This window comes from Nerophis lumbriciformis, linkage group LG29 (genome assembly GCF_033978685.3).
Source record: "Nerophis lumbriciformis linkage group LG29, RoL_Nlum_v2.1, whole genome shotgun sequence".
In the NCBI taxonomy this organism is placed as follows: Eukaryota; Metazoa; Chordata; class Actinopteri; order Syngnathiformes; family Syngnathidae; genus Nerophis; species Nerophis lumbriciformis.
Genome location: NC_084576.2, coordinates 8,843,453 through 9,131,810, shown reverse-complemented (window position 1 = coordinate 9,131,810; position 288,358 = coordinate 8,843,453). Strand labels below are relative to the sequence as shown.

General features: G+C 42.1%; 2 protein-coding genes and 1 long non-coding RNA gene across 4 annotated transcripts in view; 1 reads left to right on the top strand and 2 right to left on the bottom strand.

Annotated features, from left to right (window-relative positions):
* The window catches only part of c9orf72 (C9orf72-SMCR8 complex subunit), a 55,408-nt gene extending 22,826 nt beyond the window's left edge, over positions 1 to 32,582 (bottom strand). The window contains exons 1-8 of one of the 2 annotated variants that reach the window (XM_061925069.2): positions 32,425 to 32,581; positions 27,204 to 27,691; positions 26,317 to 26,412; positions 17,568 to 17,632; positions 11,311 to 11,383; positions 6,385 to 6,501; positions 1,581 to 1,816; positions 1,411 to 1,468 (exon numbers count right to left, since the gene is read on the bottom strand). In XM_061925069.2, coding sequence (XP_061781053.1) covers positions 1,411 to 1,468; positions 1,581 to 1,816; positions 6,385 to 6,501; positions 11,311 to 11,383; positions 17,568 to 17,632; positions 26,317 to 26,412; positions 27,204 to 27,650 — 1,092 coding nt within the window. In that variant the 5' untranslated portion in view covers positions 27,651 to 27,691; positions 32,425 to 32,581. Of the gene's footprint in view, positions 1 to 1,410; positions 1,469 to 1,580; positions 1,817 to 6,384; positions 6,502 to 11,310; positions 11,384 to 17,567; positions 17,633 to 26,316; positions 26,413 to 27,203; positions 27,692 to 32,424 lie in introns of both variants that reach the window. The other variant, XM_061925070.2, reaches the window with a different exon arrangement.
* Positions 32,583 to 46,606: 14,024 nt separating this feature from the next.
* On the top strand, positions 46,607 to 47,950 carry LOC133571868 (uncharacterized). The gene is made up of 2 exons (XR_009810462.2): positions 46,607 to 47,039; positions 47,165 to 47,950. It is a non-coding gene; the product is annotated as an uncharacterized lncRNA (long non-coding RNA).
* Positions 47,951 to 82,064: 34,114 nt separating this feature from the next.
* On the bottom strand, positions 82,065 to 236,769 carry lingo2b (leucine rich repeat and Ig domain containing 2b). Its single transcript, XM_061925071.1, has 3 exons — positions 236,701 to 236,769; positions 217,767 to 217,999; positions 82,065 to 88,716 (listed from the first exon to the last, which is right to left on the bottom strand). The coding sequence occupies exon 3, from the start codon at positions 88,673 to 88,675 to the stop codon at positions 86,810 to 86,812; it is 1,866 nt and encodes a 621-aa protein (XP_061781055.1). The 5' UTR covers positions 88,676 to 88,716; positions 217,767 to 217,999; positions 236,701 to 236,769; the 3' UTR covers positions 82,065 to 86,809.
* Between the last annotated feature and the right edge of the window lie 51,589 nt (positions 236,770 to 288,358).

The window sequence follows — 288,358 nt, the reverse complement described above, 5'->3', positions numbered from 1 at the left end:
TCACAACATAAAAAGCACAGAACAGTCCATTTCAAAAAGAGAGGTAAAAAACAAAAGTATCGAACAGAAGGAAAAAATTATAAATAAATACTGAGATAATGTCGAACAAGCAGAAATGCACAAAGCAATGTTTGTTTACAGTGGAAGTCACTGCTTCTTCAGCGCCTGCAGTGAGCAAACTCGTCTAAAAGATGGCACCATAGAACAAATAACATCTTCGGTTTATGCAAGGTTCTGCGCATGTCAAAGAAAAGTATTACGATTTAAAGTGTGATGCATGAAAATGCATGTCATAATCAAATAATTTTTTCCAGGGTCCATGTACACAGTAACATTCTAATCTGAATGATGATCAGATTAAATAAATGTTTTCCATGTACACGTGGCTACAGTGGTGCAACTAAACCATATGAGATTAAATAAACTGTATCTTGGTACAAACCAAGCTTTTGTTTCTTTTTTTTTTTTTTAATGGAGCTTGTCTCAGACATCAGTATAACATTACATACAACATAATTATTGATTGGAATATATGGGTTAGAATCAAAATAAATAGAAACTCATACAGCTCTCCAATATTTCCAGACTTTTGACTCCGTGTACCCTAACATGGAAACAGATGGACAGATTTACTATTATTACTAATAAGATTAAAAGACAAAAAAAGCGGGATATAACTGTATGCCATAATCACAATTTTGTATGTACTTTGATTTAAGGTCATGATTTAGTAAATTTTTGGTAGGAAAAAAATGTGGAGTGTCGGAGGCAGATATTTACATATATCCATATTCAAGTGTTACTTCTTTACTTTCATAGTCATATTACAAGACACCTAGTGTTCTTCCTGTTGTTCTCTTTTGGTTGTCTGCAAGTACTGTATGTGTCAACCTTGATTTTGTGGTATGCAGGGAGTAGACATAACTCCTTTCTCTTATCTGTTACTGTGCCCAGCTGAGGAGGACAATGGGCATGTGTTCGGGCTGGAGGGAGGGACAACGAGGATGGGAGCAAGAGACACTTTATAGATGAGAAGGTTTCTGTATTTTAGATTAGATCATTTTAGCTGCGCTAGTGAACGCTTGCTGTACTGGATTGGTCTCACGTTTATTTTCAAAGCTTTGAAAATAAATCACAAAATACCCATTCTGTCTGGTGTTCAAAGAACTCAGCTTATGTGTCATCAAAAGAACTTAGGAGTGACCAGCAACTTAAATTCCCTGGGAGGAACATCTGGTCCAAACGCAACAATTGCCATGTTGTATTTCTTTACTGACGCAAGACACACTTCCTGTCCATCACTTTTAATGTGTACCGTGCGGAAGATTGGTAGGCCAAAAGCCGGACAAAAGTTTCTCTGCCAAAAACTGAGAATACGCTGGACAGTCACACTCCTTATAAATAACTTACCTCATCTATAAATGACTTGACCAGAGTATCTCTATGCATGACATCTTGAAATATATTCCTACAAACAAAGAAGACTATTAGGATTGTTTTAATATTACACACAAATATTTGTAAAATAAGTAAGTAGCTTAAGTAGAAGTAAAAAAAAAAAAACGACAGACATAACTTACAAGTCAGGAGTAAAAGTGCCATCGGTGGGTATGACTGTGTCCGGAGGTATGTCCTCTTCACTGTCAGTCTTCCAAAGAGTATTAAGCTCAGAGCGCATATAGCGGCGCTGGTTGTACGTATGCTCGTGACAGGGCGGCATTTGCTTGACAGTGTTTATGTCAACATCGATGTGTGTGGTCGGGTAAGGGGAGTAGAGCACTTGGCGGAAGGGTAGTACAAAGCTACCAGTTGAGTCCTGAAAAAGGGGGGAAAGGGAATCACATACTGATAATCTTACTTTAACTTTGTGGTATCAATGGTACCAAAATAAGAAATCTTGAAAAAAAAATACACTTGTTTATTAGCAAATGTATGTTATCAAAAACTAACTACATGTCCAAAATTAACCTGTGAAAAACTTTTCCTTTTTGTAAGCAGGTTGTTATGCATTGTCTGCATGTGGTTTCTCACTTTTTTGATTGTTCCCAATTGTGGTTTACATGAAAAACTGCAAGCACTGTCAAAACAAGTAACTGCATAACAGCCAGTTTTTACCGCAATGACTCCTCATAAATGACAGAGAAGCCCCTTAATGTTTGTCTGCGGCTTGTGTTATTCAAAGTCGGGTTATAGACGTGATTGCATTGCAAGAAAGTCAGCAACAAATTCAGTGCTTATACTACTACATTAGGAAGTTGGTGTGACCCCCTTAAAGGCACCCTCTACCTTTCCAAGAAGGTAAAATTAATGTAATTGTATTTTCTATACGGCGCTAAAGTTAAAAAAAAATTAGTAGCAATCACATTACAGTCGGGGTACCGTGTGTGGGTTTCTTATTAGAGTTGGCAGACACACACGTACGATGTGCACATTCCTATGTTTATCCCAAATGTAACTGTATACAACTGATCAAAGTAAAGCTGGCAACAGCTCGCAAGCATGTGTTTGGGTCGTTACATCAGCCCAGTCTCCCGCAATGTACGCACACACACACACACACACACACACACACACACACACACACACACACACACACACACACACACACACACACACACACACACACACACACACACACACACACACACACACACACACACACACACACACACACACACACACACACACACACACACACACACACACACACACACACACACACACACACACACAGAATATGTGTGCACCCCAAGTGTAGCTGTTTCTATTTATATTGATTAGGGACAGGCATGTTTTTATTTTTTTTATTTCAGCTTTATAAAATTTGCCTATCAGATTGTGTATTTCAGATTTGCTTGGAACAGTTTGTGCTGTATGCGGTGTTTCTATCATTTGAATAAAGTCCTTATCTTTAACAGAAGTGACAGATTTGGTCATCTATTTTGACATAGTTTGCTGTAGTCACATATAGTTGTCACATACTATATAAAAGTGTTGAAGATTTAGTTTATTGTCATTGCTTGCCTTCTTGGTGCCACCACTGTTGTCATCTGAGCTTGTTTGTAACTGTGCTGTCAATATTTTGTCAGAGCAACTACTGCATTTAAAAAAACGGGTTATTTTTAATCAAAGAATTAGCAAAGCAAAAGTGTAAACTTAGGCCATGTCCACACAAACACAGATACTTAATAAACGCATACTTATCTCTGCGTTTAAGCCTCTTGTCCACACGCAGACGCATACCTTTGTCTTAAAAAACGCAGACTTTTACAAACGCTGGTCAAAGTGTAGAGATCCAAGACTCTCCGCTCAGCGTATGCGTGTACACGGCACAAACAGAGACTTGTGATGATGTCACAGTTGTGCGTTGTCATTTCCAAGCTCAACAACACTGCCTTACTGGTTTTAAACACACTATAAGATGACTTAATGTACAAACCCCATTTCCATATGAGTTGGGAAATTGTGTTAGATGTAAATATAAACGGAATACAATGATTTGAAAATCATTTTCAACCAATATTCAGTTGAATATGCTACAAAGACAACATATTTGATGTTCAAACTGATAAACTTTTTTTTGTGCAAATAATCATTAACTTTAGAATTTGATGCCAGCAACACGTGATAAAGAAGTTGAGAAAGATGGCAATAAATACTGATAAAGTTAAGGAATGCTCATCAAACACTTATTTGGAACATCCCACAGGTGAACAGGCAAATTGGGAACAGGTGGGTGCCATGATTGGGTAAAAAAGTAGATTCCATGAAATGCTCAGTCATTCACAAACAAGGATGGGGCGAGGGTCACCACTTTGTCAACAAATGCGTGAGCAAACTGTTGAACAGTTAAAGAAAAAACCTTCTCAACCAGCTATTGCAAGGAATTTAGGGATTTCACCATCTACGGTCCGTAATATCAAAGGGTTCAGAGAATCTGGAGAAATCACTGCACGCAAGCAGCTAAGCCCGTGACCTTCGATCCCTCAGGCTGTACTGCATCAACAAGCGACATCAGCGTGTAAGGGATATCACCACATGGGCTCAGGAACACTTCAGAAACCCACTGTCAGTAACTACAGTTGGTCGCTACATCTGTAAGTGCAAGTTAAAACTATCCTATGCAAGGCGAAAACCGTTTATCAACAACACCCAGAAACGCCGTCGGCTTCGCTGGGCCTGAGCTCATGTAAGATGGACTGATACAAAGTGGAAAAGTGTTCTGTGGTCTGACGAGTCCACATTTCAAATTGTTTTTGGAAACTGTGGACGTTGTGTCCTCCGGACCAAAAAGGAAAAGAACCATCCGGATTGTTATAGGCGCAAAGTTCAAAAGACAGCATCTGTGATGGTATGGGGGTGTATTAGTGCCCAAGACATGGGTAACTTACACATCTGTGAAGGCGCCATTAATGCTGAAAGGTACATACAGGTTTTGGAGCAACATATGTTGCCATCCAAGCAACGTTACCATGGACGCCCCTGCTTATTTTAGCAAGACAATGTCAAACCACGTGTTACATCAACGTGGCTTCATAGTAAAAGAGTGCGGGTACTAGACTGGCCTGCCTGTAGTCCAGACCAGTCTCCCATTGAAAATGTGTGGCGCATTATGAAGCCTAAAAGACCACAACGGAGACCCCCGGACTGTTGAACAACTTAAGCTGTACATCAAGCAAGAATGGGAAAGAATTCCACCTGAGAAGCTTAAAAAATGTGTCTCCTCAGTTCCCAAAGGTTTACTGAGTGTTGTTAAAAGGAAAGGCCATGTAACACAGTGGTGAACATGCTCTTCCCCAACTATTTTGGCATGTGTTGCAGCCATGAAATTCTAAGTTAATTATTATTTGCAAAAAAAAAAATTAAGTTTATGACTTTGAACATTAAATATCTTGTCTCTGGAGTGCATTCAATTGAATGTGGGTTGAAAAGGATTTGCAAATCATTGTATTCCGTTTATATTTACAACTAACACAATTTCCCAACTCATATGGAAACGGGGTTTGTATGTTTTAACATAAACATGCTGCTCTTTTCACTCAACATTAAGAAAGTACCCGCACTCTTTTTTTATGAAGCCACGCTGTTGTAACACATGCTGAATGTGGCTTGGCATTGTCTTGCTGAAATAAGCAGGGGCGCCCATGAAAAAGATGGCGCTTAGATGGCAGCATGTGTTGTTCCAAAACCTGTATGTACCTTTCAGCATTAATGGTGTGTGTAAGTTACCCATGCCTTGGGCACTAATGCACCCCCATACCATCACAGATGCTGGCTTTTGAACTTTGCGCCGATAACAGTCTGGATGGTTCGCTTCCTTTGGTCCGGATGACACGATGTCCAATATTTCCAAAAACAATTTGAAATGTGGACTCGTCAGACCACAGAACACTTTTCCACTTTGCATGAGTCCATCTTAGATGATCTCGGGCCCAGAGAAGCCGGCGGCGTTTCTGGATGTTGTTGATAAATGGCTTTCGCTTTGCATAGTAGAGCTTTAACTTGCACTTACAGATGTAGCGACCAACTATATTTAGTGACAGTGGTTTTCTGAAGTGTTCCTGAGCCCATGTGGTGATATCCTTTAGAGATTGATGTTGGTTTTTGATACAGTGCCGTCTGAGGGATCGAAGGTCACGGTCATTCAATGTTGGTTTCCGGCCATGCCGCTTACGTGGAGTGATTTCTCCAGATTCTCTGAATCTTTTGATGACATTATGGACCGTAGATGGTGAAATCCCTAAATTTCTTGCAATTGCACTTTGAGAAATGTGGTTCTTAAACTGTTTGACTATTTGCTCACGCAGTTGTGGACAAAGGGGTGTACCTCGCCCCATCCTTTCTGGTGAAAGACTGAGCATTTTTTGGGAAGCTGTTTTTATACCCAATCATGGCACCCACCTGTTCCCAAGTAGCCTGCACACCTGTGGGATGTTCCAAATAAGTGTTTGATGAGCATTCCTCAACTATATCAGTATTTATTGCCACCTTTACCAACTTCTTTATCACGTGTTGCTGGCATCAAATTCTAAAGTTAATGATTATTTGCAAAAAAAAAAATGTTTATCAGTTTGAACATCAAATATGTTGTCTTTGTAGCATATTCAACTGAATATGGGTTGAAAATGATTTGCAAATCATTGTATTCCGTTTATATTTACATCTAACACAATTTCCCAACTAATATGGAAACGGGGTTTGTACATTTAGTAAGAAAAGATGAATTACTTTACTGACGCATATTACTTCCACGTTTTCGCGGGCTACATAAAATGATGTGGTGGGCCTTATAGCAACTATTTTTGACATTACAAAATAAAATACCTTGACAGAGCACAAATGAGTTATGTCTAAAAAAGGAAGAAAGTTTTAGATGTTGGTTACCTTTAGCAGACCTTGAACAAACAGGCCTGTGTCATATTTGAAGGATGAGTCCACCTTGCAAAGGCGAGAGCATTTCTTCTCAGCAGCAGTAAGGAAAAGGCAGAGCGTCCGCACGATCTACAAAAAAATATTTTTGGAAAAAATTACACAGCTAACTCTCCTAAAATCAACAAGTGAATATATTGAATGTAAGGGTATCACTTCCTGCTTACTGTCAGCATATTAAGGCAGGTGTAGCACATGAAAGTTAAACAGCCTTCTGTGGGGGTAGTACAAAACCCAAAACCAGTGAATATGGCAAGTTGTGTAAATCGTAAATATAAACATAATACGATGATTTGCAAATCCTTTTCAACTTAAATTCAATTGAATACACTGCAAATACAAGATATTTCATGTTCGTACTGAGAAACGTTTTTTTTTTTGCAAGTAATCGTTAACTTAGAATTTAATGGCAGCAACACATTGCAAAAAAGTTGGCACAGGGGCATCATTTTTACCACTGTTACATGACCTTTCCTTTTAACAATACTCCGTAAACGTTTGGGAAATGAGGAGACCAATGTTTGAAGCTTTTCAAACAAATTCAGGTGGAATTCTTTCCCATTCTTGCTTGATGTACAGCTTAACTTGTTCAACAGTCCGGGGTCTTCGTTGTGGTATTTTACACTTCATACTGCGCCACACATTTTCAATGGGACACAGGTCTGGACGACAGGCAGGCCAGTCTAGTACCCGCGCTCTTTTAATATGAAGCCACGCCATTGTAACACATGGCATTACATTTGGCATTGTCTTGCTGAAATAAGCAGGGGCATCCATGATAACGTTGCTTGGATGGCAACATATGTTGCTCCAAAACTTGTATGTACCTTTCAGCAGTATTGGTGCCTTCACAGATGTGTAAGTTACCCATGCCTTGGGCACTAATACATCCCCATACCATCACAGATGCTGGCTTTTGACCTTTGCGCCTATAACAGTCCGGATGGTTCTTTTCCTCTTTGTTCGGGAGGACAGAAAGTCCACAGTTTCCAAAAACAATTTGAAATGTGGACTCGGCAGACCACAGAACACTTTTACACTTTGCATTAGTCCATCTGGGATGAGCTCGGACCCAGCGAAGCCAGCGGCGTTTCTGGGTGTTGTTGATAATTGGCTTTGGCTTTGCATAGTAGACTTTTAACTTGCACTTAAAGATGTAGTGACCAACTGTAGTTACTGACGGTGGTTTTCTGAAGTGTTCCTGAGCCCATGTGGTGATATCCATTACACACTGATGTCGCTTTTTTATGCAGTACCGCCTGAGGGATCGAAGGTCACGGGCATTCAATGTTGGTTTTCGGACATGCTGTTTACGTGCAATGATTTCTCTAGATTATCTAGATAGATAGATAGTACTTTATTGATTCCTTCAGGAGAGTTCCCTCAGGAAAATTAACATTCCAGCAGCAGTGTACAGAATTGAGATCGAATTTAAAAAGTAAAAAGTAAATAATGGGGGTATAAATGGAAACAAAATAGAAAAATATTACAATAGAATAAAGATAAAAAGCAACAATGAGAATACAAATATAACAGTAAAATAAGAATATAACAAGAAATACTAGACAGTAGTGACAATGTTATGAAAAAGTATTGCACTGTTATGGTTTTGCATCCCCTGTCATCCTAGTACCCCCCTCCCTCCCAGAGAGGAGTTGTACAGTCTAATGGCCTGTGGGACAAAGGAGTTTTTAGTCTATTAGTCCTGCACTTGGGATGAAGCAGTCTAGCACTGAACAGGCTCCTCTGGCTACTGATAACGGTATACAGAGGGTGACTGGCATCATCCAGGATGCTCACTAGTTTTTCCACAGTCCTCTTCTCTGCCACCGTCACCAGTGAGTCCAGTTTTATTCCGATCGTAGAACCGGCCCGCCTGATCAGTTTCTCCACTCTGGAGCTGTCCTTCTTAGATGTACTGCCCCCTCCAGCACACTACGATGTAGTACAGAACACTGGCAACCACAGACTGGTAGTACATCCACAAGAGTTTTTTACAGACGTTGAAGGAGTGCATCCTCCTCAGGAAGTACAGCCTGCTTTGTCCTTTCCTGTACAAGCGGTCCGTGTTAACAGTCCAGTCCAGCTTATTGTCCACCCACACCCCGAGGTACTTGAATGAGTCCACGGTCTGTACCTCGACTCCCTCGATCACAATAGGTTGTGACCTTGGACTCAACCTCCCAAAGTCAATGACCAGCTCCTTGGTCTTTGACTGATTGAGCTGCAAGAGGTTCCTGTGGTACCAGACAACAAAGTCCCTCACCAGCCTCCGAAACTCCTCCTCTCTGCCGTCCCTGATGCACCCGACGCTGGCTGTGTCATCCGCGTACTTCTGGATGTGACACAGCTCTGAGTTGTAGCAGAAGTCAGCGCTGTACAGGGTGAAGAGAAGAGGGGCCAGCACCGTTCTCTGCGGTGCTCCGGTGCTGCTGATCACAGTGTCAGATGTGATGTCCTTCAGTCTGACATACTGTGGCCTATCGGTGAGGTAGTCTGAAATCCAGGCAACCAGGCAGGGGTCCACTCGCATTCTGTCCAGCTTGTCCTGGAGAAGTCGGGGCTGGATAGTATTAAAGGCACTCGAGAAGTCCAGGAACAGGATCCTCACAGCGCAATTTCCCTTATCCAGGTGTGAGTGGGCTCGGTGCAGCAGGTAAAGAATAGCATCCTCCAAACCAATGCCTGCCTGGTACGCAAACTGCAGGCTGTCCTGGGCATGTTGCACCTGTGGTCTGAGGAGGCTGAGAAAGTGCCGCTCCATTGTCTTCATTATATGAGAGGTGAACGCCACTGGTCTGTAGTGTGTGCAGAGCTACTGGAGATGCAGCCGCCTTCCACAGCGCAAGCAGTAAAAAATAAAAATAAAAAAAATAAAATCTGAACCCTTTGATGATATTACGGACCGTAGATGGCGAAATCCCTAAATTCCTTGCAATAGCTCGTTGAGAAATGTTGTTCTTAAACTGTTGGACAATTTCACACTTGCCAACCCTCCCGGATTTTCCGGGAGACTCCCGAAATTCAGCGCCTCTCCCGAAAACCTCCCGGGACAAATTTTCTCCCGAAAATCTCCCGAAATTCAGGCGGAGCTGGAGGCCACGCCCCCTCCAGCTCCATGCGGACCTGAGTGACGTGTTGACAGCCTGTTCTCACGTCCCTTTCTCACAATATAAACAGCATACCTGCCCAATCACGTTATAACTGTAGAATGATCGAGGGCGAGTTCTTGGTTTCTTATGTGGGTTTATTGTTAGCCAGTTTCATTAACGCCCTCCAAGCGCGGTAACAACACACAACAACAGCAGTCAAGTTTTCGTCTACCGTAAAGCAGTTCGTCTGCCGTAAACAGCAATGTTGTGACACTTTTAAACAGGACAATACTGCCATCTACTGTACATACATATGTGACCCACCCATAATGTGTCACATTTTTGTGTTGATTTATTTATTTTATTTTGTGGTTTGAATTCGTTTTTGGAGCTCTCATTACACATTTATCAGTATTCACATTGGTCAGTAGGGGGCAGTAGGGCGTTTCTTCCCAATTGAATGCTATCACCTGCAGACCGGAAGTGTCTTCATTCTGATGAGAGCGACCAGTCTGTGAACAATTGAAACGTCCTGTGTGCTTTTTCCTCCTGTATAACAGGTTAGTTTTGGTGAATCAACTCACTGAATAATATCCATGTGATCTTTTTAAGTTTAAGTACACATTCTGATGGTGGAGCCTAACTCTAAAGTGTTTGTGAGTTGTAGTTTGTATTTGTGAATGAATCCAGTGCACAGCTGCAGTAATCAATACAAAATGGCGACGTGAGTGCGCAATGTTTATATAGGAACTTCTGATCCTAATTCAGACTCCCAAATTAGAGCTCCCGTTTTCTTATTGATTTTACAATGTATATTTGTATAATGTGTGTGTTCTGAAATAGTGACAGAGAATAGAACAAGGATGGACAATTCAACCCTTAACTCAACAATGAGTAGAGGAGTGTTATGTGTGTGTATATGTGTAAATAAATGAACACTGAAATTCAAGTATTTATTTTATTTATTTATATATATACAGTATATATATATACAATAAGATATATATATAGCTAGAATTCACTGAAAGTCAAGTATTTCTTATATATATATATATATATATATATATATATATATATCTTAACCACGCCGCCAACCACGCCCCTGCCCCACCCCCGACCACACCCCCCACCTCCCGAAATCGGAGGTCTCAAGGTTGGCAAGTATGCAATTTGCTCACGCATTTGTTCACAAAGTGGTGACCCTCGCCCCATCCTTGTTTGTAAATGACTGAGCATTTCATGGAAGCTTCTTTTATACCCAATAATGGCACCCACCTGTTCCTAATTAGCCTGTTCACCTGTGGGATGTTCCAAATAAGTGTTTGATGAGCATTCCTCAACTTTCTCAGTATTTTTTGCCACTTGTGCCAGCTTTTTTTGAAACATGTTGCAGGCATCAAATTCCAAATGAGCCAATATTTGCAAAGAATAACAAAGTTTACCAGTTCAATCGTTAAGTATCTTGTCTTTGCGGTGTATCCAGTTGAATATAAGTTGAAAAGGATTTGCAAATCATTGTATTCTGTTTTTAATTTATGATTTACACAACGTGCCAACTTCACAGGTTTAGTTTTTTTTTTTCTCGTTAACTAATGTAAATTTAAAGACATGCATATTCTATATATTTAGCTATTTAAAATGTGAATGCTTAATATTAATACAGTACATGTGCAGTAATGTGACTATGAAAATGAATTTAGAGCACAAATCACTTCATAACACAATAAATTACTGAATGTAGAGGAATTACAAGTTTGTTTGTGTGCAGCCATTCATCTGGAAAATGTACCTTGTTTACTTTCTCTGGGTTGCTTCCAACCACTATTGAACATCCACAAGTCTGGAAATGTGAGCTGATGGACCTGAACCACAGAGACAAGATGTGCAGATTAGAGCCAATTGCTGCATGGCAATTACTTTGATTAATGATGATATTGTTTCAGGTTTATGAAAATGTTTTTATAGAAGGGAAAATGAAATGGTACAGTAACAGGTAAGAAGATCATGCCAACTGATATATGAAATACATGCTTTATATTCATATGATGTTTTTTGTCCACATTTACAAAACTTCCTTGTGGTCCACATAACATGTAATGGTGGTTCTTTGCTCAAAATTTTGCATCAATTATGTTTTACAGACCATCTTCAAACTGCTTTCTGACCGTCTCTTCAGGATGTACCGTTTTATGGGCGGTCTTATTTTCGTGCCTCCACTTTGACTGTGTCTTCTCCCCGTCAGCTATGTTGTAGTTTTTAGAGCATCCATATCGAGTCTGACAGTTATAAATTCGAACTATACGCTACTTTGTATTAGAAAAGACAACAGCGGAGGATGCATGTTCATTTACGAGCCAGTCTGCCCCACAACAAGAGGATAGAGAAAAATAAGGAACTTATTGACTATAATGTCGGACTACAATGGCGGACTCGTGCAAAGCTTTTTGGGTAAAACTTTACCATATATGGAGATATCCGCTGACATCACACTTGGGGAAAAAAGTCACAAATTGGGCAAATTACAAACGGCTTGTTTGAAGGAAGTATGAAAGAACGCAAGATTATTTTAAAATTATCTCCACCATGCCTGCATGGTTTGATTTCAAATTGTTGGGACTTAAGCAGGTCCCAAATACAAAAACAAAAGGTACCAATAGGTAAGAAAAGTTGGTTTTGCATAGTAGGTCTCCTACAAAGGGGATGTTCAACAATTACGTTTTATCCTATTCTATTCTAAACATTGCTAATGGGCCCAAGGAAAAAGTTTGCCGTTCAGGCTATCCCATACCGCTAGAGTTAGGCGTTTACGCCAAAAATCTAAATCAAGATGAATTGAAACTTTAACCTCCATTTCAGTTAATGCACAATTTTTCCACTACTACTCTACCTTTTGGGCAACATTATTGTTTTTCTAGCCAAAGTATGTCCAAACAACAAGCTGCTCAATTTGTACTGTTGGCTAGGTGTTTCAGTTAACACCATGACGCTTCTGTTTAGCAGACTCAGCCCCATTCCCGCCAACAGAGTTAGTCATGCCCGCCCAGGGCTGGAAACTGTATATTTTATTTAGATTTTGCTTCTTTTTTTTTACTGACAATTAGTTAGGTTACATATAAAAAAGAGCCGAAAATGTTGACAGAAACAAAATCCAATCATAATAAATTGTGTCTTATCAATGGGTGGGACAAGTTCAGAGTAAATCCAATCAAAGCTCTATAATGGCGTACATTAAAAGAGGACTGAGGGTTAGCTATGAAGGACAAATGTCAAATGATTTTCCTTTTCAGATGAGGAAGTCACTAGTCCTTACCAAAAACAAAACAAAAATGTGTAGCATTAACATTGATCCACATCGCAATATGTGCACACTGGGATAAAGTGAAGATGACACAACATTTTTACTCTTGGGATGCCATCAGCAGGCGAGTCATCGATCGTGACTAAGTTAAATGTATTATTCTCGTCGCCGCGTAAGCGCGCATCGCTTGCTATAAACCTTCACTGCTGGTGCTTCGTCTTTACACAACCGATTACTACATGTAGGACAAACACTTATTTGTGGTTATTGCAACAATATGTGTTTGAAATTATTTAAGCCTTTATTGTGTCCTAAAAATTAAAGAGTTAAAGGGGAACTGCACTTTTTTTGGAATTTTGCCTATTGTTCACAATCATTATGAGAGACAAGAACACACGTCTTTTTTTTTTTAATTAGGATTTTTAAAGATGATTAAAAAAAAAAAAGGCTTTGAAGATGCGGCTAATGGGAGTATTCGTTGTAGCCTTCAAAGCCCTCTAAGACAACGTTTTATATAAACACTGCAAGTCTATATATAATGTAGTAACAGACAAGTTTGTAACAATATGTAATTTGTACAATATTTACCGTATTTTAATAATTCTAATCAATTCCGAGGCTGACTTATTTCGCGCATTGATTTCCCTTTCCATAACAGCGTACGTCTGACTTACAGCAACAATGTGTGTTCCTACTTCTGGATACAAAACACGAGTGTGTGTTCTAATAATGGCAGACTTGGCAACAAACAACAAAGATGTTTTTCAGTCAGTACAGATTGTTTTTTTTATTGCTTTGTGTTGTGCATTAAAAACTCAAAGGTGTTTCACGCTGACGTAAAAGCTAGCTTATCTCTTTCCGTAGTTAGCTTTTACGGCTAATACCGAAGCATGCCAATGTGTTACTACTCTAGAAAAATAATTCCTCAGTGTTCGCTCTTACAATAACAATGTCGCGACAGCTTGGTTATCATACAGGTTACGGGACGTAATTGTATTGGTGGCGGTTTTTGAATGCATTTTCAAAGTGATTTAGAGATAGAATAAATTGGTCCCATTAGCTGCATTGCTAGCTACCTAGAACAAGCCAATTTTTACATGTTAAAATGCAAAAAAAACAAAAACTTTTGTCTTTTTGTCTCTCATAATAATTGTAAACGATAGGCAAAATTCCAAAAAGAAGTGTAGTTCCCCTTTAAACCCCTTTTTATTTGTTTTTTTTCTGCAGCTGTTACATATACTGTAATATTGTACATGGTAATTGGGATTTGTTATATATTGTATATATTATATAAAAATATAATATAATATATCCGTATATATTATATACTGTATATATAATATGTAAATATTACATATATGTTATATTTTATATTGCTACTATGGTATATTTTTAGTCTACTTAATACCTGCATTATCCTTTCCATCCTTACCCTTTTTTTGAAACTGAGCTACTGTGAGGAACAATTTCCCTTGTGGATCAATAAAGTTTGTCTAAGTCCAAGTCTAAGTCTAAACTCATCCACGAAAGCTATTCTTTATAAACAACTTTCAAATACATACCCCGTCCATCTGCAACCTTCAAACACTGCGGTTGACAAATGAAACATAAAGACGCCATTGTTAGCAATGTAGTAGGCAAAAAAGTTAATACCTCTGCCAGGTGGTAATGTAATTGTTGCAGTTGGTTTAATTGTCAGTTACTTACTAACTTAATTAAAAAACTCAAAAAGTTATAGGCGGATTTGTTTAAACTTTTCGGAAATGTCTTAAATGAGTGATTAGATTTTGTGCCTGATCTGGATCATTTCGACTGAATTATCTTACGTTTACATTATAAGCCTTTTTTTCTCTGTGTAAATGCCAGTTGCCCGCAGAGACATTGGATGATTGACAAGAGTGTTCACACCGTTTCTTTCATTCAGCTATGGATAGATGAAAAGCTGCCCATAATCTTGTTAGCGAACTTCCAGGAAATATCCAAAATGGGATAGGGAACAAGTATTTCACATTTTGAGGCTGTACCGAATCATTTCTACTAAGTTACCTTACGTTTACGTTACAAGCTTCAACTTCTGTCTTTTTGTATATTTGCGGCCCTGCCTCCACTGACACAAACGTAGACACTGAATGCCTGACTGAAGCTTGACTACAATTTGTTCATTACGCTATAGAAAGCTCAAAAGTTATGGTTGATAAGGAACAAGACAAAGACACTTGATGACTGACTAAGGCTTCACTACATTTTTTTCATTGGGCTACAGAAAGCTCAAAAGGTTATGGTAAATAAGGAACAAGTAATTACATTTTGGGGGTGATCTGGCTCACAGTCTGGATTCAGGACTTTCTTACTATAGGGAGGTTAGGTCCTGGCACCGGTCAGCTCTCTGATTGCTTTTCTGCAGTACCGTTTCCAAATGTATACGTCCAACAATGCAACTTATAATGCTGATTTCGAGGGACAAAAACTAGTCAGAAGTGCTAATCACGAATATTACAGGAGCTTCTATTACTGTTTAGACTCAAGAGCATTTTTTCTTTGAAAGTCAACTTGAGATTGGTGAGGATTACGTGACTTTCTGAGTAGGAAATCTGGCCTCAGGGGTCATTCCAGTTAAAACGTCCAACTATACATACAGGTAAAAGCCAGTAAATTAGAATATTTTGAAAAACTTGATTTATTTCAGTAATTGCATTCAAAAGGTGTAACTTGTACATTATATTTATTCATTGCACACAGACTGATGCATTCAAATGTTTATTTCATTTAATTTTGATGATTTGAAGTGGCAACAAATGAAAATCCAAAATTCCGTGTGTCACAAAATTAGAATATTACTTAAGGCTAATACAAAAAAGGGATTTTTAGAAATGTTGGCCAACTGAAAAGTATGAAAATGAAAAATATGAGCATGTACAATACTCAATACTTGGTTGGAGCTCCTTTTGCCTCAATTACTGCGTTAATGCGGCGTGGCATGGAGTCGATGAGTTTCTGGCACTGCTCAGGTGTTATGAGAGCCCAGGTTGCTCTGATAGTGGCCTTCAACTCTTCTGCGTTTTTGGGTCTGGCATTCTGCATCTTCCTTTTCACAATACCCCACAGATTTTCTATGGGGCTAAGGTCAGGGGAGTTGGCGGGCCAATTTAGAACAGAAATCCCATGGTCCGTAAACCAGGCACGGGTAGATTTTGCGCTGTGTGCAGGCGCCAAGTCCTGTTGGAACTTGAAATCTCCATCTCCATAGAGCAGGTCAGCAGCAGGAAGCATGAAGTGCTCTAAAACTTGCTGGTAGACGGCTGCGTTGACCCTGGATCTCAGGAAACAGAGTGGACCGACACCATCACCCAACCATGCAAATTTTGCATTTCCTTTGGAAATCGAGGTCCCAGAGTCTGGAGGAAGACAGGAGAGGCACAGGATCCACGTTGCCTGAAGTCTAGTGTAAAGTTTCCACCATCAGTGATGGTTTGGGGTGCCATGTCATCTGCTGGTGTCGGTCCACTCTGTTTCCTGAGATCCAGGGTCAACGCAGCCGTCTACCAGCAAGTTTTAGAGCACTTCATGCTTCCTGCTGCTGACCTGCTCTATGGAGATGGAGATTTCAAGTTCCAACAGGACTTGGCGCCTGCACACAGCGCAAAATCTACCCGTGCCTGGTTTACGGACCATGGTATTTCTGTTCTAAATTGGCCCGCCAACTCCCCTGACCTTAGCCCCATAGAAAATCTGTGGGGTATTGTGAAAAGGAAGATGCAGAATGCCAGACCCAAAAACGCAGAAGAGTTGAAGGCCACTATCAGAGCAACCTGGGCTCTCATAACACCTGAGCAGTGCCAGAAACTCATCGACTCCATGCCACGCCGTATTAACGCAGTAATTGAGGCAAAAGGAGCTCCAACCAAGTATTGAGTATTGTACATGCTCATATTTTTCATTTTCATACTTTTCAGTTGGCCAACATTTCTAAAAATCCCTTTTTTGTATTAGCCTTAAGTAATATTCTAATTTTGTGACACACGGAATTTTGGATTTTCATTTGTTGCCACTTCAAATCATCAAAATTAAATGAAATAAACATTTGAATGCATCAGTCTGTGTGCAATGAATAAATATAATGTACAAGTTACACCTTTTGAATGCAATTACTGAAACAAATCAAGTTTTTCAAAATATTCTAATTTACTGGCTTTTACCTGTATATCCGTCCATTTTCTACCGCATCGAAGAGCCTATCCCAGCTGCACTCGGGCAGAAGGCAGCGTACACCCTGGACAAGTTGCCACCTTATCGCAGGGCCAACAAAGACAGACAACCATTCACAGTCACTGAATTACTACTTACCAGTACAAATGGAACGCAACATTAAAACACTTTGGAACATGAACGCTCTCTAGGCGGCCGTGTAAAGATTGCAAACAGCCCTTTTAATAGGCTTTTAACATAAGTCAAATCATAATTATATTAACAAAAAAAAAGATCTACTTTTACCAAGCATTACATCAATTCAACCGTTAGTATTTTCATACTTTCTGCAGATAAGAATGTGCTTTATTCTTACATAATTTTTGCCATATCTGCAGGATACAGCAATAAACTGAAACAATGGGCAACAGCAATTTAGCCTTTGTCTTTTGTCTGGGGGAAGCTTCAACTGCATGCAGAGCTTTTACTCGTCGGAAGGATGGTGGGTTTTAAGATAGCACGCCTTATGATCTGTCACCATTTGCCAAGACTGGAGCGCTTACTTGTGGAGGAAATCCTCATGGCAGCTGTCCCCAATGTCATCATCATTTAGCACGGTGTCTTTTATCTAGTCAGGGGAAACAAATGACATAGTTTTAGTGGATAGTATATTGGGACGTTTGCATAATTTGCTATGAAATTATGATGCAAACTATTAGCTGTTTAGAAAGTGTAAGAAACAGCCAGTGAGATTCTACAAATTTGCTTTGATGCTTTTGATGTGCAGGATTAGTGCTGATGTATATTGACCACAGTAGCTATGTAAGTAACTACTTGCAAACTGGAAATAAAGATTTTTACTTAAAAGTTCTTCTGTTTTACTTTGAAGTAACACATTTATAACTTGAGTTGGAACCTTTTATCAGGCATGTGATTTGAACTTAATGAAAAAGACTGAAAACAAGCCACGGGTCTGGGGGCCAAAGGTCCTTGTGGGGGGACAAGGGGGAGAACCCCCCCCCAAAGCTCCTGTTTTTTTTCAGCAATTGAACATGCAAAAATTAGCAACAAAAAAAAAGCATAATTTAAATATGTCTTAGTGTTTAAAGAATTGAAAAACTAACAACAGAGTTTACATGAATACACACCCCATTCATCCAAATGAATCACTATGTCTGTTTCAGTCACTATGTTATTTAGGCCATGTCTACAATAAGTCGTTTAACACCTTAAACTAATAATTATTTGGCCTAAGCCCCGTCTCAGCCACGCTAAACCAGCGTTTAAGGTTCCCCTCCTCGGACAAATTTTTACACGGGTAAGTCAGCAGTGTAATTCTTGAATCTCCGGCACTTAGCTTTGTATGGACTCATTGATCGTGAGGAAGTGACGCCAGAAAGAACCCGTCTACACAAGAAGTGACATCAGAAAGAACGCGCCACAGCCAGCTTCAAAATAAAGCGGTTTCGTAACTCGGAGCCAGTAACGTGCAGTCAGGGGAGGCAGGTGAGGCGGGGCCTCACGTGCCATCGTGGAAAGAAAAAAAATTTAAAAAGACAAAAAATTAACTAAATGTTTATATGTATCCAGTGCTTATACTATAAAGTTATTTTCCATTTAACTTCACCAGTTTTAGATTATTTTTATTCAAAATAGCTGAATTTTCACATTTGCCGTTCAAATACTGAGAAGAGACTTGCGGTGATCAGCAGCCAGTTGAGCCTCACCATGGATTGCGCAATGACTCAGCTAACTGCTGGCCTGCTGTGCAGTGAGACCGTATTGCTACATGAATTATATTATACATTTCCATAGTTTAGTTAGTTGAGGTATATAATGTACAGTGTATTTTGTCAACAAAACGTAACGTATTTCTTGTGCTGAGCAATCATAAAACAGCTGCGAAGACGCACTGGGTGAGGCTCGCAGTAATCCCGCCTCATGGTGGTAGAGGGCGCTAGTGATCCCATCATCCCAGGGATCATTCTTGTGACTACTCGGCTGCAGAATAAGTGACAACACGCAGCAACAGTTAGCGATCGTTTATTTTTTTCTCTCGCCTGGACTTTTAACATGGAGGATTATATATCTAAAATAAAACAGTTTTTGTTGTGCCCGTTTGATTGTGGACTATTACTGACACCTTGTGGTGATGGGAAAATGCTGCGCGTCATCAGTTTGGGCACTTCCGGTTTACAATGTTAGTTCAGTTCATGAGACAATAAGAAGTAGACAAGATGTGTTACCTCTTACAAGCCTTGGAAAAGATAAGTCTGTAAGTAAACTGTTTAACTTGTTCATGTGGCTCAATATGAAGGTGGAAAGTGGCTAAATTTGATAGTAAGATGTGTATTGAAAAACGATTTTTGTGCACTAATTTAATGGATGTTTGAGGACTTAAAATGGCTGCCGGTCGTGTATTTCCACCATAGAAATAGTTTCAACACTCAGCAGTGTTTGTTTGATGGTGGTGCTGTGTATTTGTGTGGAGCTGATGTTTACATATTGTGTATTGCATTTCAGTGTGTTGATTGAATCATATAGCTTATACATTATCATTGTGTGTATTTCAGTTTTACAAAAAAAAAAAAAAAAGTCCAGTGCAAGACAAAGCAAGATCAACAACAATAAAGAGCCTAAATGGATTCATCTGCTTTGGAACTTTATTAGAACATCCTGGATTGGTTGTTAGCTGTCTGCCAAGCTGTATAACCTCAACACATATAGTGAGGGCAGAACAGTTTTCTAAACTGGACTTTCAATCGAAGCAGGAGGTAATAATTAAAGAAAGATCTCCATCGAGACAGAGAGACTTTTAAAACTGAAGAAAGATAAGGAAGAGTTCTATAAACAACTTATCGATGCTTTTGTTCAGAAGGAGCGGCGCATGGACTTCATTTATAAGTAAAGGTAAGACCATAATAAAGTTTTTTTTATTAAATGTGCTTTTTTGTGTGCTACAGTTTGTATGTGTAAAGTTAAAGTTAAGTTAAAGTACCAATGATTGTCACACACACTAGGTGTGGTGAAATTAGTCCTCTGCATTTGACCCATTCCCTTGATCACCCCTTGGGAGGTGAGGGGACCAGTGGGCAGCAGCAGCGCCGTGCCCAGGAATAATTTTTGGTGATTTAACCCCCAATTCCAACCCTTGATGCTGAGTGCCAAGCAGGGAAGAATGCTGGTATGAGCTTTTAAACATAACCCGTTAACTGCTGCCAATCAAATGGTGAATAAGATACTCTTTAGGGTTTATATGTTTGTAAATCTGACTGTGATGAAGTCAGTACCTCACCAGCCATGAACCTAACCGCACGTCACTGCTCGGAGCTAACCACCAGAAATATGAAGCCGGGTCATCCAGACATGCCCGTGTTTCTCATTCTTCTACATGTACAGACGCTTGTGGAAATCACACATGAATACCTTAAGAGAAAGCGTTTGCAGCTATTTTGGATACAACTCTTCTCAGAAGGCATTAGAACTTTCCAATGTCTGGCCGGGTTAGCTAGGATGCTACTTAGCGAAAAACCTTGTCCATTTGGAGAGTTATCGAGAATGTGAGCTCCCGTGGATGTGATAAAAAAGGTAGTGTGTGCTTTGTATTACCTGATCGTCGAGGAAAACAGCGAATGCATTTGGACTGGCAAAGCAGACTGTATCAGTTATTGTCCGCCATGAATGTCGCGGACTCAACGTCTAGGTCAGTGGTTCTTAACCTTGTTGGAGGTACCGAACCCCACCAGTTCCATATGCACATTCAACGAACCCTTCCTTAGTGAAAAATAAAATGCTGTATTTTTTATTTTTTTCAAATTCAAGACAAAGTTATATGTTTTTTTTTACTAGTGCACAAAATGAACCGTGCATGAACATCACCTTGTTCAAAGAACAAAACCAACACAGTGCATGAACTCACAACAAATTACACACTGGAAAATTACAGGGAACATTGTTTGGGGGTATCCAAAATACTTAAGACTTAGACTTCCTTTTTTTGTCATTCAAATTTTAACTTTACAGAACAGATATGCCGATAGGGAGAAGTTTTTATTTACACAATTGATTGATTGAAACTTTTATTAGTAGATTGCACAGTACAGTACATATTCCGTACAATTGACCACTAAATAGTAACACCCGAATAAGTTACTCAACTTGTTTAATTGAGTCGGGGTCCACATTAATCAAGTCTGGTGTGTCTTGACCGCTGCAGCGGAGGCTCTGCCGAACCCCTAAGGCCGACTCACCGAACCCCTAGGGTTCGATCGAACCCAGGTTAAGAACCACTTGTCTAGGTCCAAAGTATATAAAGTCACCAAAAAGGAATGGACAATGAAGGTGAAGGCAAAAGAGTGAGGAGTGTCCTGACCAGATATCTAGATCCCTAGTTTGATTGATGTAAAATGTTCTTTATCACATTGTTTACGTGTCTAATAAAGATTTGATTTAATTTATGATGGCTCAGGTGTGATTCACTACAATAGGGCCCCACAGCACACTGGATTCCAGTTAATTGAAATACCACAACACTAGATATTGTTCAGATAAGTTACATTTAAGAACTTGCACACAAAGCAACACTGGAGATGACTATGACGTGCGCATTTTCCGCGCATGCGTACTAGGTCGTGTTGCGCCGGCGGACGAAGGGGGTCAGGGGTCTTACACGATGGCATTGTTGTGTGTGGACACGGATAAGGTAAGGTGGGATTTACCCTGGATAACCTTATCCAGCTTAGTGTAAACGGGGCCTTAGTCACTATAGTAATTACAACCTGTGCTCACATCCACAGGAACCACATGGGTTAGCCTACTTTATACATTATTTACAACCTTACTCGTGTTCACTTCACAGCCACAGATGGTTAATGTAGTTATTGACATTATTTACACATTACTTTGGTTTATTCACAAATTACTTTGGCATTTTTGCTTTGATGGCTCTGACATGAGCCTTACTGGCAAATTTCTGAGTAGCTTGCATTTTCCTTTTTGTTTCTGCTTTAGTGGATTCTGCCTTGGATTTTATAGTCAATTTCTGTCTCTTCGACTCCCTCTCCACTTCTAACTGCTCCAAATGCAAAAGTCATGCAACAATCATAAAGAGTACAAACAGTGTTTATTCCATTAGCTAACTTCCTTTATCTGAATAGCCATTTGTGATTTATAGCATGGAAGAACAAATATCTTGCAGTAATGTTTATGTTTCACAATGTTCAATGTCAACAGTAAACAGTAGAAATAAATTAACTCAAGTCAGCTACTGTCTTGTTCTGAAACACCAATGAAAAGAAATGTAGCATTTAGACAGGCTATACTGTAGCAAATGTCATCACATGTCTGCCACAATCACATGTGTTCTTAAATGTGTCTTCCATGTCAAGAGCAGTTTTGATTTGGGCTTACATGGTAACCAACTAAAATGAATGTGTTGGCCATTGTTTTATCCAGACGCATACATTTGTTCAAATGTGGCCAGGTAGGCGCATAGTGGGTTCCCTGAATGTTGTCTACATCGCTAAAAGAAAAATCTTAGAAAGAGAATCTCTCTGCCATCTTGCACTATTTTTTTTAATACATAAATTGCCCGCTTGAATATTCCCTCTTCTCTTCTCCGACTCTCTTGTCGTCATTTGGGATGTGCGTGTCTGTTGTGATTTCCCTTACTGGTTCGATGGCCCGTCCTATCATGCCTCTGATTGGCCTGTGCGTAATGTTTTGCCCTAATCTTAATCAATCGTGACTCATCATTGTAAACCAACCAACCACTCATGGATTTTCTTTTACGTAAACCAACAAATCATCATTTATTTTGTCCCCCTGCCCGTGGAGTTGCACTAGTCTATTTCTCTCTTTCTCTTCTCCCTCTCTTTTCTTTTGTAGAATGTAGCTTAGCTAACCGCTACATAGGTCTGAAAATAGCTAAGCTACAGAAATCAGTACTTGTTTAAAAAGTAGCTAAGCTACTGGGAAATGTAGTTAAGCTACATAGCTTTGATATTTAAGTTAATCATTTTTAATGGGAAACCGTACTTTTTACCACTGCAGCCGCAAACCGGAATAGATTATCAAAAACCGTACTCATTACGGGAAAACCGCAGTTGTTGGCAGGTATGGCAAAGAGACGGATCAAGATTGTAGGTCGGACAAAACAAATAAAAACTGAAAATATTTTTACAGAGATAAAAAAAGACGGATTTCCAACTATAGACGGAAAAATCACAAGCCTGTTTTATGTAGATTTTTTTGTTTAACCTACATTTTTTCTTGCAACCTACCGTATTTTCCGCACCATAAGGCGCCCTGGGTTAAAAGCCGCGCCTTCAATGAACGGCATATTTCAAAACTTTGTCCACCTATAAGCCGCCCGGTGTTGTAAGCCGCATCTAACTGCGCTAAAGGAATGTCAAAAAAAACAGTCAGATAGGTCAGTCAAACTTTAATAATATATTAAAAACCAGCGTTCTAACAACTCTGTTCACTCCCAAAATGTACGCAAATGTGCAATCACAAACATAGTAAAATTCAAAATAGTGCAGAGCAATAGCAACATAATGTTGCTCGAACGTTAATGTCACAACACACAAAATAAACATAACGCTCACTTTCTGAAGTTATGCTTCATTCATAAATCCCTCGAATTATTCTCCTTTGTTGTCCGAATTGAAAAGTTGGGCGAATGTGGGATCCAAAATGTCGTCTGGCGCTGTCTCCCTGCCTCCCTGTCTTGGTGAACGTCACGTGTGTTCGCCTTCTGTCATCCACTGTTCCCACGCAGTTAGCAGTCTAGCTTCGAATGCCCTGTTGACACCAATATCTAGCGGCTGGAGGTCTTTTGTCAATCCACCCGGAATGACGGCGAGTATTGAATTAAGCGCGTAAGCGTGTCTCTTAATGTGATGTTATGAGCTAGCAAATATAACAACTACACTACCCAGCATGCAACGATAGTGACGAGCATGCGCGGTAGCCCTGAGAAGCGTTGTTGTATGCTGGGAGTTAGAATGTGGTTATGAGCACGCTGTGAGTAAACGTTGAGAACTCAGTTAACACGCCTCGTCTGCATTATTTATAATTAGACAGACAACACACTTAATAGGAGCCATTTTGGGGTCTTTACATAAACACACAAATGGAAATGAAACGTCACATATCCCAGCATGCACCGCGCGCTTCTTCTACGGGGAAAAAAGATGGCGGCTGTTTACCGAAGTTGCGAGACCGAAACTTTATGAAAATGAATCTTAATATTTATCCATATATAAAGCGCACCGGGTTATAAGGCGCACTGTCAGCTTTTGAGAAAATTTGTGGTTTTTAGGTGCGCCTTATAGTGCGGAAAATACGGTAAAGCATAACAATTAAACTAGAGACAGCTTGTTTCCCAAAATAGGGGCCCTGTGAAAGACCTCATAATTTGAATTTAGTGGTACTCTGGGTGTGCATCTCTACCATCAAAGGCAATCCAATACAAATCTCCATAGATGGGTTACGGTACGATTCACTAACAATACATTTTAAAACATTACGATTCGATGCGATTAGAATTCGATGTGATAAGATTCAATGTGATTCAATGCAGATGGAAGTTGTGCATGGTGAAAAGAAAATCAAACGTATCCTTTATCATGTCAGAACAATGTCATGTGTTTACTTTTTAAATAGACAAATACAAAACAGGCAGTTCCTGTAATATTAACAAATAGAACTAGCAACTTCAAGGCATTGCAACCCATACACTTAAAGAAAAGAAGATGTGTGAGTTAAAACATGCAAATTGTAATTAGAACTTTAATAAAGTGTTGATTCTTAGTTTAGTTGTATTTTTCTTTAATCTACGTCATTAAATGTTACAGTATCAATTTTGATCAAAAGACGGAAGCGTTGTAATATTTATAAACAAACCAAATCTATTGACTGGCTTAGAAGGGTTGTGATATTCACAAACCAACCAAATCTATTGACGGGCTTATTGACATGAACGATAGGTTTGTTTTTATTTGAAGCATGACAGTGATGAAACATTTACGTCTCAACCAAGGCAGAAACAGCGGCAGCTTTGCACAGAGTGGGTGTGCGCCTCCTCTCTGCTCTGATGAGAATGGAATGGACTTCATTGTTACTGCACTTAAAAGTACGGCGAAATGTGTTTTCAGTACAAGATATCTAAGAGCAGATATTCAGTAGACAGGGGACCGCCTGTGAAGAAAGGCTCACAGCAGCACAGCTTGTACGTTGAGGACAGAGTGATACTGTAGCGCATAAGGACGGGAGTCGAAGGAGGAGTGTCAAAAGAGGGAGCTAACTGTTTTAACGAGATTTAGCAATTTGCAATAACAGTGGAGCAGTCCTCTACATACATGCCTTTGTCTAGTGTGTGCACAACAACAACTCAAGTTCCGTGGGTGAATTATGTACACTCACTACAATACGCGCTTTGATGTCTCCAAACATCCAAAAAAGTTGCTAGATTTGTCATTTGTTGCTTATGAGCCACTAAGAGGAGTTGGAAAGATACTAGATTTAGCAAGAAAATCACCAAGTTGACAACACTGCGCTGAGGTGTGTGTGAAAAATAAAGACGCAATGACTCGCCTTAGGTTGTTTCTGATTAGTTTACACTGCGTGGTGCCTCCCGTGGTTAGCTAGATTTAGGCATGATAATTTATGGATTGATCTGTGATTGGTTCTTGACATTAACAGACAAGTAAAAGACAGTAAGTCAATCAGAATTACTGTCTGCCATGTTGCCCTGTCGTTGTCAGTCGCAAATGACAACGGTACTCTCGTATTACGTCTTCACAGAAGTCTCACAAGATTAGAAAGGCCATATTTTGTAACATCTACAATCAAACAATTCATGACTTTCCAACCGGACATAGACAGATGCATATTACATATAGATCGATTTGGAGGCTCGCCAAACAATGTATTCATATCTCTAAAGTTAAAGTTAAAGGTTATGCTTTAGATTGTGAGCAAAAATTCGGGTTGTGAGCCTCCCCACCACTAGTTGGCTAAGTGAACTCCGTACGGTCTTACCAAAAAATACGCTAGCATTAGCTAATAGCTAGCAAGCCGTAACTTTGTTTTTCCAACAATGAGAAAAAAGAAAGTTAGTGTGTGTATTAGAAAACATCGGGATCAACAGAAAATGCTTATGTTATATAAACAACAGTCAGGCAGTCCAAGGAACATTGACCTAAACGTGTTCCTCTGTATAAGTATTTCTGGTCTATTTTGTTAAAAGTCTGAATATTAGTACTCATAACAATCCATTTTAAGCATGAAATGTTGATTGTTACTCACGTCAATGTCTTCAGGAACGCTGTGTGTCTTCATGGAGGCAAGAAGCTCCATAATTGGGACAATCTCCAAGCTCAGCACAGCAACAATGTTGTAGCCCTAAAACAAAAAACACTGATCAAATAAACTCAGTAAAATAACAACTTGTGGTTTTCATATCATATTTTATCATCTAATTACGCTTTCTAATTGGGTTTTGTACACTGTTGGGAGGCCACATAAAAGAACCCATTTGATTGTGCTTGTCTTTATAATAACGACATTTAGAAAAAAGCAAAAAAATACCATTTCAAAAATGGGTGCAGATACCAACTAGACCTTTACAGTGTGGGTGGAGGTCAGTGCCGTAGTGGCACCGAGTCATTATTTTGACAACTATGATGCATTAGCTAACCAATACCCACTCTTAGTGGAATATCTTGCCCCAGCAAGATTGGTTCATTAACTTTAAATTGTTAAAATACATGTTTTTTATTTTTTTATTTTGGCATCATGGAGTTCTAAATTGTTTAATTACCAAGTCAAATTATTTGTGTGTTAAACAACAATGTTGGCCAATAAAGTTGATTCTGGTTCCAATTCTGATTAAAGTAAGAGTTTCTATTCCACATTATACTTTGAGCATTGTCTTGAAATGAATGAATTAAACAAACTCTTCATTTTATGTAATATTTTTGTCAAACGAATCACGAGATATGGTTCTGAAATACCTAATTATTCCTGAAGAATCGATACAGAATGTACAGTAACATTAATAATGTGGTCATGTTACAATATCCAATGAGCCGCACGAATGTGCAGATTACTTTAAAGTTGTTTAGTATCACAAGACCAGAGCAATACTATATGGTTAAAAACAGGTAATAATTTGGTAGTAATTTCAAAGGTACCTTCTGCATCCAAATGCGCCCCCTGCGAATAGCATGCTTTAGCCTTTCTACGCAGATGGTGTGCAAAGGTAAGTAAAAGGCCAGTTCGGTCTGTGGCAAAATAATAGACAAGGCACAGGTGTTCTTGTCCCCCTTTAGTACACCATCGAAGATGAGTGACACAATGATGACACCCTTCTCTGCTAAGACAAAAAACTTGACATCCACTGCTCCACACTCTGCACTACGCAGAATCTCTCCATTGAGTGTGTGATTGGCCAAGAAAGTTACATCGCCATCACTAAGAAACATCCCCTGATCACCCTTTGATGCCCAAATATGATGCACACGTGGCCCTAGGATATTGTCCCAGTAGGCAAAGGTGGCAGCCAGCAGTGGGCATTCTCCATCGATTGCTATTTCAGACTTTGCCACAGCAGGTGACTGGGGTGGACACCCAGAAGACATTGGAGTTCAGATGTTGGATGAAACGCTGGATGATGAACAATCTGTAACATAAAGAGTCATTAAACCATATCATTTGCAAAATATTTAAAAGATACAAACAAAAAAGTTGGCTTACTATTGAAGAGGCGGAATAAAAAGGTGCATTTCTATTCATGTCTTTGTAATAATAATAATAATAATAACTGGGATTTATATAGCGCTTTTCTAAGTACCCAAAGTCGCTTTACATGTAGAACCCATCAATCATTCACACCTGGTGGTGGTAAGCTACTTTCATAGCCACAGCTGCCCTGGGGTAGACTGACGGAAGCGTGGCTGCAATTTTGCGCCAACGGCCCCTCCGACCACCACCATTCATCATTCAGTTCACCGGTGTGAGTGGCACCGGGGGCAAAGGGTGAAGTGTCCCGCCCAAGGACACAACGGCAGCGATTTTGGATGGTAAGAGGCGGGGAGTGAACCTGCAACCCTCAGGTTTCTGGCACGGTTGCTCTACCCACTACGCCATTCCGCCCCATTGTAAAATTGTCCACAATATTTTACAAGTACAGAACAACCAATTTATGTAGCTAACGTTAGCATTAGAATGAGACCAATTAAACCAAGTGTGTAAGACAGACATGAAAGAAAAACTGTACCTCAAATATCAATCATATTCCCATTGCATTTGTGCAATGGTGTTTGCTATGTGTGGGGGAAAAAATATTGATATGGGAACATATCTATTGCAATACTTTTCCTGACGATATAATATACATTTTAATTGTCTTATTAATATCGATAATTTTTTAAAGACTTGTTTCGGGCCAACTTATGCACCTCTGCTCCACACAAAGTCGCTGTACTGCTACCTCGTTGTGCGTGTTTAGTGGTAGGACTGCATCGATTTATCAATTAAATCGGTACATTCGATTAGAAAAAAAACTTTGATTTAAATTCTGTTTCTTCACTTAGTTGTTTAATTAGTGCAATTTGTAAAAATGTATAAAATCCCAGAACTTTAACTACGCGAACATTGTTTCTGCCTGGCTACATGGTGTTTGGGTGCTATGAGGTAGCAAACAGCATAGAGGTTGTTTTTTTTAAACTAATGCACACATGTTTAAAGTGAAATCTAAATGTTGATGATGTGCATCTATTAGGGGAAAAAAATAACTGCTATAGCAACTACTTTCCCTAAAATAGGCAATTAGTGTGTTTCATCCGATAGCTCGATTAATGGAATCCCCACATCTGCAGTCCCTTCCAAGGTTTCTCGTTGTTCCCATTGGGCTGAGTTTTTCCTTGCCCTGATGTGGGATCTGAGACGAGGATGTTTTGTGGCTTGTGCAGCCCTTTGAGACACTTGTGATTAAGGGTTATATAAATAAATGTGACTGATGATTGATTACTGAAATAACTGATAGATGCAGCCCTACTGAGGAAGGCAGTGCAAAACGTCAACAGTTAGTTTTTTGGGGGGTGGGGGGTTACATTTAAGTGGCAAGAAAGCCAGTCCACTTTCTGTGTAATTGTAATAAATAGAAGTTAATCGATCAGAATTAGTTTTTGACTGTTTTTCTAATTAGATATTACTGTCATCTAGTGCAGCGTTTTTCAACCACTGTGCCGCGGCACACTGGTGTGCTGTGGGAGATTATGTCATTTCCCCTGATTGGGTTAAAAATATTTTTTGCAAACCAGTAATTATAATACGCAAATAATGTGCCGTTGTTGAGTGTCTGTGCTGTCTGGAGCTCGGCAGAGTAACCGTGTAATACTCTTTCATATCAGTAGGTGGCAGCAGGTAGCTAATTGCTTTGTCGTGATCACAATATGCAGAGGACAGCTGGAGGCAGCGTGCAGGTCAAAAGGTATCTAATGCTTAAACCAAAAATAACCAGGAGGTGAGTGCCGCTAAAAAAAGGCATTGAAGATTGGAGAAGGCTATACAGAACAAAAGTAAAACTGAACTTGCTACAAAGTAAACAAAAACAGAGTCCTGAACGACAGCAAAGACCTACAGCGTGTGGAGCAGATAAGGCGTCCACAAAGTACATCCGAACATGACATGACAATTAACAATGTCTACACAAAGAAGGATAAAAACAACTGAAATACCGTATTTTCCGCACTATAAGGCGCACCTAAAAACCACAAATGTTCTCAAAAGCTGACAGTGCGCCTTATAATCCGGTGCGCCTTATATATGGGTTAATATTAATATTAATTTTCATAAAGTTTAGGTCTCGCAACTACGGTAAACAGCCGCCATCTTTTTTCCCCGTAGAAGAAGCGCGCGGTGCATGCTGGGATATGTGACGTCTCATTTCCATTTGTGTGTTTATGTAAAGACCCCAAAATGGCTCCTATTAAGTGTGTTGTCTGTCTAATTATAAATAATGCAGACGAGGCGTGTTAACTGAGTTCTCAACGTTTACTCACAGCGTGCTCATAACCACATTCTAACTCCCAGCATACAACAACGCTTCTCAGGGCTACCGCGCATGCTCGTCACTATCGTTGCATGCTGGGTAGTGTAGTTGTTATATTTGCTAGCTCATAACATCACATTAAGAGACACGCTTACGCGCTTAATTCAATACTCGCCGTCATTCCGGGTGGATTGACAAAAGACCTCCAGCCGCTAGATATTGGTGTCAACAGGGCATTCGAAGCTAGACTGCTAACTGCGTGGGAACAGTGGATGACAGAAGGCGAACACACGTGACGTTCACCAAGACAGGGAGACAGCGCCGGACGACATACGCCAACATCTGCCAGTGGATCGTAAATGCCTGGGCAGATATTTCGGTCACAACTGTGGTCCGAGGTTTCCGGAAGGCAGGATTCACAGAACTGCTGGACAACAGCGACACTGACTCCGATTACTTCGACGAGACGGAGCCGGCCATTTTGGATCCCACATTCGCCCAACTTTTCAATTCGGACACCGAAGTAGAAGAATTCGAGGGATTTATGAATGAAGAATAACTTCAGAAAGTGAGCGTTATGTTTATTTTGTGTGTTGTGACATTAACGTTCGAGCAACATTATGTTGCTATTGCTCTGCACTATTTTGAATTTTACTATGTTTGTGATTGCACATTTGCGTACATTTTGGGAGTGAACAGAGTTGTTAGAACGCTGGTTTTTAATATATTATTAAAGTTTGACTGACCTATCTGACTGTTTTTTTGACATTCCTTTAGCGCAGTTAGATGCGGCTTACAACACGGGGCGGCTTATAGGTGGACAAAGTTTTGAAATATGCCGTTCATTGAAGGCGCGGCTTATAACCCAGGGCGCCTTATGGTGCGGAAAATACGGTAGTCTTGATTGCTAAAACAAAGCAAGAAGGGAAGAAATTAAACTGCAACAGGAAAATACCAACAAAATAGGAAAAGCCACCAAAGTCAGAGCGCAAGACAAGAACTAAAACACTACACACAGGAAAACACCGACAATTCTATGGCGTGATTTGACAGGTCGTGACAGTGCACCTACTTTGAGACAAGAGCTATAGTGATGCATGGTTGGTTATGGTTTGAATTCATATCCAACAGTTGCCAGAACAACTTTTTACTGTCTGCTGAGTTTAATTTTTTTATGTTTTCTGCTGGTGGTGTGCCCCCGCATTTTTTCAATGGAAAAAAATGTGCCTTGGTTCAAAAAAGGTTGAAAAACATTGATCTAGTGTACATACACACAACTTGAATGTTTAGCTGCAATTTAAAAGTATCAATGAACTATGCAGAATATGGCAATATATCACCATATTACACTTTTGAATCGTGAAAAGTATTTTAGTATGTATTGTAACCTGTTTGGGTTTGCCCGCTGTTGTACCGAAATCTGTTACCCATCGGAATTTGTAACTCCAGGGGGCGATGTTTCCATGGCGTTTGTTTGATGGTTAAACGGCTAACCCAAAGAGAAGAAGAACGCTTGCGTAAATGGCGTAAACTATCCTTAATGCTGAAACGTCAGTTGTCAGAATTTCAGCATTAATAAATTACACATATTCATTGAAATCAATGACTTGCCTGGCTTAAGATTAGGGAACATACAGCCATAACAAACAGAACAACTGCATGTGCATGTATAGCCTTATCTATATTGGAAAATGTATGTGTGTGAGAGAGAATCAACAGCTGATACAATGGACTCATACTATAATTAAAGTAAGTCATTGGTTTCCAGAATATGTGTAATTTATTAATGCTGAAATTCTGACAACTGACGTTTCAGCATTATGGATAGTTTACGCCATTTACGCAAGCGTTCTTCTTCTCCTCCTCTTTGGGCTTGCCGTTTAACCATCAAACAAACGCCATGGGAACATCGCCCCCTGAAATTACAAATTCCGATGGGTAACAGATTTCGGTACAACACCCGCCACTGCACACCACTATTTAAGTACTCTAATATTATCTTTTAAGTTCGCTTATAAACAACATTTATTCACCACTTTTGGTTGACAACATGCTCACTTAAACTTCCATCCCCCAACAACCACTCGAGGAATGACTAGAAAAACACGATCATAACTGTAGTTTTCATGTGATGAGTCATATATAGGCTGAGTTTTTACAACTGTACGACTGAGTGTCAACATCCCTAGACAATAAACTAGATTAGACTGACCAAAAAACAACAATGTACATTCTTAACATATTTACAAAGTGTGCTTTGGTTTGTTGGCTAATGTTCCGAAGTACAGTACATGCTAACTCGCTAACCTGTGTAAGCATCGTTTTTGACACAAGGTGGAAACACAGCAGCAATAACTTACTCGTTTCGTTATTTGACTCCGACCCTGTGGTTCTAGTTAAAGACGTCCAAACAAAATGTCAACATAATATCAGAATGTTTCTTTTTGACAGGCAAAGAACTACGGCAGGCTACACTCACTGCACTGCCACCTGGAGTACTTCCGGGTACGTGAATATGACGCCGGGAGGACCACAGCGCTCTCTGGTGAAGGGCCCTGGGAGCTTCTTTTTTTTTTTAATTTATCATTTGAAATTAGTGATGCCAAGGGTGTCAAACTTGTTTTCATTGAAGGCCACATCACAGTTATGGCTGCCATCGGAGGGCCGATTGTAACAGTGAATAATATCCGAATTTGCTATGTATTTGATTATTATATATACACTGTAAAACAAAATTGTAGCATCTGTAGAATTTTACTATAAAATATACAGCTTTTATTTGTGTGGGGTTTTTTTTTTTTACAACATATTACGGTCAATAGAAAAACAGTACCACTGTTTTTTTCTTCAATTCTGGCAACTGAGGCGGCAGTTTTTTACTGAAAAAATGTGCTACTATATACTACTATGTATGTATATATGTATATATACATATATGCATATGTGTATACGTGTGTATATATATATATATATATATATATATATATATATATATATATATATATATATATATATATATATATATATATACATACATAGTAGTATATAGTAGCACATTTTTTCAGTAAAAAACTGCCGCCTCAGTTGCCAGAATTGAAGAAAAAAACAGTGGTACTGTTTTTCTATATATATATATATATATATACATATATATATATATACATATATATATATACATATATATATATATATATATATATATATATATATATATATATATATATATATATACACACACATACACACCAGAGGTGTGGACTCGAGTCACATGACTTGGACTCGAGTCAGACTCGAGTCATGAATTTGATGACTTTAGACTCGACTTGACAAAATGTAAAAAGACTTGCAACTCGACTTAGACTTTAACATCAATGACTTGTGACTTCACTTGGACTTGAGCCTTTTGAATTGACATGACTTGACATGACTTGCTACTTTCCCCAAAACCCAAAGATGAAAAAGTTATTCGGGAGCGCTCCGTATTTTTCATTGTGTACTTGTCTATCAGCGTTGCGTGTGTCAGCTGGTGTGGTCTCAGTACAACAGCCAATCAAATTAGATCTACTTTGTTTTCATCACACAGCATTCATCCAATCAAATTGCAGGACAACCAACGAAGAAGACATGTCCAAACCACACGCCAGTGAACAAAAAATGATACCTAAAATAATTTTGTTTGGGTATAAAAATTACAAGGTGGTCAACACAAAACGGTTTGCAGTATGCAACACATGCGGTTCGAAAATTACTAATGGAGAGGCAACAACTTCCAACTTCGTCCGACATTTGAAGTTGCACAAAGAACGGTAAGTTTTGAATGTAAGATAACGTTTATTGGCTAAGTAACGTGACTTTTATTTTCTGTGTAGTTAAATCAGTGAGGCTGTAAACTCACTGCTAACGTTATAACGTTATTGCAAACACGGGAATCTGTTGCAGTTCACTACCTTATTCGTACTTTTTGTTCAGTGATTTTTTTTAAGCAGGGTTACGTTAGTCAATATATCACACGTAACGTTAGACGGCGGTCAGCAGCACCGCGTATTTTAGCCACCTAAAAAAAGACAAAAATAGTAAAATAAAGGTCAGTTAAAATGTATACTATATTATGAATATGTGTACCGTTTTAGCTAGCTTTCTGACATACTGTTGGTTGTTTACCTCAGTGGTCCCCAACCACCGGGCCGCGGCCCGGTACTGGTCCGTGGATCGATTGGTATCGGGCCGCACAAGAATTTTTTTTTATTTTTTTTATTTTTTTAATTAAATCAACATAAAAAACACAAGATACACTTACAAGTAGTGCACCAACCCAAAACAACTCTCTCCCCCCTTTTGTTCTGGGCATTGAACATGAAGACTCTTCCTTCACTGTTCCGAGTGGCCATGAGAGTCTTGGCAGTGCCTGCCTCCAGTGGAGCGAGTTTTCAGCCATGGTGGCATCATACTACGCCCCCATCGTGCACAAATGACTGACAGACTCTAGGCTAATTTGGTCTTTTGCAAATGCAATGCAGCATAGGGCCCTGACATATAAAAAGTACAACTTTTTTGTTATGTTCACGTATATGTCATGTTTTTTCAATGTTAACACTATTGTACAAATAAGTACATTTGCACTTTATTTTTCAATGTGTTTGTTCTGTAAAGGAATGAGTTAATGTTTAAAATGACTGGTTAATAGTGCTATTATAAAGTGCAATGTCAGCACAATTTTCTTTCCTGCAATTTAAAATGCACTTGTTTTAATAAATAAATACAGCGTTTGAAAAGCATACACAATCTGTGTTAATATATTAGTCTGTGGTTAAAAGGACTTGAAAGGACTCGAAACTCAAAATGCAGGACTTAGGACTTGACTTGAGACTTTCCAGTCTTGACTTTGGACTTGACTCGGGGCTTGCCTGTCTTGACTCGGGACTTGACTCGGACTTGAGGGCAAAGACTTGAGACTTACTTGTGACTTGCAAAACAATGACTTGGTCCCACCTCTGATACACACACATATGTATGTGTGTCTGTATATAGTATAAAATGTGATAAAATATATGTACATGTACAACGTTATTTTTAGTTATTCTCCAGTGTGGATGCCTCAAAGGTGGCGTTTGACCTCAAATCCTCAGTGCCATGCCATGTTTAGTTTTTGCATCGTTATTGTCAATAGTGCTGTACGCGTGTGTTTGTATGTGCGTGTGTGTGAATGTGTGTGTGTGTTTTCTTCTCTTCTTCTATTATTGTTGTTTGTTTTGTACAAATCTTTGTTTGATTACTGTTTTTACATTACAGTAATACATTGTAAAAACAACAACCATAGATTTTATGGTAAAAAGAAAAACCGGCAGCTCAGTTGACAGAATTTTACCTTATAAAAAACAGTGGTAGTTTTTATTTAATTTACAGTAATATGTTGTAAAAAACCACCGTAAATTTTACGTTAAAATGAAATGAAATCATATGTCAAGCAGATATTTAAGTATATGTTTTTATTTTAACAAAAACAACTTTGAAAAATATGATATTATGATATTTGTTGCGATATTGTAAATATTGTATGTAAACTGGTGACGATTGGAGAGTCAATTGACAGCTCGGAAAGACGGCGACCGGGGCAGCAAGGGGTAGCATCCCAACCTGCATCTTCTGTGAGAGAGAAATCCAACTAAGCTACATAACGACCTACTGAGAAATACACCCAGGGGAACCCGAGAGGGGGGGAGGATGAGTTCCCCAACAGGACGGACCCAACGTTGACGACTTTGGCCAACGGCTTAACGACAATGACACCGCCCCATTTACACTAAGGCCATGTCTACACTAAGGCGTTTAACCCTTTAAACGAATAATTATTTAGCCTAAACCCCGTTTCACTCACCCTAAACCATCGTTTAAGGTCCCCCTCCTCGGACACATTTTTACACAAGTAAGTCAGCCGTGTATTTCTTGAATCTCCAGCACTTAGCTTTGTATGGACTCATTGATCATTTACAAAGTGAGTTCGGAGAGGAAATGACGCCAGAAAGACCGCCCCCACACAGGAAGTAACGGCAGAAAGACCGCGCCACAGCGCGCCACAGCGCGCTTCCTAACAACCAAAGCTAAAAAGAGGGAGGCCAGTCATCCAGACATTCCGTGTTTCTCCTTCTTCGACATGTACAGACGCTTGTAGAAGTCACACATGAATACCTTAAGTGAAAGAAACGCGCAATTGCAGCTATTTCGGATAAAACACTTCTCAGACGGCAAGAGAACTTTCAGAATCAGAATCAGAATCAGAATCAGCTTTATTGTCATTACGCAAGGTAACGAGATTGAGGCCATTCCATACAGTGCGATGTGTGCATGCTAGAAAAACAATGTGCAAATATATAAAAATATAAAAAATGTAGAAGTGCAATGAATATGGTGTGAAATGAATATATACATGAAAAAAAACAAAACAAAAACAGGGTGGTTGGTGGAATGGGTTATTGCACCGAAGAGAAGGCAGTTATGAGGGACAATGGGGCAGTCCGTTCAGGATGGTTATGGCCCTGGGGAAGAAGCTGTTCTTTAACCTGTTTGTTTTGGTTTTAATGCACCTGTAGCGCTTCCCAGAGGGCAGCAGGTGGAACAGGTCAGAGCCAGGGTGGGTGCTGTCCTTGATGATGGCACTGGCTCTGTTGAGGCAGCGGGAGGTGTAGATGTCCGTCAGAGAGGGGAGAGGGCGGCCGATGATCTTCTGAGCCGTCTTGACCACTCTTTGCAGCCTCTCCCTGTCTGCTGCAGTGCATACCGTAATACAGTAGGTCAGCAGGCTCTCGATGGACGAGCGGTAGAAGGTCAGCAGCAGGTCAGGCTTCAGGTTGTACTTCCCGAGGACTCTAAGGAAGTGTAGCCGCTGCTGAGCCTTCTTGATGATTGATGTGGTGTTGACTGTCCAGGAGAAGTCATTAGAGATGTGGACTCCAAGGTACCTGAAGGTGTGGACCCTCTCTACACGCTCGCCGTTGATGTAGAGGGGGGCAGGGTCGGTGCTGCTCCTCCTGAAGTCGACGATGATCTCTCTGGTCTTGCTGGTGTTGAGAGCGAGGTTGTTCTCCGAAGACCAGGCCGTCAGCTTCAGGACCTCCTCTCTGTAGGCAGCCTCGTTACCCCTGGAGATGAGCCCGACCACTGTGGTATCGTCGGCGAACTTGACGGTAAGGTTGTCACTGTGGGCCGGACTGCAGTCATGGGTGTAAAGGCAGTAGAGGAGGGGGCTCAGCACACAGCCCTGTGGGGAGCCGATGCTCAGCGTGCGGGAGGATGAGAGGTGCGGGCCAAGTCTCACATTCTGGGGTCGGTCCGTTAGGAAGTCCCTTATCCAGGCGTTTGTGAGAGGGGGGAGGCCAAGAGTGTCCAGTTTATTGCAGAGTCTGTCCGGGATTATTGTATTGAAGGCAGAGCTATAGTCCACAGAGAGCATCCGGACGTAGCTCTGCTGCTGCTCCAGGTGGTTCAGAGCAGAGTGGAGAGCAACAGCGATGGCGTCCTCTGTGGACCTGTTCGCCCGGTATGCGAACTGGTGGGGGTCGAAGTCTGGAGGGATATGGTCCTTGATGTGCTGGAGAACAAGTCGCTCGAAGCACTTCATGATTACCGGAGTGAGGGCCACTGGTCGGTAATCATTCAGGCTGGTGATGGGAGACTTCTTCGGCACCGGGATTATTGTAGATGACTTCAGGCAGGATGGGATGACTGCCTGAGCCAGGGAGAGGTTGAAGATCCTGGTGAGGGGGGGAGCGAGCTGGTGGGCGCACGTCCTGAGCACCTTTCCAGGTACTCCGTCTGGTCCGGTAGCCTTCCTGGGGTTCACAGCCAGGAGCACTCGTCTGACACTGTGCTCCTGTACAGTGAGTGGAGTGGCGCCGGAGCCCGGTGGGGGCGGGGGCAGGGCTGGAGCAGATGAGTGTCGTTGGGGGGTTTCGAAACGGGCAAAGAAACAGTTAAGCTCCTCTGCCAATGTCGCACTCTGATCCGCAGTTGTCATATTGCAGCCTCTGAAGTTCGTGATGTCATGAATGCCCCGCCACACCTCCCGTGAGTTTTTGCTGGACAGATGGGACTCTATGCACCTCCTGTGGTCCGCCTTTGCTTTTTTAATCCCTCTCTTCAGGTCGGCTCTAGCAACACTGTACAGTGCCCTGTCCCCTGACCTGAAGGCTGCGTCGCGGGCCCTGAGGAGTGTGCGGACCTGGCTGGTCATCCAGGGTTTCTTGTTGGGGTAAACCCGGATGGTTTTTTCCACAGTCACATTCCCGATGCAGAACTTTATGTAGTCCAGCACCGTTCCTGTGGCTGTCTCCAGCTCCTGTTGTTGGAAGAGGTCCCAGTCTGTGTGTTGGAAGCAGTCCTGAAGTTTGGGGAGTGCATCGTCAGGCCAGGTCATAACAGTCTTTGTGATAGGCCTGGCCTGGCGTCTGATGGGGGTGTAGGTAGGAGAGAGCAGGAGGGAAAGATGGTCTGACTGTCCAAGCTGGGGGAGGGGTGTAGCTCTGTACGCGTGCTTTATGTTGGTATACACGTGGTCCAGGGTGTTCTTGCCCCTTGTAGAACACTTCACATGCTGGTAGAACTTAGGGAGTACAGTCTTCAGATTGGCCTTATTAAAATCCCCTGCTATGATATGAACACCGTCGGGGTGGGCCCGCTGCTGTTCGTTGACGGTGTTCAGCAGAAGAGAGAGCGCTGTGTTTACTTTGGCGTCCGGTGGAATATACACAGCCGTGATGATAACAACAGACAGCTCTCTCGGGAGAAAAAAAGGCCGACATCTAACAGACATGTACTCCACGTCCGGGCAACAGTGCTGTTCAGTGATTGTCCCGTTGTTGCACCAGTTCTCATGCACGTAGATACAGAGCCCCCCTCCTCTGCTCTTACCGGAGTCCTTAGTTCTGTCCCGGCGGAGCAGAGTGCGTCCGGCTAGCTGCATGCTAGCATCGGGTATTTCCGGGTGAAGCCAGGTTTCGGTGATAATCATAGCACAACAGTCCCGAACATAGCGGTTTCCAGCAAGTTGTAACTCCAGGTCGTCCATTTTCTGTACAAGGGATCTGGCATTAGAGAGGAACAGGCTCGGTAGAGGTGGCTTGTGGGGTTGTTTCCTAAGCCTGAGCAAGACGCCGGACCTGCGGCCACGCTTCTGCTTCCTCTCCCTCCTCCGTCTGCGCCGTCTCCCAGACCCGACAACAAACCACGGAGAGCCCTGTGCTCTCGCTATGTCATCTGGGATGTTGTGCTCGTGGTGAAAGTCGCTCGAAACAGATATCTGGTGCGAGTTACCGATATCCAAGAGTGACTGGCGGGTGTACCGGGTGTTTGCAGTACAGGTGGTGCACAAAAGGAAAAAAAACATGAAGAAAAGAAGGAAGAAAGAGCACTGAAATGGAGAGCCGTAAGCCGCTGCGTCTGTGCGCGCGCAGCTGTGATTCTATTTAACGAAAAACTTTGTCCCTTCCTCCCGTGGATGTGATACAAGCAGTGTGACTACAAATATTGCTTTATGGATGTGACTGTGAAATGGCCAGGCAGCGTACGTGATGCCCGCATCTTCGCTAACTCCGCCATTAGCGCGCAGCTTTGATTGATTGATTGAAACTTTTATTAATAGATTGCACAGTACAGTACATATTCCGTACAATTGACCACTAAATGGTAACACCCAAATAAGTTTTTCAACTTGTTTAAGTCGGGGTCCACGTTAATCAATTCATGGTAAAGATGGAACCATCCCCCCATGTCCCAAACAACTGCTGGAAGGTGAAGATCCGGTCCCTTTTTTTATTTTGGGTGACTCAGCTTATCCCCTGACGCCATATCTCACGAAAGAATACCCCAACGGTCCAGACTATCTTGCCTTGTATTATCTAATTAAAAAATAAAATGTAATGTGCATTGTCTGTGTATGTGTCCTAAAACGCTGTATGTATTCATCATATAGAACTAACCATTTGTAAATATAAACTATCATACACTATTTGCCAAAACAACCCTTTTGGTCTTAAAATCAAAGGAAGTGTGGACAGAAGTTTTTTCTTTCTGAAGTTTTCAAAATCATAGATCGTCAACAACCATTCCAAATTGCACTTACTGACTGCGCTGCTGATTGGAATTGCATTCTGGGAACAGCATTGCAGCATTACTGGAGCAACTGATGTAAACAGAACCTCTCCTTTCCTTCCCCCAAAACACAACCCTCAATACAATACAAAATATATTTAATTTGCTGTATCCCTGTCATAATAAATGGGTCCCTTACCACTACTGTGTTAGTCTTACTCCCACATACAGTAGTTGTTTGAATGCATGCCTTTGTCTCACATAGAGAATTGTCAAGATTATTCATCTGTGGAAAAAAATAATGTTGTCTGGTGTTGGTGTTCAATATTACCACTTGCCAGCTACCAAATCTGCTATATCAAATTGATTGATTAGATGTACCATCGAAAGACACATTTAACAACATCTTGGGTGTGTTATGTGGTTGATTTATGTCTTAAAAGTTACTTACTAGCTATTTAAATGAACAGGAGTATCCAACATACAGCATTTGCTGCAAGTGGCTACTTTGTATTATTAGCCTATGGCACATTGTAGAAATAAATACATTAAAAACAGCCAAAATGGGAAACCAAGCAAAATGGCACAATATTACACGCACACACACACCACACACACACACACACACACACACACACACACACACACACACACACACACACACACACACACACACACACACACACATATATATATTCATATATACATATTCATATATACATATTTATATATACATACATATACACATACATGTGTGTATATATATATGTATATATGTGTATATATATATATATATATATATATATATATATATATATATATATATATATATATATATATATATATATATATATATATGCGTATGCGGAAAAGTGTATATATGTGTGTATATATGCGGAAATGTGTATATATGTGTGTGTTTGTGTATATATATATATATATATATATGCATATATATGTGTGTATATATAGTACGGGGTTGAGCTGGGCTAGGATCCTTTCCAACTCCCCAACTGAACACTACGGGGAAGGAAGGCCGACGTCTTGTTCAGGATGAGGTGAGAGCGGCAGTGGAGGAGACAAGAACCTGCAAGGCTGTTGGAATGAAGCAACAGGGAGCTTGGACAAGATGGGAGAATGCGGTTGAGAGGAGAGTGACCTGGGCTGAGCTTTGGAAAGCCGAGCCGCAACGCATCAAATTTCTCATCCAGGCAGTGTATGATGTGCTCCCAAGCCCTTCAAACCTGCACACATGGGGCATAGCAGAGACACCAGCATGCCCATTGTGCTCCAAGCGAGGAACCCTGGAACACATCCCCGGTTGCTGTACAAAGGCACTTGGAGATGGAAGATACAGGTGGAGGCATGACCAAGTCCTGAAGACCATCGCTGAAGCCATTAGCACAGGACTGGCATGGGCAAAACAGTTCCACCCCTTCAAGGAAACCATCGCCTTTGTCAGAACTGGGGACACGCCAACTCCTGCTAGAAGAACATCAGCAGGCATCCTGATGTCTGCAAAAGACTGGCAGTTGTTGGTGGACCTTGAAAACCAGCTGAAGTTCCCCAGCCATATCGCAGTCACCTCCCTGCGACCAGACATTGTCCTTGTGTCTGAGTTCACCAAAAAAGATGTGCTGCTGGAGCTGACAGTCCTGTGGGAAGATTGCCTGGAAGAAGCCTTCGAGAGGAAGCTCTCCAAGTATGCAGGACTGGTCAGCGACTGTCAACAGGCTGGTTGGAGAACAAGGTATTTCCTTGTGGAGGTTGGATGCAGAGGATTTGCAGCCTGTTCCTTGGTCAGAGCCTTCAGCAGTTTGGGCATCGATGGAGAGAGAAAGAGGAGAGCCATCTGCAGTACCACCGAAGCGGCGGAAAGGGCCTCGAGATGGTTGTGGCTCAAAAGAGGAGATCCTTGGAGTCATGGTAGCTAGCGTCTGGACACAAGCCGGGGGATTTGATCACCCCCGGTTGGGTCGCTTGGAGGAGGGCGTATGACCAGTTTAGAGACCCGAAACGCCCGGTGAGTCCAAGAGGTCACTGAAGATGTGTCCAGACTAAGCATCAGTAGATGTATGTACACAACATGATATGTGTGTGTATATATAGTATATTTGTGTATATATAGTATATGTGTGTGTATATATATATATATATATATATATATATATATATAAACACTTATATATATATACATATACATATATACACATAAACAGATGGCTGGTGAGGCACTGACTTCATCACAGTCAGATTTACAAACATATGAACCTTAAAGAGTATCTTATACACCATTTGATTGTCAGCAGTTAACGGGTTATGTTTAAAATCTCATACCAGCATTCTTCTCTGCTTGGCACTCAGCATCAAGGGTTGGAATTGGGGGTTAAATCACCAAAAATGATACCCGGGCGCGCGCCGCTGTTGCCCACTGCTCCCCTCACCTCCCAGGGGGTGATCATCAGGGGGACGGCGTGGCGAAGTTGTGAGAGTGGCCGTGCCAGAAATCTGAGGGTTACTGGTTCAATCCCCACCTTCTACCATCCGAGTCACGTCCGTTGTGTCCTTGAGCAAGACACTTCACCCTTGCTCCTGATGGGCCTGGTTAGCGCCGTGCATGGCAGCTCCCGCCATCAGTGTGTGAATGTGTGTGTGAATGGGTGAATGGGGAAAATAGTGTCAAAGCGCTTTGAGTTCCTTAAAAAGATAGAAAAGCGCTATACAAGTATGACCCATTTACCATTTCATCAAATGCAGAGGACAAATTTCACCACACCTAGTGTGTGTGACAATCATTGGTACTTTAACTTAACTTTAACTTTACACATACAAACTGTAGCACACAAAAAAGCACATTTAATAAAAAAAACGTTATTATGGTCTTACCTTTACTTATAAATTAAGTCCATGCGCCACTCCTTTTGAACAAAAGCATCGATAACTTGTTTATAGAAGTCTTCCTTATCTTTCTTCAGTTTTAAAAGTCTCTCTGTCTCGATGGAGATCTTCCTTTAAGTATTACCTCCTGCTTCGATTGAAAGTCCAGTTTAGAAAACTGTTTTATTTTAGATATGTAATCCTCCATGTTAATAGTCCAGGCAAGAGGAAAAAATAAACGATCGCTGTTAACTGTTGCTGCATGTTGTCACTTCTTCTGCAGTCGTGTAGTCACAAGAATGATCTCTGGAATCACTACTGCCCTCTACCACCAGGAGGCGGGATTACTGCTAGCCTCACCCAGTGCGTCTTTTGCAGCCGTTTGATGATTGCTCAGCACAAGAAATACGTTACACACATACAGTTGTTGACAAAATACACTGTACATTATATACCTCAGCTAACTAAACTATGGAAATGTATAATATAATTCATATAGCAATACGGTCTCACTGCTCAGCAGGCCAGCAGTTAGCCGAGTCATTGCGCAATCCATGGCAAGGCTCAACTGGTGACTCACCACAAGTATATATATACATGTATTGGTTAAATGTGATGTAATATTACCGGTAAATTATTATTTTTGAATCAGATTGATCACACTTTCTGTCACACCGCGGTGAGGGATGTCTTGTCTTGGTTTTTTTCTGTCTTGTGATTTGCATCTTTTAGTTTGAAAAGTAACTCTCCTCTAGTTTCAGGTCACTTGCCCTTCCTTTTGTGTCATCAGTCTGACGTCATCCCTGTTCCCTGATTGTTTCCACCTGCTCCCTATTACCCTCATGTGTCTTATAAACCCACTCCTCCCTTTGTTCTGTGCCAGATTGTCTCGAGTATTCGTGCCTCTCTAGAATCCATGTCCATGCCTGTCCATGCCTTGCCTCGTCTCACGTTTGTATACCTTGATCCTGAATCCCTTCGTTGCTATTTTGAGTTTTCTTTTTCTCCTCCTCAGCAGCGTGATTTTGTGTTATTTAGTTTTACAGCTGAAGTGGTTAGATTTCAGTTTTTCTTATAGTTCTTTCTTTCCTCAAATTTTTGTGTGACATTTTTTGTTAACAATTATTAGATTAGAAAAAGTGTAGAATTTTCATAGCCATTGTTTCTTCCTCCTATTGGAGCGTTTTGTGTTTATATAAGTTTCATAGAATATACGTCGCCAATTATAGTTTGTCAGTGTTTTTGTGTTTTCCTCCTGTCGTAGTGATTTTCGGTTGTTCCTTTTTTTTGGAACCTTTTCGCCAACTAGTTAAGTTACTGTAGATTTTGAATTACCCTGATTCTGGAGGTGAAAAGGAAGCTTTCAAAAATAAAAGCCTGCCGATATATTCCCTACTCTGCATCGGAGTCCTATCCTTCTGACCAAGCCTGACACTTTCTAATTGTGATAAATCATGAATAATCACAGTAAATTACTTGATTGCATAATTTGTATTAACAAATACAATTTTATCATCAGAATGGCATAGATAAAAATTGTTTTAAATGTTTTACGAAATATATGTAATTGATTTGCTCGAAACGTGTTAGCAGTATTATTTGAAGTCCCATTGAAATGTATTTTGGAGTGAAATTTGTCACAGAGCACATCAGTCAGAGTCTATTCACTCATCTTATCACTGACGTATGCATTGACCTGATCACTGACCATATGCCAACCCATACTGCATTTCAAGTAACCATACACAGTTAAAGTAAAGGAGCATTTGCGGTCAAAATAAACTGTGATTAATCTGCATTGATACATGATTATAAGATAACTTGTTGTGACTAATTATGTGCGGTGGTAACTGTTAAACTTGACAGCCATAATATATATACAGTGAGATCATCAGTCTTTGTTTTTACAAATTAGAAAAATACTAAAAAAAATTACGAAGGTAACCTTTTTAAGTGTATGTTACCCTCAGGTCAACAACGATTTGAAACTGAATACAATTTTGAACTCTGTAGCCCTCAGGGATGTGTACATTTTGGTATTGTTGCATAGATTGAGAATGCCAAAGACTAAAATATGAAGTGAAGCCTTCAAGGGGAACTGCACTTTTTGGGGGGAATTTTGCCTAACGTTCACAATCCTAATGAGAGACAAGAAGACAAAAGCTTTTTTTTTCTTTCACATTGAAACATGTTCTTGGTGGCTAGCAATGCTGCTAATGGGGACAATTCATCCTACCTCTAAATCACTTTAAAAATGCATTCAAAAACCGTCAACAATACTTCATTTACGTTCGGTAACCTGTATAATAACCAATTTGTAGCGACATTGTTATTGTAAGTGCGAACATCGAGTAACTGTTTTTCTAGCGTACTAACACATCGGCGTGCTATGGTATTAGCCATAAGAGCTAACTACGGTAAGAGATAAGCTGGCTTCTACGTCAGCACAAAGCGCGTTTGAGTTTGTAATGCACAACACTGCGATAGAACACCAATTTGTACTGACTGTAAAACATGAACAATCGTATTACAGTATCTGTAAAGTATTAGCTCACATTTCATGTTTTGTTTGTACACAGCTAGCTTGCATCGTATGGACTGTAGTGTACGTAGATGTGCTGCATGTATCATGATCAATAGTATAATTACTTACTCGAAGGACAATTGTTTAGCTGACCAGGGATGTTTCCAGTTGATTTGGGTAAACAATCCATTAATTCAAAGTTTCAGATTTGCAGCGTGACTATGTCGCACTCTCTCGGCTTCCGTCTGCTCCAACAATCTATAAGTAGCAGTTTATCCTCCGTATTTAGTTTAAAAAAGATAAGGTTGTAAATCCTCATTTGTCCAAAAATAGTCGTCTTCGTTGTCTATTACCAAGTCTGCCATGATTAGAAAACACAGTCGTGTTTGATTACTGTAATATTGTACATGGTAATTGGGATTTGTTATATATTGTATATATTATATAGTAATATCCATCCCATCTATCCATTTTCTACCGCTTGTCCCTTTCAGGGTCACTGGAGCCTATCTCAGTGGGGTACACCGTGGACAAGTCGCCACCTCATCGCAGGTCCAACACAGATAGACAGACAACATTCACACTCACATTCACTCACTATGGCCAATTTAGTGTTGCAATCAACCTATCCCCAGGTGCATGTCTTTGGAGGTGGGAGGAAGCCGGAGTACCCGGACGGAACACATGCAGTCATGGGGAGAACATGCAAACTCCACACAGAAAGATCCCATATGTACGTTGATGGAGGCTTCTGAAGTTGTTTTAGAGGGCTTTAAAGGCTACAATAGTGACTCCTATTAGCCCCATCTTGCAAGCGTTTGCCATCTTTAAAATCCTAACAAAAAAGACATGTGTGTTCTTGTCCCTCTTGATTGTGAACGATAAGCAACATTTCTAAAAAAGTGCAGTTCCCCTTTAACGAGTCAAGTTGATATCGTTTTCGAGTGCAATTTCAACTGTTATCGACTTTATGAGCAATTAATTTTTTTAACCAACAGCTTGTGATTTACCTTCTAAGTTTACTGCTTGTCTAAAAAGGGATCGTGTGATAATGTAATAGTGTGATGTTGTTGCGCTATATTATGAACTAGACAGGGTATTATATTTATTTTGAAGTAACGCTTTTATTTTGAAGAACCGGATGTCCGGTGCGGGAAGTGTCTTTGCTGTTTTTCGATTGCTTTACTTCCTCTTCCTTCGGACTTCTGAACGAGAAGGTAATAGTTCTCCACTGCTCCGTGTTTCTTCATATTGTAAATAGTCTTCCTAAACGTTCCTAGATACTTGAAAAGTTAACTCAGTATTGTTGTGGGTACAAGTGATGTGTTGTTTTGAGTAATTTTTATGCACAATTTCGGTTATTTAGACGTAGAGCGTCGACTGTGTAAATTGTTTGATAGTACTTACGCGTGGTGTTTGCATTACACAGGAGCAGATATCACTCCGCCAGAAAGTTGAGACCTGTGTGTGTGTTTTGTGTTTCCAACACAGGTATGTGGATTTGTGCATTATTATTTTGTAAGAAAACGTTTTTGTTAATGTAATTTAATTTATTATTATTTTTATATGAATGAATGAATGTTACTTTCTCTTCCTTCGGACTTCTGAACGAGAAGGAGCAGATATCACTCCGCCAGAAAGTTGAGACCTGTGTGTGTGTTTTGTGTTTCCAACACAGGTTTCCCAATAAATACTGAACCGACGGCATGGTGAAGTGTCTTTTATTTTAAAAAAACACAACGCAGAAGAAGACTCACTACAATAACACTAACCTGTTAAAAAAAAAATTGAAAACAATGGTCAGTCTGTTTGTCTTAAATGAGCTAAATGTTAAAATTTTGGAATTGTTTGAGAAATGTGGCATTCGGAAAAAGCACTGACATGGTATTATTTATACACCTTTGTCTGTTGGACCTTTGTTAATTAGCTGTATTTTAAATTTACATGAATCTGCTTTTATTCCAGCTAATTATTCATCTTGGTGAGCGCACTGCCTGTACCACAACTGTAATGAGGGCAAAAAAGGAACCATATAAAGCCTGGCTGGCTTCAACATTATTTGCGATAATAGTAACTGTGCTCCATGAAACCTTTCCACTGAAAAAAATGTGCAAATGTGCTATAAAACTATTGTTTGGAATGTTTCAGCTTGGCTACAACTGAGATGACAAATATTGTAAAATTTAAATGACATTTCATGTAATAGACTCTGGCACAATGCAGCAAATGCTTTCAGTTTTTTGCCACGCAAGCAGCGCGGCTCTGTGAATGTCAGTGTCAATTTGAAAATTAAAGTGCTATTATTCTTGTCATGTGCTTGTGTAGCTTTGGGTCTAGAGTTACCAACTCCCTTAAAAATAAATAATGGACACCTTGTTGGCAGCACTGTCAATCCAATTGTCTTTACGCCTACCCGCGTGGTGATTTATTCTTCTTTTTCCCCCGTTTTTGTGTGAAACTATTATTGTACAATTTTTAATTAAATCTTTATATTAATTTGAATGCATATTTTGGAGCATTACAAATAGATGGAAAACAAATTGTTAAATCATAATTTTGTACTGGGCAGCACGATGGTAGAGGGGTTGGTGCGTCTGCCTCACAATACGAAGGTCCTGGGTTCGACCCTGCGCTCGGGATCTTTCTCTGTGGAGTTTGCATGTTCTCCCCGTGACTGCATGGGTTCCCTCCGGGCTTCCTCCCACCCCTAAATACATGCACCTGGGGATAGGTTGATTGGCAACACTAAAAATTGGCCCTAGTGTGTGAATGTGAGTGTGAATGTTGTCTGTCTATCTGTGTTGGCCCTGTGATGAGGTGGCGACTTGTCCGGGGTGTACCCCGCCTTCCGCCCGATTGTAGCTGAGATGGGCTCCAGCGAACCCCCGCCACCCCAGAAGGGACAAGCGGTAGAAAATGTAAGGATGGATAATTTTTTTGTGAAAAATAAAAAATAAGGAGACTAAGTGACCCTTGGGTTGCTGGCAATGAGAGGCGACGGGCTGGGGTGGCAATTCTTGTTGCCCCCCGGCTCAGAGCCTGCACGTTGGAGTTCAACCCGGTGGACGAGAGGGTAGCTTCCCTCCGCCTTCGGGTGACTGTGGTTTGCGCTTATGCGCCAAACGGCAGCTCAGAGTACCCACCATTTTTGGATTCGCTCGAGGGAGTACTTGAGAGAGCTCCCCCGGGTGATTCCCTCGTTCTACTGGGGGACTTCAATGCTCATGTTGGCAGCGACAGTGAAACCTGGAGAGGCGTGATTGGGAAGAATGGCCGCCCGGATCTGAACCCGAGTGGTGTTTTGTTATTGGACTTTTGTGCCCGTCACAGATTGTCCATAATGAACACCATGTTCGAACATAAGGGTGTCCATATGTGCACTTGGCACCAGGACACCCTAGGCCGCAGTTCCATGATCGACTTTGTGGTTGTGTCATCGGATTTGCGGCCTCATGTTTTGGACACTCGGGTGAAGAGAGGGGCGGAGCTTTCAACCGATCACCACCTGGTGGTGAGTTGGCTGCGATGGTGGGGGAGGATGCCGGACAGACCTGGCAGGCCCAAACGCATTGTGAGGGTTTGCTGGGAACGTCTGGCAGAGTCTCCTGTCAGAGAGAGTTTCAATTCCCACCTCCGGAAGAACTTTGAAAATGTCACGAGGGAGGTACTGGACATGAGTGGACCATGTTCCGTGCCTCTATTGTCGAGGCAGCTGATTGGAGCTGTGCCCGCAAGGTAGTTGGTGCCTGTCGTGGCGGTAATCCTAGAACCCGTTGGTGGACACCGGCGGTGAGGGATGCCGTCAAGCTGAAGAAGGAGTCCTATCGGTTTTTTTTGGCTAATAGGACTTCTGAGGCAGCGGACAGGTACCGACAGGCCAAGCGGTGTGCGGCTTCAGCGGTTGCGGAGGCAAAAACTCGGACATGGGAGGATCTATGGTCATGAGCTTTGGGTTATGACCGAAAGGACAAGATCACGGGTACAAGCGGCCGAAATGAGTTTCCTCCGCCGGGTGGCAGGGCTCTCCCTTAGAGATAGGGTGAGAAGCTCTGTCATCCACGGGGAGCTCAAAGTAAAGCCGCTACTCCTCCACATCGAGAGGAGCCAGATGAGGTGGTTCGGGCATCTGGTCAGGATGCCACCCGATCGCCTCCCTCGGGAGGTGTTTAGGGCACGTCTGTCCGGTAGGAGACCACGGGGAAGACTCAGGACACGTTAATAAATAAATGATAAATGGGTTATACTTGTATAGCGCTTTTCTACCTTCAAGGTACTCAAAGCACTTTGACAGTATTTCCACATTCACCCATTCACACACACATTCACACACTGATGGCGGGAGCTGCCATGCAAGGCGCTAACCAGCAGCCATCAGGAGCAAGGGGTGAAGTGTCTTGCCCAAGGACACAACAGACGTGACTAGGATGGTAGAAGGTGGGGACTATGTCTCCCGGCTGGCCTGGGAACGTGTCGGGATCCCCCGGGAGGAGCTGGACGAAGTGGCTGGGGAGAGGGAAGTCTGGGCTTCCCTGCTTAGGCTGCTGCCCCTGCGACCCGACCTCGGATAAGCGGAAGAAGATGGATGGATGGATGGGCTTTATGCGCAGAATATTACAAATTAGAATGCATAAAAAAGAGAACATATTTATTCTTGTCTCACATAGGGATTGTGAATGAAAAAAAGAGGACCCATAACATCCAAATGACTGAAATATCCCAACACACTGTTCTCTTTATATCATTTTTTAAATGAATCCGGCAGTCATTTCCCATATCAATTCATTTTTGAGTAATCGATAGATAACTAAATGCCTTCTTTCCATCGCCAGACTTGATATACCTCTTAATAGCAGCACTAAGTAACTTTTCAACCTACATAAAATATTTTCATAACTTTTGGGATGATACATGGATTTACAGTTGAATGACACCTCTGTCATGGCTTGAGGAGTATTGTATTGCTTTCACTGGAACCTTTCTGTCAGGGATCTGGAGAGCGTTGCTTCCAGCGTGACCCCAAGGATGCAGAGAATGGCAGGCGGAATGCAAGTAAAACTAATTTAATACTCACAGGAAGCAGGGAAAAACAGCACACTAAGCATCAGTTTCAAAAGTAAACAACCCAGGACACCAAGGGAGCCTCCACCTGCATCGTCTCCAACTTCACACCCAGTAGTCCAGGCCATATGGCATCAAAAGCACTGGAGAAGTAAAAAAACATGACCCTCACACTGCTCGCAGGCTTGTCTAGGTGAGTGTGGGCTCGGTTCAGCAGGTAGATGACTGCGTCCTCCACTCCCAGTCGGGGCTGGTAGGCGAATTGGAGTGGGTCCAGGTGGGGCTTGACTGTAGGGCGGAGTTGTTCCAGGACCAACCTCTCCATGGTCTTCATGATATGGGAGGTTAGAGCCACCGGCCTATAGTCCTTCGAGGTGCTGGGTCGCGTGCACTTGGGGATGGGGACCACGCATGAGGTTTTCTACAGTGTGGGGACTTTCTGCAGCCTAAGGCTCATGTTGAAGATGTGCTGGAGCACACCACACAGCTGTGGGGCACAGGCTTTGAGCACCCTGGGGCTCACACCGTCAGGACCCACGGCCTTGCCTGTGTGTAACTTATTTAGCTGTGCATTCACCTGTTCTGCAGACAGACACACTGGGGGGGTCTCAGGTGGTTGGTGAGGGTGAGGTGTTGAAAGGGGGGAAGTAGTCATTGGTGTTGGGGGGCTGTGAGGCGGGGAGGGGGGGATGGATTGGTTCGCATACCTCTCCAAACCGCCTTCATGTTGTTGTCCTTCAGCATCCCTTCCAGCTTCCTCCTGTAGTTCTCCTTGGTCTCCCTGAGTTTGGTCTTCAGCAGCCCCTGAACTCTTTTCACCTCCTCCCTGTTACCAGCATTGAATGCCCTCTTCTTCTCATTCAGTAGGGCTTTGATGTCCTTGGTCACCCACGGCTTTTTGTTTGGGTAGCAGGTGACCGTCCTTGATGGGACATTTGAGTCAACACAGAAGTTGATATAGTCTGTGATGCACTCTGTGAGCCCGTAAATGTCCTCTCCATGAGGCTCCATGAGCACCTGCCAGTCAGTTACCTCAAAACAGCCCTGTAGTGTCTCTTGGACCCCTTCTGACCACCTTCTCACTGTTTTTTTGGTCACAGGCTGTCTTTTGACCAGAGGCACATAAAAGGGGTTGAGGTAAACAAGGTTGTGGTCTGACCGGCCCAGCTCTGGGAGTTGTATGGAGCTATACGCATCCTTGATGTTTGCGTACAGCAGGTCCAGGATCTTATTTCCTTTGGTGTGGCAGCTGACATACTGAGTGAAGTTGGGTAGTTATTTGTCCATAGTAACATGGTTAAAATCCCCCGAGATGAGGATTAGAGCTTTCGGGTGCTTGGTTTGTAGTCTGGCTATCGAGCTGTGGATGACGTCACTGGCAGCTGCAGTGTTAGCAGAGGGGGGGATGTATACTGCCATCACGATAACATGCGGAATCTCCCTGGGCAAATAATATGGTCTGAGTCCTACAGCTAACATCTCTATATTCGGGTCATAGTGGCGCTCTTTTATTGTGATATGACCGGGATGACAATAATTCTTATTAATAAACAAAGCAAGCCCCCCTCCATCCCGCTTGCCGTTGGTTCGGTCCCGGTCAGCGTACACCGTTTGAAACCCGTTTATAAAGACGTTACTATCCGGAACATCGTCGTGCAGCCACGTCTCAGTAAAACACATTAGGCTACACTCACGATATTCTTTCTGACTACCGGCAAGCACCGACAACTCATCCATTTTATTTGCCAGAGACAGCACGTTACCCATGACGATGGAAGGAAGATATGGTGTATATCTCCTTCTCTCCCTCCTCGCTTCAGCCCTCTTCTGTCTCGAGCGTCTCCTTTTCCCTCGACAGCCATGAGCACCTCCATAAGTCCTTTTTAGTTCCTCCGGGTTCTGGTTAGTTAGCGCCGGGTCCGTTAGCTGGATGCTAATAACTGGTGCCGCTAACAACTGTTCCCTGGTGTAGATAAAAGAGCCTCTCCACTGTTGTTGCCCGTCTGAGCTCTTCAGTAGCATCCCCACCGTCAGTAGGACGAACAAAACACTTCTAAACTGCATGTTTAGAAGGGCACGACTAGATAGAAAGTAAATGTAGAGTAAATGTAAAAATATAAAAAAGTACAAGCGAACAAAGAACATAGACAAAAGACAAGAACTCAGCGAACTGCAGCAGCGGCCATCTAGATCGACGCATGTGCACTTACAGTATGCCAGTTTTATTTTAATGTTCTGTCAACTGAGACAGATATGTTCACACTATAAAGCCCAGAAAGCCCTTCTGATACATAAAAAATCAAAGCAAACTTCACATACTGTACGTGCTTTAAGGCCCGCTGCATTTTTTTCCACATAGGACAGGTTTATAAGCTCCTATCTGTGGATCATATAACGGAAGGAGGGCTGAGTATGTACAGTGACGTCATGTTTAACCTTCTCCACCCCTGAAGGCTTGCGTGATGCGTGGCATCAACTCGTTTCACACCCTGGAGGCCCACTTGTGATGCCATGTGATATGCTCCTTTTCCGTTATTGCGCTCATCTTTCACACCGCTCTGAGCGCTGACACTTGCCACAAGCAGTGTTTTAATGGGACACTTCCACTGGGATGAGCTGAGTGCTGCTTTGCTACGACCAGGGCAGGGTTAAATGTGACGCTAATGCACGGGTGTGGTTTCACCCTCACTGACAATTTGTAATAAAATGTGTGGCATCATTACATTTGCATCTAAAAGAAAGCACCTGCAAAGTCACAGACTAGTACACTGCATACTGTGATCACACTGACCACCCTAGACGTGACGCAATGAACAGCCAGCTTCTCTGCTGCTTATTATGGACAAGAGATCAGTTGAAAATGTCAAAAGGAAGAAGAACTGATTGAAATTTGCATGTCAAGCTACCACAGCCAGATAGCTTGTTGGCCTATTGTATATCACTCAAAATATCAAAATAAATACACATTTTGAAAATGATGAATAATTAGTAATAACGGTAATAATTAGTAATAATTAGTGTAATGGTATTATAAATACCGCTGTATTTTGGTATCAAAATCATCAAGGTAAAAAATTAAAACTTGTTCAGTGTAGTTTTTTGCTGGCACTTTTGAATTGGCCGGTCTCAATGCAAACTACCGATACATCTCCCAAAATTCCCTGCGTGTACGAAGTCTGTGTGTGGTTTTGGACATTTCCTGAAGTTTTCATTAAAATCTATTGCTAACAGACAGACAAACAAACCCTGGCGAAAACACAACTTCTTTAGTCTGGGTATACTGCAAGGCAAACTTGTCTGTAGTGTTTCCAAGACAACACATACATCTGTTCAGAAGTTATAATGTCATGATGTCAACCCACATTTTTTTTATCGATAACACTAAATCAACTAGTGATTTAAATGGATTTGTTATCCATGTTTTAAGCAGGAAATGTGCCAGCGAGAACAAACAAAAAGTTTGGTGACACTGCACTGCAGGGAACACAATTAGTATGAGAAGCTACTTGATAGACCACCACCCGAAAAATCCATTTGATACCAAGGAGGCCAAGCATAAATTTAAGAGGTATTGTAAGATAACTTTTCTGAGAGTCAGTATTTTCCACCACAGAAGACACTGTTGTTCTGAAGTTAAAAGTGGAAAAACACTAACGTGAATATTATTGTTTTACAATTGTTACACTGGATGTTTATGTTGTCAGTTTAAAGACACTTAACTGAAAGTATATTTATATATATATAGAACTGCTCATTGCTATACTGACAGTAGGTAGTACCACTGGATTCCATAGACCTTCAGATCCCGATTTGTGCGACAGAAAGTTATTTTTGATCCATGTTCTCACTTGCCCTGTTAACCTGAGTGCTTCATTGCTCTGTCCCAGAGTCAATCCGTCCCCCGATTTGTGCACCAAAAAGTTATTTTTGATCCATGTTCTCACTTGCCCTGTTCACCTGAGTGCTTCATTGCTCTGTCCCAGAGTCCATCCATCCATCTATCATTTTGCGCTTATCCAAGGTCGGGTCGTGGGGGCAGCAGCCTAAGTGTCAGGACGTGGATTATTACGCAGCTCGCAGCGAGGATTGTTTTCCCTGGATGCAATCGGACTAGACCAGTCATGGCTTGAAGGTAGGAACATTTTTAATTTCTACTCAAAAAAGGGTACAAACAAAAAGCGCTCACAGCGGAGGCACACAACTTGGTGCAGGGAACAAAACTAACACTTAAACGTAAACTATGCACATAAAACAAACAACACTTACTGTGGCATTAGCAGAGCATGCAATTATTATCAGCATGAAACTATCAACAAGAGAGCAAACACAGAGTAAATCCAGAGTATCAATGTCAGAGTAGAGCAATAATCTATGGCATGAAAACTAGCAATGTCGCCAGGCGACTCACTGGCAAAACAGGCTTAAATAATGGTCTCTGATTGAAACAGGTGCGTGAGTCCAAACAAATGAGGCAGGTGAAACTAATCGGTCGTCATGGTGACCAAACAAGGGAGCGAAAAAACAGGAACTAATGGAGTCTTAAACAAACAGAACATAACTAAACAAAACATGATCGAGACCACAGATCATGACAGAATCCCCCCTCAAGGACAGATCCCAGATGTCCAAAAAACAATAAACAAAGCAAGATCAAGAGTCATGGGAGGGCGGGGATGGGGACATGGCGGTGGGTCGCCAGACCAAGTGTCCCATAATCCACCAAGGAAGAGTCAGGTGGCAACGACGCGTAGAACGCCGCTGCACCTGACAAGGCGGACGACCCGGGAACGGCCACATCCGTGGCCGACGAGGAGGTGGGCGCACTTGGCATGGTGGACGACCAGGGAACGGCCACATCCGTGGCCGACTAGGAGGTGGGCGCGTTGTAGTCGAGGCAGGCGTGGAAGCTGCGCGCGTCGTCGTGGCAAGCGTGGAAGCTGTGGGCGTCCTTGTCGTGGCAGGCGTGGAAGCTGCGCGCGTCCTCGTCGTGGCAGGCGTGGAAGCTGCGCGCGTTCTCGTCGTGGCAGGCGTGGAAGCTTGGCGTAGTGCGGCAGGCGGCGAAGCTTGGCGTGACACTTGGCGTCGTGAAGCTGCGACTGGCGGCACTTGGCGTCGTGGAGCTGCGACTGGCGGCACTTGGTGTTGTGGAGCTGTGACTGGCGGCTCTTGGCGTCGTGGAGCTGTGACTGGTGGCACTTGGCGTCGTGGAGCTGCGACTGGCGGCACTTGGCGTCGTGGAGCTGCGACTGGCACTTGGCATGGTGGAACTTGGCGTGGTAGAACTTGGCATAGTGTAACTTGGCATGGTGGAATTTGGCGTGGTGGAACTTGGCATGGTGGAACTTGGTGTGGTGGAACTTGGCATGGTAGAACTTGGCGTGGTGGAACTTGGCATGGTGGAACTTGGCGTGGTGGAACTTGGCGTGGTGGAACTTGGCGTGGTGGTACTTGGCGTGGTGGAACTTGGACGCGTGCTAGCCTTGAAGCTGGTAGGGTCGCTTGCCTTGGATTTGGCAGAGGTGGTCTAGCTGGGGGTTGCGGCTTGGCACGCCGAAGAACCGGTGGTGGTGGCCGGGCTGGAGGTTGCTGCCTGGTTAGGCGCAGCTGAGCCACCCCACTAGCACAGCTCCCAGCCCTAGCGCCCCCCCCCCCCCTCAAAGAGCGGATACCAGACGCACTCCCTGTGGTCTGGAACCGTCTTTAGGGGTGGGTGGAGGGAGGAGATAGAATCCTCCCCTTTGAATTGTCCAAAATGTCTTTCTTCATCCCCCACCTGAAGTTGAGAGGGAGGAAAAAAATAATAATTCCGTGACGTGGGCGGGGCTTGAGTCTTGGGGGGCAGAGCATGAAATTTGGATGGCTTGGATTGACCAGCTCTAATTTCCATAAACATGTCCTGATAATCATTTATCATGGAAATAGAGTCTTTTGTTGGGGCGGCTGACAAAAAAAAGTTTAGAAAAAAAAAATCCTGGTCCGTGACGTCATCAGGGCGAGGCCGTGCCGTCTGCAGCTTGCCTCGGCCCGGAGGAGGAGGAGCCCGCGGGAACGACGCGTCCTGCTGGCTCGGAGAAGCACCTCCTGACGGCTTTTGTCTTTGCTGGCTCTTCCGGCACTGGGGCGACGCGACAACGTCTCTGGGCCACACGGAGCTGATTTGGATCAACTTGCCGCTCGGACCCCACATTAGGCCCTGACGCTCCATGGCACGTAACACCTCCACCGTGTCTTCCTCCATTACCTCAAAGTCCGTTGCGAGAAAACGTTTTGCTGGCGACATTCTGTCAGGACGTGGACTTTTACGCAGCTCGCTGAGAGGATTGTTTTTCCGGGATGCAATCGGACTAGACCAGTCAAGGCTTGAAGGTAAGAACATTTTTAATTTCTACTCAAAAAAGGGTACAAACAAAAAGCGCTCACAGCGGAGGCACAAAACTAACACTTAAACGTAAACTATGCACATAAAACAAACAACACTTACTGTGGCATGAGCAGAGCATGACATTATCATCAGCATGAAACTATCAACAAGAGAGCAAAAACAGAGTAAATCCAGTGTATCAATGTCAGAGTAGAGCATGAATCTATGGCATGAAAACTAGCAATGTTGCCAGCCGACTCCCTGGCAAACAGGCTTAAATAATAGTCTCTGATTGAAACAGGTGCATGAGTCCAAACAAATGAGGCAGGTGAAACTAATCGGTCGTCATGGTGACCAAACAAGGGAGCAAAAAAACAGGAACTACTAGAGTCTTAAACAAACAGAACATAACTAAACAAAACATGATTTAGACCACAGGTCATGACACTAAGCAGGGAAGCCCAGACTTCCTTCTCCCCAGCCACTGAGGCATTCCCAGGGCAGCTAGGATACATAGTCCCCCCAACGTGTCTTCGGCCTCCTACTGGCCGGACGTGCCCTAAACACCTACCCAGGGAGGCGTCCGGAGGCATCCTGACTAGATGCCCTATAACCACCTCATCTGGCTCCTCTCAATGTGGAGGAGCAGTGGCTTTACTCTGAGTTTCTCAACCTATCTCTAAGGGAGAACGCTGCCACCCGACGTAGGAAACTCATTTCAGTCGCCTGTATTTGTATCGTGTCCTTTCGATTATAACACAAAGCTCATGACCATAGGTGAGGATAGGAATGTAGATCGGCCGGTAAATTGAGAGGTTTGTCTTTCAGCTCAGCTCTTTCTTCACCACTACGGATCAATACAGGGTCTGCATTACTGCAACCCGGAGATGGCACTCCACTCTTTTCCGGGCGAGAACCATGGACTCGGACTTGGAGGTGCTGATTCGAGTTGCTTTCCACTCGGATCTAGTGAGAGTTGAAATTCCTGGCCAGATGAAGCCAGCAGGACCACATTATCTGCAAAAAGAAGAGACCTAGTCCTGCAGGCACTAAAGTGGATCCCCTAACGCCCTGACTTTGGCGAGAGATTCTGTCAATAAATGTTATGAACAGAATATTTGACACAGGGCAGCCCTGGTGGAGTCCAACCCTCACTGGAAATGGGTCTGACTTACTGTCAGCCATGCGGACCAAGCTCTGACACCGATCATACAGGGAGCGGACCGCTACAATCAGGCGGTCCGGTACCTCATACTCTCTGACCACTCCCCACAGGACTTCCTGAGGGACACGGTCGAACGCCTTCTCCAATTCCACAAAGCACATGTAGACTGGTTGGGCAAACTCCCATGCTTCCTCGAGGATCCTGCTGAGAGTGGAGAGATGGTCCACAGTCTTACGACCAGTACAAAAACCACACTGCTCCTCCTGAATCCGAGGTTTGACTATCCGACGTAGCCTCCTCTCCAGTACACCTGAACAGACCTTTCCGGGAAGGCTGAGGAATGTGAACCCACCCTGTCTGCCAATCCAGAGGCATCGCCCTCAACGTCTACGCAATTCTGCAGAGTCTTGTGAACCAAGACAGCCCCACAGCATCCCGAGCCTTTGGGAACTCTTGCCGGATCTCATCCACCCCCAGGTTCCTGCCACCGAGGAGCTAGCAACCTCAGCCCCAGAAATGGGAGAGCCCACCACAGATTCCCTAGGCACAGTTTCCTCATTAGAAGACGTGTAGGTGGGATTGAGGAGGTCTGCAAAGTATTCCCTCCACCGATGCACAACATCCCGAGTTGAGGTCAGCAGCACACCATCCCCACCATACACAGTGTTGACAGTACACGGCTTCCCCATGAGGTGGATGGTGGTCCAGAATCGCTTCAAAGCCACCCGGAAGTCGTTTTCTATGGCTTACCCGAACTCCTATCATGTCCGAGTCTTCACCTCAGCGACCACCAAAACGGCAAGCCGCTTAGCCCGATGGTACCTGGCGACACCTGTCCGCTGACTCAGAAGTCACACGGGCCAAAAGAACCTGATAGGTTCTTCTTCAGCTTGACGGCATCTCTCACCGCTGGTGTCTACCAGGGGTTCTGCGATTGCTGCCATGACAGACACCAACCACCTTGCGGCCACAGCTACGATCGGTTGCTTCGACAATAGAGGCACGGAACATGCTCCACTCTGACTCAATGTGCAGCGCCTCCCTTGTTACATGTTCAAAGTTCTTCCGGAGATGGAAATTGAAACTTTCTCCGTGGCAGACCAGCATCTTTCCCCACCATCAGGGCCAACTCTACACCAGGTCGCCGCAACGACTCCCCACAAGGAGAAGTATTTAATGATAAATAAATAAAAATAATTGATGGATAAAGGAGGCTATGGAAATCAGAAAGTGAGGGACCAACGCTATCAACAGGAATAAGGGAGCATACATTCTATCGCACACCGGGGGTTGACTCTCTCCAGCTATAGTCTCACATGGCCAGGTGTCAGACACATCGGGCTGGCTTTTTCAGTGGGGGTGGAAGTGGGGGAATGAGAAACAGCAGTGACAGGCAACAGTGAAGGAGTTTGTGGATTGATGGTCAGGGGAGGTGTGAAGACAGGAGTAGTGGGGGGAGGGCCAGTAAGGGGTGCAAAGTTAAATCTATTGAAAACCAAATTCAGCTTGTTGGCTCTATCTACACCTCCAACCAGCCACCGAGGAGCTCAGCAACCTAAGCCCCAGAAATGGGAGAGCCCACCATAGATACCCTAGGCACAGTTTCCTCATTAGAAGATGTGTAGGTGGGATTGAGGAGTTCTGCGAAGTATTCCCTCCACCGATCCACAACATCCCGAATTGAGGTCAGCAGCATACCATCCCCACCACACACAGTGTTCACAGTGCACAGCTTCCCCATGAGGTGGATGGTGGCCGCTTAGCCTGACGGTACCTGACGGTACCTGTCCGCTGCCTCAGAAGTCACACGGGCCAAAAGAACCTGATAGGACTCCTTCTTTAGCTTGACAGCATCTCTCACCGCTGGTGTCTACCAGAGGTTCTGTGATTGCTGCCATAACAGACACAACCACCTTGCGGCCACAGCTCCGATCGGCTGCTTCGACAATAGAGGCATGGAACATGCTCCACTTTGATTTAATGTGCAGCGCCTCCCTTGTTACATGGTCAAAGTTCTTCCGGAGGTGGAAATTGAAACTTTCTCTGACAGGAGACTCTGCAGGACCCTCACAATGCATTTGGGTCTGCCAGGTCTGACCAGCATTTTTCCCCACCATCAGGGCCAACTCACCACCAGGTCACCGCACCGACTCCCCACAAGGAGAAGTATTTCATGAGAAATAAATAAAAATAGTTGATGGATAAAGGAGGCTATGGAAATCAGAAAGCGAGGGACCAATGCCATCAACAGGAATAAGGGAGCATACATTCTACCGCACACGGGTGGTTGACTCTCTCCAGCTGTCGTCTCACATGGCCAGGTGTCAGACACACCGGACTGGCTTTCTCAGTGGGGGTGGAATGGGGGTATGAGAAACAGCAGTGGCAGGCAACAGTGAAGGAGTTTATGGATTGATGGTCAGGGTAGGTGTGAGGACAGGAGTAATGAGGGGAGGGCCAGTAAGGGCTGCATGGTTAAATCTATTGAAAAACTAATTCAGCTCGTTGGCTCAATCTACACCTCCGTCCAGCAGTTTGGCTTTGTTATTGAAGCCTGTGATCCCGAATGTTATTCTGCTGGAATTTGGCCACTAGCTTCCTTCTGTAGGCATATTTTCCTTCTCCCAGCTGAACTTTTAAGATGCCACTGTATCCTCCTCAACTCATCCCGATCACCATATCTGAAGGCTAGCTGGCTGGTGATCCAGGGCTTGTTATTTGGGTAACAATGGACAGTTTTTGCAGGGATGATGGAGTCCTCACAAAAATGTATGTACTCTGTGATGCAGTCTGTGATGCTGTCAATGTCTGTCCCGTGAGGCTCACAGAGCACGTCCAAGTCTGTGGTCTCAAAACAGTCCTGCAGGGCGAGACATGCTTCCTGGTTCCGCTTCTGCACTGATTTTGTTGAGACAGGAACACATTGAGGTGGTAAAAGCACCAGATTGTGATCAGACTGTCCCGTGCAATGCATCTTTTAAATTAGCATACAGTAGAGTTTTATTGTCCCGTATTGCACAGTGCCCATATTCGTGGAAAATGGGTAAAATTGAGTCCAAAGAAGCATTATTAAAGTCACCCGAATGAGAACAAGGCATCGGGGTGTTTGATGTGTTGCCTAGCAACAGCGGCACAAATGGTGTCGCAAGCAGCAGCCTTGTCTGCAGAAGGAGGGATGTACACTCCGATGAAGATTACAGAAGTAAACTCCCTTGGCAAATAACATACAGTTTATCATGGTCCTTGGATTTTTCCTTTATTTCCTGTCCAGTGCTCTTATTTTCGTTACAACTTTCTGTTTGCGCATGCCTTGCAGCATCTTTACCTGGTCTCATCAACTGCTTCTGATTAGCACTGAGGAGGCTCTCCTCTCAATGTTCACGCCATATTGTTGCTACACATTGCAGGTGTTGTTTTTTCCATTCTTCTTGAAGAAGTACCACTTTGTGTTCCTAGAAAATGTCAAGCTGTTAGATGGAAATAGGGGACATTAAAGGGAAACTGCACTTTTTTTTATTATTAACTATCGTTCACAACCCTTATGAGAGACAAATGTCAAATGTTTTTTTGTTCTTTTGTTTTTTGGGGGGGAGGGTGGATTGCGTGCTAATTTGCAATAATTGGCTTGTACTAGGTGGCTAGCAATGCTGCTAATTGGGGCAATCCATTTTACATCTAAATCAGTCTAAAATGCATCCAAAAACCACCAACAATATCAATCAAACAATCAATCAATCAAAATTTACTTATATACTGTAGCTCTTAATCACAATTGTCTCAAAAGGCTGCACAAGCCACAACGACATCCTCGGCTCAGATCGCACATCAGGGGCAATACTTAGTTTTTGTTCCGTAATCTGCATAACAACCAAGTTGTAGCGACATTCTTATTGTAAGAGCGTACACAAAACAAAAAGGGCAAATTGCAACAAGAGAACAAAAACTTAGACTGGAGTTAAGACGCGGTGGCGGAGAAGAAGAAGCTCTCTTGGCTGTCTCATACGTCAAATCTGTAGATTAGATTAGATTGAACTCTATTGATCCCTAGGGCGTGTGTAAAAGTAGACTTGCAGAGGCAGCAGCACGTCATTCAGTATACAAAAACGTCGATGGCAGAATAATAAAGTATGAATAAAAACAGTTGTGAGAAATAAATGGAAAAATATACAGGCCAAAAGTCAAGTGGCTGCCTTTTGTCCGTATTAAAAAAGTATATATTGTATTTGAATAATAGCAGAATGTTCCATCCCATGTCTTCCTGTTGCAGCCGACTGCATTAAAGGAGCACTCACAACCAAGGAAATACACGCGTCCGTCGGTGTTCCACCGCTCAGCAACACGAAGAAAGGAACACAAAGCAGAATAAGTGCAAGGCAATAGTTACAAAATAAAAGCCACAAAATAAATATTAGGAACGGAACAATTGTGAAACAATATCAAAAAATGTGAGGTTGACTTGAATTTTTTTGTCAACCATCCTACAAAATCTTGTGAGATTCACTTAATATTGTTGTATTTGTATGACCAACAAAATGTGATTGCGTTGAAAAGAAAATATACATAAAGTGGCTGTTTCAGTGCATAGTCTGCAAATATGCCCTCAACGTTCTTTGAGTAACATAACGATGACATCAGATGTGATTGGAAAATGAATTAATACACGCTTAGGGGGCGATATACTAGCATCATTGCTACATTTAGTTGAAACAGTTGACATCAATGGGACTGGCTGACTCACGTTGAATCACTTGATCAAACAGACAACTGTTCATCGAGTGAGTAAAACTTTAATATTTATCATGATACATGCAGCACGTCATGCGTCTATCATGACAGACAGCATATGTTGTCTGGCTAGCTGTGTACAAACAAAACATGAAATGTAGGCTAACACTTTACAGATACTGTAAAATGATTGTTCATGTTTTTCAGTCAGTACAGATTGTTGTCCTATCGCAACGTTGTGCATACCAAACTCAAATGCGTTTTCTGCTGATGTAGAAGATAGCTCATTCTTGCCGTAGCTAGCTTTTACAGCTAATACCTAGCACACCGAAAAATAGTTTTTCAGTGTTCACTCTAACAATAACAATGTCGTTACAGCTTGGTTATTATACAGGTTACGGAACGTAAATGAAGAATTTATGCATTTTTAAAATAATTTAGATGTAGAATTGATTGCTACCATTAGCTGCATTGCTAGCCACCAAGAACGAGCCGATTTTTACATGTTTGAATGCAAAAAAAAACCTTTTGTCTTTCATAATGATTGCGAATGATAGGCAAAATTCCAAAAAAAAGTGCATTTCCCCTTTAACCAGAGACACAAAAAGAATGGGCAATAATTAAGGAATTTTGAGTCTGCAGTAGTTTAATATCCTCCATTTAGTTTCTTCTGTTTTGCAGGAAGAGACCCTTTCAGTAATTTTGTTATGTTTTAACCACAGTGACAATAAAGATTTGATATATTGCAAATCTTTCTTTCAGTGTCTGACAATCTAAAAACAATTACATTTTTAAGTGCATTTTGTTAGTTTATATGGTAGATTCCAGCTTAATACTGGCATGCTTTTATTTTGAAGTTGACTTTGCACTGATCAGGAAGTCACTGTAACTATGTAACAGCTGAGTAGTGATCAAACATGAGCTGCGTAGCGACAATTAAGAAAATGACAATACAACATATTATAAGATAAACTGACCCATTTTTCATAACAGTAACCTTTGTGTCGACAAAAGTGTTCGACCATGTATGTCAACGTCTGCTTAAAGGGGAACTGCAATTTTTTTTTTTTACAAAATTGCCTATCGTTTACAATCATTATGAGAGACAAGAACACACATGTCTTTTGTTTTATTTTTTATTTTAAAGATGATAAAACACACTTGGAAGATTCAGCTAATGGGAGTCACCGTTGTAGCCTTCAAAGCCCTCTAAAACAACTTCAAAACCCTCCATTAACATTTTATATAAACACTGCAAGTAACTGACACACCCATTACACTATTTACCGTATTTTTGATCCATTATTTATTTTACTGTTTTTTTCAGCGCGTTGATCTCCGTTTCCATAGCAGCCCTTTCCAACTTCTGGCAACGACTGTGTGTCCTACTTCCGGAAAGAAAGGCACGTGTGTGTTGTAATAATGGCAGATTTGGTAACAAACAATGAAGACGACTATTTTTGGACAAATGAGGATTCGCAACCCTATCTTTTTGTAGCTCAATATATGATGATGAACTACTGCTTCTAAAAGCCAGCATGAAAGAAGAGTGAGACGTTGGAGCAAACAGAAGATGAGAGAGTGAGGTGAACGTGACTCAAAGCTTAAAAATGTGAAATTTGAAGCCATACTATCTCGACCACCAGAAAAAAAAACCTGTCCCCGGCCAGCCGGACCAAACTGTCCATTGAGTGGGTCACACTTTACATTGATCATGATACATGCAGCACGTCATGTGTGTATCATGACAGATAGCATATGCTGTCGGGCTAGCTCGTGTCCAAACAAAACATGAAATGTGGGCTAATACTTTACAGATACTGTAAAATGAAATGTGGGCTAATTCTTTACAGATACTGTAAAATAATTGTTACATTTTTTTCAGTCAGTACAGATTGGTGTCCTAACTCAATCAAATGTGTTTCGTGTTGACATAGAAGCTAGCTTAATCTAGCCGTAGTTAGGTTTCACGGCTAATACCGAAGCATAGGCCTACCGATGTGTTACTACGCTAGACAGAGTTTTTCAGTGTTCGCTCTTAAAATAACAATCTTGCTACAGCTTTGTTATTTTACAGGTTACGGAATGTAAATGAAGTATTTTTGAAGGATTTTGAATGCATTTGTAAAGTGATTTTGAGGTAGAATGGATTGTCCCCATTAGTTGCTTTGCAAGCTACCAAGAACAAGCCGATTTTTACATGTTAGAATGCAAAAATAACCCCAAAAACCTTTTGTCTTCTTGTCTCTCCTAATGATTGTGAACGATAGGCAAAATAAAAATAAAAAAGTGCAGTCCCCCTTTTAGCAAGCACTTTTTAGTAATAAGTAGTATAGTAATAAAACAGTAATAAGAAGAACATGGCGGACAAGGACTTTTTTTGACAGACAGGTTCTACTGAAATGTATTTTCTGTCGATAATCGGTCCTTTGTGTGCTGAAAAAGTAATAGCCTGCCTGACCAAGCTGCACATAGTTGCTTGTTGAGTTGGAATCATTTTTAAACAATGGCCTTATAATTAAATAAATGATAAATGGGTTATAAATGTATAGCGCTTTTCTACCTTCAAGGTACTCAAAGCACTTTGACAGTATTTCTACATTCACCCATTCACACACACATTCATACACTGATGGCGGGAGCTGCCATGCAAGGCGCTAACCAGCATTATTTAAAGCATGTGTGAATACTTGGTACTGGTAATTCAGCAAAAAAGCTATTCTTTTTCGACTAGGAATTTATTATAAAACCATGAAAAGAGTAATGATATGTAATGTCACAAGGACGAGGAAAAACGTTTCCACAGATAAGACTAGTGTGGACATTATCGCAATACTAAAGCGATCAGGTGCAAATATTTTGCTTTAGGGGTCTGGTGAGGTCCTGTGACTCAAACTTGCTGTCTCTGCAGGCATGCATGATTAGCAGCTGACCTTTCATTACCAGCAAGACACAGAACACCGAGATTTGCCATTGTACCTATAAGACCAATATCTTTTTATTGATTTCTGTCTCTATGAAGCATGTGAACCAATACCAAACATGTCTCGAACAAGCAGTCAGTGGAATGTAGCAGCAGTCTTCAACATTAACACAATGTGTGGGAATTTTAGCTTCATGATGAAGCGGTAGAAAATGGATGGATGGATGGATGGATGATAATACAGCATTGAGCGTGTATTGTTATTATTTTCTAAACTCATTGAATTTGTATTTTACATAACAGAAGTTACAAATACCTGTACATTTAGAAATAAGCCCAATGTCTGTTGCCAGGTGCACTTATGAACTGGTTGAACTCTACAGGGAAAACGTTGATATTCCTAACCTTTTTCTGATAGTTTGGCTGGATCCTTACAGACACGAGAGTTGTGCATGTGGTACAGCAACAATTTATTCATGGAAAAGTGGAATAACAATTCATGACAATAATTACTAAAAGTGTCCAAAAGAGCAATTCCTTTTGGTTTAAGGAAACAATAGTCCAGGAAGACACCAGAGAAACAGGAAAAGGGTACAGGAACTCATCCAAAAGATGGCGCCATAGCACAAATGATAACACACCTTTTCAGCGTCTTTGCTGAATATTTTTTTTTTTCAACCATTTGCATTAAGGCCGTGAAGAAAAATCCATAAATTAGCCACACAATTTTATAAGTTGCAGGGTTCAAAGCGTAAGAAAAAAAAATTGCGGCTTATAGTCCAGAATTTACAGTACTCCCTGACTGGGCAACACACTGGAGCCTATACACTATTGCCATCTAATGTCTTGGAATTGCAATTGTATGCAAAGTCTACTGTATGCGACTCAGAAGTGTGAGAAAACAAGATATAACCACTGCAAAGCACAGTTATCACTATCAGCTCACTGTTAAATAAAAACATAGATTTTATTTTATAACAAATTAACATTTATTAACACTTAAAAACACAAAGAAGTATCAAAAATTGGTACAGTTGATTACCTTCTAGAGCGCATCGGTACCGTATCAAATCAAATATGAAACATATCTATCCCTAGTGGTGCTATAAAATGTAGACACAGCACGTCACACCGATTCTGTTCCACCGCCGATCAAGAATCTACTGTAGTCCCATAAGCCCGAAACATTGCGTAATCGAAAATTATCTAACAAAAACGAAGATGAAAAACAATAGCAAAAACCGGAATACAACATAATCAACAAGGAAAAGGACATATGAGAAGAGGGGATGATGGTGGTTTTGGGACCTCATTGACAGAAAAATCCAAGACTTAAAAACAGTAGGGACGGGAAAAAATTTGGATTTTTTAATCTGAACAAGCTAGAGTTAAATTGTTCTCCAATTAAGCTAACGGCTGGTTTTATTGTCCTCGTAACGCTAAGACCGAAGCGTGAATAGTCACAATTAACTAAAGAGTTGTCAGTTTCCCCCACAGATTTGTTTGTCGGAAATTTCAAACGAGTGTAATATTTACGATAGTTGGACCTGACTTTGAGTGCCAAGAGGGCCATTTCTTTAAAAAATGTGTTTATGTGAGCATGTATTTGTTTTGTAAATGTCTTCATTCTCACTCAAGTGTTTTTGCGGCGATAATGAAATCTAAAACAATGGAAGAAGCCTAACCACTTACCTGTACATTCAACGCTTCGACATCCGATCAAAGGTCCTTTTCTTCTTTCGCAGTGGATTTCTCAGCGGTTCCTTCGACTGCCTTTCTGCAACTAGCAACATTATGATTTGCACAAAATGGAGGAAAACAATGTCAACAAACTGCATCAGGTTTAAAAACCCTTCACCCGATCCCCATTTGACTCTGGAAAAAGTTACAATTGTGCAAGCAATGGCTATTGTCACTTACGTCGACAACTGCATAGATCCATAATAGTCGTGTCTTAGAATAGTTGACAATTTGACGATTGAGTACCTAAACCCCTCCCCACATATAGCCTGTGTGTTGGAAGGATGTTCCTATGGGGGATGCGTGGCAGTCGGAAACAGAGCTCACTGTGCCACCGTGAACCATGGGTGGGTCTCTTCCTGCAATTGACCTCGGTGGGACTTACCTTGAACTGGATAAATGGCGTGCCGCCTTTGCCCAGAAGTTTAGCTCCGACCTGTTCCAGGTTTACCTACAGAGACATACCTTTAACTTCTAGGATTGTCAAGTTTAAGGAAGTGTAACACCAGCGCTGAAGCCGACCTCACTAAAGGACCTCACAAAAACAACCCCATTTCTACCTTGTTTATTTGTCTGAGTGTTGTAGACGTTTTCTTTTAGGTGGAACATTTCCAAATGAGATCTGTTCTTTGTTCTATTCAATGAATAAATGTATTCCCCATTATACATTTCTTGTTTACACTGCAGCGTATGATTAGCTATTAGAGATGCGCGGATAGGCAATTATTTCATCCGCAACCGCATCAGAAAGTCGTCAACCGTCCGCAATCCACCCGATCTAACATTTGATCAGAACCGCATCCGCCCGCCATCCGCCCGCACCCGCCCGTTGTTATATATCTAATATAGACGATGCAAGACATTAGTGAGGTTATAAAGCTTTTGCCTGTTAAAGAAAGGAGACCGATCCAATGCAGTACAGACATTCGCGTGCCACGCTGTCACGACCCAGACGCACACCAGTGCGCACCTCCAAGCGCGTCTCGCTGTCGGCGACGGCCGGGTATATGGGCCCGACGCTCCAGCGCCATCCATTTTCAGGGCTAGTTGATTCGGCAGGTGGGTTGTTACACACTCCTTAGCGGGTTCCAACTTCCATGGCCACCATCCTAGCTGCTGTCTATATCAACCAGGGTGAGCCCCACCCCTTTCGTGAGCGCACTGCGCACGGAGTGACCCCTGTTACGCGCCCCCGGCAACAGGGGTGGCGGGCAGGTAAGCTGCGCGGGCGGAGCGCGCGGAGTGACCCCTGTTACGAGCCCCCGGCCACGGGGGTGGCGGGCAGGTAAGCTGCTTACCTGCTGCGCGTGACGCCGGCCGCAGCGAAGGCGGACGAGGCGGGGTGTCGGTGCGGTGGGCGCGGTGGTGACCCTGGACGTGCGTCGGGCCCTTCTCGCGGATCGCCTTAGCTTTGGCTCCCGGTGGCGCCCGGGAGCCGGCCGGGGGCCTTCTCCGCTCCGTAAAAGTGTCCATCTCTTTTTTTTTTTTTCTTCTGTTGTGGCATATGCAGCAGGTGCCTGCTCGTTTTTCGTATGTGGGTAACAACATTTAACTATGTATATATATTTCCGAATTGGTTTAACTGCCACCCGCCTGAATCTATTTAAAATCTAATTTTTTTAAATTTCAACCGCCCGACCCGACCCGACCCGACCCGCGGATAAAATCTAATTTTTTTAAATTTCATCCGCCCGATCCGCGGATAATCCGCGGACTCCGCGGTTGTGCCCGCAAACCGCGCATCTCTAGAATCAGAATCAGAATCAGCTTTATTGTCATTACGCAAGGTAACGAGATTGAGGCCATTCCATACAGTGCGATGTGTGCATGCTAGAAAAACAATGTGCAAATATATAAAAATTTAAAAAATGTAGAAGTGCAATGAATATGGTGTGAAATGAATATATACATGAAAAAACAAAACAAAAACAGGGTGGTTGGTGGAATGGGTTATTGCACCGAAGAGAAGGCAGTTATGAGGGACAATGGGGCAGTCCGTTCAGGATGGTTATGGCCCTGGGGAAGAAGCTGTTCTTTAACCTGTTTGTTTTGGTTTTAATGCACCTGTAGCGCTTCCCAGAGGGCAGCAGGTGGAACAGGTCAGAGCCAGGGTGGGTGCTGTCCTTGATGATGGCACTGGCTCTGTTGAGGCAGCGGGAGGTGTAGATGTCCGTCAGAGAAGGGAGAGGGCGGCCGATGATCTTCTGAGCCGTCTTGACCACTCTTTGCAGCCTCTCCCTGTCTGCTGCAGTGCAGCTGCCGTACCATACCGTAATACAGTAGGTCAGCAGGCTCTCGATGGACGAGCGGTAGAAGGTCAGCAGCAGGTCAGGCTTCAGGTTGTACTTCCCGAGGACTCTAAGGAAGTGTAGCCGCTGCTGAGCCTTCTTGATGATTGATGTGGTGTTGACTGTCCAGGAGAAGTCATTAGAGATGTGGACCTGAAGGTGTGGACCCTCTCTACACGCTTGCCGTTGATGTAGAGGGGGGCAGGGTCGGTGCTGCTCCTCCTGAAGTCGACGATGATCTCTCTGGTCTTGCTGGTGTTGAGAGCGAGGTTGTTCTCCGAAGACCAGGCCGTCAGCTTCAGGACCTCCTCTCTGTAGGCAGCCTCGTCACCCCTGGAGATGAGCCCGACCACTGTGGTATCGTCGGCAAACTTTACGGTAAGGTTGTCACTGTGGGCCGGACTGCAGTCATGGGTGTAAAGGCAGTAGAGGAGGGGGCTCAGCACACAGCCCTGTGGGGAGCCGATGCTCAGCGTGCGGGAGGTTGAGAGGTGCGGGCCATGTCTCACATTCTGGGGTCGGTCCGTTAGGAAGTCCCTTATCCAGGCGTTTGTGAGAGGGAGGAGGCCAAGAGTGTCCAGTTTATTGCAGAGTCTGTCCGGGATTATTGTATTGAAGGCAGAGCTATAGTCCACAGAGAGCATCCGGACGTAGCTCTGCTGCTGCTCCAGGTGGTTCAGAGCAGAGTGGAGAGCAACAGCGATGGCGTCCTCTGTGGACCTGTTCGCCCGGTATGCGAACTGGTGGGGGTCGAAGTCTGGAGGGATATGGTCCTTGATGTGCTGGAGAACAAGTCGCTCGAAGCACTTCATGATTACCGGAGTGAGGGCCACTGGTCGGTAATCATTCAGGCTGGTGATGGGACACTTCTTCGGCACCGGGATTATTGTAGATGACTTCAGGCAGGATGGGATGACTGCCTGGGCCAGGGAGAGGTTGAAGATCCTGGTGAGGGGGGGAGCGAGCTGGTGGGCGCACGTCCTGAGCACCTTTCCAGGTACTCCGTCTGGTCCGGTAGCCTACCTGGGGTTCACAGCCAGGAGCACTCGTCTGACACTGTGCTCCTGTACAGTGAGTGGAGTGGCGCCGGAGCCCGGTGGGGGCGGGGGCAGGGCTGGAGCAGATGAGTGTCGCTGGGGGGTTTCAAAACGGGCAAAGAAACAGTTAAGCTCCTCTGCCAGTGTCGCACTCTGATCCGCAGTTGTCATATTGCAGCCTCTGAAGTTCGTGATGTCATGAATGCCCCGCCACACCTCCCGTAAGTTTTTGCTGGACAGATGGGACTCTATGCACCTCCTGTGGTCCGCCTTTGCTTTTTTAATCCCTCTCTTCAGGTCGGCTCTAGCAACACTGTACAGTGCCCTGTCCCCTGACCTGAAGGCTGCGTCGCGGGCCCTGAGGAGTGTGCGGACCTGGCTGGTCATCCAGGGTTTCTTGTTGGGGTAAACCCGGATGGTTTTTTCCACAGTCACATTCCCGATGCAGAACTTTATGTAGTCCAGCACCGTTCCTGTGGCTGTCTCCAGCTCCTGTTGTTGGAAGAGGTCCCAGTCTGTGTGTTGGAAGCAGTCCTGAAGTTTGGGGAGTGCATTGTCAGGCCAGGTCATAACAGTCTTTGTGATAGGCCTGGCCTGGCGTCTGATGGGGGTGTAGGTAGGAGAGAGCAGGAGGGAAAGATGGTCTGACTGTCCAAGCTGGGGGAGGGGTGTAGCTCTGTACGCGTGCTTTATGTTGGTATACACGTGGTCCAGGGTGTTCTTGCCCCTTGTAGAACACTTCACGTGCTGGTAGAACTTAGGGAGTACAGTCTTCAGATTGGCCTTATTAAAATCCCCTGCTATGATATGAACACCGTCGGGGTGCGCCCGCTGCTGTTCGTTGACGGTGTTCAGCAGAAGAGAGAGCGCTGTGTTTACTTTGGCGTCCGGTGGAATATACACAGCCGTGATGATAACAACAGACAGCTCTCTCGGGAGAAAAAAAGGCCGACATCTAACAGACATGTACTCCACGTCCGGGCAACAGTGCTGTTCAGTGATTGTCCCGTTGTTGCACCAGTTCTCATGCACGTAGATACAGAGCCCCCCTCCTCTGCTCTTACCGGAGTCCTTAGTTCTGTCCCGGCGGAGCAGAGTGCGTCCGGCTAGCTGCATGCTAGCATCGGGTATTTCCGGGTGAAGCCAGGTTTCGGTGATAATCATAGCACAACAGTCCCGAACATAGCGGTTTCCAGCAAGTTGTAACTCCAGGTCGTCCATCTTCTGTACAAGGGATCTGGCATTAGAGAGGAACAGGCTCGGTAGAGGTGGCTTGTGGGGTTGTTTCCTAAGCCTGAGCAAGACGCCGGACCTGCGGCCACGCTTCTGCTTCCTCTCCCTCCTCCGTCTGCGCCGTCTCCCAGACCCGACAACAAACCACGGAGAGCCCTGTGCTCTCGCTATGTCATCTGGGATGTTGTGCTCGTGGTGAAAGTCGCTCGAAACAGATATCTGGTGCGAGTTACCGATATCCAAGAGTGACTGGCGGGTGTACCGGGTGTTTGCAGTACAGGTGGTGCACAAAAGGAAAAAAAACATGAAGAAAAGAAGGAAGAAAGAGCACTGAAATGGAGAGCCGTAAGCCGCTGCGTCTGTGCGCGCCGCCATCTTGGAAAAAAAAAAAAAAAAGAAAAAAAAAAAGAAAAAAAAAAAAAGATTTTTTGTTAAATTTACTTTACCCCAAAAATATGCAACTTCTATTAATGTTGAAAGTGAACAAAACACGAAGCCACATGTGAGTCCTGTGTTTACGAAGAAAAACAGTTTACGAAAAAAAGTGTTTTGTGGCAATGCCAAGTCTTTGACCTCAGCGTCAGTTGCAAGATAGAGTGGCCCTTTCTAGCATTTTCATTAGACTGTCTATCTGTGTTGGCCCTGCGATGAGATGGCGACTTGTCCAGGGTGTATCCGCCCAAATGCAGCCAGGATAAGCTCCAGCACCCCGTGACCCCGAGATGGAAAAGCTGTAGAAAATAGATGGATGCATTGCAAAATGATTAAATCCACCACTTCCTCTCACGTGAGAGGGGCCCTATGAATCCTTTCCCTACTGTATAATAATTGGAGCCATGTTTATTTCCGTAAATACACTGCAGTGTTTGTGACGTCATGACGTCATGTATGCATGCAGGCCAGACTGCGTTCACATTAGACATCACATTTTTTTTACTAATGTGAACGACTAAATAAAAAGATTGGATTTGACTAAAATAATCTGAATTGGACATACTACCTTGCAGGGTGAACGTAGACTGAGTCGATATATATATATATATATATATATATATATGTATACCGTATTTTCCGCACTATAAGGCGCACCTAAAAACCACAAATTTTCTCAAAAGCTGACAGTGCGCCTTATAACCCGGTGCGCTTTATATATGGATAAATATTAAGATTCATTTTCATAAAGTTTAGGTCTCGCAACTACGGTAAACAGCCGCCATCTTTTTTCCCCGTAGAAGAAGCGCGCGGTGCATGCTGGGATATGTGACGTTTCATTTCCATTTGTGTGTTTATGTAAAGACCCCAAAATGGCTCCTATTAAGTGTGTTGTCTGTCTAATTATAAATAATGCAGACGAGGCGTGTTAACTGAGTTCTCAACGTTTACTCACAGCGTGCTAACTGCCAGCATACAACGCTTCTCAGGGCTACCGCGCATGCTCGTAACTATCGTTGCATGCTGGGTAGTGTAGTTGTTATATTTGCTAGCTCATAACAGCACATTGAGAGACACGCTTACGCGCTTAATTCAATACTCGCCGTCATTCCGGGTGGATTGACAAAAGACCTCCAGCCGCTAGATATTGGTGTCAACAGGGCATTCGAAGCTAGACTGCTAACTGCGTGGGAACAATGGATGACGAAGAAGCGCGCGGTGCATGCTGGGATATGTGACGTTTCATTTCCATTTGTGTGTTTATGTAAAGACCCCAAAATGGCTCCTATTAAGTGTGTTGTCTGTCTAATTATAAATAATGCAGACGAGGCGTGTTAACTGAGTTCTCAACGTTTACTCACAGCGTGCTAACTGCCAGCATACAACGCTTCTCAGGGCTACCGCGCATGCTCGTAACTATCGTTGCATGCTGGGTAGTGTAGTTGTTATATTTGCTAGCTCATAACAGCACATTGAGAGACACGCTTACGCGCTTAATTCAATACTCGCCGTCATTCCGGGTGGATTGACAAAAGACCTCCAGCCGCTAGATATTGGTGTCAACAGGGCATTCGAAGCTAGACTGCTAACTGCGTGGGAACAATGGATGACAGAAGGCGAACACACCTTCACTAAGACGAGGAGGCAGCGCCAGACGACGCCAACATCTGCCAGTGGATCGTAAATTTGCCCAACTTTTCACTTCGGACACCGAAGACGAAGGATTTACGAATGAAGAATAACTTCAGAAAGTGAGCGCTATGTTTATTTTGTGTGTTGTGACATTAACGTTCGAGCAACATTATGTTGCTATTGCTCTGCACTATTTTGAATTTTACTATGTTTGTGATTGCACATTTGCGTACATTTTGGGAGTGAACAGAGTTGTTAGAACGCTGGTTTTTAATATATTATTAAAGTTTGACTGACCTATCTGACTGTTTTTTGACATTCCCTTTAGCGCAGCGTAGGCGCGGCTTATAGTCCGGGGCGGCTTATTGGTGGACAAAGTTATGAAATATGCCATTCATTGAAGGTGCGGCTAATAATCCGGTGCGCCTTATAGTGCGGAAAATACGGTGTGTATATATATATATATATATATATATATATATCACCAAACTGTAATATAAATTTTTCAGTAGAATTGTATGCGTGGTAATTGTTACATTACTGTCAGGCACCCGAAAGCAGCATTAGTCAGTTTATTGCCGTGTTGTACTGATGAGTAAGTTTTATGTTTTAGTGATTCATTGGCCAGCAGGTTGGATAACAATTATATCATGATTGAAAAGAAAAATCATGTTAAGTGGGGTTACTATCCAGCACAATTCCAAAGTGTGACTTATGTCACGATTGTAAGATGAGCAGCAGATGAAAACTGTGTTATATTCCAAAAGTAATTAGACATTGTTATGCTTGCATGAGCTGGGATCATTAAAAAGCTGGACCAGAACCCTACAAACAACTTAATGTATTCACTGCATCACATTTCCTGTTTACAGCACCCACTCAGTAAAACGGTAACGTACAATGAAAATAATAAAAGCCCATTTGATGAGCTTTCATCTTGTCTTCTTCGTGCCACAGCAGCAGCCTTAATATTCCCAGCATGCATTAGGAAACAGAAGACTGACATTTGCTCTGCTATCAGGAAGATAACATCAAAATGACGCTATCTGTTAAAACTGGATGCCAAATCTGCATTTCCTTTTATGTGACTTGTTCCTGTAACGTGAGGAAGAAGGCAGCTGTTGATGCCCTTTTTTCACTGGATCAAAAGCTGACATGTTGCTCTTTTGCTTCATAGGACGTAGAGCGGATGATGTGACTGGGCGACACTAGTCCAAATGTGCTGGCAGTCTTGCACTGCATCACCATTTTTCTGTCTCAGCTGAATTTCTATTACGATTGATCCATATATCAAGAATCTATACTGTGCTGACCTTTATACAAATCAGACGAGACCTCAATGTTCAGTGAGCATCTACAAGATTAATTCCGCATGTATGTGTTTTTTTTAATGATACTTACTGTGGAAAGCATTACAGATGTGTGGAAAAGCAACATCTAATCTTTGTTCAGGCTGCTAAGTAAATCAAAAAGGGCAAAACTTGCCTTTTACTCACTGTTCTTTGTGTAACCCAGATCACCTAACTTCCATCATGGGATGGAACAATGTGGTATTCACAAGGCAGCAGATCATAATTCTTTATAGCAGATAGCTCATTGCTATACTGCAGTAGACACTACCACTGGATTCCATAGACCTCCACATCCCGATTTGTGCGGCAGTCAGTTCTTCTTGATCCATGTTCTCACTTGCTCCGTCCACCTGAGTGCTTCATTGCTCTGTCCCAGACTATTTTTCCTTTTTTGTTTCGACATACTGTATTTTTCGGAATATAAGGCGCACTTAAAAGCCTTTAATTTTCTCAAAAATCAACAGTACATCTTATAACCCGGTGCGCTTAATGTTCAGAATAATTCTGGTTTTGGATACCGACCTCGAAGCTATTTTATTTGGTACATGGTGTAATGATACTGTAAGTGTGACCAGTAGTAGTAGGTAGTCACACATAAGAGAAACGTGTAGACTGCAGGATGACGCTTATAAACAACACCATGACTTTAAATGTTCCATTGAGAATATAGAATATTACACACGGCGCTGAAAATCTGTCAAAATGTTTTAGTGCAACTTTGGCAAGCTATGAAGCCACGCCCTTTGATGGATTGTCAACATATGAGTATTATTATGGTGTGTGTATAAGGACTGCAAAATGGCACCTATTAGCAGACATATTATCTATGTTTTGTTTCACAATATTATGCAAAAGTGTCCTGGGCATGACGTTAAAGTGCATCCGGCAGCGGAGGCTCCTCTATGGGGTCTTGGGGCACTAGGAGGTTAACCCCTTTATTACTGTTACCCCAGGTGGCCCTTGGCAAAGGCCTAGTACCTGACTGCCCCCTAGCCAGGGATACGGTGAAGACCTCAATGGCGGAGCAGGCGGAAGACGGTAGATTTAAGAACTACCACACGGCTGCGATGGCGGAAGAAGGCTGCAGCAGAAAAGGGTCCCCAGTCGTCTTGGACTCCATGCCACTAGACCCTGCTAGACCCTGACCTGATTCTGTCAAGGATCGTGTGGTGACTGTCTGTGCACCAGTCTCCCCACGTAAAACATAGTCACGCACAGGCATCCTCCATAAAGGGATACACCCCTACCAGGAGGATCGTCATACTCGTTCGAGTGACCGCCGATGATGATTATTATGCAAAACCAACTTTTCTTACCCTCTGGTACCTGCTGATGTGTATTTGGGATCTGCATGAGTCCTGAAAATGTCTGCCCGTCCTTCATTGTCGTCCGTGGTCAACAAGCGTCTTCTTTTTCTCTATCTTCTTGTTATGGGGCATTTATCCTCCGCTGTTGCCATTTATAATATGAAGTAGTGTAAAGTTCTAACTTGTATCTCGCTATGGAAGCGCTAAAACATACCGGTGTAGTGGGTTTAGATAATTCACCCATGGAACTTTAGTTATTAGAAAGTTCCCGTCAGACGTTTTTTCACGGGACACATTTCCGGCATTGTTGCACTAGTGAGCCATGGATGAGGAGATGCTGCTCGGTTATTGATTTAAGTAAAGTTTGAATGTCATTAAAACAGTTAGCTCCATCTTTCGACACTTCTGCCACACCCGTCCTTGCACGCTACACCACTACAACAAAGATGACGGGGAGAAGACGCTGCCGAAGGTGAGCCACGTTAATAAGACCGCCCACAAAACGGCGCATCCTGAAGCGACCGTCAGAAAGTGACTTGAAGATGGTCTGTAAAACATAATCTATGCAACATTTTGACCAAAGAACCATCATTACATGTTATGTAGACCACAAGGAAATGTTTTACATTAAAAAAAAAATATATATATAATATGAATAATGCGCCTTATAATCCGGTGCGCCTTTTGTATGAAAAAAACCTGACTAGACCCGCTCATCGGCAGTGCACTTTATAATCCGGTGCGCCCTATGTTCCGGAAAATACGGTACTTTGTTCTGTTCTGCTCACGTTTGTGTATTAGTCCCTGCATTTACGATCCCTATTTTGCATAACATCCCACTTTTTCAAGGTAAACATTTAAAATATTACTTTACAATTAATCCTAAACTGTAGTGGTCACCACCCTTTTCTAGCCCAAGTTTCATAGTCTCAGTCAAAAACCAAAGCAAGATCTACCCCTAGATCAGTCCTTCTCAAATAGTGGGGCCGTACCACAATATGATGGCGTCATTGTAACCACGGTGGGAGACGAGAAAAAACCTTGTTTCCTTTAATGTTAATAAGCTTACAATGTTATGCAGAGGTATACTTACAACAATTTTATAGACAAATAATACTATTTATTGTCACGGTGGAGAGTGGGGGGAGAGTGCCATTTTGATTTTTCCCCATTGGGCTTCTTGCTGTTTTTCCAATTTTTGCTGAAGGTGAATTTTTTTTCCTTTTATGTTGTTTTTGTATTTTTGTAATGTGCCTAGGGATAATGACAAAGGAGTCACAAACCACAGATGGTCCCTGTGCCGCACTTTGGGCACATTTGCTGTAAAACTAATTGTTTTGACCACTATAGTCTTAGTACCGTAGTATATTTGTTCATCCTATGGTCACATATAGGACATAAATTACATGTTGTAAAATCTTGCCCTCTTTCGTCCTTCTTGATTTCCTCTTGAGGAAGCTAGCCTAAAGAAGCTTTTATCCTTTTCGCGATTTGAACGCGATTTGCCTAAAACAGGGGTCGGCAACCCGCGGCTACGGAGCCGCATGCGGCTCTTTGATCACTCTGATGCGGCTCAGCAGCTTACTTGCTGAACCCCCCAATTTTCCCGTGAGACTTCCGGATTTCAGTGCCTCTCGCAGAAAACTTCCGGGATTAATATTCAACGATTTTCATCCTAACAGCTATAATAAGGGCGTGCCATGATGGTACAACATTTGGTGCTCTCTACAATCTGTATTAACAGCGTGCCAGCCCAACACTTGTTATACAATATACATCTTCTGCTTGCGCACGTACGTGACAGCAAGGCATACTTTGTCAACAGCCACACAGGTGACCATATAAAACAACTTTAACACTCTTACTAATAATGCGCCACACTTTGAACCAAAACCAAACAAGAATGACAAACACATTTCGGGAGAACATCTGCACCTTAACACAACATAAATACAACAGAACAAACACCCAGAATCCCATGCAGCCCTGACTCTTCCGGGCTACCTTATACACCCCTGCTACCACCAAACCCCGCCCCCACCCCAACCCTGCTCCCTCACACCCCCCCCCCCCCTCTGTGCGCCGTTTGAGGCGGGGTTTGGTAGCGAGGGTGTATAATGTATCCCGTAAGAGTTAGGGCTGCATGGGATTCTGGGTATTTGTCCTGTTGTGTTTATGTTGTGTTACTGTGCAGATGTTCTCCCGAAATGTGTTTGTCATTCTTGTTTGGTGTGGGTTCACAGTGTGGCGCATTATTAGTAAGAGTGTTATAGTTTATAGTGTAACCTGTGTGGTTGTTGACCAAGTATGCCTTGCTGTCACCTACATGAGCAAGCGGAAACACCGTACAATGTGTGGCTGATCAGGCACGCTGGTTGTAGTGGGAGCTATATGCTGTACCATCACGGCACACATGACGCTGACAAGCATCATTCATTTAAAACCCGCGTGTCGCACCAGCTTTCAAATTCCATATAAAGGTGTGGGCAGCGTGTCTGAGACCCCTGGTTTATACATAGCACAAAGCAAAAAGAAAGCTTTGTATGCGGTGTTGTTACATTTAAAACTTCAAAAAAAATTTGCGGCTCCCATTGTTTTCTATAATTTGCGAAACTGGTCAAAATGGCTCTTTGACTGGTAAAGTTTGCCGACCCCTGGCCTAAAACAACAAAAGCATAGGGCATTTTTCTTAAAAAAAGGCAAGATGCCATTCGGAACACCTAGACAGCAGACAGTCACTTGACCACTACTTCGAGTCTCCCATATTTAACGAGCCGGATGTCACGTTAGGTGAATACAACCTATAAAAGCACACCTATTAAAAATGTTCATTGTGTCTTCGTGTGTCACAGCAGCAGCAACCTGGGTTTTTCTCAAAGGGTTTCAGAGACAAACACAAACATATCAACCTTTTCCGAGAACATTCGGAAGTAGTGGATATAAGTGGATAGTAGTTCATGCACTGTGGTGGATCTAGGAGAAAAGACAGAAATATTTTTAATGATAAATATTAAGGATGGACGGACCGATCCAAATATCGATATTAGTGTGATGAGATTGATATTTTTCAATTGTCTTCTGTTTATTTTCACAAATATCTTCTTTGTGTTGTTGTGTATTATTACATTGTTGATCTTGTCTCGGGGACTTTATTTAGGTAAATACATCAGTCAGTGCGTTTTTCCCCCTATCTGGACTTGAGTTGTTTTACTGAGGAATTGTGTTTTTTTTGTAAAGACAATATAGCATCTCTTTGATATGTAATTTCTGGTCTTTGAACTAACAAGGTGTTTGGCGGCGAGCTTGGATGCAGACTCTGGAAATTTACTCCAGAGTACAGAAGAAAGAGAGACGGCACTTCAATTCTTTCGTGTGTCATGCGTGTATGGAATAGTTGACGACAAAGAATCATTAAAGTCCTTGAATTGTTTACAAACTCAGGTAAGGTTTATACACAGAAGAGCTTTCGGGATTGGACTGAGAGCCAATACTCGTGTTTACTTTTGTTTATTTATTTTGCAATGTTAATATTTCATCCATCCATCCATCTTCTTCCGCTTATCTGAGGTCGGGTCGCGGGGGCAGCAGCCTAAGCAGGGAAGCCCAGACTTTCCTCTCCCCAGCCATTTCGTCCAGCTCTTTCCGGGGGATCCCGAAGCGTTCCCAGGCCAGCCGGGAGACATAGTCTTCCCAACATGTCCTGGGTCTTCCCCGTGGTCTCCTACCGTCGGACGTACCCTAAACACCTCCCTAGTGAGGCGTTCGGGTGGCAATGTTAATATTATTTTCTGGAGGAGAAAAAACATGACAGAAGCCTGCCTAATTGTTAGAAATCCCACTGTTTATGTTATACATGCTTCACTGATGAGACTATTTGGCAAGAACCATTTTGTCCTACTAATTTCAGCGATCCTTAAACTCATCGTAGTTTGTTTCCATGTACAACTTTCTCCGATACTGCCAAAGAAAGACGTGTTTTATGCCACTCCTTCTTTGTCTCATTTTGTCCACCAAGCGTTTTATGCTGTGTGTGAATGCACAAAGGTGAGCTTTGTTCATGTTTTTGATTTGCTGGAGTGCTTATCAGTCATAGTTGGTCAATACATGACTGCAAGCTAAACAATGCTAAAATGCTATTTAGGCTAGCTGTATGTACATAATGCATCGTTATGGCTCGTTTGTAGGTATATTTGAGCTCATTTAATTTCCTTTACTTAGGTCCTCTGTGTATTTAATTTATATTTGCATGTCTCATGACACATTATCTGTATGTAATATTGGCTGCATTTCTAATAGTTGTTTGTGTGCCATGTTCAGTGTTGGGACTGAAAGAACGTCTCCCCTGCGCCCCTCAACTACGGTATGGGAGTTCCCCCGCCCCCACACACAGAAAGCACGCCTTTTCTTTTCCACCGCAGCGCTCCAATAAAACACTCAGATCTTCTGTTTCTAGCCGATACTACATAAAAAAATAACGTAAAATAACGCAGTAACGCATCATGTAGTAACAGTAACTGAGTTACTGAATATAAAAAATAACGCGTTAGATTACTAGTTACCGCCAAAACTAACGGCGTTACAGTAACGCGTTAGTCCCAACACTGGCCATATTGTTCCAGACCACAGCAAACGTTACCCAGCTTGCAAAGATTGAAATGAATCCTTTAGAAGAAGACAGCCTGCCGTTTCCTTAAACTTGGACACACACATCTATACCTTTGGCCATTCTGAGCCAGTAATTTCCAGAAGTTATCTCATTCTGTGAGAAGCATCCATTTTACTAATGATTTCCAATGTTGCAAAAATGTGTAGAATAAAAATTAAATTACATTTCTGTCAACGAAGATTTGCGTCAGCCTTTGATAGTAGGCTAATATAGCTAATATATGTGTTGCCTTCATTATTACACTTATATAAGGCTTTTAATTTTTTGCGGAGCCACACAGATTTTTATTTAAAATTTTTGGTCCAACATGACTCTTTCAACATTTTGGGTTGCCGACCCCTGGTATACTGTATTGTTTTATAAATTCCTTGTTATATTGTTTACCAGGTTAAACTATGTTAAATGTGATTAAAAATAAACATACATTTGTTTTGTTTGGCTGTGTTTTATTCTGATTATAATCAGGGTCAACAATAGTAAAACAACATTTGATTAAAAAACAATATTTTGAATAATACAATGGCGCTCAATTTAAGAGTATTTGAGGATAGTTGTTATGCTTTAAGTTGCAAGCAAACATTTGAAATATGACCATTATTTGGCAAAGCAAATGTCACATTGAAACCCGTAAGATCCGACCAAAACATCTCGTCTTACTTGCTAGCATTAGCATATACAGTAGCTAAAGATGGACATCATATTTTTTTCCAAGCGTGGGAGGAAGACAGTGGCGATGAAGGAAATTGCTGAAAATATGGAAAAGTTGCGTATGGTGTTTTTGATGAAGAAGCAGTGGAATAGAGGCACACTCGCCAAGGTAAATGCTGTACATTATTGTTAATTACTCAATACAATTACTGTAATTGTTAGTAGTAGATTCTTTTGTATTGTTTTTGTACAATATTTCCTATCTAAAAGTTTTTTAAGGCACGTTACATGTCGAATTGTGTTGTTTTGGTGGGACCAAGCACCAATTAAATTGATTTCAATCGTGTTCAATGGACAACTTTATTTGAAACACTCAGTCACAGAACCAATTAAGCTCGTAAGTTGAGGCACTACTGTATGTACAGTAGGCAAATAAGAAATATATCAATATTGGTAATACCAAAATTCGCCCACTCCTATCAAATATACTATTAATATGAACCAATTCAATACACAAAGTACAGCTTGAAATGTATGTTACTAATAGAACTAATACTAACACACTTGGTTTAGTTACTGCTTCTGTTTCACCAGGGACTCAAACCTGGGTTCTCCGGCATAAGAGACGAGTGTTCTAAGCCAGCCATTGCTCTAAACCAGGGGTGCCCACACTTTTTCTGCATGCAAGCTACTTTTCTATTGACCAAATCGAGGGGATCTACGTCATTCATATATATAATTTATATTTATTTATTTATGAAAAATAAGTTTTTGTTAGCAAGTTAAAGGTGTTTAATGATAATACAAGCATGTTTAACACATATAGATTCCTTTCTTTCATGAAGACAAGAGTATAAGTTGGTGTATTACCTGATTCTGATGACTTGTATTGATAACGTCCGCATTTTCAAATGGAGGTGAAAAAAAGTCCTTCTGTCTGTCCAATACGACATGAAAGTGGTTGGTTTTGGCATCTTATTTGTCCAGCTTCCATACTCCTTTGTATACACTTTACAAGAAATACAATGGCGACAAACTCCGTAGCTTGCTAACTTGTGCGCGCTAGCTTCTCGAGACTCTTATTTTGTTGCCCTCCTGTCGGTCATTTTTTCTTAATAATGATCTTGCTGCAACGAGCGTCATCTCACAAGACACTCGGGTGCCGTGAATGTCAACCAAGTGACCAAAGTGACGTCATAGTGAAGATTGATGATCGCTAATTTTTAGGTCTATTTCTTAATACCTGGCTGGCGATTGACTGACACACCCTCCGCGATCGACCGGTAGCTCGCGATCGACGTAATGGGCACCCCTGCACTAAATGTACACATAGCCCAGCCACATTGTCCGGCCGACCCTTACATAAAGCATCATTTCAAATACAATGCCAGTTTTAAGGGTATATGTTTGATATTTATTTTCTTTTGAAAATAACCCATAAATTTGTCCTATGAAAACAATTATACAACCTTGAATTTTTTTTTTTAATCACAACAGAATCACACAAATAAACCCGTTCATCCCTGCCATACAAATCACCCGCCCCACCCCAGACACTGAAATATTTGCAAACAAATCAACATAACAATACAAGATATCTCACTATAAGTTTGAAATTGACACTTATTTAAATAGCCAGAGCCCGTTCGTGCGGCGGGAAGGAATTGAAGAGGTGCGATTAAACAAACAAACAAAAAATGTGGGGAAATTTAAGCTATAAATCTGTGAGGCTTAACTTTGTCTTGTGCCAAAGAGGGCACAATCCAGTAAATCTTTGACATTGTGTCTGGCCGCACAGTCTTTTATTTCATATCAAGGGATTTTCTCTGGCAACAAAAACTGCTGTGATTTATTGTGTTATAAAACACCTTTAACATGCCGTTTCTATTGCTGCAAGCTTTGCTCCTGTGCTAACGCCTCTGAAAAGTGTTGTTATTTCTCTGTCCTGTCTTGAAAAGGTAACTCTTTGGTCAAGACAAAGCGAACACCTCACATGAAAGTAAGCCGTAATCTTTCCTTGAGTTCAGTTGTTTTCACATATGTTAGACTCATTCTGCGAAGAGAACTATTTCTAAATGTATGCAGCATTTCTCGTTAGTAGAGGTGTAACGGTACTTGTATTTGTAATCTCAATGTTTGGGATGATACCTTGGGTTCGGTACAGAAGCGATTTTCCACATGTCACACATTAAAAGTGAGGGACATGAAGCGTGCCTCGCCGTTACGTGTCCACTCTGTAAACAAATACAGTGCAGCCCAGCCTTTGGCTAGCTGGAGTCATGGCTAGGCATGGTGCAAAGGAGAAAATCGAGTTTGAAAACCATCTTGGTTAAAGCTTGCAGTTTGTGAAAATTTCCACTTTCTGGCTTCAATTTACATATTTTATCAATATATACAAAATAAGAAACAAAACAATTGGGCTATCAAAGTTAGCGTGTTAAATTATATTATTAATCACAAAAAATGTTTGCATTAATCTACGATAAACACAGATTAATTTATCCGCTTATGCTCCTTTACCTGAACCGCGTATGGTTACCTGAAAGGCGGCGCCAGTTGCTATACGGTCAGTGATCACATACGGCAGTGCAATAAGTGAGGAGACTGAATGATTGCAAATTTCGCTTCAAAATACACCTCAACGGAATTTCAAATAATACCGTTAAAAAGTTTTGAGGAAATAACTTAAAACTTAAATTACACAGATGGCGCTAACTTTCCACTGCATTTTAAGCCTTATACTGTATCCCACCCATTTACGGCTTCGAGGATGTCATGACGTAACCATGTTGGTACATAACACGTGCATGCGCATTAGCTTTGGGTGTTTTTAGCTAATAAAATCGATTTCGAATTATTGAATGTATATTCAATCATAAGAATAAAATGACCTACCTGTGCGTACTTGTGGACGAGACAGGGTGAGTGACCTCCATAAATACCAATCTTCTGTTTTCAGGCCAGCAAACATTTGTATTACATAAACTTAGTAATTGTAAAAATTATAGACGGTATTAAAGCAAATGTGTTATCTTATTAACCACTAATGGTAACATAAGCTAGCCAATGATGTTCTTGTTATATTTTTCGGTTTGACAAATGTAACTGTGAGCAAATTGCAAACAGCCCCTTTAAGAGTATTCAAGTCAAACATTTAAAAATGTTCCTGTATGACATTCTGACAATAACATTGCATTTTTGTAAATTAATTTAATTTATGCAAGCAAGTAATTTACTGGGATTAATTGTGATTGATCAAAATTCCAAAGTGTAATAATCATAGGTCAAATAATAATGATTTGTCTGCATTTTTACACTGTCCTTAATAAAAAATGTAAACCAAAGGTGTTCAAAGTGTGGTCTGGGGGGCATTTTCAGACCAAAGTTTGGTTTGCATTAGCCCTATGCATAGTTCATCCATTCATCCATTTTTTATCGCTTGTCCCTTTCAGAGTCGCGGGGGTAGCTGGAGCCTATCCCAGCTGCATTTGGGCGGAAGGCGGGGTACACCCTGGACAAGTCGCCACCTAATCACAGGGCCAACACAGATAGACAGACAACATTCACACTCACATTCACACACTAGGGCCAATTTAGTGTTACCAATCAACCTATCTCCAGGTGCATATCTTTGGAGGTGGGAGGAAGCCGGAGTACCCGGAGAGAACCCACGCAGTCACGGGGAGAACATGCAAACTCCACACAGAAAGACCCCGAGCCCAGGGATCACCTCCTATGCATAGTCTAAAAACTGAATTAAGACATTCTTAACGACATGTATTATTTGGTATGGTCAAACTCGCTTAAATCGGTCCCATTAAGTCGACCAACTGATGAAATCCTGGTTCACTATGTTCTTCTTAAGACTTTGTTGTCCTTGTAGTCAAGACACACACCATTTTGGTAAAAAAATAATAATTTATCCGTCAGGAGTTCACATTTTTTCATTTCATTTTGAAAATCTTTAAAGTTGTTCACAAGTTTTATGTTTTGCATTTTGTTCTTTTAGCATAGCGGTGACCTTATAAAAACCGTGACCACAGCGTACCGTTACACCCCAACTTTTAGTATTTAACAAGTGTGATTTTGCATACAAAGATGCTGTATATGATCACCTATGACAAAACTGTCTCCAACAAGAACAGAGGCCTGGAAAAATGCTTAGACCATCATTTTCATATGATAAGAAAGGCAATGCGTGCACATGCACAAAGAAAGACACATATGCAACATGCGCACACTGGTGCACGCAAACACAACACACACCTTTCACACTGCAGCTCAGATGGGTATTAGACAATTTAGTCCTGACATATTGCAGTGATGATAGCTATCGCCGCGCACTGAATATCTTCCGTTACCCCCAGTAGCTCTGTCCTACACTTTGATGTCACAGCGAGTCGACAACATCATTACTCATCACATCACCACTGATACACATGCCGAGTGCAGCACTATATCACTCCCATATTGATATGTTGGTTATAGAATTATATTCAATGCGATGTATGAGGACAGTATTTCATAAACACGTTCACGGTTTCACTTTGATAGTCACATGATCACAAGATCACCTTCATTGACGGCCACTATATTAATACATCACTTTCATTTGTCACAAATCCACTGTGTCATATAAAACAATTTGTCAGCTGATATGTGTGCATGGTGTTGTCGTCGTGTGTGGGTCACATTCAAATCATTTTCATATTGACTCGCCGAGGGCCGCTTGTTTCTGTCACTTCATTTGAGGCCCCGTTTGATTTGCGCGGGACATACTCGATGTCAAAGTTGCTCTTGTGGCGTCCTTTCCCTCGGCTCCAGGCAAACAGAAGCAGGAAGCAGAAGATGACCACACCTAGGAAAGACAGGCAGCCCATGGCTGTGGATATAATGATAGTCTTAATGTCTAAGGGGACTGTCATGTTGTATAACACGGTGCCGTTCCCCCAAGTGTTGTTTGATTCTGTCAAATAATTTGAGCTCCTGTTGCTATTGTGAGATCTGTCCCCAATGCCCAGACTCTTCACAGCTAAAGAGGCAGACAAGCTGGCATTGCCAGCAGGGTTACTCGCTACACACAAGTACACCCCGCTGTCATGCAGTTCTGCCGCCTTGATTTCCAGGGTGCCATCTGGTTGGACTTCCACCCTGCCGCTGCTCTTGCTTGTGACGTAGCGTCTGTGAGGCGTAATCCAGACCACTGATGGCCGCGGCGCTCCCTCCGCCGTGCAGCTCAAGCGGGCTGGTTGACCCTCATCAGCCATCAGCAGCTGTGTTGTGTTTGGTCCGATTTGAGGCTTGGTGCAGGTCATGTACCTGGAGACCAGTGGTTCCTTGAGCTCACGCAGAGTTTTTCCCAAAAGGTGCTCAGGGGCGCTGCACTCAGGCTGGAGGTCAAGAATATGCAGGGAAGGGGGCCTGTAGCTATTCAGCAACCAAAGCAATCTGCAGTCACACACCAATGGGTTTCCACCCAGACAAAGCCTCTGGAGGCTGTCTGGTGATGCAAACACCCCCCTCTCCAGAGAGTCCAGGCGGTTTTGTGACACATCCAATAGTTTCAAAGATTTCAGGCTAGTAAATGCAAAGGGCTCAATAGAAACAAGCTGAGCCCCTTGGAGACGCAGCTCCATCAAATGCGGGAGGTGGCCTAGCTCTCCTTGATGGATATGCTGAATGCGGCAGAAAGACAAGTTGAGATGTGTGAGGTAGGGCAGGTGGCGCAAGGCTGCGCCGGGGAAGGCAGAAAGATTAGTGTTAGTTATGAATAAGGTTGTGAGGTTGAGGCCATGCAACGAGAGAGGGGGTAGAGTTTCCAGCCAAGGCCAGTAATCAATCTCGAGTTGGCGGAGGTGTGATAGCCTCTTGAAGGAGAAAGGCTTCAGAAAACTGACACTTAAGTGCCGCATAGTTAGTTCCACTAAGTTGTGTAAGTGTGATAGAGCATCAGTTGGGACCACTGTGAGATTGGAACGTTCCAGGGTCAGACTCAGAAGTCCAGTTAATCCCAAGAAGGCCCTCTGAGAGATGAAAACAAGTTCATTGTCACCCACTTCAAGCGATGCTAACTTGCGCAGATCTTGAAAGGCGTGGTCCAGTAGAACCACCAGTCTGTTGTGGCTGAGGTCAAGCCGGGTGAGGTTGGTCAAGCCTGACAACACACCCGCAGGAACGAGCTGAAGCATGTTACTGCGGAAGTTCAATGAGCGGAGAGCGAGTTGGCAACGGAACGATCCGATTTCCACCACACTGATGAGGTTGTCGCTGAGATCCAGGTCCTCTAGCTGCTGGAATGAAGAGAAATTGTCTGGTGTGATGATGCGTAACTTGTTCTTGCTGAGATCCAGGACTCGAGTCTCGATTGGAATGCCTTCGGGGATGGTGCTCAGACGCCTGCGGTGGCAGCTCACCGACTTAGTCTGGGCAGAGCACTCGCATCGGGCGGGACAGCTCATTGTAGAGCTGGCCAAGAGCAGAAGTATGGCCCCACCCAGGAAGAGGTGGTAGCGCGGGGCCGGGTGTCGCATGACTCTTTTACCCACGTTGCCCACTGTCATCGCACGGTTCTATGCATCCAGAACACCATCACGATCCAGCTCTGTCAGACAAAGAAATATGTTAGGGGTTTCCTCCATTCTCGGTTCAGACTATTTTCATTTGTTTGCTCTCTGCCTTTTTACACCTTAAATCTCCTTAAAGGAGCCTTAAGGTTCTTTGCACCTTTAATGAACTGTCACTTTTCCTGGCTTGGTGAAAATAATGGAATTAAACTTAGAGCAGGGCAAGGCACAATGCAAGAAATATCATCTGCAGAGACATGTTCATCACAGGGTAGCACAAAAGGTTGCAGGCTAACTGGAGATCTCTAGTGCTGAGAATGTTTCAGCCCAGTGGCGAGGAATGACCCTCATTACACCGTGGTGAGGCTAAAAGCCTGGGTGGTGATATTTTGTGCCTGTGCATATTTGGCACAAACGCAATCACAAATGAATTGGCAGTAAATGTTTGCTTCCATAATGCTAATCTCTAAACACACATGACCCCGTCGCACACATCCCGTAGGTCTACAGGGCATACATTTTTTTCAGAGCTCCTTCTGTTCTTGCTGGCTCTGCTGGGAATTCACATGCTGGATTTACAATACAACGGGATGAAATATTGAAATGCAAAGTCAGATATAGAGACTTTCAGGGTTATTTTGTGTTTACTTCCTGCTATAGTCTGATGCACTAGTGATTCCTCCACTGACCCATCTTTCAAAGCATTAAGTACATGTATAATTTATGCAGTCTCTGCAGGTTACAGATATTATGGCGTTGACAGAATTATGAAAGCCTTTAGTCACCCAGAAAAGTTTGAAGGGCAAACTTTGTCTTGCTATTTAAGATTAGCACACTTTTAAAATACAGCTGCAACAAATCTGATTTAACTTAATCTTAATGTGTGTGTGTTAGTGTTAGGTAAGCTAACAATTTTTTCCAAAGGCTAACTTTTTTTCCATTACAGGTCTTTTGAAAGCCATTCACCTCCTATAATGCTTTGATATTGTGTCAATTATTACAATTCAACTTTTCTTGCTATATTTTTTTGAAATACTTAATTTAAAAACAGTAAAAGCCTCTCACTGAATAGAACTGCTTCAATTACAGTGTTTTGAAATAAAATAGATTTTGTTCAATAGTACATTTGTGATACTAAACACATACAAGTCAGTGACAAATTGAGGTATATATTCAAATACCGAATAAGTTTACTTAAGTCCGCAACATAATTAAAAACATGGATTAAATGAATTCATGAAAATTATTTGTTATTGCCAACGAGTCGCCTAATGAAATTTTAGATGATCGACCGCCAGGAACGTTAATGTGTACACTTTTATTCCTTTAGGTAAATAATTGCAGTTAAATAATACAGTTCTGAAAAAAAACACTTTTGTACTGAATATCATGTTTATAGGTAATTTTACACTTTAAGTAATACATCAACACTTAAAAAAAAAAAAAAAAAAAATATATATATATATATATGTATATAGTACAGGCCAAAAGTTTGGACACACCTTCATTCAATGCGTTTTCTTTATTTTCATAACTATTTACATTGTATATTGTCACTGAAGGCATCAAAACTATGAATGAACACATGTGGAGTTATGTACTTAAAAAAAGGTGATATAACTGAAAACATGTTTTATATTATAGTTTCTTCAAAATAGCCACACTTTGCTCTGAGTACTGCTTTGCACACTCTTGGCATTCTCTCGATAAGCTTCAAGCACACCTGTGAAGTGGAAACCATTTCAGGTGACTACCTCTTGAAGCTCATCGAGAGCTAAGTGTTAGCTTTGTTAGCATTGTGTTTTTGTTTTAAGATATTCATGACATAAGCTTGTATAGGCCTGTTTAATTGTTTTTGACATTTTCATACGATGTTTGATTATTGATGACTTAGTAGATGTTAAATAGGTTTGCCAAATCCCTGAAACATTAATTAGGTACAACACTATCGTCGTGAATATTTTATCTGTGTTGAACATTGTTTATATTATTTGACTCAAACCGAATTTTAATTCAGATGTATGTTTGTCCACTGTAACAATGGGACGCTCATGAGTAAGCCGAGTCTTTTGAGCGGCTCATTTAAGTGACCAATGAGTCATTTGTTTGCGAGCCATTTTTAAATGAAAACCCTAAAAAAAGTAGTTAAGCAGATAGGGTAGTACAGTTTTTTCACATTTTTATCATGTGCAAATTTGTATATTAGTTGTTGTCGTATGTACAGTATTGTAAACACATATACTGTACATTTATTTCCGTATTGTTAAAATGATGGTGGAACATTTTTGTGCCAGAATGTTTTTAAGCAAGGGAAAACACAAAAGTGATCTGAGTATCAAAGCCCTAGCTGCACTCGGGCGGAAGGCAGAGTACATCCTGGACAAGTCGCCACCTCATCGCAGAGCCAACATAGATAGACAACGTTCACACTCTACGGTCAATTTAGTGTTGCCAATCAACCTATGACCAGATGCATGTCATTGGAGGTGGGAGGAAGCTGGAGTACCTGGAGGGAACCAGGCATTCACGGGGAGAACATGCAAACTCCACACAGCTCTTTGACAGAACGCCTCCTCAAGATCTGGCTCCTCTCAAAGAGCCATAAATCCCATTTCCAGATTATCGACATTTTACAAACTAACATATTTTTCGGACTATAAAGCGCACTTAAAATCCTTTCATTTTCTTAAAAATCGACAGTGCGCCTTACAACCCGGTGCACCGAATGTACGGCATAATTCTGGTTGTGCTTACCAACATCAAAGCAATTTTATTTGATACATGGTGTAATGATAAGTGTGACCAGTAGATGGCAGTCACAAATAAGAGATACGTGTATATAGAACATTACACACGGCGCTCAAAAATCTGTCAAAATGTTTTTAGTAGGACTTCGGTAAGCTATGAAGCTCACCGTATGATGGATTGTCGGCGCATTAAACATACGAGTATTATTATTGTGCGTGTATAAGGACAGCAAAATAGCACCTATTAGCAGACATTATCTGGCATTTCTTTTCACAATATTATGCAAAACCAGCTTTTCTTACCTTCTGGTACCTGCTGATCTGTATTTGGGTTCTGGATAAGTACTGAAAATTTGAGCGTGTCCGCCATTGTAGTCTTTGCACTTTGCACTGTAGTTGATAAGCTTCTTCTTTTTCTCTACCTTCTTATGTGGCATTCATCTTCCGCTGCTGCCATTTCTAATATAAAGTAGCGTAAAGTTCTTACTTGTATCTGTCAGTAGACTAGGTATCGAAGAGCTAAAAACTGTAGTGGGTTTACATAAATCACCCACGGAACTTCAGTTATTAGAGGGTTCCGGTCGGACGGTTTTTCACGGGACACATTGTTATTGCACTAGTGAGCCACGGATGAGGCGATACTGCTCCGTTATTGATTTAAGTAAAGTCTGAATGTCATTAAAACAGTTAGCGCCATCTTTTGACACTTCTTCCACTCCCATCTTTGCACGCTATACACTATATGACGGGGAGAAGACGCTGTCGAAGGTGAGCCACGTAAATAAGACTGCCCACTAAACGGCGCATCCTGAAGAGATGCTCAGAAAGCTACTTGAAAATTGTCATGTGGAAGGGGCGTGGTCTACGCGCTCCCTGCGGGCAGGGCGTGTGCAGGTGCCGGCCATGAAGCAGCAGACAGGTGAGTGGATATCTCAGCTGGAACGAGTTATCTAATCACCTGTTCCTTTATTAGTAGCGTTGGAGACCTTAAAGGGGGAGTGACAGCCGGGAGACGAGAGAACAAGGAAGAAAGAAAAGAGAGACAATTGCTGAAAAAGCACCAAATGAGAGAAAATTGCTGAAAAGCACCAAAAGAACTTGAAAATAAAGACTATCTGTAAACCTGTACCTGATCCGTTGGTCCCAGAAGAACCCACACAAAGATTTCCACAGGTCTGTAAAACAAAATCTATGTAACACTTTCACCAAAGAACCACCATTAAATGTTATGTAGACCACAAGATAGTGTTTTCAATTTAGAAAAAAATCATAATATGACCCCTTCAATGCGCCTTATAATCCGGTGCGCCCTAGGTCCGAAAAATAGGGTATTTTTTATTCTCACGGTAACAGGACGATACAGGATGTGTAATTCTGTTTCTAGACATGGGACAAGGCCATTTTTCAAGGAACAGTTGGCATTCGGGTTGTTAAAACATGTCCGGGAATACATTGTGAGAGGACATTGTGACAGAGTAATGAGGGTAAGGATGCAGAGTTCAACAATAAAACATGATGATCTCAGAGAGATGTTCCTCTTCACCACTTGGAGAGACATCGACCTTGACAGAAAAACACCTCCCACAGCCACAGGTTGTTGAATTGACGGATGGCTATACACAGATGGAGAGTCTGACCGTAATTACCTCATTACCAGGACTATCTGCATTTGTCTCATGGCTATATATGCCAATTAGATGTGCAAAACTCATGCAGGGGTGCTAGACATTTTAATGCATTACAATCAGGAAAATCCCACAAATGTGAAATGTGCATTTAAAGATATTTCGCCTGGATTCTGAGCTGTGTCAATCCTGCCGAGGTAAGCAGATGACGTGTTCCCACACAGACACCAGCTTTACTTTGATAGCGATGTGAGTGACATTCAAAAACAAGCTTTGATGAGACAGAAGCCATCGAGCTTGCACTGACTCCACCCCACCGGCTCAACAGCTACACTGCCTGCAACTTTGTAGCTCCACCATATGTCTCCATTCCTTGTGTCTGCCAATTTTGTGTCCAACACTCCTTCTTTCAACAGTCCTGGCCTGGCAAAAGCATCAGTTCACTCGGCATTCCCTGCAGGCAAGGAGTTTTATTGATCGCAGCATAAGATACATCAGATGCCAGGGATGCGACATGTAACAAAAAGCAGGCTGTTGCTACAGCAACTACACGCCATTACTCTCAACCCCGCCCCATGTAGTCTGCCAATCAAATTAATGAAAAGCAGGATGAATACAGTAAGAGCAGGGTTGTTTTATTCATATTTCTTTGGCCTCGGCTTTGACAGAACAAATTGAATACAGCTCGTTTCATTCATTTTTGCTGGTCTTAGCCAAGCCTATAGTCTGAATTGTTTCCTAGCTGTCTTTCTGACTGCCTCGCTATTTGTCCACCTGTCTTGTTGCCCATCCATCTTGTGCTCCAGTAACTATCTCTGTCAGTCTACCTCATTATCCGTCCACAAGCCTGCTCCTGTCTCTGTGTATTTATCAGTGTGCCTTTGGCCATGAGTGCATGTTCTGCCTAGGTTCTCTGTTTAATAATTACAGGCCAGTTGTCTGGCACTGAAGTAGGGAACTGGTATGGTGATTCATAAAAAATAGCTCTGCTCAATGAACAACAACAAAAAGAGCCTTGTTAATTATTTGCCCTTGAAGCAATAAAACATTTCTTCAAGCATAATGTCTAATGTCTAATAATGCCTGTATTAATGAATCTTTGTGAGTTCTACTAGATACATGTGCTTTTGTAAGGTTTGCAAACACAAAAATTATTTTTTTACTCAATATGATAGTAATGTTCTTAGAATCTTGAGAAAATGTGTTTGCAGCAGTAAAACATTGTTTCAAGCATAACTCCTAAACCAAACATGCAATATGTCTAATAATGCCTTTAATAATGTATTTTTGTGAGTTTTATGAGATGCATGTGCTTTTGTAAGGTTTGCAAACACAAACATTTGTTTTCTACTCAATATGATAGTAATGTTCTTAGAATCCTGAGAACATGTGTTTGAAGCAATAAACCATTGTTTTAAGCAAACCTCCGAAACCAAACAGGCAATATGTCTAATAATGCCTGTATAAATGTATATTTGTGAGCTTTATTGGAGACATTTGCTTTTGTAAGGTTTGCAAACACAAAAATTTGTTTTTTACTCAATATGACAGTAATGTTCTTATTATCCTGAGATAATGTGATTGAAGCAATAACAAATGTCTTCAAGCATAACTCCTAAACCAAACATGCAATATGTCCAGGTAAACATTGACAAAAACACAAAGGAAATGCTTATTTATGTAAATATAAGATCACCTGTGAATATCATAAAACTACCCTAGTCCACATTTCCACATCAAAGAAAATAAATTGACAAATATTATAAATCATGTCCTTGGATGTCACATTATTAATTATTAAACAAGTCTTTGTAACGAAACATGTCAGTGGGTCGATATATTCATGTGTGTACTGTATGTGTGTCTACACCGGTATATAGACACTTTGTGTATGGAAGTGATTATAAAGGGCTTGCATTCACATATGTCACGGAGGAGTAGAGGCAGGGCTGATACCAATGCTTTTGATGCAATGCTACGCTATGCAATGCAATGCTACAAAACGCAACCCAACGTAGTATTACCCCAGATTTACATGGCTGCTGAAGGGCTACGCCGCAGAACGCCTGTTAAGACGTAATTGAATTGTATGTTTATTCTTATATTGGCCGTCTTACAATAAAGATCTAAAAAGGAACAACAACAGTGTGTTTTCTGCATTTACCACAATATATAAAAAAAAGATTCAATTGGAGTCGAAGTTAAACATATGAGTTTATCCTCTGAGTGGATAATTCGATTTTCGATTGCCAGGCTGAGCTGAAAGGCACATGTAGAGACACTAACACGCCATTTCTGAGCTTCATTCAAGCTTAGGACATATTTTTAAAAATACTCTACGCCAAGCGTGGCAATGGCAAAATGGAAAGCAAACACAACCCCTTAGAATTGCGAGTAAATGATAATGGTGAGGAGGGTCATTGAGAAGGGCAGCCTACAGGGTTGAGCATTTGGGGATTTGGTTCTGAATTGGATTAGAGTCACAGTGAAACTGCTTGCGATGTGACAGCTGCAAAGGAGCTGTAGGGTGATGCATGAGTCACGGTGAGAGGAAAGGCGAGACCAGGCCGAAAAATTAGAGTGTGGAATAAAGCGGAAATACACGAAGCGATGAGGAAAGTCATGCCTACAAGATGAGATAAGACCACGGTTTGCTTTCACTCAACCCTGATTTCTAATGTGAGCAAAATGACATAAAGTGATAGAAGTCCTTTGGTGGCAAAGCTCAGTGAGATTGTTGATTTCAATGTATGCAATGATCTGTCAAGATGAGCACTGTTAAATCCTCTTCTTTATCACCACTGCACACAATCTCAGGCTTTTGACATTAGAGGTGGGAATTGATCTTGGAGCAAGGAGAACTTCACTCAACTGAAGATAATTCATTTTTAAAACTACTCTCAGATACAATATTGATCTCACACAAATCGTTATGAATTAATAATGAGGCGTCTTGCTGACTTTTCTTCTAGCTCTTAGTTTTCACAAAATATGTGTGATCTGCTGCACGATAGCTTCAAACAGTTGCTAGCAGAGTCACGGCAAACATAACACATTACGGGCATATTCAAACCCTTTTTAAGGAAGCTAAACTTTATCTTTATCTTCAAAATACCACTGTTTATAGTAATAATAATAATACTTCTTATTATTATATTAACAATATACAGGTGAATCTCAAAAAATAGACTTGCAAGGTGAAACTAATACATTGACATATGCTCCTAACATGCAACTCAAGATATTTCAAGCCTTTCTTTGACATCATTTTTGATGATTATGGCCCTATGATGAGGTGGCGACTTGTCCAGGGTGCACCCCGTCTACCGCCCCAATGCAGCTGAGATAGGCTCCAGCACCCCCCGCGACCCCGAACAGGACAAGTGGTAGAAAATGGATGGATGGATGGATGGATGGCATACAGCTTATTAAAACCTCAAATTGAAAATCTCAGAAGTGTTGGGGTTTTACAGATTTGACGTATCTCACTTTACATGTAATGAGTTTATATCACATATTACACCATTATTTTATTGTTACATTCCTACTGTGTTGTTACACACATCAATTCAATGTCTTCTACACCTGGAAGATAGAGAAGACATATGGACACACTTTACTTTTGCAACAGTAGACAACAAGATACATCGAGCCCTGTGGCTTGATTTTAAACGATAAAAATACAACCACCTTGAAACGTCTTCTGCAGGCTAATTATCAGGACATCTACGCAACAGTAAGTAGGCCTAAACTAATATTTCCAAATGACTCATACAGTAGAGACAGTAGAGAAGGAGCAATACTGCTTACTCAACCACTACTTTTGTAGTACACATAGGCAAGCAGACCTGCCAGTCTAGAACAAAACTAGTTTGCTGCTTCATGTGACTATTTTAGTCATATATTATTCAACTTATGAAAAAAATGTTAAAATTCAGCTACAGTAATAACACACAATAATAATTAATTTACATGACTAAAACATGACTAAAACTAAAATGCATTTTCATCAAAAGACTATGACTAAAACTAAATTTAAAAAACTGCTGTCAAAATTAACACTGGCCGGTGGTATGATAAAGTAGAAACCTACTTGTTTAAAAAGTGTCAGAATGTTCCCAAAATAAGACAATTTAATTACGTGACATGACGTCAGCACATCCCGGCTGTTTGAGCAGAAACCTCCTAAAACAGTTGACTAAAACAGCAATGTCTTTGTAATTCTCTAATGATCCTAATAACCACAAGTGTCAATTAATCACATTGAAACATTACCAACAACACTATAAAACAGTGGAAAGTTGTAGTTATCTGCTAGATTTGAAGCTTGAAAGTTACAAGCACTAACTTATTAGCATGTAGCATTCTCTTCTTCTACTGTATTAACATTTCCACATAGCTAAACAAGCTGAAATGACCACAATCACTCGCTAATGTACAAGAAGCACACTGCGTATGCCCAACAGTCACATTCGAGATCATAAAAACTAGAACTTCACATGCAGCTGGAAAAAAAAGAAACCGCATTTTTTGATAAATCAGACTAATTCAGTGCATAGAAACATAAATAATGTAAAAATCGACAAGACGTCAGACAAGCCAGCACAAATCTTCAATGCTTACTTTCAAACTAGTAAAAAGAACATTCATATCATGTGCTGTCATCTGTGTAAGTAGAAAGGTTTACATTTCAGCCTACAAGAATTCCACTTCTAACTTGAGAAAACATTATGCAACAAATTGTATATGATCTTTAGATTTTACACACACATGCACACAACAACTACACTTGTAGTCCAAAACCCCCCCAAAATCTGAAGATAATCACAAGTTACTCAATACTTGAGTAGTTTTTTGTGGAATACTTACTTAGTCTTACTCAAGTAATTATGTTGATGTCTACTTTCACTTTTATTGAGTCATATTGTTCTAAAGTAACAGTACTCTTGAGTACAATTTTTGGGTACTCTACCCACCTCTGCATATCACTGATTCTACAACTCCCCACAGGAATAACACTAACGCAAAACCACCATTTGCTATGAGTGATAAGTAAGTAAGTACATTTTATTTATAAAGCGCTTTTCATAGATACAATCCCAAAACGCACAAAACATAGATGAACTAAAACAACAATTTAATTAAAACAACAATTTAATTAAAACAACAGGGGCAACATCATAACAAGGATAAAAAGTGGATAAACCAAATAATAGTTAAAAGGCTCATTAACTAAAAGCTTCACTAAAAAGAGATGTGTTAAAATGTTTTTTTTAGTAGTGTCAACGCAGTCAAGATCACGGAGGGACTGGTGCAAGTTGTTCCAGAGTCTGGGGGCTACAGCCAGCAATGCCAGGTCTCTACAGGTTTTAAAATGGGTTTTTGGAATATTTAAGAGACCCTAGCCTGAAGACCAGAGGCTGCGCCATGAAGTGTAGGTGCACAACAAATCAGTACTGTAGGGCCCCACCATGCAACGCACAGAAAGTCAGGACTAAAATCTTAAACTCTATGTGGAATTTGACTGGAAGCCAATGAAGACTGGATAGAACGGGGGTAATGTGGGCTGTTCTGGGTGCACCGGTGAAAAGTCTGACAGCCGCATTCTGGACAGTCTGAAGTCTCTTTAGCGTTGACTTGTTGAAAAGAGTGAAGAGAAAATTGCAATAGTCAATAACAGACAAAATGAACGCCTGAATGATCATAATGAGATCCAATTTTGACAGCAGATTTCTCACTTTAGAGATATTTCTGAGGTGATAAAAACAGTTTTTGGTCAGTTGACGGCAGTGACCCTCCAAAGACATTGACTGATCCAACACAACCCCAAGGTTTCTAAGGATGGTTTTAACAGATGCACCCAGAGCCCCAAGGGAGTTCTTGATCAGGGGGATGTTTTTGTCGGGAGCAATTATCAGAGTTTCCGTTTTGTTAGAATTTACCAGTTTTATATAAAAAGTAAACCACTGGAGAACAGCACCAGAAAACCCAATCCCAGATATGAGTCGATTAATCGGTATACTGTGATCCACGGTATCAAAGGCAGATGTCAAATCGAGTAAAACCAAAACTGTGTCACGACCAGAGTCATGTCACTGGAAACTTTCAAAAGAGCAGTTTCAGTGGAGTGGATTGACCGAAAACCAGATTGGTATTTGTCATAAAAGTCATGCTGTCCCAAAAATGAGGTTAGCTGCTGAGCTACCACTTTTTCCATGATTTTTGACATGAAGGGACGTTTTGATATGGGCCGGTAATTTATAGGCTTCATCGGATAAAGATTAGATTTTTAAGAATGGGGTTCATCACAGTATGTTTAAAAAAGCTGAGGATCGAGCCAGACTGAAATAAAAGGTTTATAAATTTTACCACCCAAGGACCGACAACATCAAACACATTTAAGAGCAGTGGAGTAGGAACACTGTCCACAGGGCTCCATGTGGGTTTCATCTTGCCCACTAAAAGCTGAACATCCTAACCATTCCTCACCTTATTTTTTAAAGTTCTGGCACTCGCAACTTTCTTTGGCCACGTTGGGACTTATTTGGCAGTCGTACTAAAATAAAAGAAGTGACTGAGTCACCAACATGTGAGGTTCTTTGTTTGGTGACTCGTTTCTGTGCTGGGGATCGAGCCAGACTGAACGGACTAGTTAGTAACGCTCAATGTTTGAAAAACAGAATTATGCGAAAAGTGGGGCTTTTGAAAACCGTGGTAGCACCTCAACACAAATATGATCTGCAGGTCTGGTAGTACATTTTAAATGTCCCTTTTTCCCCAACACTTTAGTTTTAAGGGATATACAATATTAGTAGTACACATTTTGATGTTTTATGTTTCAGTGCTGGATATTAATAGTGATGAGCTGCCTTAAAGTGCCCATCGTAGAGTTGCCCTGATACGCAGCTTTCCAGGCTTGTTACATTTTTTTTTTTTTAGTAAACGTGCATAATAATCGCAGCTATAAATCCTCTCTCCTCTCCCTACAGCCCTTCTAACATGAGGCTTTAAATTCATTTGCATGCTTGCAATTATTTTTCACCTAAGCTCCTTGAGAAGAAGCTATTATTGTTTACCTTCGCATACATCTAGGAAGAAATGCTCCTGGCGCCTTTGCATTTAGAGAAAATCAAAGTGTTTGTTTGCCCGTAAATAAAATTAAATACTTATTTTTCTTTGACACGTTGGAATACAGGAGTCATAAAAACTATACCTCATTGTATTACTTTTCCTAATATAGTAAACCTCACCTTTGCTCATTTACACACACAGTATAATGGAATTTATTCACATGAACGACTTAAAATGTAGAAGATTATCACTACAGTGTGACATAATATATTGTGCATGGTAATTGACCTGAGATTATATGCTGTAAAAATAATAATTCCTCATGCCCCTACAGTACATATGAATGCATGCACTATGTGTGCATAGATTACTGTACTTTTACATCATGCTAGCAGAGTTGAATTTAGAATTTGATGGTAATTCCTAATTGTTACACTGTAATAAACAATCATATTATTAACATATCCTTTCCTTTTCATGTATTGTATATGATTAATATTAATCTTTAAAACTGCCGCACCCCAACAGAGGGGGCAGTGTGATTGTGTTTGTTGCCATGGTAACTTCTATGTGGCGCTTGTAGCAACATACACATGCTATATAAGTACCGTATTTTTTGGACTATAAGGCGCACTTAAAATCCTTTCATTTTCTCAAAAATCGACGGTGCGCCTTTAACCCAATGCGCCTAATGTACGGAATAATTCTGGTTGTGCTTACCGACCTTGAAGCAATTTTAGTTGGTACATGGTGCAATGATAAGTGTGACCAGTAGATGGCAGTCACACATAAGAGATACGAGTAGACTGCAATATGGCGCTAGTAAACAACACCAAACTTTAAAATGTTCCATTGTATATAGAACATTACACACAGCACGCAAAAATCGTTCAAAATGTTTTAGTACGAATTTGAAACATACGCATTACAGCTACCGTAGTCAGAAGTACGAGTATTATTATGGTGTGTGTACAAGGACCGTAAAACGGCACCCATAAGCGTTGAGTGGTCCCCAACCTTTTTGTAACTGCGGACCGCTCAACGCTTGAAAATTTGTCTCACGGACCGGGGGGTGTTTTTATTTATTTTTTTGTCATAAAAAAATACACTCATGTGTGCTTACGGACTGTATCCCTGCAGACTGTATTGATCTATATTGATGTATAATGTAGGAACCAGAAATATTAATAACAAAAAGAAACAACCCTTTTGTGTGAATGAGTGTGAATGAGTGTAAATGGGGGAGGGAGGTTTTTTGGGTTGGTGCACTAATTGTAAGTGTATCTTGTGTTTTTTATGTTGATTTAATAAAAAAAAAAAAAAAAAAATTATTATTATTATTATTATTATTTTTATTTTTTTTTATTTCTTGTGCGGCCCGGTACCAATCTATCCACGGACCGGTACCGGGCCGCGGCTCGGTGGTTGGGGACCACTGCATTAGCGGACACATTATCTGGCATTTTGTTTTACAATATTATGCAAAATCAACTTTTCTAACCTTCTGGTACCTGCTGATCTGTTTTTGGGTGTGGTTAGAATGTCCGCCCTGAGATCGGTAGGTCGTGAGTTCAAACTCGGGCCAAATCATGCCAAAGACTATAAAAAGGGGACCCATTACCTCCCTGCTTGGCATTCAGCATCAAGGGTTGGAATTGGGGGTTAAATCACCAAAAATAATTCTCGGGCGCGGCTACCGCTGCTACCCACTGCTGCCCACTGCTCTCCTCACCTCCCAGGGGGTGAACAAGGGGATGGGTCAAATGCAGAGGTCAAATTTCACCACACCTAGTGTGTGCGTGACAATCATTGGTACGGTACTTTAACTTCATCCTTTCAACAGTACAAGTATTCTTATTATTTTGAACAGAAATAACGTCACTGTAAAAAACATCATATCAACTCGTAACTCAAAATTAAAGTTGAAAAATGCTCTGGCAGTTGTTTGTACAAACCCCGTTTCCATATGAGTTGGGAAATTGTGTTAGATGTAAATATAAACGGAATACAATGATTTGCAAATCATTTTCAACCCATATTCAGTTGAATATGCTACAAAGACAACATATTTGATGTTCAAACTGATAAACATTTTTTTTTTTGCAAATAATCATTAACTTTAGAATTTGATGCCAGCAACACGTGACAAAGAAGTTGGGAAAGGTGGCAATAAATACTGACACAGCTCATCAAACACTTATTTGGAACATCCCACAGGTGTGCAGGCTAATTGGGAACAGGTGGGTGCCATGATTGGGTATAAAAGTAGATTCCATGAAATGCTCAGTCATTCACAAACAAGAATGGGGCGAGGGTCACCACTTTGTCAACAAATGCGTGAGCAAATTGTTGAACAGTGTAAGAAAAACCTTTCTCAACCAGCTATTGCAAGGAATTTTGGGATTTCACCATCTACGGTCCGTAATATCATCAAAGGGTTCAGAGAATCTGGAGAAATCACTGCACGTAAGCAGCTAAGCCCGTGACCTTCGATCCCTCAGGCTGTACTGCATCAACAAGCGACATCAGTGTGTAGACTACAAAGACAAGATATTTGATGTTCAAACTCATAAACTTAATTTTTTTTTTGCAAATAATAATTAACTTAGAATTTCATGGCTGCAACACGTGCCAAAGTAGTTGGGAAAGGGCATGTTCACCACTGTTTTACATGGCCTTTCCTTTTAACAACACTCAGTAAACGTTTGGGAACTGAGGAGACACATTTTTAAAGCTTCTCAGGTGGAATTCTTTCCCATTCTTGCTTGATGTACAGCTTAAGTTGTTCAACAGTCCAGGGTTCTCCGTTGTGGTATTTTAGGCTTCATAATGTGCCACACATTTTCAATGGGAGACAGGTCTGGACTACAGGCAGGCCAGTCTAGTACCTGCACTCTTTTACTATGAAGCCACATTGATGTAACACGTGGCTGGGCATTGTCTTGCTGAAATAAGCAGGGGCGTCCATGGTAACGTTGCTTGGATGGCAACATATGTTGCTCTAAAACCTGTATGTACCTTTCAGCATTAATGGTGCCTTCACAGATGTGTAAGTTACCCATGCCTTGGCCACTAATACACCCCCATACCATCACACATGCTGCCTTTTACACTTTGCGCCTATAACAATCCGGATGGTTCTTTTCCTATTTGGTCCGGAGGACACGACGTCCACAGTTTCCAAAAAAATTTTGAAATGTGGACTCGTCAGACCACAGAACACTTTTCCACTTTGTATCAGTCCATCTTAGATGAGCTCAGGCCCAGCGAAGCCAACGGCGTTTCTGGGTGTTGCTGATAAACGGTTTTCGCCTTGCACTTACAGATGTAGCGAACAACTGTAGTTACTGACAGTGGGTTTCTCAAGTGTTCCTGAGCCCATGTGGTGAAATCCTTTACAAACTAATGTCGCTTGTTGATGCAGTACAGCCTGAGGGATCGAAGGTCACGGGCTTAGCTGCTTACGTGCAATGATTTCTCCAGATTCTCTGAACCCTTTGATGATATTACGGACCGTAGATGGTGAAATCCTTAAATTCCTTGCAATGGCTGCTTGAGAAAGGTTTTTCTTAAACTGTTCAACAATTTGCTCACGCATTTGTTGACAAAGTGGTGACCCTCGCCCCATCCTTGTTTGTGAATGACTGAGCATTTCATGGAATGTACTTATACCCAATCATGGTACCCACCTGTTCCTAATTAGCCTGCACACCTGTGGGATGTTCCAAATAAGTGTTTGATGAGCATTCCTCAACTTTATCAGTATTTATTGCCACCTTTCCCAACTTCTTTGTCACGTGTTGCTGGCATCAAATTCTAAAGTTAATGATTAATGATTATTGGCAAAAAAAAGAAAAAGTTTATCAGTTTGAACATCAAATATGTTGTCTTTGTAGCATATTCAACTGAATATGGGTTGAAAATGATTTGCAAATCACTGTATTTCGTTTATATTTACATCTAACACAATTTCCCAACTCATATATAACGATAAATGCGTTAAAATGTAATATCGGAAATTATCGGTATCGTTTTTTTTATTATCAGTATCGTTTTTTATATTTTTTTTTATTTGTATTAAATCAACATAAAAAACACAAGATACACTTACAATTAGTGCTCCAACCCAAAAAACCTCCCTCCCCCATTTACACTCATTCACACAAAAGGGTTGTTTCTTTCTGTTATTAATATTCTGGTTCCTACATTATATATCAATATATATCAATACAGTCTGCAAGGGATACAGTCCGTAAGCACACATGATTGTGCGTGCTGCTGGTCCACTAATAGTACTAACCTTTAACAGTTAATTTGACTAATTTTCATTAATTACTAGTTTCAATGTAACTGTTTTTATATTGTTTTACTTTCTTTTTTATTCAAGAAAATGTTTTTAATTTATTTATCTTATTTTATTTTATAATTTTTTTTAAAAAGTACCTTATCTTCACCATACCTGGTTGTCCAAATTAGGCATAATAATGTGTTAATTCCACGACTGTATATATCGGTTGATATCGGTATCGGTTGATATCGGTAATTAAAGAGTTGGACAATATCGGAATATCGGATATCGGCAAAAAGCCATTATCAGACATCCCTACTTGTATATAATACAAAAATGCGCAGATTCCAACCATTGAAATACTTTGTATAGTTCAAGACTTACGGTAATTTGAAAACATCACTGCACATCATAATGGCAGCGACAGTTTCCATCTTAAAGATCTAAAAAACTTATTTGGGAATGTCCGGCGGGCCAGATTGAAAAGCTTAACGGGCCGCATGCGGGCCTTAATTGCGGTCCTTAATTTGCCACGGTCTGATGTAGACCTTGTAGATGCAGAGAAAACAAATATTTATTTTAAATATCTTTTTCTAGCAACCAACCCAAGTTCAGCGTTCACAGTAAAATAGCTTACCGTTCACATGCAGTCAAGCTAGATTTAATGTTAATACTGTAAACATAAAACACACAAATACTAACAAGCCACATTTCCACATGGGCTTAGTGACATTAATTGACCACCATGCAGAGTGCAAAATGTCAGTGGAGTTTTCAGATCCTCTTGGGATTCGGAAGTGGGATCTTCTCGTCTAAATCAAACACTGCCAACGTGTTCCGTACTGGCCATACTTCTTACGAAACAAAGACTTCAAAAGTGGATCCTTCCACCATGTGGCTTGTTGTATATCTACAGTAATGTGCTCACACAGTCTGTGGCTTTATTCTGTGGACTCTAAATTTAGACAGAAATACTTACTCATTGCTCATACAGATACATGTAGCAAAACAACCTCATCTTGAGGTTGAAATGTTTTCTCCTCCAAGTCAGTCACTGTGCTGTGGATAGGAAGACTTTGAACATCATGTTCATATCAAGCCCTATGTGATCTGCAATATTTGAATATCCATCCAATTTCTACCGCTTGTCCCTTTCAGGGTCACGGGGGGTGCTGGAGCCAATGTTTAAGATAAATTATATGCTTGATTTACCCCAAACACTAATTATATCGGTGCGCGTTCACGAGGTGTCAAGTCTATCAAAACATTTTACCGGATTATAAGGCGCGTTAAAAGGATCATATGATTTTTTTTCTATATTTAAAACACTTCCTTGTGGTCTACATAACATGTAATGATGGTTCTTTGGTCAAAATGTAGCATAGATTATGTTTTACAGATCATATTTAAGTCGCTTTCTGACAGTCACTTCAGGATGCGCCGTTTTGTGGGCGATCTTATTTACGTGGCTCACCTTCGACCGTGTCTTCTCCCCGTCATCTTTGTTGTAGTGGTGTAGCGTGCAAGGACAGGAGTGGCAGAAGTGTCAAAAGATGGAGCTAACTGATTTAATGACATTCAGACTTTACTTCAATCAATAACGGAGCAGCATCTCCTCATCCATGGCTCACTAGTGCAACAACAACGCCGGAAATGTGTCCCATGAAAAACCGCCCGACCGGAACTCTCTAATAACTAAAGTTCCGTGGGTGAATAATGTAAACTCACTACACTGGTAGTTTTTAGTGCTTCCATAGCGAGATATAAGTTAGAACTTTACGCTACTTTATATTAGAAATGGCAACAGCGCAGGATGAATGTCCCATAACAAGAAGATAGAGAAAAAGAAGCAGCTTATTGACTACGTCATCGGCACGGACAACAGTGGCGAACGTGCGCACATTTTCAGGACTTACGCAGATCCCAAATACACATCAGCTGGTACCAGAAGGTAAGAAAAGTTGGTTTTGCATAATATTGTGAAACAAAACACCAGATAATATGTCTGCTAATGGGTGCCATTTTGCAGTCCTTATACACACACACCATAGTAATACTTGTATCTCTGACTATGGTTGCCGTAATGGGCCGACAATCCATCAAGCGGTGCGGCTTCAAAGTCATACTAAAACATTTTGACATTTTGAGTGCCGTGTGTAATATTCTTTATTTTCAATAGAACATATAAAGTTTTGGTGTTGTTTACTGGTGTCATATTGCAGTTTACACGTATCTCTTATGTGTGACTACCATCTACTGGTCACACTTATCATTACACTATGTACCAAATAAAATTGCTTCGAGGTTGGTAAGCACAACCAGAATCTTTCCGTACATTTCGCGCAATGGGTTATACGGCGCACTGTTGATTTTTGAAAAAATTAAAGGATTTTAAGTGCGCCTTATAGTCTGAAAAATACGATATATGTAATTTTTTGTTTTTTTACTTTTAATACATTTGTAATATAAAAAAAAAATAAAAAAACATTTTTCACATTGTCATTATGGGGTATTTGTAGATTTTTGAGGACAAAAAATTAATTTGATCTTGGAATAGGGCTGTAACATAAAAACATGTGGAAAAACGCTGTAAATAGTCTTCGGTTGCATTGTATCTCAATCAATCAATCAATGTTTATTTATATAGCCCTAAATCACAAGTGTCTCAAAGGGCTGCACAAGCCACAACGACATCCTTGGTACAGAGCCCACATAAGGGCAAGGAAAAACTCACCCCAGTGGGACGTCGATCTGAATGACTATGAGAAACCTTGGAGAGGACCGCATATGTGGGTAACCCCCCCCCCTCTAGGGGAGACCGAAAGCAATGGATGTCGAGTGGGTGTGACATAATATTGTGAAAGTCCAGTCCATAGTGGATCCAACATATCAGCGAAAGTCCAGTCCATAGTGGATCCAACATAATAGTGAGAGTCCAGTCCATAGTGGGGCCAGCAGGAACCCAAACCCGAGCGGAGACGGGTCAGCAGCGCAGAGATGTCCCCAACCGATTCACAGGCGAGCGGTCCACCCTGGGTCCCGACTCTGGACAGCCAGCACTTCATCCATGGCCACCGGACCTGTGTGTCTCCCCCTCCACAAGGGAGAGGTGGGGGGCGGGGGGCAGAGGAGAAAAGAAAAGAAACGGCAAATCAACTGGTCTAAAAAGGGGGGCTATTTAAAGGCTAGAGTATACAAATTAGTTTTAAGATGGGACTTAAATGCTTCTACTGAGGTAGCATCTCTAACTGTTACCGGGAGGGCATTCCATAGTACTGGAGCCCGAATAGAAAACGCTCTATAGCCCGCAGACTTTTTTTGGGGCTCTGGGAATCACTAATAAGCCGGAGTTCTTTGAACGCAGATTTCTTGCCGGGACATATGGTACAATACAATCAGCAAGATAGGATGGAGCTAGACCGTGTAGTATTTTATACGTAAGTAGTAAAACCTTAAAGTCACATCTTAAGTGCACAGGAAGCCAGTGTAAGTGAGCCAGTATAGGCGTAATATGATCAAACTTTCTTGTTCTTGTCAAGAGTCTAGCAGCCGCATTTTGTACCAACTGTAATCTTTTAATGGTAGACATAGGGAGACCCGAAAATAATACCTTACAGTAATCGTGACGAGACGTAACGAACGCATGAATAATGAAATCAGCGTCGCTAGTGGACAAAATGGAACACATTTTAGCGATATTACGGAGATGAAAGAAGGCTGTTTTAGTAACACTCTTGATGTGTGACTCAAATGAGAGAGTTGGGTCGAAGATAATACCCAGATTCTTTACCGAGTCGCCTTGTTTAATTGTTTGGTTGTCAAATGTATCTCTGTTTATCAGCCGTAGCAACAAGGATCAGCAGAATCGGCACACGTTTGGTCTTGATATTAAGTTGCTGTAGATGGTTTAAACGCACAATGGCATATTCCAGCCATGCCCACTAGGCTGTTTGATGACAAATAAAGGGCTAACATGATTGCACCCCTAAATAGTGAGCCTGCAAAAACAGGAAGTCAGACTGAGTATTATGAATGTCTCTCTGTATTATGATGTAAGACTTTTGAGCTAAGCATCATCTTCCTTAAAGTACTTGACATCCACTTATCATTTCCTGAAATGTTGGTGCTCAGATTGATAAAAACAACAAGACACAGTTAGAGGCCATTCAAAAAAGTCCCTGTCACATTCAATCCCACAATGAGATGGAGTCAAATTCTACAGCTGGGAAGCTATAAACAAATGAAAATAGAAGTATTGCTCTATTTTGCCACTGATCTGCATTTATTTCTGTTCCATTGCTTTGTTCACAATGATTTCAAGACTGAAGAAAGCACAAATAATAATAGTCATTACAAATAGATACTTATAGTTTGTTTTTGTATTCTCCTTGCCTTTTGCAAAAGAAACTGATGAGGCAACCTTTCAAAGTCCTTTCCTTACAAATACCATCTGTGTTTTGCTGTATGATTCCACTTAGTGGCTATTTCCAACGACAGTGGTACCTCAGGATACGATTGCCTTATCTTACGAGGTTTTTGTTAATTAAATGTTATTTTAGGTTGCGAGCAAAAAGTACGAACCCCCTCCACGAGCTGGCATAGTGACTGACAACCGATCAAAACATTGTATCTATCTATTGTATTTCTCTGGCATTAGCCTACAGATAGAGATTGGCATAACTTAGTTTTTTCAATTATTGGAACAAAGAAAGTGAGTGTGAAGGACAGTGATGAGGAGAAGAAGTGGATGAGTCATTGTTTTGAAGAAAAAAAAAACATGACGAATCGTGTAGCCGACTAGCTAGATATACAGAAATTGAAGGAGTTAAAATAATATCTAAATGGTGAAAATGTATCAAAGAAAATATGGTGAAGCTGCTGATGGTGTGTTTGACGGCAAAGCAGCTCAAAGAAGATACCATAGAGGTCCACTCCCCAAGGTAAAGGCTGTACATGTTCATTACATTATTTAATATGAACTTATATTAAAACAAAAATTATATTACATTGTTTTATTCACAAAAATTCTTACATTATCGAATAGGTATTTTCTAAGGTATGTTGCATGTTAATAGTGCTTTTTTTGTGGGGCCGATTAAATGTATTTAAATTAATTTTTTGCAATAGAAGTTTTTCAAGGTACAAGCTGCGTCACAGAACCGTTTAAACTTGTATGGCAAGTTACTTCTGTATTCCCACATCTGTATCTCGTAACTTTCAGCAGTGAGAGCAGATGAGGCAAATTATAGCCTTTCATCATAAAAAATAATATTTCTCCAAGGGCAGCACGGTGTTACACGGGTTTGTGCGTGTGCCTCCCAATAAGAAGGTCCTAGATTCGATCCCGGGCTTGGGGTCTTCCTGTGTGGAGTATGCATGTTCTCCCCGTGACTGGTGCGTGTTGCTGCAGTCAGAGAGAAAAAGCGAAATTAACAGAAAATAAGGAGGATTTTACCGCAAAGTAACAGAAATTTTCCTGGAGAAGGAAATTGTTGTATTATTGATAGAATGTGTGAGTAATTTCACCACACTCCTCAAACTGTGTGCAGACATAATTCCCTGCCAACTTCGTCGCTCCTCAATGACATCATCACTGGGTGAATTTGTAGCCATTTTCTAAATAACACATTTACTCCTCCATATTGACCTTTTTAAAACACAAAAAGTAAGACCAAAATAATTTTAAATTTTTAAAAAAGGGATTAAAAGCTGTTTGAAAACGTTTTTAAAACGTATAATAAAGTGTATTGATCTCTTATTTTCCTTGTCATCTTCTTAAAGAGTAACCTGCATTAATCAGTCCTTCCAGGATTTTGCGGGATTTATTTGTGATTGTTGCGGGCTAAAATTCATGAATTTGCCCCCAGCTTTTTCCACAAGGTTTAAGCAAAAAATGGGATGTTTTGAGGCTTTTTTTCACCAATTACATTGAACATGTTGAATTGGTTATCAATGTTTTAAGTGTGCCTTGTACACCAAACCTCAAAAAGCACAATAATTTGACAACAATTGGAAAACAAATACTGTACTGACGTTTTGTTTTGCATCACTCCGACGTAAAAGTAGACATTGGATGGCAGTAAAAGCTCATTGTCAAATTACAGTATTGTTTTTAGTCATTATAACTGATGATATAAATTATTAATCATAATTACAGAAAGAAACACCACCAAATACTTCCTTATTGGCTGCTGTCTGCACTGTTATCCACAGGTTGCAGTCATTTTCTGTGTATGTTTTACGCTTAAAAAATGTGTTTGTCCATCTTAAACATTAATTTATCTTCCAACACATTTACCCCTACAGTTAAAAAGTATTTGTAAACTAATGAGAGTGATTATAACGCTAAATGTTGGCAAATGAGAGATTATCATCACACTTAAACATTTCTAACATGTAAATGCTACCCAGTCAGCATTATAACTGAGAATCTGTTCTTAAATGGCTTACCCTAAAAAAAAAAATATATAAATATATATAAACTGGAAAGTGTGGACGTTGATGTGTTGCTAAATGTTTATATATTACATTATCCAGAAGGCTTGGATGACATCTGCAGTCTCTTCCAAGGTATCTCATATTGCCCATTTGGTTGAGTTTTTTCTTGCCCTGATGCGGGATCAGATGTTGTTGTGGTTTGTGCAGCCCTTTGAGACATTTGTGATTAAGGGCTATATAAATAAACTTTGATTAATTGATTGATTGAAAGTGACGTCAAAGAATGGGGAAACGGCACCACCATGTGGAATGTTTACAATGGAAACAAAAGCCAAATTTGATTATCCATCCATCCATCCATCCATCCATCCATCTTCTTCCGCTTATCCGAGGTCGGGTCGCGGGGGCAGCAGCCTAAGCAGGGAAGCCCAGACTTCCCTCTCCCCAGCCACTTTGTCCAGCTCCTTCCGGGGCATCCCGAGGCATTCCCAGGCCAGCTGGGAGAGATAGTCTTCCCAACGTGTCCTGGGTCTTCCCCGTGGCCTCCTACCGGTCGGACGTGCCCGAAACACCTCCCTAGGGAGGCGTTTGGGAGGCATCCAGACCAGATGCCCGAACCACCTCATCTGGCTCCTCTCGATGTGGAGGAGCAGTGGCTTTACTTTGAGCTCCTCCCGGATGACAGAGCTTCTCACCCTATCGCTAAGCGAGAGGCCCGCCACTTGTCCTTTCGGTCATAACCCAAAGCTCATGACCATAGGTGAGAATGGGAACGTAGATCGACCGGTAAATTGAGAGCTTTGCCTTCCGGCTCTGCTCCTTCTTCACCACAACGTATCGATACAAAACAAAACAAACAAACAAAACAAACAAACAAACAAACAAACAAACAAACAAAAAACTAAAAAAAAAACTAAAAAAAACTAAATAAATAAAAAAAAAAAAAAAAATATATATATATATATATATATATATATATATATATATATATATATATATATATATATATATATATATATATATATATGAAGGAGCCAGTGTTTTGAACAGCTCTTTTAATGTAATGGCTCCTCAAGATCCGGTTCCCTTGAAAGAGCCATGAATCCAATCTCTAGTCAGTGCCTCAAAGCACCTCCCTGGCTTTCAGTATTCATACCACAGGTGTACACTGTACATAATCCGTTCTGCCACTTGATATTTTTTCTCAGCACCGGATTCATCGAAGGACACAGCCTTTAAAACGTGTGAAGTGCTTAGTTGAAAAGAAGGCACAATTTAATTTCTATTGCTTTTTCTTTTATATTCCCGGCAAAAGAACAAAACATATTGTGTTGAATTGCAGTATGTTTTCCAGCTCAACTGGACAAAAACATTGCTACACTTCATTTTTTTCCCTTTAAATGTATACATTAAAATAAAGGAGTGACTTGAAGGACATTGTTTGGCTTCTGTCTCGTTTTAGTCTCAGCACTCATCCATTTTTCATAGCACGTTCACAACCAGCACCGAGTCACAGGTCCATTCTACAAACGTTTGTAGAACCAAAATAATTAAATGCTCCTTTTATAATGCACCAATGTTGTCAGTAAAGTGTGTTTCAGATGTACATGTTTAGTTTCCTTCAAAGGCAATGGGATTAGCTTCAGTTAAGCTTGTGTGGAATTTTAACAAGCATATTAAAAATCCAAAAGGTTTTATTTGACATTTTACTCTCAATATGTGATGGGACTCCCTTCCAAATCCATTCATACGTTTCGAGTGAAGCATAGACAGTTAAATGACATCCGTGATTTAATACAAAAAACAAAAGAGTGAAAATGAGCCCGCAATCTTGTTAACATTTTTATGTTTGGCACCAAACTCAAGGGAATCGTTTGTACTGACCAAGTAAGGGATGTTCCAATTAAGTGGTGCCGATATTGATTGGGTGTATTGATTCAAGTCTGTGCTTGATTTTTAACATTTAATTTCTTGGGATTTCAGGAGAAATGAGTACACAAATTAAACACATTTCCAACAGGAGAGGGCGGATCAATACAAATTTTGACACTATCCATCAATCAATCAAAGTTTATTTATATAGCCCTTAATCACAAGTGTCTCAAAGGGCTGCACAAGCCACAATGACATCACATCAGGTTAAGAAAAAACTCAACCCATTGGGCGTAATGAGAAATCCCCAGGCGACCGGTGCAATGGATGCCGAGTTAATAATCTATACTATGGATCGTATCATTATCGAACTGCAATTGTTCAGATCTGTTTTTGTTTTGTCTCACAAATATCTGTATTTTGTTTTGTTGTACATGGTGTTACATTATTGCACTGGAAAAATGCCCAATACAAATAATTTTTGCTTGTAATGAGCAAAAAAATCTGCCAATGGAACACGTCAAAATTGTCTTGGTAAGATTTTTTGAAATAAAACATTGTATTTAGGCTTTACAAACCTAAAAGTGATCTTGAACTTAAATGAAAACTTATTAGCTATGTTTAGTAGTATTGTGAAGTTTTGTGTCTTATAACAAACTTGCGATGCTCCAAAGTAGTATTTTTATCCTCAGAAGATTTATTGCCTGAAAACAAGTTTGTATGTCTCACTAAAAAAATACTATTCAGGAGATTGTGTCTTGTATTAAGTTTGTTTAGATAATTTAACTAGAAATTACAAATACAAAACCCAAAACCAGTGAAGTTGGCAAGTTGTGTAAATTGTAAATAAAAACAGAATACAATGATTTGCAAATCCTTTTCAACCTATATTCAATTGAATAGACTGCAAAGACAAGATACTTAACGTTCGAACTGAAAAACATTACTATTTTTTGCAAATATTAGCTCATTTGTAATTTGATGTTCGTAACTTGTTTCAAAAAAAGCTGGCACAAGTGGCAAAAAAGACTGAGAAAGTTGAGGAATGCTCATCAAACACTTATTTGGAACATCCCATAGGTGAACGGGCAAATTGGGAACAGGTGGGTGCCATGATTGGGTATAAAAGCAGCTTCCATGAAATGCTCAGTCATTCACAAACAAGGATGGGGCGAGGGTCACCACTTTGTGAGCAAATTGTCGAACAGTTTAAGAACAACATTTCTCAATGAGCTATTGCAAGGAATTTAGGAATTTCACTATCTACAGTCCGTAATATCATCAAAAGGTTCAGAGAATCTGGAGAAATCACTGCACGTAAGCCATGATATTACAGACCTTTGATCCCTCAGGCGGTACTGCATCAAAAAGCGACATCAGTGTGTAAAGGATATCACCACATGGGCTCAAGAACACTTCAGAAAACCACTGTCAGTAACTACAGTTGGTCGCTACATCTGTAAGTGCAAGTTACATCTCTACTATGCAAAGAGAAAGCCATTCATCAACAACACCCAGAAACTCCAGGCCCGAACTCATCCAAGATGGACTAATGCAAAGTGGAAAAGTGTTTTTGGTCTGACGAGTCCACATTTCAAATTGTTTTTGGAAATGGTTGACATTGTATCCTCCGGAATAAAGAGGAAAATAACCATCCGGATTGTTAAAGGCGCAAAGTTCAAAAGCCAGCATGTGTGATGGTATGGGGGTGTATTAGTACCCAAGGCATGGGTAACTTACACATTTGTGAAGGTACCATTAATACTGAAAGGTACACACAGGTTTTGGAACAACATATGTTGCCATCCAAGCAACGTTATCATGGACGCCCCTGCTTATTTCAGCAAGACAATGCCAAGCCACCTGTTACAACAGCGTGGCTTCATAGTAAAAGAGTGCGGGTACTAGACTGGCCTGCCTGTAGTCCAGACCTGTCTTCCATTGAAAATGTGTGGCGCATTATGAAGCCAAAAATACCACAACGTAGATCCCGGACTGTTGAACAATTTAAGCTGTACATCAAGCAAGAATGGGAAATAATTCCACCTGAAAAGCTTCAAAACTTGGTCTCTACAGTTCCCAAACGTTTACTGAGTGTTGTTAAAAGGAAAGGCCATGTAACACAGTGGTAAAAATGCCCCTGTGCCAACTTTTTTTGCAATGTGTTGCTGCCATTACATTCTAAGTTAATGATTATTTGCAAAAAAAAATGAAGTTCCTCAGTTCGAAAATTAAATATCTTGTTGTTGCAGTCTATTCAATTGAATATAAGTTAAAAAAGGATTTGCAAATTATTGCATTCTGTTTTTATTTACGATTTACACAACTTGCCAACTTCACTGGTTTTGGGTTTTGTATATACTTGGTGAGATTGAGAGTTTTTCCAGCGTGATAAGTTGGCCGTTGAGATCCCAGACAATGGAGTTACAAAATCAACTATTGAACAGAATTCTTTGTCATTCTTCCTCTCAGCTACAAATGAGCAGTAAGTGACAAACATTGTGCGGAAGTGTAACAGTAAGCGCTCTACTGACTGCCATGGTATCAACATGATATTGGTTCAAAAGGTTATACTGAATATTGTAAAAAACCCTTAACTTATATATGTAACCTATCACTCCAGACTGGCCGCTTTCCAAGTCAAATGAAAATGGGTAAGGTAACTCCGCTCTTCAAAAGTGACAGCAAACACGCTTTCACCAATTACAGACCAATCTCTCTTTTGCCTCAGTTCTCAACAATCTTAGAGAAACTATTTAACTCTCGACTTGAATCTTTTCTTGAGAAGCATCATATAATCAATGACGGTCAGTATGGCTTTAGGTCCAAACGAACAACCTCAATGGCGATAACTGAAGCTATTGAAGAAATTACTAATGCGCTGGAGCATAAAAGATATGCAGTTGATACCTTTATTGATCTAAAGAAAGCCTTTAGATTAGTAATCATTCAATTCTACTCGATAAAATGGGAAGATATGGAATTAGGGGGCTGGCTGGTGACTGGTTAAAAAGTTATTTAACAGGGAGGGAACAGTTTGTAAAAATGGGTACATTTTTATGTGATACTCTTGGCATTGCTTGTGGTGTCCCCCAAGGGTCCGTGTTGGGGCCAAAATTGTTTAATGTATATATTAATGATTTGTTTAATACATCCAAAGTACTGAAATTTATACTATTTGCAGACAACACAAATATATTCTACAGTAGTGATGACTATAATGAGCTCATAAATACAGTGAACACAGAACTAAACATAGTAAAAAAATGGATGGACACAAATTATCCTTGAATATAAATAAAACTAAGATAGTGATGTTTGGAAATCGCAACATAACATCTGAACAGGAAATAAGTATTGATGGTACCCAAATTGAAATCGTAAATGAGAATACATTTTTGGGAGTAATATTTGATAGTAAACTATCATGGAAACCTCATGTCAGACACATTAAAAGAAAAATCTCCAAAAGCCTCTCAATTATAAACAAAGCAAAACTATACCTCAATGAAAATGCACTCCGTACTCTATACTGCACTTTGGTACTCCCATACCTTACATACTGTGTTGAAGTATGGGGGAATACTTACCACAAAACAATTCATCCTCTGATCATATTACAGAAAAGAGCAGTGCGGATCATTCACAACGTTGGTTATTTAGAACATACTCATAATCTGTTTATGCAATCAAAGTTGCTCAAATTTGATGACCTTGTTAAATATAATACACTAATAATCTTATATAAAGCATTTAACAAATTATTGCCGCCTAATCTACAACGTTTTTTTATAAGACGAGTGCAGGCTCATAACTTGAGAGGGTTTAGATATTTCTCATTGCCGAGAGCTCAAACCACTCGTAAACGTTTTTGTGTGTCTGTATGCTGAGTAAAACTATGGAACAAACTGGACTTACAACACAAGCAATGCCAAACCATTAATCGATTTAAACTATTATACAAACATCGGGTCTGGTTCAAATATAGAGATGAGGGTCTTTAATTTGACCTGCTGTTGTACTCTGTCTCAAAGTGCTAACATTTGCTCAATGTTTCCTTACCATTATTTCTATGTTGTCTATTACCATTATTGCTATGTTGTCTATTACCATTGTTGGTATTTTGTCTATTATCATGGTTGATATATTCATTCTTCTGACATTGTTGATACAAATGATTGTTACAGTGTAATAATTATTGTTACCTGTGGTAATGCCACTATGATACAACATTTGTATTGTAATCCTTAAACAAAGTAAGAGTGAAACTCATGTGAATAATCACTGAATGGAGAACTGGGGGTGGGATTAAATAAATGATCTTCTTCCCACTCCCTTTCATGCAAAACTAGACAATCATGCATTACATAGTATACATTACCTTTTGCACTATATTAATTTATATTATTATGTGTTGTCAACTTTGTACTTTTTTTTTTTATGTCATTGCCTGAAATAAATAAATAAATGAAAAATGAATGAAATGAAAAAAAGAAATACTGACAAGAGGTAGAAAATGGATGGATTACACTGCAAAAAAGAGCTGTCAAAACATTAGATAAAAAGACAAGATTTTAGGAAAAAACCCAAGTGAAATTAATTAGCTGCATGGACAGATAATTTTACTTGATAAGGCACACGAAATTAAGATTTGTATATCTAGAAATTAGCAGTACTTTTAAGATAGAAATAGATTTAGTATTCTGAAAACAAGCATTATTAAACTTCCATCCATCCATCCATCCATCTTCTTCCGCTTATCCGAGGTCGGGTCGCGGGGGCAGCAGCTTAAGCAGGGAAGCCCAGACTTCCCTCTCCCCAGCCACTTCGTCCAGCTCCTCCCGGGGGATCCCGAGGCGTTCCCAGGCCAGCCGGGAGAGATAGTCTTCCCAGCGTGTCCTGGGTCTTCCCCGTGGCCTCCTACCGGTCGGACGTGCCCGAAACACCTTCCTAGGGAGGCGTTCGGGTGGCATCCTGACCAGATGCCCGAACCACCTCATCTGGCTCCTCTCGATGTGGAGGAGCAGCGGCTTTACTTTGAGCTCCCCCCGAATGACAGAGCTTCTCACCCTATCTCTAAGGGAGAGCCCCGCCACTCGGCGGAGGAAACTCATTTCGGCCGCTTGTACCCGTGGTCTTGTCCTTTCGGTCATGACCCAAAGCTCATGACCATAGGTGAGGATGGGAACGTAGATCGACCGGTAAATCGAGAGCTTTGCCTTCCGGCTCAGCTCCTTCTTCACCACAACGGATCGATACAGCGTCCGCATTACTGAAGACGCCGCACCTATCCGCCTGTCAATCTCACGATCCACTCTTCCCCCACTCGTGAACAAGACTCCGAGGTACTTGAACTCCTCCACTTGGGGCAAGATCTCCTCCCCAACCCGGAGATGGCACTCCACCCTTTTCCGGGAGAGAACCATGGACTCGGACTTGGAGGTGCTGATTCCCATCCCAGTCGCTTCACACTCGGCTGCAAACCGATCCAGTGAGAGCTGAAGATCTTGGCCGGAGGAAGCCATCAGGACCACATCATCTGCAAATAGCAGTGACCTAATCCTGCAGCCACCAAACCAGATCCCCTCAACGCCCTGACTGCGCCTAGAAATTCTGTCCATAAAGGTTATGAACAGAATCGGTGATAAAGGGCAGCCTTGGCGGAGTCCAACCCTCACTGGAAACGTGTCCGACTTACTGCCAGCAATGCGGACCAAGCTCTGACACTGATTATACAGGGAGCGAACTGCCACAATAAGACAGTCCGTTACCCCATACTCTCTGAGCACTCCCCACAGGACTTCCAAGGGGTACACGGTCGAATGCCTTCTCCAAGTCCACAAAGCACATGTAGACTGGTTGGGCAAACTCCCATGCACCCTCAAGGACCCTGCCGAGAGTATAGAGCTGGTCCACAGTTCCACGACCAGGACGAAAACCACACTGTTCCTCCTGAATCCGAGGTTCGACTATCCGGCGTAGCCTCCTCTCCAGTACACCTGAATAGACCTTACCGGGAAGGCTGAGGAGTGTGATCCCACGATAATTGGAACACACCCTCCGGTTCCCCTTCTTAAAGAGAGGAACCACCACCCCGGTCTGCCAATCCAGAGGTACCACCCCCGATGTCCACGCGATGTTGCAGAGTCTTGTCAACCAAGACAGCCCCACAACATCCAGAGCCTTAAGGAACTCCGGGCGGATCTCATCCACCCCCGGGGCCTTGCCACCGAGGAGCTTTTTAACTACCTCGGCAACCTCAGCCCCAGAAATAGGAGAGCCCACCACAGATTCCCCAGGCCCTGCTTCCTCATAGGAAGACGTGCTGGTAGGATTGAGGAGGTCTTCGAAGTATTCCCTCCACCGATCCACAACATCCGCAGTCGAGGTTAGCAGAGCACCATCCCCACCATACACGGTGTTGACACTGCACTGCTTCCCCTTCCTGAGGCGGCGGATGGTGGTCCAGAATTGCTTCGAAGCCGTCCGGAAGTCTTTTTCCATGGCCTCCCCGAACTCCTCCCATGTCCGAGTTTTTGCCTCCGCGACCGCTGAAGCCGCACACCGCTTGGCCTGTCGGTACCTGTCTGCTGCCTCAGGAGTCCCATGAGCCAAAAGAACCCGATAGGACTCCTTCTTCAGCCTGACGGCATCCCTCACCGCCGGCGTCCACCAACGGGTTCTAGTATTACCGCCACGACAGGCACCAACTACCTTGCGGCCACAGCTTCAATCGGCCGCCTCGACAACAGAGGTACGGAACATCGTCCACTCGGACTCAATGTCCAGCACCTCCCTCGTGACATGTTCAAAGTTCTTCTGGAGGTGGGAATTGAAACTCTCTCTGACAGGAGACTCTGCCAGGCGTTCCCAGCAAACCCTCACAATGCGTTTGGGCCTGCCAGGTCTGTCCGGCATCCTCCCCCACCATCGCAGCCAACTCACCACCAGGTGGTGATCGGTAGAAAGCTCCGCCCCTGTCTTCACCCGAGTGTCCAAAACATGAGGCCGCAAATCCGATGACACAACTACAAAGTCGATCATGGAACTGCGGCCTAGGGTGTCCTGGTGCCAAGTGCACATATGGACACCCTTATGTTTGAACATGGTGTTTGTTATCGACAATCTGTGACGAGCACAAAAGTCCAATAACAGAACACCACTCGGGTTCAGATCCGGGCGGCCATTCTTCCCAATCACGTCTCTCCAGGTTTCACTGTCGTTGCCAACATGAGCGTTGAAGTCCCCCAGTAGAACGAGGGAATCACCCGGGGGAGCACTCTCCAGTACTCCCTCGAGTGAATCCAAAAAGGGTGGGTACTCTGAGCTGCTGTTTGGCGCGTAAACGGAAACAACAGTCAGGACCCGTCCCCCCACCCGAAGGCGGAGGGAAGCTACCCTCTCGTCCACTGGGTTGAACTCCAACGTGCAGGCTTTGAGCCGAGGGGCAACAAGAATTGCCACCCCAGCTCGTCGCCTCTCACTGCCGGCAACGCCAGAGTGGAAGAGAGTCCAGCCCCTCTCAAGAGAAGTGGTTCCAGAGCCCTTGCTGTGCGTCGAAGTGAGTCCGACTATATCTAGCCGGAACTTCTCCACCTCACGCACTAGCTCAGGCTCCTTCCCCCCCAGCGAAGTGACGTTCCACGTCCCAAGAGCCAGCTTATGTAGCCGAGGATCGGACCGCCAAGTGCCCTGCCCTCGGCAGGGCACTTGTTATTAAACTTGCAATTTTCAAATTAAGCGTCCTCGAGATGTTGCAGAATTTTAAAACAATATTTTCTGCGTGGGAGAAAACCAAAATATCTTTTTTGAATACTTACATGCTCAATTGTAACATTTTTGAATCTGAATTGACAAATATATTTATTTATGGTATAAGATTAGTCAGTGACTAAACATAAGTAAATAGCTCTTAAAACTATGGACATTTCCAGAAATAAAATGTTAAATCTTGGCAAGTGGCAAAAAAATTGCAGTGTATTATTATGATTGGTCTCAGGTAGATACTAGAATAGTATTGCGGTACTAATAGGGGGGGGGCATGGCGTAGTGGGTAGAGCAACCGTGCCAGAAACCTGAGGGTTGCAGGTTCGCTCCCCGCCTCTTACCATCCAAAAATCGCTGCCGTTGTGTCCTTGGGCGGGACACTTCACCCTTTTCCCCCGGTGCCACTCACACCGGTGAATTGTATGATGAATGATAGGTGGTGGTCGGAGGGGCCGTTGGCGCAAATTGCAGCCACGCTTCCATCAGTCTACCCCAGGGCAGCTGTGGCTATGAAAGTAGCTTGCCACCACCAGGTGTGAATGATTGATGGGTTCTACATGTAAAGCGACTTTGGGTACTTAGAAAAGCGCTATATAAATCCCAGTTATTATTATTATTATTATTATTATTACTAATGAATCAAAAACGATACTATACTTTTTTTTTTACAGACATGGCGGCGTTGTCGTCACCTTATAACATTGCTGGTTTTTACGACCAGAGGTGTCAAGGTGTGTTGTTGACGAACCCCAAGATGCAGAGATGGCAGCAGGCTTGGTACAAGGAAACATGGTTTTAATGTTCAAAAATAAGAAAAGGAAAACACGAACCAGAAACCAGGAAGCAGGAACAGGAGTCAGGATCAAGGTAATAGCTTAAAGCACATAGCTAGCAACGACAGGTAGTGATGACAATGATCCAGCAATGACTGGAGGAGAAGGCAGGTTTAAATAGTAGCTGGCTGATTGACACCAGGTGTGGCCAGGTGCCAATCAGCCACAGCTGAGGGGAAGCAGCACTCAGGGAGACACTCAGGAAATGAAGACAAAATAAAAGCGCTGACAGGAAACTAAGACAAACACAGAGAAAAAACTAAAACACAGTCAAACTGTCAGGGACAAGCCTGAAAGTAGCCCCCCTTCCTATAACGGATACCAGACGTTCTAGAACCCCCCCACCCCCCCAAAAAAAGTCCAAAGTCACGGGAGGGTGGAGGGAGGACAAGGAGGTGGGCCACCAGGCCAAGTGTCCCCGCAACCAGCGGGGAAGAGTCAGGTGGCGACGACGAGTTGAACGCCGCCGCAATTGGCGAGGCGGCTCGTCCGCCGGCGTGGGAGAACCCACCGGAGACGATGGTGTCGCCCTCTGCTGGCCCACCGGGGACGAGGGTGGTGGCGCCCTCTGCTGGCCCACCGGGGACGAGGATGGTGGCGCCCTCTGCTGCTGGCCCACCGGAGACGAGGATGGCGGCGCCCTCTGCTGCTGGCCCACCGGAGACGAGGATGGCGGCGCCCTCTGCTGCTGGCCCACCGGAGACGAGGATGGGGGCGCCCTGTGCTGCTGGCCCACCGGAGACGAGGATGGCGGCGCCCTCTGCTGCTGGCCCACCGGAGACGAGGATGGCGGCGCCCTCTGCTGCTGGCCCGCCGTAGGTTGTAGACCCACCGGAGTGCATGGTGGCGTCTGCCGGCCCACCGGAGTGCATGGTGGCGTCTGCCGGCCCACCGGAGTGCATGGTGGCGTCGTAGGTTGCAGACCCACCGGAGATGGCGCCGTCTGTTGCAGACCCCTCGGAGATGGCGCCGTATCTTGCAGACCCACTGGGGCGAGAAGTAGCTGTGCCTCCCCAGCTGCACTGCTACTCATAGCCCCCCCCCCCAAGGGACGGATCCCAGACGTCCCCAGATAGGCCCACAGACGACAGGGGTGGGTGGTAGAGGGCTTGAAAAGCGGCCGAACTTTTCTTCAAATTAGCCATTAAGTCCAAAGCTTTGTTAAGCCTCTCCATAGCTAGCAACGACAGGTAGTGATGACAATGATCCAGCAATGACTGGAGGAGAAGGCAGGTTTAAATAGTAATAAATAATGATAAATGGGTTGTACTTGTATAGCGCTTTTCTACCTTCAAGGTACTCAAAGCGCTTTGACACTACTTCCACATTTACCCATTCACACACACATTCACACACTGATGGAGGGAGCTGCCATGCAAGGCGCTAACCAGCACCCATCAGGAGCAAGGTTGAAGTGTCTTGCTCAGGACACAACGGACATGACGAGGTTGGTACTAGGTGGGGATTGAACCAGGGACCCTCGGGTTGTGCACGGCCACTCTACCACTGCGCCACGCCGTCCCTAGTAGTAGTAGCTGGCTGATTGACACCAGGTGTGGCCAGGTGCCAATCAGCCACAGCTGAGGGGAAGCAGCACTCAGGGAGACACTCAGGAAATGAAGACAAAATAAAAGCGCTGACAGGAAACTAAGACAAACACAGAGAAAAAACTAAAACACAGTCAAACTGTCAGGGACAAGCCTGACAAGAGGAGCATGTTCGACAGCGCACAATCACAGAGTACTTACAAGCAGACACAGTGTGTAGACAGAAAAGGGAGACTGGGCGCATTTTGGCTTAAAAACTAACGATAAAGATGAAGCTATAACACTGAAACGCCCTCATGAAGAGGTTTAAAACATGGCTAGCTAGTTTAAAACATGGCTAGCTAGTTAGCTAGTTGGATCAATACCTAAATTTGTGGTATCATCTAAAACTAATGTAAAGTATCAAAGAAGAGAAGAATAACTGATTATTACATTTTAACAGAAGTGTAGATAGAACATGTTGAAACGGAAAATAAGCAGATATTAACAGTAAATGAACAAGTGGATTATTAATCAATATTTATAGTTTGTCCTTCATAATTTTGACAAAATAATAGGTAGATAAATGACACAATATTTTACTGCATACGTCAGCACACAAATTAGGAGTCTTTGTTTGTTTACTCACTACTAAAAGACAAGTTGTCTAGTATGTTCACTATTTTATTTAAGGACAAAATTGTTCTTCAATTGCAATAAGAAACAAATGTTTAATGTACTGTATATTTTTTGTTAAAATAAAGCCAATAATGACATTTGTGTGGTGCCCTTTATTTAGAAAAGTATCGAAAAGTATCTAAATACATTTTGGTACTGGTACCAATATTTTGGTACCGGTACCAGACAACCCTAGTCTGAGGTTTATTGTGTTCCTGTTTTTTGGTGTTATTTCATTTCCAGCCTGCTTATTTCAAGTTTCCACTTCTTGTGTGTTTCCTGTTCTACCACTGAGGGCTGGCTCCCACACAATAATGACAAACATGTTCCTGGTTGTCAATGAAAGTGTTTCTTCAAGCCTTGTTCATCTGGGCTCATTGCAATTATTTCCTGCAACTTTGGCTTGTGCTGTGATACTCTATGCATCTACTGTTTGTTGTTTTGATACATGCCAGAGTGTTTTCCACGGTTCCTGCATTAAAAGTTGTGTTTTTGTTGCCGTATCTAATAAAGGAACCATCTCATCTGCACGTTGCTTTCTGTCTTCACATCTCAAATCCTTTCATCTATGTTGCTAAATTCTTCACAAATATATGTGTTTGCCTCAAATCATTGTCCTGTGTTTTTACTTATATCCAAATAAGACAAAATTAAAAAAATCCTTCAATGATCTTGAAACAGTATTGCAAGCCCCCATTATACTTGATAGGGAAAGGACCCTTCTAAATAAGAAATCTTTAGTTGGAGTGGCTTGCATTGACTCATGAGAGCTGTAACTTTAAAAAAAATAGCTAGTTTAATGCCAATAATGCAATCAAAATTGTAATAATAAATGTAATTTGATGGTGTTTAAATTCATTTATTAGTGGCATCCCACCACAAATGAATTCCTACCATCACAGATAGATTTGGTGCTAATGGTTTACTGGTGCTCACAACACATATAAGAGAATAAGAAGACAGAGCAAGAGGGATTGGTGTTGCCAACTTAGCGAGTAATCAAACCCCACCAGATACCAGAGGTGGGACCAAGTCATTGTTTTGCAAGTCACAAGTAAGTCTCAAGTCTTTGCCCTCAAGTCCGAGTCAAGTCCCGAGTCAAAACAGGCAAGCCCCGAGTCAAGTCCAAAGTCAAGACTGGAAAGTCTCAAGTCAAGTCCTAAGTCCTGCATTTTGAGTTTCGAGTCCTTTCAAGTCCTTTTAACCACAGACTAATATATTAACACAGATTGTGTATGCTTTTCAAACGCTGTATTTATTTATTTATTAAAACAAGTGCATTTTAAATTGCAGGAAAGAAAATTGTGCTGACATTGCACTTTATAATAGCACTATTAACATTTTAAACATTAACTCATTCCTTTACAGAACAAACACATTGAAAAATAAAGTGCAAATGTACTTATTTGTACAAAAGTGTTAACATTGAAAAAACATGACATATACGTGAACATAACAAAAAAGTTGTACTTTTTATATGTCAGGGCCCTATGCTGCATTGCATTTGCAAAAGACCAAATTAGCCAAGAGTCTGTCAGTCATTTGTGCACGATGGGGGCGTAGTATGATGCCACCATGGCTGAAAACTCGCTCCACTGGAGCACTGGAGGCAGGCACTGCCAAGACTCTCATGGCCACTCGGAACAGTGAAGGAAGAGTCTTCATGTTCAATGCCCAGAACAAAAGGGGGGAGAGAGTTATTTTGGGTTGGTGCACTACTTGTAAGTGTATCTTGTGTTTTTTATGTTGATTTAATTAAAAAAAGAAAATAAAAAAAAATTATTTCTTGTGCGGCCCGATACCAATCGATCCACGGACCAGAACCGGGCCGCGGCCCGGTGGTTGGGGACCACTGAGGTAAACAACCAACAGTATGTCAGAAAGCTAGCTAAAACGGTACACATATTCATAATATAGTATACATTTTAACTGACCTTTATTTGACTATTTTTGTCTTTTTTTAGGTGGTTAAAATACGCGGTGGTGCTGACCGCCGTCTAACGTTACGTGTGATATATTGACTAACGTAACCCTGCTTAAAGAAAATCACTGAACAAAAAGTATGAATAAGGTAGTGAACTGCAACAGATTCCCGTGTTTGCAATAATGTTATAACGTTAGCAGTGAGTTTACAGCCTCACTGATTTAACTACACAGCAAATAAAAGTCACGTTACTTAGCCAATAAACGTTATCTTACATTCAAAACTTACCGTTCTTTGTGCAACTTCAAATGCCGGACGAAGTTGGAAGTTGTTGCCTCTCCATCAGTAATTTTCGAACCGCATGTGTTGCATACTGCAAACCGTTTTGTGTTGACCACCTCGTAATTTTTATTCCCAAACAAAATTATTTTAGGTATAATTTTTTGTTCACTGGCGTGTGGTTTGGACATGTCTTCTTCGTTGGTTGTCCTGCAATTTGATTGGATGAATGCTGTGTGATGAAAACAAAGTAGATCTAATTTGATTGGCTGTTGTACTGAGACCACACCAGCTGACACACGCAACGCTGATAGACAAGTACACAATGAAAAATACGGAGCGCTCCCGAATAACTTTTTCATCTTTGGGTTTTGGGGAAAGTAGCAAGTCATGTCAAGTCATGTCAATTCAAAAGGCTCAAGTCCAAGTGAAGTCACAAGTCATTGATGTTAAAGTCTAAGTCGAGTTGCAAGTCTTTTTACATTTTGTCAAGTCGAGTCTAAAGTCATCAAATTCATGACTCGAGTCTGACTCGAGTCCAAGTCATGTGACTCGAGTCCACACCTCTGCCAGATACCCTCTTATAAAATGCTACTCATAGCATTTCTAATTAAAAAAAAACAAGTATTGCTCTTCTCAGAGAGAAGCAGTGCGGTGCCCTCCGTTCTTTGTGACGTTGAAATACAAAACACAAGCTTCTTCTGAACAACATCTGAACTTTACATACTTTTTGGAAATTTGTCATGACCAGTTCTGCAAATCCAACAACTAAGTAATAACATCCCCACCAAAAACAACTGCTGTAAGAAACAATGTACCTTAATATTATTAAATGTACTATGTACGCACAATATTGTTAAATTAATACTTCTCTGATAATGCCAGTCAAAACTGATCTTTATTTTATTTTTAAAGGCAACCTTTTTGATACATATTATTGGATGTTGATGGCCATAAAATCATGGCCAGTCAAGAATGATTTAAAGCATGTATGGTCTACGACGCAAAGACGTGAGGTACGGATTTTATTTTCATTTTTTTAAATTAATTTTAAGAGAGTTCAGAGCGGGAAAAGTGAGTCGGTGTTTTGAAAAAATGTGCTACATCATCAAAAAAGGCAACAAGTTGCGTAATCCGACATTTTCAGAAAATGTCCGAAATAGGTCCTGCAACAAGTGTTTTTGTAGTTTTTATTATTATTATTCATATATGAGCTTGTCAAATGACTTATTGCTCACATTCATTCTGTCACCATACCAAATAGACAAATAATTAAGTTTAATCAAGGAGAATACCGTTTTTGTTTTGGTTTGTTTCCTAGTCAATAATATGATGTTAAAAAAATACAAATAAAATAATAGTCATTTTATTTCAGACCCAGGGGGATCCATATCACAGAAGAAAAACATACAACAATAAAACACAAATAAAATAAATACAAGCAGAAATAAAATAAATAAAAACTTGTATAAAAAACAGACAAACAAAAAAAACCAACACGCAATATGTCAAAGTTTTTTACCTTAATTGCTATGGTTATTTTGTTTGAGGAACCCTTTAGAGGTGATGCGCATACCTGCGCATACTCAGTAGCATTGGGGCTAGCGTACACAAGCGCCTTCACATAGAAACTTAAACCAGTGTGTATGAACAAAGCAAGTAAATCAGTGTTAAAACTATTCATTTAACTGACACCTATGCATGTTGACTGTCAGTGTGTATTGGCCAAGTCATTGGGTACTGGAGAAAAATGCCCGCTTAAATCAACATGGACATACAAATCATTCCATGAAGGATCAGTCCGTTTACGTCAGGCGTGTCAAACTCATTTTCATTGAGGGCCACATCGCAGTTATGTTTGCCCCCAGAGGGCCGTTTTTAACAGTGAATAATATACTGAATGAATATAAATGTGTATATATAAAACATGTGTATAATTGTCTATGTATTTGATTATGTCTTTTTTATGTACGCTGTACAAAACAAAATCTTTAGATGGTACTGTTAAAAACTGGCAGCTCAGTCACCACAATATTGCCGTAATATTTCCATTTTTTACAGCATATAAATTAAATAAATGGAATTAAATTAAATGGAATGGAAAAACGGTACTACTATTTTTTTACGGAAATATTCATGCTAGTTTTTTATACTGTAAAATCTACAGTTGTTGTTTATAGTGTATTACTACTCTACACTGAATAACGTAACAAAAAAGGGTTTTACTGTAAAATTTTTGCTTGAACAATTTGTAGGATTGAAATGATAAGTCCAGCACATATTTAAGTATTTATATTTATTCAAACAAAAACATAGTTTTGAAATGTATAATATAATATTTTGTTTTATTATTAGAGATGATTAAAGTGTAAATATATGCAATTGCGCACAGTACATTTATTTTTGTAATACATTTATTAAGAAAAGATAAGGCACTTTATTAACACATATTATTTCCACCCTTTCGGGGGCCACACAAATTGATGGAGCGGGCCATATCTGTCCCCCGGGCTTTGAATTTGACACCTGTGGTTTACGTCATGTGTTGTCAATTTCATCATTGTTGCAAAGCAGTGTAAAACAACAGCCATAACACTACTGTTACACAAAATGAATATGTGCACACAATGACCTCATGTTCAGTGTGCTTCAAAATAAAGGAATGGTATTACTAATCTGGATTCTACCACCAAAATGCATCCCTGTATTTATTTTTATATTTAACAAAATGTACACGGGAAAGAGACGTATTTTGTCTTCATGGTAAGCACATGTTTCCCCCCTCCATGCGATACGACTGAACTCTTCCAGGTCAAAGCGAGTCCTAGAAGATGATTCATCACTGTTGTACTGTTGTCAATAGTGTACAGCAGCATCAGCAACGTATGACTCACCATCATGAAAATAATCACCTAACCATGCATGTAAAATTGCTGGTTCAAAAGAAAAGAAGGAACAGCACCTGGATGATTGTCTTATTTAATATAGTGTTAATGCATATGTTTATTGATATTTCATGACAGCTTTGGAGCTATTTGTTACCAATGGATTAGTTTTCTGGAATTACCATTTCTGAGAAGATACACTCAGAAAACCATCACTTACTATGTCAAATTAGCATCTGATTTTCCCATACTTGCCAACCCTCCCGGATTTTCCGGGAGACTCCCGAAATTCAGTGCCTCTCCCGAAAACCTCCCAGGACAAATTTTCTCCCGAAAAACTCCCGAAATTCAGGCACAGCTGGAGGCCACGCCCCCTCCAGCTCCATGCGGACCTGACCTGTTTTCACGTCCGCTTTCCCACAATATAAACAGCGTGCCTGCCCAATGACGTTATAACTGTAGAATGATCGAGGGCGAGTTCTTGGTTTCTTATGTGGGTTTATTGTTAGGCAGTTTCATTAACGTCCTCCCAGCGCGGCAACAACACACAACAACAGCAGTCATGTTTTCGTCTACCGTAAAGCAGTTCGTCTGCCGTAAACAGCAATGTTGTGACACTCTTAAATAGGACAATACTGCCATCTACTGTACATGCATATGTGACAACAACATCTAGGGCTTTTAGAGAGTGCAGTGCACAACTGCGCTCACAACAAGGAGACGAAGCAGAAGAACGAGGAAGATACAGCCATGGCGACGCCGACGACGAGTAAGATGAAGAAATGCGCTTGTAAGTTCCAAGCCGCAGCTGCGATTGGACCTGGATAGCCTCCGGGAAGAAGTAGTGGACTACCAAGTGCTTGGCAGTGAAGATCTTCCTCAGGAAGAAAAGATTGACCGGTTTTGGGCCATGCTAGGGAGAGATGGAAGATTCCAGACTCTAGCGCATTTGATGAAAGCACTTTTGTGCGTGCCACACAGCAATGCATCAACAGAGAGGGTGTTCAGCATGGTTAGAAAAATAGTGACAGAGAATAGAACAAGGATGGACGATTCAGCCCTCAACTCAACAATGAGTAGATGAGTGTTATGTGTGTGTATATATGTAAGTAAATGAACACTGAAATTCAAGTATTTCTTTTATTTGTATATATATATATATATATATATATATATATATATATATATATATATATATATATATATATATATATATATAAACACTGGAAAAGTATCGAAATACGTTTTGGTACCGGTACCAACATATTTGTATCGAGACAACCCTACAGTATGTGGGATGAATTCAACACTATACAGCAGAGGGAGAACAGGGCGGACTTGCTTGGATTTGTCTTTTTTTTCCAAGATTTTTTTTTTCTTTCCCTTTGTGCAAAATTGCTGTCGCTTTGCTGCGACATTTGTTAAAAATAGAAGCCTCGCTTATTTGCAGCTGGAAACTGACACTTTGACTGGAGTGGAAACGGCTCCACAGACTTTAGGGGTCAATTGTTGGTTTATTATTTTTAGGATAAACTTGCTACAATATAAATTGTTTTGTTTTCTTCCATAATCAATGCGCGATAGACAATATACGATATAAATGATATACATGTGGCCAACAATAGAGCTTTTAAATGTATGTTGACATATTTTGGCAAATTTTATAGCAGCAAGCAAACCTTGCTAGCAAATAATGCCCACCACAGTGCAGCTTCAAAATCACTAATTCTTGTCTCCATGGCAGCAAATAGTGTCTCTTATATGTAGCATTATCACTGGAGGACTAGGGGACAAGAAACAGCCAAACATGCCACACTACACATCACTGGAAGATACAAAAACTAACCCCTAATCTAGAGCTCTTGTGTATACAGTAGTAGGCAGATCAAAACAAATAATGATAGTAATGATATCAATATAGTATCAGCATATGGTCAATACTACAGTGATGAGATCGATACTTTTTAGTACCACAATACTGTTTGTTTTGATCATCCTTGTTGGCCTGGATGCTTGGCTGATTGAACGATCTGTCTGCGGCAGAATTCCTTTTTGATTGAAAGCAAAATGAGAAAATAAGCAAAATGAAAAAAATAAGCAATCTTGAAATATAAAACCACCACTGGAGCACTTTTTTAGGTTTCATTCTGTTGTTCCGAGTTGATCTGGAGACTTTTCCAAACTTCTTTGACTTTTTTTCATGTCAACTGCACTTTTTTTTGGAATTTTCCCTTTCGTTTACAAACCCTATGAGAGACAAGAACACATGTTTTTTGTTTTTTTGCTTTCTAAGTTGTAATAGTTGGCTTGTTCTTGGTGGCCAGCAATGCTGCTAATGGGAACAAACCATTCTGTCTCTAAATCACTCTAAAAATGCATCCAAAAATTGTGTTCCGTAATCTGCATAAGAAACAAGCTGTATCAAAATTGTTATTGTAAGAGCGAACACTGAGGAACCATTTATCTAGCGTAGTAACACATCGTCTGACGACGGCATGCTACAACATTAGTCGTAAGCTTCTGCATTAGCAGCTGAATAGTTTTTGAGTTTGTGTTGCAATTTGATAAAACACCAATCTGTACTGACTAAAAAACATGCAAAATCATATTACAGTATCTGTAAAGTATTAGCCCACATTTCAGGTTGTGTTTGTACATAACTAGCCCGACAGTGAATGTAGTTGTACTAACAAGGGCATGAGCAGATTATTTTTCCTGAGGAAGCTTAGGTCCTTTAATGTGTGCAGCAAGCTGTTGGAGATATTTTTTCAGTTTGTTGTGGCCAGTGCCCTGTACTTTGCAGTGGTTTGTTGGGGGAGCAGCACCAGCAAAATGGACTCAAACCGGATTGATAAACTGATCCGGAAAGCCGGCCAAACTATTGGCACGCAGTTGGAGGCATTTGTGTCAGTGAGGGACAGGAGGACACTGGACAAACTGCTGGCCATCATGGACAATATTGTTATATATTGTATATATGTTATAGACACAATATAATATATCTGTATATATAAAATACTGTACACCAGTGACGTGCGGTGAGGTTCATGGCTGGTGAGGCACTGACTTCATTACAGTCAGATTTACAAACATATGAACCCTAAAGAGTATCTTATTCACCATTTGATTGGCAGCAGTTAACGGGTTATGTTTAAAAGCTCATACCAGCATTCTTCCCTGCTTGGCACTCAGCATCAAGGGTTGGAATTGGGGGTTAAATCACCAAAAATTATTCCCGGGCGTGGCGCCACTGCTGCCCACTGCTCCCCTCACATCCCAGGGGGTGAACAAGGGGATGGGTCAAATGCAGAGGACAAATTTCACCACACCTAGTGTGTGTGTGACAATCATTGGTACTTTAACTTAACTTTAACTTTACACATACAAACTGTTGCACACAAAAAAGCACATTTAATAAAAAAAAACGTTATTATGGTTTTATCTTTACTTATAAGTGCGGTAACAGTGGTGTTTGTGTTGGATAAGTTGTGAATGAATGAAATATGAAATCCGTGCTGCAGTCTGCAGGTGTACCTAATGTTGTGTCCCTGCAGTCATTCACGGCTCCTCCGGCGCGAGCATTGTTGTTTTTTTACTTTTTGGCTTCTTGTTAAGTGACTTTTTTTGGGTGGATTCGGTCTTGCACGTGGAGGGTTTGGGTGTGGGCTTTGGTTGGTGTGGCGCTCCTGTCGGGGGGTGCATTCTGCGGCGGTGGTGCATTAACCGGCACCAGGAGGCGGGATTACTGCGAGCCTTACACAGTGCGTCTTCGCAGCAGTTTTATGATTGCTCAGCACAAGAAATACGTTACACACATACAGTTGTTGACAAAATACACTGTACATTACATACCTCAGCTAACTAAACTATGGAAATGTATAATATAATTCATATAGCAATACGGTCTCACTGCACAGCAGGCCAGCAGTTAGCCGAGTCATTGCGCAATCCATGGTGAGGCTCAACTCAGTGACGTGCCTCAACTGGCTGCTGATCACCGCAAGTCTCTTCTCAGTATTTGAACGGCAAATGTGAAAATTCAGCAATTTTGAATAAAAATAATCTAAAACTGGTGAAGTTAAATGGAAAATAACTTTATAGTATAATCACTGAATACATATAACAATTTAATTTTTTTTTTTCTTTTTACATTTTTTTCTTTCCATGTGACCGCACGTCACTGCTGTACACATATTATGTATATATTCGTATATATGTTATATTTTATATCGCTATATTTAGTCTATTTATACCTGCATTGTCCTTTACATCCTTACACTTTCCATCATTGTAACTGAGCTACTGTGTTGAACAATTTCCCTTGTGGATCATTAAAGTTTGTCTAAGTCTAAGCAAGATGTGCTGCATGTATCATGATCAATATGATCTGTTATTGACTTATCGATGGACAGTTGTTCGTTTGGTCAAGCTGGCTGGGGATGTTTCCACTTGATGTTGGGTGGATGAAAATGTTTCTACCATTTCAGGGCTTGTTAGCACAAGCACAAACAGTTTGTCTTACGTTATGCTGCAGTTTCTTTGAGCAAGATCCAAAGGCCTTTCTATCAATAATAACATTATGTACCACTTAGTGCAGCAGAAGCACTCTATTAGTGCCAGCAAAGTTTGGCCCCATGTTCCACATTTACACCGTGATCAAGTCCTGCCAATCCTGACTCTCTCGGCTTTCGTCTGGTTCAAAGTTTCACCCATCGTCGTGCTCGTTCAGCTTTCTGTAATGAGCGGTTAATTTCCCGTATATTCAGCTTCAAAAAGATATGTTTGCGAAAACCAGATTTGTCCAAAAATAGTCGTCTTCATCGTCTATTACAGGACTGGGCAATTATATATAAGGGGGGCCAAATTTAGAGAAAAAATGTGTCTGGGGGCTGGTATATATTTGATATTAGGAACACTAATTCAAAACCTCACAATAATGTCTGAATGCTAAAAACATGACAGACCACCTAAAAAAACGGAATGGAATTTTAAATTTTTTTACTGAATGAGACACCCAGAATGTACATGAAAATAAAAAATGTGGGGCTTACAATATCAACTATACACGATAAAACACTGAACATTGACAATATATGAATGTCACATCCCCTCTCGATCGACATATTTTACGTTTGTACAATCAAGCGAAACGCAACAAAAAGGCAACAAATTCAGCGGAATGTGAAAGCTAAGGGTAAAAAACCCCCACCTACAATCTGATATATCTGATACATCACTAAGCTTTAGAACTTTGTTGTAAAAATCTCCTTCCGCGTCTGTCCCTGACACCCGCATTTCAGGTTGGCTGCTCTGGAAACACTCTGTGGAAACAAATCACGCCCACACTGCTTCGTGCCTCGTCTGAGCTGCTGTGACTTAGATTACCATAGCAACTAATTAGATTGCCATAGTAACTAATTAGATTACTATAGTAACTAATTAGATTACCATAGTAACTAGTATATCACGCAAAAGTGCAGATTCCAACCATTTAAATACTTTGTATAGTTCAAGACTTACGGTCATTTGAAAACATCACTGCACATCATAATGGCAGCTACAGTTTCCATCTTAAAGATCTAAAAAAATGATTGGGAATTGCCGGCGGGCCAAATTGTAAAAGCTTAACGGGCCACATGCGGCCTCCGGGCCTTAATTTGCCCAGGTCTGGTCTAGTACGAAGTCTGCCATGATTAGAAAACACACAGGTTTGTTGACAGAAGTAAGAAGTGTGTTGCTATGGGCACTGACATCAACACCCAGGATATAAGTTTCGCTAATGCTTAACATTACCAAAACAAGGTAAATATTGTACATATTACATATTGTTATGAATGTGTCGGTTACTACATTTTATACTGTATATACTTTGTGTGTATATAAAACATTGATGGAGGGTTTAGAACAAAGGTGTCAAACTCAAGCCAGATGTGGCCCGCCACTTCATTTTATTTGGCCCTAGAAAGCCTGGAAATAATATGTATCAATGAAGTTCTGTAACTTTTCTTAATAAATGTATTCTTTCTTTCTATTTTGGGAGAAGAAAAAAAATGTACTCCATGTAATCGCAAATTATGTTAACTTAAATATTGTCTAATTATGCAAAAATATATCATCAAACATTCAAACCATTTTCAAACATAAATAAATAATAATGATTTCAAAGCAAGTTATCCATCAAACTGTGCAATGTAAAAGTAGCAATAGATTTCATGGTAAAATTGTGAAATTTACTGTGGTTTTTACAGCATTTTTCTCTACATGAAAAAAAAAGTACTTTTTTACTGTAATAAACTGTGGCGCCGTTTTGGCATTTACAGTAATACACCAACAAATCTACAGTTGTTGATTAGCGGTAAAAAAACAAACAAACAAAAAAAAAACTGGCAGCTCAGGTGCAAAAATGTTACTGTAAAACTGCAGCTCCTTTTATTTACAGTAAAAAAACAAATGTATATTTTACAGTAAAATTCTGGCAACTGAGCTGCCTTTTTTTTTTTTTTACCATAAAAACAGCAGTACTGTGTTTCCATTTACAGTAATATACACTATATTTTGAGGTGAAATTATTGCAACTCACAATATTTTTTTTTTACATTTTAATAATAAAAAAAAATTACTAATAAAATGCATTAAAAATATATGTAAAAATAGTGGCCTCTGGGGCCAAACATAACTGCAATGTGGCCCTCAGTGAAAACGACTTTAACACCTTTGGTTTAGAAGCTGTTAAGGCTTTGAAGGCAACATAGGGGACTCCCATTAGCCACATCTTGCAAGCATTTTATTTTTTTACCTTTACCTTACCTTGTACCTTTTTTTACTTCTTATAAAAGAAGTGTGTTTTTGTCTCTCATAATGATTGTGAATGACAGGCAAAATCCGCCCCCCCCCTCCCCCAAAGTGCAGTTGCCCTTTAAAACCTAGCATCTTTTTTGATGTTACTAGCAATTCTACTTGTGTTTGGAGACGCTGCAATTAGTGTCCCCAATGAGCAACGAGTGCTGCTCTGAGTCTTCACCTTCCCAAAGCACACACAGGCGGTCACATAGCAATAGACACAGCTGGAGGGCGTATGGAGGGTAGAATTTATGCATAAATAAATGTTCACATTTTTAGGCCAAAATAAGCTTCCCCTCGTTGGAAGACCAGCAGACGCAACTGCTTTGGAAGTAGTACCCTTGGATAAAATCTTTTTTCCCCGGTCTCTACAGTATGTATGTTCAGGGCTACACCACCCTGAACGCAGAACACACACTATGCGTAACGAACGCAGAACACACACTATGCGTAACAAACGCATTCCTGGCAAATCTTAATATCTGTGGTTTCTCATGTAACACAGCATTGGTGCATGTATTCTATGGCCCACAGTGTTCAAATGCAGATAGACGTAGAGGTAGTTATGTTTATAAATCCACATAAACATATTATTATCATTATTTGTTCATTTGCACTTAAAAAAAATCATTAAACAATTTATTTTAATGAATTTGTTGTACAAAACGCAGAGGTGGGTAGTAACGCGCTACATTTACTCCATTACATCTACTTGAGTAACTTTTGGGATAAATTGTACTTCTAAGAGTAGTTTTAATGCAACATACTTTTACTTTTACTTGAGTATATTTATAGAGAAGAAACGCTACTTTTACTCCGCTACTTTTACTCCGCTACTTTTATCTACATTCAGCTCGCTACTCGCTACTAATTTTTATCGATCTGTTAATGCACGCTTTGTTTGTTTTGGTCTGTCATAGTGCCTGCTAGAGATGCGCGGATAGGCAAATATTTCATCCGCAACCGCATCAGAAAGTCGTCAACTATCCGCCATCCACCCGATGTGACGTTTGATCAGAACTGCACCCGCCCGCCATCCGCCCGCACCCGCCCGTTATATCTAATATAGACGATGCAAGGCATTAGTGAGGCACCTGCCAACTACTCCGGTTTTCCCGTAATTCGTACGGTTTTCATCAACCTATTCCGGGTTACGTTGCAGTGATAAAAAATACGGTTTTTCATTAATTAAAAAAAAAAAAAGGGTGAAAACTACGCGAATTGCACCTTGTGCAGACAAGGTTTTTCGATCGGACACGGAGGAATTAGCGATGTAAAAGACCACTTTGGGACAAAAAAACACAAGTCTAATGCCGTTGCTAGCGATACAAGTGGAAAACTTTCAACGTTTTTCGTCGCCCAAACAGATTCTTTGGATGTGATGAATGCCGAAGTTTTATTTACGGAGGCAATAATTGAGCATGGACTTCCAATCGCACTGGCTGATCACATGGGACAGTTAAATGTTTGTAATGCAACCTTTAAAAATCATTACGCGGTGATCGCGGTCCCAAAAATAAACTTTTCTTGCATGATAATGTCCAGAAAAATTCGCTTTATATTACTATAGAGTCCTTTTAACGAATGAGTTTGATGGTTTATCACAAACCTTAAATGAAAGAAGTCCTTTGTTCTCCTGCACCGCATGCGCTTTGGCCTTGCTTCGTGTTTGGTGCGCAATCCTGTCGGCTGTATTTCACAGCACGACATACTGTTAAAAGTGTTTATACTATTTATGCTTTCAAGTCCAAGTTGAAGAAATCTTGTTAAATGTTGACAGCATAACTACCAAAATACAGAAGTATGTCCTTAATATTTTTGCAGTGCTATTTCTGTTGAAAAGTTCAAATGATTACATTAGAGATGTGATGTGCCACTTTTCAAGTGTCTGATGGCTTCAATTAATTTTTCATATTTTGAATTCTTTTGAAAGGCTTACAAAAAAACTACATTTGAATTGTAATTCCATGCTATTGACAGGACTATTAATTTTAATGAAGTTAGCTTACCATGTTTACAGTATGATAATTGTGATAGAAATGTGAATTTTAGGCACAGAATATTTTTTACAATTGAACAAGGCAGTAGATTATACAAGCTTGGACAGAAAGTTAATAATGACACCAATTTTTTTTTTAATGGAATTGTTTAGTACTGTTTTACCATTTGTTTACTGTAAAAAGTGTTTATACTGTTTATACTTTCAATTAACAAATTGAAGTCTTGTGAAAGGTTGACAGGATAACTGGCATTAACTGTCAAAATAATTTCAAACTATTGAAGTTAGCTTACAGAATAAACATGCCAATCAACCCATATGATTTTTGCTGTAATATTTTTGTTTTGAAAAGTCACTGTGACTGATAGAAAAGTGATGGTTTTAGCAACATTTTAACCTGTCTGAATGCTAATAATCATTTTGCGTCGGGGGGCGAAGCCCTGAACCCTCCACCAGGACTTTGTCCTGGACCTACCGGGGCCTGCGGCCCTTGGACCCTGGCTACTAGGTTTTTCTGATTTCAAAAGTTGGCAGGTATGGTGAGGTTATAAAGCTTTTGCCTGTTAAAGAAAGGAGACTGATCCAATGCAGCACAGACTTTCGCGTGCCACGCTGTCACGACCCAGACGCACACCAGTGCGCAATCATATGGGAGCCGCGCTGAGCGCACCTCCAAGCGCGTCTCACTGCCGGCGACGGCCAGGTATGGGCCCACGCTCCAGCGCCATCCATTTTCAGGGCTAGTTGATTCGGCAGGTGGGTTGTTTCACACTCCTTAGCGGGTTCCGACTTCCATGGCCACCGTCCTGCTCTCTATATCAACCAGGGTGAGCCCCACCCCTTTCGTGAGCGCACTGCGCGCGGAGTGACCCCTGTTACGCGCCCCCGGCAACAGGGGTGGCGGGCAGGTAAGCTGCGCGGGCGGAGCGCGCGGAGTGACCCATGTTACGAGCCCCCGGCCACGGGGGTGGCGGGCAGGTAAGCTGCTTACCTGCTGCGCGTGACGCCGGCCGCGGCGAAGGCGGACGAGGCGGGGTGTCGGTGCGGTGGGCGCGGTAGTGACCCTGGACGTGCGTCGGGCCCTTCTCGCGGATCGCCTCAGCTACGGCTCCCGGTGGAGCCCTCTGGGGGGAAGGGGCCTCGGTCCCGGACCCCGGCGAGGCGTCCCTTCTCCGCTCCGTAAAAGTGTCCATCTCTTTTCTTTTTTTTTCTTCTGTTGTGGCATATGCAGCAGGTGCCTGCTCGTTTTTCGTATGTGGGAAACAACATTTAACTATGTATATATATTTCCGAATTGGTTTAACTGCCACCCGCAAAAAAAAATAAAATAAAATAAAATAAAATAAAAAAAATATAATTAATCCGCCCGACCCGACCCGCGCGCGGATAAAATCTTATTTTTTTTAATTTCATCCGCCCGATCCGCGGATCATCCGCGGACTCCGCGGTTGTGCCCGCAAACCGCGCATCTCTAGTGCCTGCGTTTCAACAAATAGTCACTGGTGACATTCACTCCGTTCCACCAATCAGATGCAGTCACTGGTGACGTTGGACCAATCAAACAGAGCCAGGCGGTCACATGACCTGACTTAAACAAGTTAAAAAACTTATTCGGGTGTTACCATTTAGTGGTCAATTGTACGGAATATATACTGTACTGTGCAATCTACTAATAAAAGTTTCAATCAATCAATCAAAAGTGTGAAGGAAAAAAGACCCTTTTTTATTTCAATCGTACATCCTGTCAAAAGCATAAAGACTGACTGCACAGTTCCTGTCTTCACAATAAAAGTGCCGCTCCATCGCGCCTGCGCTTTCAAAACAAGAGTCTCCGAAAGCCAGCGCAAACAAGCTATCAAGCTACGGAGTTTGCCGCCAATGTATTTCTTGTAAAGTGTATAAAAACGAATATGGAAGCTGGACAAATAAGGTGCCAAAAACCAACCACTTTCATGTGGTATTAGACAGAAAGGAGGAACTTTTTTTCTCCTCCATTTGAAAACGTGGACGCTATCAGCAATACGGTCTGATTACAATCAATGCAAGTCATCAGAATCAGGTAATACACCAACTTATATTCTTGTCTTCATGAAAGAAAGGAATCAATATGTGTTAAACATGCATGTATATTCATTAAAACACCTTTAACATGTAAACAAAAACGGCAAAATAAATAAATATAAATTATAAACTGTATATATATATATATGTGTGTGTATATATATGTATATGTATATGTATATATATATATGTATATATGTATATACATATATATATATATATATATATATATATATATATATATATATATATATATGATATGTGTGTGTATGTTACTCATCAGTTACTCAGTACTTGAGTAGTTTTTTCACAACATACTTTTTACTTTTACTCAAGTAAATATTTGGGTGACTACTCCTTACTTTTACTTGAGTAATAAATCTCTAAAGTAACAGTACTCTTACTTGAGTACAATTTCTGGCTACTCTACCCACCTCTGACAAAACGTGATCAAGTTAAATTCAAGTTTAATTATATAACTATAACAATCCATCCATCCATCCATCCATTTTCTACCGCTTGTCCCTTACGGGGTCGCAGGGGGGCTGGAGCCTATCTCAGCTGCATTCGGGCGGAGGACGGGGTACACCCTGGACACGTCGCCACCTCATCACAGAGCCAACACAGATAGACAGACAACATTCACACTCACATTCACACACTAGGGCCAATTTAGTGTTGCCAATCAACCTATCCCCAGGTGCATGTCTTTGGAGGAGGGAGGAAGCCGGAGTACCCGGAGGGAACCCACACAGTCACAGGGAGAACATGCAAACTCCACACAGAAATATCCGGAAGCCCAGGATCGAACCCAGAATCCATCCATCCATCCATTTGCTACCGCTTATTCCCTTCGGGGTCGCGGGGGGCGCTGGAGCCTATCTCAGCTACAATCAGAATCATTTAATATAATTATAAAAGAGTGAATTTTTTTTCGTGGGGTGTCTCAAAATAAAATTCTGCTTAGGGCCCCAATATAGTCTCTTTTTATTACCTTATCTAAGGCCTCTTACTTTCATTTAGCTTCACTAATCGGTACTTTTTTTTTTTTAGCTATCCATGTTAATCCACGGCAACCTTCCATTGCAGTCATATTTTTTTCTGAGTAATTGTATTGTTCACCTAAGTCCTATGGGGGGGGGGAGTTAGGGCTGCAAGGGATTCTGGGTATTTGTTCTATTGTGCACATGTTGTGTTACGGTGCGGATGTTCTCCCAAAATGTGTTTGTCATTCTTGTTTGGTGTGGGTTCACAGTGTGGCGCATATTTGTAACAGTGTTAAAGTTGTTTATACGGCCACCATCAGTGTGACCTGTATGGCTGTTGACCAAGTATGTCTTGAAGTCACTTACGTGTGTCTGCAGAAGCCCCATACAACATGTGACACGCTGTTTGTATGGTGAAAAAGCGGACGCGTCGACAGGTTGTAGAGGATGTTAAATGCAGTGCCATCACGGCACGCCCTTATTATTGTTGTCCAGGTGAAAATCGGGAGAAATTCGGGAGAATGGTTGCCCCGGGACATTTTCGGGAGGGCCACTGAAATTCGGGAGTCTCCCGGAAAAATAGTGAGAGTTGGCAAGTATGCCCCAGACGTACTCCTGGCCAAGTCATGCTGTGTCAGTGATTATAATATGAAGTCATATTTCCCTCTCAAACGTCACTTTCGTGGCATGTGTCATTAATACCAAGTTGCTAACCCGAAAGTGATGGGTTCGGATGCGGGTCATTATTGAACTCTGGAATGGTGTTAAATTTATGTTTTATTGATGTTAAAATTGTTTAATACGCAAACCTTCAGCATATTAATAAAAAAGTGGACTTGTACAAAATCATGCTGATTGTCAAAGATCCATCCATCCATCCATCCATTTTCTACCGCTTGTCCCTTTTGGGGTCGCGGGGGGTGCTGGAGCCTATCTCAGCTGCATTCGGGCGGTAGGCGGGGTACGCCCTGGACAAGTCGCCACCTCATCGCAGGGCCAACACAGATAGACAGACCACATTCACACTCACATTCACACAGTAGGGCCAATTTAGTATTGCCAATCAACCTATTTTTGGAGGTGGGAGGAAGCCGGAATACCTGGAGGGAACCCACACAGTCACGGGGAGAACATGCAAACTCCACACAGAAAGATCCCATTGATTGAACTCAGGACTACTCAGGACCTTCGTATTGTGAGGCACATGCACTAACCCCTGTTTCACCGTGCTGCCCCGATTGTCAAAGATGTTAGATAATATAACATGTGATAGTTCTACCTCAACTGAAAGCTTTTGTTATTCTGGAAATTAATTGTGTTGCTCAAGGTAATATGTTGTATATTGTGCTGGAATGGGGCAGCATGGTGACACAGGGGTTAGTGCACGTGCCTCACAATACGAAGGTCCTGAATTCGATCCCGGGCTCGGGACTGCAAGACATACTTGATCAACAGATATACAGGTCACACTGTGTGGAGTTTGCATGTTCTCCCCGTGACTGCGTGAGTTCCCTCCGGGTACTCCGGCTTCCTCCCACCTCCAAAGACATGCACCTGGGGATAGGTTGATTGGCAACACTAAATGGTCCCGAGAGTGTGAATGTGAGTGTGAATGTTGTCTGTCTGTCTGTGTTGGCCCTGCGATGAGGTGGCGACTTGTCCAGGGTGTACCCCGCCTACCGCCCCCAAATGCAGCTGAGATATGCTCTAGCACCCCCTGTGACCCCGAAAGGGACAAGCGGTATAAAATGGATGGATGGATGGCATACTTGCCAACCCTCCCGATTTTTCCGGGAGACTACCGAATTTCAGTGCCCCTCCCGAAAATCTCCCGGGGCAACCATTCACCCGAATTTCTCCCGATTTTCACCCAGACAACAATATTAAGGCCGTGCCGTGATGGAACTGCCTTTAGCATCCTCTACAACCTGTCGACGCGTCCGCTTTTTCACCACTCAAATAGTGTGCCGGCCCATTCACATGTTGTATGCGGCTTCTGCATACACACGAAAGTGACTGCAAGACATACTTGATCAACAGATGTACAGGTCACACTGAAGGTGGCCGTATAAACAACTTTAACACTGTTACAAATATGCGCCACACTGTGAACCCACACCAAACAAGAATGAAAAACACATTTCGGGAGAACATCCACACTGTAACACAACATAAACACAACACAACAAATACCCAGAATCCTTTGCAACCCTAACTCTTCAGAGCTACAATATACACCCCCGCTACCACCAAAACCCGCCCCCCCATTACATTATCTTTCTACATTAGTAGGAGGATACAATAGCTAACCGCGAACAGCAAGCTAGCGTTAATGAATGCAATCAAAATGGTGAACCTATGCAAACATCCACTGTAACAAGTACAAGAGCCGTGTATTGTCGAGACTACAATGATTACCTTGATATTTTTTATTATCACAAAATATTTTGTCTTTTTTATGGCTTATAAACTTGGGAAATGCGTCCCTACACATGAGAACTTTAAATATGACCAATGTATGATCCTGTAACTACTTGGTATTGGATTTGTATAGTGTCACCTAAAATTTACAGTATGTTAAGTATCCAAACAACAAAAGAATAAATGCTCATTACATTTTGACAGAAGTGTGGATAGAATATGTTAAAACAAAAAGTAACCATATATTACCGGTAAATAATTCTATTCATTTTCTTTCAATCAATGAATCAAACAAAACATTTTTGCATAGCCCTTAATCACAAGTGACTCAAAGGGATTCACAAACCACAACATCCTCAGATCTGAACCAACATCCAGACATGAAAAAATTAGCCCAATGGGAAAACTGAGATACCTTGGAAGGGGCCACAAATGTGTTAATTTATCTGCTGTGTAACAATTTTTTAGAGGACTTTAGAGCTAAAGGGAAGGTGCGACACCGGCCAGTAGTTTAGCAGGAGGTCAGAATCGATGGTAGAGAATTTAAGCAGAGGATGAATAACCGCTGTTTTGAATGCTAGTGGAACAGTACCGGGCAGCATGATGGAACAGGGGTTAGTACGCGTGCCTCACAATACGAAGGTCTTGGGTTCGATCCTGGGGTTCGGTATCTTTCTGTGTGGAGTTTGCATGTTCTCCCCGTGACTGCATGGGTTCCCTCCGGGTACTGCGGCTTCCTCCCACCTCCAAAGACATGCACCTGGGGATAGGTTGATTGGCAACACTAAATTGGTCCTTGTGAATGGATGCGAGTGTGAATGTTGTCTGTCTATCTGTGTTGGCCCTGCGATGAGGTGGGGACTTGTCCAGGGTGTACCCCGCCTTCCGCCCTTGTGTAGCTGGGATAGGCTCCAGCGCCCCCCGCGACCCTGTAAGGGACAAGCAGTAGAAAATGGATGGATGGATGGGAACAGTACCAGAGAAAAGTGATAAGTTAGTAATATTTAGCACTGATTGTCCTAATATTACAACCAGCTCAAGTAAACATTTTTGTTTTGTTCCATTAACAAGTTGCAAGAGTTCCTCTAATGTTATTTCTTTAAAATGAGAGCAATTATTTTGATGAGCATTTGCCGTACACGTACATTCGTATCTGCATTTATAGAACCCAGTTGGAGCTGGGCCGTGTTATCTTTATTATCCTTTATAATGAGTTAAATTTTCTAAGTAAAGAATTGCATAAAGTCATCAGCGGGTAGAGCTACTGAGAGTAGTCCCTTGTTGGGTCAGCGATGCTACTGTGTTAAACAAATATTTAGGTGTTTTTATTGAGGCGGATGGCATTAGTGTAATAATTAGTATTAGCTAAGGTAGGAACGTGTTTATAAGTTAATAAACTATTTTCTACCGCTTGTCCCTCATAATTTTGACAAAAAAATACAATTGGAAATGACACAATTTCAATGCATACACCAGCAGCCAAATTAGGAGCCAGTTTGCTTACTTACTGAGAAAAGTTTTCTATTATGTTCACTATGTTGTTTGATGCCAAAATTATATTTGATTGCAATAACATATGTTTAATCTATCAAAATATTGTCTGTTAAAATATAGTCAATAATTAAATTTTTGTGGTTGTCTTTATTTTGAAAAGTATCAAAGTATTGAAATGCATTTTGATACCAGTACCAAAATATTGATATCGCCAACCAATCAGTCAACAATTCATACAAACCTTTCTTGAGTTGTCTTATCTGCAATGGTTTCTGAATGTGAGTCCCTCAAGCTCATTGTATCCATTCAACAATTCAACTGAATTTGATATAAAGTCCAAGTCAGAGTGATTGCATCATAAATGAGAGGTCGCGGCTACACAATTCTTACATTTTCCCTGGAATTATGTCTAACTTAGCTATGTAACACGACCCCGAGAGGGACAAGCGGTAAAAAATGGATGGATGGACACAGTCTTCTGTACTGTATGTGCTCATCCTCCTCTTTTCATCTTTTTTCGATCCACTTTACTTTGTGTCAAAGCCTCGTTCTCACTGAGCTGAGCTGCTGTGATGCTGTTCCTAGGATAACAGTAACACCAGTATATCAACGGAAAAAGAGTATCCGGTTTCAGAAACCCATCCATCCATCCATTTTTTACCGCTTGTCCCATTCGGGGTCGCTGGGAATGCTACCATCGTAATAATTTCCATAGTTCAAAACTCACGGTAATGAAAAAACTTAAAACCATTTTTCTACCAGCTGAACACCAGTAAATCATAGAGGTAGTTATAATAAGACTACTATATATAATATTTGTTATGTTAATACCATAACTTGAACGTTCTCCTGCCGCCTCACATCCTTTTTCAAAAGAGACGTTCAGTTCATATCTGTCATGTCTGTAATCATGTTTTGTTTAAGTTATGTTCTGTTTGGTTTTTGGACTCTTTTTAGTTCCTGTTTTCACTCCCTTGCTTTGTTACCATGTCAACCCATTAGTTCCACCTGTTTTCACTCACACACCTGTCATCAATCATGTCACTAGTATTTAAGCCTGTCCTTTTCAGTTAGTCTGTCTGGCGACATTACCTCTGTCATTATCATGCCCTGTTTATTCCCTAGTTTATGCTTCATGCCATGCCACGTAAGTGTTTGTTGTTTCACGTCACAGTAAGTGTAGTTTTTCATGTCCATAGTTTCTGTCTAAGTGTTAGTTTTTGTTTCATAGTCAAGTTTTATCTCCGCCTTGTGCGCGTCTTTTGTTTGTACCCTTTTGTTTGTACTTTGTTAGAATAAATATGTCCTTACCTTCACGTCATGTCCGCTCCAACTTTTATTGCATCTCGGGAAAACAAATCCGCCATAGTCCACGTCATGACAATATCTGTAACATTAGACCCTCAGTAGGGGATTAGGCAGTCCGTCCCAGCACTGAATAACACAGGAGGGATTACCATTTTTCAACCGTCACCGAATCAAGATTAGCAATCTTTACTGTCACTCTGGAAAATTCAGTCTAGTTCCCAAACAAATTTAAGGCATTTGCGGAGTCAAGGTGACTGTTGAGGTTTGCAGGGGAGGTGACGGCAAACAGACACCAGGGGGCAGTATATACAACTATTTATTATATATATAGTATATATATATAATAACAAAACAATACTAATATAAACTAAACTAATGAAATGGAGTGTGTGACAAAACCCTAGAGTGAGTGGTGTTAGACTATGTGTGTAGTTAGCTGTTGTGTATTACCGTTCTGTTGGATGAGGGAGCAGACAAGTCCAAAGAGGGCAAGGCAAAAGGGGTCCAAAAGGCAGGCAGATGATCCGGGGCGAGAGTGAGGCGTCAGAATCCAGGGGCGAGAGAAAGGTCTAGGAACGAAGGAGGCAGTCAGAGTCCAGAAGAGGTGATCCAGGTGAAAGTGAGACGCACAGCTCACTTTACAGGGGACGGAGGGTAGGTACACCATGAGAAAACTAAGTTCCCGCCACGATCCTTGGGTCCACTGGTCCTTTATTGATCTTGCCCTCATCAGTCCCAGGTGTGCAGGCTTGTCGCTGCGTGGGCGTGCTGCGTGGGCGTGCTGCGCTCAACGCGAGCAGGGGCGTGTCCGAACGCGCTGTCAACGGCTCCTCCAAGTGCTCCCGCAGAGGAGGGAGAAGTAGACTGCGCGTGCGCCGTAACAGTATCCCCCCCCTATGGACAGATTCCAGATGTCCAACATACTCACGAAACAAGGGAGGGTGGAGGGGAGAACTGGTGGTGGGTCGCCGGCCCCAATGTCCCCGAATCCACCGAGGACGAGTCTGATGGCGGCGGCGAGAAGACACGCCGCTGAAGCCGGCGAGGCGGGCGACCAAGGGACGGCCACCATCTTGGCCGTCGGGAAGGCGGACGTGATTGGCGCCATGGTGCGTCTCGCCGGAAACGAGGATATGACGTCGGCGGCGGCGTGGAAGCGGCAGACGTCGGCGGCGGCGTGGAAGCGGCAGACGTCATCGGCGGCGTGGAAGCGGCAGATGTCATCGGCGGCGTGGAAGCGGCAGACGTCATCGGCAGCGTGGAAGCGGCAGACGTCATCGGCGGCGTGGAAGCGGCAGACGTCATCGGCGGCGTGGAAGCGGCGGACGTCATCGGCGGCGTGGAAGCGGCGGACGTCATCGGCGGCGTGGAAGCGGCGGACGTCATCGGCGCCGTGGAAGCGGCGGACGTCATCGGCGCCGTGGAAGCGGCGGACGTCAAAGGCGTGGAAGCAGCGGACGTCAAAGGCGTGGAAGCAGCGGACGTCAAAGCTGGAGACGAGGAGGGCAGCTGAGGAGCTGGCCGAGGTGCTGAAGTCGGCGGAGCAGGCCGAGGTGCTGGAGTCGGCGGAGCCGGCAGAGGTGCTGGAGTCGGCGTAGCCGGCAGAGGTGCTGGAGTCGGCGGAGCCGGCAGAGGGGCAGAGGTCGAGGCCAGCCTGGGAGCTGGTGGAGACGTGGGGGCCAACCTGGGAGCTGGTGGAGACGTGGGGGCCAGCCTGGGAGCTGGTGGAGACGTGGGGGCCAGCCTGGGAGCTGGTGGAGACGTGGGGGCCAGCCTGGGAGTTGGTGCTAGCTCAGAGGCTAGCCTGGGGACTGGTGCTAGCTCGGAGACTAGCCGAGGGGTTGGTGCTAGCTCGGAGGCTAGCCGAGGGGCTGGTGCTAGCTCGGAGGCTAGCCGAGGGGCTGGTGCTAGCTCGGACGCTAGCCGAGGGACAGGTGCTAGCTCGGACGCTAGCCGAGGGGCTGGTGCTAGCTCGTACACTAGCCGAGGGGCTGGTGCTAGCTCGGACGCTAGCCGAGGGACATGTGCTAGCTCGGACGCTAGCCGAGGGACAGGTGCTAGCTCGGACGCTAGCCGAGGGGCTGGTGCTAGCTCGTACGCTAGCCGAGGGGCTGGTGCTAGCTCGGACGCTAGCCGAGGGACTGGTGCTAGCTCGGACGCTAGCCGAGGGACTGGTGCTAGCTCGGACGCTAGCCGAGGGACAGGTGCTAGCTCGGACGCTAGCCGAGGGACAGGTGCGAGCTCGGACGCTAGCCGAGGGACAGGTGCTAGCTCGGACGCTAGCTCGGACGCTAGCTCGGGGACAAGTGCTGGTAGCGTGGTTGGTGGGTGCGGCCAGGCAAACTGAAAGATCGATGGTAGCGGTCTTGCTGGTCGCAGCTGTGCTACCTCACCAGCACGGCTGTCGGTACCATTCCCCCCCTCCAAAGGCGGATTCCAGACGCTTCCAGTAGACTGAGGAACAGACACTGAGGGTGAAAAGAGGGTGTCCAGGCGGCGAGAAAATTCCTCCTTGCTCACATCACTGCTAAACATGCCTTTCCACGACAGTTTGGCAGGACAAGACAACTCCTCCGGTGTGGAGCGAAAAAAAGAAAAAGACATAGTGAATGGGGCAAGAGGCAGAAAAAAAAAAAAAAAAATTGTCACAGGGGGCGGAACGAAAGTCACTAGGGGCGGGGCTAAGGAACTGTGCCGTCAGGTCCTTAATAATTTTGGCGGGAACTTACTGTTGAGGTTTGCAGGGGAGGTGACGGCAAACAGACACCAGGGGGCAGTATATACAACTATTTATTATATATATAGTATATATATATATATATATATATATATAAAATAACAAAACAATACTAATATAAACTAAACTAATGAAATGGAGTGTGTGACAAAACCCTAGAGTGAGTGGTGTTAGACTATGTGTGTAGTTAGCTGTTGTGTATTACCGTTCTGTTGGATGAGGGAGCAGACAAGTCCAAAGAGGGCAAGGCAAAAGGGGTCCAAAAGGCAGGCAGATGATCCGGGGCGAGAGTGAGGCGTCAGAATCCAGGGGCGAGAGAAAGGTCTAGGAACGAAGGAGGCAGTCAGAGTCCAGAGGGAGATCCAGGTGAAAGTGAGACGCACAGCTCACTTTACAGGCGACGGAGGGTAGGTACACCATGAGAAAACTAAGTTCCCGCCACGATCCTTGGGTCCACTGGTCCTTTATTGATCTCGCCCTCATCAGTCCCAGGTGTGCAGGCTTGTCGCTGCGTGGGCGTGCTGCGTGGGCGTGCTGCGCTCAACGCGAGCAGGGGCATGTCCGAACGCGCTGTCAACGGCTCCTCCAAGTGCTCCCGCAGAGGAGGGAGAAGTAGACTGCGCGTGCGCCGTAACAGTGACACTGTGTACAAAGGGAATGAGCCATTTTATTTGAATTTATTTGACGAACTCAGTAGCTCATCTGGTCTTCGTGTGCCATGATGGAACAAATAGAGTTCTGTGTTTTAGTAAGAACCAAAAGTATAAAAAAATTTGTTACGGTTCGGTTCACACTTGTATTTGTTATCAATGATTAAAGGAAAAATATGCTTAATCAATCCTTTGCATAAAGCGTCTCCTTGATTGGAAGTGTACTGTATGTGATTTTGACAAAACAAAACGTGTCTTCTGGGTTACATACCATTCTTTTTTTTCCCCAATGCTAACATTTTTACCAGTAGAGATTTTATTAGCTTATATTTCTGCTCAAGGTAAATAAACCTATTGTATAAGAAGACTTTAGCTGAATTTTAGCTTGCAATAGTTACTATAATCCGCTTGGTTTTTGCTTCACTTTAGTTTGTAGTTTGTAATGATTTTTGAAAAATATTTAATTTATCTTTCTTTTTACTCTATTCTTTTTTTTCTCCTTTGTTTTCAACTTAATTGCACTCCATGGACCCCTAGCACATTTTCCAGAAGGAAAAGGAAAGGAGTATATAGAGCCATGTTTTATTTTGTGCAATACTAAGAAAAAAACCACTACATTGTTGTAGTTAAGTACGTTTTTACATTGAAGAAATTTGCGAAACAATTGCAATGTTACCATTGATCAATCACATGATCAATTTAAACATTTTGATATTTCATTATTACAAAAATGTACATTTATTACCACATGAACACACACAAAAGTATTTAAAATAGGTACTGTCGAGTACCGGTATCGTATCGATTCAAATGTGAACGGTACCCATCCCTAACTGTGACAGATCCAAGGCTTACTATGGCAGAGAAAGCGGATCCAGAGTCTTCGTTTAACATCAAATTAACGTGCGTGTGTGTGTGTGATCAAGGGAAAATGTAATACCTTCACAGGATAATAACTATACCTTTTGAAACCTGCTGGCCTCGAGTAAGGTACTCTAATTCAGTAGTCACCAACCTTTTGCAGCCCAAGACCCCTGGTCTTAGCAAATCCTACCTACCGTAGGATTGATTTCTGTAAAACACTGCTCAATACATGGGTGTAGAGCGTGGTATATTGTAGTGTGCAAAAGAGACACAAGGACTACATCCCAACATGCCTGTTTCGTGGTTACACACTTATCATGGGATTTAATGAGAATGTGCTTTACCATCGCGTATATACAGAATCTAGAGCGTGGTTTACATACTGGTAATATATTAATCTGCCTAAGCTAATTAATGCAGTACGGACCTTAACAACAGTTTAGGTGTTGCACAAGAGAGCTTTGTTCCTGTGGCAGCATGGAAATACAAGCTCATTGAGTTTGTCGAGTGTGGAAAGTTACGGTCGGCAGATAATCAAAAATGTATCTTTGAGACATAGGTTGCATCTTTTACTGGAACTGCTGTACGAAGAGTGTGATCACAATATGCGCCAGGAAATAATGTTCAATGTGGTCCTTCAGGTTGCACATGTGCTTGCTGAGTTTGGTAGACATTCTGTGTCGTGTGTGTCAGAATGAAGTGGTGTGGTTCCCATATCTTGTTTTGAAGTTATTTTCCGTTAATCAAATGTACGTGTCCTTATTGTTGTCGTCTTGGCTTACTGTGGCTTGGTAAATGACTGATGATTGCAGACAGGCAGTTTTCGTCGAATGAGCAGGCTTTCTTTTGTCGGCAGTTGCATGTCTTGTTTTCTTCTAATGTAGTGGCTCTGGTGATACCATTTGCTTGTGGAGGTGTTAGTGTGCGGTTGTTAAATGGGTTATAAATGGGTTGTACTTGTATAGCGCTTTTCTACCTTCAAGGTACTCAAAGCGCTTTGACACTACTTCCACATTTACCCATTCACACACCCATTCACACACTGATGGAGGGAGCTGCCATGCAAGGCGCTAACCAGCACCCATCAGGAGCAAGGGTGAAGTGTCTTGCTCAGGACACAACGGACATGACGAGGTTGGTACTAGGTGGGGATTGAACCAGGGACCCTCGGGTTGCGCACGGCCACTCTACCACTGCGCCACGCCGCCCCTGTTATCTATCATTTATTTAGTGTTGTTCATACAGCTGTAGCTAATCTTGATGGTGTTGCGGTTGAAGATTTTCTGAAGCTTGTTATCGTTTGGGAAGTGTTTGTCTACTTGATTGAGGAATTGGTATCCGATGTCAGTGCTGACGTTCTTGCTGAAGGGTGTGTTGTACTGTTGTTGCGTTGTCGGTTTTATCGTTCGTTGGTTGTGGTAGGTTCGTACTGTAGGGTGTAGTTGTATTTGCTTTTGTCCAGTGCTTTTTGGTATGGAGGGGCAGCGCGGTCAAATGATTCTTTGTCGGATGATAATGAAGAAAGGCGTTTGTTGATGCCGGCTGGATTATACTTTGTTGTGGTGGCTGGATGGTTGCTTTCGCGGTGAACGTATCGTAGCTTGCTGTTAGGTTTTGTATAGGGCTGGTAGGTGTCCTGGTTGAGGTTAATGTGATGTCCAAGAAGCCGATTATCTTCTTATTTGCTTCTATAGTGATGTGTAGTCAGTCCATTGTTGTTAAAGGTGCGGCATATTTCTTTTTTTTATGTTCTCTATGTGTGGCATTCATGATGGCTCGTCCGTCGTTTTGATGGAGTCCAATGTTTACGTTGAAGGGCTGGCGTTGTGATAGGAGGAATGTTCCTACGAGCTTGCATGTTTCCCCGCGGCGTCAAAGCTTTTCATCGTTACATCAAATATTGAGGTCCTTTTCTTTTGCCAGTGTTGGTTTTTATGGATTAGTACGCATTTTTTTGCACGGATTATTATGTTTCTTTCACCGCACTCCACAGTCCGCACTGCATTAATTAGATTAGGCCATTATCATTATATATATATATATATATATATATATATATATATATATATATATATATATATATATATATATACATGTATATATATATATATATATATATATATATATATATATATATATACATATATATATATATATATATATATATATATATATATATATATATATATATATATATATATATGGCGACTTGTCCATCATCATAAAACATCGTTTTCAGAGTATGTCCATCGAGCGCTACACAAGAAGCTGAGGAAAATAATGGAGGAAAAATATAAACAAATGTCTAATTAACAAAAAAAATCAGTAATTGCAGAATCTTTGCAGCATCCTGGGCCTCCATTGAAGACCTCTGGTCTATAATATTGATGTACCTGGTGTTAAAGTCCATCAAATTAATAGGAGCCCAGAGAATAGAAGCAATTTTTGACCATCTGTTTGACAATTCGTGAATAGAAGCAGATGCACAAATTCAGCTCATGGTTTCCCGTCTCACAAGAAAGTTCAGACTCCTCATCGTCATTAAGATGATGCTCGTGGGAGGACATCTGCTTCCATTTTTACAACCTGACCACACTGTAACATACAGTAAGGGGAAATATCGGTAGAGGTGAAAAAACACAGCTTCAGCAAAGGGCACCAATCTTTTTGAAAGTTTTATGTGATGATAAGTCAAAATAGCTCTTGGTAAAATGTCATTTCAGAGGAATACATTTGTATGCAGTACTACCTCAACTTACAAGCTTAATTGGTTATGTGACAGACCTCTTAACTCAAAACCAACGTCTCACATTAAAATGAATTGAAATCAGTTTAATTGGTGCTTATTGGTTCTGGACCACCATCCGCCACCTCAGGAGGCGGATGGTGTGTATAGTGAAGATGGTGTGCTGCTGACGTCGACTGGGGATGCAGTGGATCGGTGGAAGGAATACTTACACGTCTTCTATTGAGGAAGCAATGCATGGTGACTCTGTAGTGGGATCTCCTATTTCTGGGGCTGAGGTTGCTGAGATAGTTAAGAAGTGGATGAGATTCGCCCAGAGTTTCTTAAGGTTCTCAGGATGTTTTGGGGCTGTCGTGGTTGACAAAACTCTGCAGCATTGCATGGCCAATGAGGGTAGTGCCTCTGGATTAGCAGACTGGGCTGGTGGTTCCTCTATTTAAAAAAGGGGAACCGGAGGGTGTGTTCCAACTATCATGGAATCACACTTCTCAGCCTTTCCGGTAAGGACTATTCATGTGTACTGGAGAGGAGGCTGCACCGAATAGTCGAACCTCGGATTCAGGATGAGCAGTGTGGTTTTCGTCCTGGTCATGGAACTGTGGACGGACTGTATACTTTCCGCAGGATCCTTGAGGGTGCATGGGAGTTTGACCAACCATGCTGCATGTGTTTTGTGAATATGGCATTTGACTGTGTCCCTCGGGAAGTCCCGTGGAGAGGGCTCAGAGAGTATGGGGCGTCGGGTCGCCTGATTGTGGCAGTCCGCTCCCTGTATGATCAGTGTCAGAGCTTAGTATGCATTTTCGCCAGTAAGTCGGACTCATTTCAGGTGAAGGTTGGACTCCGCCAGCGCTGCCCTTTGTCACATTTCTGTTTACAACTTTTATGTACAGAATTTCTAGGCGCAGTCAGGGCGTTGAGGCCATCTGGTTTGGTGGCTGCAGGATTAGGTCTCTGCTTTTTGCGGACAATTTGGTTCTGCTGGCTTCATCTGGCCAGGATCTTCAGCTCTCACTGGAACGGTTCGCAGCTGAATGTGAAGCGACTTGGATTAAAATCAGCACTTCCAAGTCAAGTGCATGGTTCTCGTCCGTTATAGGGTGAAGTGCCATCTCCGTGTTGGGGAGGTGACCCTAAGTGGAGAAGTTCAAGTGAGTGGAAGGGTGCATCGTGAGATCGACAGGTGGAGCAGTGTAGCTTTTGCAGTGATGCAGACCCTGCATCGGTCTATCGTGTGAATAAGGAGCTAGGATTTATTTACCCTATCCTCACCTATTGTCATGAGCTTCGGGTTATCCATCAATCAATCAAAGTTTATTTATATAGCCCTTAATCACAAGTGTCTCAAAGGGCGCACAAGCCACAACGAAATCCAGATCCCACGTCAGGGCAAGAAAAAACTCAACCCAGTGGGCACAATGAGAAACCTTGGAGGGGACCGAGAGGACAAAATCATGGGTATAAGCGGCCAAAATGAGTTTCCTCCTCTGTCATTCGGGAGGAGGTCAGAGTAAAGCCACTGCTCCTCCACATTGAGAAGAGCCAGATGAGGTGGTTCGGGCATTTGGTCAGAATGCCCCCCGAACGCCTCCCGAGGGAGGTGTTTAGGGCGCGTCCTACCGATAGGAAAACACAGGGAAGACCCAGGACACGGTGGAGAGATTATGTCTCCCAGCTGGCCTGGGATCATCCTGGGATCACCGGGAAGAGCTGGACGAAGTAGCTGGGAAGTGGGAAGTCTGGGCTTCACTGCTTAGGCTGCTGCCCCCACAACCCGATTTTGGATAAGCAGAAGAAGATGGATGGATGGATGGATGCTGGCAATAAATTAATTCTGCTTCAGTATGGTGCAGACGAGGAGTGATACGTTCAAATTGCTTTGCCTGTGCCTCACAATGAGAAAGGCCTGGGTTCGATCCCCGGGCTCGGGGTCTTTCTGTGTGGAGTTTGCATGTTCTCCCCTTGACTGCGTGGGTTCCCTCTAGGAACTCCGGCTTCCTCCCACCTCCAAAGACATGCACCTGAGGATAGGTTGATTGGCAACACTAAATTGGCCCGAGTGTGTGAATGTGAGCGTGGATGTAGTCTGTGTTGGCCCTGCGCTATGGTGGCGACCTGTCCAGGGTGTACCCCGCCTTCAGCCCAAGTGCAACTGGGATAGGTTCCAGTCCCCCCGTGACCTCGATATGGACAAGCGGTGGAATATATGACAAACAATGTCCTATTTTTGATGAGTCCTTTTTTTAAGTCAATGACTATCATCCACTTCTTCTCAGCACTCTCCTTCACACTCACTCTCTTCCTTGCCATGCTTGGAAAACAAAGTTACAGTAAGTCGATCTCTAGCTATAAGCTAATGCTAGCAAAACCAGATGTCTTGGTCAGATCTTATGGCTCAAATGAAGAGAGTGTTTCCCATCATGCCTTGCAATGGATTTAAATGGATGTAATTTCAATTTTCTCTAGGTACTTTTATAAATTGTCTAAGTTTAAGAGGGGCCACTTTTTGTCTGGCACAGAGTAATGATCGTTTTCAAATGGCAACTACAACTCAGCAACATGGTGGTCAGAGGTAGAAAGGTAACAAATTAAATTTACTCTTTAATAGCAGTGTAGGTTCTTCATGCACTTTTTAAAGTAGTTTTTAAGTTGTCTAATATGGATTTTTCTAAAAGGTGCTGTTTGCAAATTCCTCACAGTAACAGTTTTCAAACCAAAAAATATAACAAGAACACCACCAGTAAGTTTATGTTATTACCATTAGTGGTTTGAGAATTATTTATATTTTTAACAATTACAAAGATTATTCATTTATTTTTTACAGGCCCCAAAAAAATGATTGGTGTTAATGGTCGTCACTCACCTGGTCTCGTCAACACGTACGCGCAGTGATGGCGTACACACATACAAGAGCAGTTATGATGATGCATTCAATGACAGCTGACACCAACTATCCAAATTGCTATTATTATCTAACAACACCTAAAGCTAATGCACGTGCATAATTACGTACGTATGTTATTAAGTCATTGCGTACGAGAAGCCGTGAGAGGGCGAGATGTACTGTGTAAAATACATTTGAAAGTTGGCAGCTGTGTAAATGTTGCAAACAGCTTCATTATGTAGCCTATGTTTTGTTTGAAGTATTGCACTTTGCTATCATTTGGAGTAAAAAAATCATGTACTAGAAACCTCTTTAGTGAATGAAGCACCCGGCTGGCACTAGAATCCCAGTAAAGATAAAGACGAACGGGTTACAGACACCAGCAATGCTGACCTTGCTGAAAACAAAACCCCAAATTGTGCTGAAACTGAACTTGAAGGAGATGCTAAGTTAGCCATATTTAACAGACACATATTGTTTCAAGTTTGTGTGTGCCCAGAGAGGCCAAACGTATGAAAATAAAACAACATCAATCCTAGCATACATGTAGCGCAGGGGTGTCCAAATGCGGTTCGCCGACATCTTCAATTTGGCCAGCGCAAGACTACTGCACGAGTCCAATTTCAATAAGCAACCTGGCATGTATCCATATTCCATTTAAAATACCCACGGGTCACCTTCTATGTTAGCGACCTCTCTTTGTTTAGAATGTCTATTTTCTGCTGGATCTACTCTCTATTTTATGCTGCAGCTGTTACATATACTGTAATATTGTACATGGTAATTGTTATATATTGTATATAGGATATAAACATATAATATAATATAATATATCAGTATATATCATATACTGTACATATATTATGTAAATATTACATATATGTTATATTTTATATTGCTAATACGAAACATTTTTTGTCTATTTTATACCTGCATTGTCCTTTCTATCCTTACACTTTCCATCCTTTGTAACTGAGCTACTGTGTGGAAAAATTTCCCTTGTGGATCATTAAAGTTTGTGTAAGTCTAAGTCTTAAGTCTTTCAGGTGGCAAATTGTCACCGTTAGGTGCTGGAAAAAAGTCAACACACATAAGACAATCTGCTCACTGACCATTTTGGATATTGTAAAAAAAACATCCCATCACCATACATTTTTTTAAATTACATCCATTTAAAATTGCAAGGCATGATGGGAAACAATCTCTTTTTAAGAGAGCATTAAAGAGGTTGTAAACAAAGTAGAAGTTGAACTTTCACATACTCTTTATATTCAAGTATATCCATCCATCCATTTCCTACCGCTTGTTCCTTTTTGGGTGCGGGGGGTGCTGGAGTCTATCTCAGCTGCATTCGGACGGTAGGCGGGGTACACCCTGGACAAGTATACTTATTAATTTTATATCCATTGTATTATTATAATACTCGCAGACACGCACACATACATACATACACACACACACATATATATATACACACACACACACACACACACACACACACAATATATATATATATATATATATATATATATATATATATATATATATATATATATATATACATATATATATATATATATAAACCCCGTTTCCATATGAGTTGGGAAATTGTGTTAGATGTAAATATAAACGGAATACAATGATTTGCAAATCCTTTTCTACCCATATTCAATTGAATGCACTACAAAGACAACATATTTGATGTTCAAACTCATAAACTTAATTTTTTTTTGCAAATAATAATTAACTTACAATTTCATGGCTGCAACACGTGCCAAAGTAGTTGGGAAAGGGCATGTTCACCACTGTGTTACATGGCCTTTCCTTTTAACAACACTCAGTAAACGTTTGGAAACTGAGGAGACACATTTTTTAAGCTTCTCAGGTGGAATTCTTTCCCATTCTTGCTTGATGTACAGCTTAAGTTGTTCAACAGTCCGGGGGTCTCCGTTGTGGTATTTTAGGCTTCATAATGCGCCACACATTTTCAATTGGAGACAGGTCTGGACTAAAGGCAGGCCAGTCTAGTACCCGCACTCTTTTACTATGAAGCCACGTTGATGTAACACGTGGCTTGGCATTGTCTTGCTGAAATAAGCAGGGGCGTCCATGGTAACGTTGCTTGGATGGCAACATATGTTGCTCCAAAACCTGTATGTACCTTTCAGCATTAATGGTGCCTTCACAGATGTGTAAGTTACCCATGCCTTGGCCACTAATACACCCCCATACCATCACACATGCTGCCTTTTACACTTTTCGCCTATAACAATCCGGATGGTTCTTTTCCTATTTGGTCCGGAGGACACGACGTCCACAGTTTCCAAAAACAATTTGTTACAAGCGGCCCTCTGATGGCAGCCATAACTGCGATGTAGCTCTCAATGTAAACGAGTTTGGCATCCCTGCCCTACACCCTTTACATTATACGTCACATTCATCCATTCACAAGCACGTTCACACACACTGATGGCGGAAGCTCCCATGCAAGGTGCATCAGACACATCACCAGCATGTTGGATAAAGTGTCTTGCCCGAGGACACAGCGCCCGTGACGGCTGAAGCTGGATAAGAACCAGGAAGCCTCAAGTTGCTGGCATTGCCGCACTACCATCTGAGCCACGCCATTTACTGCATGGCCATAACGTAATGCTAAACAAGTAACAGTCTGTTTATGTTTATAGATCAGCCAAATTTAACTCCTCAGTTTAATTTTGTGTCATCTTAAATAAATTGCTCACTATTGTGACTCCACAACTACAATATAGTTATAACTTCAAATACAGCGGTGTCATAAATAAAAATTGTGGACATGTTAAAGTAATTATTCGGCTGTGTTGAGGTGGGGTTGTATAAGGTCTAGATATGTAACGATTACTGGCATTAATGAACTACAGACGGTTAGTATTACCATTCGAAATGAAATTATCGTCTTTCAATAAACTCGAAAGCTAGCGCGCTGGTCGCAAGTTAGCAGCTGGCACCACTAATCCATATTTTAAAGATTATGTTTAAATACTAACATGAATATGATATGTCTTTCTCCGTTACAAACATCATACCCAAGTCTTAATTTGAATAAACACATTACTAAGCTATTCAATAATGCGCATTGAACATACAGACTGTGCTCTCTTAAATGTGAAGATATATATTGTGGGTCTATTTATTTATTTTAAATAGTTTGGTTAAAAGATTTCTGTAAGTCATTCTTGAGCACATTCAACAATGGCTCGACAATAATGACAACCGTGATCATTTTGGTCACAGTGACCGTGACATTTTCGTATCGTTGCATCCCTAAGAAGGTCCTTGTCATTAGTAATAGTCGGACAACACTTCCATTTTGCAGCAGCATATCAGAGAGGGACAGAGCCAGAGACATGTGGTGCAGAACACAATGACAACACTGCAATAAGTGAGATTATTTTGGATATATGTTTTTTGTTGCTTCCTAGTGCTCAGTTGTGTATCTCTTTTAGTGCCGAGTCAGTGTTGTCTCCTGTAGGTAATAAACTGGCGAGGCACATCTACTTTATACAACCCCACCTCATATTAATCATGTTCATATTCTTAGACAAAATGTGAATCATGTAGGAAACCCTGTGTCTATGAATGTAAATATTTGTGTTTAATGACTCTGACCAATTGATTTAAATACCAATGAAGATATGTTGTGCACAGAGGGAACATCATCTCAACACAAGCCTGCCTCAGCTGCTTGTTAGCGTCTATGCAGTTGTGCTGGACGTTTCACTGCAGAGTCCACAAGGATGGACTCTACTAACTTTGAAAGCTAACTGTTGTCAAACTTACCACTAAACTCAGAGAGTAATGCTCATAAGATGCACCATTACTAAAAGACTCTTAATCCAAATATACATTTAGCAGTGTTTCTCAAATAGGGGCTCGCGGTGATGTATCATAGGGGTCGTGAGCAGCAAGGGAGATTTTTGTTTATGTGTCTACACTCCAGTATTTATATTAGAACGATACACAAGCCTGCATCTAGGTGGCACCAGTCTTTAATATAATCAACAGGCACCCTGTTTTAGTAAGTAATAATCACGTGGCCTGGAGGCTAATAAGCTCATCACCACAATCGCCAAGGTCACAAAGGTCATAAACATCATCGAAAGTGTGGGACAGAGACTTACGAACAACATTGGAAGTTAAACCAAGTTAGGAAGGGTCATACTGTAATCAAAATCATAATCAGTAAGAAATTGAAGAGCTCAGGTTTAAGAATTATAAGGTCAGAAAAATCTGAATCGCACAAAATATGGGGGACAAAAAATAAGAAACAGTATTAGGAGTAGAAAAAGGGGGATTTGGCACTAAGGCCGAGTCTGACAAATAAGAGGAACAAGACACACTAGAAGAGGGAGAACTAAAGAAAAGAGAAGATACTTATACGGACCTTATTGGCTAATTATTGGAATTGTAGTAGGCAGGCTGACAGCATGCCGTGTGCTTCGCGCTGGGTCCATTTCTTGATCCTACTGTCACAGCTGGGGAGGCAAGGTGAGGTGGACCCAATTGCAGGGAAGCACGGAGAAAGTACTGCTCAAAAGGTTTATTCCAACAACTCTCAAAAGACGTATGACAATCCGTCAAAGACGAGACAGCAAACAGAAAACTAAATAGACAGAGTAATTACAAAACTGAGTACGCCTGGACTAGACACAAGAGGAAGAAGAGAGTGGACTGGAGGAAACCAGGGCAAGACCCAGGTGCAACCAATGACACAAATGAGCACATGGAGAACAAAAACACAGGAAACAGGTCATGACACGCTAGAATGGACAGGCTCGTTTGTGTTCTTCCGTCTGGAAATAGCAAACCAGGGTAACCAAGGGTCCTAAAATAAAGACTACCCACTATTCGAGAAGGACTGAGTTAAACCATGATTAAGGCCTAAGGACTTGTTTGTCCCCTATTGACTCCCTTTATAATGGCCATTTTTTATATACTGTAAACATGTTATTTTATAAAACTTTTTCCATGAAAACCAAATGAATCTAAGCATTTCCCTATTAGAGGTGTAATTTGACCCCTGAACCACTAGAGACACCAGAGTACCATATGTTCATGTTAGATCAGACCTGGGCATTCTGCGGCCCGCGGGCCACATCCGGCCCTTTGTGCGTCCCTGTCCGGCCCATAAATTACTAAATAAATTTTAAAAAGTATCTATGTCGAGTGTGCAATACAACGGTGCTGCTTTTGTTTTGAAAAGCGTTATTTGTATTACTTCCGTGTGGACGTATGTGTGTGTGATTGTGAGTGAATGTGAACAGCACAATCACAAATTACAAAATATAGTTTAAAAAACATCTATGTCGTTCGTGCAATACAACTGTGCTGCTTTTATTTTGAAAAGTGTTATTTATGGGCGTATGTCCGGGTGTAACCTAAGTGAAGGTGCACAGCGACAAGTGATGAGACGCTAAAAAGAGAAAAGTTGATGACGAAGGGGGGGTTTTCAACAAGACATGGACTGCCAAGTATTTCTTTACAGAAATTAAAGGTAAAGCCGTGTGCTTGATTTGTGGTACACAGGTTGCTGTGTTTAAAGAATATAATTTGAATCGCCACTACACGACGAAGCACGAGGAAAAATAGCGGAATATGTCTGATGACGCGCGCACAAGGGAGGCTGATGCGTTGATGGTAAAACTGCAAACCCAACAAGGACTTTTTGCCAAATTTCACACCCCCAGAGATGCAGCCGTCAGGACAAGTTTCGTAATTTCTCACAAAATCGCCAGAAAAAGTAAGGCGTTTTCTGACGCAGAGTTTATTAAGGAGTGCTTATTGGACTCTGTTGCGCTGATATGCCAGAGACTTTGACTGTTTTTCACTGGCTTTGGATGAGAGCTGTGATGTACGTGACACCGCCCAGCTGCTCATCTTCTTACGTGGGATAACTACAGACTTTCAAATCACGGAAGAGCTGGCAGCCATGCAGTCAATTAAAGAGACAACCACAGGTAATAACTTGTTCACATACTGTAGGTAAATGCGTGTTTCGACATGTTAGGACTGAAATGGGACAAGCTGGCAGGTTTGACAATCCAATACAATCCAATTTATTTATATAGCACATTTAAACAACAAAATGTTTCAAAAGTGCTGCACAACAATATTAAAAACAATATTCAAATATTATCCTTAGCTCCACCAATGACTGAATAAAAACAACAAACATTTACATTTAAAACCAATATAAAAAAACAATATAAAATAAATATGATTAAAAACGATTTTTAACAACAGATGGTTGTCCAAATCTGACGGGGAAAAATGTTGGATAATGCAGGATAAAGTGACAGAAATTAACCCTGTGCAGAAATGGACATTTTTGCATTGTATTATACATCAGGAAGTGTAGTGTAAGACAGTGTTAAAAATAAAACCATCAAAAGCAATCTGCTTTTGTATAAAGTTAAGTTAGGTTAAATTAAATTATTATTATTATTATTAATTATTATTATTATTATTATTAATCTTACGGTATATCAAAAATAATATTGAGCAAAATTTAATTGAAATATTGTCGGTGTGGCCTTCCAGCAGTGCTCGGGTTGCTTATGCGGCCCCCGGTAAAAATGAATTGCCCACCCCTGTGTTAGATGGATAGTTGCTTTGAAAATCAAAGACCTGCCAACAACTTGTATGCAATAAAAAACATGTTCGTGAGTTGGTAGTGACATTGTGTGAATGTGGTTACATATAATATATTGCATGTGCACGTGCATGTGCATGCACGCATGCGTGTGTACGCTGATAAATTTGAGCCAAATACAAACGTGTGGCTTTTGCAGGATGTCATATGTACAAGGCTGCAAGTTTTTGCAATTATTTATGTAAAACAAACGTTGCAAACATATGCAAACATGTAAATATAAACATATTTTGTGCATGCGTGTCTGAAACTACATCAAATAAACCAAGTCCAGACAGCCTGTTTGATATAAGGATCAAAGATGCTCTGCTGCAGCTTCACAAAAACATGTTTTGCCATGCAACTAATAGAGACAGTCTAATTAGCCCTTCTCTTCTTCTATTGGTGGTGTGGCTGAGTGCATGATTTTGAATGCATGTTTGAAGTTTGCAATTGGGCCAGCCATGTTACCGTGACAGCAGCCAGACTCATGCAACCAACACTTGCCAGACATTAAAGATACTGAGGAGAAAAATATTTTGACCAGTTAAGCACAATTTTGCATCAATTTTGGTATAATTCACATTTGGCATTCGTATTTACATTTTGGTATTGCCCAAATGCTGTCACTTACTATATTCTTTGTAAGAAGTATTTGTTTTTGTGTTTGTCAAAGTTTATAAAAGAATATGATATGACACATACTGTCATCTAATCTTTTTTTGCAGGTTTGTTTGACCTAAAAAATCTACCAAAAATTCTTGTTCTACCACCTACTCCTGCATGACGAGGTCTTGCAAGTGGCCCCATACCCTTTTTTGTCATATGGTGGACATTTCCTGTTCAAATGCCTTTATGGTTTTCACAAACATTGAACCCAAATGGAATGGCACAAAAGGTTACAGGCAACACATTTTTTCGAAACTCCAGGCCAAGGGTGTCAAACTCATTTTAGCTCAGGGGCCGCATGGAGGAAAATCTATTCCCACTTGGGCCGGACTGGTAAAACCATGGCATAACAACTTAAACATACAAGTACGACAGCTTCAGATTGTTTTCTTTGTTTTACTTTGACCCAAAATACAACAAACACATTCTGAAAATTTACATATCACAAATAATCCTCTTGACAGAACACTTCAAAATATTGGTGCGGTTTCAAAAACACCATGAAGAACACAATGAACTTAGACTTAATCTCAGTGTATCTACAAGTCAATTCAACTTTAAGTCACAGCCCATCTAGGATTGAACAAAAAACAAAATAAAGCATAAATAAAAACATTTCTATGTAACAACTACCTCATTTGTCATTTCCACATATTAATCCTGTGCTAACTCAACAAACCATACACACTGAGGTAGAAACTATTCAAGAGGGTTGGCAAAAACGGCATACAACATACTAAAACAAAAAAGATTTACTACAACTTAATATCAACGGATAGATCTAAAGTTTATCTCGTGATTTAAGCGTTCAAAGTAAATTTATGACTTATGAGTGGGACCCTCAAAGATCTAATGATCTTATAATATTATTTATTAAAAACAGTCATTGCTCAAACAGTTCACTGTTGTTGTGAATTATTGACCAATTTATTCTGTATTCTATTCTGTGTTATATGTGTTTTATGTTGCACGATTGACACCAAGAAAAATTCCTAGTTTGTGAACCCGTTCTCAAACAATGGCAATAAAAACTATTCTGATTCTGACTCTGATTCTGATTCTGATTTAGGGCTCCAACAACTTCACATAAAATATTTGACTATTGAGTTTTTACGAGGGAAAATATTAAATATTTTTTGTTTTTGCCATACAAAAAAGGGGTTTCTTTTACAAAAGGGAATAAAACTTACGAAAACATAAAAAAATAAATATCAACGGACAGATCTGAAGTTGATCTCGACATTTAAGCATTTTATGAGAATGACCCCCAAGAGTCCAAGGGTCTTTCTAATGTCATTTAAAAAAAAAATCTAAAACGGTCAATGCTCAAACAATCATTATGAATCAAAATCAATGTTGTTGTGAAACATTGACCTATTTAATGCTCACATCAAATGTTTGACTTCTGAATTTTGGGGGGAAATATTGCATTTGTTTATGTTATTAAAAATGTTTTTTTTCTTTGATAAAAGGGTATAAAACATACAAAAACATAAAAAAAAAAAAACTTAATATCAATGGATAGACCTGAAGTTAATCTACGGACTTAATCGTTGAAAGTAAAAAAAATAGTAATATATGACTTACTTTTAACATTTTCATGAGAGGGACCCTTTAGGGTCCAAGGGTCTTCAAATGTTGTTTTTTCTAAAACAGTCAATAATAATAATAATACCTGGGATTTATATAGCGCTTTTCTAAGTACCCAAAGTCGCTTTACATGTAGAACCCATCAATCATTCACACCTGGTGGTGGTAAGCTACTTTCATAGCCACAGCTGCCCTGGGGTAGACTGACAGAAGCGTGGCTGCAATTTGCGCCAACGGCCCCTCCGACCACCACCTATCATTCATCATTCAATTCACCGGTGTGAGTGGCACCGGGGGCAAAGGGTGAAGTGTCCTGCCCAAGGACACAACGGCAGCGATTTTTGGATGGTAAGAGGCGGGGAGCGGACCTGCAACCCTCAGGTTTCTGGCACGGTTGCTCTACCCACTACGCCATGCCGCCCACATGCTGGCTCAAACAAGTATTATGCATCAAAATCAATGTTGTTGTGAACTATTTAACCTATGCAACCTATGGGTTAGGGTAAGGTTACAACTACTTCACATTAAATATTTGACTTCTGAGTTTTGGAGGGAAAATATTGCATAATTACAGTTTATGCCAACAAAAAAAAAAATTTCTTTGACAAAAAGGATATAAAACATACAAAACATAACAAAATCTTAATATCAATGGAGAGATCTGAAGTTAATCTATAGATTCAAGTGTTGAAAGTTAAAAAAAAATAAAAATTAATATATGACTTACTTTTAACACTTTTATGAGTGAGAAGACCCTTTAGGGTCCAAAAGTCTTCAAATGTCGTTTTTTTTCAAAGCTCAAACCATTATTATCAACAACAAAATCAATGTTGTTGTGAAAAAATTGTGTTTCCTCTGACAAAAAGGGCATAAAACATACAAAAACATAGAAACCTTTATAAAAACGGATAGATTTGAAGTTGATCTAGAGATTTAAGCATTAAAAGTCAAAATATAATAATCATATATGACTTACTTTTAAGACTTTAATTAATGAGACACTCTCGGGTCCTCGGGCCTATAAGGTTCATAACATTGAAAGATTCCCTTAGGGTTCAAATACGTGAGTTCAATTGTTGCACCAAATAACATTATATTTTTGTATTTTGTGATTTAATATTCATTTTTCACACTACAAACAATCAAATGTATGATTTGGTCAAGCAGGGCTGTCCAATTGATGACGCGGAGGCCACACGCGTAAAGTGGCTGTTTTTTATGGCCCCCAAAAAACATCACAACTGGATAAATAGAGCTGAATACATTATGTAATGAGAAAAAGCTGACATGTTAATACTCATAATGAACAAAAACACAAATATGTTTCTTTTGGACAACTTTTATTTCACCTTACTATTTCATTCTGAATTACATAATGACCCCATAACTCCAAGTAGATTGCCGACCTGTTGGAAAAACTATGTTTTACCTATTATAACGAATAATCGTGATTAAAAATCCTAATTTCAATGTATAACAATAATCGTGATTATGTTGGCCTTAATCGTGTAGCCCTTGTGCTGTACATACTGTATAACTGAAATGTCCAAAACTACACCAAGTCCACATGCATGATATTTGCTGTTGTTGCACCACCTCCAGTGGAAACAGTCATATTATTATTGGTGTGCAATTCTGCATAGGAAATCCTTTGGGGATCCATGAATTTAGCACAATGTGTTTACATGAAGTGATTATGACTTAAAAATAATGAGTGGCTCTGCAAATTACCGTCCACATATGACAAAGCTTTACTCTAAACACGTAGGTTTGTTGAGTGCACTCGAGAACATGTCATGGCAACCTGAGAGCACCATGCTAGTTTCCTCTCCTTCAGTTCCATTAAAAGAGATAAATGACGAGAAACATTATAACCTCTTTTGGTTACTCATGTTAGTATTAGTCTTACTTTTCAAAGCACTTTCAGCAATAAACAACCAAATTAGTGAGAAAACCACATGTTTATACTGTATCATTAGAGGACATGCAGATGTTTTTTTTTTCCATTAGAAGATGAAGTGTAACAAAAAAAAATATTTAATGTTTTTGTCTGTCTATCTGTCCCCCAAGAGGGACAAGCGGTAGAAAATGGATGGATGGATGGATGTTTGCTGTTGAGGGCCAATTGTTCACATAAAAAAAGGAAACAGCACATTTATGGTTCCATGATTATACTGTAATGTTTGCAGAAACTGGGGGAATTTGTGCAGTGAAGATACAACACTGCACAAATACACAAGAGCAAATACGCATTAAAGGGGAACATTATCACCAGACCTATGTAAGCGTCAATATATACCTTGATGTTGCAGAAAAAAGACCATATATTTTTTTAACCGATTTCCGAACTCTAAATGGGTGAATTTTGGCGAATTAAACGCCTTTCTAATATTCGCTCTCGGAGCGATGACGTCACAACGTGGCGTCACATCGGGAAGCAATCCGCCATTTTCTCAAACACCGAGTCAAATCAGCTCTGTTATTTTCCGTTTTTTCGACTGTTTTCCGTACCTTGGAGACATCATGCCTCGTCGGTGTGTTGTCGGAGGGTGTAACAACACGAACAGGGACGGATTCAAGTTGCACCAGTGGCCCAAAGATGCGAAAGTGGCAAGAAATTGGACGTTTGTTCCGCACACTTTACCGACGAAAGCTATGCTACGACAGAGATGGCAAGAATGTGTGGATATCCTGCGACACTCAAAGCAGATGCATTTCCAACGATAAAGTCAAAGAAATCTGCCGCCAGACCCCCATTGAATCTGCCGGAGTGTGTGAGCAATTCAGGGACAAAGGACCTCGGCAGCACGGCAAGCAATGGCGGCAGTTTGTTCCCGCAGACGAGCGAGCTAAACCCCCTATCGACCCTAGCTTCCCTGGCCTGCTGACATCAACTCCAAAACTGGACAGATCAGCTTTCAGGAAAAGAGCGCGGATGAGGGTATGTCTCCAGAATATATTAATTGATGAAAATTGGGCTGTCTGTACTCTCAAAGTGCATGTTGTTGCCAAATGTATTTCATATGCTGTAAACCTAGTTCATAGTTTTTAGTTTCCTTTAATGCCAAACAAACACATACCAATAGTTGGTTAGAAGGCGATCGCCAAATTCGTCCTCGCTTTCTCCCGTGTCGCTGGCTGTCGTGTCGTTTTCGTCGGTTTCGCTTGCATACGGTTCAAACCGATATGGCTCAATTGCTTCAGTTTCTTCTTCAATTTCGTTTTCGCTACTTGCCTCCACACTACAACCATCCGTTTCAATACATTCGTAATCTGTTGAATCGCTTAAACCGCTGAAATCCGAGTCTGAATCCGAGCTAATGTCGCTATAGCTTGCTGTTCTTTCCGCCATGTTTGTTTGTGTTGGCTTCACTATGTGACGTCACAGGAAAATGGACGGGTGTTTATAACGATGGTTAAAATCAGGCACTTTGAAGCTTTTTTTAGGGATATTGCATGATGGGTAAAATTTTGAAAAAAACTTCGAAAAATATAATAAGCCACTGGGAACTGATTTTTAATGGTTTTAACCATTCTGAAATTGTGATAATGTTCCCCTTTAAAAGGCTTTGTATGGACTATCAATTTTACAATTTGTAATGTTTCTCTCTTATAGATAAATACAATTTGGGCATTTTCCACCAAAAGTTCAGGAACTTTAAGTTTCTGGACCTATAGGCTACTGTACACCTGTGTGGTTTGTGTTCCCACTGCATTTCATAGTACAGGGTCGTTTATACAAATCAGTCAGGTTGACATATAGAGGAGTGGTTCAGTATATTTCCAAATTGATACTATGTAAATAAACAGATAATATTAGGTCAGTTATTTTACTAATGTGTGAGTGACAATATGATTTAAAAATAAAGTGTACCGAATTGTTCATAAACAGTCAGGCTTTGTCTGCAGTGTCCAACAGTCAAAAAGTCGTTCTCTCATCAATTTATGAATTCATGAGGGTCAGAGGATTCCTTATGGTCCATTTCAGCTATAAATAACAATATAGAAATAATAAATGGCAGTGTTAATCTCACTGTGACAACACAAACACATCAGATTTAGCGTTTGCTATTTAGCATTAAAATTCGGATCACTTGGGATGAAACTGATAACTACACAAATGGAGTGTCACTGACTATTTTTACAGCATGTAATGATTACAGCATGTAATACAAGTACATATTTAATGTGATTTACCTTCGTTCGACTTGTGTACTGCGTCCTTTATTTCACATCGCTCCAACAAAGTCTCAAGAGTAGTAAGCAACTGACCTCGCCGCTTGAAATATGGCTGAATACTTTATACTTCTTCGTAAATATGTTTAAAAGAGTCTGTCCACTTCTCAGTTTGTGAAAATCAATAAACATCATTAAACTGCATATAGTTTTAAGACTATGGCTGAGCAAAAACACTGCAAGATAAATTTACTGATCAGTTTTCTTCACCACACGGATGCCCAGCCAAAAGTTCCTTTTGTTTTTCTTTTTCTCAGTTGTCAAGTTTGTTGTAATATAAAAACACAAAAAATAACAAATAAACAAGTTGTCTCGCATTCTGTAATGGTGGTTGTTGTGTTCTAAAAATAAGTCATAGGAGCGTCTTCAACCAATCAGCCTGTGTCAGTCGTCCCCCTTCTACACCTGAGTCCTCATTCTCGCCAAGGCATAACAGATTCACACCGATGGAGATGGAGATGGACATTTGATAGGCGTTTGGAAAGATGAACCCAGTTGTGTGATTGGCCACAAAAAGATGGACTCAGCCCGGTGATAGGTTTAGGAAAATGGACTCGCAGAAACGATTGGCCGCCACAAAGCTGCCCCTTTTTGTGGGCTTATTTGCGTGGCCTCCATTCTTGTTTTATAAATATCTTTGCAATGCCTCCATTGTTTGATTTCAAAATTTCGGGATTTATGCAGATCCAAAATACACAACAGCAGGTACCAATAATTAAGAACAGTTGGTTTTGCATAATGGGTCCCTAAAATGTTGGGAGGCACCAACTGGGGCAAAATAGATTTCTGACAGAGCTATAGCCCTCCTTAGCCCCGGTGTAGCGCAGTCCCTAATTCACATTTATATTTTATACCTACAGACAATTTAAAGTAGCAGTGTCCAAACCTACACAAACATACGTAAAAATTTAAGTTGTCTCATAAATATTGAAATGTATTGAATGTAGAGGTCAGCACGGTGGGACGGGACAGGGGTTAGTGAATGTGCCTCACAATATGAAGGTCCTGGGTTCGATCCCCGGGCTCGGGATATTTCTGTGTGAAGTTTGCATGTTCTCCCAGTGTCTACATGGGTTCCCTCAAGGTACTCCGGTTTCCTCCCACTTCCAAAGACATGCACCTGTGGATAGGTTGATTGGCAACACTAAATTGGCCCTAGTGTGTGAATGTGAGTGTGAATGTTTTCAGTCCATCTGTGTTAGCCCTGTGATGAGGTGGCGACTTGTCCAGGGTGCCTCCCGCCCAGATGCAGCTGAGATAGGCTCCAGCACCTCCCGCGATCCCGAAAGGGACAAGTGGTAGAAAATGGATGCATAGATGGATTGAATGTAGATGGCCAGTAGAAAAAACTGTCCTCTGGTTGCACTCTGGACACCACTGATTTAGAGTCTCCAAGAGTTTGGGGATGTGGGAGGAAGCTGAAGATCTCAGAGAAAACCCACGCAGCTATTGTAAGATCATGCCAACTCCCCACACGGACGTTCTAACTGGGATTCCAACCTTGATCTCCAAGCTGTGAGACAGAGGGCAATACATTTATCGCACATTTGTTTTAATTTAACCACTTTACTTTCTACTCCGGCTACAACTGTTGCCTTCCTCAGAGGTCGAAACCGTCAGGTACGGAAATAAACACGCATGTCTGGCTATAAGAATAACAAATAGCATAATTAGTTGAAGATCTAATGAACCTATTTGGATTAACAGGAAACACTGTCGACATTTACCCGCAACACATGTAGTGAGCGAACTCGTCCAAAAGACGGTGCCATAGCATAAATAATAACACACCATTTTAGTGTCTTTGCATGAGTTTTTTGAAAACTATTTGCATTATGGTTGTCAGCAAAGAAAAATCCATAAATTTGCCGCACTGTTTTATAAGCCGCAGGGTTCAAAACTTAGAAAAAAGTAGCGACTCTCATCCATCCATTTTCTACCGCTTGTCCCTTGCGGGGTCGCGGGGGGTGCTGAAGCCTATTATAGTCCGGAATTTACGGTAACTCACCAGTTGCCAGCTCGCGCATTAGTTGTCAGCTAACAATTAGCGCTCTTGTTACCAAAAAGTGATTAATGTCAGCTCGCGATTAGCACTCTAATTGCCAACTAACGATTAACCCGCTCATTGCCAGCTGGTGATTAGAGCCCTAGTTGCCAGCTAATCACCATTTTGATATTATTAGTATTACACAATAACAAAGTACCTTCAGGACCAGTTTATACAAATAAATTGTATAAACAGTTTATAGAATCCTTATTTCATTCAAGATATTTAGAAATTGGGGGTACCCGCTTCTTCTCCCCATCAGTTTGGGGGTCTTTGGCCTGGAAAATATTGAAGACCTCTGCTATACAGTAACAGTAGAACAGACAAGCAAATACAAATAGACAGAGTACACATTGACAGGGTAAAGTACATCATATTTCTATGTTTAATAATAGATGATAAAATGAACTGAAAATCTCATATAAAACAATATACAACATAAGGTAGCAAGAAATACGTCAATAATTTATAAAGCAAAATATGTTGTGGACCAAAATTCATTCCATACAGTATTCCCTTGATTATTGTAGGGGTTATGTTCCAGATGCTATATATTTTGACTTTTAGGAATATGATATGCATTGAAAGTCTTTATAGGTCCTGCATGCCCTCTACGAGAGCAAGGCATGGGTCTGTGGGTCGAGTGGTCGCCCTGTAACCCGAGAGTTACTGGTTCGACCCCCTTTTACACTGCACACCAATTTGTTTGCCCTCAAGTGACACAGATGGGATTTTTTCTGCTAGTATAAACGCTCCAAAAAACTTTAAATCTGATCTTTTCGCATCAGATTCAGGCCACACCAGATTGGAATCTGATCTTTTCAAATGTGACTGCAGTCTAAATGGCAATGCGACCTGTCTGTGACTTTTTCTTCAGCTTTGGGTGACCTTTGTCATTCGTGTGAGCGGGGAAAGACGCAGCCCTCCAGCAGAAGTGGATACTTCATCACAACATGCGGTTTCGTGAGCAAAGTATTTTTTCGACGGCCAATTTTTTTTTGTATCACTAGTCAATAGTGCGCAAATAATAGGTTATATGTAATAGATACAGTACAGGCCGTGTGTGTTTGTAAAACAGGGTGTGTGTGATGCGTCAGTGCAGTAGCACTGCGTAGAAGTGCTTGTAGTTAGCGCATGTTGCATTTTGCATGTTGCATGTTTCAAGATTCAAGATTCAAGATTCAAGATTGTTTATTGTCATATGCACAGTTAAAACAGACAGTTTGCCATACAATGAAAATCTTACTTTGCTAGTCCACCCTTCAACAAGTCACACGGTACTTAGCTAAAAATAAAAATAAAAATAAAAATGTATTTAAAGGCACAGCAAGTAACATTACATTATTGCACATTCTGATTGACAGTCAAGAGTATAAATATGGAGGTGACCTTGGGTCACAGCAGCAGTTAAAGTGTCTTTAGTGATCAAAGGTGAAAAGTGTCTACAGTGATGGTTCACAGTTCGGGGGTGGTCATGGTAGCTGTCTTTTGTTCAAAAAGATAAAAGTAAAACGGGGAGGGGGGGGGGGGGGGGGGCAGCTAGCATTCACAAGTTAGCATTCACAAGCCTGATGGCCTGTGGGTAGAAACTGTTTGTCAGTCTCATAGTCCTGGATTTCAGGCTCCTGTATCGTCTGCCTGATGGTAGGAGGCTGAAGAGACTGTGCTGGGGGTGTGTACTGTCCTTTATGATGTTGTGTGCTCTCCTGGTGGCTCTGGTACAGTACATGTCCTGTAGTGAGGGGAAGGCTGCTCCTGATATGTACTGAGCAGTTTTAATCACTCGCTGGAGTGCCTTCCTGTCCTTAGCAGTGCAGTTTCCATACCAGGCCGTGAATGAGCTGGTAAGGACACTCTCAACCGTACTTCTATAGAAGATGCTGAGAATTTTGGGTGGCTTGCCAAATGTTCTCACCCTTCTTAGGAAGTACAGTCGCTGCTGGGCTTTCTTTATTGTTTGTTGGGTGTTGTGATCCCAGGTGAGGTCCTCGCTGATGTGGGTCCCGAGGAATTTAAAGGTTTTCACCCTGTCCACCTTTGTCCTCCCTATGTACAGAGGTGTGTACTGTGCACTCCTTCTCCGTGGGTCAATAATCATCTCCTTGGTCTTGTCTGTGTTCAAGGAGAGATTATTATCCTGACACCAGGCCACCAGTTCAGCTACCTCCCTTCTGTACGCTGCCTCAGCTCCCCCGGTGATCAGTCCGACGACCGTAGTATCATCTGCAAACTTGATGATACTGGTGTTGTTCTGGGAGGCCACAGTCGTGTGTGAAGAGGGTGTACAATAGGGGGCTCAGCACGCGGCCTTGGGGGGTCCCTGTGCTTAGACCCTTTGTGCCTGGTGTCTGGTTGCCGATTCTGACTGACTGGGGCCGGTTTGTGAGAAAAATCAGGACCCAGTCACAGAGAGCCGGTGTAAGACCAAGAGTGAGGACTTTAGCAGTGGGTTTTTGTGGGATGACCGTGTTAAAAGCAGAGCTGTAGTCGATGAATAATAGCCTGGCATAGGTGTCCTTGCCCTCTAAGTGAGTGAGGGTGGTGTGGATGACGGTGTTGACTGCATCCTCAGTGGACCGGTTCTGTCGGTAGGCAAATTGTAGAGGGTCCAGTGTGTCTGGGATAGTCTTCTTGATGTGTGACATGACTATCCTCTCGAAGCACTTCATCACTATTGGGGTGAGTGCAACAGGGCGATAGTCATTCAGACAGGTCACAGTGTTTTTCTTTGGCAGGGGCACGATGGTGGTGGTCTTGAAGCAGGTGGGCACAACAGCTTGTGCTAGTGACAAGTTGTATATGTCAGCAAGTATGTCAGCCACCTCTGATGAACACACCCTGAGGGCCTGGCCAGGGATGTTGTCTGGGCCGGCTGCCTTCCGTGGGTTTGTTCTCCTCAGAACTGTACGTACCTCTGGTGTTGTCACAGTGAGTGGTGGGTACTGCGTGCGCTCCGTGGTCAGAACCCCTCTCTGTCGGTTGGTGTTGAGGACCTCGAAGCGGGCGTAGAACTCATTCAGCTCATCTGGCAGTGAGCGTTGGCTGTTTGTGACCCCCTTGCTTCCCTGCTTGTAGTCTGTGATGTGTTGCAGGCCTTGCCACATGCGCCGGGAATCTGTGGTGGAGTAGAATCCCTCCAGCTTTAGTCTGTATTGTCCCTTGGCCTCGCTGATGGATTTACGCAGATCATATCTGGCCTTCTTGTAGTCCTCAGCGTTGCCTGAGACAAATGCAGTGGAGCGGGCATGTAGCTTGGACCGAACATCACAGTTAATCCAGGGTTTTTGGTTTGGGTATATCTTGTAATGTTTTGTGGGAACAATGTTTTCCACACATGTGCTGATGTAGCCAGTTACTCTGGAAGCATATTACTCTATGTCCACAGTACCGCCATCCCTCTGAGCAGCAGTTTTGAACATGTCCCAGTCTGTACTCCCAAAGCAGTCCTGAAGCACTAGTTCAGTGTCTTCATTCCACACTTTAACAGTTTTTCTCACTGGGGGGGCTTGCTTGAGGTGCTGTCTGTACGCTGGATATAGAAAAGCTGAGATGTGATCAGATAGTCCAAAATGTGGTCTGGGTACAGCCTTGTAGGCTCCCCTCACGTTGCAGTATACTTGGTCCAGAGTGTTTTTCTCCCTTGTAGGAAAGTTCACAAACTGATGGTATTTTGGGAGGACACTCTTTTGGTTGCGGTGGTTAAAATCCCCAGCTACCGTAAACGCAGCATCGAGGTGTGCGGTCTCTTGTTTACTGATGACGTCATGCAGCAGCTTCAGCGCTGTTGTGGAGTCCGCCCGTGGCGGGATGTAAACAGACAGTATAAACACTGCACTGAACTCCCTTGGCAGGTAAAAAGGTCTGCATTTCACCATCAAAAACTCAATGTTGTCCACCTGTATGTCCGAGCAGCAGCTGTTACTCACGTAAACACAGACGCCGCCGCCTCTCGCCTTTCTTGAAGCCATTGTCCGGTCTCCACGGTAGACTGAGTGCGTTGCTAGCTGGATAGCAGAGTCTGGGATGTTGTCAAAGCCAGGTTTCCGTGAAAATAAGAGCACAGCATTCTCTCAGTTCACGCTGGGATGTAATCCTGGTTCTCAGCTCATCCAGCTTGTTGTCGAGCGAGCGCACTTTAGCTAGCAGCAGGCTAGGTAGTGGTGGTCGTGTAGCTCTAGCCTTTAGCCTAGCATGTAGCCCTGCTCTCTTGCCTCGCCGCCTTGTTGTTGTTTTGGTGTGGCTGTGGTTAGCTGGGTCTCGTTGTAGCAGAAAGTTAAAGTCAGTCAGACTATAAGTGAGCTCATGGTGAGCTTTTCCGATGTCCAGAAGTGCGTCTCTGTTATATCTCACTGTTGCGTGCACTTTGCATTTAGGATGCAAATTAGTACTATAATAAATAAAAAACGTAGTTGTTGTCGGGTGGACGACGCAAAGACGTCAGCCACTGGGGGCGCCATCTTGGTGGATTCATGTTGCTTCTGCCTGCTACTGTCTGCTTTTAGCTACTGCCACCGGCTAGCCCTCCTTACGGGGGTTGAAAAGAGGAGCCAAGCGCGTAAGCCTACTCTTGCCAGTACACAGCCTCTCTACCACCAAGACTCCTCAGTGCCTCCTCGCGGCCACACACGGTAACTGGGACCTCGCGGTCTCAGGCTAAACTGTAGGGGATCTCGGAGCAGCAGTGGGCCCCAGAGGCGAGGTGTGTAGGCCCACCGGTGTGTGGACACGCCCTGGCACCCGCCAACCACTGCCCCACCGATGGGTCAAATAGTCGTCATCCCCCCTGCCCCCCACCCGCTGTCTTGTGGTACCTGTAGCTCCTGCAGCCAAGCCGATGCCAGATGTATTGCCTTGCTTTCCTCTGGGCCACATCGTCACGGCCGAGAGGTGGATCTTGATGACTGGGCAACCCAGGATCTCTACATTTTCTGCCCAGGCATGCGCCACGTAGAGGTCACTCCAGCCTCACCCCTTAAGGGAGGAAACAACACGGAAGCTGGCAGTCCTAAGCTCCACCCGATTGGCACCAGCTACGACGATGGGAGGAAGAACTTCCCCAGGCGTAACCCATCGTCACTACTGACGGACGGATGCCTATAATAATAACAGTACAGGCCAAACGTTTGGACACATCTACTCATTCAATGGGTTTTCTTTATTTTCATGACTATTTACATTGTAGATTGTCACTGAAGGCATCAAAACTATGAATGAACACATGTGGAGTTATGTACTTAACAAAAAAAGGTGAAATAACTGAAAACATGTTTTATATTCTAGTTTCTTCAAAATAGCCACCCTTTGCTGTGATTACTTTTTCAAACACTCTTGGCATTCTCTCGATGAACTTCAAGAAAAATGGTTTTCACTTCACATGTGTGCTTGAAGCTCATCAAGAGAATGCCAAGAGTGTGCAAAGCAGTAATCAGAGCAAAGGCGGGCTATTTTGAAGAAACTACAATATAAAACATGTTTTCAGTTATTTCAAATGTTTTTGTTAAGTACATACCGCCGCATGAGTTCATTCATAGTTTTGATGCCTTCATTGACAATCTACAATGTAAATAGTCATGAAAATATAGAAAACACATTGAATGAGGAGAAAGTGTCCAAACATTTGGCCTGTACTGTGTATATTTTGATTAGTAGTACTGGACTTGACAGTAAATTGAAAAATAAAGCTAACGTTGATCCACGGTGATGTCCGTGCCTCCTCTACTTAACAGCCATAAAAAGATTAGAACCCTCCCAAATATATTGCACTACATATATATATGTTATATTACTTTTGATTAATCTTACGTGAAAAAACCCCACTAATTTTAAGGTGTGGCGACCATATCTATGTTGGCGACTTTTATTTTATGCTGTAGTAGTAGCGATTTCCTTGTTCATTTACGAAATCCGGTCAGCTGCTTTTGTTTTCACTTCATTGAACTGCGATGCAAGAGACATTGAGGCCACATTGAGGCCACACTGGGGTCTGTGCGGGTTTATACTGCAGTCTGATAAAGATCACATTTTACTTGCAGTGTAAACAGTCAGCTGGAAAAAATCTGATTTTGAAAAAATCCGATTTGGGACACTTTGGCCTGCAGTGTAGTCCAAGTCGAGGTGTCTTTGAGCAAGACACCGAACCCTCAACTGCTCCTGATGGGTCGTGGTTGGCGCTTGATATATGATCTGAGAAGCCTTTTTCACTCTAAAACCTACATATATTACAAGGAAACATAAATGGTACCCATATGTCAATGTACTAAATGGTACAACATGTGATGCGATGTGAGAACGCACTAAGTGAACTGTGAAGTAGCAAGTCCTGTTCTCTAATGTTACTCTTGTCTGTGTTATGCAGAAATATGGGGAAATAATTACAAAAGTACTCTTCATTCACTAACCGTGTTATAATTCATAATGTCAGTTAAAGAGAATAGTCAAACCCTTTATCTATAGCATCAAAAATATTAACATTCTATGATTTGGTGCATTTGACAACAGTTTAAATTATGAACAAAACAAAATATAACCTGCTACCTAAAAATAAAGAATACATATTCCCAACTACAGAGGAAAAATATAACCTTAAGCAGAAGAAGTACTTCAAACATGTGTATGTATGTACAACACTTAAGACCTTTAGTATATTAGTATGTGGAATTGAAATTATGGAATGGATTAAGCAAAGAAGTAAAACAAAGTACTAATGCGATCCAGTTTACAAAACTGTTTAAAGTGTTTACAAATTACAAGGAAGAAAAATACCGATACATTTATTAATTATTAATAACTATGCATTCATGTGAACTTTGTTTGTGTTATAAATTGAGTACATGAAGTGAACAGAACCTGCAACTGTGTTTTCTTACTCACAATATGATACCATTTACAAGCCTAATGTATTCCTTATTATTGTAGATGCACGGCATCAATTTAGACAAGGAATGGTTTTACCACTATTCCCACCACCATGCTGCTAATTAATCCCAAAAGTAGCCAAAAAACACAGTGAGAAAAACTACTCGCATGCTTAGAAGTTTAGGGAAATAAATGCAACAGAGTTCGAATGTTCCCTTGTTGATTTGTCACTTCCCCAGCAGGGGCAGTGCTCTGTTCAACCATAAACTCCTGTCACATTACAATGATATTCCTCACAATTTACTTCATCCATGAAACATGCTGATATCATCCCGTCCATCCATTTTCTACTGCTTGTCCCTCTTGGGGTCACGGGAGCCTATCGCAATCAAATGTATATTGTTCTTTATTACTCTTTGATTTGCAGTGTTGGGTTAATTACTGAAACCCAGTAACTAGTTACAGTTACTAGTTACTTTATTTCAAAAGTAACTCAGTTACTAACTCAGTTACTTACACCAAAAAGTAATGTGTTACTGTGAAAAGTAACTATTTAATTACTTCTTTTTTTCTTCTTTTTTTTTTAAGGCTCCCATTAATGCCCTTTTAGCCTTCATTTCAGTACTGTTATTGCACTGGAGAATAATACAATCTGTTGATCAACTTGGCATGCATTTGCATCACTGGACTCTGAAAGCAATGTGGTCTACATACAACACAAAAAGACAAAGATATGTTTCAAAGGGACAATTTATTTCAGGTCAGAACAAATTGACAAAACTATTTTAAATAGCTGCAACATAACATACATAAGTAACAAACAGCATAATAACAGCATAGCTGTAAACCTGGCTTCACCGAAGGAAGGCACACATGACATACACAAAGCCTAACCAGGCATTTTTTTTCTCTCAAGGAATTCGGAAATAAAATCATGTATTCAGGAGATCAACACTGTACTGACACCCAGAACACTCTACACATTTCCCCAGTTTTAGTTTAGAGATAAGGAAAGATTGCCCTGGCCCACTAGGATCCCTCTTTATGTTTGTGAACTTTATAGTCTATACATTTAGAGTGATGTGATAATCAACACTCTAGAAGTCTAGAATGAAAGAGTATATAAGAGAATAGACAGAGTGTGTACCTTCAATGATGAATGATGAGAAGAGGCAGAGTTAGAATGTTTTCTTTAGCTCGCTTTCCATGTTTATGTACTCACTGTCCAGGTACTTGGAACATGTTTTCCGTGCCGTTTGCTGTTTGACGCCGGTATCATGCTAATTAGCTGCCTGAAAGCGGGGGACTCCACTGTAGAAATAGCCTGCATGTCTTCTAGCACATACGCTGCAATGGCTCTATCAATGTTGTCCTGGCTAGCAGTCCCTCCGTTAAAATCCTTAAGTGGAGCTGAAGTGGCATCGGAGTCTGTGTCTCTCTTTACTAGCTTCGTCGAAACATGTTGCTTATGTAGCTGTTTCAGCAGATTTGAATTGCTGTGTTGGGCAGTATTTCCGGGCGCGGTCACTGCTGCTGCTCACTGCTCCCCTCACTTCCCAGGAGGTGATCAAGGGTGATGGGTCAAATGCAGAGAATAATTTCACCACACCTAGTGTGTGTGTGACAATCATTGGCACTTTAACTTTAATTTTAAGTATATGGGATCTTTGATCCAAGACACAACTTACATTCAACTAAAATGTTTTTTTCTTTGTGCTCGACAAAAGAAAAGTATTGAGAATGTCTCCATGTTAAGAAACTCGACTTCTGGCTTCGCCATGATGTCTTGTTAGTTGTTATGAGAGTAGCGTATGTGTGTGTGTGAGTGGCCCTTTAAGATATGACAGCATGTGAGGTGAGTGACGTCAGTGAGTGAGTGGGCGAGAGAGGTGAGAGAGCGGCAACAGTGAGTGCGTGCAGGTGATCTAGCTTGGTGGACGGCTGCGTGCAAGACACCAATAAAGTCACAAAGTTGCAACAAACTGCCGGCCTCGTCATTCACCCTCGAGTCCGTAGCTGTAAAGACCCACTGCCGGGTAAAGAGAAGGTTGTTAGCCCCGAAGTACATAAGCCCTGGAGGAGCGCTTCTCAACTACGGTCTGGAGCCCCCCCGCCCCCACCCACACAAAGCACACCTTTTCTTTTCCTTGTGACACAGAAGGACGACACTGCAGCGCTCCAATAAAACACACTGAGATCTTCTGTTTCTAGCCGATACTACATAAAAAAAAACGTAAAATAACGCAGTAACGCACCATGTAGTAACGGTAACTGAGTTACTGAATATAAAAAATAACGCGTTAGATTACTAGTCACCTACTCAGTGGCCTAGTGGTTAGAGTGTCCGCCCTGAGATCGGTAGGTTGTGGGTTCAAACCCCGGCCGAGTCATACCAAAGACTATAAAAATGGGACCCATTACCTCCCTGCTTGGCACTCAGTATCAAGGGTTGGAATTGGGGGTTAAATCACCAAAAATGATTCCCGGGCGCGGCCACCGCTGCTGCCCACTGCTTCCCTCACCTCCCAGGGGGTGATCAAGGGTGATGGGTTAAATGCAGAGAATAATTTCGCCACACCGAGTGTGTGTGTGACAATCATTGGTACTTTAACTTTAACTTTTAACTTTACCGCCGAAAATAACACCGTTACAGTAACGCGTTAGTCCCAACACTGTTGATTTGTTTTCTTTAATTAAGGGCTTTAACATACAAAACTTACCAAACCTTGTACAATAGCAAAAATTGTTCATCATGACAGGAGACACAAAAGTCATTGAAGACCGTTTATCGTAAGAGGCACAAGTAGTCGGCCATTTTAGTTAAATTTTAGGGGTGTTTGGGACCTTTTTTTCTGTTTTCTAGCATGTTCTGATGCAGACTTGGGCAAATTAAGGCCCGCCGGACATTCCAAATATTTATTTATTTAATAAACCATCCCTAATTTGAGTACAGAAAACCATAGGAAAATGCACCTAATTTTCTATTTCACGTTTTTTTTATTATGGTTATATTTTGTGAATTTTTGAAGGGTGTTGCTGCATCTGGTGCAAAAATTCTATTAGAAGCTACATATGTTTAAAGTTGAAATAAAAGGCATAATTTGAGCTAAGTCCGGTGCAATTTAATTTCTTCCTTCAGGTGGCAGAATATTTGGTGCACAGTTTGAAGATGGCGTTGAAATTAAGCAAATGACATTCATATTAATGTACTACTACAACAAGAATGGAGAAAAGAAGGTCGGTATCTGTGTCGGCCAATACACAAGGTTGATTGGTATCAGACATGAAAAGGTGGTATTAGGCTATCCCTAGCTTTCATGTCATTGCTTCTACTTTGTGTGTACATAGGCAGGTTTAACAGTACATTGAGTGCTATGCTGAGATTCATCAAAAAAGATTCATTAATTGTGAAACCGTATATACTGTGATATGTGTACTATTAGTGTTACGCAGGCTCCATCACTTGATTAAAGTACAACATCCATTATTCTCCCATATTCAAACCCAGTATTACTGTTTAAAATGTGTTTAATGTTACAGTGGCCAAAATATTAAATACAATATTGAATAAAACCTTGTTTTTAACGAATACTTAGGCCTGCTACGCTACTATGATTTAATGGTGATACTTGGAGAGCCAATTTTTTTTCTGAGCAAGTATTTGGTAAAAAAATATGAGAACCACTGGTCTAGCAACACACTGTTTTTGTACACATGACTACATTGGCGTCATAAAAATACCATGTGTCACATTTTTGAATATTTTGTTCCAAATCTAAACGTTGATACTGTCAGATTCCAGTGGTTGTACTAGAACTCCACATCAGCTTCACATTGAATAGTTTTCCCCGTCTATTTGTTGATGATGTGAAGGAATGAGGATACCAATAGAATTCAGCACAGTTACCATAGTAACCAAAGCCAGCGCTCACACCAACCTGAACAGAAAGAATGTTTGGTTGACGGAGTAAATATTCCTTCTCTACATGCTTGAATTATTGGTCATGACATTTTATCAAATGCAAATAAATGTTATCTAAACACTAAAAATGAATGTTACATATATGCTACAATAGGTGTTCATTGTTATGGTAGTCCTTATATGAAAATAACTCAACTTTACAATTTTTTGTGCTTGGTACCACAAAATGTACTCTGAATTAAACACAATAACATACATTATATATATTCAAAATAATTTAAAAAGTGAAATGTATTTAGTGGTTTATTATTATTATTATTGTTAGCCTTCAGTTTCTAGAGCAATTTTAAGGCAAAAAGTCTGATATTTATGTAGCTTGTCCTGTATGAAATAATTCCATACATGACAGCTTATGAAAGTATTACATTTGTTACATAATTTTAAATGAACTTTAGTAACAAAAAATAAGCATTTAGAAATTGACTAACTTACAACTGACAGACTGCCATTTTGCGGAAACCAAATTTGAGGATTGTCACATGACATGCAATACAAATCTTTCTTTTAGTAGTATGTGTTATGTCTTTCCACACGTGTAACTAGGGCTACACAGCAACCTGTGTACCACACATTAAGCACACGGCTTTACCTTTAATTTCTGTAAAGAAATACTTGGCAGCAATGTTCCCTCTAATTGTTCATGTGTCTGAGCAAACACAAAAACTCCCTGAGCATTCAGTGGAGCACATGTGAGCAACATCACACGTGGCAATACCAGCAGCACACCTGTCTCAAACCCATCCATCCATCCATTTTCTACCGCTTATTCCCTTTGAGATCGCGGGGGGCGCTGGAGCCTATCTCAGCTACAATCGGGCGGAAGGCGGGGTACACCCTGGACAAGTCGCCACCTCATCGCAGGGCCAACACAGATAGACAGACAACATTCACACTCACATCCACACACTAGGGCCAATTTAGTGTTGCCAATCAACCTATCCCCAGGTGCATGTCTTTGGAGGTGGGAGGAAGCCGGAGTACCCGGAGGGAACCCACGCAGTCACGGGGAGGACATGCAAACTCCACACAGAAAGATATGGAGCCCGGGAAGAGTGGCCGTGCGCGACCCGAGGGTCCCTGGTTCAATCCCCACCTAGTACCAACCTCGTCATGTCCGTTGTGTCCTGAGCAAGACACTTCACCCTTGCTCCTGATGGGTGCTGGTTAGCGCCTTGCATGGCAGCTCCCTCCATCAGTGTGTGAATGTGTGTGTGAATGGGTAAATGTGGAAGTAGTGTCAAAGCGCTTTGAGTACCTTGAAGGTAGAAAAGCGCTATACAAGTACAACCCATTTATCATTATTTATTACATACATACATATATATATATATATATATATATATATATATATATATATATATGTTCAATCCCGTTGTACATACATATATATATGTATGTACACATGTACATATATATATAAATATATATATACATATCAACCAGAAAATCCCATTCATCCATCTGTTTTCTTTCGCTTATCCAAAATATCCATCCATTTTTTTCACCCGAGTCCTTATTTTAAGTCCTTTTAATTTTTATTTTTTATTTTTTATTTTCTTGAGGGAACGCCCCTGAAGGAATCAATAAAGTACTACCTATCTATTATTACGGTAGAGGATGAGCAAGAGTCTATCCCAACAGACTTGGGGCCCGATCTACTAGAGGTTTGCGTGTATTAAAACAAGTGAAAACTTAATCACGCACACAAAGCTTAATTTATAATCTTGTGAGAAAAATAAAGAGTGCAATCCATATATTGAGAATATATGCTGTTTATTACAACACCCACAATACTGGGAGGAGGCGATGCAAATATAATAATTTAGCACTCGCAATGATGTGATTAATCAATGATAAGACTGTCCTGTGGCTGCTGTTTTATGTCTATAATTGTCTACAAAGTTGGGCAGTTACTGTAAACACAAATTGCTGTGAGAATGCAGGCGATCGCGTTGCATAGACAGACGATTGCAAGGGAGATAAAGTTCAGTCTGTGTGCGTATCAACATACTTGTACTGTCGGAAATAAAAACAGGTAATGAATAGATATTTTCAATATTATCTATTCAGCAGTGACATTTTATAATTCCATAGCTGCTGATTGACTTATGGGGCTGATTAAAACAAATTAAATTGATTCATTTTTGTGTCTGCTGGCGGGTTTTTTTTTATGGGGCGGTATAGCTCGGTTGGTAGAGTGGCCGTGCCAATAACTTGAGGGTTGCAGGTTCGATCCCCGCTTCCGCCATCCTAGTCACTGCCGTTGTGTCCTTGGGCAAGACACTTTACCCACCTGCTCCCAGTGCCACCCACACTGGTTTAAATGTAACCTAAATATTGGGTTTCACTATGTAAAGCGCTTTGAGTCACTAGAGAAAAAGGGCTATATAAATATAATTCATTTCACTTATGGTGTGCGTGCTAAAAGTAGGATCTGTTGTTTAGAGTGTGTTTCAATATCGCCCAGAAAAGGTGGTACGTATGTCAACAACATGACAAAACGCCACAGATTGGACCATAGTTAATGAGAGGACATCTCAATTATCACAATGTCCAACCAGCCTAACATGTACGTTTTTGTGATGTCGGCATGAGCAACTGTGTTGCCCCGTGGCAAGAAATGTGCTTTCACACAGGAATGTGGTGTTCACACAATGAGACGGCTAAGTGGCTTCGCAACAGCGAACACACTATGCGTGTATACAGGCACTATGCGTGTGCTTTTATTGTGTTCTTTGGAAGGCTTCCTAATGTGGACCGGCTGAGTGCATTAAGGCTGCAACTCACAGGGCCAATGGAATCAGCATCAAGCTTAGTTTAGTGTAGCAGGTGCTCCCTAAACAACCTGTTTGTACCTGCACTTTGTGTTTAATAGACCATTAACACCCTCCCAGGTGCTACAAAGTCCACTTCATTTGATTTGTGCTGCCTTTACTCTAGATAGAGTTTGGTGCGTAAGTTTAAAGTGTACTGTTTTAATGTATACCAAAATAAACGTTTATGTAGCGCGATTTGTTTTTTAAATGGTGTTTCACCTCCATTCTTGTCGAAATCAGCTACTGAACTACACCGACTGTAATGTTTAATTGTCTTTCGTGTAATGGGAATGGTTTACTTCATTCAAGACTGCTTAGCATGTAGAAGAATCAAAACAATTCTACAAAACCCGAAACCAGTGAAGTTGACATGTTGTGTAAATCGTAAAGAATACAGAATACAATGATTTGCAAATCCTTTTCAACTTATATTCAATTGAATAGACTGCAAAGACAAGATATGTAATGTTCCAACTGGAAAACGTTGTTATTTTTTGCAAATATTAGCTCATTTGGAATTTGATGCCTACAACATATTTCAAAAAAGGTGGCAGAAGTGGCAAAAAAGACTGAGAAAGTTGAGGAATGCTCATCCATCACTTATTTGGAACATCCCACAGGTGAACAGGCTAATTGGGAACAGGTGGGTGCCATGATTGGGTATAAAAGCAGTTTCCATGAAATGCTCAGTCATTCACAAACAAGGATGGGACGAGGGTCACCACTTTGTGAATAAATGCGTCAGCAAATTGTCTAAAAGTTTAAAAACAACATTTCTCAACAAGCTATTGCAAGGAATTTAGGGATTTCACCATCTACGAATCTGGAGAAATCACTGCACGCAAGTGATGATTTTACGGACCTTGGATCCCTCAGGCATCCAAGGTCAAATAACACATCACTTTAGAAAACCACTGTCAGTAACTACAGTTTGTCGCTACATCTGTAAGTGCAAGTTAAAACTTTACTATGCAAAGCAAAAGCCATTTGTCAACAACAACCAGAAACGCCGCCGGCTTTCCTGGGCCGGGCTCATCTAATGATTATTTGCAAAAAAAAATATGTTTCTCAGTTCAAACATTAAACATCTTGTCTTTGCAGTCTATTCAATTGAATATAAGTTGAAAAGGATTTGCAAATCATTGTGTTTAGTTTTTATTTACGAATTACACAACGTGCCAACTTCACTGATTTTGTAATTGTATATATGTATATACCGGTATGTATACAGTATAAGCCATATGACAAACAACACCTTTAATAAAGAATTTAAAGAATGTCGAAAAAATATTAGTTTGAGAAGTACAACTGACATAAAGATAGTATAACTCCAAAAAAAAAAAAAAAGAAGAAATACATGAATATAAGTGGCTGCAAAACACAGAACAACATACATAACAACCGAGCTATAACTCGGTTGGTAGAGCGGCCGTGCCAGCAACTTGAGAGTTGCAGGTTCGATCCCCGCTTCCGCCATCCTAGTCACTGCCGTTGTGTCCTTGGGCAAGACACTTTACCCACCTGCTCCCAGTGCCACCCACACTGGTTTAAATGTAACTTAGATATTGGGTTTCACAATGTAAAGCGCTTTAAATCATTTGAGAAAAAGCGCTATATAAATGTAATTCACCTCACCTCACATCATAATATATGATTGATTGAAAACATGAAAATAGGCACAATTATTACATTCTCTGCACGTAATATAGAAGCAGTCCTAATTTAGGTTTGGTATACCGTATTTATATATTTATATACTGTACATATATACTGTATAGATGCCACCCTGTTAAATTAATTCAAGTTTTAGAATATTGTCACATAAAGTGCACCTTATTTGAAAATGTTGTGAATTTCTTTCTCTGCATTTTCTCTAAGTCGGGTGTTTTTTTGCAGAAGTGAAGGATGGAGTACACAAAAAAGAGCGATAGGTGACTTAATGATAGCATATGGGCCAAAAGTTGGAGCTGTGGTTGTTGTCACACAGCTAATGAGGATCTGAAAAATAATCAAATTATAATGATATATAGCACTAAACACTGGTCACTATAAGTGTCAATAACATCACATCGATTTAGAGATAGCCATTACAGGAAGGAAAAAAAAGTGTATCAACAATGAACTTGATGGTGATGTGACCAATGTTCCCTCTAAGGTGCGCACCTAAAAATGGACTCTTTCTGCCATAATCACAGCAAAACAAACTATATGTCTGCTTGACAGCAACCGCTTTCCCTTTCATTTGCGGCAAAAAATGCCCACACTCGAGTCAGCCAGTGATGCGTTCATGGCCACAAAAACAGTCAGATAACTCCAACACCACACATAGAATGTAACTACCAGGTGCACACACAGCCAGTCAATGTCATTAACAGCGTGTTGCTGTTTTTTGCAGGTTAGCGTATAGCAACAATGATAGTTAAAAGAGTTAAATGCTGCATGCCAACACCCATTTTGGTAAAACGAACAGGCACTAAAGGTACACTTAAACTCCACAATTCGATTGTTGCCTTTTCTGTGTCATGTATTAATAATGTTCATTATGGCTATGAGTCATGAAATGCAGTACCTATATTACATCAATGCTAATGAAAACTGATATATTTAAAGGCCAAAATGTGTACACTTCTTGTCATGCTTCTGCTACAGCAAACATCTCATTGTGCAAAATGCGAATGCTTTTAGGTGAACAAAATGTGATCTCTTAAAGGGGTATATCTCTCAAATTATTCGACAGTAAGACCCCCACCCAGATATCCAGCATACAGCTCATAAAAAACAATATTTGTATTTATTTTCTTTGTCAGTGGGCCAAATCACTTATATTAGAAAATAACATATTGGAAATGACTGCTGTTATTTGATTAGAATTGGGGGTTAAATCACCAAAAATTATTCCAGGGCGCGGCCACCGCTGCTGCCCACTGCTTCCCTCCCTCCCAGGGGGTGATCAAGGGTGATGGGTCAAATGCAGAGAATAATTCCGCCACACCTAGTGTGTGTGTGTGACAATCATTGGTCAATCTTTTTCTTTTTTTTTTTTTCCTGAGGGAACTCTCCTGAAGGAATCAATAAAGTACTATCTATCTTTAACTTTAGCTAATAATGATGTTGCTCTATTGTTGTTGTTGTTGTTGTTATTGTTGTGTTTGCTGTTGTTGTTTTTGTCTCTCTGTCTTATCCCCCTCTTGTCCCCACAATTTCCCCCTCTGTCTTCCTTTTTTTCTCTTTCTATCCCCTCCTGCTCTGGCCCGGCTGCACCAAATGATAATATAAATACATTTAATAAAGTCAAATACAAATAAGGCAACAAGAGAAGTATCCTACACTTCTCTTTTGTAAAGTAAATGTGAACAGCCGATATGGGCATCTACATCAACTATATGATTTACCTGAGAAACTGGACAGGACAAAAAAAAAAAAATCTTTAACTAATTATTATAACAAGACATTTAACAGATGTGATGCTGGTTGGCAACAGTGCGCACGTCTGATGTTGCTTACATGTGGTCCACTAAAAGTTCCGGGAGTTTGTGCGTTTGCTCAGACACATAAAAAATTAGAGGGAACATTGGATATGACTCTCCTTAAGTTAATAAAATTAACATATTGAAGGAAACAGAGGTGTGGACTCGAGTCACATGACTTGGACTCCAGTCAGACTCGAGTCATGTATTTGATGACTTTAGACTAGACTTGACAAAATGTTAAGAGACTTGCAACTCGACTTAGACTTTAACATCAATGACTTGTGACTTCACTTGGACTTGAGCCTTTTGACTTGACATGACTTGCTACTTTCCCCAAAACCCAACAATTAAAAAGTTATTTGGGAGCGCTCCGTATCTTTCATTTTCTTCGTCTGTGTCTATCAACGTGTTGTGCTCTCAGTACAACAGCCAATCAAATTAGATCTACATTGTTTTCATCACACAACATTCATCCAATCAAATTGCAGGACAGCCACCGAACAAGTTGTCAAACAACGCGCCAGTGAGAAACAATTATGCCAAAGTTGGTTTCGTTCGGGTATAAAAACTACGACTTGGTCAACTAAAAACGAATTGCCGTATGCAAATCACGCAGTTCGAATATTACAGACGGAGACCCAATAACTTCCAACTTTGTTCGACATTTGAAGTTGCACAAAGAAGGGTAAGTTTTGAATGTAAGATAACGTTTATTGGCTAAGTAACGTGACTTTTATTTTCTGTGTAGTTAAATCAGTGAGGCGATAAACTCACTGCTAACGCTATAACCATAGACATCTTATAAGTAGACGCAGCATGGAGCGCTACTGCCTACTGGCGCAGGCGAGACGCGGGGCCGCCATCTTGGAGTGGTGATCAGTGCAATTCATTTGGCAGGAGCAAAGAACTGTCAGCGCATTTAATTCATCTTACCTCACTGAATACCACTGATTTTCACGCGCGTTTTTGTCATACGTGTAGCTATGATAAAAGACACATGTTTTATTATTCATAGTTTGCTTAACAGTAATATAATATTCTTATATGCTATAAGTGACCAGACGTCCGAGATCAAAACTGTGAATATAATCCCAGAGAAGGGGAAAAAAAGGGACAGCTATTTTTAAATTGAAGAAACAATAGGATTAGGTTATATATACATGCGTATATCCTACATAAACAATGTATGAATACATTAGCTATCTATATATCTATAGACTGCATCTCTGTTGCTGCAGCAGCAGAGAGTTTATTCTGTCTTGACACTTTGTATTGATATTTTCTATTACATTCTTCCCTTAAATGATTATGTTTACACTGATTGTTTTATATGTATTTTTTATGTATGTCGCTTTGGATAAAAGCGTCTGCCAAATACTTAAACACAAAACATATATAAACACCTGAAAGTCTTTATATCAGCTAAAACCATCAATCTGTTTCACTGGATCCAAATTCTGTCTTACCCAACAATGTTAGTATTTGAATATTGTTACTTGAAGACTTATTCCTGGTTACAATTATACTGTTAAGAAAGTATTGTCTTACATTTTGCCTAAAATGAGAATGCATCATAATCAGTGGCGGCTGGTGAATTTTGTTTTAGGTGGGGCTGAAAGTTTGTAAACCAAACCCCTGTAGGGGCGTCATCCTCCCCCAAAAGATTAATTTGTGATTTTCACATACAAATATTGAAGATCTTTGCTCCTTCTCAACTCTGTGGTAATATTATTTTCATAAAATACAACCAATAGTACGTTAATGTTAAATCTTACTTGTGAAAAGTAATCCCCTGATTCCTATTTTCCACAGTTCGCTCATTTGAGCAGGAAAACGCTGAACACCAGCCCGGCATCTTTGTTTTCTACCTGTCAACTGTCAGTTTCGGCTGCTCGCCAGCTCCTCATCACCACTTCAAGATGGCGGCCAAATTGCTCGCGTCACAGCAACCAATGCTGCGTCTACTTATAAGATGTCTATGGTTATAACGTCATTGCAAACACGGCAATCTGTTGCGTCCACTGCAGTTCGCTACCTTATTCATACTTTTTGTCAAGTGATTTTTTTTAAGCAGGGTTGCATGAGGTACCTACACATAACGTTATGTTAGTCAATGTATCACACAGTAACGTAACATTAGACGGCGGTCAGCAGCACCGCGTATTTTAGCCACCTACAAAAAGACAAACATAGTCAAATAAAGGTCAGTTAAAATGTATACTATATTAAGAATATGTGTACATATTGCATAGGGCCCTGACATCTAAAAAGTACAACTCTGTTCATTGTTACGTTCATGTATTTGTTATGTTTTTCATGAGATGAGATCAATGAGATAAGGTAAGAACAGGATAGAAACTGCTGTGGAACTAGTTACAATGCAATATGCCATGGAAATACAATGTTAACACTTTTGTGCAAATAAGTACAGTTGCACTTGTTTTTTCAAATGACTGGTTAATAGTGCTATTATGAAGTGCAATGTCAGCACTATTTTTGTTCCTGCAATTTCAAATGCACTTGTTTTAATAAATAAATACAGCGTTTTAAAAGCATACACAATCTGTGTAAATATATTAGTCTGTGGTTAAAATGACTTGAAAGGACTCGGAAGTCAAAATGCAGGACTTGGGACTTGACTTGAGACTTTCCAGTCTTGACTTTGGACTTGACTCGGGACTTGCCTGTCTTGACTCGAGACTTGAGGGCAAAGACTTGAGACTTACTTGTGACTTGCAAAGCAATGACTTGGTCCCACCTCTGGAAGGAAATAAGTCTTTCATTGAAGTGAACAAAACACATACGTATATCATTTGTGACTTTTTCAACCTCAAAGAAAAAATTATGGATGGATGGTTTAGTTAGATCCTCGGAATGGCCAATTTGGCTGCAGCAGAACGCTGGGAAGACGATCAAACTTGACTATATAGAGCAGATTTGGGCAAAATAGGGCCCGCGGGCCACATGCGGCCCGTTAAGATTTTCAATCCGGCACGCCGGACATTCTACATAATTTTTTTAGACCTTTAACATCAAAACTGTCGCCGCCATTACAATGTGCAGTGCTGTTTTTAAATGACCGTAAGTCTTGAACTATAGAAAGTAATTCAATGGTTGAAATATGTTCTTTTGAGTGATATTCGAGTTATTGCGATCATTTATGTCACAGCAGCTCAGACAAGGAACAAACCAGAGTGGGTGGGGTTTGTTTTCAGAGCAGCCAGCCCGAAACGCATGTGTCAGAAACAGATGCGGAAGCAGATTTTTACGTGATAATATATCATATCGTAGGTGTTTATTACACTTTGCATTCATGTTTTGCTGTTTTTACATTTTTGTTGTGTTTTGCTTGATTGTAAAAGATACATAACTATCAAAGAGCTGGTCTGAGAAGTAAACGAGGAGCGACGTTCATATGTTGTTAATATTCAGTCTTTTATTGTTCATAGTTAATATTGTAAATCCCACTGTCTTTATTTTAATGTACATTTTGGGTGTCCTGTTCAGTAAAAAACTGTAAAATTCCATTCCGCTTTTTTGAGGTGGTCTGTCATAACGTTTTTAGAACTCTATCGGACATTGTGACTTTTGATATTAGTGTTCCTGAAAAAAAGGGACCCAAACACACATACTGTACAGCAGATGTTTTACAGCTAAATGTGTATATATCATTTATACACACATACACCTTGGTCCCCAAGACACATTTATTTCTCTCAATGTGGCCCCTGAGTCAAAGTATTTCCCCAGCTCTGATAAAGAGGAAGTAAAAGTTCTAACTAGGTTTTCGTCGGTGAACCTGGAAGGATCATTACTGTTGCCATAGGGGAGTAGTGAGGGAGGCCTTCTGTCTGAGCAAACTGGTTGAAGCAACACCTCCAAGCTGAGGCGTCTCCAAATTATTTGGCTTTCCTGAGGCAAGCAGTGGCACGACCAGATCAGTGTCTGACAATCCCGATCTCGGAACATCCTCCTAACACACCCACTATATGTGTGGGGTGGGGACTCAGATATGACTGCAAAGATAGTCAAATTAGATTTCTCTAAATTGAATTGTCGAATAGTTGACTATTCTAAGACACCTATACAGTCAAACTTGTCTATAGCGACCACTCAACAGCAAAGTGGGCACTTTATACAGGTGGCCATTAAATATGCAAGTTGGCAGCCATTTAAAATTTGCAGCCATCTTGATTTGTTTTATTTAGCCCGTGTGATTGGGTAATATAAATATAAATTATGCATTTTTTTCTTTGCCTTATGTAAACAGACATGATGGCTGAACAATAATGAACACATAGCAAGAAGAGCATTCGTAGAACACTGACATCCGCCGGGCCCTATTTTCCAATAGTGAAGAACCCTTTTTAAAAATTCTGAATATAGTCAGGGTGGAATTTGAAGCTAAATTTGCCACTGAACACACCAGTCGAAGTCTCTTTACTCATCTTAGCATTGACCTGATCGCTGACTGTTAACAACAGGTAACCATCCGGGTATGGTAAAAGATGATTTATTTGTATTTATTTATTTGTTATTTGTTAATTAGTTTTAACAAAATATACTTTTTAAATTGGGTGGGCCTTATGTATTGTGTCAAGAAGGGCATCCAATGGATAAAACTGAGCCAAATCATCATGTGATTGTCGCGGTAATAGGACCCCTAATGGGAAACAGACAAACAACAACTATATAATTTTAATATGTTAATATGTTATCCACAAAGTGTGCTGGACTGTCAGCATTTTTTATTTCCAAGGATAGAATTTAGGTCATGTGACCACACATCCCAGAGAGAACCATCAATTGTTTTGCTTTCTCTTGTAAAGCATCTGAAGGCTTGTTGTGACCGCAAGCATCCTTGTATTAAAGTGTTGGAAATATTCCATTCGATTGTTATTTTATATGTTTACATTTTAAGATGGACCAGGGGTGTCAAACTCGTTTTCATTGAGAGCCACATCGCAATTATGGGCCCTTTTTTAACAGTGAATGTATGTGAATATAAATGTATAAACGCCTTTTGATATAATTGCATAGGCAATTTTAACTGATATTAAATTAACATTTTACCTGATTAATTGATTATTGATTTGAAATCATAAGTAGAGGTAATAAGCAGATATTTAGGTATTTTTGATATAAAAAATGTTTGGAATATTTTGTCACATGACTAGATAATATAGGTGGGTTGTAATCATGTGACCTAGAGTCACCTCTAAACCCACTTCTGGGTTTCAGGCGATGGTCTAAGCCCCATTACTCTATTGTTTATTAACCTGAACCAGTGCAGATTTAGGCTTATTTTGAAAGCTTTAGAGGCAAATATAAAAGCGATCATTAAAAAAAATATTTAAAATGAGATGGAGAGTTTTTTTACACTCTTAAGAAAGATATATTTTTGTATGATTTAAACCAAGAGGCTACTGCTACCTCACTTCACTTAACATTCACAGTATTTAGAGAAGAAAAGATTCAAGGCACATCGTGTCTTTACATCTGGACGTGTCCACAAGTTAAACAATCGGTGAAAGAAAAAGTTTGACTTATTTATGCATCGCTAAGTAACATATTTAATTGACATAACAAGTGAAGTGAAGTGAAGTGAATTATATTTATATAGCGCTTTTCTCTAGTGACTCAAAGCGCTTTACATAGTGAAAACCCAATATCTAAGTTACATTTAAACCAGTGTGGGTGGCACTGAGAGCAGGTGGGTAAAGTGTCTTGCTCAAGGACACAACGGCAGTGACTAGGATGGCGGAAGCGGGGATCGAACCTGCAACCCTCAGGTTGATGGCACGGCCACTCTACCAACCGAGCTATACCGCCCCAACAAGTGCTGTGCTGCTGTGATCCTGACGCTAATGAGAAAAACAATAAGTGTGTTTGCACTTCATTTCCTGCTACAAATATTAGTCTCATCTGCAATTCATGTCTGCAGTGTTTTTTATGCTATGAAGTATGTTTTGTCTCATTATTTAGCTTTGTATGTCCCTGTTAGCAATATCAACATACAGTATATACTGTTGAGCCTACAAGAGATTCATTAATCTAGTTTAATAATATCATTAAGGATATTTTCTTGATGCTAACACATCACCAAAGACGCTATAATGTGGTCATCCGTGTCGAATAAAGCACTTGTGTTTCCTGCACAACAACAACTAAGCTTTTAGTTTCTCTTATGAAAATCGACAACGAAAACAAAACGAAAATATCGTGGATTGGATCAACATTACCAATATTTATTACTAGGACGTGACGTTAGTTTATTTGTATCTTTGTAGTTATATTCAGGCATAGCAACATCCATCCAGCCATTTTCTACCGCTTGTCCCTTTTGGGGTGAATGTTTTCTGTCTATCTGTGTTGGCCCTGTGATGAGGTGGCGACTTGTCCAGGGTGTACCCCGCCTTACACCCGAATGCAGCTGAGATAGGCTCCAGCACCCCCCGCAACATGCTATGCCTAAATATAGTCAAAATATGGTCAAAATGTTTGACCATCGTGTGAATTAAACCGCGAAGAAGACAAACGAATGTGACATCATATGCAACCCTCTTATTAAAATTTAAGAGATATGCAATAGATTGCAATACATTTTGCTCTGTCAAAATTGAAAGATCAAATACATGTTTCAATTAAGATTAGGCGCTTTATTGATATTAATCCAAGCTTTTGCAGGCCACCTGAAAGTGTGTGGCGGGCCACTTCAAATTGCATGGCGGGACATTTGAAATTGTTTGGCGGGCTAGATCTGGCGCCTCGATCTTGAGTTTGACATATATGTGTTAGAATGTGTGCAGTAAATTGAGCGTCTTTATTTATTGCAGAAAATAATACAATAATGTGTTTTGCTATTTTGTGAACAGAAATATTTTGAGTAAATATTATGCAAGATTCCCCCCCTTCCATCGGTGATACAAAGGCCTGTTCAAGTGTGGTTTTCACAATATTCTTGACTGTATTGTGCCTCCTCTTGTTTGATTGTGTTGCCAACAAAGGAAATTGGTGGGACCCTTACTAATCCTTTAATTGCATTTGATGCAATGATCCCCCGCTGAGTCAGCATTCTTTGAGATCATTTAGAAATATTGTGCCACCTTATTCTTTTTGCCCGCGTATAGACTAAGTGTAAACCATTGTCTGGGAAAGGATGAGGAAATATGCTCGAAGTGAAAAGCTATACTTGTATATTGCTACAAGTTTTCTCTTGGAAACTCGGGAAGAAAAACTTTTTAAGAACAAAATGGATTACACATTAATTATTGTAGGTGTTGCGTTAAAAACATGATGAAAACAATTATCAGTAATTGGGATTAATGAGTAATTATCAGTCATTAGGGTAGAATTAACTAAGCCCTGCATCTTCCTTCTCCTTTGCCGACATGTTGAATTGTGCAAATGTAAACTAGTGATGTCCAAATCAAATAATCTATTCCTAAAAGACAGCTGAGCATGATATGACTTGACAAATATAATATAAAACACAGAACAAACTGTACACCAGAATGTGAGCTTCCCTCAGTCTTACTAGAACTGACAACCCAACAGTCCAGGGTGGACCCCGCCTCTCACCTATGTTTCGAGACATACATCTCTGAGGGGCACGAGTACGAATGACAAGTTTGGCCTTTAAGATGTTAAAAGAAGAGCCTCCCTCAAGCAAGATTAAGTCCATAAAATAGTCTCCAATGCAGAGATGACACAGAAGACAAGAGGCAGATTCAAAAGTTATCAAGCATCTTGACAGCTTGGATAAGGAGAACGCAAAGAACAAGCTTTAGTATTATTGTTATGTTGTGGTATTATAGGATGTCGACAACAAGATTACACCAAAAGTACTGTATTTTCCGGACCATAGGGCGCACAATATTTTAAGACACACTGCCGATGAGCGGGTCTAGTTAGGTCTATTGTCATCAGAATCAGAATCAGAATCAGAATCAGAATAGTTTTTATTGCCATTGTTTGAGAACGGGTTCACAAACTAGGAATTTTCTTGGTGCAATCGTGTAACATAAAACACATATAACACAGATTTGGTAATAAAAAGAGCTGTAACTGAGCTATCAGATCTTGTTATTGTTCATGTGCCTGATGGCCGAGGGGAAAAAACTGTTCAGATGGCGGGAGGTGTGGGTCTGGATGGACCGTAGTCTCCTGCCTGAGGGGAAAGGGGAGAATAGTTTGTGTCCAGGGTGAGAAGAGTCAGCTGTGATCTGACCCACACGCCTCCTGGTCCTGGAGGAGAACAGGTCCTGGAGGGATAGGAGCTTGCAGCCAATCACCTTCTCAGCAGCACGTACAATGCGCTGCAGTCGATGCTTATCCTGGACTGTGGCGCCGGGGAACCACATGGTGATGGAGGAGGTGAGGATGGACTCGATGATGGCTGAGTAAAACTGCACCAGCATCTCGGTCGGCACCTTAAGTTTCCTCAGCTGCCGCAGGAAGTACATCCTCTGCTGGGCCTTCTTGATGAGGGAGCTGATGGTCGGCTCCCACTTGAGGTCCTGGGTGATAGTGATGCCCAAGAAACGGAAGGAGTCCACAATGGAGACGGGGATGTCCGGAAAACCCTGAGGAGAGTGAACCCCCGGAAAGCACCGGGACCTGATGACATTCCGGGCAAGGTGCTTAAGGGATGTGCAGACCAGCTGGCTGGGGTTCTCACGGACATCTTCAACATCTCGCTGACTCAGGTTGTGGTACCATCATGTTTTAAGACGGCCACAATCATTCCAGTGCCAAAAAAACCCACAATCTCCTCCCTCAATGATTACCGCCCCGTTGCACTCACCCCCATCATAATGAAGTGCTTCGAGAGGCTGGTAAAGGAATATATTGTCTCCAGACTTCCCCCCACATTCGACCCATACCAGTTTGCTTATCGCCCTAACCGCTCTACAGAGGACGCTATCTCCTTTGCACTCCACCTCAGCTTAGAACATCTGGAAGGAAAGGACACACACGTGCGGATGTTGTTTCTGGACTTCAGCTCAGCATTCAACACCATCATCCCGCAGCACTTGGTGAGCAAACTGGCCCCCCTTGGATTCAGTACCCCCCTATGCAACTGGCTGCTTGACTTCCTCAGAGACAGACCTCAATCTGTGAGAGTGGGTAACAACACCTCCAGTGCCATCTCCCTGAGCACCGGCTCCCCCCAGGGCTGCGTCCTGAGTCCGCTGCTGTTCACGTTGATGACTCATGACTGCTGCGCTAGGTCCACTACCAACCACATTGTGAAGTATGCGGACGACACGACAGTAGTGGGTCTCATCCGTGACAACAACAACATGGACTACAGGAAAGAGGTGAAACATCTGGTTGAATGATGCAGAACCAACAACCTGGTCCTGAATGTCAACAAGACCAAGGAAATCATTGTTGACTACAGAAAGCAGCAGTCCAGCCACGCTCCACTCTTCATCGACGGCACAGCGGTGGAGATAGTAAGCAGCACCAAGTTCCTGGGGGTGCAGATAACTGACAATATAACCTGGTCCCTACACACCGGAGCTCTTGTAAAAAGAGCTCAGCAGCGCATGCACTTTTTGCGTCGGATGAAAAGAGCACAGCTCCCTTCCCCCCATTCTCACCACGTTCTACAGAGGCACTATAGAGCCTGCAATGCCTCAGACTGGAAGTCTCTCCAGAGAGTGGTGAGGACGGCGGAAAAGATCATCAGGACTCCTCTTCCTCCTATCCAGGAGATCGCAAAAAGTCGCTGCCTGACCAGGGCTCAGAAAATCTATAAAGACTCCTACCACCCCCACCAAGGACTGTTTTCACTGCTGGACTCTAGAAAGAGGTTCCGCAGCCTCCGAAGCAGAACCTCCAGGTTCTGAAACAGCTTCTTCCCTCAGGCCGTAAGGCTCTTGAACACATCATAATTAAATTATCCCCTCAACTCCCCCCAAAATGGATTAACTCGCTGGAATAAAACAGACAATATAACATACATCCATAAACGTGGACGCTTGTGAAAAAGTGCAATATATTTATCTGTACAGTAACCTATTTATTTATTTATATATGCACCTTATTGCTTTTTTATCCTGCACTATCATGATGTAAGTTGATGTAACGAAATTTCGTTCTTATTTGTACTGTAAAGTTCAAATTTGAATGACAATAAAAATAAATTCTAAGTCTAAGTCAATCAGGGTGAGGGGGGTTGGTGGGCCTGTGACTTTCCTGAAGTCCATAATCATCTCCACTGTTTTCTGGGCGTTCAGCTCCAGGTTGTTGAGGCTGCACGAGGACACCAGCCGGTCCACCTCTCTCCTGTAGGCGGTCTCATCGCCATCCGAGAAAAGCCCGATGAGGTTTAGCCAGTTTCAGTCTCTGACTGTATGAAAGGATTAAGTGCACCATCATGTGATCTGATAGTCCGAGAGCAGCGTGCGGGGCTGCATGATATGCCTTGCTTATTATAGTCTAACAGTGATCCAAAGTGTTCCCCTCTCTGGTCGGGCATTTAATAAACTGCCTATACTTAGGTAATTCCTGGCTCAAATTTCCCTTGTTAAAGTCACCAAGTACGATAACAAGACAGTCCGGAAAAGACCGTTCCACATGTAAGATCTGTCCTGCAAGCGTGCGCTGAGCGTCACGCACGTCCGCGCCGGGCGGTATGTAGACAGCCACTAGTATGAATGAAACAATCTCACGCGGTGAGGAAAAGGGCTTACAGTGAATGAAAAGATATTCCAGAGCAGGAGAGCAGTGTTGGGATATCACCGTCACGTCTGTAGGCTGTTGATGAAGAAGCAGACTCTGACGACTTCACATTTCAAATTGTTTTTGGAAACTGTGAACGTCGTGTCCTCGGAACAATGAGGAAAAGAACCGTCCGGTTTGTTATAGGCGCAAAGCCTGCATCTGTGATCATATGGGGGTGTATTAGTGCCCAAGGCATGGGTAACACACATCTGTGAAGCCACTATTAATGCTGAAGGGTACATACAGGTTTTTGAGCAACAAATGTTGACATCCAAGCAACGTTATCATGGACGCCCATGCTTATTTCAGCAAGACAATGCCAAGCCATGTGTTACAACAACATGGCTTCGTAGTAAAATAGTGTGGGTACTAGACTGGCCTGCCTGTAGTCCAGACCTGTCTCCCATTGAAAATGTGTGGCGCATTATAAAGCGTAAGATAGGACAACGGAGACCCGGGACTGTTGAACAACTTAAGCTGTACATCAAGCAAGAATGGGAACGAATTCCACCTGAAAACCTTCAAAAATTGGTCTCCTCAGTTCCCAAACGTTTACTGAGTGTAAAAAGGAAAGGCCAAGTAACACAGTGATAAAAATGCCCCTGTGCCAACTTGTTTGCAATGTGTTGCTGCCATTAAATTCTGAGTTAATGATTATGCAAAAAAAAAAAAAGTTTCTCAGTCCTCATATTTTGTCTTTGCTGTGTATTCAATTGAATATAAGTTGAAAGGGATTTGTAAATCATTGTATTCTGTTTTTATATACGGATTACACAACGTGCCAACTTCACTGGTTTTGGGTTTGTATATAGTGACAGTTTAAAACCCACTTAAGTGTTTGGGAACACTTAGCCCGACTGGTGAAATACGAAATAAGACGAAAGCTCTGGATAAGACAAAAACTTTTTTTTTTTTACGTTTTTAATTTATTTTTATGAGAGTGTTCACCCTCTTATAAAAAAAATAAAATAAAATAAAAAAAGAGAGTGTTCACCCTCTACTCCTCTCTGAGCTGCCACCTTACCGTGGTAGAGGAGTTTGCGTGTCCCAATGATCCTAGGAGCTATGTTGTCCGGGGGATATATATGCCCCCTGGTAGGGTCTCCCAAGACAAACTGGTCCTAGGTGAGGGATCAGACAAAGAGCAGCTCGAAGACCTCCATGAAGAATAAAAACAAAGGACCCAGATTTCCCTCGCCCGGACGCGGGCCACCGGGGCCCCCCTCTGGAGCCAGGCCCGGAGGTGGGGCACGATGGCGAGCGCCTGGCGGCCAGGCCTGTCCCCATAGGGCCCGGCCGGGCACAGCCCGAAGAGGCAACGTGGGTCCCCCCTCCAATGGGCTCACCACCCATAGCAGGGGCACATAAAGGTCGGGTGCAGTTTGAGCTGGGCGGAAGCCGAAGGCAAGGCACGTGGCAGTCCGATCCTTGGCTACAGAAGCTAGCTCTTGGGACGTGGAACGTCACCTCGCTGGGGGGGGAAGGAGCCTGAGCTAGTGCGCGAGGTCGAGAAGTTCTGGCTAGATATAGTTGGACTCACTTTGACGCACAGCAAGGGCTCTGGAACCAGTTCTCTCGAGACGGGCTGGACTCTCTTCCACTCTGGCGTTGCCGGCAGTGAGAGGCGACGGGCCGGGGTGGCAATTTTTGTTGCCCCCCGGCTCAGAGCCTGCACGTCAACCCGGTGGACGAGAGGGTAGCTTCCCTCCGCCTTCGGGTGAGGGGACGGGTCCTGACTGTGGTTTGCGCTTACGCGCCAAACGGCAGCTCAGAGTACCCACCCTTTTTGGATTCGCTCGAGGGAGTACTTGAGAGTGCTCCCCCGGGTGATTCCCTCGTTCTACTGGGGGTCTTCAGCGCTCATGTTGGCAACGACAGTGAAACCTGGAGAGGCGTGATTGGGAAGAATGGCCGCCCGGATCTGAACCCGAGTAGTGTTTTGTTATTGGACTTTTGTGCCCGTCACAGATTGTCCATATTGAACACCATGTTCAAACATAAGAGTGTCCATATGTGCACTTGGCACCGGGACACCCTAGGCCGCAGTTCCATGATCGACTTTGTAGTTGTGTCATCGGATTTGCGGCCTCATGTTTTGGACACTCGGGTGAAAAGAGGGGCGGAGCTTTCTACCGATCACCACCTGGTGGTGAGTTAGCTGCGATGGTGGGGGAGGATGCCGGACAGACCTTGTAGGCCCAAACACATTGTGAGGGTTTGCTGGGAACGTCTGGCAGAGTCTCCTGTCAGAGAGAGTTTCAATTCCCACCTCCGGAAGAACTTTGAACATGTCACGAGGGAGGTGCTGGACATTGAGTCCGAGTGGACCATGTTCCGCACCTCTATTGTCGAGGCAGTTGATTGGAGCTGTGGCCACAAGGTAGTTGGTGCCTGTCGTGGCGGTAATCCTAGAACCCGTTGGTGTACACCGGCGGTGAGGGATGCCGTCAAGCTGAAGAAGGAGTCTTATCGGGTTCTTTTGGCTCATAGGACTCCAGAGGCAGAGGACAGGTACTAACAGGCCAAGCGGTGTGCGGCTTCAGCGGTTGCGGAGGCAAAAACTCGGACATCGGAGGAGTTCGGGGAAGCCATGGAAAACGACTTCCGGACGGCTTCGAAGCGATTCTGGACCACCATCCGCCACCTCAGGAAGGGGAAGCAGTGCACTATCAACACCGTGTATGGTGAGGATGGTGTTCTGCTGACCTCGACTGCGGATGTTGTGGATCAGTGGAGAGAATACTTCGAAGACCTCCTCAATCCCACCAACACGTCTTCCTATGAGGAAGCAGTGCCTGGGGCATCTGTGGTGGGCTCTTCTATTTCTGGGGCTGAGGTTGCTGAGGTAGTTAAAAAGCTCCTCGGTGGCAAGGCCCCGGGGGTGGATGAGACCCGCCCGGAGTTCCTTAAGGCTCTGGATGCTGTGGGGCTGTCTTGGTTGACAAGACTCTGCAGCATCGCGTGGACATCGGGGGCGGTACCTCTGGATTGGCAGACCGGGGTGGTGGTTCCTCTCTTTAAGAAGGGGAACCGGAGGGTGTGTTCTAACTATCGTGGGATCACACTCCTCAGCCTTCCCGGTAAGGTCTATTCAGGTGTACTGGAGAGGAGGCTACGACGGATAGTTGAACCTTGGATTCAGGAGGAACAGTGTGGTTTTTGTCCTGGTCGTGGAACTGTGGACCAGCTATATACTCTCGGCAGGGTCCTTGAGGGTGCATGGGAGTTTGCCCAACCACTCTACATGTGCTTTGTGGACTTGGAGAAGGCATTCGACCGTGTCCCTCGGGAAGTCCTGTGGGGAGTGCTCAGAGAGTATGGGGTATCGGACTGTCTGATTTTCGCGGTCCGCTCCCTGTATGATCAGTGTCAGAGCTTGGAACGCATTGCCGGCAGTAAGTCGGACACGTTTCCAGTGAGGGTTGGACTCCGCCAAGGCTCTCCTTTGTCACCGATTCTGTTCATAACTTTTATGGACAGAATTTCTAGGCGCAGTCAAGGCGTTGAGGGGATCCGGTTTGGTGGCTGCAGGATTAGTTCTCTACTTTTTGCAGATGATGTGGTCCTGTTGGCTTCATCTGGCCAGGATCTTCAGCTCTTGCTGGATCGGTTCGCAGCTGAGTGTAAAGCGACTGGGATGAGCCGTAAGGCAAAGCTCTCAATTTACTGGTCGATCTACGTTCCCATCCTCACCTATGGTCATGAGCTTTGGGTTATGACCAAAAGGACAAGATCAAGGGTACAAGCGGCCGAAATGAGTTTCCTCCGCCGGGTGACAGGGCTCTCCCTTAGAGATAGGGTGAGAAGCTCTGCATCCGAGGGGAGCTCAAAGTAAAGCCGCTGCTCCTCCACATCGAGAGGAGCCAGATGAGGTGGTTCGGGCATCTGGTCAGGATGCCACCCGATCGCCTCCCTAGGGAGGTGTTTAGGGCACGTCCGACTGGTAGGAGGCCACGGGGAAGACCCAGGACACGTTGGAAAGACTATATCTCCCGGCTGGCCTGGGAACGCCTCGGGATCCCCCGGGAAGAGCTGGACGAAGTGGCTGGGGAGGGGGAAGTCTGGGCTTCCCTGCTTAGGCTGCTGCCCCCGCGACCTGACCTCGGATAAGCGGAAGAAGATGGATGGATGGATGTTCACCCTCTTAACACAGGCTATTTTTAAACTCTTCACCTGGAAGATTATTTTTAACAATCGGACTTGTAAATCTGTTAGCGGCAATGATGGATAAAGAGGATGCCATCTCACACGAAATGCTAGTTAAAAAGATGTCTCAATGCTAGTCATGCACGACGACGCAAGATCAAGAGAGCAACTACTGAAAAAGATCGCTGACGTGCAGGAAGACATCCAACGCATGTCGAACGAGATGCAGAGGAAGGACTCATTCTTGGCCAAACTCAAGTCTCATTCATATATATATATATATATATATATATATATATATATATATATATAAGAACTTTCCTCCAGAAGGTCTTATCTTTGTCCATGTGTTGTCAGATGAAACAAAAATGTAGCTGTTTGGCCACAATACCCAGCAATATGTTTGGAGGAGAAAAAGTGAGGCCTTTAATCCCAGGAACACCACCCTACCGTCAAGCATGGTGGTGGTAGTATGATGGTCTGGGCCTGTTTTTCTACCAATGGAACTGGTGATTTACAGAGAGTAAATGGGACAATGAAAAAGGAGGATTACCTCCAAATTCTTCAGGACTACCTAAAATCATCAGCTCGGAGGTTGGTTATTGGGCGCAGTTGGATGTTCCAACAGGACAATGACCTCAAACACACGTCAAAAGTGGTAAAGGAATGGCCAAATCAGGCTTTAGAATGGCCTTCCCAAAGTCCTGACTTCAAACATGTGGTCAGAAAACCAACAAATTTAGCTGAACTGCACCAATTTCAGAGGAGTGGTCAAAAATTCAACCAGAAGCTTGCCAGAAGCTTTTGGATGGCTACGAAAAGCACCTTATTGCAGTGAAACTTGCCAAGGGGCATGTAACCAAATATTAACATTGCTGTATGTATACTTTTGACCCAGCAGATTTGGTCACATTTTCAGTAGACCCATAATTCATAATTCATAAAAGAACCAAACTTCATGAATGTTTTTTGTGACCAACAAGTATGTGCTCCAATCACTCTATCACAAAAAATAAAAGTTGTAGAATTTATTGGAAACTCAAGACTGCCATAACATGATGTTCTTTACAAGTGTATGTAAACTTTTGACCATATACAGTACAGGCCAAAAGTTTGGACACACCTTCTCATTCACAACACAACTGATGGTCCCAACCCCATTGATAAAGCAAGAAATTCCACTAATCAACCCTGATAAGGCACACCTGTAAAGTGAAAACCATTTTAAGTGACTAACTCTTGAAGCTCATCGAGAGAATGCCAAGAGTGTGCAAAGCAGTAATCAGAGCAAAGGGTGGCTATTTTGAAGAAACTAGAATATAAAACATGTTTTCGGTTATTTCACCTTTTTTTGTCAAGTACATAACTCCACATGTGTTCATTCATAGTTGTGATGCCTTCAGTGATAATCTACAATGTAAATAGTCATGGAAATAAAGAAAACACATTGAATGAGAAGGTATGTCCAAAATGTTGGCCTGCACTATATACACAGGTAAAAGCCAGTAAATTTGAATATTTTGAAAAACTCGATTTATTTCAGTAATTGCATTCAAAAGGTGTAACTTGTACATTATATTTATTCATTGCACACAGACTGATGCATTCAAATGTTTCTTTCATTTAATTTTGATGATTTGAAGTGGCAACAAATGAAAATCCAAAATTCCGTGTGTCACAAAATTAGAATATTACTTAAGGCTAATACAAAAAAGGGATTTTTAGAAATGTTGGCCAACTGAAAAGTATGAAAATGAAAAATATGAGCATGTACAATACTCAATACTTGGTTGGAGCTCCTTTTGCCTCAATTACTGCGTTAATGCGGTGTGGCATGGAGTCGATGAGTTTCTGGCACTGCTCAGGTGTTATGAGAGCTCAGGTTGCTCTGATAGTGGCCTTCAACTCTTCTGCGTTTTTGGGTCTGGCATTCTGCATCTTCCTTTTCACAATACCCCACAGATTTTCTATGGGGCTAAGGTCAGGGGAGTTGGCGGGCCAATTTAGAACAGAAATACCATGGTCCGTAAACCAGGCACGGGTAGATTTTGCGCTGTGTGCAGGCGCCAAGTCCTGTTGGAACTTGAAATCTCCATCTCCATAGAGCAGGTCAGCAGCAGGAAGCATGAAGTGCTCTAAAACTTGCTGGTAGACGGCTGCGTTGACCCTGGATCTCAGGAAACAGAGTGGACCGACACCAGCAGATGACATGGCACCCCAAACCATCACCCAACCATGCAAATTTTGCATTTCCTTTGGAAATCGAGGTCCCAGAGTCTGGAGGAAGACAGGAGAGGCACAGGATCCACGTTGCCTGAAGTCTAGTGTAAAGTTTCCACCATCAGTGATGGTTTGGGGTGCCATGTCATCTGCTGGTGTCGGTCCACTCTGTTTCCTGAGATCCAGGGTCAACGAAGCCGTCTACCAGCAAGTTTTAGAGCACTTCATGCTTCCTGCTGCTGACCTGCTCTATGGAGATGGAGATATCAAGTTCCAACAGGACTTGGCGCCTGCACACAGCGCAAAATCTACCCGTGCCTGGTTTACGGACCATGGTATTTCTGTTCTAAATTGGCCCGCCAACTCCCCTGACCTTAGCCCCATAGAAAATCTGTGGGGTATTGTGAAAAGGAAGATGCAGAATTCCAGACCCAAAAACGCAGAAGAGTTGAAGGCCACTATCAGAGCAACCTGGGCTCTCATAACACCTGAGCAGTGCCAGAAACTCATCGACTCCATGCCATGCCGCATTAACGCAGTAATTGAGGCAAAAGGAGCTCCAACCAAGTATTGAGTATTGTACATGCTCATATTTTCATTTTCATACTTTTCAGTTGGCCAACATTTCTAAAAATCCCTTTTTTGTATTAGCCTTAAGTAATATTCTAATTTTGTGACACACGGAATTTTTGATTTTCATTTGTTGCCACTTCAAATCATCAAAATTAAATGAAATAAACATTTGAATGCATCAGTCTGTGTGCAATGAATAAATATAATGTACAAGTTACACCTTTTGAATGCAATTACTGAAATAAATCAAGTTTTTCAAAATATTCTAATTTACTGGCTTTTACCTGTATATATATTTATATTACTACTACTTACTTCTGTAATTGTTTGCACTGTTTTTCACCACAATATATACTATATTAAAACATGCAGTTGCAAGAAGGGATACTTACCATAAGTCAGTACCAAAATGTCACTGGTGCTGACATTAACGGTAGTAATTAGATCAAAGAATTATGTTGTTTTTATTTAGTGGCACTGAAATGAAGCAAACATGAGGTATAGTTACCGACACGTCAACTGCTGTGATTGTGTTATGCTTGATGCTAGTTTTTCACCTGCACAAATGGCAGTAAGCACCTCGCTAGAATGTTCAGACAGAAACTCTGCAAAGTTTGGTTGTAATTCACTTCAAAAGATGCTGACTCAGCCACCTGCATTAAGTGGCAAGGCCTTTTTTATTAATAAAACACAATCCAAATGCAAGGCAATTCAAAGTGCCTATATATTTGCAAGAAGGGGAAAAAATCATAGATAAAAATACAATTATCATAAAAATAATCATGAATTACCTGACGAAAATCGAAGAATGACGTTTTAGCTTTGATTTTAAACATTTCCAAAGTTGAGGCCTTATGTCTTCTGGAAGACTGTTTCAGATTTTAGCAGCGTAAAACTGAAACGCAGTCCCACCATGTTTCGTCCTTTCTCTAGCCACCAGCAGTAGACCACTCTGGGGTTCTCAGAGCCCGAGATGTTTCATATTGCTCGAACATTTCAGAAAAGTACTTTGGCACTGCTTGTTTGAAAGTTTATCCTCTAAGCGACAGGAAACCAGTCAAGAGCACTGGACTAATATGGCCGTATTTAATGGTTCTAGTCAAGACTCGAGCAGCATCATTCTGGATGTACCACAGCTTCCTAACAGCTCATTTAGAGAGCCCGGTGGGAAGGCTATTGCTGTAATTTAGCCTGCTGGAGAAAAATGCTTGGATTAGTCTGTCTAATTCTGCTTTAGACACTATTATTTAGATTTTGGCAATTTTTAGGTGGTAAAAAGCTGCTTATGCTATTGACATTTTAATGTGGTTGTTCAAGTCTGACTCTGTTATTTTCCCCAAGATTTCTAACCTGATTTTTTGTTTTCAGAGAGAGGGTCTCAAGGTGACTAGGGATGTATAATGTTAAGATTTTTTCGATACCGATACCAATATCAAAAAGGAATGTCGATATTCATCGATTCTCTTATTGGTACTATATGTAATTGGTGTAAATAAAGATGTAAAAAAAAGCTTTGTTTTTTGGCATTTTTATTAGGACAAAAGGTTGCACACTACCAACATTATTTAAAATCTCACAACAGGGAAGTCTTTTATCAACACCTCCTTTTGAAGTCTTAACAAGTGAACTAAGTTTGCCAGTTGCTATGTTGCTATTAGCTGGGCATATTGTAGCATGTACAAGTTAACATTAGGGGTTCCGGAATTGACTATTAATACCATACAGATCATAGCCATTTAGTCTGAGGCACAGTTACAAATCCCAACAAAGTATGTCCTGTGTTGAAAATAGGACTTCAATCCGTTTAGAGCAGTACCAGAGATTCCCACTCATAACATGGTCAACTTTTCCAGTTATGTGTTCAGGCGGATTAATTTGTCACCTTGATCAGAGCTGTCTTAGTGCTGTGGTTGGGGCTAAAGCCTGATTGGAAAGTATGCATTGTTAGACAGAGCCTGAAGGTGATATTGTACAATTACTGTCTCGTAAGTAACCTAAATTTGCTCAAATAAGGGACTGTGAGACAGTGGCTGTGAGACCCATGGCCTTCCTTGTGGCCTTCTATCGAATGTGCACTCATATTAGTGAATGTATTATTTATTTTTATTCATATTATTTAGGTATACAAATTACTAATCTTTTCAACTGTCAAGGCAGAAAATTACATAAGGACAAAAAGGCATTGTTTATGGAAAAAAAAACCTTTATTTTTCTTCCATTCTTAGGACAGGTTCAGGCACTGGGCGTTTCAAAAGTACTGATTTGGTACCGTTATTAGATATGCAAACAATACCCAACCTTAGTTGCAAGTGTTTGCCTTATTTGTATTACTTATTCATATTATTATTAGTACTGTATTGCTGCTGTCCTCTGAAATGTTGTTTCACTACAATGACAAGTAAAGTGAGCCATTTAAGCACAAACTCTGTGAAACCCAAAATAAATAAAGCAAGTACGTGACAGATTATTAATCAAAATAATGGCAGCCTGTCCTGCAGGTGAGTGTGGCAGGGAACTATTAAAAAAGGCCAAGCGGGGATACTCTGGCAGCTGTTATTAAAGCTACAAATAACCTAATTATGTATTAATAAAAGGTGTGGTATTATTGGTTCAAGGATGACTGCATGCATGGTGTAAAAGTCTTGATGTGTTTATTCCAATGGCAACAATAGGAAGGCATATGCCATTATAAAGGGGCGTGTGTGTAAGTTTAAACCAATAAAACATATTGATTTTCTGATAAATGGTGCTGGAACCTTCATTTACCATTAGATCCTGACTGTTGTCTTCAATAATTGATATGATGCAGTTTGATTGATCACCTATTTATAGTGACACTGATCAATAGTGTTTGCAATATGTAACATTTAAGTTGGAATACATTATCGCTCTGGTTTACTTGTAGAGATTTCCACTAAAAGGTTTCCCATCCCATTACAATAATGGGATTGATTGTTTGTTGCTAGGAAACATCACAGCACAGATATGATAATGAAGGTAATGATGATGCTAGGCGTTATTATCATGGTCCTGTTTCAAATACACAGTTGTTTCCTTGCAGCCAAAAGGGATGAGTCACTTCCTTTGTTATATGAGAACACATGTTGAAATACAAATACTAAATATCTGCTGAAAAGAAAAGGTTTTGGCAGATTTTTAAGCATTCAACACATGAACTTCCCCTGTGGGTCGAGGCCTTGTGTGTGAGAGAAAGAGAAAGAGAAGACGAGGCAAGATGAGGTGCAGCATACCTGAGCAAAAAATAGTCTCTCAGAGCGTCACTGTTCTCTTGTGAAATTCCCACGCACCACCGATACATTTTAATCATGCACTGGAGATGGGGGAGCCTTGAGTTGGTTGGAACTAACGCCTACAGAAGCCTACATCTGTAATGCTAATCACACCCCAGCAAAAGGGCCCTACAGACTTGCCGTGTCTTCCCTGTCTGACTAAAAATGCATCTACAATAACAAACTAAACATTCCTGCTGCAAGCTGCATCCCTAATGTGTAGGGCCACAATTAGACCAATAAAAAACGTTATTGTACTGTATTGTGTTACTTGCAAACAAGTATAGGTAAACTGTAGTGGAATAAAGAACAACAATGAAATTATGTTTATTTTGGTGTTATGCTTTCCTGTCACATGAATAATGTGCAGTATATTAGTGATGGGTACATTTTACATTTGAATCGATATGCTACCAACTCCCGGTACCTGGTAATCAACACAGGTACTCAAAGGTACCAATTTCCAGTACTTTTGTGTGTGTTCAAATGTCTTGATAAATGTTAATTATATAAAAAAACAGCTAATTTTTTAAACTTAACATTGAACACTGAGCTGTGCTGTCCAGTTGTTATCTTATTTTCTTGCACTTCTGTGTCTCATTTGCAAGCACTGTACTGTTGCAATTCCAAGACATTAGATGGCAGTAGACGACGGTGTGTTGCTGTAGCCAGAAAGCAGTCAATGCCATTAATTTAATATTCCAATCTTTTTTGTTGTTGTTGAGCCCAACAAAGAGTTTATACTGCAAGGATTGTGATTATTACACACCAACTGTTTGATTGTAACATGCATTTTAGTTGTAGTTTTGACGACCAAACTTAAAATCGCCATGTAAAATTGCTAGTGTTAATCGGTAGCATGCCAATTGCAAACCCAATATAAATTAGCATTGAACTAGCTCGGACAGTCAAAGTGGAGGCACGTAAATAATATTACACACAAAACAGTGTATCTTGGTCTGAAAGCAGCTTGAAGATGGTCTGTAAACATTTTGACCAACGAACCATCATTACATGTTGTGTCGACCACAAGGAAGTGTTCTAAATTTTATATGGTCGTCATTCAAAATATATAATAAGAGGTCCATTTTAATATTTTACACCCTCTTAGTCGCAAAATATAGCTAGCTTACCTCACTGCTATTTTGTTGAAGAAAATATCCTGGAAAATGTTTCTCACACGTCACTTACCGGGACTTGTCAGTACAATAATTTTGTTTTAATGATGACCCCACAATATATAAATATGACCTTCACAATTTATCATACAGTATGTAACAATTAGGAGGTTGTGTCTCAGAATAGATTGTGCTCAACCTCAGTTCTTCCATTGTGTTTCACTGACAGCTATCTTGGCTGTTTTTGTTTTATTCAAGCTGAGCATTACAAACCTCAGGCCAAACCTGTTTGTGGGGACTATTTTGAGAATACTCACAGAAAGCTTTTAAAACCACCCAACAAGCCCTCCCACTCCAGACATTTTTTTTCTCTCCCTCTGCTTTAAAAAGTCTAACACAGCAAGCTCTCTCAGGTCCTTGCAACCTTCTTGAGGGACAAACGCATCTAGAGCAGCTATTGTGTAGATGTCTGAATTTCAGAGGAATTGTGTTGTGGTTCTTAACAGATGAGTCAATATGACTATTGAGGTGGGGGCCACAGATGTGTTTTGTAAAGAAGCCGAGAATGAGTGGTGGATATTTCAGTTTCCTAATACCTTTGCTAATACGGGACCTTGTTCTCGTGTTTGCGCTTAAGTGTTTGTTTGTTTTTTGCACGCTTGAAGTTACACATTATGTTCCTCTTCGTATTCTCCCATCCAGCCTCTAGATACACTTACCCTGTCACCCAAGTAGGGTTGTACGGTATACCGGTACTAATGAATCAAAAATGGTACTATATTCTGTTTGAAAAGTACCAGTTCGCCATATTTTTTTTTTACAAGCATGACGGTGCGTCGTCGTTACGTTGTGACATTTCTGGTTTACGAACAGAGGAGCATGTTCGGCAGCGCACAATCACGGTGTACTTACAGGCAGACTCAGTGTGTAGACAGAAAAGAGAGAATGGACGCATTTTGGCTTAAAAACTAACGATAAATGTGAAGCTATAACATTGAAACCCCCTCAGGAAGAGGTGCTTTAAAACATGGCTAGCCAGCTAATATCCATCCGCAATCGGCCATGTTTTAGCTACTTCTAAATCACTAATCCTCGCCTCCATGGTGACAAATAAAGTGCATTTCTTACAAGTATCATCCCTGCGGGACGAGGAATATGTAAACATGCTGCACTACACACCGTAGCTCATTGGCGTCACAATGTAAACAAATACCATTGGTGGATCTACACCTGACATTCACTGTAATGATACCAAGTACAAGAGCGTATGTCGTCGACACTACTATGATTACATCAATATTTTTTAACGTCACAATTTTCTTCTTTTTTTAAAATTCTTATTATATTTATAAACTCAGGAAACACCTAGTGTGTGTGTGACTATCAGTGGTACTTTAACTTTAACTTTAAATGAACAAGTAGATTACTAATCCATTATTACAGCTTGTTCTTTATAATTTTGACAAAATAATAGAATGATAAATGACACAATATGTTACTGCATGCGTCAGCAGACTAATTAGGAGCCTTTGTTTGTTTACTTACTACTAAAAGACAAGTTGTCTAGTATGTTCACTATTTTATTTAAGGAATAAATTGTTCTTGTATTGCAATAAGAAACATATGTTTAATGTACCCTAAGATTTTTTGTTAAAATAAAGCCAATAATGCAATTTTTTTGTGGTCCCCTTTGTTTAGAAAAGTATGGAAAAGTATCGAAATACATTGTGGTACCGGTACCGGTACCACAGTATTGGTATCGAGACAACCCCTACACCCAAGTCGCTGTGAATGAAAGAGGGCTTACAATAGAAAGGGGATTCATGTAGCCCTATTTGTGGCGGTTTACCTAACATGTGAAACATGACAAATTGGGGGGTGCACTATCCACTTTAGCCACCAAATGGCAATAGAGTGTTGACTATCTTAAATTATTTTGTGGCAACTTTGTAGAGTGGCGCTTTACATCATTTTTAGCAGACTGCATTGCAAAATAATCAACCCCCCCTCTTCACCCAGGAATGGGGCCATATGAATCCCTTCTCTACTGTATTACCTTACTAATGAGGCATACTTTGGCATGACACCTTTTTTTTGTCAAAATTGTGGAACATGAAGTTTTACTAACACTTGTGAATGTCATTGACATCCATTAAAAGATAACTTTGAATTTGAAAAGGCCATATAAATCCATGGTATGTGTCATGGTGATGTAGTGCTTGTGTGCATGCGTAACTGTCTTCTTCTAGTTGAATGTAACTCCGTAGATGACACTGCTATCACTGCTGTAATTTGTGATGTCAGAGTTCTGTTTTGTTCAAATGTTTGTGAAGCCAAGACATGTCAGGATGAGCTCATACAGCTGTTTGTGTCTCTTTGTGTGTTTTGTGTGTGCGCGACAGCTGACAGTTTGATATTAACTATGAAAAAAATCAATTGAATCAAGTGACAAACGCTACATGATATACAGTATGTGTTTTCTATTAAATAGTCACATCGTGGTATTGAAGGGTTGTTAGTCCCAAGATGTCCAAATACGGCCGAAATGCGCAGTCGCCTTCCGCTGTGGTCGCGCTGTTCTTTTTTTCCACTCAAGCAGACACAACACCAATGAAGATTTAGATTTTTGATAGTTAATACAGAATGGCATTATGGTCCTTTTATCCTCATCTTGTCATGATCTGTTGCCTGTATCATGTTTTTGTTTAGTTAAAGACTCCCTTAGTTCTGTTTCAACACCCCTGGGTTTGTGTTTTCCTGGTTGCCATGGGTGCTGATTATTTTCACCTGCCTCTGATTAGTGTTTGGGACACTCACCAGCCCCCGGGCACTAATCAGAGAGCTATTTATTCCTGCTTTTTGCCACAGTCAGTCTGGCTGTCTTGTTTTCTTCACGCAACAGTTGCGTTTGATGATTCTTGCTTCTTATTTTCTATGCTAAGCTTTTCCGTTAGCTTTGCCATAGCTTCCCGTGCAATCGGCACGCTTTTCTGTTTATTTGTTTTTTTCCTGCATTTTTGTATTTTGGACTGATTTATGAAGGATAAATTATTGTCCTACCACTGTAACACATCTCAATGGGTGTTTGGCGGTGTTTCAATTGAAGCGATCTGAATTGATTTCTGGAAGTTTCTTGTATCATTGTATTACATGTGGTGTACACCGCTTCCAAACGTCTGGTGCAATATAATGTTTCACGGTACTCAGAGGGGCGCAGGAGCAAAAGTATTTAAGCCGATGGCAGAATGCATGCAAACCCAGATTTGACAGGGATTGCCCATATTTGGGGGTTGCTCCAACCAAGTGTGCATCTAGAATGTAGGCGCGCAGTGACAGACTTAAGTTAAGGGGAAAAATGTGCAATTGAAATTTTTGTGTATTCCCATTCAATAGGAAAGTAATCATTTAAGTATCTAATCAGTAATGCATACCACAAACAATATCGATCATCAAATGCAACATATTTTTCAACTGTTGCATTAGTTAGCACAGTGCTTCTCAAATATTTTCTGTCACGCCCCCCCTAGGAAGAGGGAAATATTTTGCCTCCCCCCAGCCCTCCCACTCTTTACCGTGACGATAAATAGTATAATTTGTCTATAAAATTGTTATAACTATACCTCTGTAAGCTTAGTAACATCAAAGGAAACAACACATTCGTCTTTTCTCGTCTCCCACCGTGGTTACATTGAAGCCAAGTGTTAGATACGCTTCATCATATTTTGGTACGGTAAAAAAAGCATGTTCACTTGCCTGGCATTGCACCGCCCCACCATTTGAGAAGAACTGTGTTAGCACAGTATAAGTAGTTCATTTAGTTAGAGGCCATGAAAAGTTAATCTGTGTTTTTCTACTGTTTAGGATACAAGCAGATGGGTAGATAGTTCTGGAGTGTTTACAGGTAATCAGAATCAGAATCAGAAATACTTTAATAATCCCCAAGGGGAAATTAAGATTTTCAGCACAATCCCATTCAAGAGCAGAAAAACATCACAGGGAGACAGAACAGGATCGCTGACGAGTCTGCCAACTTCCGGCGCCCCTTACAAAAAAGGTCAGAAACAGGTAAACGCTGGGGGAGATATATATATATATATATATATATATATATATATATATATATATATATATATATATATATATATATATATGCTTATTCAACTGTAATGCACCTGGGATAGGCTCCAGCACCCCCGCAACCCCGAAAAGGACAAGTGGTAGAAAATGGATGGATATGTCAAACTTGTATTTCTTATCATTTTGATGATCATAGCCTACAGTTGTTGAAAACCCCACATTTTCTGAGATTTTCTATACAGGGTTTTCATAAACTGTCAGCCTGGAAATACAGTATCTTGAATGACATGTTATGACCCTATGTCTTGTATAAATTTCATCTTGTGAATCTAAATGCTGGAATAAACTAACCTTTGCTCGATATTCAATTTTTTGAGTTTTCCCATGTAAAGTACAAAATGGAAATATGCATGCCTATGGCTGTCTGAGTTATTGATTGCTTATTTACTCCGTGTCTTGTTTATCAGTGTTATATTTTGGTTGGATCAATCAAGTTGTTCCTGTCTTTGCATTGTGCTGTCTGCTTTGTATTGATTTTAGCTCGTCCTATCAGTCCGACCCTACTGTGTCTAGACAATTACTGCCAGTCCACATGTTCCTTTCTTGTTTACTATTGTTATTGTTACTCAACTCCTTTCATCCTATTGGCTTCTTTCTCCTGTCTCTTGTAGAAGAGACAAACACACTCATTTAGATGAGTGTGTTTGTTCAACAGTTTAGTTTGGCACAGTTTTATACACTACATATTTTTGCATTGAAAATGTCAATTGTAATGAATGGACCCTAAAAAAAATCCTATTGTACCACTCAGGGGCGCCGCTAGGGATTTTGGGCCCCATGAAAAGAATCTTTACAGGGCCCCCAACACAGTGTCATCATTTTTTCTGTATTATAATTTCATCATCATTAGGGGCCTCTCTGGGCCCCCCTCCATCATGGGCCCCTAGAATCCGTCTCCTTTACCCCCCCTTTTCGGCGCCCCTGGTTACTTGTCTTTCTCTTGTAATAAACTGTTACTTACTATGAAGAAAATACTAAACTAAACCATGCATTGTTTTTTGTTTGTTTGTGGAAACAAACCCAAGTTCAAAACCCAAGTGGGTCTGCACCTAATTTTTCTGCACTGAGTTTTTATACGTTGAATTTTTACAAACTGAATTTTAAAACACTGTATTTTAACAAAAAAAAAATTAAGCACACACATTTTGCTCACAAATTTGTATTTAATGAAATTGTCAGCATAATTACCTTATTTTCAGGACCATAGTGGGCACCGGATTATAAGGCGCACTGCCGATGAGCGGGTCTAGTCAGGTCTTATTTTATATATATATATAGCGCACCGGAGACCCTGTGATGAAGTGGCGAATTGTCCAGGGTGTACCCCACCTTCCGCCCGATTGTAGCTGAGATAGGCTCCAGCGCCCCCCGCGACCCCAAAGGGAATAAGCGGTAGAAAATGGATGGATGGATGGATAGCGCACCGGATTATAGGGTGCATTGAAGGGGTGATATTATCTTTTTTTTTTTTCAAAATTGAAAACACTTCCTTGTGGTCTACATAACATGAAATTGTGGTTCTTTGGTCAAAATGTTGCATAGCTTACCAAAGTCGTACTAAAACATTTTGATAGATTTTTGAGCGCCGTGTGTAATGTTGTATATTTTCAATGGAACATATAAAATTTAGGTGTAGGTTACTTGAGTCCTATTGCAGTTTACACGTATCTCTTATGTGTGACTGCCATCTGCTGGTCACACTTATCATTTCACCATGTACCAAATAAAATAGCTTCGAGGTTGGTAAGCACAACCAAAATTATTCCGTACATTAGGCGCATTCAGAGTTTTGAGAAAGTGCGCCTAATAGTCAGAAAAAAATGTTAGATTTTAAGGGTAATTCAGTTTACAATATTCAAATGCAAAAAATGCAGTTACATAAGATCAGTGTGCAAAAAAAATAAAGACACAAGCAAACAGGTAAAGAGCCAGGGTAACATTGCCAACTCGCTCTTCTCTGCAAGGCTGGCTGGAAGTCTTGACAACTGACTGCCGCAAGATGGCGGACAGCTCTACATATGATCCGGACATTCAGTGTTGGTGAAGTATTTAGCAAATTCTTCCTGTTGCTATTTTTTTCTGCATTGCAGTCAATCTAATTTGACTTACTGTTATTCCAATTTGACGTGGTGTCGCCAATTCAATTACAAATTCTTCAAGTTAACTGAATAGAAATTCCAAATGTTGTACGAGCCTGATTCACACGGTATGAGAAAAATACTTTTTTTAGAACGGAACATTTTTGAAAAGGGGAGTTATGTGTCCAAGTGAGATATTATGTAATCCTACTTGTTGCTGCACAAGGCCTTTTGGCCTCCTGAAACTGTGAAATATCAGAAATTGACAAAATCATCTTATCCGACAACATGAACATAACGCACGTTGAAAGATGCATTGTTTAATGTCATTTAATTTCAGACATTATATTAATAACAGACAGTGACACTGATTATTTTTCAACCACCAAGAGGAGACCAGCTGCTACGTCTGATGAATCTTGGCAGGGATCTGTGCTCATTAGCTCAGTCATAAACTTGTTTAATGTCCACCAAATAAAGATACTATCTTGACTTAAATACAATCATGGCAAGCCCTACAAGTTGCTTGAAATATGTGAGGGGAACAAAGAGGTTGCGTGCAGAGGGTGAGGAAAACAAACAATAGGATGAGGAAGACTCTCCTACCTGCTCCCCTCCCTTCTCTTAACAAGGGAGAGTTTTCCCTTCTTCTCTCATCTCTCCCTCACTCCCCTCTGGTTTCACACCATCTCCAGAGACCAAACACACCCCTGTCAGGTTGCCATGGAAACGCCTCACACACGCTCTCATGTGACGCTCCCTCTCCCTCTATCTTGCAGCGGTAATGCCTGCATCCTCACTCTCCTCCATTAGCATCCCTCTCGCTTGGCGACAGCGGGGTTGTCAAAGCCCTTACATGCCACAAAGTCCCGCCCCGCACCATTTGTCACAAATGTCCACCATCCAAGGAAACACGCATCGCCGTGTCATTTTTGTAGAATAAACTTTACTTTGCATAATTGATTTACTACAGCTATGCCATTCTCAATGGAAGTAAGACAGTCCCTCAGCTGGGACATCACTCATTTATAATTCAGTCCTATTCCTCCTACTTATAGTCAGCATAGAGGTGTGTCAAAAAAAGGAGTTTAGATCCTAGCCCACTCTTGGGGGGCTACAAAAAAAAGGACAGTGCTACTCTGCTGCAGGGCTACTTTGACTCCCAACACACTGCCAACTTCATAGGTCTCAGGGAACACCTTGTTGTCCGACCATCATTGGAAACACCTGTCACGCCCATCTCCTTGACCCATCCACACACATTTGCTACCTCATTGATTGATGCTTGGGAAAGAAATGAGTCGTCTCCACCTCCAGAACTAAGCATTTTTTTCCATCACTACAGAAACCAGAGGACCTCGCCATGGCCCTTTTATTATGCATGTATTTGTTTGTTAGTGAGTGACCAGAGAAAGACTACGCCTTTTAGTACTGCTAAGTCTTCCGGTGGGTTGACAGGCTGGACAGAATTGTCATATTCTTATGTTAACACAAACCTTGAAAAAGCAGCAAGTCCAAAGAGTATCACGTGTCTTACCTTTATGCCTGCTCCTCCACATGCCAGTATCCACCTTTACATCACTGAGTGGGAGTCCAAGGCGCACACACTCACACACACATGCATAGACAGTGACCACAATCTCCTGCCTGAGTTGGTCTCCTTGCACTCACAATTTATCTCTTAGATTTTTTTGTGGTCTTCTTTCCAGTTGCCCGGCAGCTCATCCCTCCTGGAGGTTGTTCCAGGTTTAGCAAGGCATCAGCACAGTGCTGGATGACAGTAGAGAGAGGGAGAGCGGGAGGGGGAGGAGAGAGGGAGAAATGCATAAAGCCAGCAGCAGCAGGAAAACTGATGTGATTGAACCTTCAGAGTAAAAGCTTCAATTCAAATAAAACCTCTCCATTGACAAATGTATTGTCAAACATAATGAAAACTAGGGATGTCAAATGTAACGAGTTAACGCACTTTATTCAGGTATCAACGCAGATTAAGCACATACATTATAATTTCACCCCGTGTGCTCTTTACCTGAAATGTGGATGGTTACCTGAAAGTTGTTATACTGTCAGTGATAAGATCAATGCATAGGTCATTTTAAGACAGGTGTGCTCCAAATGAACCCAGAAGGGAATAGATAATGTTAAGAGCAAAGAACATGATATACAGTACAGGTCAAAAGTTTGGACACACCTTTTCATTCAATGTGTTTTCTTTATTTTCATGACTATTGTCATTACTATTGTAGATTGTCACTGAAGGCATCAAAACTATGAATGAACACATGTGGAGTTATGTACTTAACAAAAAAAGGTGAAACAACTGAAAACATGTTTTATATTCTAGTTTCTTCAAAATAGCCACTCTTTAGTCGGATTACTGCTTTGCACACTCTTGGCATTCTCTCGATGAGCTTCAAGAGGTAGTCATCTGAAACGGTTTTCACTTCACAGGTGTGTTGAAGCTCATCGAGAGAATGCCAAGAGTGTGCAAAGCAGTAATCAGAGCAAAGGGTGGCTATTTTGAAGAAACTAGAATATAAAACATGTTTTCAGTTATTTCACCTTTTTTTGTTAAGTACATAACTCCACATGTGTTCATTCATAGTTTTGATGTCTTCAGTGACAATCTACAACAAGGGTGTCAAACTCAAATACAAAGTAGGGATGTCCCGATCCAGGTTTTTGCACTTCCGATCCGATACCGATATTGTTTTTGCATTTCCGATCCGATACCGATACTGACCGATACTGGCCTATCCGAGCATGTATTAAAGTTTAAAGTTATTTAGCCTACTTAGTTGTCAGAATCATGTTGAAAAGGGTTTTAGTACTCTTGATAACAACTAGCCAGCTGAATTAGGGGAGTTTGAATAATACACAATGGTTGGTAACAAGAAACCTGTTTATTCAAGGATAAACACAAAATAGACAAAATTATACATGACAAACAGAAATGGCATCATTGAACTAGGGCTGGGCGATATGGCCTTTTTTTAATATTGCGATATTTTAAGGCCATATTGCGATACACAATATATATCTCGATATTTTGCCTTAGCCTTGAATGAACACTTGATGCATATAATCACAGCAGTATGATGATTATATGTGTTTTGATTGATTGATTGAGACTTTTATTAGTAGGTTGCACAGTGAATCAATCAATCAATCAATCAATCAATCTTTATTTATATAGCCCTAAATCACAAGTGTCTCAAAGGGCTGCACAAGCCACAACGACATCCTCGGTACAAAGCCCACATACGGGCAAGGAAAAACTCACTCCAGTGGGACGTCGATGTGAATGACTATGAGAAACCTTGGAGAGGACCGCATATGTGGGTAACCCCCCCCCTCTAGGGGAGACCGAAAGCAATGGATGTCGAGTGGGTCTGACATAATATTGTGAGAGTCCAGTCCATAGTGGATCCAACATAATAGTAGTAAGAGTCCAGTCCATAGTGGGGCCAGCAGGACACCATCCCGAGCGGAGACGGGTCAGCAGCGCAGAGATGTTCCCAGCCGATGCACAGGCGAGCGGTCCACCCCGGGTCCCGACTCTGGACAGCCAGCACTTCATCCATGGCCACCGGACCTGTGCCCCCCTCCCTCAAGGAAAAGGGGAGCAGAGGAGAAAAGAAAAGAAACGGCAGATCAACTGGTCTAACAGGGGGGCTATTTAAAGGCTAGAGTATACAAATGAGTTTTAAGATGGGACTTAAATGCTTCTACTGAGGTAGCATCTCTAATTGTTACCGGGAGGGCATTCCATAGTACTGGAGCCCGAATAGAAAACGCTCTATAGCCCGCAGACTTTTTTTGGGCTCTGGGAATCACTAATAAGCCGGAGTTCTTTGAACGCAGATTTCTTGCCGGGACATATGGTACAATGCAATCGACAAGATAGGACGGAGCTAGACCGTGTAGTATTTTATACGTAAGTAGTAAAACCTTAAAGTCACTTCTTAAGTGCACAGGAAGCCAGTGCAGGTGAGCCAGTATAGGCGTAATATGATCAAACTTTCTTGTTCTTGTCAAAAGTCTAGCAGCCGCATTTTGTACCAACTGTAATTTTTTAATGCTAGACATAGGGAGACCCGAAAATAATACGTTACAGTAGTCGAGACGAGACGTAACGAACGCATGAATAATGATCTCAGCGTCGCTAGTGGATAAAATAGAACGAATTTTAGCGATATTACGGAGATGAAAGAAGGCCGTTTTAGTAACACTCTTAATGTGTGATTCAAACGAGAGAGTTGGGTCGAAGATAATACCCAGATTCTTTACTGATTCGCCTTGTGTAATTGTTTGGTTGTCAAATGTTAAGGTGGTATTATTAAATAAATGTCGGTGTTTAGCAGGACCGATAATCAGCATTTCCGTTTTCTTGGCGTTGAGTTGCAAGAAGTTAGCGGACATCCATTGTTTAATTTCATTAAGACACGCCTCCAGCTGACTACAATCCGGCGTGTTGGTCAGCTTTAGGGGCATGTAGAGTTGGGTGTCATCAGCATAACAATGAAAGCTAACACCGTATTTGCGTATGATGTCGCCTAGTGGCAGCATGTAAATACTAAAGAGTGCAGGGCCAAGAACCGAACCCTGAGGAACTCCGCACGTTACCTTAACATAGTCCGAGGTCACATTATTATGGGAGACGCATTGCATCCTGTCAGTAAGATAAGAGTTAAACCACGACAAAGCTAAGTCTGACATACCAATACGTGTTTTGATACGCTCTAATAAAATATTATGATCGACGGTATCGAAAGCAGCGCTAAGATCAAGAAGCAGCAACATAGATGACGCATCAGAATCCATCGTTAGCAGTAAATCATTAGTCATTTTTGCGAGGGCTGTCTCCGTAGAGTGATTTGCCCTGAAACCGGATTGAAAAGGTTCACAGAGATTGTTAGACACTAAGTGTTCATTTAGCTGCTGTGCGACAATTTTTTCGAGGATTTTCGAAATAAAGGGAAGGTGGGACACCGGTCGGTAGTTTACCATGAGGTCAGGATCAAGGTTAGGTCTTTTGAGCAGAGGATGAATAACCGCTTTCTTGAATGCTAGGGGAACAGTGCCAGAGGAAAGTGATAAGTTTATAATATTTAGCACTGATGGACCTAATAATACAAAAAGCTCCTTGATAAGTTTCCCAGGAAGTGGGTCAAGTAAACATGTTGTTTGTTTTATCCCACTTACACGCTGTAATAGTTCCTCTAATGTTATTTCATCAAAAAGAGAGAGACTATTTTGTATTGCAGTATCCGTCGTAGATACAGTTGTATCTGTGTTCATAGAACCCAGTTGTAGCTGGGATGCGTTGTTTTTAATCTCCTTTCTAATGAGTTCAATTTTCTTATTAAAGAAATTCATAAAGTCATCTGCCGAGTGGGTGGAGCTATTGGGAGGAGTCCCTTGTTGGGTTAGCGATGCTACTGTACTAAACAAAAATTTAGGGTCGTTTTTGTTGAGGCGGATGAGATTTGAGTAATATTTAGCTTTAGCTAAGGTAAGCATGCGTTTATACGATATTAAACTATCACTCCATGCTTGATGGAAAACCTCAAGCTTGGTCGCGCGCCATTTGCGTTCCAACTTTCTACATGATAATTTATGAGCTCTGGTTTCCTCTGTAAACCATGGGGTGCGCCTTTTAGGGGCCCTTTTTTGTTTTAGCGGTGCTATACTATCAATGGTTTTGCGCAGGGCATTGTCAAAGTTGTTAGTGAGGTTATCAATAGAGCCGACATAATTTGGGAATGGTGCCATTACCGAAGGCAGTAGGTCAGCAAGAGTCATCGTTGTGGCGGCATTAATGTTGCGGCTGCTATAGCAGTTATTATTATTATTAGTTTGTTGACAATGAGTCAGAACTTCGAATTTTATAAGGTAATGATCGGACATTACTTTAGTATACGGGAGTACCATAACTTTGGAGGTGGTGACACCCCTGACCAGCACTAGATCTATCGTATTGCCGTTGCGATGCGTAGGTTCATTTATTATTTGTGTAAGACCACAGCTATCAATTATAGTCTGGAGCGCCACGCACTGAGGGTCCGATGGGGTATTCATATGGATATTAAAGTCCCCCATTATGATTATATTGTCTGCGTGCGTCACTAGATCAGCAACGAACTCTGAGAATTCATTAATAAAGTCCGAGTAGGGCCCTGGGGGGCGGTAGATAACAGCCATATCGAGAGGCAGCGGTGCGACAGACCTCATAGTAAGCACCTCAAACGATTTGTATTTATTATTTAGGTTAGGGGTAAGGTTAAAGTTTTCATTGTATATTAGTGCGACCCCCCCACCCCTTTTAAGGGGACGGGCAATATGCGCATTCGTATAGTTAGGAGGAGATGCCTCATTTAGCGCAAAAAAATCGTCTGGTTTGAGCCAGGTTTCGCTAAGACCAATGACGTTAAGATTGTTGTCTCTAATGACCTCATTAACTAATAACGTTTTGGGAGACAATGATCTTATGTTTAAAAAGCCCATATTATAAGTATTGGGCTGTTTTGACGAGTTTTTGTTTAAATTATCCGTAGTAGAAATATTAATAATGTTGCGTTTATTATACGTAGTGCACTTTAAATAGTTTCGACCATATCTAGGAATTGATACGACGGGAATTTTCAGATTGTTTGCTTGATGCTGCGATCGACTGAACGCATCATGATTTGCCACCTCAGTAGAATGCATATCTACCCCGGACACATTCACAACAGAAAACACATTATGTGAGTTGTGTGTTATTCTAAGAAAATTGCTATGCGTACAGGAATTATCCAGCCTGGCGCTGGCTAGTTCTAGCTTAACTGACTCCTCACCCGGACTAGCAGGCTCTGTAATTGCCTGTGACCGGGCTTGCTCTAGTGTAGTTAGTCAAATGTGACTTAAACAGTAGTCTATATTCTTAGACAGGATGATGGCACCTTCCTGGTTAGGGTGAAGGCCGTCCCTCATCAGCAAGCCTGGTTTGCCCCAGAAAGAGGGCCAATTATCAATAAACGTTAGTCCCTGTTGTCTACAGAAGCTAACCAGCCACTTGTTAAGCGAGACTAATCTGCTATATCTCTCATCATTGCCTCTCGCAGGCAGGGGGCCAGAGACAATTACTCGATGCCTGGACATCTTTCTAGCGAGATCACAAGTCCTGGCTATGTTTCTCTTTGTAATCTCTGACTGTCTCATTCTAGTGTCATTGGAGCCAACGTGTACAACTATATTCGCATAACTAGTGGTGCGATTAGCCTGTCGTACGTGTTTACTAGGCCTGTTGCGAGTTAGCTCCCTAAGATTAGCCTCTATGTCAGGTGCTCGGGCCCCCGGGATGCACTTAATTGTGGCTGGTTTGCTAAGCTTTATGTTTCGGGTGATGGAGTCCCCTATGACTAAGGTGTGGTGCCCGGTAGACTGGGGTGTAGGACTAGCTAAAGAGCTAAATCTGTTATGCGTCTCAACCGGTACACCGTAGCTTGTAGGCCGCTTAGGACTGCTACAGGCTGGGCTAGTTAGCTCGCTACAGCTAACGCTAGCAGATGTGTCCGCAACATCTAAAGTTACGAGATTACTCTGCTCTAACTGGCGGACACGGCCCTCTAGCAGAGCCAGCCTCTCCGTGAGTAAGATGCAAGACGCGCAGGAAGCCATACTCACGGTGTTTTCTGTCACCGAGTGAAGTTCCTGCTGTCTTCCGAGAAGTCCTGGTCACGGTGTGCAGGAGTAGACTCCTTCTGACCGGCGCCCGGCGACGCCTTTCTCCGCGCTAGCTTCGTTAGCTTAGCAGCTAGCTGCTAGCTAGCTGCGGGAGGGGTGGAGAGACAGAGATCGGGTGATTTGCAAGTTAAATAGTACTACTAAATATGTTGAGAAAGTAATAAAGAAAGCTGCAGAACAATTTCAAAGCACACAAATAGAACGATACTTAGCTTTTTCGAAACAGCGAGCAGTCAGCGAGCAGTCACGCACGGTGAACCGGAACCGGAAGTAAAATATAGTGAAGTACATATCCCGTACAATTGACCACTAAATGGTAACACCCCAATAAGTTTTTCAACTTGTTTAAGTCGGGGTCCACTTAAATTGATTCATGATACAGATATATACTATCAGATATATACTATCATAAATAATACAGTCATCACACAAGATAATCACATTGAATTATTTACATTATTTATAATCCAGGGTGTGGAGGGGGGCGCCGGATGTAAGTGTCAGAGTTTGATATGAGAATAAATCTAAAGTTAAAATATAGGGTAGAAATGCACCCATTTGCAGGAAATGTAGTCTTGATTTTCAAAATTTTCTTTCAAGGCTTGCATGTCTACATTAAAACATTCTTCTTCATACTGCATTAATATATGCTACTTTTAAACTTTCATACAGAGAAGGAAATCACAACTAAAAAAATCACTAATTTTTTCATACGGTGTTGATGTGGAAATTTTTGCCTCAGCATTTTGATGGTGTGAGCGTGTGGCACCGAATGGAGATAAGCGTCTCGACAGACGTCACAATATTTGAACAATGATGACGAAAACTGTTTTCTCTGTCGTGTCCGTGTGTCGAAAATTGTTATGTGCTTATTTTTTTTAATTAGATTTTGTGAGTGGCATAGATTTGCTATGCGCAGAGGACGTTTAAACAGTGCGCAATTGCACAGGCGAGCACCGTAGAGGGAGCGTTGCTCGCACGGCTGCGCTAGCATCACAGCTAACGTTAGCCATGCTGCTACCTCTCTGCTCGGGGAGGACGTATACGTATGTGACGTATGACGTGACAGTATGTGACGTATGACGTGACAGTATGTGACGTGTGTAAGAAGGTGCGCTCGCTGTCTGTGAGAGGGAGACACAGGAAAGAGTGAGAAGAGCCTGTCGTGTAATGCCAGCAGCTAAAAGCAACTGCGTGAGAATTCACAGATGTGTGGATGTGCTTGAAGGTGTGCTAGAAAATGCCGAACGGAAAATACGGAGCAGCAGAAAAGTGGAATGTATTATTTAAATCGGTGCGTTGGAAAACACGGACCGGAGGTTTTTTTTAAACTGGATCTGGATCGGCATTTTCCCATGCCTTGCCGATACGCAATTTTTGGCAAATATCGGCAGCCGATCCGATCCAAATATCGGATCGGGACATCCCTAATACAGAGTGGGCCAAAATTTAAAACTGAACAAAGCCGCAATCCAAGGTTGAACAAATTAAACTTTTTGATAGGGACCCAAACAAGTTTTGCACTAAATATTGAACAAGCAAGGCTTATACAACTTTATAGTGACATGCAAAATCGAGTTTCAAATAATAATAATAATAATTAAAAAATATCAATGGCATATCAAATACAATTTAAATAAAAATTGAATGCCTCTTTTCTATTTGCAGCCTTCTGATGTAAATATCAACATTAACTTTTTCCACAGGCTATTACATTTGAAAATGAAATAATGAATAAACCAACCATTCAGAACTTTAAACTGCTCAGTTTGCAACACACTGATCTAATCTGATGTGCCCAAGCCAGATACCTGCCATCTTTTCTTGAATGCTAGTTCATTAATGTCGGGGCTCAGGCTTTGAGCTGAGGCAACCTTCATTAGGTTGCCTCTTAAAGATGGCGGCGCCCTGACGGGCTGCGGCTTGCAGACGTTCATGGTAGTATAGAACAATTTGGCAAAAATACCGGACAATTCTTTAAATTTCATGGCTGGCTTACAGCGTGGACACTCCGTGGTCACATACAACCGCCAGACAATTCTGGATGTGGATAGATCGGGCTGTTTTGGACTGAAAGATGCGTGTACGTTGCACCTCCTCGCTAGCATGGGAATACTTTGCAGGCTACATCCAGCGGCCTTTGACGAAGCGGAGTCAAGTACCAGCGGGGACCTTCAACGGAAGTGACGTAAGCGGTGTGATCGGGAGCAGAAGCGGGGATGCCGAGCGGGGCTAACAACAAAGCTAAAGGATAATCCCCACAGAACGCCGCTTCCTTCCATCCTGCTTTCAAACGTCCACTCCCTGGAGAACAAACTGGACTACCTGAAGCTGGATTTAAATGCAAAACGCGTGATGAGAGACTACTGCGCCATATTTCTAACAGAAACGTGGTTGAAATCATCCGTTCCGGACGAGGCAGTTAGCATCGAGGGGCTAACTATGTTTCAGTCGGACAGGAGCAAATCTCTCACTGGTAAATCCCGAGGCGGTGGTGTTTGCATATACGTCAATAATAACTGGTGCAATAATGGAAAGATAGTATCACGTCACTGCTCTCCTGATGTTGAACTATTAACTATAAAATGCAGGCCATTTTATATACCCAGGGAATTCAGTGCTATGATCTTCACAGTAGTGTACATTCCCCCCAGTGCTAACACCAAAGAAGCTTTGAATGATTTGTACTGCTCCATCAATGAACTGCAAACTAATCATCCAGAGGGAGTTTTCATCATGGCAGGGGATTTTAATCAAGCTAACATGAAAACAGTGTTCCCTCATTTCCATCAATATGTGAATTTTGCAACCTGGGGTGGAAGTAGATTGGACTTGGTGTATAGTAATATTAAACAGGTGTATAAAGCTGCACCACGCCCCCACCTCGGCTCCTCAGACCATCTATCTGTGATGCTAATTCCTGCATACAAGCCCCTGCTGATCAGGAAGCAAGCTACAGTGAAGCAGGTGAGGACCTGGCCAGAGGGAGCAATGTCAGCATTACAAGACTGCTTCGAAACCACAGACCACATGTTCAAAGCAGCCGCCACCGAAAATCACCACACATGTGTGGAGGAGTATGCAGAGTCTGTGTCCGCATATATTCAGGAATGCATGGAGGATGTCAGTGTGATCAAGAACATCCCCACACAGGCCAACCCTGGATGAACAGTGAGGTACGTGCAATTCTAAAGGTTTGGAACAAGGCTTTCAAGTCTGGCGACATGGTGGCATTAAAATCGGCCAGAACTAACCTGAACCGTGCCATTAAGGTTGCAAAGCGTGCTTACAGTCAGAAAGTGCAGGACTTCTTCGAGAACCCTACAAACACTAGACGAATGTGGCAGGGCATACAGGTCATCACAGACTATAAAGCTGCCCCCTGTCCCTGTGACAACAGTATTAGCTTCCTAGATGACCTTAACAACTACTTTGCAAGGTTTGAGGCACTTACCACCACTCCGGCGAGAAAATCCATCCCTCGCCCTGATGAGCAGCCGCTCAACCTGGATATAGCGGATGTCCGGAAAACCCTGAGGAGAGTGAACCCCCGGAAAGCACCGCGACCTGATGACATTCCAGGCAAGGTGCTTAAGGGATGTGCAGACCAGCTGGCTGGGGTTCTCACAGACATTTTCAACATCTCGCTGACCCAGGCTGTGGTACCATCATGTTTTAAGATGGCCACAATCATTCCAGTGCCAAAAAAACCCACAATCTCCTCCCTCAATGATTACCGCCCCGTTGCACTCCCCCCCCCCCCCATCATAATGAAGTGCTTCGAGAGGCTGGTAAAGGAATATATTGTCTACAGACTTCCCCCCACATTTGACACAAACCAGTTTGCTTATCGCCCTAACCGCTCCACAGAGGACGCCATCTCCTCTGCACTCCTCCTGAGCTTAGAACATCTGGAAGGAAAGGACACACACGTGCGGATGTTTTTCCTGGACTTCAGCTCAGCATTCAACACCATCATCCCGCAGCACTTGGTGAGTAAACTGGCCCCCCTAGGATTCAGTACCCCCCCTTTGCAACTGGCTGCTTGACTTCCTCACAGACAGACCCTAATCTGTGAGAGTGGGCAACAACACCTCAAGTGCCATCTCCCTGAGCACCGGCTCCCCCCAGGGCTGTGTCCTGAGTCCGCTGCTGTTCACGTTGATGACTCATGACTGCTGCGCCAGGTCCACTACTAACCACATTGTGAAGTATGCGGACGACACGACAGTAGTGGGCCTAATCTGTGACAACAACGACATGGACTACAGGGAAGAGGTGAAACATCTGGTTGACTGGTGCAGAACCAACAATCTGGTCCTGAATGTCAACAAGACCAAGGAGATCATCGTTGACTTCAGGAAGCACCAGTCCAGCCACGCTCCACTCTACATCAACGGCACAGCGGTGGAGATAGTAAGCAGCACCAAGTTCCTGGGGGTGCAGATAACTGACAATATAAACTGGTCCCTACACACCGGAGCTCTTGTAAAAAGAGCTCAGCAGCGCATGCACTTTTTGCGTTGGATGAAATGAGCACAGCTCCCTCCCCCCATTCTCACTACATTCTACAGAGGCACTATCGAGAGCCTGCTGACCAACAGCATCTCTGTCTGGACTGGAGCCTGCAATGCCTCAAATTTGAATGACAATAAAAAGGAAGTCTAGTGTAGTCTAGTCTATTATCGAACGAAAGGGTTCATCAGTCATTATATCTCGTATCCCACAGTCTTGGGGGTGTGCCTTACAGGCACTGCTTTTAATGTCCTCTACGAGCTGTGGTCACGTCCGCTTTTCATCCATTCTAACAACGTGCCCGCCCAGTCACAAGATATGAGCGGCTTCTGTACGCACACACACGTGAATGCAATGCATACTTCATCAACAGCGATACAGTTTACACTGAGAGTTGCCGTATAAGCAACTTTAACATTGTTAGAAATATACGCCACACTGTGAATCCACACCAAACAAGAATGACAAACACATTTTGGGAGAACATCCGCACCGTAACACAACATAAACACAACAGAACAAATACCCAGAACCCTTTGCAGCACTAACTCTTACTGGACGCTACAAAATACACCCCACCCCGCTACCACCAAACCCTCCCCCACCCCTCCACCACACATACACACACACACACCTTGTAGCGTCCCGGAAGAGTTAGTGCTGCAAAGGGTTCTGGGTATTTGTTCTGTTGTGTTTATGTTGTGTTACTGTGCGGATGTTCTCCCGAAAAGTGTTTGTCATTCTTGTTTGGTGTGGGTTCACAGTGTGGCGTAAATTTCTAACAGTATTAAAGTTTTTTTATACGGGCACCCTCAGTGTAACCTGTATCAATGAAGATCAAGTATGCGTTGCATTCAATTGTGTGTGCGTGTCAAGGCCGCACATATTATGCGACTAAGCCAGCGCTTGTTGGACTGGACGAAAAGGGACATGACGATTTTCGGGAGGGGCATTGAAATATGGGAGTCTCCCGCGAGGGTTGGCAAGTATGAGAATTAGCGGTGAATGAGGTGTTACTGCGGCACCGCCACTGTATGTAATCGGCGGGCCAGCTCTAGTGTTAATTTGATATCGCCTCAAGGGCCAAGTGAAATTACACGGCGGGCCAAATTTGGCCCGCGGGCCAGAGTTTGACACCCTTGATGTAAATAGTAATGAAATTAAAGAAAATGCATTGAATGAGAAGGTGTGTCCAAACTTTTGGCCTGTACTGTATATACATGTAAAGCTCTTTAAAATGTTTGTTTATACCATTCTGACAGTTAAATTGCATTTGTGAAAAAATTGTGTTTTCTTTGACTTTCATTTAAATTATGCAAAAAAGTCATTCACAGCGATTATTCCTGATTAATCACATAACAAAATATTTCGACAGTATTATTAATAACAATGAGGCTGGATATCAAGGGTAGAATCAGTATAGGATCGATACTAGCATGATGAGATTTACATTTTTTAGTTCCCTTTTATTAAAATAAACAAAAATGTAGGCTTTTAATAACGATGAGTCTGGATATCAAGAGTAGAATCAGTATTGGATCGATACTAGCATGATAAGATTTATATTTTAGTTCCCTTTTATTAAAATAAACAAAAATGTAGGCTATTAATAACGATGAGGCTGGATATCAAGACTAGAATCAGTATTGGATCGATACTAGCATGATGAAATTGATATTTTTTAGTTCCCTTTTTACTGAAACTAAATCCACCCATGTGTTTGTCGCTACAAAGTCTATATAAAGTGGTCATACCCCTTAGTTACCATTTTTATTATGTATATATTTATTATAACTCCATACAAAAGTATTGAAATAGTCAGACTCTGTCGACTGCAAATTTGACATCAAAAGATGAATATGACAACATTTGTACGTTATTGAAACAACTTTCCAAATGAAAGGTATCATAATATCACACAATGACCTGGTATGATGTTAAGTTGTTGCATCAAAGTGGATAAATTGCACAGTTTGAGCTGTCAACTCGTGAGGTGTCCAGCTCGTGAGGTGTTAAGGAGTGAGGTTTTCTGTTTCTGCCTTCCTGGCTTTCCTAGCTCTCCTCTCTCTCTCTCACCTGAGTTGCCATGACATCGAGGAGGGCGGAGACACAGAGCACATCGGTTGTTCTTATTTCCTTTGTCCTTGCATGAACGCCAGTTTTCCCTAACATTCCCTGTTTTGGTCTACTCACTGGTATTCATATTGCTACATCTTTGTCTTTCAATGGTTGAAGTTCACATTAGATACACTGTAAAAAAAAAAAATCCTATTATTATGGTTAAAAATTTCTACTGTAATTTTTCTATTTTTTTTTAAATAGTTTATAAAACTGTAGAATTGAAGACATTATCTGTAAATAAACAATCCACCTGTTATTTTAAGTAATATGCCAGTAATGACAAACTATGTATATTTCTATTTTTTTTACAGAAAAATACCAAATTAATTATACATAGCATTTTCTGTTTTCTTAAATTACTTTCAAATTCATGTAAAATTACAGTAATTATCTTTCATTAAATATGTAGCTTGTTATATAAACGTCTATGTCCATACTAACAATCTAACACAGGGGTGTCAAACTCAAATACAGAGTGGGCCAAAATTTAAAACTGAACAAAGCCAACGTTGAACAAATTAACCTTTTAATAGGGACCCAAACAAGTTTTGCATTGAATATTGAACAAGCAAGGCTTATGTAACTTTATAGTGACATGCAAAATCCAGTTTCAAAAAATAATAGTAATATTAAAAAAATATCAATGGCATATCAAATACAATTTAAATAAAAATTGAATGCCTCTTTTCTATTTGCAGCCTTCTGAGGTAAATATCAACATTAACTTTTTCCACAGGCTAATACATTTGAAAATAAAATAACAATGAATAAAACAACCATTCAGGACTTTAAACTGCTCAGTTTACAACACACTGATCTAATCTGATGTGCCCAAGCCAGATACCTGGCATCTTTTCTTAGATGCTAGTTCATTAATGTCGGGGCTCAGGCTTTGAGCTGAGGCAACCTTCATTATCGAACGAAGGTGTTCATCAGTCATTATATCTCGTCCACCCGGATCACAGTCTTGGGGGCGTGCCTTAAATGCACTGTCTTTAACGTACTCTACAAGCTATCGTCACGTCCGCTTTTCATCCATTCTAACATCGGTCAGACCCAGTCACAAGATATGTGCGGCTTCTGTACGCACACACGAGTGAATGCAACGCATACTTCATCAACAGCGATACAGGTAGTCATTCTTGTTTGGTGTGGATTCACAGTGTGGCGTATATTTCTAACGGTGTTAAAGTTTTTTTATTCGGCTACCCTCAGTGTAACCTGTATCGATACACGTTACACTGAGGGTGCCAGTATAAAAAACTTTAACACTGTTAGAAATATACGCCACACTGTGAATCCACATCAAACAAGAATGACAAACACATTTCGGGAGAACATCTGCACCGTAACACAACATAAACACAACAGAACAAATACCCAGAATCCCTTGCAGCACTAACTCTTCCGGGACGCTACAAAATACACCCCCGCTACCACCAACTGTTTGCATCGTCACTTTATTAAAGGTGGTTGATCTTAACAATTCAGAAAAAAATTGTAAAATAATGGTATTTTTCTGTGGAACTGCCAGCATTGTCACTTCATTAAAGGTGTTTGATCGTCACAATTTGGAAAAACTCTGTAGAATAAAGGTATTTTTCTGCAGAACTGGTGCATTGTCAATTTATTAAAGGTGGTTGATCTTAATAATTTAGTAAAAATATGTAAAATTACAATATTTTTCCGCAAAACGTTTCATGAAAATTTCTGTACATATAATGTTTTTGATCATTATTTGGTTTACAATGTTTTACTTTAATTTTATGGTTTTCGTTTGGCAGCCGTAGCTGCCAGTAGATGACCGTTTTTTTACACAATGTTTTTTTACAGTGTAATTACATCCATATATACTCCAAATATTAAACCCACTCATCCTTTTCTCAAATGTAATTTGTTTAAATACATTACACATTTAAAGGGAAGTTTTTAAACAGGTACAAAGTGCGCTTTAGCCCAGGTGCATAAAGGAGAACTGCACTTTTGTTGGAATTTTGCCTATCGTTCACAATCATTATGACGACGGGTAGATTGTTTTTTAATGCATTCAGTATTAAATAAATTAGATCAAAAGTCTGCTTACAATGGAGCCTATGGTGGCCTATAGAGCCTCTGAAAAACATCCAAACACCTCCATTAGGGTTTTATATACATGATGTAAGTATATATGTAATGTAGTAACGGGCACAATTATAATAACATTTAATATTTAAGTTTTTTGATTGTTTTAAGCATACGCGGCACATTAATTTCAAAAACGTATCAAAACGTTTGCTTTTTTTTTTTTCTTCATCACTGATTTCTGCTCACTGCAGACTTTACAAACATAATAAAACATCACTTAGTGTAGAAGGTCCGCTGTCATTAGGATGCCGATTGCTAGCATGTTCATATAGTCCCGTTGAGGTGAAAAATGTCTCATAATCCTCACGTAGAAAAGGGGTGTTGGATGTCACGTCTTTCTCACCAGTTCCAGGTCCTAAAGTGCCCCAACTTGTCGGGTAATATTCTTAGCCATCTACTTTTCAGGTGAGATGCATGATTTATGATCTACAATAAACTTACAGGGAGCAAGGAAGCGAGGAAACAGCTGACCATTCGATGATGTAAACATAGGGACACAGTAGTGATCATGCCGCCGCTATAAATGGTTTGTCTGCGTTAGCACATATAATAACAATATCACTAATACTTGGTTATTATTCAAGTCACAAAATGTAAATTGAGTGTTGTTGGTCTTTTCGAATGGTTGTTTATTGAATTTTATGACCAGAATAATGGAGCTCCCATTGGTTCTGCTATAAGCGGACATTTATTTATGTTTATTTAATATTTAGAATGCATTAAACCAAAAAATCTGTCGTCATGTCTTTCATAATGATTGTGAACGCTGCTATAATTACCAGAGGGCTTTAAAAACCAGTCTCACGGGTTAGTTGGTTGTGGGATCATTGTTGGAATTACGAACATGGTTAGTGATATTTCAAGATTATTGTTTTTTTCACTTATTGTTGTAAGCGGAGGCTCTATTTTTCAGGCACAGCTTTCTGTGCAATTCCCTGCAACACTCTATTTTTGTTTTGTGTAAATGTTGACATTAAATACGCTTCACCTGCACGTTGCCTGCTGTCTCCTGCTTTATGGGGTCACAACTATCGCTACAAAGAACGAACCTAACAAGATGATTCCACCAACTAAGAAGGACCACATGAAAAAAATGCAGCGCTAAATGGATGGATGAGTGGTACCAGAAGGTGTTGATGGAGTTAGGGAAAGAGGACCTACTTAACTCACGGGATCATCGATCTTCTTGCTGGCTGCTATTTTTGCCTGCCTCGCCCTCCAGTCAGTACTCAAGGACTGTTTGTTGTTTCCTAGTTCCTGGTATCCTGTCTCTGGTTATCTTATTAAAGTCATGTTTTCCTGCAACACGCCTGCCATCTCTGCATCTTGGGGTTCACCACTAACAAACCATAACACTATATGTGTTAAACATGATTTTATTTACATTAAAAACTTTTAACATGTTAACCAACACCTCTGTCATGAATAAATGAATATAAATTATAAGTAAATGCACATTATATATATATATATATATATATCAGTGACGTGTGGTGATGTTCATGGCTGGTGAGGCACTGACTTCATCACAGTCAGATTTACAAACATATAAACCCTAAAGAGTATCTTATTCACCATTTGATTGGCAGCAGTTAACAGGTTATGTTTAAAAGCTCATACCAGCATTCTTCCCTGCTTGGAACTCAGCATCAAGGGGTGAGCAAGGGGATGGGTCAAATGCAGAGGACAAATTTCACCACACCTAGTGTGTGTGACAATCATTGGTACTTTAACTTAACTTTAACTTTACACATACAAACTGTAGCACACAAAAAAGCACATTTAATGAAAAAAAAAAAAAAACGTTATTATGGTCTTACCTTTACTTATAAATGAAGTCCTTGCGCAGCTCCTTTTGAACAAAAGCATCGATAACTTGTTTATAGAAGTCTTCCTTATCTTTCTTCAGTTTTAAAAGTCTCTCTGTCTCGATGGAGATCTTCCTTTAAGTATTACCTCCTGCTTCGATTGAAAGTCAAGTTTAGAAAACTGTTTTATTGTAGATACCGTACTTCCTTGAATTGCCGCCGGGGCGGTAATTAATTTAAAACCTCTTCTCACTCCAGCGCTTACCAAAGGCATGCTGTAAAGGCAAGCATGTGCTAATTATTTTAAAACCTCTTCTCACTCCGGCGCTTACCAAAGGCATGCGGTAAATTTAGGCCTGCGCTTATAAATTTGAGTGTGATGTAAGGATATACAGGTAAAAGCCAGTAAATTAGAATATTTTGAAAAACTTGATTTATTTCAGTAATTGCATTCAAAAGGTGTAACTTGTACATTATATTTATTCATTGCACACAGACTGATGCATTCAAATGTTTATTTCATTTAATTTTGATGATTTGAAGTGGCAACAAATGAAAATCCAAAATTCCGTGTGTCACAAAATTAGAATATTGTGTAAGGCTAATACAAAAAAGGGATTTTTAGAAATGTTGGCCAACTGAAAAGTATGAAAATGAAAAATATGAGCATGTACAATACTCAATACTTGGTTGGAGCTCCTTTTGCCTCAATTACTGCGTTAATGCGGCGTGGCATGGAGTCGATGAGTTTCTGGCACTGCTCAGGTGTTATGAGAGCCCAGGTTGCTCTGATAGTGGCCTTCAACTCTTCTGCGTTTTTGGGTCTGGCATTCTGCATCTTCCTTTTCACAATACCCCACAGATTTTCTATGGGGCTAAGGTCAGGGGAGTTGGCGGGCCAATTTAGAACAGAAATACCATGGTCCGTAAACCAGGCACGGGTAGATTTTGCGCTGTGTGCAGGCGCCAAGTCCTGTTGGAACTTGAAATCTCCATCTCCATAGAGCAGGTCAGCAGCAGGAAGCATGAAGTGCTCTAAAACTTGCTGGTAGACGGCTGCGTTGACCCTGGATCTCAGGAAACAGAGTGGACCGACACCAGCAGATGACATGGCACCCCAAACCATCACCCAACCATGCAAATTTTGCATTTCCTTTGGAAATCGAGGTCCCAGAGTCTGGAGAAAGACAGGAGAGGCACAGGATCCACGTTGCCTGAAGTCTAGTGTAAAGTTTCCACCATCAGTGATGGTTTGGGGTGTCATGTCATCTGCTGGTGTCGGTCCACTCTGTTTCCTGAGATCCAGGGTCAACGCAGCCGTCTACCAGCAAGTTTTAGAGCACTTCATGCTTCCTGCTGCTGACCTGCTCTATGGAGATGGAGATTTCAATTTCCAACAGGACTTGGCGCCTGCACACAACGCAAAATCTACCCGTGCCTGGTTTACGGACCATGGTATTTCTGTTCTAAATTGGCCCGCCAACTCCCCTGATCTTAGCCCCATAGAAAATCTGTGGGGTATTGTGAAAAGGAAGATGCAGAATGCCAGACCCAATAACGCAGAAGAGTTGAAGGCCACTATCAGAGCAACCTGGGCTCTCATAACACCTGAGCAGTGCCAGAAACTCATCGACTCCATGCCACGCCGCATTAACGCAGTAATTGAGGCAAAAGGAGCTCCAACCAAGTATTGAGTATTGTACATGCTCATATTTTTCATTTTCATACTTTTCAGTTGGCCAACATTTCTAAAAATCCCTTTTTTGTATTAGCCTTAAGTAATATTCTAATTTTGTGACACACGGAATTTTGGATTTTCATTTGTTGCCACTTCAAATCATCAAAATTAAATGAAATAAACATTTGAATGCATCAGTCTGTGTGCAATGAATAAATATAATGTACAAGTTACACCTTTTGAATACAATTACTGAAATAAATCAAGTTTTTCAAAATATTCTAATTTACTGGCTTTTACCTGTATATATAGAGAGAGGTTTATTTGAAATAGGGACAGATACAAAAACATAGACACCTGAAACAGTTATCCAATGTATGCATCATAGTGTTTGTAGCCAGAGCTAATTTACAACACTTGTCCCCAACAACAACAACAACACAGATCCAACATCATAAAAAGCACATTTAATAAAAAAAACTTTATTATGGTCTTACCTTTACTTGCATCGATAACTTGTTTATAGAAGTCTTCCTTATCTTTCTTCAGTTTTAAAAGTCTCTCTGTCTCGATGGAGATCTTCCTTTAATTATTACCTTCCGCTTCGATTGAAAGTCCAGTTTAGAAAACGGTTTTATTTTAGATATGTAATCCTCCATGTTAAAAGTGCAAGTGAGAGGAAAAAATAAACGATCGCTGCTAAATGTTGCTGCTTGTTGTCACTTCTTCTACAGCCGAGTAGTCGCAAGAAGGATCACTAGCGCCCTCTACCACCAGGAGTCGGGAGTAATTTAATGACTCATATTTGACACACGCAGCTACGTTATATTAATAAAACATAGCTGCTTACTGTTCTTTTTAGCATAGTCAATAGCTTGGACCTTAAATCCTACTGAATAGCTCTTAATCGTCTTCCCTTTATGCAATTTCAAATTATTGAAATCAGCCTCCTCCATTTTGAAAATGATGACAGGTGAAGTGTCACTCGTGAGTGAAGAGTTTGAACCGGCAGAAATTCTAGGCATATGCTAATTATTTTGTGAAACGAGTTTGATCCGGCGGAAATTCTAGACATGCGCTAATAAAAATAATATTTTGCGAAACGAGTTTGACCCGGCGTTAATCCTGAGCCGGCGGTAATGCTAAGCATGCGCTAATTATTTTGCGAAAGAGTTTGACCCGGCAGTAATTCTAGGCAGGCGCATACTATATACCCGGCGGCAATTCAAGGAAATATGGTATGTAATCCTCCATGTTAATAGTCCAGGCAAGAGGAAAAAATAAACGATCACTGCTAACTGTTGCTGCTTCTTGTCACTTATTCTGCAGCCGAGTAGTCGCATGAATGATCTCTGGGATCACTACCGCCCTCTACCACCAGGAGGCGGGATTACTGCGAGCCTCACACAGTGCGTCTTCGCAGCAGTTTTATGATTGCTCAGCACAAGAAATACGTTACACACATACAGTTGTTGACAAAATACACTGTATATTATATACATCAGCTAACTAAACTATGGAAATGTATAATATAATTCATATAGCAATACGGTCTCACTGCACAGCAGGCCAGCAGTTAGCCGAGTCATTGCGCAATCCATGGTGAGGCTCAACTCAGTGACATGCCAACTGGCTGGTGACTCACCGCAAGTCTCTTCTCAGTATTTGAACGGCAAATGTGAAAATTAATTGATTTTGAATAAAAATAATCTAAAACTGGTGAAGTTAAATGGAAAATAACTTTATAGTATAATCACTGGATACATATAACAATTTAATTTTTTTTTTCTTTTTACATTTTTTTCTTTCCATGATGGCACGTGAGGCCCCGCCTCACCTGCCTCCCCTGACTGCACGTCACTGATATATATATATATATATATATATATATATATATATATATATATATATATATATATATATATATATATATATATATATATATATATATATATGTATATATATATATATATATATATATATATATATATATATATATATATATATATGCGTGTGTGCGTGTGTGTGTGTGTATATATACAAAACCCAAAACCAGTGAAGTTGGCACGTTTTGTAATTCGTAAATAAAAACAGAATACAATGATTTGCAAATCCTTTTCAACATACTGCAAAGACACGATTTGTAATGTTTGAACTGAGAAACAATTATTTTTGTGCAAATAATCATTAATTTGCTTGATGTACAGCTTAAGTTGTTTAACAGTCGTTGGTCTCCATTGTCGTATTTTAGGCTTCATAATGCGCCACACATTGTCAATGGGAGACAGGTCTGGACTACAGGCAGGCCAGTCTAGTACCCACACTCTTTTACTATGAAGCCACGCTGTTGTAACACATGGCTTGGCATTGTCTTGCTGAAATAAGCAGGGGCGTCCATGGTAACGTTGCTTGAATGGCAACATATGTTGCCCCAAAACCTGAATGTATCTTTCAGCATTAATGGTGCTTTCACAGATGTGTAAGTTACCCATGCCTTGAGCACTAATACACCCCCACACCATCACAGATGCTGGCTTTTGAACTTTGCGCCTATAACAATCCAGATGGTTCTTTTCATCTTTGGTCCGGAGGACACAACGTCCACAGTTTCCTAAAACAATTTGAAATGTGGACTTGTCAGACCACAGAAAAATGTTTCCAATTTGCCTCAGTCCATCTTACATGAGCTCAGGCCCAGCTAAGCCGGTAGCGTTGCTGGGTATTATTGATAAATGGCTTTCGCTTTGCATAGGAGAGTTTTAACTTGCACTTACAGATGTAGCGACGAACTGGAGTTACTGACAGTGGGTTTCTGAAGTGTTCCTGAGCCCATGTGGTGATATCCTTTACACACCGTTGTCGCTTTTGATGCAGCACTGCCTGAGGGATCGAAGGTCCGTAATATCATCGCTTACGTGCAGTGATGATATTATTGCAGACCGTAGATAGTGAAATCCCTCAATTCCTTGCAGTAGATGGTTGAGAAATGTTGTTCTTAAACTGTTCGACAATTTGCTGACGCATTTGTTCACAAAGTGGTGACTCTCGCCCCATCCTTGTTTGTGAATGACTGAGCATTTCATAGCTGCTTTTATACCCAATCATGGCACCCACCTGTTCCCAATTAGCCTGTTCACCTGTTCACCTGTGGGATGTTCCAAATAAGTGTCTTTCTCAGTCTTTTTTGACACTTGTGCCAGCTTTTTTGAAACATGTTGCAGGCATCAAATTCGTTTTTTTTTTTGGTTTTTTTTGTCCCGTCCAGCTTCTCAGGCAAATCATATAGTTGATGTAGATGCCCATATTGGCTGTTCAGATTTACTTTACAAAAGAGAAGTGTAGGATACTTCTCTTGTTGCCTTATTTGTATTTGACTTTATTAAATGTATTTATATTATCATTTGGTGCAGCCGGGCCGGAGCAGGAGGGGATAGAAAGAGAAAAAAAGGAAGACAGAGGGGGAAATTGTGGGGACAAGAGGGAGATTAGACAGAGAGACAAAAAAACAACAGCAAACACAACAATAAAAACAACAACAACAATAGAGCAACATCAGCAAATACGACATGTACAAATATGATGGTAAAAGTGATAGCAAATAAGCAGTTAGCGAAAATAGAAAATAATACAGAAATGACAATAAATGGGCAATGAGCATTATTACACAACAAATGGAGCAATACAGATACCAATAGAAATAGCGCTATTGATAATGAACATCCATCCATCCATTTTCTTCCGCTTATTCCCTTCGGGGTCGCGGGGGGCGCTGGAGCCTATCTCAGCTACAATCGGGCGGAAGGCGGGGTACACCCTGGACAAGTTGCCACCTCATCGCAGGGCTGATAATGAACAATACCAATAATTTACCTTTATTATCAACAATACAGATGTTCAAATGCAACAATACATATACGTAATGATAACTACAGATACGAAAGAATGCAGAAAAATGGAGGGGAAGAAAGAGAAGCAACCGATATTAACCTTGTAGATTGTTATAGTAACCATAGGTTAAGCTTTGTCAGTGTGCCATGTGTTACCCAGTTTACCCTAGGGCAACAACGTTAATATATGTTTGATGAAACGTGATTATGTGCATGAGTGTATGTATGCATATGTACTTGTATATGTACAGAATGTGTATATGTGTTTGTACAGTGAATGTATATGTACAGTATGTGTATATGTATGTCAGTACAGTGAATATATATGTACAGTATGTGTATATGTATGTCTGTACAGTGAATGTATATGTACAGTATGTGTATGTGTATGTTTGTACAATGATTGTGCGTGTGGATGTATGAACTTTGAGTATGTAGATATGTACTGTATCTGTGTATGTATGTGGGAGCGTAGGTACCTATGTATGTATGTATGTATGTATGTATGTATGTGAGTATATGTGAATTTGCATGTACAATACATTTGACTCCCAGTGTGTGTGGGACCCAGAGTACGGCCCAAGCCCCCAGAGAGCCCAACCCACAAACAGTAGGTGTGGCGCCCAGGGAACCAGGGACCACCTCCCCCACGCAGCCAGGCTGGCCAGCGACAGGAACCCCAGAGCCAGGCCCACCGCGCCGTCCGTAAGAGCCGGCAGCAGGCCGCAGACAGACGCACCCGGCAGAGGACAAGGCACGAGAAAAGCAGGGGACAGCCAGACCCCAAGCCAGCGAGAGACCACACCCCACACGGGCAGAAAGGCGGGACGCCCCGCCCGGGGGGCCCAGAGACTCCCCGCAACCGGACGGGAAGACCGCTCATGCCCCACCGGCAACCGGGCTTCCAAGAGCCCACCCCCCACCCCCGGAGAGCGCGGCGAGGTCCGCCCCCAGCCACCCCACCCAAATCGGCCGCCGCAGGACCACCCAGCACGGAGCCACGGGAACCACCCACCCCACCCGAAGGGACCCCAACGATGGAGATGGAACAACCAGCAACCGCCCTGTCGAGTTCCCCACCTGAGGGAGGGTAAAAATAAAAAATAATATTAATAAAATATATTTAAAAAATAAATATCAAAAAAATAAATACATACATAAAAATAAATAAATAAGATAAATAAATAAATAAATTAAAAGAGGATCAAGGACATGCTGACACACAAGGTCACTATCCCAGCAGCTGGCCGATTCGCAACACCTCGGAATACCTTGCAGCACCAAGCTACCACAATAGACGCAGGGACTACACCCAGCAGGCCCCAACCGAGACGGGCACCCGGAAGGGATGGACGATGGGACCCAGGAGCTCCAGACACCCAGTCCGGATGCAGTAGCCTGAGGCGCCGACCCCCGCCTGACAAGCTGGCCCAGAGCGTACCCCCAGAGATATACATACATACATATATACATACATATACATACTCTATACATACACATACACATACATATGAATGTGTACACATACACACATATACACACACATACATACATATATATACACAAACATACACATACACATTTACACACATACATAGGCAGGCATCAAATTCCAAATGAGCTAATTCCAAATGAGCTAATATTTGCAAAAAATAACGTTTTCTAGTTCAAACGTTAAGTATCTTGTCTTTGCAGTCCATTCAATTGAATATAGGTTGAAAAGGATTTGCAAATCATTGTATTTTGTTTTCATTTACGATTTACACAACGTGCCAACTTCACTGGTTTTGGGGTTTGCATATATGTGTATATGTGTGTATTTATATATATATATATATATATATATATATATATATATACTGTATATATATATATATATATATATATATATATATATATATATATATATATATATATATATATATGTGTGTGTGTGTGTATATAAATAGTAGAATCTTCTTTTTTTAATGTACTTCAACTATTAAGACAATGTTGAACTAATCCCTAGTCTATTTGTTTTTTTAGTACAGATACTTTAAAACTGGCAGATTAAAAACAATATAAAAATCTGTGATATTAATCGAGATGGGATTATTTCTATTTTTATTTTTTTGCCATATTGCCAAGCCCTAGGATCTGATAATCAGTTTGGAATAATCACAAATAAGGAAGCAGTAGAATAAAAATAATAATCTTTATTTGCACCTGTTACATATAGTACTGATAAAAGTACCAATGAATATTGGTATAGATAAGGAATATCGGTTTGGTATCGATAAAATCCGAACAATATACATCCCTAATAATTGCTAATCCTCAACTGCGACAGTTGCTGCAAATCGAAAGTGGTGTCTGCAGGCATGTTGCAATTATAAGGCTTTGAAATGAGGTAAGTATGACTTGTGATTAATCTCGTAGTCACAAAAAGGATATATGTTTTACAATAAAATCATCATATGTCAGTTACAATACTCATAGAATCACACACGTTCATTTTTTTTATTTAATTTTAATTTAACTTATTAATCATTACATATTTCTACTTATGTTTACTCTTCATGCTGTGCACAGATTCAGACTTCTGTCAATATGTAAAATATTCTCTAGACAAATAACTATGGGGGTGCTGGCAAAGCTATAAACATAAGCAAGTTCCATCTTGACATTTTGGATTGGTAAACAGGAAACATTATTCCTCGGTAGTGAACCTCAAGTCATTAAACATAAAGAAATGACATTTTAATTTTCTAACTCCAAATGTCAGGTGAGCAAACTTGATTTAGGAAGGACACTTATGTCTCCATTGGTATACCCAACTAAGTCTGGGTGGCAGTAATCATGTTACTTTGAAAAAAAAACCACTTCATTACCATCATGTATTCTGAATTCATATGCATAGATTTTCTTCACTTTAGCAAAATCATGTTGATGCGGTTTTATTTCTTCCATTCTTGCATGCACTTGGAAGGGGAAAAAAAACATTTGTGCAGGACTGTGCTGCAACTAAATATGAATTATGGAAAAACGTCAGGATGAGTCAGTCGCAAGCAGTCAATAATTTGTCTAACTTGAATTAGTGCTGTCAAACTATTACAATTGTTATTCATATTATTCACAGAGTTGCTGTGGAATAATTGGTTATTTATTAATTACGTCAACTTCCTCACTTAAAAGTAGATTCTGTTTTTATTGATCAATTCCGTGATTCTGTGCGCCATTACATTAATGCAGAAACCACAGTTCCCTACGCTTCAAACTGATGAGTAAAACAAACAAACCGTTTCAGGACGACCGAACGGTCTTGATCTTTTTCATAGACTGTTCCATCCCTACTGGGTGAGTTTATTCTGTCTATACTGTAGAGCAGGGGTGTCAAACTCAAATACAGGGTGGGCCAAAATTTAAAACTGAACAAAGCCGCGGGCCAAGGTTGAACAAATTAACCTTTTTGATAGGGACCCAAACAAGTTTTGCATTAAATATTGAACAAGCAAGGCTTATATAACTTTATAGTGACATGCAAAATCGAGTTTCAAATAATAATAATAATAATTAAAAAATATCAATGGCATATCAAATACAATTTAAATAAAAATGTAATGCCTCTTTTCTATTTGCAGCCTTCTGAGGTAAATATCAACATTAATTTTTTCCACAGGCTAATACATTTGAAAATAAAATAATGAATAAACCAACCATTCAGGACTTTAAACTGCTCAGTTTGCAACACACTGATCTAATCTGATGTGCCCAAGCCAGATACCTGCCATCTTTTCTTGGATGCTAGTTCATTAATGTCGGGGCTCAGGCTTTGAGCTGAGGCAACCTTCATTATCGAATGAAAGTGTTCATCAGTCATTATATCTCGTATTCCACAGTCTTGGGGGCGTGCCTGTAAGGCACTGCTTTTAACATCCTCTACGAGCTGTCGTCACGTCCGCTTTTCATCCATTCTAACAACGTGCCCGCCCAGTCACAAGATATGAGCGGCTTCTGTACGCACACACACGTGAATGCAACGCATACTTCATCAACAGCGATACAGTTTACACTGAGAGTGGCCGTATAAGCAACTTTAACATTGTTAGAAATATACGCCACACTGTGAATCCACACCAAACAAGAATGACAAACACATTTTGGGAGAACATCCGCACCGTAACACAACATAAACATAACAGAACAAATACCTAGAACCCTTTGCAGCAGTAACTCTTACTGGACGCTACAAAATACCCCCCCCCTCCACCACACGTACACACACACACCTTGTAGCGTCCCGGAAGAGTTAGTGCTGCAAAGGGTTCTGGGTGTTTGTTCTGTTGTGTTTATGTTGTGTTACGGTGCTGATGTTCTCCCGAAAAGTGTTTGTCATTCTTGTTTGGTGTGGGTTCACAGTGTGGCGTAAATTTCTAACAGTATTAAAGTTTTTTTATACGGGCACCCTCAGTGTAACCTGTATCAATGAAGGTCAAGTATGCGTTGCATTCAATTGTGTGTGCGTGCCAAGGCCGCACATATTATGTGACTAAGCCAGCACTCGTTGGACTGGACGAAAAGGGGATGTGACGATTTTTGGGAGGGACATTGAAATATGGGAGTCTCTCGGGAGGGTTGGCAAGTATGGGAATTAGCGGTGAATGAGGTGTTACTGCGGCACCGCCGCTGTATGTAATCGGCGGGCCAGCTTTAGTGTTAATTTGATATCGCCTCAAGGGCCAAGTGAAATTACACGGGGGGCCAAATTTGGCCCGCGGGCCAGAGTTTGTCACTCATGCTGTAGAGCATTGTTAGAATATTTTAGAACACATACACTTTTTCTCTACATTTCATTGTACTTAAATTCACTAGATAAATTCCTTATGCTAAGAGTAACAACACAATGATGCCCAAGTAGCTCATTGTTTTCATTTGGTAAAGGTCCCTTTGATGTCTTAGGTGTCATGACCTGTAGGCCATGTCGTGTTTTGGTTTTGTTGTTTAGTGTTTAATTCTGTTTTTAGCGCTCCTTCCTCCCTTGGTTACCTTTCGTTGCTAGGAGCGCTTATTGAGCCACCTGCCTCTGATTGCTGATCAGGACATTCATCTGTCGCTGATCACTAATCAGAGGGCTTTCATGCCAGTCTCACCAACCAGTCAGGGCTGGATCAGCATTTTTGTTTTATCATTGGCTCATATCAACATTTTATTTTTCTCATTGTGCATGCTTGCTGTTTTCCCAAGTTTTGCCAATGACAAAGGAGCCACGAGCCACAGATGGCCCCGGTGCCGCACTTTGGCCACAGCAGCTGTAGACGCTAACTGTTTATGGCCACTATGGCCACTAATTGGCAAGTGTAACTTAAACTTTATGGGTTTCCCACACTTGAAAAGGGAAGGATTTGACCAGACTCAGGATTTCACTCGATTTGCAAATTTATTGACCAGAAAAAGGATGGTGGAAAACCTTTAAACTTATGAAAAACAACGTCCATCCATCAATCCATCCATCCATCTTCTTCCGCTTATCCGAGGTCGGGTCCCGGGGGCAGCAGCCCAAGCAGGGAAGCCCAGACTTCCCTCTCCCGAGCCACTTCGTCAGCTCTTCCCGGGGGATCCCGAGGCGTTCCCAGGCCAGCCGGGAGACATAGTCTTCCCAACGTGTCCTGGGCCTTCACCGTGGCCTACTACCGGTCGAACGTGCCCTAAACACCTCCCTAGGGAGGCGTTTGGGTGGCATCCTGACCAGATGCCCGAACCACCTCAACTGGCTCCTCTCGATGTGGAGGAGCAGCGGCTTTACTTTGAGCTCCCCCCGGATGACAGAGCTTCTCACCCTATCTCTAAGGGAGAGCCCTGCCACCCGGCGGAGGAAACTCATTTCGGCCGCTTGTACCCGTGGTCTTGTACTTTCGGTCATAACCCAAAGCTCATGACCATTGGTGAGGATGGGAATGTAGATTGACCAGTAAATTGAGAGCTTTGCCTTACGACTCAGCTCCTTCTTCACCACAACGGCTCGATACAGCGTCCGCATTACTGAAGATGCCGCACCGATCCGCCTGTTGATCTCACGATCCACTCTTCCCTCACTCGTGAACAAGACTCCGAGGTACTTGAACTCCTCCACTTGGGGCAGCGTCTCCTCCCCAACCCGGAGATGGCACTCCACCCTTTTCCGGACGAGAACCATGGACTCGGACTTGGAGGTGCTGATTCTCATCCCAGTCGCTTCACACTCGGCTGCGAACCGATCCAGTGAGAGCTGAAGATCCTGGCCAGATGAAGCCATCAGGACCACATCATCTGTAAAAAGCAGAGACCTAATCCTGCAGCCACCAAACCGGATCCCCTCAACGCCTTAACTGCGCCTAGAAATTCTGTTCATAAAAGTTATGAACAGAATCGGCGACAAAGGGCAGCCTTGGCGGAGTCCAACCCTCACTGGAAACGTGTTCAACTTACTGCCGGCAATGCAGACCAAGCTCTGACACTTATCGCACAGGGAGCGGATCGCCACAATCAGACAGTCAGATACCCCATATTCTCTGAGCACTCCCCACAGGACTTCCCGAGGGACACGGTCGAATGCCTTCTCCAAGTCCACAAAGCACTTGTAGACTGGTTGGGCAAACTCCCATGCACCCTCAAGGACCCTGCCGAGAGTATAGAGCTGGTCCATAGTTCCACGACCAGGACGAAAACCACACTGTTCCTCCTGAATCCGAGGTTCGACTATCCGGCGTAGCCTCCTCTCCAGTACACCTGAATAGACCTTACCGGGAAGGCTGAGGAGTGTGATCCCACAATAGTTGGAACACACCCTCCGGTTCCCCTTCTTAAAGAGAGGAACCACCACCCCGGTCTGCCAATCCAGAGGACCGTCCCCGATGTCCACGCGATGCTGCAGAGTCTTGTCAACCAAGACAGCCCCACAGCATCCAGAGCCTTAAGGAACTACGGGTGGGTCTCATCCATCCCCGGGGCCTTGCCACCAAGGAGCTTTTTAACTACCTCAGCAACCTCAGTCCCAGAAATAGGAGAGCCCACCACAGATTCCCCAGGCACTGCTTCCTCATTGGAAGACGTGTTGGTGGGATTGAGGAGGTCTTCGAAGTATTCTCTCCACCGATCCACAACATCCGCAGTGGAGGTGAGCAGAACACCATCCTCACCATACACGGTGTTGACAGTACACTGCTACCCCTTCCTGAGGTGGCGAATGGTGGTCCAGAATCGCTTCGAAGCCGTCCGGAAGTTGTTTTCCATCGCTTCCCCGAACTCCTCCCATGTCCGAGTTTTTGCCTCCACGACAGCTGAAGCCGCACATCGCTTGGCCTGTTGGTACCTGTCCGCTGCCTCCGGAGTCCTATGAGCCAAAAGAACCTGATAGGACTCCTTCTTCAGCTTGACGGCATCCCTCACCGCCGGTATCCACCACCGGGTTCTAGGATTACCGCCATGACAGGCACCAACTACCTTGCGGCTACAGCTCCAATCAGCCGCCTCGACAATAGAGGTGCGGAACATGGTCCACTCGGACTCAATGTCCAGCACCTCCCTCGTGACATGTTCATAGTTCTTCCGGAGGTGGGAATTGAAACTCTCTCTGACAGGAGACTCTGCCAGACGTTCCCAGCAGACCCTCACAATGCGTTTGGGCCTGCCAGGTCTGTCCGGCATCCTCCCCCACCATCGCAGCCAACTCACCACCAGGTGGTGATTGGTAGAAGCTCCGCCCCTCTCTTCACCCGAGTGTCCAAAAACAACGTATTAAATTCAAATCAGTATTTACAAGAACACAACAAAGCACATGTACTAGGCACAAAATAATACATTAAACATGGCCTATATTAACCATTGCTCATTGAGTCAACCAAGGCAGGTGGGATAAAGCAAATACTGTAAAATGTAAGCATTAGTTCTATTTTTAGAACCATCTACCCTTAAATGAATCTTCTTTTTTACCTTATATCTTAACCAAGATCATTTTACATATTTAATTCTACATTATGATGACTCAAATCACACCTTTAATTAAACTGAAATCAAGTACAGCAGACAGATTTGACTACTTGCATAATTCAACAGCCCAATAGACCAATAATGTGCAAATGACCCTGGTGCTCAAAGTTTTAAGTACCAACTAAACATTGCATTCTATTTCAATAAAGCAGTGTGTATTTTATTGGTTAATCAATTAACTGTACGAATGAATGCATTTTTATTCCAAGCAAAATCATTTACTTCAAATAGCTTAAACAAAATTATCAAATAACCACACAATTTAACCACTGCAAAGCAGTCAATACAACGCAACCTTTTAACTTTCAGCCTCTCAACAGGCAACACATTTATCAAAACAATACTTATGATTTGTTTGCTCCATAAGCACAGACATAGGCTTCTGTGTGCTACAGCCTCCAATTGCATCCAAACAGTTTGTTTCGGCCCAGTAGAAAGACGGGAGCTTACCGGTAGCCTCTTTTATCTTTTCTCAGTCCCCATGCGTCTTAGTCCAATGATTTAGTATGCAATTTCACTGTTTTGCTGCCATTTGCTACTCTGTAAAACCACTGAACAAAGTTCTGAGCAAAGAAACTGTTCTGGGATGCTGGCGTGAGCTGCCAATTAGGTTGATTGTGTTGACATGTGCGCTACACTGTGGAGTGGTGAGGCTGGTGTCACCACCACGCGCTCACAGGCAAACCTCCCCAAAGATCGCTGCAACAATAGTTCTAATGCTCATCAAACACTTATTTGGAACATCCCACAGGTGAACAGGCAAATTGGGAACAGGTGGGTGCCATGATTGGGTATAAAAGTAGATTCCATGAAATGCTCAGTCATTCACAAACAAGGATGGGGCGAGGGTTATTACTTAGTCAACAAATGCGTGAGCAAATTGTTGAACAGTTTAAGAAAAACCTTTCACAACCAGCTATTGCAAGGAGTTTAGGGATTTCACCATCTACGGTCCGTAATATCATCAAAGGGTTCAGAGAATCTGGAGAAATCACTGCACATAAGACCTTCGATCCCTCGGGTTGTACTGCATCAACAAGCGACATCAGTGTGTAAATGATATCACCACATGGGCTCAGGAACACTTCAGAAACCCACTGTCAGTAACTACGGTTGGTCGCTACATCTGTAAGTGCAAGTTAAAACTCTCCTATGCAAGGCGAAAACCGTTTATCAACAACACCCAGAAACGCCGTCGGCTTCGCTGGGCCTGAGCTCATCTAAGATGGACTGATACAAAGTGGAAAAGTGTTCTGTGGTCTGACGAGTCCACATTTCAAATTGTTTTTGGAAACTGTGGACGTTGTGTCCTCCGGACCAAATAGGAAAAGAACCATCCGGATTGTTATAGGCGCAAAGTTGAAAAGCCAGCATCTGTGATGGTATGGGGGTGTATTAGTGCCCAAGACATGGGTAACTTACACATCTGTGAAGGCGCCCTTAATGCTGAAAGGTACATACAACATATGTTGCCATCCAAGCAACGTTACCATGGACGCCCCTGCTTATTTCAGCAAGACAATGCCAAGCCACGTGTTACATCAACGTGGCTTCATAGTAAAAGAGTGCGGGTACTAGACTGGCCTGCCTGTGATCCAGACCTGTCTCCCATTGAAAATGTGTGGCGCATTATGAAGCCTAAAATACCATAACGGAGACCCCCGGATTGTTGAACAACTTAAGCTGTACATCAAGCAAGAATGGGAAAGAATTCCACCTGAGAAGCTTAAAAAATGTGTCTCCTCAGTTCCCAAACGTTTACTGAGTATTGTTAAAAGGAAAGGCCATGTAACACAGTGGTGAACATGCCCTTTCCCAACTACTTTGTCACGTGTTGCAACCATGAAATTCTAAGTTAATTATTATTTGCAAAAAAAAATAAAGTTTATGAGTTTGAACATCAAATATCTTGTCTTTGTAGTGCATTCAATTGAATATAGGTTGAAAAGGATTTGCAAATCATTGTATTCCCGATTGTAACTGAGATAGGCTCCAGCGCCCCCCGCGACCCCGAAGGGAATAAGCGGTAGAAAATGGATGGATGGATGTATTCCGTTTATATTTACATCTAGCACAATTTTCCAACTCATATGGAAACGGGATTTGTACTTGGTTGTAACAGCTCACGATCAAGCAACCACTCGCCGTGCTATGCTACTGTTGCGAACACCTGCAAAGAGCGGCAAAAATGCTGCCCTCAAGGATCTTCTGCTTTGGAGATTCACTCTGACTGACGCGGAGAGGGCAGATAGATTTCTTTTCCTAACTGCTTTGGCCGATATTAGCGCCGTGGATTTGATGGACAATATGCTGTCGCTGCTGGGCTCCCATGAGAGCGGGTTTATTTCCCCGCATCTTTTCTGGCGCCAAAGCTCAACGGTGTGTGCTTGCATGCTCTTTCACGGCCCCGGGAAACTCCAACGCCCGACGTTCAGTAACGGCTGTGGGCGCCAGCAAAGCAAGCGAGCTGCTCTTCATTGCCGACTTGTCGTCAAGGAGACATATACTGGTGGACTACGATTCACAAGTCAGCCTGCTAACCGCCACTGACACGGACAAGGTGGCCGGTGGCTGCGGGCCACTGTTGAGTGCCGCTAACAGCTCGTCAATCGACACTTTTGGCTCCAAGTTGGTGACTGTGTGCTTCCACGGATGCAAATTCCTGCGAGACTTTGTCATCGCACAATCTGTGCGCTAATGGACTGCTTGTTGAGTTGCTAATGTATCTTTTTCAACTTTTACCTGTAGAGTGGGAGGACTTGGACCGTTAATACATGCTAATTAGTTAGCATCTGGTGACTTTTTTCAGCATTTGCTAGGGGATTTTCCGCCGCTGATCACTCCCACTTTTTCCAACACGGACACTAAACACGGTGTTGAGCAATTCATTCCTACGGTGAGCCCGCCAGTTTTTGCCCAGAGGAGTTTGCTACTATGGAGCGGTTAGGTATCGTGAGGCATTCTAGTAGCCCGTGGGCCTCACCTTTGCACATGGTGCCTAAGACAGACGGTTCCTGGCGGGCTTGTGGAGATTTTCGCCACCTTAACAACATCACAACACACGACCGCTACCAGAGGTGTGGACTCGAGTCACATGACTTGGACTCGAGTCAGACTCGAGTCATGAATTTGATGACTTTAGACTCGACTTGATAAAATGTAAAGAGACTTGCAACTCGACTTAGACTTTAACATCAATGACTTGTGACTTCACTTGGACTTGAGCCTTTTGACTTGACAAGACTTGGTACTTTCCCCAAAACCCAAAGATTAAAAAGTTATTCAGGAGCGCTCTGTATCTTTTTTTTTTACGTGTGCGTCTGTCAGCGTGTGTGCTGCCTGTCAGCGTGTGTGCTCTCAGTACAACAGCCAATCAAATTAGATCTACGTTGTTTTCATTCCACAGCATTCATCCAATCAAATTGCAGGAAAACCAACGAAAAAGAGTTGTCAAACAACGCGCCAGTGAGAAAAAATTATGCCAAAGTTGGTTTCGTTGGGGTATAAAAACTACGACATGGTCAACAAAAAACAAATTGCAGTATGCAAAACATGCAGTTCGAATATTACAGACGGAGACGCAACAACTTCCAACTTCGTTCGACATTTGAATGTAAGCTAACGTTTATTGGCTAAGTAACATGACTTTTATTTGCTGTGTCGTTAAATCAGTGAGGCTGTAAACTCACTGCTAACTTTATGACTATAGACATCTTATAAGTAGACGCAGCATCGAGCGCTACTGCCTACTGGCGCTGACGAGACGTGGGGCCGCCATCAGTGGTGATCCGCTCCACTCAGTGCAATTCATTTGGCAGGACCAATGAACTGTCAGCGCATTTAATTAATCTTACCTCACTGAATACCACTGACTGGACAAGTTGGGAGAGAAGGCTAGTAACATGGTGGGAGTGAAGCTAGACTCTTTGTCGGTGGTGTCAGAGAGGAGAAGTCTAGCAAAACTCCTAGCCATTATGGACAACACCTCCCACCCACTACACTCGGACCTTGCGGGGAGAATGAGCACGTTCAGTGGAAGGCTCAGACTCCCAAAATGCAACACGGAACGACACAGGAGGTCCTTCATTATATTATTTATACATTATATATTATATATTATATATATTATATTATGTATTATTATTCTTGTCTATTGTGAGCGAACTGTGGTGCTGACTTTCCCCCAGGGATCAATAAAGTACTTTCTATTCTATTCTATTCTATTCTATTTTCACACGTTTTTTTGTCATACGTGTAGCTATGATAAAGGACACATGTTTTGGCGTGTTTTATCATTCATAGTTTGCTTAACAGTAAAAATAAATACTTGAATTTCAGTGTTCATTTATTTACACATATACACACACATAACACTCCTCTACTCATTGTTGTATTTGAAAGTGCAATGCTTTGCAGCCAGTAGCACAGCCTTTGAACGAGCATAGGTATGGGCAGCATCTGTGAAATTTAATTTGCAGGAAAGGAGTGAGTTTAGGGTTGAATTGTCCATCCTCGTTCTATTCTCTGTCACTATCTTTCTAACCATGCTCAACACCCCCTCTGATGACTTGCAAGCATACTTCTTCTTCTTACTCGTCGTCACCATGATTGTCTCTTCTTCGTTCTTCTGCTATGTCTCCTTCTTGTTGTGTGTACAGTTGTGCACTCTCCAAAAACCGTAGATGATATAACGTGACTGGGCTGGCACGCTGTCTATATGGAGAAAACGCGGACGTGACGAAAGGCTGTCCTCACTCAGGTCCGCATGGACCTGGAAGGGGCGTGCCTTGTTGTCCGGCTGGAAATTGGGAGAAATACGGGAGAATGGTTGTCCCGGGAGATTTTCGGGAGAGGCACTGAAATTCGGGAGTCTCCCAGAAAATTTGGGAGGGTTAGCAAGCATGGCTATAAGTGACCAGACGCCCAAGATCAAAACTGGGAATATAATCCCAGAGAAGGGGGGAAAAAACGGTCAGCTATTTTTAAATTCGAAAAACAATATGAATAAGTTATATATACATGCGTGTATCCTACATAACAATGTATGAGTATATTAGATATCTATATATATTAGGGACCTATAGACTGTATCTAACCTAACCCTAACCATAACCATAAACCTAACCCTAACCCTAACCCTGGAGATTAATCCAACATGTGTTTGACATCACATTTAACGCCCACTCGGATTGCTTTCTTTCAGGGTCCCCCGGGATCTTGCGTTGGATGTGGACATTGCCTGGACAGGCTGTTGATGGACAGTGCCTTTTTTCCCTCAATCCTCTACCCCCAACCCCCTCCTCTACTTAAACCTAACCCTAACCCTAACCCTAACCCTAACCTCAACCTCAACCCTAACCCTAACCCTAACCCTAACCCTAACTCTAATCAAATCTCAACCCTAACCCTAACACTAAACCTAACCCTAAACCTAACCCTAACCCTAACCTCAACCCAAACCCTAACCCTAACACTAACACGACCCTAACCCTAACCTCAATCCTAACCCTTACACAACCCTAACCCTAACCCTAACCCTAGCCCTATCCCTAACACAACCCTAGCCCTAACCCTAATCCTAAACCTAACCCTAATCCTAACCCTAACACAACCCCAACCCCAACCCCAACCCCAACCCTAACCCTAACCAAATCTCAACCCTAACCCTAACCCTAACCTCAACCCTAACCCTAACCCTAAACCTAACCCTAACCCTAACCCTAACCCTAACCTCAACCCAAACCCTAACCCTAACCCTAACACTAACACAACCCTAACCCTAACCCTAACCCTAACCTCAATCCTAACCCTAACCCTAACACAACCCTAACCCTAACCCTAGCCCTATCCCTAACACAACCCTAGCCTAACCCTAATCCTAAACCTAACCCAACCCCAACCCTAACCCTAACCCTAACCTTAACCCTATCCCTAACACAACCCTAACCCTAACCTCAACCCTAACCCTAACCCTAACACAACCCTAACCCTAACACAACCCTAACCTCAACCCTAACACAACCCTAACCCTAGCCATAACCCTAACCCTAACCCTAACACAACCCTAACCCTAACCCTAACCCTAACCCTAACCCTTACCCTAACCCTAACACTAACCCTAACCCTAACCCTAACCCCCTAACACAACCCTTACCCTAACCCTAACCCTAACACAACACTAACCCTAATCCTTAACCTAACCCTAACCCTAACACAACCCCAACCCCAACCCCAACCCTAACCCTAACCCTAACCTTAACCCTAACCTTAACCCTAACCTCAACCCTAACCCTAACCCTAACACAACCCTAACACAACCCTAACCCTAACGCTAAACCTAACACAACCCTAACCCTGACACAACCCTAACCCTAACCCCAAAACTAACCCTAACCCTAATACAACTCTAACACTAACCTTAACATTAACACAACCCTAACCCTAACCCTAACCCTAACCTTAACCCTAACCCAACCCTAACACTAACACAACCCTAACCCTAACCTCAACCCTAACCCTAGCACAACCCTAACCCTAACCCTAACCCTAACACAACCCTAACACAACCCTAACCCTAACGCTAACCCTAACACAACCCTAACCCTGACACAACCCTAACCCTAACCCCAACCCTAACCCCAAAACTAACCTTAACCCTAATACAACTGTAACCCTAACCTTAACATTAACACAACCCTAACCCTAACCTTAACCCTAACCAAACCCTAACACTAACACAACCCTAACCCTAACCTCAACCCTAACCCTAACACAACCCTAACCCTAACACAACCCTAACCCTAACACAACCCTAACCCTGACCCTAACCCCAACCCTAACCCTAACACAACCCTAACCCTAACACAACCCTAACCCTAACCGTAACCCTAACCCAAAACTAACCCTAACCCTAACACACATTAACACAACCCTAACCCTAACCCTAACCTTAACCCTAACCCAAACCTAACACTAACACAACCCTAACCCTAACCCTAACCCTAACCCTAACCCTAACCTTAACCCTAACCCAACCCTAACACTAACACAACCCTAACCCTAACCTCAACCCTAACCCTAACACAACCCTAACCCTAACCCTAACACAACCCTAACCTTAACCCTGACTCTAACCCCAACCCTAACCCTAACCCCAAACCTAACCCTAACACAACTCTAACCCTAACATTAACACAACCCTAACCCTAACCCAACCCTAACACTAACACAACCCTAACCCTAACCTCAACCCTAACCCTAGCCTTAACCCTAACACAATCTTAACCGTAACCCTAACCCTAACCCTAACAGGACCCTGACCCTAACCCAACACCAACCCTAACACAACCCTAACCCTAACCCCAACCCTAACCCCAAAACTAACCCTAACCCTAGCCCTAACACAACCCTAACCCTAACATTAACACAACCCTAACCTTAACCCTAACCCAACCCTAGCACTAACACAACCCTAACCCTAACCTCAACCCTACCCCTAACACAACCCTAACCCTAACCCTAACACAACCCTAACCCTAACACAACCCTAACCCTAACCCTGACCCTAACCCCAACCCCAAACCTAACCCTAACCCTAACACAACTCTAACCCTAACATTAACACAACCCTAACCCTAACCCAACCCTAACACTAACACTAACACAACCCTAACCCTAACCTCAACCCTAACCCTAACACAATCCTAACCCTAACAGGACCCTAACCCTAACCCAACACTAACACTAACACAACCCTAACCCTAACCCTAGCCCTAACCCTAACCTCAACCCTAACCTTAACCCCAACCCTAACCCTAACCTTAACCCTAAACCTAACTCAACCCTAACCCTAACACAACCCTAACCTCAACCCTAACCCTAACCCTAACTCTAACCCTAACCCCAAAACTAACCCTAACCCTAACACAACTCTAACCCTAACATTAACACAACCCTAACCCTAACCTTAACCCTAACCCAACCCTAACACTAACACAACCCTAACCCTAACCTCAACCCTAACCCTAACACAACCCTAACCCTAACAGAACCCTAACCCTAACACAACCCTAACCCTAACCCTGACCCTAACCCCAGCCCTAACCCTAACCCCAAACCTAACCCTAACCCTAACACAACTCTAACCCTAAAATTAACACAACCCTAACCCTAACCCAACCCTAACACTAACACAACCCTAACCCTAACCTCAACCCTAACCCTAACCTTAACCCTAACACAATCCTAACCCTAACAGGACCCCAGCCCTAACCCAACACTAACCCTAACACAACCCTAGCCCTAACACAACCCTAACCCTAACCCCAACCCTAACCCCAAAACTAACCCTAACACAACTCTAACCCTAACATTAACACAACCCTAACCCTAACCCTAACCCTAACCTTAACCCTAACCCAACCCTAACACTAACACAACCCTAACCCTAACCCTAACCCTAACCCCAAAACTAACCCTAACTTTAACCCTAACACAACTCTAACCCAAATCCTAACCCTAACATTAACACAACCCTAACCCTAACCCTAACCTTAACCCTAACCCAACCCTAACAGTAACACAACCCTAACCCTAACCTCAACCCTAACCCTAACCCTGACCCTAACCCCAACCCTAACCCTAACCCCAAACCTAACCCTAACCCTAACACAACTCTAACCCTAACACTAACACAACCCTAACCCTAACCTCAACCCTAATCTTAACCCTAACACAATCCTAGCCCTAACCCTAACAGGACCCTAACCCTAACCCAACACTAACCCTAACACAACCCTAACCCTAACACAACCCTAACCCGAACCCGAACCCGAACCCTAACCCCAAAACTAACCCTAACCCTAACACAACTCTAACCCTAACCCTAACATTAACACAACCCTAACCCTAACCCTAACCTTAACCCTAACCTAACCCTAACACTAACACAACCCTAACCCTAACCTCAACCCTAACCCTAACACAACCCTAACCCTAACCCTAACAACCCTAATCCTAACACAACCCTAACCCTAACGCTAACCCTAACACAACCCTAACCCTGACACAACCCTAACCCTAACCCCAAAACTAACCCTAACCCTAATACAACTCTAACCCTAACCTTAACATTAACACAACCCTAACCCTAACCCTAACCCTAACCTTAACCCTAACCCAACCCTAACACTAACACAACCCTAACCCTAACCTCAACCCTAACCCTAACACAACCCTAACCCTAACCCTAACACAACCCTAACACAACCCTAACCCTAACGCTAACCCTAACACAACCCTAACCCTGACACAACCCTAACCCTAACCCCAACCCTAACCCCAAAACTAACCCTAACCCTAATACAACTCTAACCCTAACCTTAACATTAACACAACCCTAACCCTAACCCTAACCTTAACCCTAACCCAACCCTAACACTAACACAACCCTAACCCTAACCCTGACCCTAACCCCAACCCTAACCCTAACCCTAACACAACCCTAACCCTAACCCTAACCCAAAACTAACCCTAACCCTAACACAACTCTAACCCTAACCCTAACATTAACACAACCCTAATCCTAACCCTAACCCTAACCTTAACCCTAACCCAACCCTAACCCTAACCTCAACCCTAAACCTAACACAACCCTAACCCTAACCCTAACACAACCCTAACCCTAACACAACCCTAACCCTAACCCTGACCGTAACCCCAACCCTAACCCTAACCCCAAACCAAACCCTACCACAACTCTAACCCTAACATTAACACAACCCTAACCCTAACCCAACCCTAACAATAACACTAACACAACCCTAACCCTAACCTCAACCCTAACCCTAACCCTAACCTTAACCCTAACACAATCCTAACCGTAACCCTAACCCTAACCCTAACAGGACCCTGACCCTAACCCAACACTAACCCTAACACAACCCTAACCCTAACCCCAACCCTAACCCCAAAACTAACCCTAACCCTAACACAACTCTAACCCTAACATTAACACAACCCTAACCCAAACCCTAACCTTAACCCTAACCCAACCCTAACACTAACACTAACACAACCCTAACCCTAACCTCAACCCTAAACCTAACACAACCCTAACCCTAACCTTAACCCTAACCTAACCCTAACCTAACCCTAACACAAACACAACCCTAACCCTAACCTCAACCCTAACCCTAACACAACCCTAACCCTAACACAACCCTAGCCCTAACCTCAACCCTAACCCCAAAACTAACCCTAACCCTAACACAACTCTAAGCCTAACCCTAACATTAGCACAACCCTAACCCTAACCTCAACCCTAACCCTAACACAACCCTAACCCTAACCCTAGCACAACCCTAACCCTAACACAACCCTAACCCTGACCCTAACCCCAACCCTAACCCTAAACCTAACCCTAACCCTATCCCTAACACAACCCTAACTCTAACCTCAACCCTAACCCTAACACAACCCTAACCCTAACACAACCCTAAACCTAAACCTAACCTCAACCCTAACCCTAACCCAAACACAACCTTAACCCTAACCCTAACCCTAAAAATGGGACCCATTACCTCCCTGCTTGGCACTCAGCATCAAGGGTTGGAATTGGGGGTTAAATCACCAAAATGATTCCCGGGCGCGGCCACCGCTGCTGCCCACTGCTCCCCTCACCTCCCAGGGGGTGATCAAGGGTGATGGGTCAAATGCAGAGAATAATTTCTCCACACCTAGTGTGTGTGTGACAATCATTGGTACTTTAACTCTAACCCTAACATTAACACAACCCTAACCCTAACCCTAACCCTAACCCTAACCTTAACCCTAACCCAACCCTAACACTAACACAACCCTAACCCTAACCTCAACCCTAACCCAAACACAACCCTAACCCTAACACAACCCTAACCCTAACCCTGACCCTAACCCCAACCCTAACCCTAACCCCAAACCTAACCCTAACACAACTCTAACCCTAACATTAACACAACCCTAACCCTAACCCAACCCTAACACTAACACTAACACAACCCTAACCCTAACCTCAACCCTAACCTTAACCCTAACACAATCCTAACCCTAACCCTAACCCTAACAGGACCCTAACCCTAACCCAACACTAACACTAACACAACCCTAACCTTAACCCTAAACCTAACTCAACCCTAACCCTAACACAACCCTAACCTCAACCCAACCCTAACCCTAACCCCAACCCTAACCCCAAAACTGACCCTAACCCTAACACAACTCTAACCCTAACATTAACACAACCCTAACCCTAACCCTAACCCTAACCCTAACCTTAACCCTAACCCAACCCTAACACTAACACAACCCTAACCCTAACCTCAACCCTAACCCTAACACAACCCTATCCCTAACCCTAACCCTAACCCTAACACAACCCTATCCCTAACCCTAACCCTAACCCTAACACAACCCTAACCCTAACACAACCCTAACCCTAACCCTGACCCTAACCCCAACCCTAACCCTAACCCCAAACCTAACCCTAACCCTATCCTTAACACAACTCTAACCCTAACATTAACACAACCCTAACCCTAACCCAACCCTAACACTAACACTAACACAACCCTAACCCTAACCTCAACCCTAACCCTAACCTTAACCCTAACACAATCCTAACCCTAACCCTAACCCTAACCCTAACAGGACCCTAACCCTAACCCAACACTAACACTAACACAACCCTAACCCTAACCCTAACCCTAACCCTAACCCTGACACTAACCCAAACCCTAACCTCAACCCTAACCCTAACCCTAACCCCAACCCTAACCCTAACCTTAACCCTAAACCTAACTCAACCCTAACCATAACACAACCCTAACCTCAACCCTAACCCTAACCCTAACCCTAACCCTAACCCTAACCCTAACCCTAACCTTAACCCTAACCCTAACACAACCCTAACCCTAACCCTAAGGGTCTCTGTTTGCCCGGCAGCAGATAGTTTATTCAGTCTTGACACTTTGTTTTGATATTTTTATTACATTCTTCCCTTAAATGAGAATGCATCATAATCAGTTGCAGCTGGTGAATTTTGTTTTAGGTGGGGCTGAAAGTTTGTAAACCAAACCCCTGTAGGAGGGTCATCCTCCCCCAGAAGATTTCTTTGTGATTTTCACATACAAATATTGAAGATTTTTGCTCCTTCTCAACTCTTTGGTAATATTCTTTTTAAAAAATACAACCAATAGTAATTCATGTTAAATCTTACTTGTGAAAAGTAATCCCCCGATTCCTATTTTCAATAGTCCGCTCATTTGAGCAGGAAAACGCTGAACACCATCTTTGTTTTCTACCCGTCAACTGTCAGTTTAGACTGCTCGCCGGCTCCACATCACCACTTCAAGATGGCGGCTAAATTGCTCGCGTCACAGCAGCCAATGCTGCGGCTACTTATAAGATATCTATGGTTATAACTCATGGCAAACACGGCAATCTGTTGCGTCCACTGCAGTTTGCTACCTTATTCATACTTTTTGTCAAGTGATTTTGTTTAAGCAGGGTTACATGAGGTACCTACACATAACGTTATGTTAGTCAATGTATCACACACAGTAACGTAACGTTAGACGGCGGTCAGCAGCACCGTGTATTTTAGCCACCGAAAAAAAGACAAACTTAGTCAAATAAAGGTCAGTTCAAATGTATACTATTTTAAGAATATGTGTACATATTGCATAGGGCCCCATGTGTACGCACACATAAACACACATACAGTATCATAGATCAATGAGATAAGGTAAGAATAGGATAGAAACTGTTGTGGAACTAGTTACAATGCAATATGCCATGGAAATACAATGCTGACACTTTTGTGCAAATAGGTACAGTTGCATTTGTTTTTTCAAATGTGTTTATTCTGTAAAGGAATGAGTTAAATGTTCAAAATGAGTGGTTAATAGTGCTATTAGGAAGTGCAATGTCAGCACTATTTTTTTTCCTGCAATTTCAAATGCACTTCCATCCATCCATTTTCTACCGCTTATTCCCTTCGGGGTCGCGGGGGGCGCTGGAGCCTATCTTAGCTACAATCGGGCGGAAGGCGGGGTACACCCTGGACAAGTCGCCACCTCATCGCAGGGCCAACACAGATAGACAGACAACATTCACACTCACATTCACACACTAGGGCCAATTTAGTGTTGCCAATCAACCTATCCCCAGGTGCATGTCTTTGGAGGTGGGAGGAAGCCGGAGTACCCGGAGGAAACCCACGCAGTCACGGGGAGAACATGCAAACTCCACACAGAAAGGTCCCGGGATTGAACCCTAGACTACTCAGGACCTTCGTATTGTGAGGCAGATGCACTAACCCCTCTTCCACCGTGCTGCCCTTTCAAATGCACTTGTTTTATTAAATAAATACAGCGTTTTAAAAGCATACACAATCTGTGTAAATATATTGGTCTGTGGTTAAAAGGACTTGAAAGGACTCGAAACTCAAAATGCAGGACTTAGGACTTGACTTGAGACTTTCCAGTCTTGACTTTGGACTTGACTCGGGACTTGCCTGTCTTGACTCGGGCCTTGACTCAAGACTTGAGGACAAAGACTTGAGACTTACTTGTGACTTGCAAAACAATGACTTGGTCCCACCTCGGTCCGCTACCCTATTCCGCACATCAAGTACTTTTCGGGGGCGCCAGCATTTTTTTGAAGGTGGACTTGGTTCATGGTTATCACCAGGTCACGGTGCGTGCCGAGGACCTGCCCAAGACCACAGTAACAACCCCGTTTGGGTTTTTTGAGTCCCTGCATATGCCTTTTGGCCTGAAGGGGGCGGCACAAACTTTTCATAGATTAATGTACTCTATGTTGCGCGGCCTCAATTTTGTGTTTGTTTATCTTTATAACATTTTGGTTGCAAGTCCTTCAGCTGAGGAGCACCGGTCACACCTAATGCAGGTGTTTACACGTCTTGACGAGCCTGATCGTTAATCCTTCTGAATGTCAGTTTGGGCTGTCGGAGATCGATTTCTTAGGTCACCGCATTTCGTCGATTGGTACAATTCCTTTGGCTTCTAAAGTGCAAGCGGTAGCAGATTTCCCTCAACTGTTAAGGCACTGCAGGAGTTTTTGGGCATGATAAATTTTTATAATCGGTTCCTTCCTCGCGCTGCCCACCTCCTACAGCCTTTTTATTGTGCCCTGCGTAACAAAAAGGCTAACGATTCCCTCGAATGGACTCCTCAGCGAGTCCAGGCTTTTCAAAGGGCTAAGTCCGCTCTTGCAGAGTCTGCTCTTCTTGCCCACCCTGTTTGCGCGGCGCCCATGGCTTTCACAACGGACACGTCCGATGTCTTCGTGGGCGAAGTGGTTGAACAGCAGGCTGCGAATGCGTGGCAACCCTTTGCGTTCTTCAGTCGTAACTTGCGAGATAACAAGCGGAAGTAAAGTGTATTTGACCGAGAGTTGTTGGTACTGTATCTACACACATCCCTATTTCGTTTTCTGTTGAAGGGTCGGTCCTTCACGGCTTTTGTTTACCACAAACCTCTGCCGTTTGCCATGTCAAAGGTCACAGAGCCTTAGTCGGCCCGTCAGCAGCGTCACTTGTCGGCCATCTCTTAGTTCACTACGGACATTCAGCATGTGGCCGGTACAGCCAACCCTGTGGCTGTCTGTCTCTCACATGTACCGTATTTTCCGCACTATAAGGCGCACCGGATTATTAGCCGCACCTTCTATGAATTACATATTTCATAATTTTGTCCACCAATAAGCCGCCCCGGACTAAAAGCCGCGCCTACGCTGCGCTAAAGTGAATGTCAAAAAAACGCTGCGCTAAAGTGAATGTCAAAAAAACAGTCAGATAGTTCAGTCAAACTTTAATAATATATTGAAAACCAGCGTTCTAACAACTCTGTCCCAAAATGTACGCAAATGTGCAATCACAAACATAGTAAAATTCAAAATGGTGTAGAGCAATAAATAGCAACATAATGTTGCTCGAACGTTAATGTCACAACACACAAAATAAACATAGCGCTCACCTTCTGAAGTTATTCTTCATTCGTAAATCCTTCGAATTCTTCGTCTTCGGTGTCCGAATTGAAAAGTTGCGCAAGCGTTGGATCCAAAAATGGCCGGTTCCGTCTCGTAGAAGTCATCGGGAGTCAGTGTCGCTGTTGTTGTGCAGCAGTTCTGTGAATCCTGCCTTCCGGAAAGCTCGGACCACAGTTGTGACCGAAACTATCTGCCCAGGCATTTACGATCCACTGGCAGATGTTGGCGTATGTCGACCGGCGCTATCTGCCCGTCTTAGTGAAGGTGTGTTCGCCTTCGGAGCTGTGTGAAAAAAGCCACCCGGCCTCTTCGCGTAAACTTCCCTTAACCACTCGCTCATCTTTTCTTCATCCATCCATCCCTTCGAGTTAGCTTTTATGATGACGCCGGCTGGAAACGGTCTCTTTTGGATGGGTGGAAGTTAGCATGGCAAGCTAGAACCACAGTGAAGGATGACTCCTCATTCCCTGTGGTGCGAATATTCACCGTACGTGCTCCCGTTCCACAGTGCAGTTCACAGGAATATCAGTTGCTGTGAAATACGGTAGTAATCCGTGTGCGGATGGAGAGATTGCGTCTTTTTATGATCCGGATCCTTGTCGCGTAGTAGGAGCCATTTTGTGGTCTTTACAGATGTAAACAGGAAATGAAACGTACGGTGATATCCGCGCGTTTTTTCTTCTTCTTCCGGGGGCGGGTGAAGCGCTTCCTGTTCTATGGGGGCGGGTGAAGCGCTTCCTGTTCTATGGGGGCGGGTGCTTTCCTTGGCGGTTGCTTGCGTAGAAGAAGAAGCGCTTCCTGTTCTACCGGGAAAAAAGATGGCGGCTGTTTACCGAAGTTGCGAGACCGAAACTTTATGAAAATGAATCGTAATAAAGCGCACCGGGTTATTAGGCGCACTGTCAGCTTTTGAGAAAAATTGTGGTTTTTAGGTGCGCCTTATAGTGCGGAAAATACGGTACCCTAATGCGCCACACATTTACAATGGGAGACAGGTCTGGACTACAGGCAGGCCAGTCTAGTACCCGCACTCTTTTACTATGAAGCCACGTTGATGTAACACGTGGCTTGGCATTGTCTTGCTGAAATAAGCAGGGGCGTCCATGGTAACATTGCATGGATGGCAACATATGTTGCTTCAAAACCTGTAAGTACCATCCATCCATCCATCCATTTTCTACCGCTTATTCCCTTCGGGGTCGCGGGGGGCGCTGGAGCCTATCTCAGCTACAATCGGGCGGAAGGCGGGGTACACCCTGGACAAGTCGCCACCTCATCGCAGGGCCAACACAGACAGACAGACAACATTCACCTTTCAGCATTAATGGCGCCTTCACAGATGTGTAAGTTACCCATGTCTTGGGCACTAATACACCCCCATACCATCACAGATGCTGGCTTTTCAACTTTGCGCCTATAAAAATCCGGATGGTTCTTTTCCTCTTGGGTCCGGAGGACACGACATCCACAGTTTCCAAAAACAATTTGAAATGTGGACTCGTCAGACCACAGAACACTTTTCTACTTTGTATCGGTCCATCTTAGATGAGCTTAGGCCCAGCGAAGCCGACGACGTTTCTGGTTATGTTGATAAACGGTTTTCGCCTTGCATAGGAGAGTTTTAACTTGCACTTACAGATGTAGCGACCAACTGTAGTTACTAACAGTGGGTTTCTGAAGTGTTCCTGAGCCCATGTTGTGATATCCTTTACACACTGATGTCGCTTGTTGATGCAGTACAGCCTGAGGGATCGAAGTTCACGGGCTTAGCTGCTTACGTGCAGTGATTTCTCCAGATTCTCTGAACCCTTTGATGATATTACGGACCGTAGATGGTGAAATCCCTAAATTCGCCCCATCCTTGTTTGTGAATGACTGCACATTTCATGGAATCTACTTTTATACCCAATCATGGCACCCACCTGTTCCCAATTTGCCTGTTCACCTGTGGGATGTTCCAAATAAGTGTTTGATGAGCATTCCTCAACTTTATCAGTATTTATTGCCACCTTTCCCAACTTCTTTGTCACGTGTTGCAGTGTGTGGCCTGGCAATAAAGGTTATATTTCTCCTCTTTTGTTGAATACATGTAGATTTTGGGGTTATAGTTTGCTTTGTGCATAATTTTAGCTGTTTGCAAATGCACCAAATCAACGAGTTTCAATATTTTTTGATTTGATATGACCAACATTATGTTTTATCTTAATTTACCTTTTTTGTAACACAATTAGTGAATAAAGTGTACCTTTGAAGTTATGTCCCTATATTTCTACACAATAACTCAGATATGGTAACACTAGCGAGCGTAAAATATGGAGTGATTTTTGGTCTGGAACATACTTAGCTTTTTTAATCATTGATGCATTTATTGCCACCTTGTGTTGTATGTTTTACAGTATGTGAGATATTTGGTTCATTTTATCATCTATTATTAAACTTAAAATTGTTGTTTATTTTACCGAGTCAATGTCTATTTGTATTTGTGTTTGACTGTCTCTTGTACTGTTCCTGAATGGCATTATGTTTGTTTTACTTAGATTCAAATTGTTTAGAAAGAATACTACAAATACAAGTATGTTTTTTTTCACACAACTCCATCAATGTATGTCCATGTAAGAACAGACACTTCAAGTAAGTCTGTCCCTCAGATGGTAGCAGAGAGCCTGTGTAGGTCGTGATAATGATATGTGCTCATGTTGCTGTCATCAAGCTTTCATTTTATTCCATCTTTGAATTTATAATTAATTCAAATGTAAAATCTATGAAGATATCAGAGTTGGCCTCATTTCTCAACTAATTATATAGAATATGCTGTATACTTAATTATAGTGTCTTCAGTCTTTTGAAGTCGGGATGTACTTTTATCTATCTATGTCTATTTTTGAAATATTACTAATTCATGTCAAAGATGTGTGAAATGTTACTTATATGTAATAATAACGGATTACATTCATACAGCGCATTTCTAAACATTAAAAGCGCTTCAAAGAGAACTGAGAAGCCATCATTCATTCCACATTCACATGTTGATAGTGGTAAGCTACATTGGTAGCGTGGCTGCCAATATACACCTGCAGCCCCTAATTGTAAGAAGCTTTAGAATGAACTTTAATGACATAACAGCTGGAAAGACTGAACAAAATATGAAATAATGAAGTAAAAATTGTTTTATATATAGATTTATCTTGGATATGTGTTGCTATCGGCAGATATTTCTCCAGCTCAGAGAGAAATCTTGTAATTTTAAACATATAATTTATTACTTTTAACTACTGACCCAATTTGTAAAGCACTTTGGCTCCACTTGATTTTCAAAATTGGCTTATATGTGCTGTATATTTAACTGCTTAGGATATCTACACATTATGTATTACATTTGTAATGTATCATCATGCAATGTTTTATTCTTATTCTTAACTGGAGGGAACACGATGTCAGAATAATTGTATATACATTTTAACTGTTTATGACCCAGTGCTGGGATGCTGTATAATGTGACCCCTCCTTTCACGGTGCGGATTCAAACCCGTGTCTCTCATAATTCTGAGTGTCACAATTCCTCCTCTGGCTGCTCGCTCGGACACGCCCCCACTCACGCTGGGCGCAGCACGCCCACGCAGCGACAAGGCTGCAGGCAATCACTCATCAGCACACCTGGGCTTGACGAGAGGGAGCGGCATAAAGAGACAGCGAAGCCAGGAGGCCTTGGCCAGAACGTAGCCAATCTCACCTGAGTAAGCATAACGTCTGGCACCTCTCCCTCGTTCCTTGCTCGTTTTCTTTGTGCTCTTTCTCGTTCTTGTCTTGATGTACTTTGTGTCTTCCACAGTGTCTTCCATGATCGTGTCTTGCCTCACAACCTCCTCCCGGATTTTTGCTTGCCTTCCCCGATCCTTGACCACTATTTGGACTCTGACATCGTTGCCTCTCTCCAGCCCCCGACTGCTTGCCTTCTTGCTGACTACCCCTTCGCCCCCACCTTTGGATTCGACAAAAGATACATCCAACCCGCACCGAAAGCACCCTCTGGTAAATTCTACATTGTTAATTCCACACATAGTCTGCATTCACTCACAAGTGGCAGCATACACATCCCACACATTCATCAAAGGTTTAAATAAACCTTCAAAAACGCAGTTCTGCATTGGTGTCGCCTCCTTCCCTTTGCCTAGTACACAACAGTACGTTCTGACCAAAAACATGGCGGAACCAGGCGACACCCGAGAAGCCCTGTCTCGATCCCCCAGGACTTCTGGCTTGTCCATGCTTAGTGTCGTGGTTAACGAGCACCAAGAGCATTTTGTTGCCCTTGAGGACAATTTGGAGAGAGCTTTTTCCAGACTTCACTCTAGGCTGGACTGCCTTATGCCTAGAGTGACCGGCCACTGCAGCTACCCCGCAGCTCATTTCCCCTGTCCAAAGACCGGAATGCTGCGGTCTGGAACGAGAGCCCAAAATAGCTGGTCCTAGACCCTTTCAATCAATCAATCAATCAATCAATTCCTTTATTGTCATTGTCATAATAACACTTAAGTCATACATGTCAACGAGATTTTGTTTGAGCTTTGTCCAGCGGCTTAGAAACTGCATTGATGTGCAGGTTGACAATAGTTTACATTTCAGCATTGTCAGGAAGATCGCGATAAGAGGGACGTGGGGGTGGGAACAGTCAGATGTCTGATGGGTGTTACGTTGATGTTGCAGCAATGCAATGTCCAGAGCACAATTATTGAGGTGGTGAAGAGTGAGGTAATAAGATGGTCCGGGGCAGCAAAGGAGCGGGTTGTTCATTTAGCAGTCTCACAGCCTGGGGATACAGACTGTGAGACATTCTGGTGGTTCTGGCGCAAATCGATCTATACCTCCTTCCAGAGGGTAGCCGGTTGAAGAGGCCATGTGCTGGGTGGTATCTGTCCTTCAGGAAGTTGTGTACTCGCTTTGAGGGTGATTTTGAGCTGTGCAGGGGATTTCTTGTTCAGTGCGATCTTATTTTTCAACACCAGCCTTCACGCTATTCTTTTGATGGGGCTAAGATTGCTTTAATTTTTTCCCTACTCACGGGACCTGCACTCAAGTGGGCTACGGCTGCCGTGGACAGGACCTTGGGGCCAAGCACAGACTACGCTGCCTTCCGGGCCGAATTTGGGGCCGTATTTGACCACCCCAAGGATGGGGGGGACGTCGCGGGACACCTCCACTCCATCCAGCAGGGACTTCGCTCGGTGGCGGCCTACAACCTGGAATTCTGGACCTGGCGGCTGACAGCGGGTGGGACGATCGGGCACTCCAGAGCGCGTTCCGTCGAGGACTTTCGGAGGAGATTAAGGACGGACTACTGAGGGACAAACCCACATTCTGCAGAGACCTCATCGAATTTGCACTCTTGTTCGATCACAGATTGACTGAGCGTGTGGCTGAGCGAGCCCAGGGAGCCACAACCGGCCTCAACTGCTACCCACTTTTGAGGCTCCAGCTCCGCCACATATTGCTCCAACCACCATGCTGACAGCCCCGGAGCCCATGAGTTGGGAAGGACCCGGCTGACCATTGAGGAAAGAGAGAGAAGGTTCAGACAACGCCTTTGTCTTTACTGTGGTCTAACCGGACATATCCTTCATTTTTGTCCGGCTAAACCAAAAGACCAGGCTAGCCAGCTGAGGGGGTCCTGGTGAGCCATACATCTTTCCCCAAGATAAGGAGAACTCCGACTTTGTGGTACCCGCTACCCTAACGTGGGGCTCTAAATCTATCCAAGTAGAGGCTTATTTGGACTCTGGAGCCGATGACAGTCTCCTGGATTACGAATTTGCCCTAAAGATGGGCAATCTCCTGGTCCACCTGGACCGGTCACTTCCTGCTCAAGCCCTGGACGGACGTCCTTTGAGACTGTGGAAAGATGCAGATATGATTAAGAGTTATTTATTTTTACATAGCCGTGTTTAGAGTAGCTAGTGCTATTCCTTTGTTTATTCTACCAGTTTCTTGTTGTCTTCAGATTGTCTGTTTAGTGTCTTAAACCATCAGGAATGTGAAGACAATCTCCACGACTCTCTTCTTATCAGTGTTGAGGGGAGATGGGGGCTTTCTTTGTGTGAAAAGAGTTGCCTTTTCCATTGGAATGCCAGAACAACTTATTGGTCTAGGTGGTTTTCCTGAAACTTTCAGTAAAACTTGATAATATTCCAATTCTGTCTTGAGGGTCCTTCTTACTCAGCATATATGTCATCGAAAGAATTTGGGATTGACCAGTAACTTAGATTCCCTTGGAGGAAGAACTGGTCCGACGCAACAATGTGGGGGCTCGTCCGCGATGACACGCTGAGGATTGAACATCTCTTGCACTCTTCTGGACAGACTCACTTGGCCAAAACATAAAACAAGGTAAGCAGAGCTTTTTTGTAAAATCTGCATTAGGAGTCTGTCCTGAAGTCTGGAAGTCAAACACTGTTTTGGACCTCATAGGCAGATTTGTAATATTGTAGTGTTGAGTGCATTTTTACCTTACCCGCCTCTATATAATAGTTGTAAATAGTGGTCAACTCACGTCATTGTGTCTAGACTACGGTGACAGGCTGCTTTACTGACGAGTGAGCACCCTGGATCTTTGGTCTTTGCCTGAAAGAGTGACGGGTTTGAGTCCCTTCGTAAAATAAATTCTGGGGTTAGAGTCCCTTTCGAATGGTACGATAAAGTGACGGGTTAGAGTCCCTTTGTACGATAAATTCTGGGGTTAAAGTCCCTTTTGAATGGTACGATAAAGCCTGGGGTTGAAGTCCCTTTGTAAAAGTACAATAAATTCAAAGACACAATGAACGGGGAGGTTGACTAAGAAAAAAAAATTGTGATGGTGGTTGGGGTAAATGTGATGACTGGTTACCATTTAATGGTCAATTGAATGTGTTGTTGGTGACAATGGAATTAGCAGGTAGAGTTTAAAAAGAAAAAGAAAAAAAAAAAGAGAAAGTTTCTTGACGAATGACTTCGAGTGCGAGTAGGAAGGGTTAAGAGGGAGTTTACAACACTCGCAAATACGTGAACTCAAATGTTTGATAAATGAGAAAAGTAACTGGAAGTTATGTGGTAAAGTGAAACGCAGAGAAAGAGCTTTCGTGCAGCTTTTTCTTTTATGTGTGTGCGTGGTGCTTACGCGTGACTACGCGTGAATGTGTGTGCGTGTGTGTGTGTGTGTGTGTGTGTGTGTGTGTGTGTGTGTGTGTGTGTGTGTGTGTGTGTGTGTGTGTGTGTGTGTTGTGGCTGGTTTGAATGTGCAGGGAGGTCAGTGAGTTTTGACCCGATGGTTAGAATTGGGTGTTTTATTGACGTAAACACATGGGGACTTAAAATTCTTAGGGACCTCTGGAGATATTGCTTTTACGGCATGGTAATAAACGAACGAGAATAAATGCATGCTTTTATTTTGTCAATTATTACACACGACAGGAATTATTGCAAATATATAGACAATTTTTAGTTGATTTCAAATTGTACTTAAATTACATGAAGTAGTACGTATAACCTTTGAATTAGGAGTATTGATTTAACGTTTACTAGGACAATTAATGCTGTGATTTTAAACGTCATATGCAGAATTGGACAGCATAGGATGATGACAACAAGGCTAGTGATAGAGTAGCAAGGAAACAACTCCTTAATTTACAGATCACTGAGGGAATAAGCGGTAGAAAATGGATGGATGGATGGATGAAGCTAAAATGTCAAAAGAACCGAAAGGTCAAAAATCAGCTAAAGTATATTCAGCAGTGGGTGAACTTGCTTTTGAGCTCCAACAGATGGAGGAAAGAATCCTCAACAAACGTGAAACCAGACAGTCAGACTCGGGTGGTGGACGCGGTGCTCCAAGGTCAGTCCAGAGTGGAAACTGTTTTACATGCGCCAGCCGTGTCACTGGCAACGTGACTGTCCCAACTTCTCTAAACAAGACAGGCTCCGATTTGCAGCCAAATCATCATGCAGACGTGGCAAAGGACGCCCAATGCAGGAGCCCCAGCAGGAAATACAGACAGGCCCTCTGCTGGACATAAGTGTCAACGGACAATGTTATCAGTTCATGATTGACACTGGTGCCACACACTTATTTCTGAATGCAGTGGTTTCAAAGAAACTGTGTGCTTCCTTTTTGAAGGTTGAAGGCTTCGCTGGGATCACAAGAATGATACCTGTCACTAAACTACTTCCGGTTCAGATTTCTGGACATTCATTGAAGCACCCCTTCGTGGTCGACCTGCACACACCTTGCCTGCTTGGTAATGATATGCTTTACAAACTGTACCCTGATATTCAATATCGCACAGAAGGAACCTTTCTGGTGTTACCTGACGGCACAACCACCAAGCTGCGACACCATTACGAAGGCTCCTCCATGAGCATGAGCCCATACCACAGCCTGAAGCACCAGAAATGGCTGACATCTACTGGGTATTCCTCCTCCCAGGAACGAATGAAGGACAAGGACTGCTCCAACTGTTCTATCAGTGAAAGCCCTGGCTGACTGAGCTGCGTCCGTGTGTAGCGCCACCCGACCCGCCACATGTTATGATCACCAGTTAGACGACTCATACTAGGAGGCCTTTGACTCCTATGTATGTTGGAATTGAAGGTGTGGCTGCTCATGATGACCTATCCTTGCAACAACTAGCATGGTATAGGATGGCCACAATTGCTGTCCCACATTGTTCCCTTGCCCTCTGTCCTGCCTACGAAACCAAAGACTTAGGTCCAATGACGAAACAGGGCGTTGCTGCCGCTGATTGAACCGACACGCAAATACCACATTTTCAATTGTTTTAGTTGTCTGTTAAACACATAGCTATGGGCTGCACTTTGGACACCCCTGCTGTAGGCTACGAGGAGCTAGCAGCTACACAACAGCTGAGCTAAAACAACACATTTAAGCACATTGAATAATTATAGTTGCTCCAGTGGTCCACAGAGGCTGAAAAGGCTTTCATTGACCTCAAACATGACCTGTCCTCCGCCCTGCTCTTGCTGTACTTGACTATCAGCTGCCCACTTTCTTGGATGTTTCTGAAAGTGATAGTACTACTAACACCCTTTTTCAGAAACAGAAGGGGGAGGAGGTGAGGGTGGATCGTGTCAAGTTTGACCGCGTCAAGTTTTTGATTTCATTGATATGATCAATCCGGTGCAAGAGAAAAGGTACTTGCTGACTTGTGTTGACAATTATAGTGGTTAAAGTTAAAGTTAAAGTACCAATGATTGTCAAACACACACACTAGGTGTGGTGAAATTTGTCCTCTGCATTTGACTCACCCCCTGGGAGATGAGGGGAGCAGTAGGCAGCAGCGGTGCCGCGCCCGGGAATCGTTTTTGGTGATTTAACCCCCAATTTCAACCCTTGATGCTGAGTGCCAAGCAGGGAGGTAATGGGTCCCATTTTTATAGTCTTGGGTATGACTCGGCCAGGGTTTGAACTCACAACCAACCGATCTCAGGGCGGACACTTTAACCACTAGGCCACTGAGTAGGTCAAGTTGAGTTGGCCAGAAGCAACTCCAACCTCAAAGGAGGATGCCAAATCAGTAATTAAATAGCTTGTGAATGACCTAATACCCCGACATGGTTTCCCCAAAAAGATTAGGTCAGACAAAGGCACCCATTTTAAAAATACTCACTTAGCCTTGGTCAAAAAGGCTCTCGGACTAGAACACAGGTTCGGTTCGGGGTACCATCCTCAGTCCCAAGGTAAGGTTGAAAAGATGAACCAGAATATCAAAACAAATTGGCTAAAATCTGTGCACAGACCAAATTGAATTGGATTGACATGTTGCCATTAGCGTTAATGAGCATTCGAATGTCCGTGAATAAAACTGTTTTTCCGCCCTTTGAATTTTTCACCCTATGAACTGCATACAGGTCAGCCCTTCCCAGGACCAGCAGCTCCCTTGAAAGGAGGAATCAGCATAAAGCTAAAATGGTATTTTCACAAAATGCAGAATTTGTGTGCCAGTTCCTCTGTACAGATTCGAGGATGATAGCCCGCAACACCAGATTCCCTTCCACCCGCTGAGAGGGTCAGGGCCAAGGTCATCAAGTGCAAGGGGACGGAGCTCAGGTGGACTGGTCCCTTCAAGGTCGTGGAACGGACGTCCCACGCCCTTCGACTAGCTGGTAAAGGGGGCATCTGGTACCACCTCTCCCTCTGCACTCCTGCTGAGGGACCTGACACAGAAGGGGCCCAGAAGATGACGCTGAGAGAGATCTCCCTCCGTTGAGCTGCAGTCTACCGTCGTGTAGATCTTCCAGACTTGTTCAACTACTATACTGTATGTCATTGCTTGAGACTAGTCCATAAGCTAAATGTTTCTTAGTTTCTCTTGCTTGTTTTCTGCATAGCTTTTTGCATCTTTGAAATAAGTGAAAAATTTGATGTTGATCCCCGTTTCGTTACCTAAATTACCCTGATTTTGATAGACAAAAGGCAGGATGTTACACCCAGTAGTATTTCCTGAGGAACTGGTGCTTGGGCTTGTTCTACTGTCCTTGTGCCTCAGTCCCTCCTTCCTGACGACAGTGACTGACGAGTGTCTTAGAACAAATGGCGGACTTGAAATAGTCTGGGTCAAGGGGGACAGCAAGACTTACTTTTTTGACCTGTGCAGTGTGATTAATTGCGTGGGACGTAATAGCAATTACTGTGGTCGTGACCTCTATCTTTGTTATACTAACGACATCATCATCGAAGACCTGGTAACTTTGACCATAGGTGCGGGCGCAGGCCAACCTGTGGCTCAGGTGGATGACAAGCCTGGCCAAGAGCCAAGATCTAGGTGACAGTATTGCTTGTTCCGCTGGAAGTTTCTTTCCCCACACTTATCCCGCCCCTTTTAAGTTGGCTGATACAAATGGCTCAAACTGTCTTATTTCCTTGTTTTCTGAACCCACGCCGGCAGGTTGCGATTTGTTGGCTGGTGTGTACCCTCCTGTTGACAATTCTACCCGACTTCTTCCCTTTGTAGCCCAAAAGCTGAATTACACGTGTTTTCAATTCACAGGACCGTCTTCGGCCCCCAACAAATTGGGTGACATTGACCCTTCCTGGTGCACCAGACTGTTAGATGGTTCAAAAATAGGCCCTTGGGCACGGGCTGACTTATTTTGGTATTGTGGGGAGCACAAATTGGTGTGAGTCCTGTGCAGGTGCAGAGAACCTTCCTATCATTAGTGCTATTTTTCCCTGTGACTGCTACTAAAAATGTAGAACGCAATAACTATGTTTTCTATAAAAAGTTGAGACTGACCAACCTGACTCATGACGCTGTTGAGGGACTTGCTGAACAACTTTCCCCGACCTCCCTTATGGCTGTCCAGAACCGCATGGACCTTGACCACATTCTAGCCAAGGAAGAAGGTGTGTGTGCAATGTTTGGCGACCAATGCTGCAAGTTCATTCCTAACAATACTGCCCCGATGGCTCGGTCCAGAGGGCCTTAGAAGGCCTCCGAGCCCTGTATAAAGAACTTACTGAAGTTTCCGGTGTCTATGACCCCTTTAAAGATTGGCTTCATAACACCTTTGGCAGGTGGTCTGACCTAATTAAGTCAGCCCTGGTCTCCATTGGAGTTTTCTTGGCCGTCAAAGCCTCATGCGGATGCTTTTTCGCCCCTTGTGCTAGGTCTCTATGCACCCGCATCATTGTTAGAGCTTTCGAAGGTCAACCCCACCCTGTTTCTGGGTTTGCTATGTCACTGAAGGGGGTCAAGCATAGTGGTGATTTTCGAGGACTGTTAGTTTCTTCCCTGACAATGACGACATTGACGTTGACTCCCTCCTTCTCTCTCCCATGTAACTATGGTTTGATTGTTTATCGATAACTTGCTCAAAAACCAAAACCGTACCTACTTTAATGTAGGGCGTGCTTTAGAAGTGTTGCTCTCGTAGGAGAGATCTTTTGGAGAAGATCTGAAGGGGGATTGGGGAAATGATAAAGATATGATTAAGAGTTCTTTCTTTTTACATAGCCATGTTTAGAGTAGCTCGTGCTATTCCTTTGTTTATTCTACCAGTCTCTCGTTGTCTTCAGATTGTCTGTTTAGTGTCTTAAACCATCAGGAAAGTGAAGACAACCCCCACGACTCTCTTCTTATCAGTGTTGAGAGGGGGGAGGGGGAGATGGGGGCTTTCTTTGTATGAAAAGAGTTGCCTATTCTATTGGAATGCCAGAACAACTTAGGAAGCCGGTATGAATGTATTGGTCTAGGACATACTTGCCAACCTTGAGACCTCCGATTTCGGGAGGTGGGGGGAGGGGGTGGGGCGGGGGCGTGGTTATATATATATATATATATATATATATATATATATATATATATATATATATATATATATATATATGTATATGTATATATATATAAATAAAAGAAATACTTGAATTTCAGTGTTCATTTATTTACACATATACACGCACATAACACTATTCTCTGTCACTATTTTTCTAACCATGCTGAACACCCTCTCTGATGATGCATTGATGTGTGGCACGCACAAAAGTGCTTTCATCAAATGCATTAGAGACTGGAATCTTCCATCTCTCCCTAGCATGGCCCAAAACCGGTCAATCTTTGCTTCCTGAGGAAGATCTTCAGTGCCAAGCACTTGGTAGTCCACTACTTCTTCCCGGAGGCTATCCAGGTCCAATCGCAGCTGCGGCTTGGAACTTACAAGCTGTTATGAGAGTAGTGTATGTGTGTGTGTGGCCCTTTAATAGGTGAGCATGTGATGTGAGTGACGTCAGTGTGGGCGAGAGAAGAGAGGGAGCGGTAGCGTCAGTGCGGGCAGGACTAATTTGTTTTGTGTTGGATTGGCTGTGTGCAAGCAATCAATAAAGCAAGATTTGCAACTAATCGCCGGACTCAGGCAGGAAAGGTGCAACACAGCGTATTTCTTCATCTTACTCGTCGTTGGAGTCGCCATGGCTGTATCTTCCTCGTTCTTCTGCTTCGTCTCCTTGTTGTGTGCACAGTTGTGCACTGCACTCTCTAAAAGCCGTATATGTTATTGATGTTATAGATGGCAGTATTATCCTGTTTAAGAGTGTCACAACATTGCTGTTTATGGCAGACGAACTGCTTTACGGTAGACAAAAAACGTGACTGCTGCTGTTGTGTGTTGTTACCGCGCTGGGAGGACGTTAATGAAACTGCCTAACAATAAACCCACATAAGAAACCAAGAACTCGCCCTCGATCATTCTACAGTTATAATGTGATTGGGCAGGTACACTGTTTATATCGTTGGAAGGCGGACTCAGGTCCGCATGGAGCTGGAGGGGGCGTGGCCTCCAGCTCCGCCTGAATTTCGGGAGATTTTCGGGAGAAAATTTGTCCCGGGAGTTTTTCAGGAGAGGCGCTGAATTTCGGGAGTCTCCCGGAAAATCCGGGAGGGTTGGCAAGTATGGTCTAGAAGGTTCTCCTGAAACTTTCAGTAAAAATTAATAATATTCCAATCGTCTTAAGAGTGCTTCCTACTCAGCATATATGTCATCGAAAGAACTTGGGATCAACCAGTAACTTAGATTCCCTTGGAGGAAGAACTGGTCCGATGCAACAGTACCCATCAGGTTTCGTACTGAACCCATTACCATGACCATTTCAGGAAACCACAGCGAGACCATCAGTCTTTGGGTTCTGGAGACCCCCGTCACCCCGCTGGTACTGGGTAGATCTTGGCTCCGTCAACATGACCCCCATGTCTCTTGGTCTTCTGGCAGGATCTTGGCATGGAGCACACCCTGCCACACTAACTGTCTCAGGGCTGCCTCCCCTACGGTCCACGTATTGCTACCCCCCAGATGGATCTGTCCCGTGTACCTGCCTGCTACCATGACCTAGCGGAGGTTTTCAACGAGGAGCAAGCACAGGGTGTGCTATTGAGCTACTCCCGGAGGCTAATCTGTCACTCCCCGAGAAAGAGGCCATGAAGACATACATCACGTAGGGTCTAGCTTCGGGAATCGTCACTCCATCCAAGTCTCCACTGGCAGCTGGACTCTTCTTTGTCTCCAAGAAGGACGGTTCACTCAGGCCTTGCATCGACTACCGTCATCTTAACAACATTACTATTAAGAACAAGTACCGCCTGCCTCTTCTCAACTCATCCTTTGAACCATTGGCACCAGCCACCATCTTCTCTAAATGTGATGTCCGGAACGGCTATCATCTTGTGAAGATTAAAGAGGGGGACTAGTGGAAGACGGCGTTCAACACCCACCGTGGGCACTTCGAGAGTCATGCCCTTTCGACTCACAAAGGCCCCGGCTGTTTTTCAGGCCCTTGTCAATGACATTCTGCGTGATATACTTGATAAATTTGTCGTCGTTTACCTTGATGACATTCTGATTTTTTCCCCAGAGTTTGGCTGAACACCAGGAACATGTTAGACTCGTACTCCAGAGACTTCTGGAGAACCGGCTATTTGTCAAGGCCGAGAAGTGCAACTTTCACACCTCTTAAGTGGAATTCCTCGGTTTTGTAGTCGAGAAGGGACACATCCGAGCCGACCCCAAGAAAGTGGATGCTGTGGTGGATTGGCCTCAGCCATCTTCTAAAACGGAGTTGCGGAGGTTTCTCGGCTTCACTGGATTTTACCGATGCTTCATCCAGGGCTTCAGCCGGATTGCCGCACCACTCCATACCCTCACCTCTCCTAAAGGTTTTTTTGTCTGGTCTCATACTGCTAACAAGGCTTTCGAAGAGCTGAAGAAGAGATTCATCTCCGCCCCGGTACTCGTCCACCCTGACTTGGATGTTGCCTTTCTCGTGGAGGTGGACGCTTCCGACTCTGGGATTGGTGCTGTACTTTGTCAACGCTCTAGGATTGACAATCTCATTCACCCAGTTGCAATTTTTTCCAGACGCCTATCCCTGGCAGAGCGGAACTTCGACGCTGGGAACAGAGAACTGTTGGCGGTCCACAAAGCTCTTGCCGAATGGAGACACTGGTTGGAGGGGGCTCGTCACCAGTTCCAGATCCTGACGGACCACAGCAATCTCCTCCACATCCGCTCTGCCAGGAGGCTGAATAATCGACAGGCAAGATGGCAACAATTCTTCTCCCGCTTCGACTCCTTGCTGTCTTTCAGACCCGAAGCCAAGAATGTTAAGGCAGACGCTCAACAGAGGACAGGTTTTGGGTACCAGCCTCCTATCTTGCCGATCCCTCACTTCTAGAGGATTTCTACCGCGCCAATCCTGATGCTCCCCGGCGCTCGTTGGGTGCCTCGCCTAAGGGGGGGGGGGGGTACTGTCACCGTGCGGATTTGAACCTGTGTCTCTCATAATTCTGAGTGTCACAATTCTTCCTCTGGCTGCTCGCTCGGACACGCCCACGCAGCGACAAGGCTGCAGGCAATCACTTAACAGCAAACCTGGGCTTGACGAGAGGGAGTGGCATAAAGAGACAGCGAAGCCAGGAGACCTTCGCCAGAACGTAGCCAATCTCACCTGAGTAAGCATCACGTCTGGCACCTCTCCCTCATTCTTTGCTCGCCTTCTTTGTGCTCTTCCTCGTTCCTGTCTTGATGTCCTTTGTGTCTTCCACAGTGTCTTCCGTGATCGTGTCTTGCCTCACGACCTCCTCCCGGACGGTTGCTTGCCTTCCCCGATCCTTGACCACTGTTTGCACCCTGACATCGTTGCCTCTCTCCAGCCCCCGACTGCTTGCCTTCCTGCTGACTACGCCTTTGTCTCCCCCTTTGGATTCAACGAAAGATACATCCAACATGCACCAACAACACCCTCTGGTAAATTCTACATTGTTAATTCCACACATAGTCTGCATTCACTCACAAGTGGTAGCATACACATCCCACACATTCATCAAGGTTTTAAATAAACCTTCAAAAACGCAGTTCTGCCTTGGTGTCGCCTCCTTCCCTTTGCCTAGTACACAACACCTCCCCTTAGAAGCAGCTTCAGCTATGTAATCAGGGAATGCCCAAATAAATGGGGAGGCGCTGGAAGTTTTTCCTTAGAGCGTGGGGGGACACTGTACGAGGGTGCAGGTCCACACGCTCTTCTCATGAGCAAAATTTAATTCTGTCTCTGTTTGATTCCTTGCTTCTTGTCCTGTTTAATAGACAGTTCGGTGTTTGAACCTGACACATGATATTCTTTATAAGGCATGTGTAAGCATTTCAAAACTATTATTCCACTGTTATAGTTATGCCATCGTTTATGGAGGCTTTATTATATGATGATTACTTTGTTTTTTTATCTCTTAAATACAAATGTTAGTAGCAATCAGTTTTGCAAAGTCACTAGATAATCCACATGACGTCCCACAAAGACAGAAATCTTCATGGTCTTACTTGTAAATATATAATGTGGAATAGCATAATATCTTCCTCTGTTTTGCAATACTTCCAATTAAATATTCCAAAATGTTCTCTCTGACTTGCATCGAAGGCGGACGCTTTCCCTTCCCTCTCCCTTATCTCTACTGCTTGGTCCTTTGTTTTGTCTTGTCTTAACTTTCTTGGAGCCTCTTTTTGCACTGCTCTCCAAAATCTAAACAATGAAATTGATCAACGAAACTTTTCGACAAGAAGCTCTGATTTTTGGGAACCTTCCTGTCCTGAACGGTTGTTGCTAGACACATACCATACCATACCAACTTTATTTATAAAGCCCTTTAAAAACAACCACAGTTGAAGAATAAAGGGCTGTACACCACAAAGAAATAGAGGCAAAGCACATGATGGACTCTTAGGAGAAATGGTGCACCGCATGCCTGGCAACCCTTTCAGTCAAGGACATTGACTAAGGACTATACCTCAACTCAACTCAACTCAACTTTATTTATAAAGCACATACCTACCTATTCGGAATAATGGTAATGGGACATCTACTGATTGGAGCAGTGGTGGACCGTCAGGGCCAGCAAGGCCTTCTCTGCTGGCCTATGATAAATCATGATCATTATTTAATAAAAGTTCATTTGATTTTTAATTGACTTTCCATAAATATATTAAAGTATTCATCATATTCTCTTCATGTCATATTAGGCTCCTGTGTTGCTCTTTTAAGTTAGAGCTTTTATCCAATCAGAATTCAGTTAACTTGTTGCCAGCGCTGTAGGAAATCTGCCAGAGGCGTTTTGACCCAACATTAGCGGCGGCTGTGCAGTTTAACGAACGGAGGACATTCAGTTAACAGACAGTTGCGATAGCCGATCAGATCACAAGTTGTTGACAGTAGCCTTACGTTGATCGTGACTGTGATTGGATTCTCACTTGTCACTCCCAGATATCCAATCGCAAGTTGTGATTTACGAAAGCAGAAAGTAGCACCGGAGCCACTTTGTTTTTAACCAACAAAGTAGCAGAGCAAAACATTGATTAGGTGGCAGATAAAACGGTTTGCTTGCCACTTCCACTCAAATCAAACAAACTACGAGCGGTATTGTGAGTTCAAATATATTTTTTCACATTCAATGTTTTTTACAATTATTTTTGTTTTGACAGTCTGATGCGGGTTTATTGATTTTTAAATGCGCCAAAAAACAACCCTTTTTGTACAGTAGTGACAAACTGAGTTGATTCAATGCGCAGTCGTGCGCAAGTGTGTTTCTGTATAGTATTTTACAAGCCGTGGTCATGTGGCGACATAAATGATGGTATTTTGAGAGGCATTTATTGAAGTCGGACTAAGTAAGATATCACTGAAGGCTTAGATGGGAAACCCACGGCCCGCCACTGGATTGGAGTAAGTGCTGCTATGGTGTATCGACAAATTGGAAGATGCTTGTTCAAGATACCCAAAAGCTGCCACAAATGGTTAAAGGATGGGAAAAGCTGTCGGCACTCAGACTTTTGTGATTTTGGACTAAATCACAAACTGGATAACATCTTGGAGACAACGTCTGCTCTGTATGGCGAAGTATGATGAATTGAGGAAGAGAAATAGACGATTGGAGTAAAAAGTTTTTTGTTTTTTTTTGGCTCGCTAAACAAACATTCTTGTCTGGATTTTTTCCCCTGGCTGGTGCGACCTGGCAAGGTTGTTCCTTCGAGATGTTCCCAAAAGGAAAGTGCAGCGAAGACTCTATAAACTCTTTCCCTGTCTCTTATGGACACATGTCTGTGTTATCGCGATAACACTCTGCAGTCTGCAGATCCACACACACGCAAACTACAACCATTGAAAATACACGCCACCAACACACATACCACACCCTCCATATTCCATGCCTTCGTCACTTCACCTCAAGTGGTATCACAGACAACAGAGCGGCAAAGGATCCTTCGAGGTGCCCGCATCTGGGAAAGTAAAGAAGATGTTGTTTTTTATAGAATATAGTTGTGGAGAGGGGTGTGGTTCACGCACTCCCTGCGGGCGGGGTGTGTGCAGGGGCCGGCCATGAAGCAGCAGACAGGTGAGTGGATAGCTCAGCTGGAACGAGTTATCTAATCACCTGTTCCTTTATTAGCAGCGTCGGAGACCATGAGGGGAGGCGAGCTGGAAAACACAGAAGCGACGCCGCCTGAGTGAGAGGGTTCTGAAAAACCAAAGAGACCATTGTAAACGCTGCCTCCGAGTGTTGTGCCATTTCCTGTGGTCCCAGAAGAACCCGAGTAAAGAGACATCTTCATAGTGGCGCCCAACAGAAACGGACCACAGAAAGGATGTCGGCACCAACCCCTCTGGAGGCGCTGGGCCAAGTTCTGACTGAGGTGTCAACGGCGAGCCGGCAGCAGACCCGAGTGCTGCAAGTATTAATGGACAGAGCAGAGGCAGCGGGAGGGTTGTCCTCCATGAAGCGCATGGTGGAGGGGGAGGACCCACAGACACTCCTGGACGTCTTCGAGGCCACAGGGACGTCGTGCAAGTGGCCAGAGGAGGAATGGGGCGCAAAGCTGCTGCCGCTCCTGGTGGGGGAGGCGCAGCGGGCAGCGTTGAGTCTCATGCAATACGCCAACCTACGCCACGCCATCCTGGAACGGGTCGGCAGCAGCCCAGAAGATCACCGCCGGAAGTTCCGTGCCATGAAGCTGGGGCCAGAGGACCGGCCCTTCGTATTGGCACATCGGCTGAGGGATGCAGCAACCCGGTGGCTCCAACCCAATGGGCTGGACCCGAAGATGCTGGAAGCCATCGTATTGGAGCAGTTCATTGATGTCATCCCGGCGAGGACCTCCGCATGGGCGTGGTACCACAATCCACCTGATGTGAAAACAGCGGTGAAACTGGCGAAGTAGCACCTGGCGGTTCAGCGGGAGGCAACCGCAAAGACAGCCGAAAAGCCCACCCCAGCACACCGTCGACGGCTCGCCCCGTTATGGGGGGCGGGGGACGGGACATCCCTGGAGCAGCGACCGAACACGGCCGAACCACCTGGAGCCAACAAGCAGGTTCTCCACGTGGACATCCAACAAAACAACGCACACACACACACACCCAGACATACACAACAAGGGGTTATAATGTTTTATCTACCTGTGCATTTCAGGGTACCGGCGCTGCGGAGAGGGGGCTTCCCTCGGACAGCCAGGGCACATGCGCCGGGAGTGCTCCATGATGGAGGTGGGGCAGGTGATGCAGGTTGTCGGGCCTCCAGCACCCGCCCCAGATCTGGGGGAGACATACTGTGTCCCGGTAAGGGTACAAGGGGGTACATACCGGGCGATGGTGGATTCGGGCTGAAAACAGTCCATGATCCACCAAAACCAGGTTTGACCCGGGGCAACACGGGTGAAAATTAGGTGTATTCATGGGGATGTGCACGAGTACCCAATTGTGCCAGTGAAAATTGTATATAAGGAACAAAAGCATAAAGTCAAGGTTGCCGTAAGCGCGCAATTTACGCACCCCGTAATTCTAGGGACGAATTGGCCGGGATTTAACCATTTGGTGATACAATGTGTGGGGGTGCGTTCACGGACAGTAGGCGAGGGGAGTGTCCGCACAGTTCTCAGCGGCGACATGGCTTAAACCGGTACTGCCGAGCGGGAACCGGTGGGGGCTTCCTACTGAGGATTTATCTCCTCGAACAGTCCCGTGATGAAACCTTGCGAGAGGCCTGGGACCAGGTGGATTATATTGACGGTCAGCTGGTGCGCCTGGGGAAAGCGCGGGTATTCCCCCATTTTTCAATTATTCAAGATAGATTGTATATATATATGGGCCGTGACACTCAAACCGGGTAGGAACACACCCAGTTGTTGGTGCCAAAACGCCGCCGGGAAATGGTTTTCCAGTCGGCGCATTTTAATCCCATGTCTGGCCACTTAGAGTATGATAAGACACTTAATCGGGTCATGGTCCGATTCTATTGGCCAGGCCTCCGGGCAGACGTGTGCCATTGGTGCGCTGCCTGCCCGGACTGCCAGCTGGTGAACCCAGCGGCCACCCCAAAGGCGCCCTTGCGCCCATTACCGCTCATGGAGGTCCCGTTCGAGAGAATTGGGGATACCGCTTTGTGTTAGTCCTGGTGGATTACGCAACGTGTTATCCCGAAGCAGTGCCCTTGCGCTCTATCTCTGCCAAGAGTGTTGCGCAAGCGCTGTTTCAGGTCATCTCCCAAGTTGGAATCCCGAAAGAGATTCTGACTGACCAAGGCACGTCCTTTATGTCCCGAACTTTACGGGTTATTGGGAATTAAGGCCATCCGCACCAGCGTATCAGATGGGCTGGGGTAGAGATTAAATAAAACGCTGAAAACCATGATCCGTAAATTTATGCACGAGGACAAACAGAATTGGGATAAATGGTTGGACCCCCTAATGCAGGGGTGCTCACACTTTTTCTGCAGGCGAGCTACTTTTCAATTGATCAAGTCGTGGGGATCTACCTCATTCATATATATAATTTATATTTACTTATTTATGAAATATATGTTTTTGTTAATAAGTTAAAGGTGTTTAATGATAATACAAGCATGTTTAACACATATAGTTAATATTGTTAATAAATTAAAGGTGTTTAATGATAATGCAATCATGTTTAACACATAGTTAATATTGTTGATAAATTAAAGGTGTTTAATGATAATACAAGAATGTTTAATACATATAGTTAATATTGTTAATAAATTAAAGGTGTTTAATGATAATACAAGTATATTTAATACATATAGTTAATATTGTTAACAAGTTAAAGGTGTTTAAAGATAATGCAAGCATGTTTAATACATATAGTTAATATTGTTAACAAGTTAAAGGTGTTTAATGATAATACAAGCATGTTTAATACATATAGTTAATATTATTAATAAGTTAAAGGTGTTTAAAGATAAAACAAGCATGTTTAACACATATAGTTAATATTGTTAACAAGTTAAAGGTGTTTAATGATAATACAAGCATGTTTAACACATATAGTTAATATTGTTAATAAGTTAAAGGTGTTTAAAGATAATACAAGCATGTTTAACACATATAGTTAATATTGTTAACAAGTTAAGGTGTTTAAAGATAATACAGGCATGTTTAACACATATAGATTCCTTTCTTTCATGAAGACAAGAATATAAGTTGGTGTATTACCTGATTCTGATGACTTGCATTGATTGGAATCAGACAGTGGTGCTAAAAACGTCCGCATTTTCGAATGGAGGAGAAAAAAGTCCTACTTTCTGTCCAATACTACATGAAAGTGGTTGGTTGTTGGCATCTTATTTGTCCAGCTTCCGTACTCCTTTGTATACACTTTACAAGAAATACATTGTCGGCAAACTCCGTAGCTTGCTAGCTTGTGCACGCTAGCTTTCTGAGACTCGTTTTGTTAGCGCAACTGTGCAACTGTGCAGTCCCATAGCAAAGCAAAATTGAAGATGAGATCTCATGTATGTCTTATATACATCTCCTAGACATAAAAGAGCACGAATCGAGACCAAAGTAGTTTTCTCATTCTTCTTAGATGTATCTCGTGAGAAATAAGGCTCACAGTGAGCACTGTGAGAGATCTCAAAGTTGTCTAACAGTTATCTCTTTTCCCGATTTCAACTAAGAGCAAAATGAGAGATGAATGAGCTGGTCTCCAATATGTCTCAATTATGTCTCAGTGAGAGATATACATGGTTTTGTTTCTCACTACTCACTGTTTGAGTTCTCAGATGTCTCTTTTCTATTTTGGCAAAAAGAAAATTGATGAGCATTGGTTTCAATATGTCTCAATGATGTCTCAGTGAGAGATATACTTGGTTTTGTCTCTCACTGCTCACCATTTGAGTTGTCAGATATGCCTCTTTTCTATCTTAGGAAAAATAAATTAAAAATACATTTTAATTGGCACAATTTAATTATACCTCAATCACGCTCCAGTTTATCTCATGCCAATATTTGGAGTAAATAATTAATTCAGGCAATATGGATATATGGTCTGTAATCTATATGGTTTAATGCATAATGTTCTACTTAATTTGTTGATTTCTTATACACACGCCATGTGCAGTAACTCAGTGACTACAATTGTGAGATTTAAAACTGAACCCAAACAATACTGTTATGATCACAAGACACTTTTTAAGACCTTTTAACATTAGTGAACTTTCTCGAGCAGTGATTCTCAAACTCTTTTCACAAAGTACCACTTCAGAAAACCTTTGGCTCTCCAACCACCATGATAAGGACTAATATTAAAATACAGTAGCGTAGTAGGCCTAAATATTCATTAAAAAAGACAGTGGTTTTATTTAACAAGTACATTTTAATATATTGGCCACTGAAATATTACAGACAATGCAAAAACTTAATCAACATTGATACTCCATATACAGTACATATTTACAGACTTTTACAGCATCCACGGCAACATCTCATCGGTGTGTATTTTCAGAGCATTTATAACAATGATCAAATATTTGATTTGTGACTTCTTAGGCCAGTTGAGTTCTTAATTAGTTAAAACTTTTCAAGTGTGTTTGGGAAATGAACTGCAAACACAATGCCAGGCACAGATGTGAAGTCAAGGAAAACAACTTTACCCAATATGTCATCCAATCATACTACTGTACTGGCAGAGGTTTCCAATAGGGGAATAACATGACTTCATGTACCATTTGTTACACTATCTTGCAGCAAAGAAAACCCTGCATGTTTGAATTCACGAAGGAGGGCCCATTTGGCACATGATTGTGCTATGATAAAGAAGAAATCAATCTGTCCATACTTTGTTTGTCCGTCATTTGAAAAAAAAACTGTAAAATTGTTTCTACTATTACCTTTACCATAGTGTTTTGATGTGAGATAATTTCTCTTAACTTGTGCCCTGTGAAAGATGCTTACTGTTCCAGAATTGATGCAGTGACCAGCATGTATTTGCAATGCAGAGAGGTGAACTGTGTCCAATAGAAGTTCACTAGGTGCTCCATATAGTTTAATCCTAGACAAATATTTGTTTTCCTGACAGAAACTATCATCTTTAGTCATATGTCTGTAAAATTCAGCTATGACATTCCCTGGTTTAATAGTTTGTGAAATAACAGGAATAGACTGCACAAGTTTGACTACATTTACCATCTGCATAGGTATATTTTGAGTACCATGTATGAGCCTTAACAAATATCAATTTTTGTCTTCATCGGTGTTCCAAGTGAGATGTTTTTAGGGTCACTAAGAGGACCACCCCTATCGACAAGCTGTTTGTAAACTTCTGCATCATATATATCTTCAATGTTGTTAGCATCTGCCTTCTTTCTGCTTAATCTGAAGTTAAGCTTCTCCTGAAAACCTGGCTTGAGGAACAATGACCTTATGTGAGCCTTAATTGGAACCTCTATAAAGGATGAAGATCTTTCTTCTGACACACTGGTCCCACAAGACAGACATTTTATTTGTTTACTTTCTAATTGCCCAAAACAATTACTGCAGTATTTATGTAATAAAATAGGCGATGATGCAGAGCAGGATAAAAGAAAGTTTTTGAACTTCTGCACACTGTTTAAGCAGTCTGCATTCAGACTATCGGGACAAAGCAACTTGAACATTTTCAGCAAATCGCTTATAGGGCCTTATCAGTGACTTTATGACAGTTTTCATAAGCCCTGATGATCAGAAGGCACTCTGCCACGGTTACTGATGCATTGTCATATAATGGTTTGTCTGTTGTGTCCTTGATATTTGACTCTTCTGCACACTCCTCACTCAAACTATCTTCAAATCCTTCATTAAACATATGTCCGTCATTGTACATCCAATCCCCCATATCAGGGAGAGATTCCTCAAATGATTGAGATGGATCATACTCAGCATCGACATGTAGTTCAGTTGTTAGGCCATCAGGAGGATCTATGAGGGCTGATCTGGAAAATGGTTTTCCATTGTCTTTGATAGAGTCAAAAGTAGAAATATTTTCATGTGCTGAAATTAAAATAGAATAAAAATCATTAAAGGTTTTTTTATAACATTTTGTCACAAGGCAAAACGTATAACATCTCAGCATATCGCTCACATTCTTACACTCAAAAGTTTGGCATATTTTAGCAGGATATGCTTTGTGACAAAATTCACAGCAAAACATTAGTTAGACACAGAAGACGGTGGGTGTACCTGGCGGGTAGGGAGAGGTTTGATGTTCCAGAGTGGTACATCCTGCATGGACACCTGGTGGTTGGATGTGTTCCATATGAAGAGCAGTGTTTTGGGCTACTTCTGTTCCCCTGCTGCTACCTCCTGACACAAAGAAGAGGAACCAAAAAACTCTAAAAATTAAAATAATTAAAAGAAAAGAAGAAAATTGCAAAACAAGAAGCAAGTTGACATAAATTGAACACATTATACAAATCTAGCTAATGGAATACATTTACTTTTTTCCCACATCTTGATCGCATTGTAGTTCATGTTTACGTATCTTCTGTGTTTGTGGTAACACATAATCCCCAGTATTAAATGTAACTCATCACAATACAACACGCGCTATAAAAAGAAAGTGTGGAACTTCAGTGATAAACAATGCCAATGATTAGTAAATACACAGCAGCAAACCAAACCTATGAGAAAGGATCTTGACGAGGGATGCAACATTATTGTAAATATTGCGTTATTTTGGTTTCAAAATTCTCACAATAATGCCGTGATGTGTGACGCTATCAAACGAGAACTCCCGTCAGTGTGTTTTTTTCCGACAATATTAAGTGGGCTGATCTGAGAAGTAAACTCGATCTCCCATGATAACCCGCGCAGTGTGGGACAACAAAGTTCAAACAGGGGACATTATATAGGGGCGAAAAAGAGGAACTGTGCA

What these genes read in the sequence shown, in the direction of transcription:
- lingo2b (XM_061925071.1), bottom strand. Translation starts at nt 88,675, where the DNA reads ATGACAGTGGGCAACGTGGGTAAAAGAGTCATGCGACACCCGGCCCCG.